A 288,358-nucleotide genomic window follows, 5' to 3' on the forward strand; every position below is an offset into this window, starting at 1 on the left:
GCCCTTTGGGGCCCTCGGACAGAGAATTGTTGTTTAGACTGTTTTTCTGAGATAATGCAAATTGGAGGAATGATGTGTTTCTAAATTCACCATGGCTTTCCCAGGATCTCGGAGCCTGCCTAAGTGAGTTGGGAATGTTCTTGGCGTCATAGTATGTGTGGTGTAGGATTTGTGCTTGCTCAGCTTATGCATTTTGCAGGTGATTTGTGAAGTCTGTGTGTATCTAGGCCAGATAATGTTGTTTTAGTAGGAGTGGGCGTACTCAGCAGTATGAGAGTAGGGAAGTCGGCGTACTTCATATGAGTGTGGCGCTTTGTGCTCAAAATTATCCACGTGGTTGGTTGTTCATGTACGGACCCGTTGTGGTCTAAGACTCCGGAGTATATTGACAAGTGTAGGAGACACTTGGGTTTATGTTGTAATTTGTGCGGTTTAATTAGGTCAATCGGGCGTGATTGACAAGTCGAGTTTGAGTCGAATTGTATGTGTGAAACCTTCAATGGAGATTTGGCAAGTTCTAAAGTGCACTAGGACGAACCATTGACAAGTCGAGAGTAGGATTTGCGGGTCGAATTCTGCTTGCGGGTGCGGGAACTGAGAAGGAGAGAGTAGCGGCCGAGGCTTCAAGTGAAATCTCTGTAAAGTTCTGAAGCAAATGTGTTACCCTTCCTGTAGTAAACCGGCAAATTTGTGTTGATATTAAAGGTGCTCGCAGTAATTTACATTAGTTTGGTGTGAATCCAGTGAGTGGCGGACGAGCCGCAAGACTTTGTCAGCTGCAGTGTGTGAGTGTGATGTCAGTGGTGCCGAGCTGAGATAGGTCAGTTGTCGAGAGGGGTCGCGCACAGATTGGCTGCCGTCAGTGAGAGGCAATAGGTTGAGAAAGGTGGGTGAAGAGTGTCCTGGGAACTAAAGTCACTTCTTGATTAAATACAAACAAAAGAAAAGATGTAAAAATGAACTTTGTCAAAGCTTTTAAGAGTGCTCTGAAAGGACACACATACATTAATGCGAGTGAAGGGGAGCCTACACCGCCTGAGGGAACTCCAGCTTACATAGTCATGGAGGAAAAAGGTGTTGCGCCTTGTTTATGGATGAAGCAGTGGCGCAAATTAACAGAAAAGGAGGGATGTTTGGCATTCCCGGAACACAGGACGTTCAATACGAGAATTCTAGAGAATTTAATTTAAGGTGGATGTTAAGTGTACAGAAGCAACCTACGAGGCCAGCTCAGTATGAGGCTTTAGCAATTTGGTATTTAATGGCTCTTAAACAGAGACAAGAAAAGTTCCAAAGAAGACTGAAAAGGGCAGAAAAGACTCTAGTGGAAGCTAGGTGGGATAATGAGAGCAAAATGTGGAGACGGGGAATACTTGACGAATTAAAATTATTCCCAGCAATAACACAGGGAGATGAGACACAGGGGAAGAAAGCCACATGTAAAACAGACAAAGACTCTAGTACGCCTAAAGAAACTAAGAGATCTTGGGAAGAAGAAGATGATTCAGACAACGAGGAATTTTTAAATCAGTTATTACATGATCGCCCGCCACCTTATGCGGTAAGAGACAATGTCCCGAGCACTAGCGCGAGTCCTGGGAATCAGACGCAGGAGAAGGGAGTTACTGATACAGTACAGACTAGTGATACGGGTTTGATACAGAATGGTGTCAGTGTACCCACTGCGCCAGACATGCAGATACAGTTGCAACCTCCACCGCAGATACAGAGAATCTACCCAGACGTCCCGGTACTAGAGACTATTGCGAACCTGATAGTGCCGCCAGACCCAATATATACAAAATCGAGGTTAGTGCAGATTGAGTCAACTCTGCAATTGTTGCCCCAGCCGCAGCCACAATTGATACCAGGATATAATCCAGCAGCAGGACCTCCATTAATACCTGCCCCGGCTTCACTGGATCAGACCTTTGGAGTCGCTGCTCCACTAGGTTTTTGGACCAGGTCAGACACCAGCTGCAATATCGTTGCCAATTACTGTTGGTCCACCGGTGCCATTATATGCACAAGGTAAGCCTGGTGTATGTGATAGAATAATGACCCAAGATGTGATAAGAGGAAGGTCCTTAGGAACCCCCCAGTTAATGGCCCCGGGAGAGCAAGCGGTTGAAAAACCAAGGTCCTTGATAGACCTTAGCCCAGTTGAAGCACCGTTGGAAACAATGAGACAGGCAGGGCTATGAGTGTTAACCCCACAAACAATAAGTACGAATTCTTCACAGTCGCCGATGATGTATGCAGGGAACATTTAATTGCAAGGTTTTACGGTACAACAGTTGAATGAGTGGTTAGAGAAGACCTTTACTACACAAAAGACTACAGTAACTGCAGTGGAACCGGAAAGGTCAGAGAAAGATGACTACCTGAACTTCGTGAGACTGGGCGTGGAAGCGGCTGAATTAGTGGATGGATCAATAGGGGTGAACAGATTAGAGTCATACACAGAAGCAGAGTTCAGATATCTGTGCCCTAAGATTACTAAAGAAGTAGGCAAGGTACATCAGAAATTAGCGAACCTGGCAGACAAAAACAATATTGATATTGAGAATACTAAACATTTGAAATGAAGTTACAGGTTAGACTTTGATTCAAAAGATTTCGAGCATATGAGGTCTGCCGGAATGAAAGTGCATTTAAAGGAAATACTGCAAAGTGCACAAATCTGGGGAGCGTTAGAAAAGTGGGAAGGCAGATGGGCTAAGAAAAGAGACAAGGAGAAAGGTGACAGCCCAGGATCAAGTAAAGCTAAAACTACACCAGATACGGAATCAGTAAAGATGCTACCAATGAGGGAAACAGCTGGTGGGGTTCTAATTCATGTACCGTGGTCCAGAGGAGACATCCTATCTTTTACAAATGATTATCCCAGGTTGAGGGAGAAACCGATCGAGTGGTACCAACAAACAGATAGGTTTGTGAAGCTTGCGAAGTGTCTCTGGGAAGACTTGAATACCTTGTTTGAGATCATTGTTCCGCCCGACTTATGGCTTGAGTGCAAGAGAGGGGTAGACTGGCCGAAGCAGGAGCCGGCAAGGGATAAGGTGACTGGAGCACCCTCTGAGGAGGTGATGAAGTATTATCATAAAGTGATTGAGTTTTTGAAGCAGAAAGTATCGCCGAAAGTGACTGATTGGCAGAAAATCGACCGGACCTCACAGGAGGTTAATGAATCAATACATGCTTATTATGAGAAGTTGTTGAAGGCATTCAAACATTACAGTGGTACTGAGACCATTGAGCCGAAAGACATGAACCATCTTGTGTTCACATTTGTTGAAGGTCTGAGACCAGAGGTTAGCCAGATGATTTAGAATCATTTGATCTGTTGGCAAGCGAAGCCGATTGATGAGGTGTTGCAGTATGCAAAATACTGTAGTGATGAGATTGAGCTGAAGCAGAAAAAGTTGAAGGAGAAAGTGATGGTGATGCAGATAAGGGCTGCGCAGGCAGGAATGCAGGGAAATGGGATTCAGCAGATGATACAGCAGCAACCGCAAGGGAATGGTGTGTTTCAGACGCAACCAAGAGGTTGAGGTGGAGGTTTTGTGAATCGCGGTCCAGATTTGAATACTGTTGTGGTCCAAAATGATGTACAAGGGATGAAAAAGATGTCACCATGTCACGCGTGCGGGGGCGTGGGGCATTGGAAGTGGGAATGCCCAAATGTGGTGCAGGATGGTGTCGTTCAACAAAGCACTAATGTTGGTACATTGCAAAATATGAGAGGCCCAAAATTGAGAAATCAAAGCCCGAACTTTCAAAATAACATGGTTCAGATGCAAGGGTTACAGCCCATGCAGCAAATGCAAATGCCACGTGTTTAGCCAGCGCAAATGCAGCAAGTACAACAGCAGGTTCCCATGGTACCTAGACAGCAAATGCAACTACCAGTGGCTCCAATAGGACAGCGACAGGCGATGCTTCCTCAGCAGGTCACAGGTCAAGTAATGAGCCAAAATAATACAGTACAGCAATTCCCATTGCGTGGTGAAGATAGAATGAATGAGGAATGGTCGGATGACGGTTCAGATAGTGAAGAGTGCAGGCTTGCAGCATCCCTTGAGGTAGATCAGAGGGGACCCTTTGTAGAGGGAAAGGTAATGGGTCACAAGGTTTCATTCTTGGTTGATACTGGAGCTACACGCTCCACGGTCAGAAGTGCAGAGGTTCCGAAATTGCCACTTTCGGGGCGTACCATAAGAGTGTTCGGAGTAGCAAACCAGTATTTGACAAATCCAATTACAGAGATTGGCAACTTCCAGGGACTGCATAAATTTGTAGTCTGTGATTCAAGTCCTGTGTCCGTACTGGGAAGAGACTTACTGTGCAAAACGAAATGTTCGATTACCTGTTCCAATGATGGAATTGAGGTACAGACAAACAGTGATGATGAAGGGAATGATGGTCAGTTCTCAGAGTTAGAGACAGAAACTGCGACTGAGGATTACCCTTTGATATCATTGTTCCCAATGCTTACAGTGACTGACTTACCTGCCGAATTACAGGGAACGGTGACAGAGAAAGTGTGGGATTTGACAGGAAAAGAAGTGGGACTGATAAAAGGATTGGAACCAGTTAAAGTTCAAGTGAAGCCAAATGCAGTGTTTCCCCAGGTGCCACAATATCACATGTCACAAGATGTTCTTATTCAGGTGTCACAAATAATAGCGGACTTTGTGAAACAAGGAGTCCTGAAGGAGGTATTGAGCAGCCCATGTAATTCACCGATAATGGGTCTGAAAAAGCCTTGTGGGAAAGTTCGAATTGTGCAGGACTTGAGAAAAATAAACGAGATTGTGGTGAAGTGTTGCCCCATAGTGCCAAATCCAGCAGCAATCATGTTTCAGGTTCCGTGCGATGCTGAATGGTTCACCGTTATAGATTTGTCACAAGCTTTCTTTTCGGTGCCTCTTCATGAGGACAGTCAGTTTTTATTCAGTTTCAAATTCCTGGACAAGATGTACAGTTGGTGCAGAATTCCTCAAGGGTTTTTTGAGTCACGGAACACCTTCAATCAGATATTGAAAAAGGACTTAGAATCCTTAGAACTGCCTTTTCATTCAACTCTAGTACAGTACATTGATGACTTGCTGATTGCATCCAGGACAAAAGATCACTGTAAATATGACACAATTGCCTGCATCCAGGACAAAAGATCACTGTAAATATGACACAATTGCCTTACTGAATCATTTGGGAAAGAACGGACATAAATTGTCACCATAGAAGCTGCAATACTGTCAGAAAGAAGTGAAATACTTAGGACACTTGATTGAGAGAGGGTCCAGGAGAATATCAAAGGAAAGGGTGACAGCTATTTTGCAAATGAACCCCCTGACAACAAAGAGAGATGTCAGGATGTTTTTGGAAATGGTGGGCTACTGTCGCCAGTGGATACCCAACTTCTCAATTATCTCAAAACCCTTGATAAAGCTGACAGGCAAAGAGGTTAAGGACGAACCGTACACCATAACCCTATCCAAAGAGGAGCTTGAGTCATTCATGGAATTGAGAGAGTACATGTGCAGGGCACCAGCTTTGGGTATGCCTGACTACACAAAACCTTTTCTGCTGTTTTGTCATGAACTTGATGCTTGTTCTTTGTCTGTCTTAACACAGGTCCGTGGAGGTGCAAATCGCCCTGTAGCATATTTTTCAGCTACCTTGGACCCCGTCACAGCAGCCTTACTGGGTTGTTTGCGAGCAGTTGCAGCAGTTGGTCAAAGCCTCACGCAGTGTGAAGGCATAGTGATGGGACATCCCTTGACAGTAATGGTTCCACATTCAGTTGAAATTCTGTTAACTCGAACCAAAATCCAGCACATGACGAATGCCCGACTTACCAGATATGAGACAATCATTTTGGGGTCGCCTAATGTTTCACTGAAGCGATGTACTGTATTAAACCCGGCAACTCTACTTCCTGTTGAAAGTACCGAGATTAATAATGAAGAGGAAGTGGAGCATGACTGTCTTGAGGTAACAGAACTATGTACCAAGCCCCGACCAGATATTCAAGATACGCAGTTAAAAGAAAATGACTGTATTATGTTTGTTGATGGATCCTGTTTGAGAGACTCAGTCGGAATGCTGAGGGCCGGTTACGCTGTATGTACCATAGCTGGTATCATTGAAGCTTCCTGGCTCGAGAAAGTGTATTCCGCACAAGTGGCAGAGCTAATTGCCCTTACTAAGGCATGCTACGCAGCTGAAAATCTGAGAGTCACTATCTATACTGACAGCAGATACGGATTTGGAATTGTACATGATTTTGGCCAATTGTGGTCACAGAGAGGTTTCATGACCTCTTCTGGTTCTCCTGTGAAAAATGGTGAACAAATTAAAGATTTGTTACATGCGATTCAGTTACCTCTTGAAATTGCCGTGGTGAAATGCAATTCTCATGTTAGGTCGCAAGACTTCGTATCCATGGGAAACAGTTATGCAGATCAAGTCGCAAGATTTTGCGCATTGAACTGTATATCGTTCAAGGATCAATGGGAATTGTTACCGCAAACCGAAAATGACACATGTTTAAATATTGCATTAAGGGTGGTTGATACACTAGACGAGCTAAAAACACTGCAAGGTCGAGCTAGTAAGGAGGAAAAACGCTCCTGGCAGAGAATGCAATGTGTACAAAGAGCTGATGACTTATGGGTCTCAGAGGAGGGGAAACTGGTTTTGCCAAACAGTCTTCGGTCACAATTTGCGAGGCTCTACCATGAACAGGCATATCTTGGGAGAGATGCAATGATCAGGTCATTCATGATTGATTGGTTTAACCCAAAATTCAGACAGGCCGCAGAGGATACTTGTCACAGGTGCATCATCTGTCAACAGATGAATGCCGGAAAAGGGACTGTGGTAACTTTGAGCCACATAGGGAGAGCTGGTGGTCCATTTAGCAAGATGCAAATGGATTTCATTGAGATGCCTGTTTGTGGAGGATTGATGTACGAGTTGGTGATTGTGTGTGTTTTCAAGCCACTGGATTGAAGCTTACCCCACACGTAGAAACGACAGTCTGACAGTTGCAAAGCTGCTGCTTAGGGAACTGATACCCAGGTTTGGGTTTCTGGTCTCTATAGAATCAGATAGGGGCAGACATTTCGACAATGAGGTGATTAAGCTCTTGTTTGCCGCATTAGACATTGAACAGAAGCTGCATTGTAGCTACCGCCCTGAAGCATCAGGACTAGTAGAACAAATTAATGGTACCTTGAAATAGAGAATGGCGAAGATGTGCGCAGCTACCAATATGAAATGGCCAGATGCATTACCTTTAGTGCTGATGTCGATGAGGAACACCCTTGATAAGAAGACAGGACTATCACCCCACGAGATCCTTATGGGTAGAGCTATGAGGCTGCCCACAGTACCTGCAAATGCTCTTGTGAATTTCACGGATGATATGGTGTTGGATTACTGCAAAGGTTTGGCTGATGTGATTCGCTCTTTTTCTCAACAGGTGGAAGCAAACACATTGCCACCGATCAGTGATCCAGGTCATACCCTGCAAGCTGGTGAATGGGTGGTTGTCAAGAAGCATGTGAGAAAGTCATGTTTGGAGCCTCGCTGGAAGGGGCCATATCAAGTAATTATGACAACAACCACTGCTGTGAAATGTGCAGGCGTTCCAAACTGGATACATGCCAGTCACACAAAGAAGGTAACGTGTCCAACTGATAAGGAACTTGAAGTTTCCGACTCAACAGTTCCAGAGAGGGAAGTCTCAGGGCCCGAAAATAGCCAAGAGGGAACTGAGACTACAGGAGAGCCCACTGAGAACAGCCTAGTCCCTCAAACAATAAATGAGTTCGAGAGAGGTGACAATGTGCCTATCTCAGTAGAGGCAGCAGGAGAACTAAATCAAGGAGAGGTTCTCCCAGAAGCAGACGAATATGGGTTGGAGCTTGAACCCGTTACATATCCAGAAGAAGAAGAAGAAGGGGAAATAGTGGAGAGAGATCAAAGTACACCGGTATCCCCTGAGCCAGTTGCAGGTCCATCAAGAGAAAACACCATAGCACAAGAGGAGGGTGCTGTTCAGCGTCCTGAAAGGAAAAGCAGGAAAAAGACGCATAAGGGAGATAACTGGCCAGAAAAGCAGTCTGCAAAAGAAAAGGCTGTACCAGGTAAAACAATAACAGAAGAAACCGATACCACAAGGACAGAAGATCTAAGTGAAGGAGAATTGCAAGGCGAACGCAGATTGAAAAGAAAGAGAACCGCAAATAGAAGGTATGCAGGTCCTGAATGGGCATATGCAACAACATCTGAATGGCAACAAGAATTCTTAGCGTTCTGTTTTGATCGAGAAGTACCAGGTCAATACTACGGTACCTGAAATCAATTAAAAGAGAGAGACTTTGTTAAAACTGAAATTGAAATTGAAAACTGAAAAGCTGAGAAAGGGACTTATAAACTACCGGATGCGACACTGATAACCTGAATTGACTTTTAAAACCCGATTATGACAAGCTGCTAACCTGATTCGACAAAAGGGTCCTGGAGTGAGTGAAACACTGTAAATATACGCAGAGAGAAAAAGACTTTTGCATCAAGAAAAAAAAAAAAGGAGTTCTTTATATCGTCCTCGAGTTGATTATTGTTCTGCTATCTGATTCTTTACAGACATGCTTTATAATAGAGGTAGTAACAAAAAGGGTAAAGTGTGTGGTTGGTTGAGTCTTATATTAGGTATTGTGTGTGCAATAATAATTGTAGGTGTGATTGTGGGAATGCCGTGGTTGGATAAGAAAGCGACTAACAATGCTTCAAAACCTGTGACTACAACATTAACACCGTGGGAAAAGATTGAGCAGGATGCAAAACACTTGCATGAGGGAACTAACTCAAACGGGGAAACTTTCCGCTAATGTCTTCTATCGCTTGCTGAATGAATACGTTGAGACCATGGATGCGAAAAACTGTTATGTGTGCACAAAGATTCCTTCATCAGTGCAAGAAGGAGTCACCTACCATAGCCTTCCAGTAACGTATGGGAGAAGTTGTAGCTTGCTATTAACAGGATTCTATAATCAGGAGCATGTGCAATACTTCTATTCAAATTTGGATGTAGTGTGTTCTTTTGTGCCTGTGATTGAGTTTTTGAATAAGTTAGCTAAGGAGCATAGTATAAAATTAGTTAGAGGTTTCTTTGAACCGATGTTTACATTTGGGACAGCTTATGCACACCGCAACAATCTGACTTGCTTATTGACACCTGTAGAGAAAAACTTCTTAGATCACACTGATGATGGACGCAAAGCATTGAAAGAAAGATTAGAAAAAGGGTTAGAGAAACGCACAGATGCAAATGATTATGCTTACACCTCAATAAAAACGCAAGGCAAACTAGCTATAGATGCATTACATGTAGGAAGGCTTTGTATATATAGGCCGAAATCTGAACATGACACTTTATTTGTGGGAACGAGTGAATGCAGGCATGTGTTTTTGTTTCAGAGTAAATGGACATTCATGTTAAATGGACAGGATCCAGCAATCCCTGGGATCTATTACATATGTGGACTTAATTCTTATTACCGTCTCCCTAAGGGATAGTATGGGACATGTTATTTGGGAATACTTTTCCCAAAGATTTACCAGATTGATGACTTAAAGCAAATACCTAAAACGTCTGAATTACAACATGCTAGACAAAAACGAGAGACAGCGGCTGCTGTCGTTGGTGACATTTTCGGAGCCATAATTCCTTCGGTAGGGGTTATCTTAAACTCCATAAAGATTGAAAAGTTGTCTACTATTGTGGATAACATGCTGACAAATTTTACAGGGGCTATACTCCTGATGGATACTGAACTTGCTGCGGAAAGAGCTATGACTCTTAAAAATCGGCTTGCTTTAGACATTCTTTTAGCAAAGAGCGGCGGAGTCTGCAAGATGCTCAACGAGCGTCATTGTTGCTCATATATACCTGACAATAGTAAAAAGATTAGAGGTATGCTGACTAACCTAACTAAAGATAATTCAGATTTGAAGGATTTGAAAGACTCTGGAGTATGGGAGAAATTAGGAAAAGGAATTGCCAGAGTAGGGAGCTGGTTTAGCAATATTTGAAATGGGGTACTTGCAAAAATATTAGGGGGTCTATTAATTGTTCTGGCCTGTCTATTAGGTTTATGGGGAGCTTGCAAAATTAATTACAAAATTAAAAGAAATTGGACAAAGAGGAGTAAAAAGCATGAAGAAAATGAAAGAGAGAAAATGTTTAATGAAATTTGGGAAAGTTCACACAAGGGACAAGATGTTGAAATGCGCATTATGCGTAAAGTGAAAAATTAAAGTGATATGGTCAAAGGGAAAGGTTTGTGTGATGACGAACGTCATCAGAGGAGGGACTGAGAGAGCGTAGCTTATATAATGTATATTAACCTGAAATGTTTATGAATTAATGTGTTACCAACTGGTGATTGCAAGCACTTGGAACTATTTCTTCTTGCAAAAATGCACAAACTTCAGGCATGATGGGTACTTCACCTATTCACACAAGCAGTGGGGCTTATTGAGACATGGAGGTCCTTTCAGTAATTCTTTGAGTAATAATTGAGTGTATATACATATTTGTGTTGTAGGGTAAAATTTGTTTGGGTCCAACACCCTTATTTTATGTCCAGAGGAGACCCAAAAGGAAAGGGCCGAAACAAATCGGCTAGTTTCTAGTTTGTGGGGCACCAATGTTGTGGTGTCCTCAGCTTCAGTGCAGTAACATGGATGGCTTTAGATGCACCCATGTAATTTCCAGGAAGCAAACTATAGAAGTAAAAGAAAAATGTGTAAGGGTCACTCATTTCCTTGAACCTAATATGTTGTAGATGTGCACTAAACATTACACTTAGAACCAGAATGACGATACAATTGTGCAAACATTTGTGCTGCACAAGCAGTGCTTTGTGGTGTGAACTGCAGCACAATTAATTGTATGCAGCTTACTTTTTAGACGACTGTTTTTGCATTTAAATTTACACTTGAGAATGTACCTCATATACAGATGTCACCCAAGGCAATGCTACCTAGTCTTTGAGCTGTAGCCAAAGTATAGCCTCTGGTTGAAATGGCTTTTTAGCACAAACACTTCTCATGACATCAGCAGTCAACTTTAACTGCATATGGTCCTGGAATTTTTTTTACCATTCATGGAATGCAGTATTGCTGATTTCCAGTGTTGCTCTGCACAAAATTGAGTAAATCTGACCAATATTTCCCTTTTTAGGAAATGAGGTAGTGTTCTGTCTTATTCTGTTGAAATACTGCCAGAAAAGAAAAACAGCACCAAAACTGTGAAATCAAACACTGGCCCAGATTTAAGAGGCCCTAGCGCCGCCTTGTGCCTCATTAGCATGATTTTTTAATGCTAATGTGGCCCAACTAGGCCAAAACCACAGCGCCAGATTTACAAAGTGGTGCACTGCATGCATTGCGCCACTTTGTAACCCCTTGAGCCACATTATGCCTGCAAAAATGGTGCAGTGGAATCTAAGAGATTCCACTGCGTCATTTTTTTGCGGATACTTTGAAAACACCTGCTCAGAGCAGGCGTTTAAAGGGGGCACACCGTTGGTTACAATGGGCCCCTATGTACTGTTCAGGATTAGCACCAAAATGTTGGTGCTAATCCGAAACAGTACATCAATAGTGTTGAGAGAACGTAGCTTATATAATGTATATTAACATGAAATGTTTATGAATTAATGTGTGATAATGCTGCATAGAAACTATAATAATAGTAATTTTGCTTAAACGTGCACTTGAAACGTGACCACGGGGAGTGGCCGCCAATGTATACGTAGACTAATAATAATGACCAAAATGCTTATATTACGTTTAAATAAGTTTATACTAATGATTGCGTTATTGAATCTGTGCTGAAATCCTCATAGGCCTTAAGTTAGCATGAGCCGAAGCTTAGTCGCTTGGCTCTCATCTTAAATGTATTTTTCTATCTTGCAGTGTGTTGACTCATAAATGGACATGACCCTGCATATTCTTTTTCTTCAAATTAGAAGACGAATGTAACCATGTTAGATCCGTTCTCATGGATACATTTCTGCTTGTGGAATAAATGTTAAAAACAAATTGAAACAGTGTAGATTAATGTAATGTACAAGGTCATTCAAACCGGTGAAGACAATGGAACTGCTGACCAAAAGATGTGCAAAGAATTACAGAAGGATGAAATCATACCGGACGCGCCACCTCTGAAGATGTCAATTATGAAGACCAATCAAAGACTTGTAAAATAATATGGGGTGAAGAGTTGGGTTACCTAATGTGTACTCTGATAGGTTAAAGATAGTGGGGTATAACAGATGACCAATAAAATTTTGGGGGAACGTACAACGAAAAAGGGATAAAAACCCGTGTCACGGGGAGTCATTTAGAATTATGTAGGGAACGCTATTGATTTTATCCAGAAACTCTTGTCACTCTGTTTGGTGGCTTGATGGTTTACTTAAACCATCCTCGCCCTTAGATTTGTCCATTTTACACTTTACCTCCTTATGAGGGAAGTGCCCTTTTTGCCCCAGAGCTGAGTTCTGACTGATGGCGATTTGACTGATGTCCTGAGGACGAAGATTGAACCTCTGCACTGACCTAAACCTTGGAGGTTAATTATGACAATGCATTTGTGATTTGTCTGTTTGCTTTTCCTTTCTAGGTACCAACTGCTTACTTTTGACAGCGACCATAGTTAGATGTTTTCCAAATTGGTGTTCTAAATTGTTTGCATGAAGCCCAACATGCTAATGCTAATCAGTGGTCAGGACAGGTGTTCACCAAAACTGACGCAAATAGACAAACGACCAAGACTATGTTTTGTTGAACTGACGCGTTATTGGTACTCTGCTAAATTAATCTATGTTCACGCCGTGTTATGTTCTGATGGTTTTGATTCTCGCTCTAATGAAATCTTACCAAAGTTGCCATATCGTGACCATGCTTTTATGTTTCTTGGTTTTGAGATTGACGCACCTGCTATTAGATTTGTAACCAATAGGGATTAAAACTCATAAAATTCTGTTAAACTTGTGTGGTTATTCATGACTGAAAGGTCATGGTAGTGTTTTGAATTTATTAATGACTTTGAGTAAAGTGAAATGTATTGTTGTGATAAATATTGATGACATCATATACGTATTGATTGACATATTGATTAGCCATCTCGTCCTAAGGTGTCCCTCAACTGGGTCAAAAGATTAATTGGCCTAAAACGAGTCCTGATGCGTAATAAATCATCATAAAGGGACGCGTTATCAGTTCTGGTAGCAGAGCGACGGTTTGGCCCTTTGGGGCCCTCGGACGGAGAATTGTTGTTTAGACTGTTTTTCTGAGATAATGCAAATTGGAGGAATGATGTGTTTCTAAATTCACCATGACTTTCCCAGGATCTCGGAGCCTGCCTAAGTGACTTGGGAATGTTCTTGGCGTCATAGTATGTGTGGTGTAGGATTTGTGCTTGCTCAGCTTATGCATTTTGCAGGTGATTTGTGAAGTCTTTCTGTATCTAGGACAGGTAATGTTGTTTTAGTAGGAGTGGGCGTACTCTGCAGTATGAGAGTAGGGAAGTCGGCGTACTTCATATGAGTGTGGCGCTTTGTGCTCAAAATTATCCACGTGGTTGGTTGTTCATGTACGGACCCGTTGTGGTCTAAGACTCCGAAGTATATTGACAAGTGTAGGAGACACTTGGGTTTATGTTGTAATTTGTGCGGTTTAATTAGGTCAATCGGGCGTGATTGACAAGTCGAGTTTGAGTCGAATTGTATGTGTGAAACCTTCAATGGAGATTTGGCAAGTTCTAAAGTGCACTAGGACGAACCATTGACAAGTCGAGAGTAGGATTTGCGGGTCGAATTCTGCTTGCGGGTGCGGGAACTGAGAAGGAGAGAGTAGCGGCCGAGGCTTCAAGTGAAATCTCTGTAAAGTTCTGAAGCAAATGTGTTACCCTTCCTGTAGTAAACCGGCAAATTTGTGTTGATATTAAAGGTGCTCGCAGTAATTTACATTAGTTTGGTGTGAATCCAGTGAGTGGCGGACGAGCCTCAAGACTTTGTCAGCTGCAGTGTGTGAGTGTGATGTCAGTGGTGCCGCGCTGAGATAGGTCAGTTGTCGAGAGGGGTCGCGCACGGATTGGCTGCCGTCAGTGAGAGGCAATAGGTTGAGAAAGGTGCGTGAAGAGTGTCCTGGGAACTAAAGTCACTTCTTGATTAAATACAAACAAAAGAAAAGACGTAAAAATTAACTTTGTCAAAGCTTTTAAGAGTGCTCTGAAAGGAGACACATACATTAATGCGAGTGAAGGGGAGCCTACACCGCATGAGGGAACTCCAGCTTACATAGTCATGGAGGAAAAAGGTGTTGCGCCTTGTTTATGGATGAAGCAGTGGCGCAAATTAACAGAAAAGGAGGGATGTTTGGCATTCCCGGAACACAGGACGTTCAATACGAGAATTCTAGAGGATTTAAGGTGGATGTTAAGTGTACGGAAGCAACCTCCGAGGCCAGCTCAGTATGAGGCTTTAGCAATTTGGTATTTAATGGCTCTTAAACAGAGACAAGAAAAGTTCCAAAGAAGACTGAAAAGGGCAGAAAAGACTCTAGCGGAAGCTAGGTGGGATAATGAGAGCAAAATGTGGAGACGGGGAATACTTGACGAATTAAAATTGTTCCCAGCAATAACACAGGGAGATGAGACACAGGGGAAGAAAGCCACATGTAATACAGACAAAGACTCTAGTACGCCTAAAGAAACTAAGAGATCTTGGGAAGAAGAAGATGATTCAGACAACGAGGAATTTTTAAATCAGTTATTACATGATCGCCCGCCACCTTATGCGGTAAGAGACAATGTCCCGAGCACTAGCGCGGGTCCTGGGAATCAGACGCAGGAGAAGGGAGTTACTGATACAGTACAGACTAGTGATACGGGTTTGATACAGAATGGTGTCAGTGTACCCACTGCGCCAGACATGCAGATACAGTTGCAACCTCCACCGCAGATACAGAGAATCTACCCAGACGTCCCGGTACTAGAGACTATTGCGAACCTGATAGTGCCGCCAGACCCAATATATACAAAATCGAGGTTAGTGCAGATTGAGTCAACTCCGCAATTGTTGCCCCAGCCGCAGCCACAATTGATACCGGGATATAATCCAGCAGCAGGACCTCCATTAATACCTGCCCTGGCTTCACTGGATCAGACCTTTGGAGTCGCTGCTCCACTAGGTTTTTGGACCAGGTCAGACACCAGCTGCAATATCGTTGCCAATTACTGTTGGTCCACCGGTGCCATTATATGCACAAGGTAAGCCTGGTGTATGTGATAGAATAATGACTCAAGATGTGATAAGAGGAAGGTCCTTAGGAACCCCCCAGTTAATGGCCCCGGGAGAGCAAGCGGTTGAAAAACCAAGGTCTTTGATAGACCTTAGCCCAGTTGAAGCACCGTTGGAAACAATGAGAAAGGCAGGGCTATGAGTGTTAACCCCACAAACAATAAGTACGAATGCTTCACAGTCGCCGATGATGCATGCAGGGAACATTTAATTGCAAGGTTTTACGGTACAACAGTTGAATGAGTGGTTAGAGAAGACCTTTACTACACAAAAGACTACAGTAACTGCAGTGGAACCGGAAAGGTCAGAGAAAGATGACTACCTGAACTTCGTGAGACTGGGCGTGGAAGCGGCTGAATTAGTGGATGGATCAATAGGGGTGAACAGATTAGAGTCATACACAGAAGCAGAGTTGAGATATCTGTGCCCTAAGATTACTAAAGAAGTAGGCAAGGTACATCAGAAATTAGCGAACCTGGCAGACAAAAACAATATTGATATTGAGAATACTAAACATTTGAAAAGAAGTTACAGGTTAGACTTTGATTCAAAAGATTTCGAGCATATGAGGTCTGCCGGAATGAAAGTGCATTTAAAGGAAATACTGCAAAGTGCGCAAATCTGGGGAGCGTTAGAAAAGTGGGAAGGCAGATTGGCTAAGAAAAGAGACAAGGAGAAAGGTGACAGCCCAGGATCAAGTAAAGCTAAAACTACACCAGATACGGAATCAGTAAAGATGCTACCAATGAGGGAAACAGCTGGTGGGGTTCTAATTCATGTACCGTGGTCCAGAGGAGACATCCTATCTTTTACAAATGATTATCCCAGGTTGAGGGAGAAACCGATCGAGTGGTACCAACAAACAGATAGGTTTGTGAAGCTTGCGAAGTGTCTCTGGGAAGACTTGAATACCTTGTTTGAGATCATTGTTCCGCCCGACTTATGGCTTGAGTGCAAGAGAGGGGTAGACTGGCCGAAGCAGGAGCCGGCAAGGGATAAGGTGACTGGAGCACCCTCTGAGGAGGTGATGAAGTATTATCATAAAGTGATTGAGTTTTTGAAGCAGAAAGTGTCGCCGAAAGTGACTGATTGGCAGAAAATCGACCGGACCTCACAGGAGGTTAATGAATCAATACATGCTTATTATGAGAAGTTGTTGAAGGAATTCAAACATTACAGTGGTTCTGAGACCTTTGAGCCGAAAGACATGAACCATCTTGTGTTCACATTTGTTGAAGGTCTGAGACCAGAGGTTAGCCAGATGATTTAAAATCATTTGATCTGTTGGCAAGCGAAGCCGATTGATGAGGTGTTGCAGTATGCGAAATACTGTAGTGATGAGATTGAGCTGAAGCAGAAAAAGTTGAAGGAGAAAGTGATGGTGATGCAGATAAGGGCTGCGCAGGCAGGAATGCAGGGAAATGGGATTCAGCAGATGATACAGCAGCAACCGCAAGGGAATGGTGTGTTTCAGACGCAACCAAGAGGTTGAGGTGGAGGTTTTGTGAATCGCGGTCCAGATTTGAATACTGTTGTGGTCCAAAATGATGTACAAGGGATGAAAAAGATGTCACCATGTCACGCGTGCGGGGGCGTGGGGCATTGGAAGCGGGAATGCCCAAATGTGGTGCAGGATGGTGTCGTTCAACAAAGCACTAATGTTGGTACATTGCAAAATATGAGAGGCCCAAAATTGAGAAATCAAAACCCGAACTTTCAAAATAACATGGTTCAGATGCAAGGGTTACAGCCCATGCAGCAAATGCAAATGCCACGTGTTTAGCCAGCGCAAATGCAGCAAGTACAACATCAGGTTCCCATGGTACCTAGACAGCAAATGCAACTACCAGTGGCTCCAATAGGACAGCGACAGGTGATGCTTCCTCAGCAGGTCACAGGTCAAGTAATGAGCCAAAATAATACAGTACAGCAATTCCCATTGCGTGGTGAAGATTGAATGAATGAGGAATGGTTGGATGACGGTTCAGATAGTGAAGAGTGCAGGCTTGCAGCATCCCTAGAGGTAGATCAGAGGGGACCCTATGTAGAGGGAAAGGTAATGGGTCACAAGGTTTCATTCTTGGTTGATACTGGAGCTCCACGCTCCACGGTCAGAAGTGCAGAGGTTCCGAAATTGCCACTTTCGGGGCGTACCATAAGAGTGTTCGGAGTAGCAAACCAGTATATGACAAATCCAATTACAGAGATTGGCAACTTCCAGGGACTGCATAAATTTGTAGTCTGTGATTCAAGTCCTGTGTCCGTACTGGGAAGAGACTTACTGTGCAAAACGAAATGTTCGATTACCTGTTCCAATGATGGAATTGAGGTACAGACAAACAGTGATGATGAAGGGAATGATGGTCAGTTCTCAGAGTTAGAGACAGAAACTGCGACTGAGGATTACCCTTTGATATCATTGTTCCCAATGCTTACAGTGACTGACTTACCTGCCGAATTACAGGGAACGGTGACAGAGAAAGTGTGGGATTTGACAGGAAAAGAAGTGGGACTGATAAAAGGATTGGAAACAGTTCAAGTTCAAGTGAAGCCAAATGCGGTGTTTCCCCAGGTGCCACAATATCACATGGCACAAGATGTTCTTATTCAGGTGTCACAAATAATAGCGGACTTTGTGAAACAAGGAGTCCTGAAGGAGGTATTGAGCAGCCCATGTAATTCACCGATAATGGGTCTGAAGAAGCCTTGTGGGAAAGTTCGAATTGTGCAGGACTTGAGAAAAATAAACAAGATTGTGGTGAAGTGTTGCCCCATAGTGCCAAATCCAGCAGTAATCATGTTTCAGGTTCCGTGCGATGCTGAATGGTTCACCGTTATAGATTTGTCACAAGCTTTCTTTTCGGTGCCTCTTCATGAGGACAGTCAGTTTTTATTCAGTTTCAAATTCCTGGACAAGATGTACAGTTGGTGCAGAATTCCTCAGGGGTTTTCTGAGTCACCGTCCACGTTCAATCAGATATTGAAAAAGGACTTAGAATCCTTAGTACTGCCTTTTCATTCAACTCTAGTACAGTACATTGATGACTTGCTGATTGCATCCAGGACAAAAGATCACTGTAAATATGACACAACTGCCTGCATCCAGGACAAAAGATCACTGTAAATATGACACAATTGCCTTACTGAACCATTTGGGAAAGAACGGACATAAATTGTCACCATAGAAGCTGCAATACTGTCAGAAAGAAGTGAAATACTTAGGACACTTGATTGAGAGAGGGTCCAGGAGAATATCAAAGGAAAGGGTGACAGCTATTTTGCAAATGAACCCCCTGACAACAAAGAGAGATGTCAGGATGTTTTTGGAAATGGTGGGCTACTGTCGCCAGTGGATACCCAACTTCTCAATTATCTCAAAACCCTTGATAAAGCTGACAGGCAAAGAGGTTAAGGACGAACCGTACACCATAACCCTATCCAAAGAGGAGCTTGAGTCATTCATGGAATTGAGAGAGTGCATGTGCAGGGCACCAGCTTTGGGTATGCCTGACTACACAAAACCTTTTCTGCTGTTTTGTCATGAACTTGATGCTTGTTCTTTGTCTGTCTTAACACAGGTCCATGGAGGTGCAAATCGCCCTGTAGCATATTTTTCAGCTACCTTGGACCCCGTCGCAGCAGCCTTACTGGGTTGTTTGCGCGCAGTTGCAGCAGTTGGTCAAAGCCTCACGCAGTGTGAAGGCATAGTGATGGGACATCCCTTGACAGTAATGGTTCCACATTCAGTTGAAATTCTGTTAACTCGAACCAAAATCCAGCACATGACGAATGCCCGACTTACCAGATATGAGACAATCATTTTGGGGTCGCCTAATGTTTCACTGAAGCGATGTACTGTATTAAACCCGGCAACTCTACTTCCTGTTGAAAGTACCGAGATTAATAATGAAGAGGAAGTGGAGCATGACTGTCTTGAGGTAACAGAACTATGTACCAAGCCCCGACCAGATATTCAAGATACGCAGTTAAAAGAAAATGACTGTATTATGTTTGTTGATGGATCCTGTTTGAGAGACTCAGTCGGAATTCTGAGGGCCGGTTACGCTGTATGTACCATAGCTGGTATCATTGAAGCTTCCTGGCTCGAGAAAGTGTATTCCGCACAAGTGGCAGAGCTAATTGCCCTTACTAAGGCATGTCACGCAGCTGAAAATCTGAGAGTCACTATCTATACTGACAGCAGATACGGATTTGGAATTGTACATGATTTTGGCCAATTGTGGTCACAGAGAGGTTTCATGACCTCTTCTGGTTCTCCTGTGAAAAATGGTGAACAAATTAAAGATTTGTTACATGCGATTCAGTTACCTCTTGAAATTGCCGTAGTGAAGTGCAATTCTCATGTTAGGTCGCAAGACTTCGTATCCATGGGAAACAGTTATGCAGATCAAGTCGCAGGATTTTGCGAATTGAACTGTATATCGTTCAAGGATCAATGGGAATTGTTACCGCAAACCGAAAATGACACATGTTTAAATATTGCATTAAGGGTGGTTGATACACTAGACGAGCTAAAAACACTGCAAGGTCGAGCTAGTAAGGAAGAAAAACGCTCCTGGCAGAGAATGCAATGTGTACAAAGAGCTGATGACTTATGGGTCTCAGAGGAGGGGAAACTTGTTTTGCCAAACAGTCTTCTGTCACAATTTGCGAGGCTCTACCATGGACAGGCACATCTTGGGAGAGATGCAATGATCAGGTCATTCAAGATTGATTGGTTTAACCCAAAATTCAGACATGCCGCAGAGGTTACTTGTCACAGGTGCATCATCTGTCAACAGATGAATGCCGGAAAAGGGACTGTGGTAACTTTGAGCCACATAGGGAGAGCTGGTGGTCCATTTAGCAAGATGCAAATGGATTTCATTGAGATGCCTGTTTGTGGAGGATTGAAGTACGAGTTGGTGATTGTGTGTGTTTTTAAGCAACTGGATTGAAGCTTACCCCACACGTAGAAACGACAGTCTGACAGTTGCAAAGCTGCTGCTTAGGGAACTGATACCCAGGTTCGGGTTTTTGGTCTCTATAGAATCAGATAGGGGCAGACATTTCGACAATGAGGTGATTAAGCTCTTGTTTGCCGCATTAGACATTGAACAGAAGCTGCATTGTAGCTACCGCCCTGAAGCATCAGGACTAGTAGAACAAATTAATGGTACCTTGAAATCGAGAATGGCGAAGATGTGCGCAGCTACCAATATGAAATGGCCAGATGCATTACCCTTAGTGCTGATGTCGATGAGGAACACCCTTGATAAGAAGACAGGACTATCACCCCACGAGATCCTTATGGGTAGAGCTATGAGGCTGCCCGCAGTACCTGCAAATGCTCTTGTGAATTTCACGGATGATATGGTGTTGGATTACTGCAAAGGTTTGGCTGATGTGATTCGCTCTTTTTCTCACCAGGTGGAAGCAAACACATTGCCACCGATCAGTGATCCAGGTCATACCCTGCAAGCTGGTGAATGGGTGGTTGTCAAGAAGCATGTGAGAAAGTCGTGTTTGGAGCCACGCTGGAAGGGGCCATATCAAGTAATATTGACAACAACCACTGCTGTGAAATGTGCAGGCGTTCCAAACTGGATACATGCCAGTCACACAAAGAAGGTAACGTGTCCAACTGATGAGGAACTTGAAGTTTCCGACTCAACAGTTCTAGAGAGGGAAGTCTCAGGGCCGGAAAATAGCCAAGAGGGAACTGAGACTACAGGAGAACCCACTGAGAACAGCCTAGTCCCTCAAACAATAAATGAGTTCGAGAGAGGTGACAATGTGCCTATCTCAGTAGAGGCAGCAGGAGAACTAAATCAAGGAGAGGTTCTCCCAGAAGCAGACGAATACGGGTTGGAGCTTGAACCCGTTACAGATCCAGAAGAAGAAGAAGGGGAAATAGTGGAGAGAGATCAAAGTACACCGGTATCCCCTGAGCCAGTTGCAGGTCCATCAAGAGAAAACACCATAGCACAAGAGGAGGGTGCTGTTCAGCATCCTGAAAGGAAAAGCAGGAAAAAGACGCATAAGGGAGATAACTGGCCAGAAAAGCAGGCTGCGAAAGAAAAGGCTGTACCAGGTGAAACAATAACAGAAGAAACCGATACCACAAGGACAGAAGATCTAAGTGAAGGAGAATTGCAAGGCGAACGCAGATTGAAAAGAAAGAGAACTGCAAATAGAAGGTATGCAGGTCCTGAATGGGCATATGCAACAACATCTGAATGGCAACAAGAATTCTTAGCGTTCTGTTTTGATCGAGAAGTACCAGGTCAATACTACGGTACCTGAAATCAATTAAAAGAGAGAGACTTTGTTAAAACTGAAATTGAAATTGAAAACTGAAAAGCTGAGAAAGAGACTTATAAACTACCGGATGCGACACTGATAACCTGAATTGACTTTTAAAACCCGATTATGACAAGCTGCTAACCTGATTCGACAAAATGGTCCTGGAGTGAGTGAAACACTGTAAATATACGCAGAGAGAAAGAGACTTTTGCATCAAGAAAAAAAAAAAAAAAGGGTTCTTTATATCGTCCTCGAGTTGATTATTGTTCTGCTATCTGATTCTTTACAGACATGCCTTATAATAGAGGTAGTAACAAAAAGGGTAAAGTGTGTGGTTGGTTGAGTCTTATATTAGGTATTGTGTGTGCAATAATAATTGTAGGTGTGATTGTGGGAATGCCGTGGTTGGATAAGAAAGCGACTAACAATGCTTCAAAACCTGTGACTACAACATTAACACCGTGGGAAAAGTTTGAGCAGGATGCAAAACACTTGCATGAGGGAACTAACTCAAAGGGGGAACTTTCCACTAATGTCTTCTATCTCTTGCTGAATGAATACGTTGAGACCATGGATGCGAAAAACTGTTCTGTGTGCACAAAGATTCCTTCATCAGTGCAAGAAGGGGTCACCTACCATAGCCTTCCAGTAACGTATGGGATAAGTTGTAGCTTGCTATTAACAAGATTCTATAATCAGGAGCATGTGCAATACTTCTATTCAAATTTGGATGTAGTGTGTTCTTTTGTGCCTGTGATTGAGTTTTTGAATAAGTTAGCTAAGGAGCATAGTATAAAATTAGTTAGAGGTTTCTTTGAACCGATGTTTACATTTGGGACAGCTTATGCACACTGCAACAATCTGACTTGCTTATTGACACCTGTAGAGAAAAGCTTCTTAGATCACACTGATGATGGACGCAAAGCATTGAAAGAAAGATTAGAAAAAGGGTTAGAGAAACGCACAGATGCAAATGATTATGCTTACATCTCAATAAAAACGCAAGGCAAACTAGCTATAGATGCATTACATGTATGAAGCTTTGTATATATAGGCCGAAATCTGAACATGACACTTTATTTGTGGGAACGAGTGAATGCAGGCATGTGTTTTTGTTTCAGAGTAAATGGACATTCATGTTAAATGGACAGGATCCAGCGATCCCTGGGATCTATTACATATGTGGACTTAATTCTTATTACCGTGTCCCTAAGGGATGGTATGGGACATGTTATTTGGGAATAGTTTTCCCAAAGATTTACCAGATTGATGACTTAAAGCAAATACCTAAAACGTCTGAATTACAACATGCTAGACAAAAACGAGCGAAAGCGGCTGCTGTCGTTGGTGACATATTCGGAGCCATAATTCCTTCGGTAGGGGTTATCTTAAACTCCAGAAAGATTGAAAAGTTGTCTACTATTGTGGATAACATGCTGACAAATTTTACAGGGGCTATACTCCTGATGGATACTGAACTTGCTGCGGAAAGAGCTATGACTCTTCAAAATCGGCTTGCTTTAGACATTCTTTTAGCAAAGAGTGGCGGAGTCTGCAAGATGCTCAACGAGCGTCATTGTTGCTCATATATACCTGATAATAGTAAAAAGATTAGAGGTATGCTTACTAACCTAACTAAAGATAGTGCAGATTTGAAGGATTTGAAAGAACCTGGAGTATGGGAGAAATTAGGAAAAGGAATTGCCAGAGTAGGGAGCTGGTTTAGCAATATTTGAAATGGGGTACTTGCAAAAATATTAGGGGTTCTAATCATTGTTCTGGCCTGTCTATTAGGTTTATGGGGAGCTTGCAAAATTAATTACAAAATTAAAAGAAATTGGACAAAGAGGAGTAAAAAGCATGAAGAAAATGAAAGAGAGAAAATGTTTAATGAAATTTGGGAGAGTTCACACAAGGGACAAGATGTTGAAATGCGCATTATGCGTAAAGTGAAAAATTAAAGTGAAAGGTCAAAGGGAAAGGTTTGTCTGATGACGAACGTCATCAAAGGAGGGACTGAGAGAGCGTAGCTTATATAATGTATATTAACCTGAAATGTTTATGAATTAATGTGTTACCAACTGGTGATTGCAAGCACTTGGAACTATTTCTTCTTGCAAAAATGCACAAACTTCAGGCATGATGGGTACTTCACCTATTCACACAAGCAGTGGGGCTTATTGAGACCTGCGGATACTTTGAAAACACCTGCTCAGAGCAGGCGTTTAAAGGGGACACACCGTTGGTTACAATGGGCCCCTATGTACTGTTCAAAATGTTGGTGCTAATCCTAAACAGTACATCAATAGTGTTGAGAGAGCGTAGCTTATATAATGTATATTAACATGAAATGTTTATGAATTAATGTGTGATAATGCTGCATAGAAACTATAATAATAGTAATTTTGCTTAAACGTGCACTTGAAATGTGACCACGGGGAGTGGGCGCCAATGTATACGTAGACTAATAATAATGACCAAAATGTTTATATTACGTTTAAATAAGTTTATACTAATGATTGCGTTATTGAATCTGTGCTGAAATCCTCATAGGCCTTAAGTTAGCATGAGCCGAAGCTTAGTCGCTTGGGTCTCATCTTAAATGTATTTTTCTATCTTGCAGTGTGCTGACTCATAAATGGACATGACCCTGCATATTCTTTTTCTTCAAATTAGAAGACGAATGTAACCATGTTAGATCCGTTCTCATGGATACTTTTCTGCTTGTGGAATAAATGTTAAAAACAAATTGAAACAGTGTAGATTAATGTAATGTACAAGGTCATTCAAACCGGTGAAGACAATGGAACTGCTGACCAAAAGATGTGCACAGAATTACAGAAGGATGAAATCATACCGGGCATGCCACCTCTGAAGACGTCAATTATGAAGACCAATCAAAGACTTGTAAAATAATATGGGGTGAAGAGTTGGGTTACCTAATGTGTATTCTGATAGGTTAAAGATAGTGGGGTATAACAGATGACCAATAAAATTTTTGGGGAATGTACAACGAAAAAGGGATAAAAACCTGTGTCACGGGGAGTCATTTAGAATTAGGTAGGGAACGCTATTGATTTTATCCAGAAACTCTTGTCACTCTGTTTGGTGACTTGATGGTTTACTTAAACCATCATCGCCCTTAGATTAGTCCATTTTACACTTTACCTCGTTATGAGGGAAGTGCCCTTTTTGCCCCAGAGCTGAGTTCTGACTGATGGCGATTTGACTGATGTCCTGAGGACGAAGACTGAACCTGTGCACTGACCTAAACCTTGAAGGGTAATTATGACAATGCATTTGTGATTTGTCTGTTTGCTTTTCCTTTCTAGGTACCAACTGCTTACTTTTGACAGCGACCATAGTTAGATGTTTTCCAAATTGGTGTTCTAAATTGTTTGCATGAAGCCCAACATGCTAATGCTAATCAGTGGTTAGGACAGGTGTTCACCAAAACTGATGCAAATAGACAAACGACAGAGACTATGTTTTGTTGAACTGACGCGTTATTGGTACTCTGCTAAATGAATCTATGTTCACGCCGTGTTATGTTCTGATGGTTGTGATTCTCGCTCTAATGAAATCCTACCAAAGTTGCCATATCGTGACCATGCTTTTATGTTTCTTGGTTTTGAGATTGACGCACCTGCTATTAGATTTGTAACCAATAGGGATTAAAACTCATAAAATTCTGTTAAACTTGTGTGGTTATTCATGACTGAAAGGTCATGGTAGTGTTTTGAATTTATTAATGACTTTGAGTAAAGTGAAATGTATTGTTGTGATAAATATTGATGACATCATATACGTATTGATTGACATATTGATTAGCTATCTCGTCCTAAGGTGTCCCTCAACTGGGTCAAAAGATTCATTGGCCTAAAACGAGTCCTGATGCGTAATAAATCATCATAAAGGGACACGTTATCAGTTCTGGTAGCAGAGCGACGGTTTGGCCCTTTGGGGCCCTAGGACAGAGAATTGTTGTTTAGACTGTTTTTCTGAGATAATGCAAATTGGAGGAATTATGTGTTTCTAAATTCACCATGACTTTCCCGGGATCTCGGAGCCTGCCTAAGTGAGTTGGGAATGTTCTTGGCGTCATAGTATGTGTGGTGTAGGATTTGTGCTTGCTCAGCTTATGCATTTTGCAGGTGATTTGTGAAGTCTGTGTGTATCTAGGCCAGGTAATGTTGTTTTAGTAGGAGTGGGCGTACTCTGCAGTATGAGAGTAGGGAAGTCGGCGTACTTCATATGAGTGTGGCGCTTAATGCTCAAAATTATCCACGTGGTTGGTTGTTCATGTACGGACCCATTGTGGTCTAAGACTCCGGAGTATATTGACAAGTGTGGGAGACACTTGGGTTTATGTTGTAATTTGTGCGGTTTAATTAGGTCAATCGGGGGTGATTGACAAGTCGAGTTTGAGTTGAATTGTATGTGTGAAACCTTCGATGGAGATTTGGCAAGTTCTAAAGTGCACTAGGACGAACCATTGACAAGTCGAGAGTAGGATTTGCGGGTCGAAATCTGCTTGCGGGTGCAGGAACTGAGAAACGAGAGAGTAGCGGCCGAGGCTTCAAGTGAAATCTCTGTAAAGTTCTGAAGCAAATGTGTTACCCTTCCTGTAGTAAACCGGCAAATTTGTGTTGATATTAAAGGTGCTCGCAGTAATTTGCATTCGTTTGGTGTGAATCCAGTGAGTGGCGGACGAGCCGCAAGACTTTGTCAGCTGCAGTGTGTGAGTGTGATGTCAGTGGTGCCGCGCTGAGATAGGTCAGTTGTCGAGAGGGGTCGCGCACGGATTGGCTGCCGTCAGTGAGAGGCAATAGGTTGAGAAAGATGGGTGAAGAGTGTCCTGGGAACTAAAGTCATTTCTTGATTAAATACAAACAAAAGAAAAGACGTAAAAATGAACTTTGTCAAAGCTTTTAAGAGTGCTCTGAAAGGAGACACATACATTAATGCGAGTGAAGGGGAGCCTACACCGCCTGAGGGAACTCCAGCTTACATAGTCATGGAGGAAAAAAGTGTTGCGCCTTGTTTATGGATGAAGCAGTGGCGCAAATTAACAGAAAAGGAGGGATGTTTGGCATTCCCGGAACACAGGACGTTCAATACGAGAATTCTAGAGAATTTAAGGTGGATGTTAAGTGTACAGAAGCAACCTCCGAGGCCAGCTCAGTATGAGGCTTTAGCAATTTGGGATTTAATCGCTCTTAAACAGAGACAAGAAAAGTTCCAAAGAAGACTGAAAAGGACAGAAAAGACTCTAGCGGAAGCTAGGTGGGATAATGAGAGCAAAATGTGGAGACGGGAATACTTGACGAATTAAAATTGTTCCCAGCAATAACACAGGGAGATGAGACACAGGGGAAGAAAGCCACATGTAAAACAGACAAAGACTCTAGTAAACCTAAAGAAACTAAGAGATCTTGGGAAGAAGAAGATGATTCAGACAACAAGGAATTTTTAAATCAGTTATTACATGATCGCCCGCCACCTTATGCGGTAAGAGACAATGTCCCGAGCACTAGCGCGGGTCCTGGGAATCAGACGCAGGAGAAGGGAGTTACTGATACAGTACAGACTAGTGATACGGGTTTGATACAGAATGGTGTCAGTGTACCCACTGCGCCAGACATGCAGATACAGTTGCAACCTCCACCGCAGATACAGAGAATCTACCCAGACGTCCCGGTACTAGAGACTATTACGAACCTGATAGTGCCGCCAGACCCAATATATACAAAATCGAGGTTAGTGCAGATTGAGTCAACTCCGCAATTGTTGCCCCAGCCGCAGCCACAATTGATACCGGGATATAATCCAGCAGCAGGACCTCCATTAATACCTGCCCTGGCTTCACTGGATCAGACCTTTGGATTCGCTGCTCCACTAGGTTTTTGGACCAGGTCAGACACCAGCTGCAATATCGTTGCCAATTACTGTTGGTCCACCGGTGCCATTATATGCACAAGGTAAGCCTGGTGTATGTGATAGAATAATGACCCAAGATGTGATAAGAGGAAGGTCCTTAGGAACCCCCCAGTTAATGGCCCCGGGAGAGCAAGCGGTTGAAAAACCAAGGTCTTTGATAGACCTTAGCCCAGTTGAAGCACCGTTGGAAACAATGAGACATGTAGGGCTATGAGTGTTAACCCCACAAACAATAAGTACGAATGCTTCACAGTCGCCGATGATGCATGCAGGGAACATTTAATTGCAAGGTTTTACGGTACAACAGTAGAATGAGTGGTTAGAGAAGACCTTTACTACACAAAAGACTACAGTGGTTCTACTTCAGTGGAACCGGAAAGGTCAGAGAAAGATGACTACCTGAACTTCGTGAGACTGGGCGTGGAAGCGGCTGAATTAGTGGATGGAACAATGGGGGTGAACAGATTAGAGTCATACACAGAAGCAGAGTTGAGATATCTGTGCCCTAAGATTACTAAAGAAGTAGGCAAGGTACATCAGAAATTAGCGAACCTGGCAGACAAAAACAATATTGATATTGAGAATACTAAACATTTGAAAAGAAGTTACAGGTTAGACTTTGATTCAAAAGATTTCGAGCATATGAGGTCTGCCGGAATGAAAGTGCATTTAAAGGAAATACTGCAAAGTGCGCAAATCTGGGGAGCGTTAGAAAAGTGGGAAGGCAGATGGGCTAAGAAAAGAGACAAGGAGAAAGGTGACAGCCCAGGATCAAGTAAAGCTAAAACTACAGCAGATACGGAATCAGTAAAGATGCTACCAATGAGGGAAACAGCTGGTGGGGTTCTAATTCATGTACCGTGGTCCAGAGGAGACATCCTATCTTTTACAAATGATTATCCCAGGTTCAGGGAGAAACCGATCGAGTGGTACCAACAAACAGATTGGTTTGTGAAGCTTGCGAAGTGTCTCTGGGAAGACTTGAATACCTTGTTTGAGATCATTGTTCCGCCTGACTTATGGCTTGAGTGCAAGAGAGGGGTAGACTGGCCGAAGCAGGAGCCGGCAAGGGATAAGGTGACTGGAGCACTCTCTGAGGAGGTGATGAAGTATTATCATAAAGTGATTGAGTTTTTGAAGCAGAAAGTGTCGCCGAAAGTGACTGATTGGCAGAAAATCGACCGGACCTCACAGGAGGTTAATGAATCAATACATGCTTATTATGAGAAGTTGTTGAAGACATTCAAACATTACAGTGGTACTGAGACCATTGAGCCGAAAGACATGAACCATCTCGTGTTCACATTTGTTGAAGGTCTGAGACCAGAGGTTAGCCAGATGATTTAGAATCATTTGATCTGTTGACAAGCGAAGCCGATTGATGAGGTGTTGCAGTATGCGAAATACTGTAGTGATGAGATTGAGCTGAAGCAGAAAAAGTTGAAGGAGAAAGTGATGGTGATGCAGATAAGGGCTGCGCAGGCAGGAATGCAGGGAAATGGGATTCAGAAGATGATACAGCAGCAACCGCAAGGGAATGGTGTGTTTCAGACGCAACCAAGAGGTTGAGGTCGAGGTTTTGTGAATCGCGGTCCAGATTTGAATACTGTTGTGGTCCAAAATGATGTACAAGGGATGAAAAAGATGTCACCATGTCACGTGTGCGGGGGCGTGGGGCATTGGAAGCGGGAACGCCCAAATGTGGTGCAGGATGGTGTCGTTCAACAAAGCACTAATGTTGGTACATTGCAAAATATGAGAGGCCCAAAATTGAGAAATCAAAACCCGAACTTTCAAAATAACATGGTTCAGATGCAAGGGTTACAGCCCATGCAGCAAATGCAAATGCCACGTGTTCAGCCAGCGCAAATGCAGCAAGTACAACAGCAGGTTCCCATGGTACCTAGACAGCAAATGCAACCACCAGTGGCTCCAATAGGACAGCGACAGGTGATGCTTCCTCAGCAGGTCACAGGTCAAGTAATGAGCCAAAATAATACAGAACAGCAATTCCCAATGCCCAAGGTGAAGATGGAATGAATGAGGAATGGTCGGATGACAGTTCAGATAGTGAAGAGTGCAGGCTTGCAGCATCCCTAGAGGTAGATCAGAGGGGACCCTATGTAGAGGGAAAGGTAATGGGTCACAAGGTTTCATTCTTGGTTGATACTGGAGCTACACGCTCCACGGTCAGAAGTGCGGAGGTTCCGAAATTGCCACTTTCGGGGCGTACCATAAGAGTGTTCGGAGTAGCAAACCAGTATTTGACAAATCCAATTACAGAGATTGGCAACTTCCAGGGACTGCATAAATTTGTAGTCTGTGATTCAAGTCCTGTGTCCGTACTGGGAAGAGACTTAGGCGGTCATTCTGACCCTGGCGGTTGAAAACCGCCAGGGCAGAGTGCCGCGGAAGCACCGCCAACAGGCTGGCGGTGCTTCAGGGGCAATTCTGACTGCGGCGGTAAAGCCGAAGTCAGAAAAGGGCAACCGGCGGTTTCCCGCCGGTTTACCCCTGCCCCAAAGAATCCTCCATGGCGGCGCTGCTCGCAGCACCGCCATGGGGATTCCGACCCCCTTCCCGCCATCCTGGTCCTGGTGGTAAAAACCGCCAGGAACAGGATGGCGGGAACAGGTGTTGTGGGGCCCCTAGGGGCCCCTGCACTGCCCATGCCACAGGCATGGGCAGTGCAGGGGCCCCCTAACAGGGCCCCATAACGATTTTCAGTGTCTGCCTAGCAGACACTGAAAATCGCGACGGGTGCCACTGCACCCGTCGCACACCTTCAACTCCGCCGGCTTCATTCGGAGCCGGCTTCATTGTTGAAGGGGCTTTCCCGCTGGGCCGGCGGGTGGCCTTCTGGCGGTCGCCTGCCGGCCCAGCGGGAAAGTCAGAATGACCGCCGCGGTCATTTGACCGCGGTACGGTCTTCTGGCGGTTCCCGCCAGGCAGGTGGCTTCCGCCGCCCGCCGGGGTCGGAATGACCCCCTTACTGTGCAAAACAAAATGTTCGATTACCTGTTCCAATGATGGAATTGAGGTACAGACAAACAGTGATGATGAAGGGGATGATGGTCAGTTCTCAGAGTTAGAGACAGAAACTGCGACTGAGGATTACCCTTTGATAACATTGTTCCCAATGCTTACAGTGACTGACTTACCTACCGAATTACAGGGAACGGTGACAGAGAAAGTGTGGGATTTGACAGGAAAAGAAGTGGGACTGATAAAAGGATTGGAACCAGTTAAAGTTCAAGTGAAGCCAAATGCAGTGTTTCCCCAGGTGCCACAATATCACATGGCACAAGATGTTCTTATTCAGGTGTCACAAATAATAGCGGACTTTGTGAAACAAGGAGTCCTGAAGGAGGTATTGAGCAGCCCACGTAATTCACTGATAATGGGTCTGAAAAAGCCTTGTGGGAAAGTTCGAATTGTGCAGCACTTGAGAAAAATAAACGAGATTGTGGTGAAGTGTTGCCCCATAGTGCCAAATCCAGCAGTAATCATGTTTCAGGTTCCGTGCGATGCTGAATGGTTCACCGTTATAGATTTGTCACAAGCTTTCTTTTCGGTGCCTCTTCATGAGGACAGTCAGTTTTTATTCAGTTTCAAATTCCTGGACAAGATGTACAGTTGGTGCAGAATTCCTCAAGGGTTTTCTGAGTCACCGTCCACCTTCAATCAGATATTGAAAAAGGACTTAGAATCCTTAGTACTGCCTTTTCATTCAACTCTAGTACAGTACATTGATGACTTGCTGATTGCATCCAGGACAAAAGATCACTGTAAATATGACACAATTGCCTGCATCCAGGACAAAAGATCACTGTAAATATGGCACAATTGCCTTACTGAATCATTTGGGAAAGAACGGACATAAATTGTCACCATAGAAGCTGCAATACTGTCAGAAAGAAGTGAAATACTTAGGACACTTGATTGAGAGAGGGTCCAGGAGAATATCAAAGGAAAGAGTGACAGCTATTTTGCAAATGAACCCCCTGACAACAAAGAGAGATGTCAGGATGTTTTTGGAAATGGTGGGCTACTGTCGCCAGTGGATACCCAACTTCTCAATTATCTCAAAACCCTTGATAAAGCTGACAGGCAAAGAGGTTAAGGACGAACCGTACACCATAACCCTATCCAAAGAGGATCTTGAGTCATTCATGGAATTGAGAGAGTGCATGTGCAGGGCACCAGCTTTGGGTATGCCTGATTACACGAAACCTTTTCTGCTGTTTTGTCATGAACTTGATGCTTGTTCTTTGTCTGTCTTAACACAGGTCCATGGAGGTGCAAATCTCCCTGTAGCATATTTTTCAGCTACCTTGGACCCCGTCGCAGCAGCCTTACTGGGTTGTTTGCGCGCAGTTGCAGCAGTTGGTCAAAGCCTCACGCAGTGTGAAGGCATAGTGATGGCACATCCCTTGACAGTAATGATTCCACATTCAGTGGAAATTCTGTTAACTCGAACCAAAATCCAGCACATGACGAATGCCTGACTTACCAGATATGAGACAATCATTTTGGGGTCGCCTAATGTTTCACTGAAGCGATGTACTGTATTAAACCCGGCAACTCTACTTCCTGTTGAAAGTACTGAGATTAATAATGAAGAGGAAGTGGAGCATGACTGTCTTGAGGTAACAGAACTATGTACCAAGCCCCGACCAGATATTCAAGATACGCAGTTAAAAGAAAATGACTGTATTATGTTTGTTGATGGATCCTGTTTGAGAGACTCAGTCGGAATGCTGAGGGCCGGTTACGCTGTATGTACCATAGCTGGTATCATTGAAGCTTCCTGGCTCGAGAAAGTGTATTCCGCTCAAGTGGCAGAGCTAATTGCCCTTACTAAGGCATGCCACGCAGCTGAAAATCTGAGAGTCACTATCTATACTGACAGCAGATACGGATTTGGAATTGTACATGATTTTGGCCAATTGTGGTCACAGGGAGGTTTCATGACCTCTTCTGGTTCTCCTGTGAAAAATGGTGAACAAATTAAAGATTTGTTACATGCAATTCAGTTACCTCTTGAAATTGCCGTGGTGAAATGCAATTCTCATGTTAGGTCGCAAGACTTCGTATCCATGGGAAACAGTTATTCAGATCAAGTCGCAAGATTTTGCGCATTGAACTGCATATCGTTCAAGGATCAATGGGAATTGTTACCGCAAACCGAAAATGACACATGTTTAAATATTGCATTAAGGGTGGTTGATACACTAGACGAGCTAAAAACACTGCAAGGTCGAGCTAGTAAGGAGGAAAAACGCTCCTGGCAGAGAATGCAATGTGTACAAAGAGCTGATGACTTATGGGTCTCAGAGGAGGGGAAACTGGTTTCGCCAAACAGTCTTCTGTCACAATTTGCGAGGCTCTACCATGGACAGGCACATCTTGGGAGAGATGCAATGATCAGGTCATTCAAGATTGATTGGTTTAACCCAAAATTCAGACATGCCGCAGAGGTTACTTGTCACAGGTGCATCATCTGTCAACAGATGAATGCTGGAAAAGGGACTGTGGTAACTTTGAGCCACATAGGGAGAGCTGGTGGTCCATTTAGCAAGATGCAAATGGATTTCATTGAGATGCCTGTTTGTGGAGGATTGAAGTACGAGTTGGTGATTGTGTGTGTTTTCAAGCCACTGGATTGAAGCTTACCCCACACGTAGAAACGACAGTCTGACAGTTGCAAAGCTGCTGCTTCGGGAACTGATACCCAGGTTCGGGTTTCTGGTCTCTATAGAATCAGATAGGGGCAGACATTTCGACAATGAGGTGATTAAGCTCTTGTTTGCCGCATTAGACATTGAACAGAAGCTGCATTGTAGCTACCGCCCTGAAGCATCAGGACTAGTAGAACAAATTAATGGTACCTTGAAATCGAGAATGGCGAAGATGTGCGCCGCTACCAATATGAAATGGCCAGATGCATTACCCTTAGTGCTGATGTCGATGAGGAACACCCTTGATAAGAAGACAGGACTATCACCCCACGAGATCCTTATGGGTAGAGCTATGAGGCTGCCCGCAGTACCTGCAAATGCTCTTGTGAATTTCACGGATGATATGGTGTTGGATTACTGCAAAGGTTTGGCTGATGTGATTCGCTCTTTTTCTCACCAGGTGGAAGCAGACACATTGCCACTGATCAGTGATCCAGGTCATACCTTGCAAGCTGGTGAATGGGTGGTTGTCAAGAAGCATGTGAGAAAGTCGTGTTTGGAGCCATGCTGGAAGGGGCCATATCAAGTAATATTGACAACAACCACTGCTGTGAAATGTGCAGGCGTTCCAAACTGGATACATGCCAGTCACACAAAGAAGGTAACGTGTCCAACTGATGAGGAACTTGAAGTTTCCGACTCAACAGTTCCAGAGAGGGAAGTCTCAGGGCCCAAAAATAGCCAAGAGGGAACTGAGACTACAGGAGAGCCCACTGAGAACAGCCTAGTCCCTCAAACAATAAATGAGTTCGAGAGAGGTGACAATGTGCCTATCTCAGTAGAGGCAGCAGGAGAACTAAATCAAGGAGAGGTTCTCCCAGAAGCAGACGAATACGGGTTGGAGCTTGAACCCGTTACAGATCCAGAAGAAGAAGAAGAAGGGGAAATAGTGGAGAGAGATCAAAGTACACAGGTATCCCCTGAGCCAGTTGCAGGTCCATCAAGAGAAAACACCATAGCACACGAGGAGGGTGCTGTTCAGCGTCCTGAAAGGAAAAGCAGGAAAAAGACGCATAAGGGAGATAACTGGCCAGAAAAGCAGGCTGCGAAAGAAAAGGCTGTACCAGGTGAAACAATAACAGAAGAAACCGATACCACAAGTACAGAAGATCTAAGTGAAGGAGAATTGCAAGGCGAACGCAGATTGAAAAGAAAGAGAACCGCAAATAGAAGGTATGCAGGTCCTGAATGGGCATATGCAACAACATCTGAATGGCAACAAGAATTCTTAGCGTTCTGTTTTGATCGAGAAGTACCAGGTCAATACTACGGTACCTGAAATCAATTAAAAGAGAGAGACTTTGTTAAAACTGAAATTGAAATTGAAAACTGAAAAGCTGAGAAAGAGACTTATAAACTACTGGATGCGACACTGATAACCTGAATTGACTTTTAAAACCCGATTATAACAAGCTGCTAACCTGATTTGACAAAAGGGTCCTGGAGTGAGTGAAACACTGTAAATATACGCAGAGAGAAAGAGACTTTTGCATCAAGAAAAAAAAACAAAAAGGAGTTCTTTATATCGTCCTCGAGTTGATTATTGTTCTGCTATCTGATTCTTTACAGACATGCATTATAATAGAGGTAGTAACAAAAAGGGTAAAGTGTGTGGTTGGTTGAGTCTTATATTAGGTATTGTGTGTGCAATAATAATTGTAGGTGTGATTGTGGGAATGCCGTGGTTGGATAAGAAAGCGACTAACAATGCTTCAAAACCTGTGACTACAACATTAACACCGCGGGAAAAGTTTGAGCAGGATGCAAAACACTTGCATGAGGGAACTAACTCAAAGGGGGAACTTTCCACTAATGTCTTCTATCGCTTGCTGAATGAATACGTTGAGACCATGGATGCGAAAAACTGTTATGTGTGCACAAAGATTCCTTCATCAGTGCAAGAAGGGGTCACCTACCATAGCCTTCCAGTAACGTATGGGATAAGTTGTAGCTTGCTATTAACAAGATTCTATAATCAGGAGCATGTGCAATACTTCTATTCAAATTTGGATGTAGTGTTTTCTTTTGTGCCTGTGATTGAGTTTTTGAATAAGTTAGCTAAGGAGCATAGTATAAAATTAATTAGAGGTTTCTTTGAACCGATGTTTACATTTGGGACAGCTTATGCACACCGCAACAATCTGACTTGCTTATTGACACCTGTAGAGAAAAGCTTCTTAGATCACACTGATGATGGACGCAAAGCGTTGAAAGAAAGATTAGAAAAAGGGTTAGAGAAACGCACAGATGCAAATGATTATGCTTACACCTCAATAAAAACGCAAGGCAAACTAGCTATAGATGCATTACATGTAGGAAGGCTTTGTATATATAGGCCGAAATCTGAACTTGACACTTTATTTGTGGGAACGAGTGAATGCAGGCATGTGTTTTTGTTTCAGAGTAAATGGACATTCATGTTAAATGGACAGGATCCAGCGATCCCTGGGATCTATTACATATGTGGACTTAATTCTTATTACCGTCTCCCTAAGGGATGGTATGGGACATGTTATTTGGGAATAGTTTTCCCAAAGATTTACCAGATTGATGACTTAAAGCAAATACCTAAAACGTCTGAATTACAACATGCTAGACAAAAATGAGAGACAGCGGCTGCTGTCGTTGGTGACATATTCGGAGCCATAATTCCTTCGGTAGGGGTTATCTTAAACTTTATAAAGATTGAAAAGTTGTCTACTATTGTGGATAACATGCTGACAAATTTTACAGGGGCTATACTCCTGATGGATACTGAACTTGCTGCGGAAAGAGCTATGACTCTTCAAAATCGGCTTGCTTTAGACATTCTTTTAGCAAAGAGTGGCGGAGTCTGCAAGATGCTCAACAGGCGTCATTGTTGCTCATACATACCTGACAATAGTAAAAAGATTTGAGGTATGCTTACTAACCTAACTAAAGATAGTGCAGATTTGAAGGATTTGAAATAACCTGGAGTATGGGAGAAATTAGGAAAAGGAATTGCCAGAGTAGGGAGCTGGTTTAGCAATATTTGAAATGGGGTACTTGCAAAAATATTAGGGGGTCTATTAATTGTTCTGGCCTGTCTATTAGGTTTATGGGGAGCTTGCAAAATTAATTACAAAATTAAAAGAAATTGGACAAAGAGGAGTAAAAAGCATGAAGAAAATGAAGGAGAGAAAATGTTTAATGAAATTTGGGAGAGTTCACACAAGGGACAAGATGTTGAAATGCGCATTATGCGTAAAGTGAAAAATTAAAGTGAAAGGTCAAAGGGAAAGGTTTGTGTGATGACGAACGTCATCAGAGGAGGGACTGAGAGAGCGTAGCTTATATAATGTATATTAACCTGAAATGTTTATGAATTAATGTGTTACCAACTGGTGATTGCAAGCACTTGGAACTATTTCTTCTTGCAAAAATGCACAAACTTCAGGCATGATGGGTACTTCACCTATTGACACAAGCAGTGGGGCTTATTGAGACCTGGAGGTCCTTTCTGTAATTCTTTGAGTAATAATTGAGTGTATACACATATTTGTGTTGTAGGGTAAAATTTGTTTGGGTCCAACATCCTTATTTTATGTCCAGAGGAGACCCAAAAGGAAAGGGACGAAACAAATCGGCTAGTTTCTAGTTTGTGGGGCACCAATGTTGTGGTGTCCTCTGCTTCAGTGCAGTAACATGGATGGCTTTAGATGCACCCATGTAATTTCCAGGAAGCAAACTATAGAAGTAAAAGAAAAAAGTGTAAGGGTCACTCATTTCCTTGAACCTAATATGTTGTAGATGTGCACTAAACATTACACTTAGAACCAGAATGACGATACAATTGTGCAAACATTTGTGCTGCACAAGCAGTGCTTTGAGGTGTGAACTGCAGCACAATTAATTGTATGCAGCTTATTTTTTAGACGACTGTCTTTGCATTTAAATTTACACTCGAGCATGTACCTCATATACAGATCTCACCCAAGGCAATGCTACCTAGTCTTTGAGCTGTAGCCAAAGTATAGCCTCTGGTTGAAATGGCTTTTTAGCACAAACACTTCTCATGACATCATCAGTCAACTTTAACTGCATATGGTCCTGCTAATTTTTTTTACCATTCATGCAATGCAGTATTGCTGATTTCCAGTGTTGCTCTGCACAAAATTGAGTAAATCTGACCAATATTTCCCTTTTTAGGAAATGAGGTAGTGTTCTGTCTTATTCTGTTGAAATACTGCCAGAAAAGAAAAACAGCACCAAAACTGTGAAATCAAACACTGGCCCAGATTTAAGAGGGCCTAGCGCCGCCTTGTGCCTCATTAGCATAATTTTTTAATGCTAATGTGGCCCAACTAGGCCAAAACCACAGCGCCAGATTTACAAAGTGGTGCACTGCATGCATTGCGCCACTTTGTAACCCCTTGAGCCACATTATGCCTGCAAAAATGGTGCTGTGGAATCTAAGAGATTCCACTGCGTCATTTTTTTGCGGATACTTTGAAAACACCTGCTCAGAGCAGGCGTTTAAAGGGGGCACACCGTTGGTTACAATGGGCCCCTACGTACTGTTCAGGATTAGCACCAAAATGTTGGTGCTAATCCTAAACAGTACATCAATAGTGTTGAGAGAGCGTAGCTTATATAATGTATATTAACATGAAATGTTTATGAATTAATGTGTGATAGTGCTGCATAGAAACTATAATAATAGTAATTTTGCTTAAACGTGCACTTGAAATGTGACCACGGGGAGTGGCCGCCAATGTATACGTAGACTAATAATAATGACCAAAATGTTTATATTACGTTTAAATACGCTTATACTAATGATTGCATTATTGAATCTGTGCTGAAATCCTCATAGGCCTTAAGTTAGCATGAGCCGAAGCTTAGTCGCTTGGCTCTCATCTTAAATTTATTTTTCTATCTTGCAGTGTGTTGACTCATAAATGGACATGACCCTGCATATTCTTTTTCTTCAAATTAGAAGACAAATGTAACCATGTTAGATCCGTTCTCATGGATACTTTTCTGCTTGTGGAATAAATGTTAAAAACAAATTGAAACAGTGTAGATTAATGTAATGTACAAGGCCATTCAAACCGGTGAAGAAAATGGAACTGCTGAACAAAAGATGTGCAAAGAATTACAGAAGGATGAAATCATACCGGACGTGCCACCTCTGAAGATGTCAATTATGAAGACCAATCAAAGACTTGTAAAATAATATGGGGTGAAGAGTTGGGTTACCTAATGTGTATTCTGATAGGTTAAAGATAGTGGGGTATAACAGATGACCAATAAAATTTTGGGGGAATGTACAACGAAAAAGGGATAAAAACCCGTGCCACGGGGAGTCATTTAGAATTAGGTAGGGAACGCTATTGATTTTATCCAGAAACTCTTGTCACTCTGTTTGGTGACTTGATGGTTTACTTAAACCATCCTCACCCTTAGATTTGTCCATTTTACACTTTACCTCCTTATGAGGGAAGTTCCCTTTTTGCCCCAGAGCTGAGTTCTGACTGATGGCGATTTGACTGATGTCCTGAGGACGAAGATTGAACCTGTGCGCTGACCTAAACCTTGGAGGGTAATTATGACAATGTATTTGTGATTTGTCTGTTTGCTTTTCCTTTCTAGGTACCAACTGCTTACTTTTGACAGCGACCATAGTTAGATGTTTTCCAAATTGGTGTTCTAAATTGTTTGCATGAAGCCCAACATGCTAATGCTAATCAGTGGTTAGGACAGGTGTCCACCAAAACTGACACACCCCATGTTAGTCCCTAACCTGAGGAGTTTACAGCACACTCATTTGTAATGTAAATGCGCCCATTTTAATGCTTATATGGCCAGTTGCAGGCCCTTGGCTGGCTCCAAAAGTCATGGCTTCCTTTTTTCTTAGCAACGGCCCGGGGCTTTTAGTTTAATTTAACAGCAAGAGTTAGTCCGTGTAAGATGTTTAGTAGCACAAGGTGAGTTATGTGTTGGAAAACATCTGTGAACAATAATTAAGTCGCTTAAGAAAGATTTGATTGATTGAGCGCTTCACACTAGGCACAAATATAATTGTTAAACATTTTGCCATTATATCGTTGTAATAAAGGGACAAATTGGTATGAGTTATGTTCGCTATTTACAGTTGCTTTATGTGCAAAAACGATTACGGTTTTAAAAGTTTATTTTCGGATTTAACATTTAATTTCAACTAGATTGACCAGATTTAGAAAAACAAAAAGCGGGACATGCGCTGGCACAGAACAAGAACCACAATTTTGTAGTGGCAGCTACTCTGTCCTCAATGCCACATTCTCTCCCACCTGTTAATTCCACTGTTTGGACTATGAAAAGGTGTGAAATAAGCCCATTGATGATTTGTTGAGTGGGGTGGAAGTGCTTTGTGTACAGCAGGAATACATACCTACGCATGTTCAAATGCAATTCAAACCCAGTCAAGAGAAGGCCCTCTTTTGTTATAAAACGGCTTCATTCAAACATGTAAGAAAGACTGTACCAAATAGTCATGCTGCGTGTTGGCCTATGTAAAAACACCTTGAAGCCTCTCCATGTGTAAAAAGTTAGACAGAGCACGCATTGTTTTAATTAGCAGGTGTTTTTTTCGCATTTCGCTATATTGCATTTCAATGAGCCTTCTATCTTCTGTAAAAAAAAATGTAATGTATATATTCAAGCATCCTGAATGGGAAGATGGTAGTAGAGCTCAGAGTCTGAATACATTGTTCATAAGATTACAGTTCAAGAATTGCATGTTTCACATATCATAAATTGGTTGCTCTAACTGCACGTTTTGGGGCAGGCGATTTCTGGAGTGTTATCAGTTTTTACAAGTCACAATGGCAGCATAAATACATCAATAAAGACATCTTTATATAGCGCTAACATGGAACTGATCATAGAGAGGTGAAGTGCAAATTGGTTCAGTGAGTTAAACACCCTTTAATGACATCTGTGATACACAGGTCACGTGTTTAAATGTCTTCAAGACCAACTTTGCCCTCAATCCTTCCAATGTTGGTAAAGTTGATAATATTAAATTCTAATATAGGAACATCGGTTATTTGCAGTGCTTGTTAATGGCGGAGCTGTGATATTTACACTGATTTCCCCTCGTTGTGATGTGTATGCATTTTATTTTTCCTTGGTAATGATTACCCAATGATACTGGATCTTGCTTTGCTTTCTTGTTTCCTTTTAATGCGTGCTCAAAATATTTTCAATAAGAATGGCACTGTATAAAATTATTTAATAAATATATTTACAGTAACTAAAATAGAATTAATATAGAGTATGTGGATAGAGATATGTAAAGCTCTGCAGCCTTTTTCATAAGGGCCGAGTTTCGAATGTTAAGTGTGTTGACAGTAGTACTAGCTGAGCAGATATGCTTAGTAAATTGAGTATGATTTGTTCTCAATTGAGACAAACTTCACCCAATGCTTCATGAACAGTATTGTTCTCATCTAAGTAATCAATGTTTTAAAATATAGGTACAGCATACAGAATGAAAGGAGACAAACTGGCCAAAAGTGGGTGTTCATAGCTTTTAGTGTGAAGTCATTCTGTCCTGCACTTAGGTCAACTTTTGAAAGCAAAATATATTTTGCATCAGAAAGATAATAAATGGTGCTGCTTGTGCCATCTTACATCACAAACCACTGAGTGACATTATTTGATTCTGTACAAAGAATAGTAATACACCTGGATTAATGAGGTTAAGTGACTGTATATTTAACCACCAGTTACTACAAAAGAAAGTCCCCAGTTTTACACGTACTTATAGTAAAAGTAGATAAATGACTAAAAAATGTGCTGAATTGGGTAAAAGTACCGACTGACACCTATGCTCCCTCTACTATGAAATCTGATTGCTCAAAATCTGAGGATCAGATTACTGAAGTGTATGAACATTCTTTGATGTGCTTAAACCTGCAGTGCCGGCTCCTGCCTACCGGGGAAGAGCTGAGCAAAAAATTAAACACACTCTTTGAAATACAGGTCCCCACAAGGTAAATTTTTAAAAAGTTGTAAAAATTGACACACCTGTTTCCAAAGTCGATTTTTAGGGTCGAGCCAGCAAAATAAATGCCCAATGAACTCTACTCAACAATTTCCTTTGTAGGAGGTTCGCTCCCCCGAGGTCACGCCCTGCAGGTGACATCACAAAGAAGCCCCGCCTCTCATGGCCCAGCAGTATTGTGATGACAAGTGGGCGGATCTACGCCAGAGATAGTTTATGAGCGAGCAATGACTCTTCGCCTCTCCGACACCAACCAGCAAGGGGACTGACGAGCGAGGAACGGGAATGGTGCTGGCTAAGTGAGAGGAGGGCGAACAGGTAGGATGTCTGCTTCAATGAAGATTGTGTTCTTAAAACCCAACTCTGTGGTTCACCGCTATAATCGGCCGATGACAGCGGAAACGGTAGAACGTTGTGCCTGTTAGATCGACAAACTAGTGTCCCAAACCAGCATTGCACGTCTCAGCCGGTGGCCCTTAAATAGAGATTAAACCTTTATCGTGATAATACTACCAACATGGTTGACATTTTTGTCCGCATTTAATATTTTCCCTAGCTAATAAAAATACAGAAAGAAACTTTGAAAAGGTATACTATGCAACTATAGCTCAGATTTACAACTGTTTTGAGCGTTCGCAAACTCTCTGATTTACTGAACAAGGGTTTGCGAGCGCTAAAACCTTTTGTCATATGTACGGTGCTAAGCTCGTTTAGCGATTCAGAAAAGTTTTTCGAATCGATAAAGGGATTTAGGAAACCTCTCCAAATCTGTGTTTGGAAGGGAGAGTTCAAAGCTTCACCTACGGTGCTTATTCCTTATGGCATGTATTACAGATGACCTAAGTTTCGTTATGTTTTTAAAGAGCCTGTTTTCTTTATTTCCATATAAATATTGATGGTAGCTTTGTTAATGTTTGGAATGGCGATCCATGTGCAAACAAGTGTTTCTGAATAGATCACAATTTAACTGGCTTCTCGTAATGTGGGCCAGATTGTATTTATTTCGTGGTATGTCTGCCATACAGGCCCTCATTACAACCCTGGCGGTAAATGCCGCTTACCGCCGTGCTGGCGGCTGCCAACATACCGTGACCGCGGTGGTAATCCGCCACAGGTATTATGACCCACACATAGAAATCTGCCACTATACAGACAAACATGCAAGTCCGCCAGACCAAAAGGTCAGTGATAAACTCCACTTTTCCAATTGAATGTGTGTCTGGGCATTGCATTTGGGGTTGAGCCTGTCATTTGAAGGTGTTTTGGGGTTTAAAAGCACTGGCATAAAACAGCAGCTGCTGGATATGTAATGGCGGCATCTCTGACATATGGTAGCAGCCTAATTAGTATTTGTGTAGCAACAAACATCTTAATGCCTGGTTTAGCAACTTTTCTGATATGGTATTAATCTAGAACTCATTTATCTTATTTTAATTCAGTGATGCTACTTCATGTTGTATGATTAGAGACAAAGGTCACATGATATGGTGTCATGTCACTCTGCATGTTATCTTGTGTCAAAGGGCAGTTGATGTCACTTCTGCTACCACTAACACTTTGGTGAATCAACGCTCATGGGGAAGGGATTTCCAAGGGACCCCTTCTCCTTTGTGTATGTTGAAAAACATTCCATGGCACAACTGCTTACTCCTAGAAAAAATGTTAGTGAATCTTACCATTTCTTATCTTTTTTTTTTTTACCACATCCTATTCATGTTTTAAGGAAAAATAACTTCATTAAAAAAAAAAGATTGCTTTATTTAAAATCATTCACAAACATGGTGGTCTGCTGACCCCAGCAGGCAACCATCCCTGTGATGCCAATGAATAGTGAGTCACAATTTGCTCCCTACTTAATGTTATTGCAGTAGGTCGAACTGAGACCCACTAAGATTCCTTATTTTGAGAACAGACTTATTAATACATAAGTCAGTTCACAAAATACTAATGCATTCAGTAAAAGTCAGTGTGCTAATTGTGACCACTTTTACCGACTGCATTGTATGGACATGTGACCCCTTTGGGAGGATAGCAGTCTACCCTGGGAAAATTTTGATTAAAAGTAGGGTTCATTATAAGAAAATGGCAGCTAAGTAATTGACACATATTTAAATGAGTAAAAGGAGGACTTGAAGGCAAACATAATAAGCAAAGAATGGAAAGCGTCCAGAGCTCTATGTCAAAATATACAAGATAATTCCAAAGCAAGCTGGTGTCTTGAGTTGTTCCTATGGAGCCTTCTTTCTATGGACATGACAGATCATGATTCCGACCATGGCTGTGCATAATCAACACTATTCATTGATGTATTAGCGAGAATCCTAGATTTGTTTTCAAAGAAAGACTGGTATAGAATAGTGTGGCTCATAGGTTTTTAAAAAGGAAAGATTGCTCTCCTGTGGTCACAGACCTTTAGGTATATTGAGCTTTCCCAACAATAGTTTATACTAGGATGCTCCTGATGGTGCTCCATGATTGGCTAGAAGGCAAGTACCTAAGTAAAATTACACAAAAATGGATTTAAAAAAAAGTCTTTATACCGTCATAACCTATTACTTACTTATTACTGCCCATCATGCAAACTGGCATGGCTGACATGGATATGTTTCTGTGCAGTGCCCCAGCTCTGATTTAGGGTCTTCAGTTCTGTTTCCATTTTGCCTTCAGGTGTTTTTTGGCCTACCTCTTCTTCATTTGCCTTCCAGGGTCTAGTGGAGAGCTGTTCTTCTGACTGGGTCTTGTTCTTTTCTGATGATGTTTCCTATCCATCTCCATCTTTTTCTCATAATAATGGTGCCCATGTTCTCTTGCTTGCATCAAGTGAGTAGTTCCTGGTTGGAGATGGTTCGCAGTCAGAACATGCACAAGAGTCTTCTATGGTTACCGGTGTGTAAGGTTGACAGTTGGCGATGTCACTGTTCATCATCCACTAGCATTCTGATTCATACAATAGGGATGAGGAATTCCTATTGCCCGATGTCCGGGGCATATTGTTTGGGGTCCGGGGCAACACATTTTCATGTTTATTTTGTCCTTGGGACCAGTAGGCCCAACCCACTGCAGCACAAGCCCTTTGGCTGCCTGTTTACATAGAAGGGAACTGTCTGCATTTGAGGTAATATGTGTGTCCATATGTTAATGCTGTTCGAACTTGTATTTTTGGTTCATTAATGAAAAGCCTTAGTTATTAGGGTGATGGCTGTAAATAAATGTTTTATGGTCACACTGCACTACTGACGGTGGTTCCAGTAAAAAAAAAAGTGTACATACATGTTTGAAAAGTTTAACAATAAATATAATGCTTCCAGAATGCTTTCTGATTAGATGAAAATGTTTGCAGAAGCTTGTAGGCAAGAGTGGTGTTTCTTTGCTTTTAAAATAAAATGTTAGAAAAAAATGCAAGTAAGAAAAGAAAGTTTCGCTTCCATGAAGTTTTAGGGGCTATTTCTTTGAAGCGTCATTTAGAAAAATGTGTTGCTGCATGCTAGTAATTCCACAAAATATTCCTAATGGAAAATCTGTGTAACCATTTTCAACAAGATTATGGGAAGCATGAAAATAAACAAGCACTGGCAAAGCCAACTGATCCAACATTTTTTTGTGAGTCTTTTGGTTTTGTCAATGCATGTCCTGTTTTGACTTGGCTTTTGTAACCCTTTTATTGTTGTGGGAGCTTCCAGGCCCTCACCATTATAACAAACAATGGCAAAAAAAGTTTTTTTGTCTCAAAAAGCATACATTGCCACCAGTGGTGTAACATAGGCCCCGTAGCTTCCCCCTCCCCCTCACAGGGGGCAACCTCAGCACAGCACCTGCCCTGAGGGAGTCTCAAGGGGAGGGTCCCTCCATGTTCCTTTGCAGGGGCGGCCCCCTCCAGTTTTGTTACGCCACTGAACAAAACTACTTTGTGTGCCAATATGCTCCTTGTGGAAGAGCAGAATGCATTCACTCACAGCAAAGCCAGCTGATAGAGAAAGAAATAAAAGTTGAATAAGAACAAAATGTCTTTGTTAACGCCAGACCCAATTATGGACCCAATTCTTAAAGAAAGTCACAAAAGTGCACCCATGGTATACGTCTTTGAATTAGTGGCTTTTATGAATTCAGAAGAACTTACAGAAGTAGCCAGGAAATCGTACTCCTAGAAAATTTTTGTGAACTGTATTTTAGCATGAGCAAATATGCATGTGTAGATTTGCTCATGAGAAAATCTATTGAGTGTTTACAAGTTCACTTTCCCTCCAACCACCTTTTTTCCCAACCCTGGAAGAACTTCTACTTTCTGCTATTGCCAGGAGTAAATTTTCAACCATTTTCATTATGGGAAAAGATCAGAGAAGAACTCCTGAAAATCCTTAAAACAGGCAAGTTAGTAGGTTTGCAGACTCACTGGCATTCCAGCCCTAGAACTATTGCTTACTGTTTCCTCCAGCCCCAGTATGTAGATCTGTGGAAAGGTGGCAAAATAAGGGCGTTCCTATAGTAGGTATTTAAATTTCAAGTATTCAAGCCCTAATATATTAGTAGCCCTGGCATAATCAGAGAGGCTATTATCAGAGTTTTTACTTAATGCGATTGCTGTCTTAATTTGTCATTGCACTACATGGCACCGAAGGGACAAGAAGATTCTTTTACAGGACAAATAGATTTAAGAAGTAACCTCTCTCATGGGCAAGTAGATATTGTATTAAATTCCACACCCTTATACAAGAATGGACAGAACACAGCTCTGGGAAAGCTTCACCTTAGTGTTTGTGCTGTCCTTAGACGTTACTATTGTGTCAAAACAATCAGTACATTGCAGTTCCTTTATTTTGTAATTTATAGGCCTTTAATTTGCCTTCAATATTATAGACCGTCCTCTCTTCTGAATCAGACTTAAAAAATAGGGTGTTTTGCTTGACCTCCGGGCCATGCTTTTCAAGGAGATTGCAGCAGCTATACATCAACTATCATCTTTTTAACCTATAAATGCCATTGTAGATCTGGAATTTAGTAATGTAAAGAGCTGACCTCCCAACGTTAAATTGGATCACTCTTGTGTTGTCATGCATGGGCAATGTGGTCCTTTTGAGCTATTTTCTCAAAGGGCTTAAGTAGGTATTAATTATATATGACCAGTGGTAAAATATATGTTCATTAAACATTAGCGTAAAATAACCATGAAGGTTGGAGGGCCGGGTGTAGTAAAACAACTTTGGGTCAGTGAAAAATAACTTGATTATTTCATCCAAATACTGCTCTTTAGGCCATGCATTAGATAATCACTTATCATGTAACTAACCTTTTGGTGACTATTAAGAAACATGCTTGCAAATCTGTTGTGTTCGCTAAATGGGTCACAGTAGCATTTCTCTCCATCCTCTGTTCTTGGTGTATAACATGAAAATTGTGCATTAAGTGGCTTCTAGCTCCCCTATTAGGTGGCTGAATTTAGAGAAGATACTTGCATCCATTTATTTCTTCTAACATAAAGAAGTCCTTTGTATAAGAAGATTTGTCTTGTGCAGGTCATTAGGTTAGAAACACACATTCTGCTTTAATAAAGCTAGAGCTCTCAGAGGTCTAATATGCTTTATTTTTGAAAAAATATTTTTAACAAATGTTTTGGATGACCGCATGCTGATGAATCATCACAAAGTTTCCAAAAAAGTGCCCCAGTGATTCTTGTTGCGCACGGTAACTTTCAGGGTGATCCGTCAAGCAGGGGCCGAGAAAAAGGGGTGATCAAACTAGTTGTGTTTCCCATGTTAATTCCCATTGGACATTTGATCAAGGGTACAGCCGATGGACAGATGGACGGAATTGCACCAAATTTGGCAGAAAGATATCTTTCGTTATGCAGTTTCTGCTTTTGCTTATTTGGTGTAAAATCCATTCAGTACTTTTTGAGATCTTAAAGGAAAACAAATTTTTATAGCTGAGGTCGCAAATATTCACACATTTTCGTGAATGCATACAGGAATATAAGCGCTGTAATTTCCTGGCCACAATCTGAACAGAAAGTTTGCGGCTGCCATTTTAAGGTCTCAGAACATGGTCCCTGGGGCTGAAAAAAAAAATGTACAGAAGCATAAGGGATCAGGGTGGAGCTACCCTGGCCCCAAGAATGTGATGAAGGGGTGTTTGAGGGTCAACTTACGGGTTTAAAATAATTTTTCTTCACCATGCGCTATATTCATGATTAATCTAGAAAAAACATTTTTTTTTAAATTTACACTCGTATACTAATTGATTCACTCATACATGTACTCGGCCTCATGCGCCCACACACACCCACTTAGGCACTCATGCACCCACTCAGACCCACTCGTAGACTCCCTCACCCACTTTCAGACTCACTCAGACATTCATGCACCCACTCACAAACCCACTCAGACCCTCATGCACTCACTCACAAACCCACTCACTGTCACACCCACTCAGACCCTCACGCACCCACTCACAGACCCATTCAGACACTCAAGCACTCACTCACAAACCTACTCAGATCCTCATGCACCCACTCAAAGACCCACCAAGACACTGACACACCCACTCCCAGACCCACTAAGATAGACGCACCCACTCACAGACCTACTCAGACCCTCACCCACCCACAGACTCACTCAGACACTCATGCACCGACTCTCAGACCCTTGTGCACCCACTCACAGACCCACTAAGACATTGATGCCCCCACTCACAGACCCACTCAGATCCTCACGCACCCACTCACAGACCCACTGAGACACTCACACACCCACTCAAAACCCACTCAGACCCTCATGCACCCACTCAAAGACCCACTAAGACACTGACGCACCCACTCCCAGACCCACTCAGACCCTCACCCACCCCAGACTCACTCAGACACTCATGCACCGACTCTCAGACCCTCATGCACCCACTCACAGAGCCACTCAGACATTGACGCACCCACTCACAGACACACTAAGACACTGACACACCCACTCGCAAACCTACTCAGACGCTCATGCACCCATTCACAAACCACGCAGACCCTCACACACCCACTTTCACACCCAGACACTCTCACACCCACAGACACCCTCTCACATCTATTCCCACAGGAAGAGAGACAGGCTGTCCGGCTGTACGTGGTGCGGGGTTGGGTGGTTATGGGGGTTGACTGCAAGCCAGGCCCTGTGGTCAACCCCCGCTATGCACAGGGTTGGCTGGTTATAGGGGTTGGCCTGCTTGGGCCTGGCCACAGGCCAGGCACAGCAGCCAACTCCTGCTGCGCACGGCCAAAGGCCATGTGCAGCATGGGGTTGGGTTGTTATAGGGGTTGGGCCCAGGCCCTGTGGCTGCAGCAGTGGTTGGATTTATGTAGAGTAATGAAAATCACATCACATTTAAAAAAACCTTAGATATTTACTGAAAAAGACAAAGGTTACAGGCACGTTAAAGTTAGGAAATTGAATTAAAAAAACCATAGACATTTACTGAAAAGACCAAACATTACAGGGATGCAGGGAAGTTATAGTTAGGTTTTTAATTTACTCATGCAAAACCATATAAATTCAGCAGTTCTAGTTGGAGTTCTTCCAAGAAACTATAACTTGCTCCCGAAGGTAACTCTAACTTGCACCCTCACCTTGCACTGCTAATTTCCCTAGCTATTACAGCAATCATGACAACTTCTATAACATCCTTGAAACTAGAAATGAAACATTAGCATTTACATTTTTGAAGAAAAAGCTGTGCATGGCAAGGGTGCGAGTTAAAGTTACTCGAAATAACTAACTATAACTGCTGAATTTCTATGGTTTTGTACACGTAAATTCAGAACCTAATTATAACGTCCCTGTAACCTGTATTTGTTTCAGTAACTTTCTAAGGTTTTTTTAAATTCTATATCCCACCTGTAACGTCTTTGTAACCTTTTGTTTTTTTCAGTGAATTTCTAACATTTTTGTTATTCTATTTCCTAACTTTACCATCCCTGTGATCTTTAGTCTTTTCAGTGAAAAAAATATATACATTCACTTAAAAATAAGAAAGGTTACAGGGATGTTATAGAGTTGGTTTCTGAATTTACTCGCACAAAACTTAGAAATTCTGCATTTAAAGTTAAATATTTCAAGTAACAGTTTTATTTCTTCAATAATTTGATTGCTAATGTTCCGTTGATATTTTTAATGACGTTATAAAAGTTGTTATGGGTGCTTTAATATCTGGGGTAATTAGCAGTAGATGGCGAGGGCACGAGTTATAGTTACCTTTGGGGATGAGTTGTAGTTACTTGAAATAACTCTAGCTATAAATGCAGAACTTCTAAGTTCTGTGCGAGTAAATTCAGAACCGAACTCCAACGGGCCTTGGTTTCTTAAGTGAATCTCTCTGTTTTAAAAAAAAATCTATTTCCTAACTATAATGTCGCTGTAACCTTTGTTTGTTTTTTTCAGTGAATTTCTTTTTTAACCTAAAGTAATTTTAATTACTATGGCCCTCATTATGACATTGATGGTAAATCCCGCTTATGGCCACGGTGATGGGCATTAGCATTCCGCTGTGGTGGCGGATATCCGTTCCCCATATTATCACACACTCACCCCAATCTGACAGAATACAGCCACATACATAAATCTGCCAGCCCAAAAGTCAGTGCTATTGGTGGAGCCTACAGAACAACCCCCACCACATTATGACCCACGAATCACCACAGCAGACATCTAATGGCGGTAATCTACAGGAGGTACATACGCTGCACTCAGAATGGACACCCACATACAAAACAACACTACATTGGCCAATACGAAAAACACACACCTGACACTCATACACACACCACACACCACACACATCCACCTGCAGTATCGTAAAACACACACCCACATTATCCACAACCCTTTACAAACAACAATTACTGCCAGGAGATTGACAAAAACAGCACAGAGACAACTAGACACACACACACCACATACACCTATACATCTCTCACGCACCCCACATCACACACCCCACCACATTACTCAACACACTCTCACCAACACACACCACACAACATCCATGTCCCCACAAAGGCACCCAGTTTTACTAATGAGGAGTTAAGGGTCATGGTGAAGGAAATTGTCAGGGTAGAGCCACAGCTGTTTGGAGCACAGGTACAGCAAATATCAATTGCCAGGAAGATGGAGTTATGGCAGAGAATCGTGGACACGGTGAATGCTGTGGGACAGCATCCAAGAACAAGGGACGACATTAGGAAGAGGTGGAACGACCTACGTGGGACCTACGTGGGAAGGTATGTTCTGTGGCAGCAAGGCACCAGCTCGCCATACAGAGAACTGGCAGTGGACCCCCGCATCCTCCCCACAGCTCACAGCATGGGAGGAGCAAGTCTTGGCATTACTGCATTTTGAGGGACTCACTGGAATAGCCGGAGGACTGGACACTGGTGAGTCAATACTTACTACTTATCACCCTCTATACCGGCATGCCATCACACCCCCTCACCCACACTCCCATCACTCCACTCCATCCCACACACCGCACCTACACATATGACTAACCTCAATGCCTAGCCATGCATGTTATACCAATGCATGGACAGCCCTCCCAGCCCTGCACGGACACCCATCACTAAAGCATGCACAGCATAGGGAAACTAACAATCCCACAATACATCACCATACACAAACAAAGGTGGCAGGGCAACAGCAACAATAGAGGGGAAGCCAGGGATGTACAATATGTCAGACATGAAGCATAATACATCACTTACATCCCCCACAGGTGCCCCAGCCAATCCCAGTGGAGAGGAGGTGCCACGACTATCCAGTCTTCCAACAGAAGATGCCCCCTGTGATGACAGTAACTCTGGGCATCAGGATCGGGACCAACAACCTGGCGTTTCAGGGACCACTGGACAGTCGGTCACCCAGGTCCACTCACAGTCCACAACAGAGCCTCCCCACCAGTAGCCAACACCACAGCACCCACCCAGCGTACCCACATCTCTGACCCCAGGACACCTCAATCAGCAGTGTTCCCCCAGACAGTGACCCCAGGCCACACCTCGCCCCCAAGACAATCAGGGACGTGGGGTCAGTGGCAGTGGGCACACCGTGCATGGGACAGAGGCACAGGCCAAAAGGGCACTGGGAGGACCGCTGTGCGCCAGGGGATGGACAGGCCCAGGGAACCGACTCTCGAGGAGGCATTCACCAAGATCCTGGGAGCCTACCAACATTCCCAGGACACAATGGGCCAGATCCTTGACAACGTGCAGGAGAACAGGTGGCTTGAGGAGGAACAGTATTGGGGATCAGGGAGGTCTTACAGGTCATTAACACAACCTTGATCTCCATAGCAGGGGTGCTGGCAGACATGGCCAACATCATGAGGGAAGCAATAGCACACAAGCGGGCCCCTACCACTAGCCAAATAATGGCCTGTAGCTGTCTGTACTCATCACATCAGTACACACATCTATAAAATGACAAGCCATAGGTGGTGACAGTAAGTTGAGATGCAATGGAAGTTAATGCCATCATGCTACAGCCACACAGAAAACATCAATAGTCAGAGGAATGGTCAGTTGCAGTATCTCACCTGTGTGTCATTGGAAGTATTGACTTATAACTGATGTTCGTTGTCCTCATCCTCTGCCTCCCCATCCTCACTGTCCTCAGGGTCTACTGCTGCCACAGGTGCATCTCTAGTCTCTCCTCCTCCTGCAGAAAAGGTACATGCCTTCTGAGGGCCAGGTTGTGCATCATGCAGCATGCCACTACTATCTGGCTGACCTTCCCGGGTGAGTAGCACAGGAATCCACCTGTTAGATGGAGGCGCCTGAACCTGGCCTTCAGGAGCCTGAAGGTCCTCTCGATGATCCTTCTGATTCGCCCATGTGCCTCATTATAACGTTCCTCAGCCCCTGTCCTGGCATTCCTCACAGGGGTCAGCAGCCACAATAGGTCTGGGTAGCCAGAGTCACCTACAAGTATTGAGGGACAACATATAGCCTCACACAATGATATGGAGACGACACCTGAAGGCATACACTAACATACAGTGTGTGGGTACCATGGCTCACCTATTAGCCACACCCTATGCCTCTGTAGTTGGCCCATCACATTTGGGATGCTGCTATTCCTCAGAACAAAGGCATCATGCACCGACCCAGGATACTTAGCATAGACGTGGGAGATGTACTGGTCTGCCAGGCACACCATTTGGTCATTCATTGAGTGGAAACTATTCTGAATCCTGAACACCTTTTCATTCTGGCGGGGGCGACTAATGCAATATGTGTTCTATCAGTGGCCCCAACAATATTGGGTATATGTCCCATTGCACAGAATCCGGCCTTCACAGTGGCCAGATCTTCCACCTGGGGCAAAGCTATGTTGCTGCACATGTGTTTCACCAAGGCAGACAAAACTCATGCCAGCACAAATGAGAACATTGGCTGTGATATTCCTGCTGCCAAGCCCACTGTCTCTTGGAAAGAACCAGTTGCCAGGAAATGGAGCACTGATAGCACTTGCACAAGAGCGGGGGATCTCGGTCGGATGATGGATAGCAGATATCAGGTTAGGCTCCAATTGTGCACACAGCTCTGTGATTGTGGCCCTGTCCAATCTATATGTGAGTATAATGTGCCTGTCCTCCAGTGTACCAAGTCCACAAGGGAACTGTACACGGAGGTTTGTCTCCTCCTCCTATTTATCTGTAGTCGTAGGTATCTAAGGGACACAGAGTGAGTAGGCTGTTACAATTTGAACAATGGAACCCCAACCTCAGCGTACATAGTGCATTCATTTGATGGGACTGTGAGAATGGCAAGTTATGTGCTGATCTAGGCTGTGATACAGTTAAGGTTGATATGACTGTTGTCTGCCACCATGAAATGGCGACCGCCTGTCCTGTACCTAGGGACAGGTGGAGATGAGGTAACTCCGCCAACATTGGGCGTCGTGGCGAAAGGCGGTCTTGCACCGCCGTGCAATTCCTCATTGGATAATATGGGGCTCTATGGAGTACAGTGACCACTGGGGATCTGCGCCATCGGTGACGGTGTGCACCGCCGCAGACTTGACCGCCATTTTCTATCTGATTCCTCAATTGTTTTGTGACCTTCAACAGGAGAACACTTACACTGCGTGTGCTGTTGTGACCTGTGTCTGGAACCTACCATGGCCCGTGTGACCTTCGAAAGGGCCCCTGCCTTCACTTCGGAGCAGTTGGAGCGTTTGGTGGATGAGGCCTACCCCAGTACAGACTGCTGAATGGGCCTCCAGACCAAAAGGTGAGTACACCTTGGGCACGATGCATGTAAGAAGGATGCATGGAGATGTGTGTGCAAGCATCGTGTCATGGTGTGGGGGAATATCTTGTGGTGGTGTACATGGTGTGCGCCGGCCGATGTGTGTGCCACTGGTGACGGAAACGGGATTGGTGGACCATATCTGTGACTGGCTGGATTGTATGTGTAATGCTGTCCTCCTGTCTGTATGACCTCAGCAGGTCAGCGCCCATCAAAAGAAGGGATTCTGGTGTGCCATCGCCAAGGAAGTGTGGACCCTGAGGGTCTATGGCGGGCAGAGCACCCACTGTCGGAAACAGTGGGAGCACCTGAGACTCTGGGCACGGAAGACTGTGGAGGCCCAGCTGGGGATGTCCTCCCAATGAGGAAGGGGTGCCCGTTGGAACCTGCCCCCCTCCCTTGATGGCCCCCATAGTGACGGTGACCTACCCAGAGCTGGATGGACGCTTGAGGGCATCACAGCAGCCACAAGGGGGTGAGTACAGTGGGCATTACTACAATAATTGGCAGGTGGCATGGGATCCGGGTTGTGGGTGTGAGTTAGTGGGTGTCCCTAATGCCAGGCCAGGCATTGCAGCGTAATCCAGCTCAAGGGTAAGGGGTTTATGGCAAATGCAGGTAACCTAGCTTGTTAGCATTCCATGTCAGTCAGGGCTTTGTGGGTCCCAGGAGGGGTGCAGTTGGCGGTGTGTAGCACTTATCTTGCCGTGGCATCTAGCCAAATCACTGGCAGTGCAGTGCATCGTGCTCAAGCCTGATCCCTGTGTGTGACTGTGCTGTGTATGCCAATTGTGGTGTTGGTGCAGTAATTGACCCAGTGTTTTCTTTCGCTCCCTCCCTCCCTTTTGTCTTCTGTCATCCTGTCCATGTGTGCATTAGCATCATCTGGCAGAGGAGCAGGGGCACCGACGACAGAAGGAGCTGCATCCCACAGCACCCTGGAGGCAGAGTCCACCGACGCCGAGGGAACCAGTGGGACGGAGTGCGAGGGGAGCACCATGGCAGAGACAGGAGGCGACAACACAGACTCAGATACCTCCTCCGATGGAAGCTCCCTGGTGATGGCAGACACCTCTGTGACCACCCAAGCTGCAGGTACAGCCGCCACCCCTGTACCAGCACCGCCCTCCCAGTAGCCCCTCAGCGAGTTGCGCGTGCCCGCTCACCCAGGAGGGTGGGCATTTCCTTCGGCCCAGGCACTTCAGGCCCTGCCCCAGTGAGCCCTGCTGCCCTGAGTGAGGAGGCTATTGACCTTTTGAGATCCATCTCTGTAGGGCAGTCAACCATTGTGAATGCCATCCAGGGGCTGGCATCACAGATGCAGCAAAGCGCAATGCATTCTTGGAGGGCATCCATGGTGGATTGGTGGCCCAACAGCGATCGATTTAGGCTCTGGCCTCCTCTCTGATGGTAGCCATTGTCCCTATTCCTACGTCCCCTCTCCAGATACCACTTTCCATTCCCAGTCTCTTCAACCCCAACCTATCCCATGCACACATACAGACGAGCATGCACACAAGACAACACACAAAAGTGGCACAGTCAAACACAGGCACCACACTTCATCCCAGAAGCACTCACCCAAACACCAGACATTTGCAGACACAACCACATCCACTGCCTCCACTTTCTCCCTCTCTTCCTCCTCCACCTCCCTCACAGTCAGGTCCATACTCACACCTGCATGCACTGCATCAACATCCACCACCGTCATCACCACACCAAGCAGCACCTCACAGAGACCTCCACAACATCCATGCACGCTTCTCCTATGTCCTCTCCCACCCTGTCTGTCTTCCCACCCCTAAAGGATACAAACGCAAGCACTCACACACCTAACAGCCATCCACCTCACATCAGCACACTGCCCATGCACCTGCACCCAAGTCCAGCAGACATACACCTCCAACAACCACTCCCTCAACCTCCACTCACATCCCTCCTCCCTCATCCTGCCCCACCATCCCTAAGAAGCTTTTCCTTGCCCAACTTGACCTCTTCCCTCCCCCATCCTGCCCGTAAGAGCAGGGTCCCAATGACCCAGCCCAGCTCCTCAGCCAAACAGTCCACACGGACAGTGGTGGCACCACCTAGTCGTGGTGGCAAGTCAGTGAAGGATGCCATTCCACCAGCCAGGAAGCTTAAGGATCCCGCACCTCCTGTCTTGAAGGGGAAGGAGCCCGCACCTCCTGCCATGAAGGGGAAGAAGCCCTCGACTCCTGCCAGGAAGGCTAAGGAGCCAGAACATCCTGCCATGAAGGGGAAGAAGCCCTCAACCCCTGCCAGGAAGGGTAAGGATCCAAGGCCTCCTGCCATGAAGGGGAAGAAGCCCTCGACTTCAGCGGAGGCTGTCAGGGTGACACCACCACCACCAGTGGTCACAGGGCCCTCACCACCAGCTGAGAAAGTACAGCTCTCACCTCCAGCAGAGGCTGCCCAGGAGGCACCTCCACCTGCTAACACAGTGCAGCCCTCACCTCCAGCAGAGGCTGTCAGGGTGACACCACCACCGCCACTACCAGTGGTCACAGGGCCCTCACCGCCAGCTGAAGAAGTGCAGCCTACTGCTCCAGCAGAGGCTGCCCAGGAGGCACCTTCACCTGCTGACACAGTGCAGCCCTCACTTCCAGCGGACGCCATGTAGGCCACCATCCAGAGACTGCTGTAAAAGGGGCCCCCTCCAGAAGCAGTGGGCAAGTCACCTACCTGAGAGATTGTGGCCTTGCACTCCCCAGCAGAGAGAAATGTGCATGGAGCCCCCTCCAGAACCAGTGGGAAAGTCACCCACTCCAGAGACTGTGGCCTTGCACTACCCAGCAGAGAGAAGTGGGCATGGAGCCCCCTCCAGAACCTGTGGGCTTGTTCCCGTATTTGGCTGAGGTGCCCCCCACTCCCCGTCCCCCTGAGGTGTCTGCCCACTTGCAAACTGATGCCCCAGCAGAGTTCTATCCGGATGAAGTCAGGATTTGAGTTGGGCCTCGGACTGTTTCCTGTGGCCATATGGGCCCTTTGTACTTTGGTCTGGGCATTGGCCCTTTGTGTACATTTGTACATATCTGTTTTTCGTACAATTGGTTCTTCTGTTAGCTATTTATAATCAATACATTCTCATTACCACATTTTTGTTGTCCTTGCATTATTCTGACGTGTATCGTGTGCCGTTGTTTTTCGTCTGCAGCTGGTTGTGTGTATTGTGTGTGTGTCACTCTCGATTTCCTCCCTCCCTCCCTCCCTTGTGTGCTAGGTGGCTGTACTCACCATCGTCGTCTTCATCAGCGTTGGTGTTCGAGGTGGAGCATGACATAGATGAGCATCGGGAAGACTTGCAGTTCTGGTTCCATGGCAGTGTTGTTCTTCCCCGTGTCTCTGATGGTGAGCCTTTGCTCTTCTGTGTTCTGTTACCGCCAGGCTTTTGTTGGCTGTTCAGCTCCGGAAATCCTGGCGGATTGCAGGGTCAAAATATGGTGGGTGGTACTTTGTCTTCCGCCTGGCTGTTGTTGGCTACCGCCGTGGTCAGTGGTGTTAAAGCCCTGGCGGTTAGTGTGGTACATTGGCTGTCTATGGGAGTTCTCTGCCATTGTCATAATTTGACGCTAATTACCACCAGCCTATTGGTGGTATTACCGCCACTTTATCACTCACCGCCAGGGTCATAATGGGGGTCTATACATTAATCCAACCACCGCCGCGCATGACCACTGGGGTTGGCCGCAACCCCCCTATAACCACCCTAACCTGGGCTGTGCGTGGTGGGGGTTAGCCCCATGGCCTGTCTCTCTAGGTGTGAGAGTGGGTGCAAGAGGGTGTCTGAGTGTGAGAGTAGGTGTGTGAGTGTCTGGGTGTGAGTGGGTGTGAATGTGCCTGGGTGTGCGAGTAGGTGTGTGAAGGTGTCTCTGGGTGTGACAGTGGGTGTAAGTGTCTCTGTGAGTGTGTGGGTCTGTGAGTGGGTGTTTGAGAGTCTGATAGGGTGTAAATGGGTGTGTGAGTCTGAGTGGGTCTGTGTATGGGTGTGTGAGAGTCTGAGTGGATCTGGGAGCGTGAATGTCTTGGTGGATCTGTGGCTGGGTGCGTCAGTGTATACAAGAGTGTGTACCTAGGTTTGTTATTGTATGCATGAGCGTATAACTGGGTGTGTTAGTGTATGCATGGATTTGTCAGTGTATATATATGAGTGTATACCTGTGTGTCTTAGTGTATGCGTCAGTGTGTTCCTGGCTGTGTATGAACGATTGTGTACGTGGGTTTGTTACTCCATGTATGGGTGTACACCAGGATATATCCGTCTATGCATAAGTGTGTGCCTGGGTGTGTCATTGTATACATGAGTGTGTTTGGTTGGGTCTGTATGCATGAGTGTGTGCCTGGGTGTGCTAGTGTATGAATCAATGTGTGCATGGATGTCTCAGTGTGTGCCTGGGTAAGTACGTGTATGCATGAGTGTGTTTCTGGCTGTGTCAGTCTATTCATGAGAGTGTTCTTGGCTATGTCAGTGTATGCATCTGTGTGTGCCTGACCTTGTTAATGCATGCATAAGTGTGTGCCTGGATGTATCACTCTATGCATCAGTTTGTGCCTGGGTACATCAGTATACGAGTTAGTCCGTGCCTGGGTGTGTCCGTGTATACATCGATGTGTGGCTGTTTGAGTGTGTTTTCTGAGTGTGTTGGTGTATGCATCAGAGTGTGTCTGGGTATGTCAGTGTATGTGTCAGTGTGTGCCTGGGTGTGTTAGTTTATGCACAAGTGTATGTTGATGTTATGTATGAGTGTATATCTACGTATGTCAGTATATGCAATGTGTGTGTCTGGGTGTGTCCGGGTATGCATGCATTTTTTTTTTTTTTGGGGTGTGTTAGTGAATGTATTAGCATGTGCCAGGGTGCATTACTGTATTCATGAGTGTCTGCCAGGGTATGTCACTGTATGCAGTAGCGCATTGATTCCCAACCTGTGGTCCGAGGACCCCTGGGGGTCTGCAACTGCTTAGAAAATTAATTAATATTAACAGATTAGGTCCCCAGCTTTCAGTAATGACTCAGTTGGGGGGCCCTAGGATTCCATTAATGTTCAGTGGGGGTCCCAGGGTTCCAGTAATGATAAAGTGGGGGTCCACAGAAGTCAAAAAGTTGGGAATCACTGCAGTAGCATGTTGGTGTGTGTATTAGTGTATGCATCAGGGTGTACCTGGGTGTGTTATTGTATATATCAATTTGTGTCTGGGTGTGTTATTGTATGCACCAGTGTGTTCCTGTGTGTGCCTGTGTGTGTCAGTGTATGCATAAGTGTGTTTGGGTGTGTCAGCATATATATGAATGTATGCCCTGGAGTGTCAGTATATGAATCAGTGTGTACCCGGGTCTCTTAGTGTATGCATCCATGTGTGCCTGGCTGTGTTAGTACATGCATAAGTGTGTGCCTTGATGTATCACCGTATGCATCAGTGTGTGCCTGGGTGTGTCAAGTGTTGGACCTGGCCTCTTTTGCAAGGTTATCCCTGAACTTTTTGCCTTCTTCCTCCTATTTGTCTGACTTGTTTGGTTGGCTGTAGGATGCTGGGGACTTTCCTAATGCCAAACAGGGCTAAAGTGCACATCCTCTCTATCTAAAATGTATTGGTGATTGGTTTATCCATGATTGACATATTTTATTTACCCGTTAATCCATAGTATAGTGCACCAGGTGTGCACATGGTCTGTATATCAAATGCTGCTAGTAGGCCTGCAGCACTGATTGCTCCACCACATGAGTAGCCCTTCAAACATGTCGTAGGCCTGCCATTGCACTGCCTATATGTGCAGTTCTACACTGCCATGTCGACCTGGCAAGTGCACCCACTTGCGAGGCCCAAACCTTCTCTTTTACTACATGTACATCACCCCCAAGGTAGGCCCAAGGAAGCCCCATGGGCAGGGTGTGGTTAATTTAAAGAAAGGTAGGACATGTGCTGATGTGTTTTTGCTTGTCCTGATAGTGAAATGCTATTAAATGTGTTTTTCACTATTGCAAGGACTATCTCTCCCTTGGGGTAACATGGGGATTGCCTTGAAATATCTTGTAAGTGTAATTTCCCATTGAGAGCAGCTAGAGATATGGAGTTTTGGGTATCTGAACTCATTTAAAAAACACAGCTTTTGGTGAAGTTGGTTTTTGAATTGTAAGTTTGAAAATGCCACATTTAGAAAGTGGGCATTTTCGTGCTTAACCATTCTGTGCCTCTGCCTGTCTGTGGAATACACATCAGGGTCACAATGGCAGTTGGGCTGTCTGTGAATTCAATCTAGACAGTCACACTAAGGGATTTGAGGTGTGCCCTGCATTTCCTGATGGGTCTTCCTGAGAGAGAGTGGTGGGAGGAGCTGACACTTGCACCTGAATAGGGCTGTGTCTGTCCTCACACAAAGCAGTCTGCAACCCTCTGGAGTGTGTCCGTGACCGGGCAGGGAAAGACCGGGTCTTGTGCATTACAAAGAGTTCTCTTTGAAGTTTGTCTACTACAAATACAGAAATGGATACAAGTACTCCACCTCTGACCCCACATAGTTAGAATCCCTTGGGACTAGAGATGTTCTGCCAGGAAGAAGAAGAAGATACTGTAGGAAGGACTGCCAATCTGTCTATGGCTTTGCTGTGCTGGACCTGCTGCTTGCTGCCTCTGTCCTGGGAGTGAAAGGACTGGACTTTGCTTTCTACATCCTGCTTCCAAAGGTTCTCTAAAGGCTTGGACTGAGCTTGGCTCCTGCTAAGAAGTCTCAAGGACATCAAAGACTTCATCTGCCAGCACATGGGCTCTCTTACTGAGAGTCCTGACTTGCTAAGTAGTGCCAAATCCAGTTCCTGGGCCCTTGGGAGTGAGTTATGGTGCAACCAAGAAGAAACCAAGCACATCGATTTCAGAGGACTTCGGAACTGGCGCTGCTGTCTGACTCTGCACCGCTGCCTGCACAAGAGCCATGGTTCCTGCTGAGTGCAATGACCTCAACCTACAACTTAGGCCCGACTCTGCCGCAGCACCTCCGAAGTCCCGCCACAGTGTAAGTCCCAATTGCCATGTCACTGACGTCTGTGACACCTGACTCCGCCACAGCACCTGTGGCCCGTGGTATGAGCGCTACACACTGCAAAGTTGATGCCTTGCATCTTGACCTGCTGGACTCATCAACCCAGCCGGGTTGTAAGAAACCGATGTCTCGCCACCGAAGCTGCATCACCTCCCCTGCACCTGTAAAGAACCGATGCCTACCCTGCCCTCCCCTGCCTAGCAGTAAGGAACCTTCACCTCGCCGCCCCAGTTCAGTATGGAACTACCGCCGTAACAGCTCCAGTGACACCTCACCTCCCCGCCTCCGTGCAGCGTCTCTGTTTCCTCATCGTTTGCCAAGGTACTGTACCTGGGGTTCATGCAACTACGTGACCGGCCCGCACTCCCTTGTGAGTGGCATCGGACTGTTGGGAACAACTCTGTTAAGATGCTGTGATAGGCCTAGATGGAGGTATTGTGTTTCTAATCGCTGTACTAAAATGTAATCTTTGAAAATATGTATCTGTACGTGTGTATGTTAAATATTTGTTGTTTTGGTCTTGTTTTACTCAGATAAATACTGGTTGTTTTTCTAAACTGGTGTGGAGTATATTTGTGATGTTTTCACTGTATTACTATGTGTGTGTACAAGCAATTTACACATTGCCTCTGAGATAAGCCTGACTGCTTGAGCCAAGCTACCAATGGGGTGGGCAGGGGTTGTCTTAGGTGTGTGATTCCCTTACCCTGATTAGAGTGAGGGTCCTTACTTTGACAGGGTGCAAACTACTTCCAACTAGAGACCCCATTTCTATCAGTCCGAGTATATATCAGTGTGTCCCTGAAACGCTCATTGTATGCATCAGTGTGTGCCTAGGTATGTAAGTGTAAAAATGAGTGTGTTTCTGGGTGTGTCAGTTTATACACGAGAGCGTGCCTGGGTATGCCAATGTATGCATTAGTGTGTGCCTGGATGTCTTGGTGTATGTTTGAATGTGTTTCAGTGTGTCTTAATGAATGCATGCAAGTGTGCCTGGGTATGTCAGTGTATGTGTCAGTTTGTGCCAAGCTGTGATAGTGCATGCATAAATGTGTGTCTGGGTGTATCACTTTATGCATCATTGTGTATCCGGGTGTGTCAATATGTGCACCAATGTCTGGCTGGGTGTCTTTTTGGATGTATTAGGTATGGTGAAAGATGTAATTAGTTACCTATATTACTGTAATAATAAATGGTTCCTTTGATCTCTATAAAAAGAGATAAAACATAAATAGAAGTTAATGTTTCATGTTATAAATTTGCTCAGTAAAGTTTAAGATTCTGTAGTGCAAAAGGTCATATTAATATTAAAGCACTAAACATTTTTACCTTTGTAAAGCAATCATAGATATAATTTAAGCATTTTATTTTCCCTTTTTTTTTTTACTGCTTCCATACTTCTACACCATAAATGATGTGTTGTATCGAGACTCATCATTGAACAGTGGAGAAAAAACACTTGTATAGATTTTAGGAAAGAACCTCAGATCTGCACAGTATATTATTGTAAATTAGTGACACTACATCGCACTCACTACAATTAATTAAAAGATTGTTTTAGCTATACTTACTCAACTAATGTAATGAAACAAATGCTAAAGTTAGCTGATTTTTTTTATTAAGAGTGTTAAAATACAGTTAATGTCTATGAACAACACTAGCATATGGAGAGACTTAGAAAGACATCACCCCTGGTAGGTCGTATGATGTCATAAAAACGTGCAATACATAAACTAGAAGTAGGCTATTTCAGTTTTGCAATTCTATTCTTTTTTGTAACTTCCTAGGTCTTGTTGCATGTTTGATTGTGACGTTCTTCTCATTATATTGTGTCTATCTGGTTTTACTTTTTTAAAACAAAATGCAATATCCAGAGACAATACTAACTTTTTCATTAAAGATAATAACCTTAGCAGTATTTCTTTCCCCATAAAATAGTATTTTGTCCTGGTTTTTAGTTTGTAATGACTGTTTCCAATTTATTGGTTTCCGCGCTGTTTCGTTCTAAGATTAAATACATATCAGCATTTGGAATCCCGTATATTGATATCACCACTGATAGGCCGTATGAGCATAAATAGTTGTATTAGAAATACCACAAGTATATTATTTTGCTTTCCTGTTCTAATCCTCCTCGGAACTTAAGTTCAAGAAACAGAAGATAGGAATTTGGTAGTTTATAAGGTAATATTTGCTTGAATATGAAATTGCCGTTGTTACATTCTGTCCATTCAGTTGCAAATTTTGAGTAGATGGTGGTCTGTCCAGATGTAAAACTTATTACTTCCTGAAAAAATAATAGCCATACAGGTATATGTCAAAATTTGTAATTTGTGTTTCCAATTTACTTCCATCTGCTGTGCATCACTGTAGCTTTATGATAAGATATTTGCCACTTCTTCATATATAAAATGTTGATAGAAGATCTGATTGACAATTTCGTCAGGTGTTATTCTGTGAAGCGTCTTCAAACAACCTGTCAAAATTGACAGTTTTGCAGTCTGACAGAGTTAAGTAAATAAATTGCTCTATTTGTGTTTTTTGATGAAATAGAACAATTTTCACACTCGTGGTCCTCGGAGTAACTACGTCCAAATAGGTCATCAATAGGTGCCATCTCTTCTTCTAGGGTACCAAATACTACCATCAAGACTTCTTGTACACCTTCTTTAGTGTTTTGAGAAAAGTTTACAGATCCAGTGCACACATCTACAAGATCTTGAATATGAGATGTAGAATATGTTTTAGATCTATCATTGCACAGACGTTCTAACATAACAAAGAGCGCAGAGCACAATCTTTTGTCTTTTCTCAGTTCAATTGCATGAACAGTAAAGAGAACAGTTCATTGAGAACCACAGTGGTATAGCAGTTGACACTACAGGGGTCTGACAACTTGTAACTAACAATATCACTGGCATTGTCAGCTCTTTTTTCTTTAGAAATTCCTTGTTCTCTCTCTTACTCTTCTCAGCAACATCACTACAATCTTTCAAAAGCTTTTGCTTTGGGCAAATGCTAGGTTTTTCATAAACCTTATACTATCCTAAATGAGGGGCAAAAACACTTCTCAGTCAGTTACACTCTGATACAACTTGAATTGGCATTTACTTTACTGTCGTCAAAGTCTACCAAATACAAACCGAGCAATGTTCTTACCCATGATTAAGCTACATATACATACCTTCTTTAAACACAATAATAACAATATCAATTAATGCAGCACCTACACATAAGCGTTGAAATGTATGAATTTTTATTGCATATGTTAGAGGCACAGGGAACATCTTCTTCCAAGCATGCAAGTCTTTTACAAGCAAGAAACTTTCAACAGACCTTCCAATCTGCTTTACGCTTCAGCTTGATCAAATGTAATTGCTAGGTATTCAAACTCATTTCTTTTAGGAAACAAAATGAAATAATTTATTTTACCCATGTCACCATTAGTTAATCCTTCCTCAACATTTAAATTATGCAGAAAAATTACCCTACAGTTTTTGCAAACATGTAAACAGTTTTCTAATTCTGCAGTTTCGGACACAGATTTTTCCAATGAATCCAATTTTGCTTGTAGTTTTTCACTTAATAGTACTGCCCCCTCCTGGTGTTCCATTTTGTCGATTGATGTAACTTCCATAATTTCTACTTTCTTCAGTTTTAGTCAGCCCTACGTTTTCTGTGGTTTATTATACTCCTTTTGTGTGTCAAGCCAAACAACCGTCGCAACCAAGTACTGCATATTTCCCTTCATCTGCACATTGTTTCTATACCTATAATGTTGCAGAATCTCATAAAGACATGTTTTCAAGGTGTGGGATCCTTCTTGGATAGTAAGCATCCAACATAATTGTTTTCACAATATCTGTACTTTGTGGATCAAACTCTGCTAGGTACTGAATTTCTGAGAAAGACTTCAAGGCTCTGTTTTGCATGCATGCAAGGCCTAGACTGACCCAAACAATTCCCCTTGACTTTGAGTACAAACTGACTGAGCTTAACCTGTCACAGCTTCATGAGAGCCTATCGCTCTATGTGAAAGCACGTTCAAGCTGAAGCTGTACAATTTCTTGGTTAGATACTTTTCTGCAGAAATCTCCTCCCACATTTCCTTCATCTCTGTCTTCTTTGATTTTGTAATGCACTAAGGGCCAGATGTAGGAAGAGAGCAATTTGCGACTTGCAAATTGCGAGTCCCTGCGACTCGCAATTTGCAAGTCGCAAATTGCTATGCAGTACGGTGTCTCAGACACCGTCTGCAACTCGCAATGGGGTCGCAATGACCCACCTCATGAATATTCATGAGGTGGGTCGCAAATTGCGGCCCCATTGCGAGTATAGGCACTCGCTAACATGGAGGCCTGCTGACGTCAGCAGGCCTCCATGTTAGCGACCTGCCTTTTCAATAAAGCATTTTTTTTTTTTTTAAATGTAGCCCGTTTTCCCTAAGGGAAAACGAGCTGCATTTCAAAAAAATCCGAAACCTTTTGTTTCGGTTTTTTCAGGGCAGGGAGTGGTCCCTTGGACCACTCCCTGCCCTGAAAAAATGTTTTGGGGTCCAGTCTCAAACTGGAAGGGGTCCCATGGGGACCCCTTCCAATTTGCGAGTGGGTTACCATCCACTTGAAGTGGATGGTAACTGCGACTCCATTTGCGACCGCGTACGCGGTCGCAAATGGAGTTGCATACCACTGCGACTCGCAAATAGGAAGGGAACACCCCTTCCTATTTGCGATTCGGAAATGCATTTTGCGAGTCGGTAACGACTCGCAAAATGCATTTCTGCATAGGAAACACGCATTTGCGAGTCGCAAATGGCAGATTTTGCCGTTTGCGACTCGCAAAGTGTTTCCTACATCTGGCCCTAAGTGACATAACGAGCAACAGCCATTGATTGCCTGCAACAATTTTATATCCATATCTGCATTCCATATTTTCAGAATGACAGGATTATAGTCATTAATCATTTTTATAATTGGAAGCCACTGTTCTTGTGAGGTTATATGTGTTTTTTTTTGTGATTTTCGCATCATTGTATGACTGCAGATAACAAGCTGTTAACTCTTCCTTTGAAAATGATAGGTCTTGGAAATCCAAAACAACACCTTGTATAATATTTTTCTTTACAGATGTATTTTCGATGACAGTACTTGCCACATCTATGTTTTTGAAAACGCAGAACTTGTTGTCTTAGACCTTTTTATCATCATTCACTTTTGGCATGGGACATGATACATATTCAATGAAAAAGAGTACAGAGTCATCACTGTCTGTTCCAAATTTTACTGCATCTTATGCCCATAACAGCATGTGAAAATGAAGAGCACCTCATGCTTGATACTCTTTACGCCAAAATAAATATACGACTTTGCCAGAAGAGGATTTGTTTTTATTTCATATTAACACCTTCGCTGCCAGGCCTTTTCCCCCTCCTGTGCAGAGCCTTTTTTTGGCTATTTGGGGCAGTTCGCGCTTAGGCTCTCATAACGTTTTGTTCACATAAGCTACCCACGTCAAATTTGCGTCCTTTTTTTCCAACATCCTAGGGATTCTAGAGGTACCCAGACTTTGTGGGTTCCCCAGAAGGAGGCCAAGAAGTTAGCCAAAATACAGTGAAAATTTCGTTTTTTTTTTTTAAAGCGGGAAAAAGGGGCTGCAGAAGAAGGCTTGTGGTATTTTTCTCTGAAAATGGCATCAACAAAATGTTTGCAGTGCTAAAATCACCAGCTTCCCAGCTTTCAGGAACAGGCAGACTTGAATCAGAAAACCCAATTTTTCAACCCAATTTTTGCATTTTACTGGGACATACCCCATTTTTACGATCTTTTGTGCTTTCAGCCTCCTTCCAGTCAGTGACAAAATTGGGCGTGAAACCAATGCTGGATCCCAGAAACCGAAACATTTCTGAAAAGTAGACAAAATTCTGAATTCAGCAAGGGGTAATTTGTGTACATCCTACAAGGGTTTCCTACAGAAAATAACAACTGAACAAAAAAAAAATTTGAAATTGAGGTGTAAAGAACTACAATTTTTCTCTACGTTTTACTCTAACTTTTTCCTGCAATGTCCGATTTTTTAAAGCAATATACTGTTATGTCTGCTGGACTCTTCTGGTTGCTGGGGTATATAGGACTTGTAGGTTCATCAAGAACTCTAGGTACCCAGAGCCAATAAATGAGCTGCACCCTGCAGTGAGTTTTCATTCTATACCATGTATGCAGCAATTCATTTGCTGAAATATAAAGAGTAAAAAATAGCTATCAAGAAAACCTTTGTATTTTCAAAATGGGCACAAGATAAGATGTTGAGGAGCAGTGGTTATTTGCACATCTCTGAATTCCGGGGTGCCCATACTAGCATGTGAATTAGAGGGCATTTCTCAAATAGACGTCTTTTTTACACTCTTATATTTGGAAGGAAAATATTTAGAGAAAGACAAGGGGCAATAACACTTGTTTTGCTATTCTGTGTTCCCCCAAGTCTCCCAATAAAAATGGTACCTCACTTGCGTGGGTAGGCCTAGCGCCCGCGACAGGAAATGCCCCAAAACACAACGTGGACACATCACATTTTTTCACAGAAAACAGAGGTGTTTTTTGCAAAGTGCCTACCTGTAGATTTTGGCCTCTAGCTCAGCCGGCACCTAGGGAAACCTACCAAACCTGTGCATTTCTGAAAACTAGAGACCTAGGGGAATCCAAGATGGGGTGACTTGTGGGGCTCTGACCAGGTTCTGTTACCCAGAATCCTTTGCAAACCTCAAAATTTGGCAAAAAAAATATTTTCCTCACATTTCGGTGACAGAAAGTTCTGGAATCTGAGAGGAGCCATAAATTTCCTTCCACCCACTGTTCCCCCAAGTCTCCCGATAAAAATGGTACCTCACTTGTGTGGGTAGGCCTAGCGCCCACAAAAGGAAATGGCCCAAAACACAACGTGGACACATCCCATTTTTTCACAGAAAACAGAGGTGTTTTTTGCAAAGTGCCTACCTGTGGATTTTGGCCTCTAGCTCAGCCGGCCCCAGGGGGGGGCAGAAATGGCCTAAAATAAATGTGCCCCCAATCCCCCGGGGAGCGACCCTTGCCTACGGCGCAAAAAAAAACATCCCCGGTGCCTAGTGGTTTTTGCCCCCCTTGGGGTCAGATTGACCTAAAATTGGGCGATTTGTCCCCAAGGGGGGCAGAAATGGTCTAAATACAATTTGCCCCTCCAGTGGAGCGACCCTTGCCTTAGGGGTCGCTCCCCATCTCTAAAAAAACCAAACAAACAAAAACACAAAAAAAAAATTACCCCTGGCGTCTAGAGGTTTCTGCCACCCCGGGGTCAGATCGCCTAATAACAATAGGCCAAATGGCCTATAGTAAATTTCACCCCCCATACCACCCCCTTTCCCCCGGGGAGCGACCCTTGCCTATGGGGTCGCTTCCCTTGCGTGACGGCGCAAAAAAAAAGATCCCTGGTGCCTAGTGGTTTCTGCTTGGGGGCAGATTGACCTAAAATCGTCCGATCTGCCCCCAGAGCGGGCATAAATGGCCTAAATACAATTTGCCCCTCCAGGGGAGCGACCCTTGTCTAAGGGGTCGCTCCCCATCTCTAAAAAAACAACAACAACAAAAAACATTTGCCCTGGTGCCTAGAGGTTTCAGATCGGCCTAATAACAAAGGCCGATCTGCCCCAAGGGGGGCAGAAATGGGCTAAAATAAATTTGCCCCCCGGGGAGCGACCCTTGCCTACGGGGTCGCTCCACTTGCGTGAGGGCGCAAAAAAAAAAGATCCCTGGTGCCTAGTGGTTTCTGCCCCCCTTACGGGCAGATTGACCTAAAATCGGCTGATCTGCCCCCAAAGCGGGCAGAAATGGCCTAAATACAATTTGCCCCTTCAGGGGAGCGACCCTTGCCTAAGGGGTCGCTCCCCATCTCTAAAAAAAAAAAAAAACACACAAAAAAAAAACACAACAAAAAATTAGCCCTGGCGCTTGGAGGGTTCTGCCCCCCCCCCTGGGGGCAGATAGACCTAATAACAATAGGCCGATCTGCCCCCAGGGGGGGCAGAAATGGCCTAAAATAAATATGCCCCCCCAGCCCCCCAGGGAGCGACCCTTGCCTACGGGGTCGCTTCCCATGCGTGACGGCGCAAAAAAAAAGATCCCTGGTGCCTAGTGGTTTCTGCTCCCCTTGGGGCATATTTACCTAAAATCGGCCGATCTGCCCCCAAAGCGGGCAGAAATGGCCTAAATACAATTTGCCCCTGCAGGGGAGCGACCCTTGCCTAAGGGGTCGCTCCCCATCTCTAAAAAAAAAAAAAAAAAAATAAGAAAATTAGTCCTGGCGCCTAGAGGTTTCTGCCCCCCCTGGGGGCAGATTGGCCTAATAACGATAGGCCGATCTGCCGCCAGGAGGGGCAGAAATGGCCTAAAATAAATTTGCGCCCCCAGCCCCCCGCAGGAGCGACCCTTCAAATGGCGTAAATGCAATTTGCCCCCTATGGGAGCGACCCTTGCCTAAGGGGTCGCTCCCCACCTCTAAAACAAAAAAACAAAACCAAAATGTTTTTTTTAGCCCTGGTGCCTAGAGGGTACTGTCCCCCCTAATAATAGCCAATCTGCCCCTGGGGGGGCAGAAAAGGCCTTAAAAAAAAAATGCCCCCCCCGGGAGAGACCCTTGCCAAGGGCTTCCCCTTCCATCCCTGACTTGGGGGGGAACCCCACAGAGGGAGCGCTAGCGCTCCATCTGGACTGGGTGCCCAGGACGTAATGGTTACGTCCTGGGCACAGCAGCACTGTGCCTCAGGACGTAACCATTACGTCCTGGGCACAGAAAGGGTTAAAGACAGCATGACTTGAAACCTGTGGTTGAAATATCTACAGACATTAACAGGATCCAAAGCGCAAAATTCTCTTGCATTCTTCATATTGGTGTCCTTCATGTTTGAGTTTGCTTTTCTTAAAAACTCGAGCAAGTCATCCCATGCATACTCTGCACAACTGAGAGTCACAAACCAAGTAGGTGCACCTAAGTTTCGTAACATACATTTAAGTTCTCCCATGACGACCATGTTGACATGCATCAGATTAATCAAATTGTATTCCAACCTTTTCTTTCCTACCTCCCTTACAGAGAGATTTTGTAGATTAAATAGTCTAGACAAGTCACTCTCAAATAATATGTGGAATATGTATGGAATACACTGGCGAAATCTAGGGTCCTCTGAACATAGTCTTGTTGACCTTCACTCAGCTGCTGGTATTTGCACAGGCCGGCCATTATATCAGCCACCTACTCCAGTGGGAAATAGGTATGGAAAACAGAGAGCCCCTAAACTTTTTTTTTTATCCCACACACTTAACGGAGCTCCTTTTGCTTATTTTATTTGAAACTGATCTATAGCATTGCTATTAACTTTTTAGGAAACAAATGGACGGATACCGTAGTGTTCATATATTTGTTCTGATTTGCATCTATCTACTTTTTCAGTCTGTCCACTTGATGGTAATGTTTCATGGAACGTACATCTCCAACAGCATCAACATTTGTATGATAAATATTATTTAGTTTTTTTAACTTTATTAACATCCACTAACTCTTGCCAGTTTTTTTTGTTTTTGGTGGGCAAAATATCTCTCTCTATGCCCCAGTTTCATCATTCCGTTTAAAATATAAAGGTAAGTAGACAACTCTTCCTTTAAGGCCTTTCTGCAGCTCTGTTGGTGGTAGTTTCCCAGTCTTTAGTTCCATACCAACTATTGCCTGAAAAGGGAGTATATCGACTGTGTGAAAGATGATTCATAAATATGTAGTTGTTAAAGGACTTCTGGGATTGACACCAATTCTAGCTTGTTATGTATTGCTCTAGCTGGCATTTTGTTATTCTCTAATTTATCATATTAATACTTATATATAGTTATGCAGTGTTGCCAAATCAACTTGTTCCTCCACAAGTAAATGTACACCAAATTCTTGCCACTTATCTCTGTTCTCTTGCTCAGTTTTTGAGAATGCAACTACATTACGAGCTTGGCTTTGTATTGGGTTCTTCATCAACAAATAGTTTGGTTTCTCTGAAGAAACTGTGTTAAACTTTGCTGTCACTTGTGTAAACTTTTCAATAGTAATACATGTGTTCTGTTCCACAACACCTCCAGTCACCAACTCTTCATTCTCTTAATTGTCCATACATTCCTCTTCGGGACCAAGAAACAAAACTGAGCATCTTCACAAAGTTTTTCAACCTCTGCTAGTGTACCATGACATAGAGTTCTATTCATCTCTCCTAAGCATAAGGCAGGAGTTTTCACAATGTACAGTCTCCTAGCTAACTTTCACATTTTAAAATGATGAACAGCTAACATTCCAAAGTGATGAAAGGTGCTTCTGCACACTTTATTTGATAGACAAGCCAGTGAGGGTCCCTGTAAATTAGTATGCTTCCTTACTCTGCATGGACCTAATCCTTGCAAAATTGCAGTTTTCCGCTTGACATTTCTACCTGGAAATTGACATAGAAAATGTAACCTGTCAATTGATTTGTAACAAACACTGCAAAACTGCTACAGTTCTGTTTGTATACAGGGGCCTGTGTACTTCTCCCTTGTACCTTTTCAGCTGTCACTTCCTCTACATTCCTAGGAACCATTCCTATCTTCCAGTGGAACTGCCATGTTTTACCTAATAGCAACGACCATTTGTATCAACTGCATGCACTAATGTGCTCTCTTGTAAGTAGCTCTCTTCATTAAAGAAAGACTCTGCACTAGATGTGTGTTTCCATTCACCTTTAAAAATCTTGCAAAACAATACTTTTATTAATAAGCTTTTTTAAAGATTTTTTTCTTCATAGACAATGTTGTTTTGTCTAGTGTCCTTATTCTGTTCAATATCAAGATAAATAGTTCATTCTTCACAGCAAATGCTTTAACTATATTCTCAATATGTTGCTTTTGCTTAAGCACAACTCCTCTCCTCTTCATCTTTTGTAGCACATTCTGTGTTATTTTCATTTGAAACGTGTTCTCTCATAACATTTCCTACTTTTAAAACCATGTACTCCTTGCTGTTTATCAGTTGATTTTAAACTTTGTTTTTTACTTGACAATTTTCCTCCATTTTGCCTTTGTCAACATACTTTTTTTTCAGAAAACTCCTTAGTACTCCTACCAGCTACTTTTTTCTTTTCTTTGCACATTCTCCACCTTATCAGCTTGAAGGAGGTAGTACTGTTCCCTCAGTTTCTTTCATCTTCGTCTCTTATCGGCCAATGTGATTCTTCTTTTTTAAATGCAAGTGGATTTCTGGAAAGCAAATAAAGAATACATTTCCCTATACAGAGCATAGTAATAAATTACATAATGTAACCAACTAACTAAGTACGTAAACAGTCACTTCAGTGTCCGAAATGTTCTATATGTTTCTCAGTAGGCATCTATAAATGCATATTTTAGTTAGTGTATTGATAGGATACTATGTATTCCAGTTCTTGATAAAATATTGAGTGACTGTATCACTGATTCCCTGAGTGACTGACTTTATAGTAAACTATCTTTTTCTGTAACTGGTCTCTTATTAAGTCTATAGGTTGTAAATAGTTACCCAAATGACTATTTGCATTGCTTATTTGCATTTTTTCTTACAGAAGGGGCATCTGCCTGTATAACTTCCTCTTTTAACTGGTTTCTTTTTCTGTGAGAGGCGTAATTGATAGGTAGTGTGTCCCATCTTCTTTATGCTGTTGTAGGGGCCTTGTCATTCTTTTCTCATTTTAGCCGTAGAGGTGGGGAGTAGAACGAGGGCCCAATCCCCAACCATAAGTTCCTTCCAACGTTTTCTTTTAGCGTCAAAGTACTTATGTTTCTGTTAACGCCTTTCTAAATTTTCGCGGGCTAGCACCCTCAATTTCCCTATCCTGGGTTTGATTTGGGTGGTGTACTCTACAAGGGAAAAGGCCTTGTTTTCCGCATCCTTTTCCCACAGCTCTTTTGTATTCTCGAGCAGCGTATTGGTCATCTCCCAAAGAGCAGTTCAAAAGAGGAAACCCCTACACTGCTTTGGTTTTGGCTCCGTAATACAAAAAAGGCAAGAGCATCAGCTGATCCCAGATTTTTCCAACCCCAGACAAGAATTTCTTTATTGTCAGCTTAAGGCTACCATTATGTCTCTCAACGAGACTATCTGTCTGGCAATGGTAGACAGACATGGGCAAATGTTTACTGTCCAGTTGCTTACATGCTGGTTTCATTATATTGGACACAAATGGATTACCCTGGTCTGCGAGGTTCTCGCGGGGAAACCCCATTACGCAAAAACACCCAGAGAAGATACTGGGCTATGACCTTAGAGGAGGTAGCCCATAAGGGAACTTCGGGGTATCGGGTGGAATAATCCACTATAACTAACACATACTGTAAGCCTTTGGTAGAACGAGGCAAAGGGCCAATTAAATCCATATCTAGATGGTCAAAGGGTTTCCCAATTACAGATAAGAGTTGTGGGGGTGCTTTGGAGGGTTGGTAGGGATTCTTCTTTTGGCATATGGTAAACTCTTAGAAATATTGTTTTATTTGCGCATAAATCCCAGGCCAATATAAGTTCTGTAGCATGGCTTTACCAGCCTTTTCTAGTCCTGAATGCCCGCCAACAGATGGGAATGTGCAAAAAACAGCACTTGTTGGCTGTACTCTAGGAGAACCAATAGTTAAGGAGTATTATTAGTGTTCCCAAGGCGATAAAGAGTATTTCCTTGTATGAAAAAACATAGGTATACTGGATTAGAGGAACCCTAGTTGTCTTTGGTGGCCTGCCACGCATTTCAAAGTGTAGTGAATCCTAGCTTGTTTTAATGGGATACAGGAGTTAGCTTAGCCTTTGCCTGCAGATTCATGCCCTGTCACCTAGCGACTTTTACCCTACTTAGCTTGCTCTGTTTTAGCACATTTATTTAATGAAATCTTTTAAGATGGCTGCCTTGTTTTTAGTTAGGCCCATGTATTAGTTTGCGTTATCAGTGTTACTGCTCTACGAAATCAATATCAAGTGATAAAGATAAACTGTAGGTGTTCCTATTAGGTACTTTCCCTCTTCACGCTTTCGAGGGAATTGTTTATATAAATTACTGTCACAAGCATGTCTTGTTATCTATTGTTTGGGAACAGACACACATCAGGGGTCCAATCAGATCTGTATAAATACTCCTCATTTAAACAGATAGTCAGAGGGATTCCGATTAGATGCCATCACTGCTATCGATACTGCACGTCACCTTGACGCAGACCCAGTCTTCGTGTCCCTAGGGAGTCTGAGCTAGAGACCTCATTCCAAGGTAACAAGGGTTGAGGGGCTCTTCTCATGGACATGGAATTGGCAGATTAGGTTTAACACATCTATCTCCCTTTTAGGTTAGAGATTAGGTTTACATTATAAGAGTATTAGAACATATCCCACACTTTGGCACTCATTACAACCCTGGTGGTCGGTGATAAAGCGGCAGTAATACCGCCAACAGGACGGTGGTAAAAAATGCAATTATGACCACGGCGGAAACAGCCCAGACAGACAGCCACTTTAACACAGCGACCGCCACGGCGGTAGCAACAAGCACCATGGCGGTAACCGCCAACAGCCAGGCGGAAGACAGTGTTCCGCCCACTGTATTAAGACAGGCCTATCCGCCACCTTTGCCGGGGCAGTACCAATGACATCAAAAACACGGCGGAAGCAGAACACAGAAGGGAAACGACCTACTTCTGGAGACTCGGGGAACAACCACGACGCCATGGAGCCCGAGTTGCACATCTTCCCATGCTTGTATACCTCTTCATGCATTCTGAACATCTACCCCAGCGAAGATGGCCGCAGTGAGTACTGCCGCCTAGTACACAAGGGAGGGGGGAGGAAAAAGAGAGGGACACACACTCAACAGCCCCACCCCCAACACCATACACACAAACAGATGCAATAACATTACATATCCACCCCGTACCTCTCAGGAATAATGCAAGGACAAAAGGAATTGATTAAAGTGAGTGTAATAAGAGAAAATAGTATAAATATGTGCTTCAAAATGAAAAAGTATATACATATATACAAATGGAGGGACACTGCCCAGTTCTCAATGTCCGTGGCCACAAGGCCACTACACATAGGCCAAGCCCCCATCTCACTACTGCAACAACACGGAGAGAACACTACAGGGGCATCAGGTCGAAAATACACCGGTACCTCAGGGGGGCGGGGAAGGGGGGGGGCACCTCAGCCAGAAGATGGTACAATGCCACTGTTCCTGGAGGAGGCTACATGTCCTGTGCGATGTCCTGCGGAGTGCAAGGCCACAGTCTCTCAAGTGGGTGGCTTCTCCACTGGTTCTGGAGGGGGCCTTGTGCCCAGTGTGCTTCATCCTGTCAAGGATGGTGTGAGTGGATGGCTTCTTCCACTGGTTCTGGAGGGGACCTTATGCCCTGCGATTCAGCACTTGGGGACTGCAAGGTCACAGTCTCTCACCTGGGTGTCACACCTACAGGATTTGCAGGGTCCAGGATGCATTACAGCCCATGGAGGCAGGACTACACACTGCCCGCTGGTGGTGACGGCTGCTCAGTGGTGGCAGTGATGATGCTGTTGCTGGCAGTGGTGCTGGTGGCAGTGCTTGCAGTGGTTCGGGGAGGCTCCAGCCCATCCCCTCTCTGCCTTGGACGGTTGCTCACTGGGGCTGCTGCAGCTGGCAGTAGTGCTGGTGGCGGTGCAGGCAGTGGTGGGGGGAGGCTCCAGCCCTTCCTTTGCAGCCTCTGACGACTGAACCACCATGGTTGGTGGTGGGGGCTCAGAATCAGTCCCAGCACCAGGCCTTCTGTCCTTCCTGCCTGCTGGTGCAGGGACGGGGAAATCATATCGCCCGACGCCCGAGCCATGTTGATTTTCCCAATGCAATAAGATTTAGGCCCTCATTACAACCCTGGCAGTCGGTGTTAAAGCGGCAGTAATACCTCCAACAGGCCGGCAGAAAAAAAATGAAATCCCGACCATGATGGAAACCGCGAACATATACAGCCACTTTAACACTCAGACCGCCACAGCGGTAGAAACAAACACAGCGGCGGTCACCGCCAACAGACAGGGGCATCAGGTCGAAAATACACCGGTACCTCAGGGGGGCGGGGAAGGGGGGGGGCACCTCAGCCAGAAGATGGTACAATGCCACTGTTCCTGGAGGAGGCTACATGTCCTGTGCGATGTCCTGCGGAGTGCAAGGCCACAGTCTCTCAAGTGGGTGGCTTCTCCACTGGTTCTGGAGGGGGCCTTGTGCCCAGTGTGCTTCATCCTGTCAAGGATGGTGTGAGTGGATGGCTTCTTCCACTGGTTCTGGAGGGGACCTTATGCCCTGCGATTCAGCACTTGGGGACTGCAAGGTCACAGTCTCTCACCTGGGTGTCACACCTACAGGATTTGCAGGGTCCAGGATGCATTACAGCCCATGGAGGCAGGACTACACACTGCCCGCTGGTGGTGACGGCTGCTCAGTGGTGGCAGTGATGATGCTGTTGCTGGCAGTGGTGCTGGTGGCAGTGCTTGCAGTGGTTCGGGGAGGCTCCAGCCCATCCCCTCTCTGCCTTGGACGGTTGCTCACTGGGGCTGCTGCAGCTGGCAGTAGTGCTGGTGGCGGTGCAGGCAGTGGTGGGGGGAGGCTCCAGCCCTTCCTTTGCAGCCTCTGACGACTGAACCACCATGGTTGGTGGTGGGGGCTCAGAATCAGTCCCAGCACCAGGCCTTCTGTCCTTCCTGCCTGCTGGTGCAGGGACGGGGAAATCATATCGCCCGACGCCCGAGCCATGTTGATTTTCCCAATGCAATAAGATTTAGGCCCTCATTACAACCCTGGCAGTCGGTGTTAAAGCGGCAGTAATACCTCCAACAGGCCGGCAGAAAAAAAATGAAATCCCGACCATGATGGAAACCGCGAACATATACAGCCACTTTAACACTCAGACCGCCACAGCGGTAGAAACAAACACAGCGGCGGTCACCGCCAACAGACAGGCGGAAGACAAAGTACCGCCCATTGTATTTCAAGACGCCTATCCGCCACCTTTTCCGGGGCGGTACCAATGCGATCAAAAGCACGGCGGAAACAGTACACAGAAGGGAAAACACTCATCTCTCGACACCCAACGAGAAACCAGGACGCCATGGAGCCCGAGTTACACGTACTGCCCATGCTGGTGTATCTTCTCATCTACCGGGAGTACGACAAGGACAAAAGGAAATGATTGTAACCAGTGTAATCATGAAAAATCAGATAGTGAAAATGCAAAATTCACACTGCTGGGGCATAACACCGAAAATATACAGGTACCTCAGGGGGAGGGGGGGCACCTCAGCCAGATGAAATCACAATGCCACTGCTGCACAAGGGTGCTTCATGCGCATTGCTTTATCCTGGGGAGTGCAAAGCCACAGTCTCTCAAGTCTTTCCAGTGGGTGATTTGCCCACTGACTTACCCTGGGGAGTGCAAAGCCACAGTCTTTCAAGTGGATAACACTCTCCACTGGTTCTGGAGGGGGCTTTGTGCCCAGAGTGCTTCATCCTGCCAAGGACTGAGGTAGTGGATGTATCTCTTCACTGGTTCTGGAGGGGGCTTTGTGCCCAGAGTGCTTCATCCTGCCAAGGACTGAGGTAGTGGATGTATCTCTCCACTGGTTCTGGAGGGGGCTTTGTGCCCAGAGTGCTTCATCCTGCCGAGGACTGAGGTAGTGGATGTGAATCTCCACTGGTTCTGGAGGCGGCTTTGTGCCCAGAGTGCTTCATCCTGCCGAGGACTGAGGTAGTGGATGTGAATCTCCACTGGTTCTGGAGGGGGCTTTGTGCCCAGAGTGCTTCATCCTGCCAAGGACTGAGGTAGTGGATGTATCTCTCCACTGGTTCTGGAGGGGGCTTTGAGCCCAGAGTGCTTCATCCTATCAAGGACTGAGGTAGTGGATGGGAATCTCCACTGGTTCTGGAGGGAGCTTTGTGCCCAGAGTGCTCGATGTGCAGTGTGGCTGGTACAATTCCCTCACCTGGGTGTGTGTGCCACGAGATTGCCGAGGTACCGGTAGCATGATACGCCATGGAGGCAGAGACATACCTCACTCTTCTGTGGCTTTGCCTTCCACCTGCAGGTGCAAACTGTGATGGAAGTCATGCCTCATGGAAGCTGCCCAGGGTCCAGAAACTCTCCTCAAGCCTCGGATGACTGACCACTGGGGATGGTAGCCATGTCAGCGGAGGTGCCACTGTCTAAGCACGTCGCGGTGGCTGGTGGCGGTGCTTACGGCGGGGTCTGTGGCGCAGTGCTTGCGGCAGGGTCTGTGGTGGAGGTGCTTGCGGCGGTGTCTGTGGTGGCGGTTTTGGCAGCGGTGCATGGGTCAGCACCTGCTGAGGGACACAGCAGGACGTCTCCTGCAGCCTCGGGCGGCTGCCCACTGGGGAAGAGGCTTGTGTCTGTCGCTGAGGCTGTAGACGTGCCGGTGGCGGTTGTGGTGGTGTGCAGGTGGCGGTTGTGGTGGCGGGGCAGCTAGCGGTGTTCACCGCCGTACAGGTTGGTGTTGGTGTGACAGAAGGTGTGACACTGGTCCCTCTCCTGACCTGCTCTTCTGCTTTTGGCCCTTCCCCACCTCTGATGGTGCTGCAGTTGTCTTGCCACTATCCCCTTTTATTTTTGCCCGAGGCCTTGGTTGCTGGTTGTTTCGGCTTCTCCCTCCGGGATGTGGGCACCTTTTTCACCTTGGCAGGTGGCGGAATGTCCTTGCCCTCACTACGTGGCACACTGGCAGCCCTGATGGGTGGCGCACTCTATGACCCCGCAGTTCCTAGCACCACTGTGCCTGGGGATTTGGTGGCTGAGGTGCTGGGCTGGGACCTGAAAAGCTTGGCCCTAGGGGAAGGACGGGCGGGGGAGGTGAAGGGAAGAGGTCAAAGTTTGCCAGGAAAAGGTTTTTAGACACACTGGGACGGGAAGATGGAGGGGGTTTGGGAGTGGAGGAAGAGGTAGTGGTTGTAGGAGGTGTATGTCTGCTGAATTTGGGTGAAGGTGCATGGGCCGGAGGCTGTTGTGAGGTGGATGGCTGTTGGGTGGGTGTGTGACTGCGTTTGTGTACCTTGGGAGGAGGGCTCACAGACACACTGGGAGAGGACAATGGGGATGTGTGAATGGTAGTGGGGGTGGTGATTGCATATTATCGGTGTGTGGTGATGGGCGTGCTGGTGATGGAGATAGCGGCTGAGGATGTAGTGCATGCAGGTGCAGGTGTGAGTGGAGACGAGACAGGGAGGGAGGAGGACGTGGGGGGGACACAGTGGAGACAGTGGATGTTGCTGTGTTTGCATGGGGATGGTGCTTGTGTGAGTGCCTGTGGGATGCGTGGTGCTTATGTTTGCCATGGCCACTCTTGTGTGTTGATGTGTGTGCATGCTGGTCTGATGGTGTGCTTGGGATAGGCTGAGGTACAGGGGATTGGGTCTGGGTGGAGGAAGTTGGAGGGGGAGGCTGGACACAGGAACAATGGCTGCCATCAGTGCTGAGGCCAGAGCCTGAAATGCTCTCTGTTGGGCTGCCTGCCCAGAATGAATGCCCTCCAGGTATGCATTTGTTTGTTGCAAATGCCTCCCAACACCCTGGATGGCATTCAAAATGGTAGCTTGCCTAACAGTGAGGGATCTCAGGAGGTCAATAGCCTCCTCACTGAGGGCAGCAGGGCTGAATGGGGCAGGGCCTGAGGTGCCTCGGGCGAAGGAGATGCCCACCCTCCTGGGTGAGGGGGCACGGGACACACGCTGAGGAGCAGCTGAGAGGGCGGTGCTGGTACGGGGGTGGCGCTTGTACCTGTTGATGTGATTGGCACAGAGGTGCCCGCCACCGCAAGGGAGCTCCCATCAGAGGAGGAGTTGCTGTCACTGGTGTATGCTCCTGTCCCCGCCGTGGAGCTCCCCTCGCCCTCCGTCCCACTGGTGGCTTCAGACTCCGTTGCTTCACCCTCCAGGGCCAAGTGGGTTGCAGCTCCCTCCTGCTCCGGTGCCAATTCTCCTCCGCCTGATAATGCTATTGCACACAGAAACAGGGAGACCACAAAAAGGGGTGGGAAAGACAGAAGAACAACATGTTCAGTGCATGCAACATCACTACTGTTGGCAGACACAACACACATGGAGCAGCCCTCTGCACTACTCCATGCACTAACAGTTCCTAGAAATTTCACATGCCCATGGGGTACGAGGCCTAAGCCCAATTGCTGCACACCTGGAACCAACAGGAGCCTGACTAGGTGTAGATGGCTCTTACCACTAGTGGAGTTGGGGTGCCACATAGCCTGCTTCACAAGGGACCTTGCCTACCAAGTTCGCCCTGGCCTAGGGGAACCCACTGCCCACCTCTCCCACCCAGACACCTCATTATGCGCTCAAAGTCAGCTGAATGAGAGTGTACTCACCCCCTTGCGGCTGCTGTGATGCCCTCAAGCTCCCATCCAACTCCGGATATGCCACCGCCAGGATCTGTACATCAGGGGGGTCATGGTGCGACGGGCACCTCTTCCACGTTGGGAGGCCATCCCCAGCTAGTCCTCCGCCGTCTTCTAGCTCCAGCGGCGCAGGTCCTCCCATCTTTTCCGGCAGTGGGTGCTCCGTCTGTGGTAGACCCCGAGGGTCCGGACGTCCTTGGCGATGACACGCCAAATACCATTCTTCTGGTGGACGCTGACCTAGAGGAATGGTACAGGGGGAAAGGAAATTACTCAGCCGTCTGGACCGTCATAGTCATTGCCCACCAGTTTCCATCCATGCCCTGACACACATACACTCACCATCCGCACATACAGGCCTCAACCCCCTCCCCCATTTTTCTTCCATCCACACCGCTCAAAGCACGCATTGCCCATGCAGCATGCTCACAGTGTACTTGTGGGAGGCTTGCCTGGCTTGTAGTGGGTACCAAAGGTACTTACACCTTGTGCCAGGTCCAGTTATCCCTTATTAGTAGAATAGAGGTGTTTCTAGCAATTTAGACTGATAGAAGGTAGCTATGGCAAAGCAGCTTAGGCTGAATTAGGAGACATGCAAAGCTCCTACTATACCGCTTATATCATATGCACAATAGCCTAAGAAAACACAATACACAGAGGCCCTCATTCTAACCCCGGCGGTCTCAGACCGCCGGGGCCAGGGTCGGCGGGAGCACCGCCGACAGACCGGCGGTGCCCCGCAGGGCATTCTGACCGCGGCGGTTTGGCCGCGGTCAGAAAGGGTAAACCGGCGGTCTCCCGCCGGTTTACCGCCGCCCTTAGAATCCCCCATGGCGGCGCAGCTTGCTGCACCGCCATGGGGGATTCTGACACCCCCTACCGCCATCCTGTTCCTGGCGGTTCGCCCGCCAGGAACAGGATGGCGGTAGGGGGTGCCGCGTAGCCCCTGGGGGCCCCTGCAGTGCCCATGCCAATGGCATGGGCACTGCAGGGGCCCCCGTAAGAGGGCCCCACAAAGTATTTCAGTGTCTGCCTAGTGTAGACTGGCTTATGCAAAGATGGGCACCATCTGTGCCAATCAAAGCGTTTCCAGAGGCTGGGGGAGGCTACTCCTCCCCAGCCCTTCACACCTATTTCCAAAGGGAGAGGGTGTAACACCCTCTCTCAGAGGAAATCCTTTGTTTTGCCTTCCTGGGCCAGGGCTGCCTGGACCCCAGGAGGGCAGAAACCTGTCTGAGGGGTTGGTGGCAGCAGCAGCAGCTGCAGTGGAAACCCCGGAAAGGCAGTTTGGCAGTACCCGGGTTCTGTGCTAGAGACCAGGGGGATCATGGAATTGTCCCCCCAACACCAGAATGGTATTGGGGTGACAATTCCATGATCTTAGACATGTTATATGTTCGGAGTTACCATTGTGACGCTATACATAGGTAGTGACCTATGTATAGTGCATGTGTGTAATGGTGTCCCCGCACTCACAAAGTCTGGGGAATTTGCCCTGAACGATGTGGGGGCACCTTGGCTAGTGCCAGGGTGCCCACACACTAAGTAACTTTGTACCCAACCTTCACTAAGTGAAGGTTAGACATATAGGTGAATTATCAGTTACTTATGTGCAGTGTAAAATGGCTGTGAAATAACGTGGATGTTATTTCACTCGGGCTGCAGTGGCAGGCCTGTGTAAGAATTGTCTGAGCTCCCTATGGGTGGCAAAAGAAATGCTGCAGCCCATAGGGATCTCCTGGAACCCCAATACCCTGGGTACCTTAGTACCATATACAAGGGAATTATATGGGTGTACCAGTGTGCCAATGAGAATTGGTAAATGTAGTCACTAGCCTGCAGTGACAAATTTAGAAAGCAGAGAGAGCATAAACACTGAGGTTCTGGTTAGCAGAGCCTCAGTGATACAGTTAGGCACCATACAGGGAACACATGCAGGGCACATACTATGAGCACTGGGGCCCTGCCTACCAGGGTCCCAGTGACACAAGGACTAAAACAACATACATATAGTGAAATATGGGGGTAACATGCCAGGCAAGATGGTACTTTCCTACAGTACTCACCTGTTTGTCTGGAGGACCGTAGAGTTGCGTGTACTGGGGGAGGACCCCATCCACCAGTTTCTCCAACTCCTCCAAAGTGAAGGCAGGGGCCCTTTCCCCAGACACTGTAGCCATCGTCGCTTCCAGACACAGGTCACAGCACTTGCAGTGTAGGTCCTCTCCTGTTGAAGGTCAGGTATCAAGTGACTGAACAGAGAGAAAATGGCGGTCACGTCCGCAGCGTTGTGTACCGTCACCGCCGGCGTACGTCGTCATTGGCTCCTGAAACCCCCAGGGCCCAATGTTAACCAATGCAGAATTGAGCCGCGGTCTTCGACCGCTCACCGCAACGGTGTACAACGCCAGCGCAGTTACCTCATATCCCCTTGTCCCACCTTACAGGTCAGGCAGCCGCCATTTCAGGGGGCCACATGGCATGGAAATAAACTGCGGCACACCTACCTAGACCGGGACAACAGACAGATACCGGCAAATAGCGGATTACTGACGTTTCTGCAAATCACACATTGTGATACCTCAGTGTTGGATGACTGTCTGCTCGCTGTTCTCCTCCATAGGGCACGTCTGCTGGGTCAGGTGATGAGATGGCGGCATCCTCCGGTGTACAGACCCCTGGTGGACCTGTCGACAATGGAAGAGAGACACATAATTATCACATACAGACTTGATCGTGCAACAATCCAGGATCTGTGTGCCCAGTTGGAGCCAGACCTGATGTCTGCTATCCGCCATCCCTCAGGGAGACCCCCTCTAGTGCAGGTCCTGTTTGTACTCCATTTCCTGGCCAGTGGGTCTTTTCAAACAACAGTGGCCATGGCATCAGGGATGTTCCAGACAATGTTCTCTAACATGTTGTCCAGAGTGTTATCTGCCGTTCTGAAACACATGTGCAGCTACATCGTTTTCCCTCAGGTGGAGGATTTTCCCACAGTGAAAGGTGACTTCTATGCCCTGGGACATATCCCCAACATCATTGGTGCCATTGATGGTACACATGTGGCATTTGCCGCCGCCCCTTGCAGTAATGAACAGGTGTACAGAAACCGGAAGAGCTACCATTCAATGAATGTGCAGATGGTGTGTTTGGCAGACCAGTACATCTCCCATGTGAATGCCAAGTATCCTGGCTATGTGCATGACACTTACATTTTGAGGAATAGCAGCATCCCTTATGTGATGGGGCATCTCCTGAGGCACCATGTGTGGCTAATAGGTGAGGCCAAGGTCCCAATACAGTTGAAATAGGTGTCTGGGTCTGGGGCTGTCCCTAAGGGTTAGTGTGTCTCTAACAGTTGTCCCTCGACAATTGCAGGTGACTCTAGTTACCCCAACCTGTCATGGCTACTGACCCCATTGAGGAATTCCAGGACAAGGGCAGAGGAACGCTACAATGAGGCACGTGGGAAAACTAGGAGGATAATCGCACGCACCTTCGCCCTCCTGAAGGCCAGATTCCGGTGCCTCCATATAACAGGTGGTTCCGTATACTACTCACCGAAGAAGGTGCACCAGATAAACGTGGCCTGCTGTATGCTGCACAACCTGGCTTTGCGACGCCAGGTGCCTTTTCTGCAGGAGGATGGGGCAGATGGTGGTCTTGTGGCAGCTGTGGAGCCTGTGGACAGTGAAGAAGAGGATATTGACAACTGAAAAAACATCATCATGCAATACTTCCAGTGAGACACAGGTAAGAAGATGTTACTGCTTCCCACATCTCATACTATTGTTGGAGCTAGCATAAGTCTGTCATTTTCACTCAGTGTATGGACACTGACTTGTCACTTCGACTTTCCATTTGACAGATCTGGGTCCCACTTTGTGCCCTCTCCTATGTTTACTCCTGGCCTACAGCTGTGTTACATTGGTATGTGAACCTGTAAATTGACATTACTATGTTCCATTGATATTGCAATTACACATTTGTAAAAGCACAGACTGACTCCAGATTGTTTTGTGATTGAAGTGTGTTTATTCCTGTGCAAATAAGTGGAGGGGGTTGTGAAATGGGCTGGGGTGATGGTGGAGGTATGTCCATGGCAGAGTCCAGTCTATTTGTTTCACAGGTGCATTGTCCAAAGGGGCATAGGAAGTTGAGCCATGGCAGTTTAAGGATGGACAGGGTGACACAGTGGGACAGAAGGGTGACATTCAGGAGAGTCTTATTTCCTGGCGGGGGTCTTGGCAATGTTCTCTGTCTTGTTCCTGGATCTCAGGGGCCGTTTGTGGGGTGGTTCTCCATCTGCAGGGGGTGGAGTGCTGGTGTCCCGTTCCTGTGGCGGTGCCTCCTGTCCACTAGCGCCGGCGGAGGTGGAGGGCTGTTCATCATCCAGACTAGTGTCAGGGGCCCGTTGATGTGCCACTGTGTCCCTCATGGTATTGACAAGGTCTGCCAGCACCCCTGCAATGGGGACCAGAGTGGTGTTGATGGACTTCAAGTCCTCCCTGATCCCCAGGTAGTGTTTCTCCTGCAGCCGCTGGGTCTCCTGAAACCTGGCCAGTACCGTGCCCATGGTCTCCTGGGAATGGTGGTATGCTTCCATGATGTTGGAGAGTGCCTCGTGGAGAGTGGGTTCCCTGGGCCTGTCCTCCCCCTGTTGCACAGCAGTCCTCCCAGCTTCCCTGTTATCCTGTGCCTCTGTCCCCTGAACTGTGTGCCCACTGCCACTGCCTCCAGGTCCATGATCGTCCTGTGTTAGTGGGGTTGCCTGGGTTCCATGTAGTGGTGGACACACTGCTGATTGACGTGTCCTGGGGACAGAGGGATGGGCCTGCTGGGTGGGTGCTGTGCTGGTGTTTCCTGAGGGGGGAGGCTCTGTGGTGGTTTGTGACTGCGTCAGGGGAACCGACTGTCCCAAGGTCCCTGATGGGCCGGCCTGATCATCTTGATCCAGGCGTGCAAAGCTGCTGTCATCACTGTGGGTCTCTTCTGTGGGGGCACTAGATTTTGCTGGCACCTCCTTTCCGGTGACGTTGGGTATGGGTCCTGTTGGGGTGTAAATGCATAGTTATTGTATCTTTGTGTGCCATCTTGTGAAATGGGTGAGTGACCCTCTACTCCTATGCTTGCTTTATTGGCTTGGTCCTTGTGTGATTGGTGATTTGGGGCAAGAGTGAGTCTCTGTAGTGGACATGCTTTGGTGATGGGTGTCCATGCATTGGTGTTACATGCAGGGCTTGGTTCTGGGATGTGTGGGTTGTGTTAGTGGGGTATCTGTGGGTTGTTGTGGTGATGTTTGTGAGGGTAAGGGTGGGGGTATGTGATGGCATGCAGGTGGGGTGTGGGGGATAAAGTAGTAAAGATATGTCTTACCAGAGTCCAGTCTTCCTGCTACTCCTGTGAGGCCCTCAGGATGCATAATTGCCAAGACTTCTTCCTCCCATGTTGTTAGTTGTGGGGGTCCACCGCAAGTCCTCTGTATGGCAATCTGGTGACTGGATACCACAGAACGTACTTTCCCCCGTAGGTCGTTCTACCTCTTCCTGATGTCATCCTGTGTTCTTGGATGCTGTCCCACTGCGTTCACCCTGTCGACGATTCTCTGCCATAGCTCCATCTTCCTAGCAATGGATGTCTGCTGCACCTGTGATCCGAATAGCTGTGGCTGTACCCGGACAATTTCCTGCACCATGACCCTGAGCTCCTCCTCAGAAAACCTGGGGTGTGGGTGATGTGTGAGGTGGTGTCTGTTGTGATGTGTGAGGGGATGTGTTGGTGTGTGTTGTTTGAGGTGCGTGGATGTTGTGTAAGTGATGGTGTTGTGTGTCTGTGGGTGCTGGTGTTGTTTTAGGTAGTGTCTCTCTCTGGCCTTCTTTCAAAAATGTTGTTTTAAGGCTTTGTGGGTGATGTGGGTGTGTGTTTTATATTGGATTGTGTGTGTGGGAGTGGTGTGTGTATGTGTATCAGGTGTGTGTATTTCGAATTGTCCAATGTGGTTGTGTTTTGTAAATGTGTGTGTATTTTGAGCGTGGCGGTGTGTACATAGCGCGGTTGAAAGACCGCCGCATTGATTCGTGGGTCGTGATAGTGTGGGCGTATTCCTGTTGGCGTGACGGTGTCGGTTTTGTTATCGCCAGTTTATCACTGACCTCTGGTGTGGCGGACTTGTGTGGGTGTCTGTATTGTGGCAGATTCCGAGCTGTGGGTCGTAATACCTGTATCGGAATTCCAGGGCCGCTGCGGTATGTTGGCGTTCTTCTGCATGGCGGAAAGCGGGATTTACCACCAGGGTTGTAATGAGGGCCTTAATGTCTATTTTGTCCGACGGACAATAGACATTAAATCAATAATTAGCTGTGAGCGCAGGCTTCACGCTCCAAACACTCTGTGTCCGTGGCGGGTAGGAGCAGAGCAAGTTGCTGACACGCTCTGGCAGCGCAGCAGAGGAGATGCCTAATGACAGGCAGCAATGTCCTAGTTTAAACATACGCAAACGCGTATGTTTAAACAAGGGCCTTGCTGCCCGTGTGATCGCAGGGCCGGTCATCGCCATTACACGTATACGTGTAATGATGATGGCCTGCCCTGCGATCACACGGGCAGCAAGGCCCTTGTGTAAACATAAGCAAATGCATACGTTTAAACAAGGGCCTTGCTGCCCGTGTGATCGCAGAGCAGGCAATCGTCATTACACATATGTACTACGTGTAATGACGATGGCCTGCCCTGCCTAATGATCACACAGGCAGCAAGGTCCTTGTTTAACAGGAAATGAAGGGCCTTGCTCCCCTTGTGATCATTAGGCAGGGCAGGCCATCGTCATTACAAGTAGATATGTACATTTGTGTAATGACGATGTCCTGCCATGCCTAATGATCACACGGGGAGCAAGGCCCTTCATTTGCTCACAGCAAATGCTTTGGGTAGAAGAATAAGTGCCGGCCTTCAAAAATAAGTGCTGGTGCCGGAGTAGGAGATCTTACTCATGGTTTGCTAAGACGCTGTACTAGAGACATGGTTGGCTTGCATGTTGCATGTTAAGATGGTGCAGAGAAAAGTGGCAGAGGAAGTAGCACAGGCTGCTGGGCCAACCAACATGCAAGAGAAATAGGAAAGGAGGTGAAGGAGCTGGACAGCCCACCCACCCTAAAAAAGGCAAAAGTTGAAACCGTTTTAGTGTAGGTGAGATTGCTTGGGAGAATGAATATGTATTGGAGTAGTTTGAAACTGGCCTATGCAGCACTCTCCGATTTCATCTTGTGAACCTAATCCTCTGATAAGGTGAAAGACCTATGCAGTGATGTGTCTCTCGAGGTTGAGTGCTTCCTTAATGTAGATGCAATCTTTGATGGCGACTTTTAAGACTTCAACCTCAACATGACTGTTCCTTTCTACGTCAACTGGCATCCCAGTGAAGATCTTTTAGTGACTAACCCTACACTTGATGTCATGGATTTCAACATCAAACTGGTGCACCCATGTTTTTCTTTGCATGACATTTCCCTATATCTCCCTCATGAAGGGTCATTGGAAATGGTGGAAGGAGCTGCGAGAGAGGAGAACCCTCTACAGCAGGGACGGGCGTGTGATCGCAGAGCAGGCAATCGTCATTACACATATGTACTATGTGTAATGACGATGGCCTGCCCTCCTGCCTAATGATCACACAGGCAGCAAGGTCCTTGTTTAACAGGAAATGAAGGGCCTTGCTCCCCGTGTGATCAATAGGCAGGGCAGGTCATCGTCATTACTATTAGATACGTAAATTTGTGTAATGACAATGGCCTGCCATGCCTAATGATCACACAGGGAGCAGGGCCCTTCATTTGCTCGCAGTAAATGCTTGGGGTAGAAGAATAAGTGCCGGCCCTCATAAATAAGTGCTGGTGCCCTGCACCGCAAACAACAAGCACAAACTAAGCACTGGTAAAAATATGACTGCTCACAGGTTTATATACTTTGTATGAGTATAGAATATGTTGTAGATAGTTTGGTGCTACTGCCGTCTCTACTACTTATGGACCGTTGGGGTGTTCTGGTTTTTTGTACCTCTATAAATAAGAATATACAATTAATGCAAATTATCTGAAATCAAAAAAGATGGATAACGTGGCCCGTGCTTGTAGACTACTGCTGTCAGCATGGGTCCTTTTAGGGACTGACTTCGTCTGAAAGCTTGATTGCCTGTTCTATACTCCAGAGATCTGCGACTGGCACATAACAAGGCTGTTTCCCTAACTCCTCTCAAAAAACTCTTGTTCCTGTACATCTCTTCTCTCTGACGGTATATTTACTTTTATACATCCTCTGTAAGGGATTTCAATGCTGCCAACTGGGCAGTATTTTACTCCTTCTTAGTTACCATTCACAGCGAAACATGAAGATTTTACACCTATGGTAAACAATTTTGAGGGGCAGTTGCTAAGCAGAGTTCCTCATGATCTAGATGACACTCCTAACATGTTTTCGTTGTTCTAAAGGAAGAGCTGCATTGAGTGTTTGCTTAGTCTGACCAGTTACATCCATACCGTTTTATTTCACTGGTTTCTGCTGAACCTCCACTGTGCTGGTTCCACCTTAGGAGTTTGATTTTCTCCAAGTCGTGGGGCAGTCAGTACCGTACATTTGTCTGTGTAACGGTGTTCAGCACTAGTGTCCCATGGTTAACACAGTGCACGTTGGGCATCAGGTATTTCTGTTTGGGACTTGAGTCTCTAGAGCAGAGGTCTTCAAACAGGGGGGCGGGCGCCCCTCGGGGGGCCTCAAGTGATCCCAGGGGGGGTCCCAGACTCTGGCAAAAATAAATGTTATTCAGATAACAGGCCTTTGTTTTAAGCCGAAGCATGTTTCTGCAGTTTTGAAAAAGTAACAGTACTTAACTGCAATGTTTAAATAGATTTAGACATATTTAAACATTGCCATGGTTATAAAATAATTGTGAAAAATTCTGAGGGGGGCCCAATGATTTTTATTTTTCAACTGGGGGGGCGCGGCATTAAAAAGTTTGGAGACCTCTGCTCTAGAGGGTAGTGTGATTAAGCAACCAAGGCCTAATCTCTTAGGTGATGAGGCTTTGAAGCTCAAATGCTGTATGACACAAATAATGCCACTCATTGAAATTACCTGCCCAGTCAGGGCTGTTGCTTTAAAAGGATCTAAGTTTCTATTTGCAGCAGTACACTGCAAGAGAATAACAGTGATGATACACCCAAAATAACAAAAGATTGAAAGAGTATTTGGAGCTGAAATAGTTTTATACAACGTAGGCAGAAAAGAATAATGTTACTAAATAGGGAGGAATGCATGTTCTTCACTGTACTCGCAGTCCTGGGGTCAGATATACAAGGCCCTTGCGCCACACTAGCGTATTGTTTTACACTAGTGTGGCGTTAAGTAGGCCATTTCTCCGCACCATATTTACAAAGTGGCGCAATGCTAGCATTGTCCTACTTTGTAACCCCTTGCGCCACATTATACCTGCGCCAGGTATAATGTATGCAAGGGGGGTGTTCCCACGCAGGGAGGCCTAAAAAATGGCGCAGTGAAATCCACAAGATTACACTGCAACATTTTTTCCGTTATTTTTAATGCCTGCTCGGGGCAGGCGTTACAGTGTCAGGCCCATAGTAACCTATGTGCCTCCCTAGTGCTTTGCCGCACTAGTGCCATAATTTATGGCGCTAATCTAGCAATGCGCCACAATAGCATCATGAATTATGACTCTATTGTGGAAACGAGCACTATGGTGTGCCATATTGTAAATACGGCGCAACCATGGTGTGGTTAGGAGGAGCAGGGGTGGCGCAAGAAAAGTGACGCATCAGGACCGATGAGCCACTTTCTTGTCGATCTGGCCCCTGGTCTTTAAAGTGATCTGGGATTCCCACCTACAGAAATATTATGGTTTTAGACGGCCAAATAATGGGCTCAAGGTAAAGCTACAGTGCCATTTTTGAGGGAAATCAAGACAGGAGTGAATCGTGGAGGCTAGCTAAAACTCTCTAAGGTCTCTGCAACCAAAGAAATCAAATGCTAGGTACTAACCGTGCTTGAACTGTGCTAAAATCCACAATTAGTTTCACTGAGATATCAAACTCTAGGGGCCCATATTACAAGGCAACTGGTTGTGGCTAAGACTGTCAGATGTAACTAGCGAACAGAAGTTTGATGTCAAAGTCAGCTTCATATTTTTCGATTTGAGATCCACAGAACTGTAGCCCATACAAAGATGGTTTAAACGGTTCTGGAATGTGAACCACCCGCCCCATATATCAATAAAATATGACACAAGGCTGAGGTTGAAAGAAAAGTGCTTGTGTTCCTTTCTGGCTAGTAACATGCCGATACAGCCTCACATGTATTTGAATTTTTGTTATGGTAACATGAATGGTATATTTGAATCCCATTTAGGTAAGCTTGTCCTTTTCCAAAGCCCACATCCTTGTTCTTAGTGTACATTTTTTTTGGTTTGTAGGTCTACTGTGCAGCCAGTGTAGCACCGGACTCAGTGCGTTCACAACTTGGCAGGAAATCACTACAAACCATAGCAGCATAAAGCTTCATTGCAACAGCCCCTTGTTTTCAGAGAGTCTGGAAAACTGTCTGTAGATTTATTGGAGTCTCCTATGTGAAAGGCTTGTTGCAACTGGCTCTACATTTCTGGACTGTGAGTATAAAACTGAATCAAGTAGCCTCAGACTTGATCTCTTTGTCCTGTTGACAGCAAATATTTCTCAGCAAAGTCTTTTCAACTTTGGATTCAAAAGAAGTAAAGACACTGATTTTAAAAAAAAAAAAAGCCAGGAGAAGGAAACCTGAAAGAACCAACTGAGGTTCTGTGTTGCAGCACCCCACATAATCCTAACCTAAACAAGAACAAAAAGTATGATGCTGAAAAAAGAAAACCAGTTTTTCAGTCTCACTGGGTGGAATCCTGGCCATGGCTAGCCCTGAAGGAAAGCCAGGAAGGAGAAGGACCAAAAATGTATTGCACTATCTGCCCAAAATATCCTACTGTAGCAGTCAGCTTTTCAGGTTCAGGTAGAAATGCATTCTTAAGTGGATGTGACCAGTTGCGCATTGAACCAATTAGAGCTCATGAAATTAGCAAGGCACATATGATATGTGTTTCTTGGCACCGCCAGGAAATGAAAGAAACAGCGTTGCAGTCTCAGACTGTTAGAACTAGTACCTCAAATTCCAGTCCCTCTACAGAGCAGCCCCTCATCATGCAAGCACTGCAAAAGCTGAAGGAGAGAGAAAGAAAGAAACTGACCATCTTGTTTAACAATGCTTATCTAATCGCAAAAGAAGGTAAGCCACTCTCAGACATGGAAACCATATGTAGGGCTATGAAGAAAGCTGTTGTGGATATTGGAGAATATTATACAAACCGTGAAAAGGCCTCAGAGTTCATAAGATGTGAGGCAGATATACTTCGACAGGACATCAAAAAAAAAGTTTCAAATTCTCGCTTCATTTGCATTATTGCAGACGCAAGCACAGATAGTGCCATCATTGAACAGGAAACTGTGCTGGTGAGAGTAGTCAGTGATGAGAAACACTGCACTCTATTTGCAGATCTTGTTCCACTTGAACATGCACATGCTCATGATGTCCTGTATAGTATAGCTAAAGGAATCCAAAGGGTATCTTTGGATTTAGTAGGTATGAGGTCCACAGAATATCCAGGCCCATCACTAATAGCTGTCAATTGTGATGGTGCTGTAGTTATGATGGGATCTAAGGGAGGAGTTGCAGCACTTCTAAAGAAAGACATTCCTTTTCTTCTACCTTTCCACTGGGTAGCTCACAAACTTCAGCTTGGGATTCTAGATGCTGTAATATCCAAACCCTATATTTGTCAGTTTGAAGAAACTTTGAAATGGATTTTCAAATTTTACTGGTATAGTCCTAAGAGGCGACGAGATGTCAAATAAATGTCAAGAATAATTGATGAAAACTTTGCACATTTCACTGATTTTAAACAGGTTAGATGGGTATCCAGCAAAACCAGAGCTTTTTCAGCCATGCAACAAAACCTGCAGACAGTGCTACACCTGGGACAGGTTTCTGCTGGGAGTGATGAAGCCAGTGTCTCAGCTTTCAGAATTCTTCAGTCTAATGAACTGCTTTTATTGCATGTTCCACCTGCTGTAGAGAGGTGTGCATTGACCCTAGTAGGCCTTAAGAGTGAGTTGGGCAAATACATGCAGCAGTTTAAAAAACTGTACCACCCTGAAGGAAAAAAGTGTGGAAACATTACTACTGATGGCTGGGAAATAAAGTTATCAGGCTGCTGTCCACCAGCAGCAACAATCCAAAGTGACAGTGAGCTCATTGGCAGTGTACTTAAGTACATTGATGAGCGATTTGCTAATTTTAATTCCATGCCAGTTCAAGGATTTCAGGCATTTGATTATACACTATGGCCAGAGAGTAGAGAGGAACTGTATACATATGGGCTCTCTGATATTGAGGCAATTGTTCAACATTTTGAAGTACTTTTCACCACTGACGAGCGGTTGGCTATTGTAGAGGAGTTTTGTGGACTTAAAACCCATATGAAAAGCTTTCAGAGCAAAGGTATTCCGGTATTGCCTGCATACTCCACCCTGCTAGCAACAAAACCTTCTACGTTAACTAATATATTAAAGCTCGTGGAGATGATGTTCACATTTAGTGTGTCTACAGCAGAAGCTGAACATGTGTTTTCTGCAATGAATGTCATTAAGAACCCACTAAGAACATGTTTAAATCAAGATGTTCTCCAAGATCTAATGCTTCTTAAAATAGAAGGGCCAAACTTTGAAGAATATGACCCCAGCAGAGCTATTGAACTCTGGCTTACAATAGGAGGCACAAAGCATGTGTGCGGATATAAAAGGCCACATATATCATAACTACAGGAGTATTGTCAAGTATTGTCAATGATGAGTCTTAGAGCAGCTTGCAATGCAATATCATTTACTGCTGTATTCCTATACAATGTCTATACTTTTGGATAATATGGATAATGTAGCTGCTTTTTAAGTTTTTCTTTAGCATGATTACGAAGCACTGAATAATTACTGGTTTAATAAAACAAAATAAAAACATATTACATGTTTCTGTGTCAGCCCTTATAATTGATGTAGGAAGTAGGTGGGACAAGTGGATTTTTCAGGACATGTAGATCTCATTAGAATTTTGTCCCTTGGCCAAGTAGATTATTAAAAACATTCTACACCCTTGTGGTGCAAGCCCCTTGCCCTTCCCTTTGGCAGCTGGTGGTGCCTCCTTGCCCTTCCCTTTGGCAGCTGGTGGTGCCTCCTTGCCCTTCCCTTTGGTAGCTGGTGGTGCTTCCTTGCCCTTCCCTTTAGCAGCTGGTACAGGCACACTTTCAGTGCTGATGGCTGGTTCCCTGGAGCCTCTCCCACCTCCAGTAGCTGTCGACACTACTGTGGCCGTGGACTGGATGGCTGAGGTGCTCGCCTGGGTTCTGACCACCCTGGCCCGACGTGAAGGACGGGGGGAGGGGTAGGGAAGAGGTCAATGGTGGAGCGGAAAAGCTTCTTAGGGACATTGGGGCAGGAAGAGGGTGAAGGTCTGGGAGTGAAGGAAGAGGGAGTGGTTGTAGGAGGTGTCTGCTGTGTTTTGGTGCAGGTGCAGGTGCATGTGCTGGATGCTGTTGTGAGGTGGATGGCTGTTGGGTGTCTGAGTGCTTGCGTTTGTGTACTTTGGGAGGAGGGGGCACACACATAGTGGGAGAGGACACATGGGACGGGTGCATGGATGTGGTGGTGTGACTGCCAGTGAGGGGTGTCTAGTGATAGGTGTGATGGTGAGTGAGGTAGTGAATGATGATTTAGTGCATGCAGGCATGAGTGGAGATGCTACTGGGAGGGAAGTAGAGGACGAGGAGGAGGGGGCCACAGTGGAGGCAGTGGATGTTGGTATGTCTGCATCTGGATAGTGTTTGTATGGGTGCCTGAGGGATGATATGTGGTGCTTGTGTTTGCCTGAGCCACTCCTGTGTGTTGTCTTGTGTGCATGCTGGTCTGCCTGTGTTCTTGGGATAGGTTGGGCGTGGGGGGAATGGGACTGGGTGGAGGATGTTGGAGGGGGAGCCTAGAAACGGGGACAATGGCTGCCATCAGGGAGGAGGCCACAGCCTGTATTGATCTCTGCTGGGCCGCCATACCAGAGTGAATGCCCTCCAGGAATGCATTTGTTTGTTGCAAATGGGCTGCCAGCCCCTGGATGGCATTCAATATGGTTGACTGCCCAACAGAGATGGATTGCAGGAGGTCAATAGCCTCCTCACTCAAGGCAGCAGGGCTAACTGGGGCAGGCCCTGATGTGCCTGGGGCAAAGGAGATACCCACCCTCCTGGGTGAGCGGGTGTAGGAAAATGGCACCCAGTTGCAGTTACCCCCACGTTTTGCCTGATATTGATGCTGACTTGACTAAGAAGTGTGCTGGGACCCTGCTAACCTGGCCCCAGCACCAGTGTTCTTTCAATTAAAATGTACCATTGTTTCCACAATTAGCACACCCCTGGCACACAGATAAGTCCCTTGTAAAAGGTACCAGTGGTACCAAGGGCCATGTGACCAGGGAAGGTCCCCAAGGGGTGCAGCATGTGTTGTGCCACCTTAAGGGGACCCCTCACCTAACACAGGCACACTGCCATTGCAGATTGTGTGTGTTGGTGGGGAGAAAAAGGCAAAGTCGACATGGCATCCCCCTCAAGATGCCATGCACACAAAATACTGCCTGTGGCATAGGTAAGTCACCTCTCTAGCAGGCCTTACAGCCCAAAGTAGGGTGCACTATACCACAGGTGAAGGCATAGCTGCATGAGCAATATGCCCCTACAGTATCTAAGCCCATTCTTAGACATTGTAAGTACAGTGTGGCCATATTAAGTATATGGTCTGGGAGTGTGTCAAAAATGAACTCCACAGCTCCATAATGGCTACATTGAAAACTGGGAAGTTTGGTATCAAACTTCTCAGAATATTAAACCCACACTGATGCCAGTGTTGGAGTTATTACAAAATGCACACATAGGGCATCTTAGAAGATGCCCCCTGCATTTTACCCAATCCTTTAGTGCAGGACTGACTGGTCTGTGCCAGCCTGCCACTGAGACGAGTTTGTGCCCCCCTGGGGTGAGAGCCTTTGTGCTCTCTGAGGACAGAAACAAAGCCTGCACTGGGTGGAGGTGCTTCTCACCTCCCCCTGCAGGAACTGTAACACCTGGCAGTGAGCCTCAAAGGTTCATGCCTTTTGTTACAGCACCCCAGAGCATCCGAGCTAGTGGAGATGCCCACTCCTCCGGCCACTACCCCCACTTTTGGCGGCAAGGCTGGAGGAGATCATTAGAAAAACAAGAAGGAGTCCCCTACCAGTCAGGACTGCCCCTAAGGTGCCCTGAGCGGAGGTGACCCCTGCCTTTAGAAATCCACCATCTTGAGATTGGAGAATTCCCCCATAGGATTAGGTATGTGCCCCCCTCCCCTCAGGGAGGAGGCACAAAGAGGGTGTAGCCACCCTCCAGGACAGTGCCATTGCCTACTGCCCTCCTGACCTAAACACACCCTTAAATCTAGTATTTAGGGGTGACCCAGAACCCAGGAAATCAGATTCCTGCAACCTAAAACAAGAAGAACTGCTGACCTGAAAGCCATGCAGAGACGACAGAGACAACTGCACTGGCCCCAGCCTCGCCGGTCTGTCTCCTGACTTGAAGAAAACTGCAACAGCGACGCATCCGACAGGGACCAGCGACCTCTGAAGCCTCAGAGGACTGCTCTAAACCAAAGGATCAAGAAACTCCTGTGAGCAGCGGCTCTGCTGAACAACAGCAACAACTTTGCACCTTTTCTTGCAACTTTTAAAGACCTCACTCTTCCCGTCGGAAATGTGAGACTTCACCCGACGCACCCAGCTCGAGCTCCAGAGAACCAACACCACAGGGAAGACTCCCAGGCGGCTGCGACCTCGTGAGTAGCCAGGGACGACCCCCCTGACCCCCACAGTGATGCATGCAGAGAGAATCCAGAGGCTCCCTCTGACCGCGACAGCCTGTATCAAGGAACCCGACGCCTGGACCAAGCACTGCACCGCAGCCCCCAGGACCAAAAGGATCCAAACCCCAGTGCAGGAGTGACCACCAGGCGACCCTCTGCCTAGCCCAGTCGGTGGCTGGCCTGAGAAGCCCCCCTGTGTCCTGCCTGCACTGCTAGAGTGACCTATCGGGTCCCTCCATTGATTTCAATTACAAACCCGCCTGCTTTGCACACTGCGTCCAGCTGCCCCTGTGCCGCTGAGGGTGTGTTTTGTGTGCCTACTTGTGTCCCCCCCCCAGTGCTCTACAAAACCCCCCTGGTCTGCCCTCCAAAGACGCGGGTACTTACCTGTATGCAGACTGGAACCGGAACACCCCTGTTCTTTATAGGCGCCTATGTGTTTTGGGCACCTCTTTGACCTCTGCATCTGACCGGCCCTGAACTGTTGGTGTGGTAACTTTGGGGTTGCCTTGAACCCCCAATGGTGGGCTGCCTATGCCCAGGAACTTAGACTTGTAAGTGTCTTACTTACCTGACAAACTAACCATTACTTACCTCCCCCAGGAACTTTTGATTTTTGCACTGTGTCCACTTTTAAAATAGCTTATTGCCATGTTTACTAAAACTCTGTATGCTATTGCTCTGATTCAAAGTTCATAACTTACCTGTGTGGAGTACCTTGCATTTTATGTGTTTACTTCAAATCTTGAACTTGTGGTTCTAAAAATAAATTAAGAAAATATATTTTTCTATATAAAAACTATTGGCCTGGAGTTAAGCCTTTGAGTGTGTGTTCCTCATTTATTGCCTGTGTGTGTACAACAAATGCTTAACACTACCCTCTGATAAGCCTACTGCTCAACAACTCTACTACAAAATAGAGCATTAGAATCATCTAATTTTGCCACTATCTTACCCTTAAGGGGATCCCTTGAACACACTAGCTCTTACTTTGAGATAGTATATACAGAACCAACTTCCTACAGCGGGCATGGGAAACTCACTAAGGGGCTGCTGGGAGGGCAGTTCTGGAACGGGGGTGGCGGCTGTACCTGTAGTTGGGGTGGGCACAGAAGTGTCCGCCACCAGCATGGAGCTTTTATCGGAGGAGGTATCACTGTCAGAACTTTACCCTCCAGTCTCTGCTGTGGTGCTCCCCTTGCCCTCCGTCCCACTGGTGCACTCACCGTCGGTGGATTCAGCATCAGGAGCCGCCCTGTGGGATGCAGCTCACTCCGTCGCCGGTGCCTCTTCTCTTCCGCCAGATGATGCTAATGCACAATAGGACAGCATGACAAAACAAAAGGGGGGGGGGAAGACAAAGGATACACTTGGTCAATGGCTGATCCAGCACCACTGTTGGCGTACACAACACACACACATACACACACAGGGAACAGACCTACGCACTAGGCAATGCACAACCAGTCACAATGCTAGTCACCAGGCCATGGACAGGAACACCTAACGCCAATAGCAGCATACCTTACACCCGCAGACCCCTGCCCAGTAGGGGATGCCTACTAGCTTGGTAGGAGTTGGTGTTCATCAGCCCCTGCCCAACATGGGACCTACCCTGCAATGTCCAGCCTGGCCTAGGGGCACCCACAGGCCCACATCCCCCACCCGGAGACCACCCCACCACGCACAAGTAGTATATTGGGAAACTGTACTCACCCACTTGCTGCTGTGATGCCCTCAAGTGCCCATCCAGCTCCGGATAGGCCACCACCAGTATGCGGGCCATCAGGGGGTCAGGGTTCGATGGGCACCCCTTCCTGGTTGGGAGGCCATCCCCAGCTGGGCCTTCACCGTCCTCCTTGCCCAGCGTCTCAGGTCCCCCCACTGTTTGCAACAGTGGATGCTCAGCTTTGCCGTAGACCCCCAGGGTCCGCACGTCCTTGGCGATGGCACGCCATATACCCTTTTTCTCATGGGTGCTGACCTGCAGAAGAATACACATAGAAAAAGGTATCAGTCAGACCTGTTACACTCCTGTCCCACTATACTCCTCACATCCCCTTACACATAGACATTGCCTACCATACATGCATCACGCTGCCCAGAACCTTTCCACCAACCCCCACTACACGAGGCCCTCACACACAGCACTCAATGCATTCATGCCCCATGTATCGTGCTCACAATGTACTCTGTTGGTCTGGAGGCCCATACAGCATTCGGTACTGGGGCAGGACCCCATCCACCAGTCTCTCCAACTCTGCAGCGGTGAAGGCAGGGGCCCCTTCCTCAATGACACAAGCCATGGTCGGTTTCAGACAAAAGTCACAGCAGCACTTGCAGTGATTGTCCTCTCCTGTTGACGGTCAGGTAGCAAGTGAGTGAACAGATCGAAAATGGCAGTCATGTCCGCAACGGTGTGTACCGTCACCGCCAGCGTACATCACCATTGGCCACTGTAACCCATAGGGCCCAATGACAACCAGTGAGGAGTTGCACAGCGGTACTCGACTGCCACCCGCAACGGCACACAACGTCAGCGGCATTACCTCATTTCCACACATCCATCCACACAGGACAGGTGTACGCCATTTTGGTGGGGAGGGGGGCAGGCCATGGCACCTAACTGCGTCACTGCACATAGGCACCATTAGGGCCTATCCAACAATATACTGTTACACTCAAAACATGCAATGCAGTGTAGTGTCTGAAAATGTGGAATACTGACCAGCCGCTTACCGTTTTGCTTTTTAGATGACAACTGGTGCGGATGAATAGGAGATGGAGACATCCCGCCGTGTACAGACCCCTGGTGGACTTGGCAACAATGGAGGACAGGCACATTATCCTCACTTGTAGACTGGAAAGGGCCACAATTATAGAGCTGTGTGCCCAATTAGAGCCTGACCTGATATCTGCTATCCGTCACCACACTGAGATCCCCTTTCTTGTGCAAGTCCCATCTGTGCTCCATTTCTTGGCAACTGGCTCCTTCCAAGTGACAGTGGGCTTGTGTTGTCTGCCCTGATTAAACACATGTGCAGCTACATTGTTTTCCCCCAGGTGGAGGATTTGGCCACAGTGAAAGCTGACTTCTATGCAATGGGACATATCCCCATCATCATTGGGGCAATCAATGGTACACATATTGCATTTGTCCCCCCATTCCCCCCACCAGGGAAATTAACAGGTGTTCAGAAATCGAAAGAGCTTTCACTCCATGGATGTGCAGATAGTGTGCCTAACGGACCAGTACATCTCCCACGTCCATGCAAAGTATCTCGGGTCTGTGCATGATGCCTTTATCCTGAGGAATAGCAGCATCCCATATGTGATGGCTCCACCCCAGAAGCACCGGGTGTGGCTAATAGGTGAGCCCTGGTTTCCACCCAGTGTATGTTGGTGTATGGGTATGGTGTTGGCCCTAAGGGTTAGTGTATGTCTAACAGGTATCCCTCGATAGTTGCAGGTGACCCTGGTTACCCAACCTCGCATGGCTCCTGACCCCTGTGAGGAATTCCAGGACAAGGGCAGAGGAACATTACAATGAGCACATGGGCGAACAAGAAGAATAATAGAAAGGACATTTGGCCTCCTGAAGGCCAGGTTTCGTTGCCTCCATCTAACTGGTGGATTGCTGTACTACTCACCCAAGAAGGTCTGCCAGATCATCGTGGCATGCTGCATGTTGCACAACCTTGCCTTGAGACACCAGGTGCCTTTTCCACAGGAGGATGAGGCTGGAGATGGGTGTGTGGCAGCAGTGGACCTTGTGGACAGTGAAGATGAGGAGGCAGAGGATGAGGACAACAGAACAGCAATTACACAACAGTACTTCCAGTAACACACAGGTAAGACACTGTAGCTTCACTTACATTGACATTTTTGTGGATGACATTGTACATGTACCTCAGGTCATTCCTATGTATTTATTCCTGTACTGTTGTATTGCAGTGTTTAAAGCTTGTTAAACAAATACATTGTTCAATCATTTGACAGACTCCATACTTGTATTTCTTTTAATGGTATTTATTTAAGTGCTAAGAAGTAGAGGGGTTGGTGGAATGGGCTGGGTTGATGGTGGAGGAAAGTCCAGGACAGAGTCCAGTCTATTTTTATCACAGGTTCATTGTCCAAAGGGGCATAGGAAGGGGAGCGATGGCAGTTCAAGGTGGACAGGGTGACAGAGTGGGACACAAGGGTGACAATCAGGAGAGTCTTATTTCCTGGCAGGGGTCTTGGCAATGTTCTCTTGCTTCTGCCTTGATTGCAGGGACCGTTTGCCTGGTGGTTCTCCTTCTGCAGGGGGAGGGGTGCTAGTGGTCTGTTGTTTCTGTGGCGGGGCCTCCTGTCCACTAGCGGCAGTGGAGGTGGAGGGCTGTTCATCGGTGTGGTTAGAGTCCGGGGCCCAGTGGTGTGCCACTGCCTCCCTCATGGTGTTGGCCATGTCTGCCAGCACCCCTGCAGTGGTGACCAGGGTGGTGTAGATGTCCTTCAGGTCCTCCCTGATCCCGAGGTACTGTCCCTCCTGCAGTCGCTGGGTCTCCTGCAACTTGTCCAGTATCTGGCCCATCGTCTTCTGATAATGGTGGTATGCTCCCAGGATGTTGGTGAGTGCCTCCTGGAGAGTCGGTTCTCTGGGCCTGTCCTCCCCCTGTCGCACAGCAGTCCTCCCAGCTTCCCTGTTTCCTGTGCTTCTGTCCCCTGAACCGTGTGCCCACTGCCACTGACCCCAGGTCCCTGATCGTCCTGTGTTTGTGGGGTTGCCTGGGGTCCCTGTAGTGGTGGACACCCTGTTGATTGATGTGTCCTGGGGACAGAGGTATGGGCCCGCTGGGTGGGTGCTATGCTGGTGTTTCCTGAGGGGGGAGACTCTGTGGTGGTATGGGACTGTGCCTGGGTAACCGTCTGTCCGGATATCCCTGATGGGCCAAGTTGGTCATTAAGATCCAGTTGTCCAGAGCTGCTGTCATCACTGTGGGCCTCTTCTGTGGGGGGACTGGATGTTGCTGGCACCTCCTCTCCGGTGACGTTGTGTGGGGGAACGGTGGGGATGTAAATGCAGTGTTATTGTTTCTGCGTGTGACATCTTGTGCATGGGTGTGTTGCCCTGTATGGTTGTGATTGCCCTGTCAGCTTTGCCTTGTGTGAGTAGTGATTTTGTGGGCTAGGTGATTCTCTCTAATATGCATGCTTTAGTGATGTGGGTCCATGCAGATCTGTGATGGGGGTCCGTGCATTGGTGTTACGTGCAGGGCTTGATATTGAGATGGGTGGGTTGTGATGGTGCGGTGTAGGTGAGGTGGTGGAGTGATGGGGGTGAGGGTAGAGTTGAGGGTATGTGATGGCATGCAGGTAGGGGGGTGAAAGTAGTAAAGAGTTGAGCTACTAGAGTCCAGTCCTCCTGCTACTCCTGCCAGCCCCTCAGGATGCACGATTGCCAAGACTTGCTCCTCCCTTGTTGTTAGTTGTGGGGGAGGAGGTAGGGTCCACTGCCAGTCCTCTGTACAGCTATCTTGTGTCTTGCTACCACAGAATGCACCTTCCCCTGTAGGTGGTTCCACCTCTCCCTGATGTCATCCCTTGTTCTGGGGTGCTGTCCCACGGCGTTGACCCTGTCCATGATTCTCCGCCATAGCTCCATCTTCCTAGCAATGGGTGTCTGCTGCACCTGTGATCCGAAAAGCTGTGGCTCTACCCTGATGACTTCCTCCACCATAACCCTTAGCTCCTCCTCAGAGAATCTGGGGTGTCTTTGTGGTGCCATAGGTGTAGTGTGTGTGTGTGAGGGTGTCTGAGGTGATGTGTTGGGGTGTATGCTGTAAGGTGCGTGGATGGTGTATAGGTGATGCTGTTCTGTGGCTCTGGTTCTGTGGGTGCTCTTGGTGTCTCTCTCTCTGTGTTGTCAATTTTGTTTAGTCGTAAAGGGTTTTGGGTAGTGTGTGTGTGTGTGTGTGTGTGTGTTTTATATTGGTGTTGGTGTGGTGTGTATATGTGTGTCAGGTGTGTGTGTAGTTTGGTTTGAATTTTCCAATGTAGTGTTTTTTGTATGTGTGTGTGTATTTTGAGCGAGGAGGTATGTACCGCCAGTGGTTTACCGTGGTTGAATGTCCGCTGCAGTGATTCGTGGGTCATAATGCTGTGTGTGGGCATAGTTCTGTTGGCGTGTCGGTGTGGGTTTGGATACTGCCAGTTTATCACTGACCTTTGGGCTGGCGGATTTGTGTGTGTGGCTGTATAGTGACGGATTATTTACTATGTGTGTGTCATAATATGGGTAGTGGTAAGCCGCCGTGCTGGCGGTATGTTGGCAGCAATCAGCATGGCGGTAAGCGGGACTTACAGCCAATGTCACAATGAGGGCCTTTACGTCTTTTCATGATATTGCAAGATGGTGGGGGGTTTTGTATTAATGACTCTTGTATTTACCATTCTGTTTCTTACACTGTTAATTATCCTAAGCATTGTAGCCCATGCAACTTATCGCAGATTGCAGTGTTGCTAAATAAAACCTGTTGAAACTTTACTACATCTTCTTCATTGCTTGTGTTCGATTGAGACATGTTGTTCATGTGAGAAAGGGGTCATCTCTGTTTAACCACGAAACTTCCTGAGATGTCACACTCTTGAGTCCATGCGTAAAGGCTGCCACAAATCACCTCTTACTGTTTGGGTTTTTGGTGAGGTGCTGCTTGTGAGCTGGAAGGGTTGGGATGACAGTTGCGATTTGTTGTAGGATTGGCATAGTCGCCTACAAACAGAAGTACTGTCATCCTTAAACCAGCAGTCTTGCCTAGTGCAAGAGTCCAACTATGACAGATGGGTTCTATAATTTATCTGAGTGAGTTTAAACTGTTTGTCTAGAACCCATGGTTCGGGTGTACAGAGTGTGTTATGGACAGGTGGCTCTTCTTTGGCTTGCCAACTGGTAAAGTTCCCTAACAACAATTCTAGGAAATATGGGTTATCCGTACAAAGAATGAGAGGCTCAGGTATACAAGGAAGAACACCTACTTCAACGGAACATTTTAGTCCTGACATACTGGTGAGGGTTATTCCCGCTACTGGATACATTTTAACTTTGCACTGTACACAGCGTATACCTACCCTTTTGTTTGGTATCATCCGGGCGGGATGCACAAATTCACTCTTACCTATCGACTGACTCCACCCTGAGTCTAGTAGAGTGGTTATAGATGCCCTGTTTAGCTGTAAACTTATGTTACATGGGCTCAGTTTCTTGAGCATAAAGGATAGATCTGGACAGATAGCTGATGTCCATGGGCTCCTCTTCCTCTTCCCCTTTCTCTTTTTTCATTTACAGAAAGGGCTATGTGACTCCAATCCCCACATTTGTAACATTGTGGACCTGGGTTCACTATAGGTTTGGTTTTCCCCATCTAGGCCTGGGAGGCCCAGTAATAGTCTTGTTCAGCCTGTTCTCAGTTTTAGCGTTGATAGGCGGGAGAAACTTAGGGGTATTCTCAGGATCAGGGGGATACCTTCTGGACTGTGCACGTAATGTAGTGGCCATTTCTACTGCATGTTCCAGAGTAATCCTGCATGCTGACGTAGCTATTTCTGAGTCTGAAATGTGAGAGCATCCATATACTGTTCAAGATATAGTTTGTCCATTAATCCGCTGCGTCTTTCATTTCACAGAATAGAGTCTTCAGCATGTCCCCTGGCGTCTCTCTCTCTTTTCGGAATTTGTGTCTGTGAGTTTCATCGTCTGCCCAAAGATGGTTCAAAATGAACCGTTTCACATCTGCATAGAATGCCGTACCATCCTGATTAGCTATTTGGTACTTGGCTTGTGCCTCTCCAGTGAACAGAGGGGTCAAATAGATGTGCCATTGTTCTGGTGGCCAAGCACTGGCCTAAGAAGCCCACTCGAAGTTAAGAAAGAAGGCCACGGGGTCTTCTCTGGGAACATATTTCTGTAAGGGTACCATGACCCCCCGGCACAGCAGGTGCTTGCCCTTGACCCATTCCAGCAACGATCTGAGTCTGACCCTCAACCATCTTGGTCAGGTTTTCCCTTTGGGAATGTATGGCATTTGTGAACACAGTACGATCGATCTCAGCCTGTTTCATATGTTTCTCAAGGGCCCATTCCAGTTTTTGTTAGCCCTCCGGGAGTTGATGTACTATATGGTCGATCTTATATCCAATAGCTTATACCCGCATTCTCCACCACTTGTCACATATGGGACTGTGTATAAGAGGTTGGACCTCAATATAGTCAAGCAATATACTGAAGGCCAGGTTTTCTTTTTATGGATTTCCTTTTTATTTTCATTTTAGCTGATATGTTTCTTTCACATAACAAGTGACGTGGTAGTCTTCTTCCTCTGTTCCTTCTCCTCAGGGTCAGGGGAACGAGATTGCCACTGAAAGCAAAGTTGAAAGGGTTGCCATTAATGATTGCCTTGTAAGGGCGTAGTGTACAATTATTTTGCTTGGCTTCTGGATGTTTTCAGTGAAAATAGATTCTAACTGACGCTGAAAGACAAACAAACACACCAACAAACACAATTATGTAAATTAAAATGTAGTTTAAGTAAAAATGGGTTAGAAAAGGCACGAGGGTATGTAAGGTGGATGAGAGTGAGTAGCATGTTCACAAAGTGTACAATGGAATATAAATGGAGGGTATGTAATCAAAATAAGGAAAAGTAGAGTGATCATGAAAGGAGGAATTAAAATTTATAAAGAGTAACACCACCTTTTACCATAAACCTATTTTTCAATCCTCACATAGAACTGCAGATCCATTGTGGATTCACAAACCAAAAGCACCCGGACAGTACACACCAGCAACACTGAAGGATGTGTCAGTGGATTTGGAGTGGTTCTATCAGTGCATGACTGGGTTAGAGAGTGGATGTCTTGGTCTGTGACTTGGTCTTGGTGTTTGAGTGGGTGTGAGACTGTCTCTCAGTGCGTGAGAGGGTGTGAGAGTGTCTGTCTGGATGTCACAGTGGGTGTGAGAGTGTGTGTCTGGGTGTCGCCATAGGTATGAGAGTGTCTGGGTGTGAGTTGGTGTGAGAGAGAGTGTCTTGTGTCACAGTGGGCATGAGAGTGTCTGGGTGTCAAAGTGGGTGTGACGGTCTTTCTGGGTGTGAGAGTGGTTGTGAGAGTGTCTGCTTGGGTGTGAGAGTGTCTGCCTGGGTGTAACAGTGGCTGTGAGAGTGGCTATCGGGGTGTGAGAGTGGGTGCGAGAGGGGCTGTATGGATGTGTGAGTCGATGTGAGAGTGTCTGGCTGTGAGTGTAGGTCTGAGAGTGGCTGTAATAGTGACACTTTAGATATGAGAATGAGTGTTAGAGTATGGGTGTGTGAGTGGGTGTGGGAGTGTCTTTATGGTTCTGTGAGTGATTATGATATTGTCTGTCTTGGTGTGTGAGTGGGTCCACCTGGGTATGTGAGTGGCTGTGAGAGCGTGAGTGAGTGTAACAGTGTCTGTCTTGATGTGTGAGTGTGTCCACCTGGGTATGTGCGTGGCTGTGAGAGTGTCTGCCTGTGTGTCACAGTGGGTGTCTGGATGTCTGACTAGGTGTGAGAGTGAGTGGGAGTGTCTACATGTGAGTGGGTGTGAGTGTGGCTCAGTGTGTGAGAGTGTCTGTCTCAATGTCACAGTGGATGTGAGAGAGTGTGCCTGGGTCTCATAGTAGGTATGAGAGTGTCTATCTGGGTGTGAGAGCGTCTCAGTGTGTGATTAGGTGTGAGAGCTTCTGTCTGGTTGTTTGAATGGGTGTAACAGTGTCTGGCTGAGTTTCACAGTGGGTGTGGGAGTATCTGTGTGAGTGGGTGTGAGAGTATCTGGGTGTGTGAGCGGGTGTGAGAGCATCTGCCAGGGTGTGTGAGAGTGTCTGCATGGGTGTGTGCATAGGTGTGAGTGTCTCATGATTTGTGAGTATATGGCTCTGAGAGTGGCTGTAAGAATAACTGTCTAGGAATGAGAGTGAGTGTTAGGGTGTGAGTGGGTGTGAGAGTGTCTCTGTGGGTGTGTGAGTGTGTGCAAAAGTGTCTGTCTTGGTGTGTGAATGGGTATGACTGCTGCCTCCCTGTGTGTGTGTGTTGTGTGTGTGTGTGTATATATATATATATATATATATACAAGGAGTGCAGAATTATTAGGCAAATGAGTATTTTGACCACATCATCCTCTTTATGCATGTTGTCTTACTCCAAGCTGTATAGGCTCGAAAGCCTACTACCAATTAAGCATATTAGGTGATGTGCATCTCTGTAATGAGAAGGGGTGTGGTCTAATGACATCAACACCCTATATCAGGTGTGCATAATTATTAGGCAACTTCCTTTCCTTTGGCAAAATGGGTCAAAAGAAGGACTTGACAGGCTCCGAAAAGTCAAAAATAGTGAGATATCTTGCAGAGGGATGCAGCACTCTTAAAATTGCAAAGCTTCTGAAGCGTGATCATCGAACAATCAAGCGTTTCATTCAAAATAGTCAACAGGGTCGCAAGAAACGTGTGGAAAAACCAAGGCGCAAAATAACTGCCCATGAACTGAGAAAAGTCAAGCGTGCAGCTGCCACGATGCCACTTGCCACCAGTTTGGCCATATTTCAGAGCTGCAACATCACTGGAGTGCCCAAAAGCACAAGGTGTGCAATACTCAGAGACATGGCCAAGGTAAGAAAGGCTGAAAGACGACCACCACTGAACAAGACACACAAGCTGAAACGTCAAGACTGGGCCAAGAAATATCTCAAGACTGATTTTTCTAAGGTTTTATGGACTGATGAAATGAGAGTGAGTCTTGATGGGCCAGATGGATGGGCCCGTGGCTGGATTGGTAAAGGGCAGAGAGCTCCAGTCCGACTCAGACGCCAGCAAGGTGGAGGTGGAGTACTGGTTTGGGCTGGTATCATCAAAGATGAGCTTGTGGGGCCTTTTCGGGTTGAGGATGGAGTCAAGCTCAACTCCCAGTCCTACTGCCAGTTCCTGGAAGACACCTTCTTCAAGCAGTGGTACAGGAAGAAGTCTGCATCCTTCAAGAAAAACATGATTTTCATGCAGGACAATGCTCCATCACACGCGTCCAAGTACTCCACAGCGTGGCTGGCAAGAAAGGGTATAAAAGAAGGAAATCTAATGACATGGCCTCCTTGTTCACCTGATCTGAACCCCATTGAGAACCTGTGGTCCATCATCAAGTGTGAGATTTACAAGGAGGGAAAACAGTACACCTCTCTGAACAGTGTCTGGGAGGCTGTGGTTGCTGCTGCACGCAATGTTGCTGGTGAACAGATCAAAACACTGACAGAATCCATGGATGGCAGGCTTTTGAGTGTCCTTGCAAAGAAAGGTGGCTATATTGGTCACTGATTTGTTTTTGTTTTGTTTTTGAATGTCAGAAATGTATATTTGTGAATGTTGAGATGTTATATTGGTTTCACTGGTAATAATAAATAATTGAAATGGGTATATATATTTTTTTTGTTAAGTTGCCTAATAATTATGCACAGTAATAGTCACCTGCACACACAGATATCCCCCTAACATAGCTAAAACTAAAAACAAACTAAAAACTACTTCCAAAAATATTCAGCTTTGATATTAATGAGTTTTTTGGGTTCATTGAGAACATGGTTGTTGTTCAATAATAAAATTAATCCTCAAAAATACAACTTGCCTAATAATTCTGCACTCCCTGTATATAATGTGTTTCTTTTTACTTTAATATTTCTAAAACTACTGAAGAGATTTACACCAAATCACAAAAGCACGCTTTCTCAGCCAAGAGCTAGCTTTCTGCCAGTTGTGGTGTAATTCCATCCAGCGGTTCGGGCTGTAGTCGTGTTCAAAATCCCTTTGGGAATTAGCATGGGTAAAACGTGTTTTGGGACCCCCACCTTTTTCTTGGCCCACGCTTGACAAACCTTTCACAACAGCAGGTAAATTCACTGGCAAACTAGTTTTTAAAATTTTTGTGAATATTCGTCAAATGGTGACAAAGTTTTGGCAAAACAAAAATTGCTTTCCGTATGAAAACTATGGCCCTCATTATTTCACTGGCGGATGGCGGTATTTTGGTGAAAGGTACTGCCAACAGGCTGGCGGTACCTTTCCCCAAAATATGACATTGGTGGTTTGGCTCACGCCAAACCGCCAGTGTACCACTCTGTCCGCCAGGGCGGTAACAGCCGCCATGCTGGAGACTTCAGTCTCCAGCCAGGCGGCTGTCACTCTCCCACCCATGGGATAATGACCCCACTTACCGCCATGGTTTTCGTGGCAATCTTACCGCTACGAAAACCATGCTGGTAGGCCCTATCAGTGCCACGGGATTCCTTCCCTGACACTGATAGGGGTCTCCCCTGCCCCCTCCCACAGTCCTCCCCCACCCACCCCCTTCCCCTCCCGAACCACCCCCGACATACACGCACATTCACTCACCAACATACACATGCATACACACACTCATACTCATACCCGCATTCACCCACACATGCATACATTCATTCACGCACACATCAACACACACTGACACACATTCTAGCACACATGCATTCACACCCCACAACATAAACCCACACTCACACCCATTCATGCACGCACACATTCCACATGCCACACACCCACATGCACGCACATAATCACACACACACACACACAACACACCCACCCCTGTCGGAGCAACCACCTTACCTGCTTGCAGGGTGTTCCTGCGGCAGGAGAAGTGATGTGGCTCTGCTGCCAGCAACAGCGCCACCAGTAGAGCACCGCCAGGCAGTATCATGTGTCATGATACGGTCAGCGGCGGTCTACTGGCGTGGTGCTGTTCCTGACAGCAGCGCCATCTTATCGCTGTCCACAGCCATGACTGAAGCCGGAATTCGAGCTATGGGCATAATATGGCGGACAGGTGGTAGCCATTGCAACGGTGTTTTGGCGGCTGTCGCCGCGGCGGTTTGGCGGTCATTACCACCAATGTCTTAATGAGGGCCTCTGTCCTTTAATTATACCTTTGTGTTTTTTTCCATGAAATTCTATGTTTTTTTTTTTTTAACGTAATTTTCTTTAGTAAACGTTAGTCTAACCACCATTGTGCATAGCATTTGGCTGTGTGCAGCGGAGGCTCCACCTAGTCCCTGCGGCCAACCCTTATTCCCACCCAAACCTGTGCTGCATGCAGCCTTCAAACTGAGTGGTTTTGTGAGTGTGTGTGAATGAGTATGAGTGGGTTCTGTGAATGAGTGTCTGAGTGTGTGAATGGGTGTATGGGTGTCTGAGTGGGTATTTGAGTGTTACTAGGTCTGTGAGTGGGTGCATGAGTTTGCCACTGAGTTTGTGAGTGGGTGCATGACTGACTGAGTGGCTGTCTGAGTGGGTGTACATGTGTCTGGGTTTGTGAGTGAGTCTAAGTGTCTGACAGTGTGTGTATTACTGTATGAGTGAGTGTCTGAATATGTATTTTAAAAAAAAATTATTGGCTTGGTTTGCGACTCTGTTGCGACATTACATGGGGCGGCCACTCTGAGTGCTGACACGGAGTCATGACTCCATGATTGTAACAAACAAAGGTTTTTAACCTTTTTAAAGTAATAAAGGGTCCCTCAGACACCCATAAAGAATCCCCATGGAGTCAGAGTACCTCTACCCTGTACACTTCTATTGTTTTGTCCCTCAATTTTCATCCCCCGGGACCATTGCTCTGTTCAGAAAATGGCGGCCGCAACTTTCTGAACAGGTTGCAGCCATCCAACCACACTGCTCCTTCTCACTCCTTCTCCACGCAGGAGTCACAATGGATCTGCGTCCCTATATCTACAAATTTGTTTTCCACTGAAATGCAAGAAAACCACCAAACAGATTCACACCAAATTACAAAAACATTGCTTTGTGGGCCAGGACCTACACTCTGTCAAATTTGGTGTAATTCTATCCAGTGGGTCGGGCGCTATCACTTTTCAAATTCCCTATGGAAAAATGAATGGGGGGGTAAAATATTTTGAGATCCCACCCTTTTTCTCTGCCCCTGCTTGACAAATCACCCAAATATTTTCCAGACAGAAGCTCAAGTGAGCGTCGTAATTTCTTTGAAAATTTTGTGAAGATTCGTCATACGGCGCCTAAGATATAGGCAAGTAAAAAACGCTGCACTAGGATGGATATATACATATGTGTGTGTGTGTGTGTGTGTGTGTAGACTATAACTTGGAGCATTGGGGTTGCAGAAAAGTACACTGTGCCTCAAAGAGTGACTTGGTGTGCATGGTATATGGTAGAAGTAGAAGACTAGGGAGACAGCTCGATAAAACATGCACTTTAATGTAGTGCTTCAGGGATCAAAAATGAGTTGCCGAAAAGCAAGCCAGTCAGAGAGGTGTTAAAGAGGCTATGCTCCACAGGAGGGACAATGACATACTGGAGGGGATAAAACAAATAGATCAAACAAAATAAAAAAGAAAGCAATTGTGACTGGCAAAACAAAAAGCCAATGGCATGCAGTGGATGAAATGCACTCCTACGTAAGCTTTCAGCATGTCCCCAATATGTTGGTGCAGCCAGACAGATGGCCTACTTTGTAGGCTTCAAACTAAAAAGTGCCAGAACCGAAGCCTTTGGGTCGGTCCTTTTTAGCCAATGGCTTTAAAGTGTTTTTTTTACTTTTATCGTTGTTTGGATAGGTTGTCAAAGAAGGCCACGGCATTTCGTGGATGGTTACAATGGCCTATTTGTGTTCCCTTTAGTGCCAGTGTCCACTGTTCAATGTATTCACTTTTGTTTTTAGAATAAACCAACATTTTAACCCCTGGGGTGCCCGGGAAAGGCCTTTCCTTTCCTTTCATGTCTCTGTAAGCATTTCTGCAGCCCGATCGTGAAGCACCCACTGGGCACCAGGGATTTTTTTTTCTTTGTGTGTGTGTGTGTGTACATAAGGGGAGCGGCCCATTTGGCAAGGGCTGCTACTAGGGGGGCAGTTAATTATTAGGGCTTTTCTAATCCACCCCCCAACCCCATGGCAGATTAGCCTATTTTAATTAGGGGGACAGAAACCACTAGACAACAGGGTTTTTATTTTTTAATTTTTTTCTACAGATGGGGAGCGACCCCTTAGATAAGGGTTGCCCCCTGGGGGCCCATATTATTTTAGGCCATTTCTGCAGATCCACCTATTTTTATTAGGCCAGTCTGCCCCCAAGGGGGGGCAGAAACCATTAGGCACCAGGGATTTTTTTTATTTTTTTATTTTTTACATATGGGGAGTGACCCCTTAGGTAAGGGTAGCTCCCCTGATAGGCCATTTCTGCCCCCCTTGGTGGCAGATCAACCTATTTTTATTAGGCCAATCAGTCCCCAAGGGGGGCAGAAACCATTAGACACCAGGGATTTGTTTTTGGGCAAATTTCATGCATGGGGTGCAACCCCTTAGGCAAGGGCCGCTCCCCTGGGGGGGAAATTTTATTTTAGGCCATTTCTGCTTTGGGGCAGATCAGCCTATTTCTATTAGGCCGATCTGCCCCAAGGGGGGGCAGAAACCACTTAGGCACCAGGAATTGGTATGTGTGTTTGTGTGTGTGTTTTGTTTGGGGGGCAGCCTCTTGGGCAAGGGTCGCTCCCAATGGGAGCACATTACTGTTGGCCCTTGGGGACAGATCGGTCTATTTTTGTAAGACCCATCTGTCCCCAAGGGGGGCAGAAAGCCCACCAAAGACCTGGAAAGATATATATATATATTTTTAAATAGGTTGGGTGTGTGGCCATACCCCCACCCCAAATAAATGGGGACAAAGTTGTTCTGCCCACCGGTGGGCAGATGGGGCAATTACCCCCGATCCACTCCTGGGGGGGGGGGGCAGAAGAAAGCCTACTAGATGCCAGGGAATTAAAAAAAAAAAATAGTGGGCTGGTTGGCTACCAACCAGTATGGGCATGGTTATGTCCTCACCACAACTGAAGGGGGTAACAGTCTTTCAGCTCTCCCCTGCACACTAAAACATCTTATCCCACGACAAGTAAGAGGACATTTGATTATTTTGGGTTTTGGTTTTACATTTAGGCCTTAAGAGCTTGTCTAACTCTCAAAATCGTCCCACTTGGAAAGGTTTCACTTTTTGGACTTAGGGACGCTGCCATGCAGAAAAATCTACGTGACCTAGACACATCTGAAAAATAAACATCAGGGTGAGTCCATGGTGGTGTGCTTCATATGCACCCCACACCATTTTCTTACCCACAATGCCCTGCAAACCTCCAACTTTGCTTGAAATCACACATTTTTCCCACATTTTTGTGATGGAACATTCCAGAATCTGCAGGAATCCACAAAATTCCTACCACCCAGCATTGTTGCATCTATACCGATAACAATTCTGCCCCACTAGTCAGCCTAAAAATGTTTATTTTCAGACTGCCCTTTTGGACCCGTTTTGGTTCCCCCTCATTTTTTACATGTTTTTGGCTCTTCCCTGTCACAGGCACTTGGCCCACCTACACAAGTGAGGTGTCATTTTTACCGGAATCCTGGGAGGAACGTATGGTGGTAGAAAATTTGTCCCAGTGCTGAGATCCCACACAGAAATGGGGGAAAATTTTGATTTTTGCTGAGGATTCTGTGTATGAAAACACTGGGGGATCCATGCAAGTCGCACCTCCTTGGACTCCCTCGGGTGTTTAGTTTTCAGAAATGTTTGGGTTTGTTAGGTTTCCCTAGATGGCTACTGAGCCCAGGACCAAAAACGCAGGTCCCCCCGCAAAAACTGGTAGTTTTGTATTTGATAATTTTGTTGTGTCCACATAGTATTTTGGGGCATTTCCTGTCATGGTCAAAAGGACTACCCACATAAGTAAGGTACCATTTCTATTGGGAAACTTGGGGGAACGCTGGGTGAAAGGAAATTTGTGGCTCCTCTCAGATTTCAGAACTTTCTGTCACCGAAATGTGGGGAAAAAGTGTTTTTTTGCAAAAGGCTGAGGTTTACAAAGGATTCTGGGTACCAGAACCTGGCAAGAGCCCCACAAGTCACCCCATCTTGTATTCCCCTAGATGTCTAGTTTTCAAAAATGCAAAGGCTTGGTAGGTTACCTAGGTGCCGGCTGAACTAGGGGCCAAAATCCACAGCTAGGCACTTTGCAAAAAACAGGTCTGTTTTCTTTGGGAAAATGTGATGTGTCGATGTTGTGTTTTGGGGCATTTCCTGTAACGGGCACCAGGACTAAACCACACAAGTGAGGTACCATTTTTATCGGGAGACTTGGGGGAACGCTAGGTGGAAGGAAATTTGTGGCTCCTCTCAGATTTCAGAACTTTTTGTCACCAAAATGTGAGAAAAGTATTGTTTTTTGCCAAATTTTGAGGTTTGCAAAGGGTTCTGGGTAACAGAACCTGGTGAGAGCCCAACAAGTCACCCCATCCTGGATTCCCCTAGGTGTCTAGTTTTTAAAAATGCATAGGTTTGGTAGGTTTCCCTAGGTGCCGGCTGAGCTAGAGGCCACAATCCACAGCTAGTCACTTTGCAAAAAACCCGTCACATTTCAATGTAAAAATGTGATGTGTCCATGTTGCGTTTCCTGTCGCGGGCATTAGGCCTACCCACACAAGTGAGGTACCATTTTTATCAGGAAATTGGAGGAACACATAATGGCAGAACAGGTGCTATTGCCCCTTGTCTTTCTCTACATTTTTTCCTTCCAAATGTAAGACAGTATGTAAATAAATAAGACGTCTATTTGAGAAATGCTCTGTAATTCACATGCTAGTATGGCAACCCTGGAATTCAGAAATGGGCAAATAACCATTGCTTCTCAACACCTTATCTTGTGCAAATTTTGGAAATACAAAGTTTTACTTTATTACCTATTTTTCACTCTTTATATTTCACCAAATGAATTGCTGTATACCCGGTATACAATGAAAACCCATTGTAAGGTGCAACCCATTTATGGCCTCAGGGTACCTAGGGTTCTTGATGAACCTACAAGCCCTAAATATCCCAACAACCAGAAAAGTCCAGCAGATGCAACTGTACATTCCTTTTGAAAATCGGACATCGCAGGAAAAAGTTACAGAGTAAAACATGGCGAAAAATTGATGTTTTTCCCCCTCAATTTCAATATTTTTTATTTCAGCTGTTATTTTCTGTAGGAAAACCTTGTAGGATCTACACAAATGACCCCTTGCTGAATTCAGAATGTTGTCTACTTTTCAGAAATGTTTAGCTGCCCGGGATCCAGCATTGGTTTCACACACATTTCTGTCACTAACTGGAAGGAGGCTGAAAGCACAAAAATAGTAAAAATGGGGTATGTCCCTTTAAAATGCCAAAGTTGTGTTGAATAATGTGGTTTTCTGATTCAAGTCTGCCTGTCCCTGAAACCTGGAAAGATGGTGATTTTAACACCACAAATTCTTTGTTGGTGCCATTTTCAGGGAAATAACACAAGCTTTCTTCTGCAGCTCTTTTTTCCCATTTAAAAAAAAAACTAACTTTTTGCTGTATTTTGGCTAATTTCTTGGTGTCCTCCATGGAAACCCACAAACTCTGGGTATGCCTAGAATCCCTACGATTTTGGAACAAAAGGATGCAAATTTGGCATGGGTAGCTTATGTGAACCAAAAGTTATGAGGGTCTAAGCCTGAACAGCCCCAGATAGTCAAAAAAAGGCCTGGCACCTGAGGGGGGAAAAGGCCTGGCAGCGAAGGGGTCAATAGCCGGTTTATTTCTTTTTAGGGTCGAGCCTGCGTCGCATGCGCTTGCGCATCCATATTGCTTGCAAGATGCTTTAGTAGTTAGAAAAGGGCTCGAAGCCCCGTCAATGTCACGTCAGTGTCTTTCATTGGTTCTTGGGCTTGCCTTTTAAAATCTGCTCGCTTTCATTAGTGGAAGGCATGTATACGTCATGCCTTTTCCGGTGGTTAGCCCTCCTCGAGCGCAGCGACCAAGTACTGAAAACATACGAGGCTTGCTGTTTTCCGTCCTATTTGTTTACTACTTTTTATCTTTGTTTGCAGCGCGATCTCGCTTGGCAGAAGTTGAGCGCTTTGCATGACATAGACCCTGTTACATAGTTAATTGCACTTTTGCTGGTTATGTAGATAATTGCACTTTTGCCGATAGGTTTCACTATGATTGAGCTCTAGCAGTGCGATCGCGCTCTTTTTTTCTATTTAATGTGGCAAGAAAAGTCTGGTTGGAAGTTTACAACTGCTAATAGCTCTACCTCGGAGAAATTCCCAGGCTGAGTTTGGTTCAGAAAAAAAATTTGTGCGATCCTCATGTCTTTTTTTCAGTTTGGCCGGGAATAGCCAGGAATAACAGGGAATATTGAGCGTTCAACTTCCAGAGTCTGTTTTTCACTGCAAGGAATGGAAAGCAGTGCAAATTAGTTTGCATCACTCAGCGCGCCTCCTTTGTTGAGGTGTTGCAGTGACTACATCGTTGGCCATACTCGTTTTCAAAGTGAAGCTTCCTCTCAGGCTACAAGCTGCCCTGACTAGGCTAGACAGCAAGATATGTGCCTAGAATCACTCCCTGTTTCACTGAGCCTATGTTGTCTAATGTCAAGCCACCTTCTGTCTTGTGGCTACGCACAGAATGGAGCAGCATCAGCCCACAGTCGTTTATCTGACGCTCATGATATACACTGACTCCAGTCATTGAAGAGTACACCTTTAGTAGGGAGGGCCAGCAGGCATACTAGCCTAATCCTGGTAGAAAGGCTTCTGCCCCACAGATATATGCCAAGTGCCACCAATCATTGCCCTAGCCTGACATGGGATGGTCGTCACCAATATTAAAAGCTATAGCACTTTGGATGGAAGCGAGCACTTATCTTCTGCCCCACTCACAAAACCGATGTAGAATACCTTTCACAGGACTCTGGGTGAATCTGAGGAGCAGGGAACACAGCTGGCATGACAGTAATTATAGTCAGGGGTGCGGTGGCCCAGTTGCGCGCTAGTGAATTTTGACTTTGCAGCACCCGCTTTGAATGTTGAACCTATGATTATTGTGCTCCTTCTTGTGATTGTAGAGCAGTCTTGCTCAGATGTGATTGGTTCTATCAGAGTGCCTGGGCCGGTTGCCATAGTAATGTGTGTATGCCCCTCCCCTTTTACTCCCAGATGGGCTGCCTTGATACTCAGGATGCTCCTGCTCACCGTGCAGAACCACGCATCTTTGGCCCATGGCCTTTCATGATAGCAGTGCTAACTTGTGAAGTGTGGTCCTTCTCCCACACTACACATAACCTCTTTCTCAACGGATCCATCAACAAGGAGTTGCGGCTTGTCCCACAGGGCCTCAGGCTTGGCAAACGCACCACTGGAGTGTATTTATAGAGCCGCATAATGACTGATAGGAGCATGGTTGGAAGCCCAGAGCTTGTATTGGCTTATTGCTATTGGCGACATGCAGTAAGTATTATGTCAACAATGCCCTACTGTTACCATGGGAAGGTTTTGATGGGTCGTGAAGACAATTTTATATTAAAAAGAGTTTAAATCTTTCCTAAGACAGCCTTTAAAAACACACAGTTGAGTTAAAGCTCTGGCCTCGACAATCACAAATAACATGCTTTACAAAGCTCATTTTTTATAGGGGCTGACGACCAGTGTTACTGTGGAACTGAGCGATACTCTTTTTATCGACCTTAAAAAAATGAGAGGTTGATAACAACACTGTGTTGGTTTTACTTGAGTTCAGACCTGTACCTGCAGATTACTCACAGATGTTCTGTACATGGCTAAACTGGACACCAAATAAAGTACTTGAACAAATATTCACACCAGCCCGTTCTTTCCTGATTCTTTCTTCCCAGTCTTTCCAATCAGTCCCTCTTCCCCCTCTGTGTCTGCTGCTATAAACCCAGAGGAGCTGGAGACAAGCGGCAGCCTCAAACTTCACAAAGCAACCTCTCCGGTGAGCTTTCCGCAAAGCACTGTGCTGGTGCGGCATACAGTAGAAATAGTGCTTGCACAGCTTTCTCAACCAGAGAATGAAAAGTAAAACCGTACTTGACATAAGCGAGATGATTCAAAGTGCCCTAGCCGCCATGAGCATGAGCACGGAGGAGAGACACAAAAGGAAAAAGAAGTTTGCTCACAGTCAAACATATCAGAAGTCATACAATTATCCATGTAACAGGGTCAGTTTCCAAGGCGGTAACAAAACCTCCCTAAGGCGGGACAAACATAAAGCATTTACCAATGATAACAAAGGGTTTTTGAAAGGCAAGCCCATGAACGAGTGAAAGTGATTGGCCTGAGGTAGGCATGGTTAGAAGCCCACAATACATATAACCGGTCAAAGCGCTTGTGCTCTCGACCTAAAAATAAGCCTCTGCTGTGGTGATCAATGCCACCTTTCAAATATCCTACTGTTCTATGTCCAAGGTCAAGAAAGAGGGGGTACCTCGGGGTTCTGCTAGAAATCTTTCGCGAGTGTGCATTATTTTAAAATACAAAGCACCTTACCCTCTAGCCGGTAAGTCCAGGAATAAGTCTTGTCCCACAGCTCACGCTGCAGGGCAATTCAGTGACTAGCCCATATTCAGAAAATGCAAAGTGTTTAGCTAGCCAGTGGCATGCCGGTGAAACATGTTGGTTTTCCTGACTTCTACATTATACATCCATAAGAAACAACTGCCTTATGTCACCTTGGATAATACTGAGTTCTTTCTATCACAAACAAATCAAGGATGCACTTGTTTGACATAAGGACCTACGAAATTCAATTCAAAGGACACTTGCAAGAGCATGTGGATCCGATTCTGTAATTCTTATGTTAGTAAGTACAGGAAAAATATCAAATACAATGCATTGCAGTTAGAAACAATAATTGATTGAAATGTTTGCCTCACTGTCGACTACACTTCTGGTGCTGGTAAGCTCAGAACAAATGGATTTAATAACGCCAGTAAGTTACACTGGACATGTGAGATCTGTTGCAAATGTATTATCTTCTGGACCCGAAATGTAGGTGTGCGCCCATCAAGTGCTACAGTAATTTTTAAAACCAATGATGGTAGTAAAACCGGATCAATAAAGACATGTCAAGAAGATATCAAAAGTTCTAAATGTCACTTCCAACCTGTTTATTCTCAGCTTCTGATGCTAGTGCATACCACACGTGGTCCACATTCGGAAGAATGGACTTTTAGCATTCTGTCCTTAAATCTCACACAGGCAATGCTGATGTATGGACTGCCTGGGAAAACAAAAGGTTGTGTGCCTGGGGTGTGTTCTTAGTTTTTACTGAAAACATTACCTAAATCAAAATGTTCGAGTCCAGTACTACGAAAGTGTGATATGTTTGCAACACGTGAAACCTAATATCCGGTCAGCCTGGATCTTTTAAGTGTGCTGTGTATAAGTCAATCCAACTCAAGTTTCACCCTATAAACGACAGGACAGGATGGGAAACTAGTTTTGGCTTTTTAATAGATTTAAGAAGTACATTTTTGCACACTTTACTGTGATGGCTGTGTTTAAAATGAGAAAAAAAATCAGAAGGAAGTCGTAGGGCGTTGGGGCAAGATATGCTGCTGATTTAATAAACAAATGTGATTTCATATAGTTACCGACTGTAAGATGGAGATGTGCATTACTTGGGAGCGTGGAGGGGCTTTATAGGCGAGCACGTTCGTTTGCGATAGGAGGTGCATTCAATCCTTATATTTTTAACACTCAATCCGATTTTGCTTCATGTGCGAAGAAACATTAAGGAAACCCATTGTGAAAAAGCCCAGGAGCCAGGATATATATTTAATGACCAACTGTTGGGCTTTTAAATTTGATGTGAGCCAGTCGGAGCTGTCTGCATTCTGTAGCCAAGCCACACTGACACAATGTCCTACACTGCAAACACCTAAAGTGTTTACTTCAACATTCATCTTTAGAGTGATCAGAATCTACACAGTTGTGATCCCAGAGTGTTTTTGTCATGAGGATGCGACGCACCCTATAGAGTTGAATGTTTTGAGGGGTGGTTGGGTAGCGCATCAGCTGTGGGGAACATTCACGAGTGAACATTTTGTTCTCCACTCTGAGAAAAGAGAACCCGTCATGCTCGCAGTGAGTGAGGCACAAAACTGCTGTTGCTGGACACCCCATCCCTACCGGCTGCATTCCTCATCACTGCTTGGCGGAAGGCTCTGCTAGATGGTAGGCCCGCATGCTCACCTGATCTAAGCCAGTTTTTTTTTTGTATATAATGTGTCAGAAACAGCACGGGCAAGCCAGTGAGCCCCACTGCTGCTCCCCAACCGGGTCCTAAATGGGCGCCAGTCACTTCACCTCTCATTTTCCCGGGCTCAGGGCTCACAGCCTCCACTACTCACAGTATTACCAGGCCAGGCTGTCAGATCCAATCAGCAGAGGAGCCATCACCCTCATGTGACCCATCACCATGCCTGTTGGAGAAGTGTTTTCAGTCACCCCCACTACTTTAAAAAGCAGTTACGGCAATGGCAGCTATAGGCATCTGAGCAAACACATATGGATGCTTGCGAAAAGACGTACATCTGACCTTTCACGTAGGGTTTAAATGTGTGCACTATTTGTGTGTTCAGTAAAATTTAAGCGCTCACATGTTGATTTTAGTTTGCTGTCTTTCTGCTCTGGCGCTCGGAATGACCTAGATAACATACCGAGCTGCATACCACCTCCTTAATAAACAAGTAATGAAATAAAAAAATGGAGGTGGGCGAGTCATGGCGAATGAAATAAAGGCGCAGCCGGCGTATGTAAACAAAGCGCAGTGTGCTGCGCTATAATAATTAAAACAAGCATTTGGAATGCAAAAGTCTTGTGTTTGCTGGAGTTAGAGCTCATAGCTTTGTTACTTACTTACTGGACTTTTATTGCCACACAGACTGAAAATAACAAGATGAAGAGAGCGAGCTGTCCCTGGAAAAGCCCCCCTCTGATGTTGGTTTATGTTTACAGAGGGAGCTAGTGGGGAGGAGGGAATGAACACACACCCATAGTGCAAGGCAAACAGGCCAATACTGAAAGAAAAAGTCCCCTTCAGAAGAGTTAAACAGGACATAGCGTAATTACTCAGTACTTTCTGCTGCTCCCAAAGTGAAAAAAGGCAGGACAAAGAGGCAGAACTCACCACTAGCAAGCAAGGATTTTTGAAGGATACTGCAACTAACAAATCAAAACGCTGGAACTCACTCTATTGTATACTTTAGTATACAGCAGGCCGAACGCTAATGCTCGACCTAAAAATGCATGGGGGGATAAATTGTCAATTCGGCCTTTGTGAAGGGCATTTATTATCGTGCGTGAATTTTTAACCCTCATAAATCAGACCACTCAGTGTGGTACTTTTCATTGGACTCCCGAAATCCAGTTTTGCAGATCAAAAAAACAGGGCCCTTTTTAGGTAGAACATAGCAGCGCGCAAGCACTGCTCCTTTTGACATGTGGAGATCTATTGTGTGGGCTGGAACCATACCCATTTTACGCCCTTCACGTCCATTCGTTCCTGGGCTTGCATTGCAAAAAATCCCTTGATTTCGTTAGTAAATGCTTTACGCTTGTCCAGCCTTGAGGCTTTTTTGTTATGCCTTGGAGACCGACCCCGTTACGTGGATTACTGGACGATCGGCCATATATTTTTGTGTAGGCACACTCCTTTTTTGGGTCGAGCATAGCAGCGCGCATGTGCTGCTTTTCTGACGTGTTGGTATGTATTTGGGTTTTTAACAATCGGCTCGGGAATGTGAAACTGTTTTAATTTAAATTTTCAATTTATGTGGCAAGAAAACTCTGGTTAGGAGTTTATTACGCGAATAGCTCTAACTCGAAAAAATGCGAGACCTGCTGCATTGCAAATGCTTGCTTAGGGATTGCTGCTCTTTGATGCCTGGCCCTCTCATAAAGATTTGGTAGCATCTAATAATTGCCCCATCACATTCATTTGTTTTACTTGGCTTACAAAAGCGTAAATTTGACATTGTTATCTTGACAACTAAGTAAAGGTGCATGCACATAAGCTTATTTAATATGCAACAAAACACTTTCCCTTAGTCAAAAGTATCTGCTATATAAAGATTTTGCTGAGTATGCATTTTAAGTTCACCACTTTGTAAGCAAGCTTAATCTTTGGGCTCTTTTATATAGCACTCTTCTTTAACCGCTTCTGTGCCGCGGACGTAATGGTTACGTCCTGCGGCACAGTGCTCCTGTGCCGAGGACGTAACCATTACGTCCTCGGCCTGGAGCCCGGAGGGAGCACTATCGCTCCCTCCGTAGGGTTCCCTCCCACCCCCCTAAGGCAGGGATGGAAGCGGAAGCCATTCCCATTCCACCCCCGACCCCACTGACCCCACCAGTGACGTCTGGTGACGTCGGTGCGCAAATGCGCGCTGATCTCATCAGATGCCACTTCCAAAGCATTTCTCTTCCGATCATGTGATGGGGGCCTGAGAGGCCTCAAAGGGAAGGAAAGGAATTTCCTTCCCTTTGAAGTCTCTCGGAGCATTTCAAAATTTGAAATGCCCACTAGACACCAGGGATTTCTTTCAAAATTGAAACTGGCATGAGGGGAGCGACCCCCTTGGGCAAGGGTCTCCCCCAGGGGGGCAATATGGGGGGGGTAGAATCCACTAGGCGCCAGGGGTCTTTTTTTTTTTTTTTGTATTTGTTTTGTTTTTTAGTTGGGGAGCGACCCCTTAGGCAAGGGTCGGTCCATAGGGGGCAAATTATATTTAGGCCATTTCATTTCAGCTTATTTTTATGAGGCCAGTCTGGGGGCACAAACCACTAGACACCAGGGAGTTTTTATTTTTATTTTTGTACGTCAAATTCATGGAAGGGGAGCGACCCCTTAGGCAAGGGTCGCTCCCCGGGAGGGCAAATTTATTTTAGGCCATTAGATCGGCCTATTGTTATTAGGCTGATCTGCCCCCGGGGGGACAGAAACCTCTAGGCGCCAGGGCATTTTTTTTTTTTATTTTTTTTTTTTAGGCAAGGGTCGCTCCCCTGGGGGGCAAATTTATTTTAGGCCATTTCTGCCCCCCCAGGGGGGCAGAATCCACTAGGTGCCAGGGATAATTTTGTTGTTGTTGTTTTTTATGTGCTTCTTTTGTTTTTGTTTTTAGTTGGGGAGCGACCCCTTAGGCAAGGGTCGCTCCCTAGGGGGCAAATTATATTTGGGCCATTTCTGCCCCACATGGGGGCAGATTGGCCTATTTTTATGAGGCCAGTCTACCCCAAGGGGGGCAGAAACCACTAGACACCAGGGATTTTTTTTTTACGCCAAATTCACAGAAGGGGAGTGACCCCTTAGGCAAGGGTCACTCCCCGGGGTGGGGGCAAATTTATTTTAGGCCATTTCTGCCCCCCCCAGGGCAGATCGGCCTATTGTTATTAGGCCGATCCTAGGCGCCAGGGATAATTTTTTTGTTTTGTTTTTTAGAGTTGGGGAGCGACCCCTCAGCCAAGGGTCGCTCCCCTTGAGGGCACATTGTATTTAGACTATTTCTGCCCCCCTTGGGAGCAGATCGGCCGATTTTTGTTAGGTCAATCCACTAGGCACCGGGGATCTTTTTTTTTTTGCGCCAATGTCACGGAAGGGGAGCGGCCCCTTAGGCAAGGGTCGCTCCTCTGGGGGGGTGAGGGGGCAAATTTATTTTAGACCATTTCTGCCCCCAATGGGGGCAGATCAGCCTATTGTTACTAGGCCGATCTGTCCTCAGGGGGGTCAGAAGCCTCTAGGTGCCAGGGATAATTTTTTTTTTTTTTTTAGAGGTGGGGAGCGACCCCTTAGCCAAGGGTCGCTCCCCTAGGTGGGGGGAGGAATTTATTTTAGGCCATTTCTGCCCCCCCCCCTGTCCCGAGGGCAGATCGGCCTTGGCAGAAGCCTCTAGTCGCCAGGTATAATTTTTTTGTTGTTTTTTTAGAGGTCCCGACCCCTTAGCCAAGGGTCGCTCCCCTGGGGGGCACATTGTATTTAGACTATTATTTTTGTTAGGTCAATCTGCCCCCAAGAGGGTCAGAAACCTCTAGGCACTGGGGATATTTTTGTTTTGCGCCAAGGGGTGTGGGGGGGCGGGGGTCAAATTTATTTTAGGCCGTTTCTGCCCCCCCCGGAGGCAGATCGGCCTATTCTCACTAGGCCAACCTACCCCCAGGTGGGGCAGAAGCCTCTAAGCGCCAGGGACAAGGCTCGCTTCCCAGGGGAGGGGGGCAACTTTATTTTAGGCCTTTTCTGCCCCCCCCCGGGGGCAGATCTGCCTATTGTTATTTAGCCGATCTGCCCCCAGGTGTGGCAGAAACCTCTAGGCGCCAGGGCTAAATATATATATATATTTTTTGTTTTTTAGAGGTGGGGAGCGATCCCTTTGTCAAGGGTCGTTCCCCTGGGGGAAAATTGTATTTAGACCATTTCTGCCTCCCTTGGGAGCAGATCAGCCAATTTTTGTTAGGCCAATCTGCCCCCATGGGGGCAGAAACCACTTAGGCACTGAGAATTGGTGTGTGTGTGTGTGTGTGTGTATACGTGTGTTTTCTTTAGGGAGCAGACCCTTTGGTAAGGGTCGGTCCCCATTGGGGCACATTACTGTTGGCCATATCTGCCCCCCATTGGCCATACCCCCACCCCAAATAAATGGGGCCAAAGTTGTTCTGCCAGTGGGCACACCCCAGGGGGGCAGAAAGTCTACTAGATGCCAGGGAATTTACAAAAAAACAAAAAATATTGGGGTGGTGGCTACCAACCATTGTGGGCCTGGTTACGCCCCCACCTCAACTGAAGGGGGTAACAGTCTTTCAGCTCTCCCCCACACTCTAAAACATCTTATCCCACAGCAAGCAAGAAGACATTTGATTATTTTGGGTTTTAGTTTTACATTTGGGCCATGAGAGCTTGGCTTACTATCAAAATCGTCCCACTTGGAATGGAGAGGGCTGCACTTTATGGACTTTGGGACGCTGCCATGTAGAAAAATCCACAAGACCTAGACACATCTGAAAACTAAACATCTGGGTGATTCCAGGGTGGTGTGTTTCACATGCACCCGCACCATTTTTGTACCCACAATACCCTGCAAACCTCCAACTTTGCTGGAAATCACACATTTTTCCCACGTTTTTGTGATGGAACCTTCTGGAATCTGCAGGAATCCACAAAATTCCTACCACGCAGCATTGTCTCATCTATACTGATAAAAATTCTGCTGCACCTTTCAGCCTAAAAATGTTTTTTGGCAAAATGCCCTTTTGGGCCCCCTTTGGTTCCCCCTCAATATCAACATGTTTTTGGCTCTTCCCTTTCACAAGCACTTGGCCCACCTACACAAAGGAGGTATAGTTTTTACCGGGAGACTGAGGGGAACATTGGGTGGTATGAAATGTGTCCCAGTGCGGTGATCCCACACAGAAATGTGAGAAAAATTTGATTTTTTTAAAGCTAAATTTGCGGTTTGCTGAGGATTCTGGGTAAGAAAACACAGGGGGATCCTCGCAAGTCACACCTCACTGGGCTCCCTCGGTGTCTAGTTTTCGGATATGTCTGGGTTTGGTAGGATTCCCTAGAAGGCTGCTGAGCCCAGGACCAAAACGCAGGTGCCCCCCGCAAAAACAGGTAGTTTTGTATTTGATCATTTTTATGTGTCCAGATAGTGTTTTGGGGCATTTCCTTTCGCGGGCAGTAGGCCCACCCACAAAAGTGAGGTACCATTTTTATCGGGAGACTTGGGGGAACGCTGGGTGGAAGAAAATTCGTGGCTGCTCTCTGATTCCATAACTTTCAGTCATCAAAATGAGAGGAAAAGGTGTTTTTTTGGCCAAATTTTGAGGTTTGCAAAGGATTCTGGGTAACAGAACCTGGTCAGAGCCCCTCAAGTCACCCCATCTTGGATTCCCCTAGGTGTCTAGTTTTCAAAACTGCACAGGTTTGCTAGGTTTCCCTAGGTGCTGGCTGAGCTAGAGGCCAAAATCCACAGCTAGGTGCTTTGCAAAAAACAGCTCTGTTTTCTCTGTGAAAATGTGATGTGTCCACGTTGTGTTTTGGGGCATTTCCTGTAGCGGGTGCTAGGCCTATCCACGCAAGTGAAGTACCATTTGTATCGGGAGACGTGGGAGAACACAGAATAGCAAAACAAGTGTTATTGCCCCTTGTCTTTCTCTACATTTTTTCCTTCTAAATGTAAGACAGTGTGTAAAAAAGACGTCTATTTGAGCAATGCCCTGTAATTCACATGCTAGTATGGGCAACCCGGAATTCAGAGATGTGTAAATAACCACTGCTTCTCAACATTTTATCTTGTGGCCATTTTGGAAATACAAAGGTTTTCTTGATAGCTATTTTTCACTTTTTATATTTCAGCAAATGAATTGTTTATATCGGGTATAGAATAAAAACCCATTGCAAGGTGCAGCTCATTTATTGGCTCTGGGTACCCTACAAGCCCTATATATCCCCGCAACCAGAAGAGTCCAGCTGACGTAACGGTATATTGCTTTAAAAAATTTGACATCGCATGGAAAAAGTTAGAGTAAAACGTGGAGAAAATGGCTGTTTTTTTCACCTCAATTTCAATATTGTTTTATTTCAGCTGTTATTTTCTGTAGGAAATACTTGTAGGATCTACACAAATGACCCTTTGCTGAATTCAGAATTTCGTCTACTTTTCAGAAATGTTTAGGTTTCTAGGATCCAGCATTGGTTTCTCACCTATTTCGGTCACTAACTGGAAGGAAGCACTAAAAATAGTAAAAATGTGGTATGGCCCAGTAAAATGTTGAAATTGTATTGAAAAATGGGGTTTTCTAGTTCAAGCCTGCCTGTTCCTGAAAGCTGGAAAGATGGTGCTCTTGCCACCGCAAACCCTTTGTTGATGCCATTTTCAGGGGAAAAACCACGAGCCGCCTTCTGCAGCCCTTTTTTCCAATTTTTTTAAAAAAAAAACAAATTTTCACTGTATTTTGGCTAATTTCTTGGTCTCCTTCAGGGGAACCCGCAAAGTCTGGGTACCTCTAGAATCCCTATGATGTTGGGAAAAAAGGATGCAAATTTGGCGTGGGTAGCTTATGTGAACAAAAAGTTATGAGGGCCTAAATGCGAACTGCCCCAAATAGCCAAAAAAAGGCTCGGCACAGGAGGGGAAAAGGCCTGGCAGCGAAGGGATTAAGAGTACACTTTTTCTCCGGTAAAGCAGTGCCTTCTGTGGAAAAGCCTGTCTAACGCTATTATTGTTGTAGGCCAAGATGATGCTTCACTATGGATTTTTTATTAAGAAAGCTGGGAGGAACACAAAAAATAGCCCAATTAACAATTCCCCTAACTAAAAGCTAGACTTAGTGACTTTGCTGGTTTACTATTGATAGCAAACGTGCCAGAATCGGATCAGCAAACACCACCTCCATTTGACACTCTCTCTTGTTTATAATATTAGCACTGTGAGTGGTCTCTTTTAACATCTTATACCAGCATGAAGTAAAGCATTTATAATCTACATCCTTCAGGGAGAAGACGTGAGGTAAGTCCCAACTCCACGTGAATATTCTGTACGATGGAATCAGAAGGAAGACAGAGCAATTGCTTCAAACATTCACTTCTCAAGGGGCTCAAATAGATTCTATCACACAGCACAGTTACCTCGGCCACACATTGTAATTGTAATGGCTTTACCCAGAAAGGCTTCCAACCAGACGGCCTACTGAGATCACAGGCTCTAGCATTTTCTGTATTTTAATATTCACGGTATTGTGTAAAATATGTAATCATCATTGTTAGATTGATTAATTTTGGGATCAATTTTGAAACATTTAATATTTACTTTGTTTTTTTAATTTATTTGCAATTTTTTCATTGCTGAATATATTTCCTTTACTTGACTTTTTTTTCAAAAAGTAACCCCGAAATATGCTTTGTCATTTATTTGTGAAAAGATACATTTTGTCTTCAATGTATCACTTAGGAAGAGCTATTCAAAATATATGATTTTAAAGAGAATACCCATGAAGGACGACTAAGATTTCAATAATAATATCATAGATGTTTAATACATGTGCTGCGTTTGTACATACCGAATGTTCTTAACGTCTCTGATTGCAACAGACATACATTGACTAGCGGCTAAAGCAGTCTTCATGCTGTGGTGGTTCCAGTGGATCTTTAATAAAGCAGCTATACCCCTGGCCTGTTCAAATTGCATTTGTAGTTCAGATTTCACTCCCTAACGTCCTTTAAATTTTTTTCAGTGAAAATGTTGATGACTTAAAGTGAAGAATGTGCACAGTAAGGTTCAATAATATGACTTTGAGATGAAGAATGATAACCTTATTTTACTGAAAATGTTGGTGGCGTGACTAGGCGCAGAGTGATTTGTGTGCACCGAACTAAGGTCTCCATGTACGATCTTTTGTTTTGCAACTTGCAATTTGTGATCCATTTACAAATCTAAAAATTGTGAGTCGCAGAACAAAATGTACAACAGTGTGAATCACAGTTTGCGATTCCCAAATGGGATACAAGGGACTTGCATCATTAATATTCATGAGGCAGTTTGCAATTTGCAACCTATTTGGGAATGGCCAGACTCACAAGATTTGGTGGCCTGCTGGGGTCAGCAGACCACACAGTCTGTGACTGCTTTTCAATTAAGGAAAACGGGATGCATTTCAAAAAGAAAAATGAAATGTTTTCATTGCGTGCTCTGAAACAGTATTTTCGCATGCATTCACAAAGGGGAAAGGGGTCCCTTGGAGATAAGTTAGCAGACGGATTACTCTGTCACAAATGTGACGGATATCCCCTCTGCCGTATTACGATTTCCTTAGGATAAAATGGAATCATAATACGGCGGACGGGATATCCATCACGGTTGTGACTGAGTAACCCCATTTGCCAAACTCTAAATCAGGCACTTAGTTGCAGGACTTTTGCCCTCCTAACACAATCAGGAAGTGATATCTCAAAGAATCCTCTGCGACTGCAGATGGTGATGCATTGAATGTTTTTAAAATATGCTAGCATTATTATAATTCAAATTGATTTGAATGCAGGTGTGCTATCAATGCCATAAACTTATTGTGCATCTTGAATCTTGCAATTTGAGATGCGTATCAATACATTGCAAATGTGTTTTTACCAGTCGCGGCTCGCAGGGGATTAAAGGGGTGGGGCGGCACGTGGCAGAGGGAGGTGGGGGGGGGAATAATAGTAAAATTAAAAACAGTAGTAAAAATACAATCTTACCTGCCTCGCTCCTTCTTCCTGGTCACAGAAGGCACAGGCTCTCAGCCTGCCCTGAGGCCAATTGTAACGCTGCATGAAAGCCCAGTCAGGGCGCTCCCAGACAGACTAGAAGCCTCTGCCTGCCCTCTCCAGCGCGTCAACACAATGCCGGGCTGGAGAGAGCACAGTGCGCCTATGTGTTTGGCTGGCCCGAGACGGCTGGCCAAACCCACATGCACACTGAGGGGAGTGCATAGTGCACTCCCCTCGGCCCTGTCATCCCACATGGCCCCACCCCTTTAACAAGAAGCGATAACAAACATAGTTTATTATCGTTTTGTTGTTAATGGTTTGCTGCAGCTGGCATGGGTGGAGGGGAGGTGATACTCCTCAGCCATAGTGGAGGAGCCGCCCCTGGTTTTTACACTAGTAATTTAAACTTTGTTTGTATAATGCTGGTTGGCTTTCTGGAAGCACTTTAAACACAGATGAATGTAGTCAGTTTTGAAAATGTATAATATAATACTCATCATCTGAATTCCCATTCTTTGTCAGAACTATTTCAACTCTGAAAAATGTAAAGGGTGATTATTGTGCCAACCGGTTCCATAAAGTAATTAATTATTGGATGTACTTATTTCAGTTAGTCATGTGAAAAGCGTTTACAACATTTGATTAATTTGATCAAATTTATTCTAAATTGAGCACAATAATTAGTTCTGATTGTTCCTATTATTTGTCTTTGCTGAAGTTTCTATAATGTTACCCAGATTTCAAGAATGCTCGTTGTATGTACTAAATGGGGTTCTCATTTTCTTTTTGCTTAATGCATTGATTCTCCACACAGGCGGGCCCAGGACAGAGTAAAAGGAAAGGTGTTTAATTATGATTAACCAAAAATGTGTTGGACAGCAAGTTTTGATTGTTGAACTCATACATTCACTTACGATCTCCATGACTCCATGACTGGCACATCCTATCCGTGCAGCCTGACAATAATGAGTACAAAGAACGCGTGACCCCCTAAATCTGCTACTTGCTTGCATATTCTACCAGCTTATGTCACCCCTACTCTATATATACAGGAATTACGCTACTTTCTAAGGGCCACACCATCAAAAACCTTCCCTTGTTTTCAGGGGGTATTTGCTGGGTTCCACTTGCCATTGTTTTACAGATTGGATTGAAAGTTGTATAGTTTATACTTGCAAATGTTTTGGCCTCACCACTACCTGATAAGATCGTTTGTTAACCTGTTTTTATTTTTTTTAAGTACATGCAGTGGTTAGGTAAAAATCATGTTTACTGTCTCGGACCCAAAGAAATGTTTTCTACTCTAACAATGCATTGGCTTTTTAGAGATCATGAAGGACCTTCACGTATAACTCTGTTTCTGTGACTTCGGTTGCCTCCTGTTTTGTCACTTGATCAGGGTGTCTTAATAGATATTCAGCAGGATTTTAGGACCCTGGTCGTTAATTGATTATTCATGCAATTGAAAAAAAAACATCTATCTGATGAGAAGGTTGTGATAACAATACTCAGAAGAATGGCATAAGAGGCTTATGGTCGATGCTGACACTGAAAGCTTGATCATAGAGATAGAGGATCTCTCCCACTGTGTCAATGTGGCCTCCTTATCAATATCTCAATTACTCAGCATTTTTTTCGTGTGTGGTTGATTATCTGCCCATTCGCTCCATGATGATCTTGGTCTCCTTCCAAGATCTTGGCTTGCACAAAAAATATTATTGCTCACATGGTGTTTTGAAATTCTTCTACAGCACTCGATGTTCCAAAGCTGACTCTTGTCTATTGGTATAAATCGAGGTGAACTGAAAACTAGTAATGTATCTAGAGGTGAGGTCTAGTAGAAGCTGGTGGTATAATTAGTTTAAGTTGACATTGAAAACTGATAGGAGCCATTCTCTTCTGCCACTAGGCCAACAACTGGGGGAGGGGGTTAAATGCCATTCCCGTTTGATTGTTACATTTGGATGGTGCATAGTCATGGAAATGCACACTTCTTTCTGTTGTCTTGGACCTTTAGCAATCACCATGGGTGAGACTCATAGGGTTAGACCATCAACCCACTCCATTACATCAGATTTTTTTGAGCTTCCTCTGTTCAGCTTCACTTTAGGCTTCAAATGAAATGGCACTCTAGGTTTGCAGCTCTGTCGGTTGCACTGACTGATCAACGTGCGGGTTCAGATTCCTGTGTTTCAGGCACGTGCCTTTGAAGAGATTTTTGATTTCGGTCAGCAAACTGTTGATATTAGATACATGGATGCCTTATGCAAATCTTATGAATTTGAGTTGTTCAGCTGTATGACAGATCAGCAGTATGCCTAATCTTTATTGTGTGACGTATATTAATGCTACTATCGACTGATATTCTCATAGGTCACTAGTGAAAAGGCCACACAAAGTCGAGTGTCTTTTTGCCATTAGCAGATATCTTGACCTTCATGGGTTTTAGTTTTTGCAGAGATCTGAGGCATGTGTACTGGCCTCATGCCATTACGTTGACAGAGGCTCCTGTTTCAATCAGAGCAGTTATTTACATTTAGGCTGAGGTTGACTGCTTTGTCCCTTGCTCCATGGTATTGTATCGTCTCCTTAAGGTAATTTTCCAGGACATCAGCAATGTTCAATGCCTTTGTTGTAGGATTCTTTGCACTGGGAGTCGACCAACACACCTTAATAAAATGATTCAGTTTGCTGCAGTCTGCACTATTCTTCCCTTGGGCTAGGCTTTTGCTTGTGAGTGGAAAACTTCCCCCACAGTTTGACAAGACTTTTCCTTTTTCATATGTGATGTGGATTTTGGTTGTGTTATCTTGATGACTAAGTTTATGGGGACCCTTTTGCTGAGGACTATGTTCCCCAGTGTTCTGTGTGGCTACGGAGGCCCTGCCATCACTGCCGCACCTGCTGGAGAACATCCCAAGTGCTATAAAGTGAATTTATATCACCCCCGGCATGGGAGACTTTTGCCAGGGACTACGTGTCAGTGTTCTGTGGGGCTAAGGAGGCCATGCCATCGCTGCTGCATCTGCTGGAGATCATCTTGAGTGCTATAAAGTGCATTTCTAACAACCACGGTCCGGAAGACGTTTGCTGGGGAATACGTGTCCCAGTGTTTTGTGGGGCTAGGGAGGCCCTGCCATCACTGCTGCATCTGTGGGGATCATCTTGAGCACTATAAAGTGCATTTCTAACACCCGCGGTGCAGCACATGCCCGGGTCAAGGGCATGCCCATCAGCACCTGAATGAGGCCTTGCTGAGCCATCCTCCTTGGCTTCGCTGCTGGCTGTTCCAAATTTTGATGCACGCACGCCCCAAAAAGCACTGTTGTATATTTGTTGTAAAAGGAGTAAAAAAGAGGTTGTCGGGGGCCATTGATCTCAGCCATTATTCTTGAACTCTGCATTTACATCTTTGCCACAGGATAAGAAACTGAAAAGTATCTCTGCAGACACTGGGGGTTCGCAGTTAGGTGCAGCCCAATAGGACTCTTCCCTTACTGGCCTCTCTAAGTCATCAATTTTTTCCTCCCTAACTACAGTGGCAGGGGCAATTAATGATGAAATTAGCACATGAGGAGAGGTTGGGTATTCGTTCTGCCCCACTGTATCAATAGAAACTTCCACAGTTATTCCTGTGGAAACTCCCATGATCGGCCTTGGTGCCATAAGCCAAAGTGTTGTAGAAGGGTCTAGCTCATCCCAGCCGGGTACTCCCACAACTGTTACCACTGATATTGATCTACATGAGATGGAGGTTGGGGCTAGGAATTCTCCTGTGGACTGTGCCCCTCAGTACCAAAACGTAAAAAAAGTCAAAAGGGCAGAAATAGCTACTTTGCAGGCTGGAACTCAGACCAGTGGCAGACTGGTTCAGCAGCCAATCACAGATGGTAAAGGCCAGAGACTGCTCAGCGACCACATTGCAAATGCCAGTCTTGGTGAGTTTGCCCCAATGGTGCAGTCCATGATAGAGGCAACAGTCGGTAAATTCTTAGACAAACTTTCATCAATTGAGGCCAGTTTAAATAAGTTATAACAATCGGTTATCAAAAGGCCCAATTATAGACACTGTGAGTCTTGCTCGTGAAGGGTTGGGGCAGGTGGGTGCAAAGACTGTGAGGGAGTCAGTATTGTTCTCCACAGGTATATATTGCTCATTTAAATTAAAAGATAGTACCTTAATGCCACTACTCACCCACCCACCCAGTATATAGGAATTTTTGATAGCTCAAATTATGCAGCCTTGCACCCATAGGCACCTTGAGTTTTTTTTTTTTTTTTTTTTTTTTTTTTTAAATCTGTTTATTAAACATTATGCACACACAACAATCCGTTTTGCTATTGGTAATTTTTCGATCTGTTTACACACATTTATAAGGTAGTACAGCGCGGTTGCGCAATGCAGTGCCAAAAATACCATTGAAGACTGCGCAACCAATTAACTGAAGTCACACCTAAACACCGCAAACATCACACCTGATACTGGCTACACCAGTTGTAGGGTGAGAGGGGATAAGGGGAAGATCAGACTATTATGTATGGAGGTCCGGGCATCACTACTGAGATGTGAGTTGTGAGGATAGGGTAGGGCGTGGAGTCATTCTAGGGGTAAGCGAAACAAGGCACGGAATGTATGAGGGCGTGGCCCCGGCGGAAGCATCCAGAAGTGCAACAACATTGCATTGGGGGGGGGATATGAGGAGGTTAATGTAAAGGGTAGGTGAAGATGGGGCAACTGAGGATAACGTGTTATAGTTATTAAACCGTAGGATAATGCCTATACCATTACTGATTTTAGGGGGGGGTATGTGTCATCCCTATTTTCGATCGCTACCACAAAAGTGTCCCAGACTTCGGGGCCATCCTGTATTAGGCCTTTGTATTGTAGTAAGCGTAGTGTCTGAGCTTCGGCTTGTGAGCGGCTGTGCAAGTCGCGAAGCCAGGCAGAATGAGATGGTACTTGTGGGGCTTTCCAGTGCGTGGCTATTAGGCGTTTGAAGACAACAAACGCTAGGTCAATAAATCTATGTAAATGTTTAGCGCCTTTGGCGCGTTGACGTATGCCAAGTAAACAAGAGTCTGGGGTGGGCAACAGAGTATGGGATGAAATGTCTGCTGTGGTATCTGTAACCCGATGCCAAGTCTAGTTTATGGAGTGACAGCTCCAGACCATGTGGTAAAAGTCAGCTGCTGGAGTAGCGCATCTAGGACATGTTGGGTTTGCGCTCGGGTATATTCTTTGAATGCGGGCCGGGGATAAGTATGAGTGGTGAATATAATTGAATTGGGTATACCGCAGACGGGGATTGTGGGATATTGACTTAATCATTGTGAGAGCCGCCACCCAAGTTTTTTGCGGTAATGGTGCAGGGAGGGCGGAGTCCTAGCGTGCTTTAGCGAGCGGTAAGGCAGAGCAGACTTCAGCTAGCAGTACTTGATATAGTTTAGTTATGATGCCTTTTGTGTTACCTGTGGTGAGGATAACGGTGAGTAGTTGGGATTCGGGTGGTTCATAGTTGCCAGATCCCCAGAGGTTGTTAAGTAGCCGTTTAATGGCGCTATACGTCAAAAAGGCTCCTGTGTGCATAACCCCAGCGGTCACTAGGTCCGCGAAGGTGCGCATTTTGGAGCTAGAGTAGTAGTCGCCTATATTTAGTGTACTTATGCTCCGCGCATCGTGGTTTAATGATAGTATTTGGGTGCTCGGCAACTGGAACAGTGGTAACAGAGGGGAATAAGTAGGTAATGGGGTCTCACTTTGCACGTATCTGCGCCAGCAGAAACGAGCTGCGTCTAGCAATATAAGTTTTGAGGGTAGGCGTTTAGGACCGGATAACCGGGAGGACAGTAACTTTTGCGGGGCCATATATGACTGCAGCATTATATATTCAGGAGAGGGAGTTTCCTTGAACCATATAGATACCCACATCAGCTGAGAGGCTGCATAATATCTTTCGAAGTTGGGCATGCCCAGACCGCCTGCCTCTTGCGGATATTGTTTTGTAGCTAACGCTACCCTGCGTCTATCCCTACCCCAGAGTAAGTCAGTTAATAATGAGTGCAATTTATTAAAAAACGAACGTGGTAAACATAGCGGGAGGGCGGTAAAAAAATATATAAACCTTGGGAGGATGTGCATTTTGGGTATCGCTGCCCGACCCATGGGGGATAAGGGGAGCGAGCCCCAGAACGACATTGAGTTGCGAGTAGAACTGAGTGCCCTATCAATATTGCCTTCTTTCAGGTCGGCAATAGAATGATAAATTATGTATCCCGAGATACTTAAAGGTATTGTGTGACCATGGGAGTTGATATTGCGGTAATGTCATGTGAAGGTCTGTTGGTAAAGAGGTAAGAGGAAATATACTTGATTTGGACCAATTGACGTGTAGACCCGAAGCCAGAGCAAAGGAGTCAAGCATTAACAGCACCCCAGCCATGGAGATGGAGTGATTGCGCAGGTATATCAGGGCATCATCTGCGTATAGGGATATAATATGATGTGTGTTAGATTCGTTGATGCCCCATAGATGTGCGTAGCTGCGTAGCTTAATTGCTAGTGGTTCCATGGCTATAGCGAATAGTAAAGGGGATAATGGGCAACCCTGTCTGGTACCTCTGCCTATGGGGAACGCCTCAGAGATAGCACGTCCGTTTTTGACTCGGGCTGTGGGTTTAGTGTAAAGCGTTTTGATCCATCGGAGGAAACCAAGGCCAGATCCAATCACTTTGAGTGTACGTAGAAGGTAATCCCAGCTCAACGTATCAAACGCTTTTTCAGTGTCTAGGGAGAGGGCTACAGCTTTTGGTTCTGTGTTACTGTGCATTATATGGAGCAGTCTTCTGATGTTTAAAAAGGTGCTTCTCCCTGGAATAAAGCCAGACTGATCCGAGTGTATTAAGCTTGCTAAGTGAGGAAGTAACCTATTTGCCAATATTTTCCCCAATAGTTCACAGTCTGTGTTGAGAAGAGAGAGCGGCCTGTATGATTTGACGTCGAGAGGGTCGCAGCCTGCCTTCGGGAGGGCAACTATTAAAGCTTTGCGCATGGAGTCTGGTAATAGCAATTTATTACGCGCCTCATTAAATACCTCCGTGAGTGGCTGCAGAAGATGAGTAGCGTGGGAGTTAAAGTACTCTACCGGTAGGCCATCTGAGCCAGGGGTTTTGCTACGTGCCATTTGCGTTAGCGCTGAGCGCAATTCTTCTATAGTTATGGGACCGTCTAAAGTGGCGGCATTGTCAGGAATATGTTGGTTTTGGGAGACAAGTGATAATATATCAGTTAGTTGCAGCTCCGATGGGGGGGAGGAGGTGTATATAAGGCACAGTAGTATGTAGAGAAGGCATCGTTGATTTCTGATTGAGTGTTGACAATGACGCCGGAGCTCAACCGTATCGCACCAATGGGTGATGATTGCGAGGGTTGGCGGGCAGCCTGATCTATCACCCTCAGCGTGTTGTCGTGCCATGTAGTGTCTGTAATTGTGCTTACACAGTCTAGTTTCTGCTTCTCTATGGGCAGCTTTAAGCGAATTCAGTGCTACTAGCGAGGCCCCACCACTTGAAACCTCAATCTCCGCTTTGCGGAGTTTAACCTCCAGACCTTGCAGTTCTTTAGTGAGTGTCTTCTTTATCCCCACTGTGGCTGCAAGGCAGTGGCCACGTATCACCGCCTTGTGGGCGTCCCACTCTATAGCGCGCGATACGATTGTGTTTTTATTTAGTGAAAAATAATCAGCCAGTTGTTTGGACATTTCTGCCTGGAAGGGGGGGTCTAAGAGAGCTTCCGACTGCAATCGCCATGTTGGTATGCGAGTGTGCATGTGGCCCCAGGTCATTATTGCGCTAAGCGGGTTATGATCTGATATAGTGCGTGCCAAATATTTGGTTTTGCACATTTTCTGGACTACGGTTGCGGACACAAAGATCATATCTATTCTGGTATGCAATTTATGTACTGGGGAGTAATAAGAGTATTCGCGGTGGGTAGGGTGACCCATCCTCCAAATGTCTCTTAAATCGTTATGAGAGGCCCATTTTGCTAAAGCTTGAGAGGCACGGTTGGATGGAGCCGCGACAAGAGGGGGGAATGAGCGGTCTATTTGAGTATCTAGAACGCCATTAAACTCGCCCCCCCAAATGCACTCTAATGTGGGGTCACTGAGACTGCCAGTGGTAAGCGTATTCAGGAAATCGCGTTGGTTTGAGTTCGGGGAGTATAGCGCTACCAGCGCTAAAGGGGACCCGTCAAGGACGCCTTCTAGTATCACATGTCTACCGTATGGGTCGCATTGAGTGCGAGATGTAGTAAATGGGACCCCTGGGGCAATCCAGATCGCCACACTGCGAGCAAAGGAAGAGGAAGTGGTGCCATGTAATTGTCCTTTCCATTTTAAGCGTGTGTTTTCTAATGTGGATTTAGAGAGGTGTGTCTCTTGTAGCAGGGCAATGTGTACCTGATGTCTTTTAAGAAATGTATGAATCCTTTGCCGCTTTTGCGGTGTTGCCATACCTTTAATGTTCCATGTGAGTATCTTATAATTCAAGATTCCCTGTTGAGTTTGAGGGGCCATAATGCACTTATAAATGTAACCGAACCGGAGAAATGTTTGTCCCTCAGCCCTATTTTGGAAATATTGCATCAATTACCCTCCAGGGCTAGCCAGGTAGTGTCCTCAGTATTATTAAATGTAAACCTATTGATGTGGTATATGTGGGGTAAGCATATGCAATTATATTTGCGATTGAGTAGTGTGTGACTAAAGCTATAACCCCCCCAAAAAATGCACTCAAAAACAATATAAAACATCAACAGAAATAATGAAAAAATTAAAACCATACCGGCAGTTGTCGGCATGAGAGAACAGTCCATATGGAGCATGGGGGGTGCCGAAGAGCGTTAGTTCAAAGTGATGAGATTACCCTGCCGAGTTGCTCATTGTGCGGAGTTCACCGCCCAGGACCGCAAGCAGGCAGCGCGCTGCGTCAAAGGATCCGTGGTGCCGCCAGGCTGCTCCCAAGCAACCGGGGGGAGGGAAGTTCTGTTATTGTATGTGAAGAGCAGGGGTGAGTAGAGCTCAGTTGGCTTAACAAATATCGTCTGCTGTGCGCGGCGTTAGAGTGGGACCCAGTGCGGATTCCGCCGAGTCAGAGGTAAGATCCTGGTCCGGTTCCCCGTCAGTTTGAGTAGACAAGGCATTTGGTGATGTATTAACGAATCTAGATGTGGCCTGCAGGAGAAGGGAGCGTTCAGTTTGTAACTGTTCAGGTGAGGGTTTAGCGCCTTGTTTTTTACGTTGCTTCCGCCTTGTCTTGGGGGAAGACCAACTGTTACCTGGAGTATTTATGTCTATCGGGTCGGCAAAGCCTTTGGCGTGCAGCCAGGTCCAGGCATCTTCCGGTGTAGTAAAGAAAAGTACACAGGTGTCATCTTGTACTCGGAGTCTGGCTGGGAACATCAGCGCATACTTGATGTTATGCTTATGAAGGCATTCTTTAACCCCATAGAAAGAGCTCCGTTTCCTCTGGACTTCTACTGTGAAGTCTGGATAAGCAGTGATCACTGCATTTTCAAAGCGCAGTGGGCCAGATTTGCGAAATAACTGTAGAATGAGGTCTCTGTCACGGTAATTAAGGAGTCTCGCTATCAGCGGGCGAGGCTGTGAGCCAGGTGGAGGGGGTCTGCCCGGGACCCTGTGGGCGCGTTCGACAGAGAAGAACTTCGGAATGTTGTTCTATGAATAATTCTGTGCTGGGGCCTTCGACCCGCTCAGGAAATCCCACCAAACGTATGTTGTTGCGCCGAGACCTGCTCTCTGCATCTTCAGCTCTGCGTTTTAAGAGGTCCACCTCTGTTGTTAAATGTGATAATTGCGATTGGAAATCCTTCACAGTCCGGGGTAGGGTTGCAGAGTCTTTCTCTAGTTCGGACACCCTGTCAGCTAGTGCATGTTGATCAGTGCGGAGTATGTTAAGGTCTTCTGTCACCGAGCCTATTTTGGCTTCTAGGGTGGACTTGGTGTCTAGGATGGCTTGCAGTATCTTCTCAAACTGCGATGTGTGCGATTGTAATGTAAGGTCCATCTTCTGCCAAGCCAATTGCATGGTAGCTTGGGCGTGGGGGGGGGGGTGCTGAGGTCCATTTTACCCGGAGGTGCACATGGGGTTTTTGGTTTGACCATTTGATAAATACGATTACGGGTGGGCCCAGACAGAGTAGAACCAGTTGGAGGCGATGCGGGTGGAGTGATCAAGAAAGCAAGTTGTGGCGCAGTGAGGATACCGTTCCGGGTAGCTTTGTGTAACAATTGAAGGCCAAAAGTAAATATACTAGCGTCTGCAGGGTAGTATGCAGAGTGTGGGAGACGCTTCCCACGCTTCCGGGTCAGATGTTCAGGGATGTGATGGAAATACTATCTGATTAATACCTGGTGGGTAGAGGGGTGCTCTAATAGCTTGGTATGTGCTTGCCACCCACCCCAATTCCAAGCTGTTGATGGGCTAAGCGTGCTATACTGCTACAGCCATATGAAACGGTGATGCCCAAGAGCCCCACAAGGGTAGAGGGACAGCAGGATAGCTGGGAGTGTCACATACGGCCAGGTCAGGGATCGCACCTTAGATCAGTTCAGCATGGGTCCTGAAGGCAAACAACGCGGTAGTGGGTTGATGAGAAAATCTGCGCAAATTGAAGGCCTGTTGCGCTGCCACTATTAGTTTGCTACTCCGGCAGGTCTACACCAGGTATGTAACTACGGCCTCAAGCCACGGGGCATAACAGGACTCCAGACGCGCCCCCTCTTGATGGCGACAACCCCACATGGAGGTTGTTGATGTGCAGAGTACAAGCCCGTTCTCGCAGGCCATTTAGCGCGGGGCACAGCACGGCTGAATGCAAGCACCCACCTCAGGCATAATCAGCAGGGCTGAATCACTTGCGACACGGCCTCTAGGCCGGTCCTGAATCCGTCCCCCAATGTAGATCCGCCTGTGGCAACTCGCGGAACCAGACTGTGAGTGTGTGGGCCGCAGACGCGGCCACGGACCCGGCCGCCCAGCAGGTAATGCGCCGCTCGCACAGCGGGCCCTTGATCCAATAAACCGGGACACAGTGATGGCAACCTCACATGGAGGTTGGCGGGAGGAGTGCACCGCAGCCCGGTCCGGCAGGCATCTGCTGGTGGAGTGTTGCACTGCGGAGGGGCGGCCCCACCCAGCACCGCTACTCCAGGGCGTAGTTTTGGATTCCGTCCGACGCCGGCTTTATCAGCCGGGCTGATGTTCACACGACACGGCCTGCGGGCTGGTTGCAAGTGCAGCGTTTAGAGCAGGTCCGCGAGGCGGCCCGCGGCCACCCGAGCTCCCAGGCCGCAGTCACGGGCACAGCCGCCCAGCAAATTCGCTTGCAGCATGCGAAGCGGGCGCGGTGTCCAGCTTGCAGTCACAGTCCCCAGCGCGGGTCCAGGACAGCAGGTTTGGGCGATGCCGGACGCCTTTGAGTGGGGCACAGGCACCGCAGACAGGATGTTTGTTCGGGCCAGGGATCGGAGCTGCAGTTTATGCTGCCGCTCCGGTCGCCATGTTGGCCACGCCCCCGGTACCTTGAGTTGTTAACGCACCAGGAGGACCCTGGGTATAGTACAGCTGTTAAGCCGTCGCGGGGGAGTGTTGGGTGCTGTAAGTAACAGTAAACAAAGCAGAACCTCCTCACGTATTGTTTTAAACTTCCCACCTGCATCTGCGCCTTGTGTAGTGGTACTTACAGGGGTTCCTATTTTAAAACATGGAACCAGGGAAGGTTTTCACAGCCTAAGGAAAAAAGTGAGTCAATGGCTGTCCCTTTTAGGCAGTGAAGGCCAGAATTTGGCGAACAGGCTCATCATGGCCTGGAGGGTATATTGCATGGGACTCTTCCCCCGAAGCACTCATTGAGGGCTGTGTTGTTATCAACTTTGATTGCTATGGAGTTGTCCCCACCGTATTGACTCTTGACAGTCTGGTGACTTTTTCATCTACCATCCAGGCCCCTCCCTTTGGATATTTTTACCAGACAATGACTGCCCCAACTCCATTGTGGTCCATGGAAAGCACCAAATGCCACTATAATAGGAAAATGAGACAACCTGACGTTAACAGGTTTGTCTTCAAAACGTCAAAGAGGTTTGAGGACTTGGGAGCTGATGCACTGAATTGACTCTCTTGCCCCGAAAATAAGCTTAATTCAAGTGGGGGTGGAGCCAATGATTGGGTCCAGCATGATGTCAGCTCAGTTGCTAGATCCCAGGGCCCTGTTTCTTAAGGTGTATGATGTTTCTGTGATGAAGCCATTATGTTCTATGATTCATGATGTTAGTGTGGCTTTTATCTATACTGAGGGTAGCTCCAGTAACCAGCTGTTGGACCTAGCCCTTTTACAGGGTCATTCCCCAGACTTTTTGCCTCTTGCCTCCTTATTTTTCTGACTTTTGTTGGCTGACGTTTTGACTCTGAGCACTTTTTCACTGCTAACGAGTGCTAAAGTGCATGTGCTCTCCCTTACAAAATTGGTATGATTGGCTTATACCTAAATGGCATATTTAATTTACCTATAAGTCCCTTGTAAAGTGGTATCCCTATACCCAGGGCCTCTAAATTAAATGCTACTAGTGGGCCTGCAGTGTTGCTTGCGCCACCCACTGAAGTAGCCTGTCAAACCTCACAGTTTTTTGCCACAGGGACCTGGCATCTAAATTTAGTTACCAGGCCCAGAACTCCCCTTTTAGTACATTTAAGTCACCCCTAAGGTATACCCTAGCTAGCCCTATGGGCAGGATGCCATGTATGTGGAATGCAGGACATGTGCGAGGTTGCGTGGTCTGTCCTGGTAGTGACAAACAGCCTAACTTGGGCCCATATTTATACCTTTTGCCGCAAAACTGCGCCAACGCAGTTTTGCGTCAAACATATTACCGCCGGCTAATGCCATTTGTGTGCGCCGTGCGGGCGTCAGATTTATACTTTGATGCACGGCTGCGCAAACCACAGGTGTGAGTCATTTTATTTGACGCACGCCACTGCGTCACGTCATAAAGGAAAACGACGTTAACGCAGCAGAAATGACCGTGAGCCGATTTACGACACCGCAAACCGGGTATGCAGCGTTTTTTGACACAATAGCGTCAAAACTCGCGGCAAACACAGCCATTTCAGCAGAGGAGAGACAAAATGGATCCCGGATGCCTGTACAGATCCCAGGAAGATGACAACAGACCAGGTACCAGCCAGGAGGACCCACACAAGACCCAGGACAGGGAGAAGAAGAAAAGAAAGTGTTGCTTCAGTGCCGAGGAGCAGGAAATTCTGGTTAAAGAGGTGACGGAACACCAGCACCAACTGTTTGTCACCTCAAAGTTGCCAATCAGTAGGAGAGAGGCAATATGGCAACAAATTGTTGACAAGATTAACAGTGTGGCAGAAGTACGCAGAACAGTCATCGAGTGCAAGAAACGCTGGCATGACTGCAAGCGCAGGACCAAGGAAAAGATGGCCAGGAACAGGAAGGCAGCACTGCAGACTGGAGGTGGGAGTCCAGCACACCAGGAGCCCCTGGACCACATGGAGGAGATGGTGGCAGCCATCATCCCTGAGGAGATCGTCACTGGGATTCAAGGACAGGACAGCGCAGACCACCAGGAGACAACGCACATGCAGGGTAAGTCGCATGGGGAATTCAAATGCATTAATGTTAACTGCAACCGGGGGGGGATACCTACTACACAATGCATGTAAGTCATCATATACATGGAGTAGCATGGGTAAAGGGGCACGGCACGGGGGCATGGCCCGTTCAGAGGAAACCTGGGGCACACCATTACACAACACCAAGAACCTTTCCATGGGGGTATGCTGCCATGCCAGCGATGTTGCAAAGGTAAAGCCACGCCAGGAGGGAAGGGCACCACGTCAGACTGACATCCCGTCACACATCAGCCACTATACTGCCTACATTAACTAGGGCCCAATTAACAACCTCTAGCCATACCGACAACTGGAATGTAACATTGACAACAGTTGCCACTACCACCTCTGCTGTGTGTGCTGGTCAAGTAGCCAATGGCAGTAACGTCCCCATGGATCATACACACCCAAATTAGAGGGTTTAGGATGACAACGTTAACAATGCCCTGAAACAAGACAAATGTTCCAGTCCTGTCAAATGTGAATGCCCATAGTTGCCGCAAACATCAGCCAGTGTCACCAACATTAGGAAGTACACAGCACTAATGTCACATCCATGCTGCATATGTCAGGGTCCATCCTGTGCCTGGGTCACAATGCAACATCCCAAATGTCATACTGCTCAGACAACAGCATTGAGGGGGAGGACACATGAAACTGATCACTGAAATACACATGCACAGTCAGAGGAGGAAATAGGACACTGCTACGACTATCATGGCAATCCAATGTACCACACATTCCCCAACATCAGCTGTACACATTACCAATGCTGACATCCATATCGTGCCATAACAATGCTATGCACAGTATACGCTACATTTCAACAACATATAGGTGGATGTGAAAGATCAGAGACTGGGGCAGGTCCAGATTGTTAAGTGTGCTGCTAGTGCCATCAGAGCACCCACAGCCAGTGAAGGTGGCAATTCACTATTTGGCCAGAACCAACACATAGAGGAGATGATGCTGACAAGTCCATAAACTGACCACAATACATGTGACATGCAGGTGGGGCATAGGCATGGGAAAATGACCATCTGAAAGACTGGATCAATGAACAGGAACCAAGATCACAATGTGAAAAGCATCACAAGGCAGCCATGTCACATCACAAATGCCACAACACAGACACACTAATTGTACTGTATTTCATTGCAGAGGATGATAGATCTCCTGCGGATATGCCTGTCCAGGACTACCCTGATGATATGGATGACGATCTGACAAACATCAGCCACCAGACCCTCTGAGAGGACCTTGGAACCCTCCAGACCCCACCTTCAGTCACAAGGAGGAGCACAGATACAGCAGCCATCCCAGAAGATCTGCCCACCACCCCAGTTGTAAGACTTTCCAGCTCCAATACAACTGAGGACTCTGACGACACTGGCACCAGCTTTGAGAGAACTGTAGTCAGATTACAGCGTGAGCTGGCCAAGGAGGTGCGGGTGGGGATGCAAACTATGGCAGCCAGCCTAGACGGGGTGCGTTTGTGCATTATGTCAACTTAAGAACTGGCAGCAGCTATGCAAGGGCGAACAACTATCTTGCAGAAACTTGAAAAAAGGCTGAAGGAAATCAGCACAGCTGTAATACAGTTGACCCAACACCTACAACAGCAATCCTGTCAACGCGTGCACGAATGCAACATTGAACCCCTCAGGGCTGACCTGGCTGCCTACCATCGTGATGTGGCTGCTATTCTTAAGAACCAGCAGATCCTCCTTGCAGCAGTACTGCCCTTAAAACCCCCACAGGTAGCAGCTACCGGGATGTCTGACTCCACGTCTACACACACTTAGGTATGTGTTGCCCCTTCACAAACACCACCACCAAAGGCAGAGGAGTCAACACACACATCAGAAGATGAAGACTAGGAACACCTTTACACGTAAAAGTACCTGAGAGCACTAGTTCCTGCCACATGGCCACCTATTACCCAGGTCCTGCACTTTGTAACATGCCAGTCTTGCAACAACTGTACTCAAGCACTGTTCTACAAACCACTGTATCTTGTCAGCCTGCCCAGTGATTGTCTCTCACTAACTCATTGGCAAGTCCTGTCCCTCTGCACTGTCTGACACTTCACCCCAGCATGTCCAATGACACGTCCTTTAGCACTTGTGTAGGATCACAATGGAAGATGTCACTATAATGGACTCACAATCATGGACAATGTACATATAGCACTACAGCACTTTTTAATAAATAGCACTTACACAACCACTTTGTCTCTGTGTAATGTGACACATCAACTGTGCAGTAGATCACTGAATTTTGCCTCCTGTCAAATATCATTGATTGTCAATACAACTGTCCGGAAATAATGTGGGCTGCTAACTATGCACAGTGGTCTGGATTCTGCCATACTCTGCCCTTCCTTGGGTTAATTTCTGAGGAAAAGAGAAACTATACATCATAATGCTGTGTTGGACAGATTAACGCTTCCTCAAGGGATATCTAAACCATAAAATAGTGCCTTCAAAATGTAGCTACAATGCGAAACTAACATATGTAACATTGCCCACAAATATAAGCGAACACTCACCAAACTGCATGAATAGAGGTGAATGAGTTTACGTCCAAATAAGTAATCATGCTGAACAGTGTAACAAATGATCTATGTGAGTTATGTACACTATACTACAAGAGAGCTTACTACCACTCACGTTATAAGGGTTTTCTTGGACATGAGACTGCAGTCAGACGTGACACAGTGTCCCCAGTCCTAAATCTGGAAGCACTGTATGTGACATTGAAAACATACATTACGAAAATAACACGCTTTGGCATCCATAGTAACTGTGATTGGTGGTTGCAATGAATGGCCGAATCTTTGCTAAGTAGCTTTGGGGTAGCTGCCAATATTACAGCTCAGTTGTGATTTGTTAGCAGCATAGGACACAAAATGTAATACAAAAGAAACACTGTACACTCATGCCAAGGCCCTGATCTACAAGCATGTCATACATACTGTAAAGGGTTACCTACATATTTATTAAACAGTAAAAACAGAATTGAAAACTCGGGGAAAAGCCTTACCTACCTTAATTTACTCTAACTACTCATTACCCACAACTGTCCCTAACTAACCTAAGCTAAACTTACTTATCACATTTAACGAAATGTTCTAAACATCAACCCCCCACACCCGTTATTAGACAGGACACATGGAGGACTACAGATACTAACATAAACACATACTATCCTATACTAAACAAATATATATATTTTTGTTTTTTAATTTGTAATTTTTTTTTGTAAACACACAAGAACCCCAACATTGCCCACCACACACTTAAAAATAAACAGTAGAAATATTCAGGACCCACTAACACTAACTAAACTAACATCCTATACTAACCTAACACTAAGCCCCCTAAACCCACAAAGTATAAGAACCAGGAAAGTTGAGGGAGGGGAGGGAATCATGTCCGTCTCATTGTCTACAGGTTGGCCCTCCGGAGAGTCCTCTTGATCGAACGCACCCGCCGGTTGACCTGTTGCACCTCCTGCCGCAGTCCGCTCATCTTCCTGAGGACACTGTCCAATTTTCGCTGCATTTGTCCAAAAGCAGCATGGTCACTGGCTGCAGCTGGTGTGGTCTGGGTGCCAGCTGAGGAAGTATGGGGCCATGTTGTGTCCATGGCTGTGGGCTGCCCTGCTGTTGATGCCTGAGCTTGGGCCTGGAGCAGTTGCTGTGGATGTTCCTGCAACGGTCCCAGCTGCAGGTGGTCCCACCTGGGTGGTAGTGCTGGTGGTGCTGGTGGTGGTTGTGGTGAGCAAAGAAGGTCCGCCTTGTGGAAATGCCCGCCAGGCTCCGGAGGCTCGTTCATTGAGATATCTGCGGGCCATTTTTCGGTACCCAGACTCGACTTGAAGTATGTGTTGGTACCTCATTGCCCGCCGTTGAAACTCCCTGACCTGGATGGGTGTCATGTTTGCAGCTGTTAAGAAAAATAGAATATCTAACATTAGGTACTGCATTGTGTGAAATGGCACAAGAAGTAAATCAGACAATACATCTATTGTACTTGTAACAGCTCATATCATCATACAGATCATTGATTGTCCCTGAGGAAGTACATGGCAAGCCAACCTACAAAGGTCCTATCACAAATAGCACATCCAAACCCTACAAGATGAGTTACAACAGCCATGATTTTGGCATCTATGTTCTGCCAGTTGTCAGCTAACAATCATGCTGCACATCCTCCACCACTGCCAGGGCTACAAATGTCATTGTACGAGATGCCAATCTAGGGGCACATTATCTGCAAGTTATAAATGGACTTGCCAGTATAGTACTCGTGTGCGAAACATGAGTGTGTATACTAGGTTCAGACAAAAGATTCACTGATTTACATGTCTGTGTGCCAAACTTGTATCATCAGTCCTAGGTACACTATTCACAAACCTATGCCTGTGTTTGAGGGTGGGGGGGTGGACTAACAACTAATAATTTCAGAAAACAAGGACACCCAGGAAGCTTCGGAAAGCTGGACATGTGTTTGGCTCAGCACACACACCACAGGTAAGGAGGATCTCCAAATAGGAGACAGCAAACCCTTGACCAATCCCATCGCCACTCATGTTTGGAAATGCAGACGTTTGTCCACATAATTTACTACCAGTAAGCCATGACTTACAACAAACACAGAGATGCAAGAACAGCCCTGGCCATGAGCTGCATGCACACCTAGGCCATTGCACTCAAGTGCCACATACTTGTAGCACTTCATGTAGAGCTACATGCTGCTAGGAAGTTTAACCTACAGTTAAATAAGTACATTAGTGAATTGGGAAGCAGAAGTCTGTGGGTAAGCATTTGGCAGCCCCATTCTTTTGAGAATTTGGGTCTAACTGGCTGACTAAATCACTAATTTGGTCCGGTGCGACTCTTTCTGATTCAAGTTTTATCCACATGATTCATCCCTATTCACATTGCGGTGCCTAAAGGACTGACCTAGAATACCTAAATAAGACAAAAGGATAAGGATTGGCCAACTCACAGATGGTGATAAAATGATATTCCACTCATGGAACAAAACAAATGATTGGCCAGCGCATCACACCTTGCTATGTGTCCAACACACAGGAATCCATCACACATCACCAGCAAACACAACACATAACACACACATCAACACTTACTGGAGTTGTCTGGGTCCTCGAATTGAGCCACCTCGCCAACAGTGTAGGGTGCGGGTCTACCTGTAAGGCATGGAAGGGAGAAATGTGCTTAATGTCTGTGCACTGTACAACATTTCCACAGACAAATACTATGTGTAAGATTACATCAGAAAGTAAAGCCTCTCAGACATGATGATACTGCATCCTATATAGCACGGCTAACATGTACATACCATGGGTCTCCAGTGAGTGATACACACATATCTGCACACATGCAGTGGCCCTAACTATCATGTGGTGGCAAACATGCTCCTTCATTAGTGAGCAGACATAATAATGGAGTGTATTCGTCTCATCATGTGTATCCATGAGAGACATCCAAAGCCACTTTCCGTGAGGACTGCATTACCAGTCAACCAGCCATTGTGACCATGACAAATTTATGACACACAGGTACAATGTACAGAGGGGCAGGGGCAGTTGTTAGCCCTCATGTTGTTACAGTTTCTTCATTTGATGTGGCACAGCTATGATGATTTGCACCAACCATAGACATATGAACCCATGTGCATACCTTTGGCCAGCCATCCCTAATCGAAATGTGGCACAAAAACTCCAAATACTAGTCTAAGATGTTTGCTGAGCGCAGCTAGAACTTGTTCCCTATGTGTTCAAATCCAGGTCAGACATGTATCCGAAATGAAGGAGGGACACAATAATCCCTAAGATTTTTGGAATTTCCATGGTCGGTTTTCTTACACACTCACCAGTCACACATGAGACATATGTTTGGGCCACAATGCTATCATCAATTGACATGAAGCCTGCACTCATTTTTAGCCTCATGTAGTGTTTGGAAAGTCAGTCTAGCTGTTGCGTCAACAAATGATGGTAATGATTTGGAAATTTCTATACCTCACAGGCAACTGTGGCCTATATCTATACATAATTGGCTCCTGATTTCTGTTGCTGTTTGACACAAAGTTGGCACTAACTTACATAATGCAAATGTATGCCCCTGTATCAACCTGCCTCAATCATTAGGGGTAGGAAATGGCACACCAGCCATATAAATCCACACAGCTCCTCCTCTCCCATCTTGCCAAGACGAGGCCTACCCAACATCTTTGTAGCAACAGAGAAATAGGGGATAAAGGAGAACAAAGGAGAATAGGGGGAAAGTAGATCAGGAAAAACTTCAAATAAACAACTAACACAACCCAACTATACCCAAACTAACACTACCCACAACAGACTTCCAACAAAACAAAGACAATAATGAGCACAAAAAACACTCAGACAGGATACTACAACAAGTTTTTATTCACAAAAAGACAATAAAAAGACCACACAGGAGACAAATTCACTAAATATACAGAGATAAATTGAGACACAGTCACACAGTCAGAAAATATCGCAGAGTGAAAGTGAAAGTAAACCCACTGTACATATTCTGTAAACAGGATATCCTATTACATCACTTTCTGCCTAAAATGGCGAGCGTTTTTATCGTCATGCGTCAAAATATTTTGACGCATACAGTCTGCGCGTCATTTTTTTCGACGCACAGGAGTAGATTTGAGCCCGCATCCATATGTTTTGAAATTGTTTTACACGTGAACAATTTTCTGTGGTACAGTGTAGAAGATACAGCTCACGGGCAATGGTTATTTCAGGGCATTATGCGTCGTTTTTCGGCCATAAGCGTAATTTTTGGATGCTTGTGTGTCATTTTTTTACTCTTGTGCGGCAAAATTTCAGTTATTAACTGGGTTTGGGTCATTTTACCATTTTAATGTTATATTACAGTTGTGACAATACTGAGATAGGCTGATTGCACCCACTTTGGTCATGACGGTGTATGGGCACATGTGACACATCATACTACTGCGGACCATGATCCGCCACTTCATGTACAGGATTTTCGCTCTTGACTGACGCACTAGATGGCCAAACGTGTGGCCTACATATCTGTATTGCACAAATTGGGCATGTTTGGCGTCAGGAGAGGATAGCAAGGTGACGCACATAAGTACAATACCTAAATGCTTATGGCTCAATATGTGTGCATTGGTTACTAATATTGTTGTTGACCCACTGTGTGAGCATCACAAGATGCATCATTGCAAATATGCTTGTATGAATGTGGAGTAAATGTGTCCAACCCTCAGATGCAAGTCAGTGTGGAAATGAGAGAGGACATGTGTTAGTCATACATGTAGCAACATCTGCTGTGTGCACTTTCTAGTTTTTGGGTAACGTAAACACCACAAATGACAAAGCATGCACCGGATAGATAGCAGACGCTTGTTCATGTCAATGGTCCAAAACTTGGCCATCACATGTCCTGGAATTTTGGATACTGCTTCCTAGGCACTTGTTGGTGAGCCCACCATGAGTCAGGCACATGTACAGACTAAGTGGGTACTGTGTTATTGACACGGAAAGCCAAAGGTGAACCACAATTGTAATATCACGCCACAGTTGTGGTCATATGACAGAGCCACAACTCTCCTGTAGCAGTGGCGGACCAGCAGACCAAGCAGCACGTGGCCACATATTTCCAGTGATCAATTGCACAGAGGTGTCTGGTTCATGTGTGTGGGCCAATGTTGATCCTGTATATTTTTAGGGGTCTATGTTGTCACAGTTACGTCCAGGTCTAGTCATGAGTCAGTGGCGGCTATTCCTGTATGAGTATCCTTCGGAGATCAATGGAAGTAAAGCCAATGAGGATATAAGAACCCACATGGGGATGGTCCCACTCTGTCACTGCAGACGTGTTATGAGACTGTCAACAGGGCAACCTTGGTGTGCTGAGTGAGATCATATCTCAGGAGTCTTGTACCAGCAGGTGTCATTACAACATTTGTACACAGGTTGCTCACTGCATCTGGGAACATCATAGCCTCTGTGTTGATTAATCTTGCAGCTATTCACCACGCACAGCCCATCAATATGTTGTGAGCAATGTGAATCAGCTTGTGAACTGTCAGGGTCCTAACATGTGTGGACTTTTCATGCACATTATCAGAGGTTGCTGGTTCTGCTGGAGGCACCATACCCAATCACTGCATACGGCCATGGTACACTGTCACACTTTGTCGCTCATGCATACATGAGACCCAGACAAGGGATAGGCCATAATTTGGCGACAAGTTCCCAATTATGGTACGAGAAATAAGCAGATAATGCTAAATAACTTATTTGAGTATGTATTGAAGAACCACCTGACAAAATACCCCCAGAGGAATGTGAGGGTTGGAAAAGCAAGTATGATGCATATGGAGCCACAAGGAACCTTTAGGGTAACGCACAGATAGGTGCCAGTCAGGCTGACAGGATGTAGGGTCAATCAGGATCCAGCAATTTCACAAGGTACATACTCAGTGGTCTGACTAAGACTGGTCGGAGGAAGAACAAGACAGTTGACATGGAAAACTGTGATTGTCCTGTGTTTTGGAAGGTGACACATAAACCCAAGGGCTGTGTTACACAGCTTATTTTTCTAGCAATGCATAACAGTGTAATCGAATAAATGGCAGCTTCTATGCTGTTCCAAGCATCTGCAAGGGCAGTGCATGTTCAATTGGCTGGTCTGCATGGAGGTGCTCACAGGTGTGTGCTGCATCAGTTTCGCACAAGTCCTGTAGGTGAGATTTGAGTTCAAATGGCCAACAGTACCTTTCACATGGGAAGCAAACTACAGGTGATAAAAAGGCTTAGAGACTACAAACCAGTGCATTATTTAACCTGACGCCCATGCAGACAGATGTACAATGACTATGGCATACCATACTAAAGGGTGAAGCACACTGGATTAATATTGTTAGTCTGTGTGTGTGTAGAGGAAGGAATATCTGGGAACACATATTACCATTCCAGGGACCTCTTAAGACGCGTGGGGTGAGACCAGGATCATGGGTGTGTCAGGACTTACGACATGGGCTGACATGTAAATGGAATTTCATGTGCGTAATGCTTGTCATAGTTGTGGCACTTGTGCTCTCTATGTTCTGCTTATATGGAATTCTAGTCACAGATAGTCCTTGCAAAGATAGGTGCTGTACGACTTACTGCTGTCAAGGGTCTGGTCATACATTCCTGTTACCAATGTAATAGCACATCCACTGCCATATGTCTTCCTTTTGCTGCTCTGCTGTTGCTTCTGTGTGTTTTTTTTCATTAAATACAGGTGTGTTCGCCCCATTTTAACGCCTGCCCTGACCCAGGCGTTAATTTTTTACGCAATTCGGGCTGTGCGTCATTTTCTGACTCCCCCTCCGGCCGTGCGGGATTTTTGCGCGGTAGCATAAATACGACGCACAGGTGTTAGTGTCATTTTTTGGATGGGAACGCCTACCTTGCATATCATTAACGCAAGGCGGTTTCCCGCATCCAGAAAATGACGCACACGGCAGGATTTTGACATCCGCTGGCTCAGGCGTCAAAGTTTAAATATAGGGCAAGGTTTGCCCTGAATGTGCGTCAATATTTTTGACGCACATTCAGCGCAGACGGAGTATAAATATGCCCCTTCGTGTCTCACTGCTGTGAGTGCTGCCTTCTCATAGGATTGCGTTGGAAATGCCCTGCCTTACGTGTAAGGGTATTGTCTGATTTATGAGGGGTAGCATAGGCATGTTTGGTATGGTTGTGATAGTGATGAGAAATGCTGCTTACTGGTGTAGGTGTATTTTTTATTACTATAAACAGAAATGCCACTTCTAGAATGTGCACATTTATCTGTGCTTATGACTCTGGTGTTTTGCAGCTTGCCTCCAATCCACTTCTGGGCAAACTGACAGTTGGAGCTTTGTGCATACTTTTCAGACTGCCTGTACACAGAGAGGGTGGAGGTGTCACAGAGGTGCATCTACATATTGTATAGCCTTCCTGGGCTGAGAGAAGGGAGAGGCGGGGCACACCTGCATTTGTAAAGGCTGTGCCCTGGCCTCGCACAATAGGGTTGTTTACCTCCCTCTGATGTTTGGAGCCTGTGCAGGAGGAGAGAAAGGGCACCCACAGCACCAGTTGTAACAGGTTGGAACCTCCTCTCCTCCCCATTGCAAAACACACTGTAAACCTAGTATAAGTACAGAGGAATTTTCCCCACAATTTAGACATCATTTGAACATTCTTGGCACTCCAGAAACCTTACCTGGAGCTGGATGCAGGACGCTGTTGAGAGGACTCACCAGGACCACCTTGGACTGCTGCTGCTGTGCTACCCTCCCTTTTGCCTCCAGAGGCAGGTTGCTGTGGCCCCTGATCTCTTTAAAACTTATTTTTACACAAGGAGTGCTGCTGTGCTGAGATAGCGCTGTTTGGAGCGCTCTTTGTGCTCAGAAAAATCACTACGCAGCCCGGGATCACCGACGTGCCCCTCGCACTGTTTGAATCACTCCTTGTGCCTAAAAATCACCGCAACCACCCAGGCTGCAGATCTAGTCTCAGCGCTTTGAAAAGCACTCTGTGGATGCCCCAAATCACCGCCGCAGCCCGGGTGTTCTCTATCCTCGAAGCGCGAGGATCGCGCACTTCTTAGTGCCCCCGGGGCACGGGCAAAAGGAAAACGGAGCAAGTGTGCTCCTATTGGCGTCCCCGGGGCACCATCCACTCCTGGGAGCGCCCCTGGGGCACCAGCCGACCACCACCTCTGAAATTCACCACAGCGGCCCGGGAACTATTTAAAATACTTGTGCACCACATCGGGTGTGGGCGAGTGTCTTCATGGGCCCCCGATCTCTGGAACTGAGCAGCAGGACTCGGGGGAAGGTGAGGGGAACGCCCACTTCCCCCGGACTCTGCCGTAGGAGCAGGACACTCTTTGCTTTTTGAACCGGGTAACCTTTATTGGAAACGGTGAAGGGAGACCTCGACGGAGGCCCCCATAAATGCCAATTGGGCCTTTCCTGGACCCCACCCAGCATGCAGGGTGTGTGGAAGCCGAGGGAGGCCCCCACTAAAATCACGGGCCCCAGGAGGGGCCCGTTTACTGCATTGGAGAGGGTGCCTACCACCCCTCTTTCTCAGGAGCACCGCCCGTCCCCTGTTGAGCACATAGGAGCGCCGGGGGCCTGCCTGCTCCTCTTCTAGGCACGAGGAGTGCCTCTCCTTCAGAGAAACAGGTACTTTCTAGGAAATATTGGCTCAGTGAGCCTAGTATGAACCTTGGGGGGTTTATATGTTACTACCTGCTTTCTTGACATTACATATGTGTGCTGATGTTCCTTATATGGGCATGACATGCTGATATGTATTTTTTTATGACTTGTGATTTGTCCTCTAATGTTCCTTTTATGGGTATTTACGAGGTATTAATGACAAGTGCATAGAATTCTTACTGTAATTCCTAACTACTGCTTATGTTGAAGAATCCTGAGTACTTACGTGTTCTAATGTGACAACTGCGTATTCTTGCAGAGTATTAGTAACTTGTGTAACGTTCTGACAACTGCTAAGGTAGCAGGGTATTACTTACGTGTAATGTTGGTCTAATTATGTTTTGTGCAATACAGTTACTTTTCCATTGCTCAATGTTGTGTTTACTTTGTGGTATACATTTTGCGTCATGTGTGTTGTGTGTGTTGTGCAAATGCTTTACACATTGCCTCCGGGTTAGGCCTGACTGCTCATGCCAAGCTACCAAGGGGGTGAGCGGGTGTTAACTTGGACGTGTAACTCCCTTGCCCTGACTAAAGTGGGTGGGTTCTGCTTGGCTGAGGTGCATACCTTAGCCAACCAGAAACCCCATTTCTAACACCAGCCTATAAAGACACTGGATGTGGCGAAGTGTGAGACACTCATCCTGGGCAAATTAATATTGCCTAGCTTGTATTGGGGGACATATGTTACCTGTGGCTCCACTAGTGTTACAGGGAATCATGGTATTAACAATATCACCATTGCAAGTCCCTCTGTGCTGGCTCCCTGTAGTGTGAATGAGGTCTCCAGTCCTGCCAATATTACAGGGAGCCAAATATTACCAAATGGTGGTACCACTGCTAGTGTACTCAGGTTGGCTTCCTGGAATGTGGGATCAATTAGCAAAGGATATCACCCTGATTGGTTGGTATACCTTAAGTCATGTGCCAAAATTTGTCTACCGGAGGCGTGGGAGTTTGAGGGATCCTTTATTCTGAATGGCTGTATATATATTTTTAATCCTGCTGTCCCCTCTAAAAAGGGACACCGAAAAGGTGGCTTGCTAACTCTGGTCTTGCCCTCATTAAACTGTAGGTTGGAACATGTGGCTATAATTTCATTTAATGTGCAAGTGTAGGAAGTTGGCTCTGTATATACTATTTCAAAGTAAGAAATAGTGGCAAAATTAGATAATTCTAATGCTCTATTTTGTGGTAGTGTGGTCGAGCAGTAGGCTTATCAGAGGGTAGTGTTAAGCATTTGTTGTACACACACAGGCAATAAATGAGGAACACACAGTCAAAGACTTACTCCAGGCCAATAGGTTTTTATATAGAAAAATATCTTTTCTTAGTTTATTTTAAGAAACACATTTTCAGGATTTGCAATAAACACTTTAAATGCAAGGTACTTCACTTAGATACTTTAGGAACTTTGAATAAAAGCAATATCATATGAAGTCTTTGTAAAAAATGGCAATAAGCTATTTTCACAGTGGACACAGTGTAAAAATCAACAGTTCTTGGGGGAGGTAAGTAAAGGTTAGATTAGGAGGTAAGTAAAACACTTACAAGTCTCAGTTCTGGGGCATAGGCAGCCCACCGTTGGGGGTTCAAGGCAAACCCAAAGTTACCAGACCAGCAGCTCAGGGCCGGTCAGGTGCAGAGGTCAAAGAGGTGCCCAGAACACATAGGCGCCTATGGAGAATAGGGGTGCTCCGGTTCCAGTCTGCCAGGTAAGTACCTGCGTCCCCTGGTGGCAGACCAGCGGGGTTTTGTAGAGCACTGGGGGGGGACACAAGTAGGCACACAAAACACACCCTCAGCGGCACAGGGGCGGCCGGGTGCAGTGTGCAAAGCAGGCATCGGGTTTCAGGTAGAAAACAATGGAGGGACCCGGGGGTCACTCTAGCGGTGCAGGCAGGCACAGGGGGGGCTTCTCAGGACTTCCACCACCCTGTGCAATGTAGAGGGTCGCCTGAGGGTCACTCCTGCACTGAGGTTCGGTTCTTTCAGGTCCTGGGGGTTGCAGGTGCAGTGCTGGTTCCAGGCCTCGGGACCCTTGTTACAGGCAGTCGCGGTCAGGTGGAGGCTCTGGATTCTCTCTGCAGGCGTCGCTGTGGGGGATCAGGGGGTCATTTCTGGTTACTCACGGGCTCGCAGTCACCGGGGAGTCCTCCCTGAGGTGTTGGTTCTCTGAATCTCGAGCCGGGGACGTCTGGTGCACAGCGTGAAGTCTCACGCTTCCGGCGGGAAACGTGAAGTCTTCGGAAGTTGCTTTTTTGTTGCAAAGAAGTAGCTGGTTTTGAGCAGGGCCGCTGCTCACGGGAGTTTCTTGGTCCTTTAGTCCAGGGCAGTCCTCTGAGGCTTCAGAGGTCGCTGGTCCCTGTCGGATGCATCACTGGTTGCAGGTTTTCGAAGTTGGAGACAGGCCTGTAGGGCTGGGGCCAAAGCAGTTGTCTTCTTCCTCCTCCTCAGCAGGCTTGTAGATCAGCAGTCCTTCTTGTTTCTTCAGGTTGCAGGAATCTGATTTCCTGGGATCTGGGCTGCCCCTAAATACTGAATTTAGGGTTTTATTTAGGTCTGGGAGGGCAGTAGCCAATGGCTACTGTCCTTGAGGGTGGCTACACCCTCTTTGTGCCTCCTCCCAGTGGGGAGGGGGGCACATCCCTAATCCTCTTGGGGGAATCCTCCAAACTCAAGATGGATGATTTCTAAAGGCAGGGGTCACCTTAGCTCAGGACACATTAGGGGCTGTCCTGACTGTTGGGTGACTCCTTCTTGTTTTTCTCATTATCTCCTCCACCCTTGCTGCCAAAAGTGGGGGCAGTGGCCGGAGGGGCGGGCATCTGCACTAGCTGGGATGCCCTGGGGCGCTGTAACAAAAGGGGTGAGCCTTTGAGGCTCACCGCCAGGTGTTACAGTTCCTGCAGGGGGAGGTGAGAAGGTCCTCCACCCAGTACAGGCTTTGTTCCTGGCCACAGAGTGACAAAGGCACTCTCCCCATGTGGCCAGCAACATGTCTGGTGTGTGGCAGGCTGGCAGAAACTGGTCAGCCTACACTAGAAGTCGGATTAATATTCAGGGGGCATCTCTAAAATGCCCTCTGGGTTTATGTTACAAACAATTGCACACTGGCATCAGTGTGCATTTATTGTGCTGAGAAGTTTGATACCAAACTTCCCAGTTTGATACCAAACTTCCCACTTTTCAGTGTAGCCATTATGGAACTCTGGAGTTTGTGTTTGACAAACTCCCAGACCATATACTCTTATGGCTACCCTGCACTTACAATGTCTAAGGTTTTGCTTAGACACTGTAGGGGCATAGTGTTCTTGCACATATGCCCTCACCTGTGGCATAGTGCACCCTGCCTTAGGGCTGTAAGTCCTGCTAGAGGGGTGACTTACCTATGCCACAGGCAGTGTGATGTTGGCGTGGCACTCTGAGGGGAGTGCCATGTCGACTTAGTCTTTTTCTCCCCACCAGCACACACAAGCTGTGAGGCAGTGTGCATGTGCTGAGTGAGGGGACCCTAGGGTGGCATAAGACATGCTGCAGCCCTTAGAGACATTCCCTGGCATCAGGGCCCTTTGTACCAGGGGTACCAGTTACAAGGGACTTATCTAAGTGCCAGGGTTGTGCCAATTATGGAGACAAAGGTACAGTTTAGGGAAAGAACACTGGTGCTGGGGCCTGGTTAGCCTGGTCCCAGCACACTTTCAATCAAAACATAGCATCAGCAAAGGCAAAAAGTTAGTGGGTAACCATGCCAAGGAGGCATTTCCTTATAGCAAGCCATTCTGTTTTTCTCACTGATGGTCAGTGGTTTTGTTGTGCTGACATGGCAACCATTGGCCCTACGTTTTGTGATACACTTTTAGCCCTTATGGCCCATTTTTTGGACATTGATTCTTGGGGTATCCCAAGAGCTAGATTCCTTCTAGTAGGCTGTTTTAATACACAGCCTTGTTCACACTCCTTTACCTTCCGGGATCATTTGTATAGTAAAGATTCTTTGCACCTTGAGCATAGCCAAGTTGGAGTTTTTCAGAATAATATCCTGGTGGAGTTTAATTTGGAATGTGTTATGACTAAAGCATCCCACATTTCAGATGGCAGTTTTTCTCCCACTTTTGTAGGACACAGTGTGAATTCTACAATTCATTTTATTTTTGTTCCTATATCTTTGCAGAATTTGCTAGGCCATTTTGAAATAAGTATCTCTGGTTTCAGTGACCACTTCTGCATTTCTGTTTGTGTCAATGACTTGTTCGTACGAGCCCCAGCACATAGTGACATAACCCACTTGAATGGTAAGGTGACCAATCAGGGAAGCTGAGTAAGGTAGTTTGAGATCATCCCTGAGGATTTTCGGAAGTGTCTTGTGGTTGCTAAGGGTAGGGAATTTGACTTATTCTTGAGGCGCTCGTATGATGGTAATGCATTTCTGAATGCATCCTCTGAGATTGGGGTGGATTCTAAAGCTAGACTATCTCTTCCCCCTAAATTAATGGTTAATAACACACCTCGAGGGTTTAACAAAGACTGTTCAAACGTCCATAAATTGTTAATGTCTGCCCTCAAAGCTCAGCCCAAAGATCCGCGCCTAATATCTTCTAGACGTATAATTTACAAGAATGCACTTGAGCGGAGGAAGAAGGAACTTAGGGCCAGATGTACGTAGCTTTTTTCTTGTTGCAAACAGCCCGATTCACAGAGTCGGGCAGTTTGCGATAAGAAAGAAGCACTTTTCAATGCACAGACCCAATTTTGCAATTCGGTAAATCTATTTACCGAACCACAAAAAGGGTTTGCGAGTAGCAATTAGGAAGGGGCGTTCCCTTCCTAATTGTGAGTCGCAGTGCGATGTATGATTGTTTTGTGATCGTTAATGTGGTCACAAAACAATCACAGTTAGCACCAATTTCAAATTGGTGCTAACCTATCCACACACTGGGAGGGGTCCCCACGGGACCCCTTTCCGCTTGTGAATGGATGCGAAAATATTTTTTGGGAGTAGGCAGTGGTCCCACGGACTACTTCCTGCTCTGAAAAAATGAAAAGAACACTTTTCATTTTTGTTTTTGAAATGTATCCTGTTTTCCTTTAAAGAAAACGGGCTGCATTTAAACAAAAAAAAACTGCTTTATTAAAAAAGCAGTCACAGACATGGCGGTCTGCTGTCCCCAGCAGGCCACCATCCCTGTGAGTGCAGCCATTCCCAATGGGGTCGCAAATTGCGACCTACCTCATGAATATTCATGAGATAGGTCATTAGCGACCCCTTAGTGAATCGCAAACATTGTGAGGTACACTGTTGTACATATGGTTTTGCAGCTTGTAATTTGCAACTCGCAAATAAGTCCCAAATTGCGAGTCGCAAAATTCTGAGTTGTACATCTTGCCCTTAGAGAGGATGCTTGGTATGATCTTATGGAGACCACAAATGGGGTTGACAGCAGCCGATTTGGGGATATAATTACCCATTATTTAGTGAAAGTGGAACCCATGCCATTTCTTCCGATATCCTCCCTGAAAGGTGGCTTGAACACTTTGACGGCTCTATCAACACATTAGTGTAATTTAACATTTGAAGTGGTGGAGGTTATGTTACAATTGAAGGCATGAATCTTTGACAGGTTACAGGGCCCGATATTAGCTTGACTATGTCATCTGGTTAAACACATTGGTTTTTCGCACTCATTGTCCTAGTCCATTATTATCCTTGTATATAAAAAGGGTTTTAGAGAGCTCCCTTGTTATTATAGGCCCATCTCCTTAATAGACTTGGTCGTCAAGCTGATGAGCAGGGTGATTCTGGCGAGGACCATGTCATGGTCGGAGGAGGTGTCTGTTCTTTCAGATCTGCAGTATGGGTTTCAACCAGGTCTGGGCACGTGTGACCAGTGCCTAAACCTTTTTTTGCTGATCAACAAGTATACTGTTGCGAAATCAGGGTTATTGTTCAGTGCATTCATGGATCAATCTTCCACCTTTGAAAAGGTGAATAGATACAAATTGTGGCAGATCCTGTTGGATATTGGCTTGGATAATGGCATTGTTTATTTTCTTAGTGAGTTACAGTGGAGATGAGGTCAGTTGTCCATTATAACATAGACAAGTCTTTTACCAGCTCCTTTTGTCTGAGGAGTGGAGTAAGACAGGGTTGTATAATGAACTTTCCTTGTTCACTGGGTACATGAACAACTGGGGGCCACCTACTAGACAAACAGGTGCGTTGCCCTTAAATAGGTTCCTGTCAGATTCCTGCATTGCTAAATGCAGATGATACCGTCTTATTGGCAAGAAGTACCCTGGGTCTCCAGACACTGCATAATGGTTTTGTATCATATATAAACAGTCTTGACCTTTCTACCAATAATAGAAAATCACAGGTAATGGTTCTGGGTACTAAAATTACGAAGTCTAGATCTTTACATGTTCAGGGCACTAGGTTGTCCAGGATCCTAACCTATACTTATTTAGTCATTGTTTTTGATGATTGGTCCAGGCGGGCCCCTTTGAAAAAAATCTACGAGATTAGCTTTGTCTTTATTCATAGGTGCACTCTTTTCCTTCTCTGCTAAAATTGGTAGCAAACCACTGGGTGCTCTGACTAAGATTAATCAGGCCAAATCTATTTCGGTTGCTACCTATGGTAGGCATGTATGGGGATATGTAAACTCAAGTGAGCTCCAAGTGGAGGAGAATGTTTTTTTTTTAGGTGTCTGTTGGTGGTTCCTGCATCTACCCTTCTTTCATGGTCCATGAGGAGCTTGGGCATCCTTATCTGTCAGATCTCATTGCCCTGCGACCTCTGATTAGGCGGCTTACTATCTGGGTATGTCCCGAGTACCATCAAAGTAGGGAGATAGTCTAGTATTACTTGGAGTTGGATGGGTGGAGGTCATTGAATGGCTTAGGATATTCGGGACACTTATGTAAAGATAGGTAGACCTGCCCTGTTTGAGTCACCATCTACTATTTTGAAGGCAGATACACCTTGGACTCGGGACAATTTTTTACTATGAAGGAAAACTGAGAGAGGGAATGGAGCTACAGAAACCTGTGGTTCAAGGAGATGCACTGATTGTAAGAGGTCCTGCCATTGAACCTTACTTGCTTAGTGTCCTTAATGTTCATCATCGATTAATCCTTACCATATTTACGTTCAGCCAGTTCCGCATGTTTCTGGCTTTTCCTAACTGGCGTGTGAAGTAGGAATTCGAGCACTTGTGACAATTTTTCTCCCCAGGACCATTTGCATTTTGTATTTTTTACCGTTTTAATGACATCCCTCGATGAACATTTTTATTGCATTTGAGGAAATCTATGCACTTTGTTCAGGTTAACCCCGCTCTCATGCACTTACAATTACTCCCGGCGGTGAATATATAACTCATCCTGTTGCCTGCTTTCTGGCCCAATGGCTGAGGTTGAGAAAGCCGTTTGAAGAAGGGCCCAGAAATCTTACCTGATCGTCTAATGCTTTACTGAGGGAATTGGCTTTACATACAATGCACGGTATCATGCCTTATTGTTTTTGCTTACATTATTATGTTTTTAAACCAGCTGGTATGTTTATTTAATTGTCTAATTAGCACAATATGGCTGCTTGAAGCACATTTAGCTGAACATAAATGAGGTGGTATTTTGTACTGTGACCGTTGTGCAGCATTATTGCTGGAGTTGCTTAGGTATTATTTTAGTTAGGACCTATTCAAATGGTTATTTTATCTCTCCATGATTTATAATATGCCATTAGCATTTCTTAATAGTTCAAGATGATTGTAAGATAATTCACTCTGTGTAGGACATCAATTTTCTTATATTTTCTTTATTGATTGTATCTTGTGGATATGGATGTATTTTGTTTTATTGACTGATGTATGTAATTATGCTCTATGTACTTTGATGGTCTTGTTAAACCGAATAAAGTTATTTTTTGACTTGACTAGGTTTATGGGTTCCATTTTTAATTAACTTGTTGAGAGTCACATACTTATGGAATGCTTTTGAGCTAGAGAGCTCTAGAGAATCACCTAATGTCAGGTAAGGATTTTCCTGGTTCTCTCCATATCTGTCTGCATGTGTTGGCTGACACCCCCCCCTGGATGAACTGTGCACGAACCTCTTCCTTTTCATCATGAAGGGTGCATGAACTTGCCAGTTCTTTCAATCGGGTGTGGAAACTATCCATAATCTCGTTTTGCCATTTTTTTGCCTGACATGGCAGGACCCTCTTATAATCTTGCTTGGCACGGTGTGCAGAAATGAATTGAGGGCATTTACTGCTATAATATATGTGTGGGGTGATCCTGCTTCAGCCAGTGTCCGTGACAGCTTGAAAATGTCTTCCCCTGGATGGACCTTTTCCTGTCTTCAGATACAGCGGTTACTGCAAAATACATTTCCAGGCTCTCCTCCCATATCTTCCAATTAGGGGCTTGCAAGGATGGTCTGGGTAAGTGCTCAAATGGAGTGATCACTGGTATGGATGACATAATTGTAAAAATGTTCACTTGGTAATGTTTATTTAACTTGCCAGTGAAAGGATTAGCTATATCATTGCTGCACGTTTAAGTAACTGGCACATTATAGCCTGAAACTTGAGGACAGATAGAGCACTGCTCTATTTGCTGCTATCTGAGTTGTTTTTATTTCTTTATTCCTCTTCCCTTTTTGTTACTAGCCAAGGCAGAATCTGGTTCTACTTTAGATTTGAGTTTATTAGTTAGACGTGCGAAAGAGAACTGCTCCATGATCATGGATTTTCAAATGGCTGATCAGTTGCGAGTGCATGACGTACTTGTAGCACTTCAGGGATTCCCCATTGCGTCACAGTCGCAAGGTATCTCTTCACTGGTTTGGTGTATGCTGTGATGAGACATACCTGTGGCTGGACCAACGCTTGCTTAGTTCTTGTTAATAGGGCAGGCTGTACTGCCTTGAGACGGGCCCCTCCGAGAGGCTGCAGTGATTCTTGTTACTTAACCGTTCTGGTGTGATGAGAAAGGCGCAATAGGACGTGATTCGCCTGGATGCTGGCAGCACTCACCTCGGTTCGCAGGGTACGGCTACTTTGGATATTGTGCGCTTTCTTGTTTTCCAGCACCATCAGGGTCAGGTGGCATTGTCGCCATTGTGGTGCCAGACATAGCCCAGGCCTGGAAAGGCATTTTAGAATGACTTGAGAAAACATCGGGTATATGATAGGGGTTGTCTACACGTGTGTTCTGAGGGGGACGGGTTTGAACATTTTAACTACGACATGGCACAGGGTGCAAATATTATTGAGGAAAATATTGCAGTATTCAGCTTATACCACTTAGTGCCATCCATACATGATGCTTTGGTCACTGCCTTGTGAACACAACATATGATAGGACGTTAGAGGGTATTTTGGACACGCACCCACTCCATTGAGAACACACAAGTTCGAACGGAAGTCTTGCTGCAAAATGTTGTGTTTCGCACTTCAGATATGGTACATTTAAAACATGCCAGCAAGAACTCACATTTTGTTTGTGTCTGCTGCAGAGATCTGTCCAGGACTTGTGATTGATATATTTGCATCCTGAGGGTATAGTGCCAGAGGCCTGGAGCCTGGGAGGGGGACCAGGCAAAGATACCCCTTGTCCCCCGTTATGTTTGTGCTGGGTGTGGAGCTGTTAGGGTGCAACCTGCAGAAGAGATTGGAGTTTTGGGGCGTGGCAATCCATGGCAGACTACATACAGTATCTCTTTATGCAGACGACATCCTAGTATAGGCCAGACAGAGGTGTGCTACTTCTGTTGCAGGAACTGGATGAATTTGCAGTAGTGTCAGGCCTCCTCACAAACAAGGCTTAGAGCTGTTTGTTTCCTCTGGGAGTGTTATGATAGCTGATATCAGTTCTCCTGATATAGATAAGACAGTTCTGGGAAGAGGACAAAGTTCATTGTCTCGGCTTCTGGATAATGCATTGCCCTACTGCACTCTACGATCTCAATGTGGGGACTTTGTTGAGCAGCCTGCACTGCTCCATATAGTTTTGGGTTAAGCTGCCATTGACACTTATGGGCCTCGCAAGATGTTTATACTTATGCAAAAATGATGTTCCTCTCAAGATGTTTATGCTTTCTGCAGAACATTGTGTGCCTGATCCCAGTGGCTATGTTCAACCTCCGCAATCAATTGTTGACATGGCTGGTGTTCGGAGGGATGAGGAGGCGGGTGAAATTGGCTACCCTGAAACTCTCCTTAAAGCAGGGAGGATTGAGAATTTGTGATCTTTTTTATATAATATGGCGACAGAGCTTCAAAATGTGGTTAGCTAGCTTGATAACAAACCTAATTGGAAGAAATCATTGCTCCAGGTGACCTTAGACTCCTCTCCCTGTGAGTACTCTCTGACGGGTACAGGGATCCCTTGAGGCACTCCATAGCTGATTAAGCTAGTGGCGGAAGTTTGGCTAGGGCAGTCTACAGAATGTTGAAAAGATCACCCTTTGCTGAGGAACTGCTGCTCTGCGAGCTGCAATCCTTCTCTGCCTTACTGAAGGACGTGTCCAATGCAGGTTGGAGTGGTAACGGCTGTGAAACTGCGGGTGACCTCTCTATTGTGGGAAGGGGTCAGTTTCTGCAATACATGATGCTGGAGCACATGACAAGTTTGGACCACGTTTCCTGATAAGCCACATCAGCTTGCTATTGTGCTGCAACTAATGGGACTGGCAGGGTGCACTAGACTGAAAACTCATTTGCATGGAGTCTTATTGGAAGATAGAGGGGTTGAAACACATGGGGTAAAGGAGCGCTGGGGACAGGATTGCCTGAACGAACAGGCTCAGGAGTGAACTACAGCCTGTGCGCCGGTTAAGCAGATCTCTTCGAAGTCCAAATTAAATTGATTCAGTTAAATTGTTTTCATCGGACGTACAATGCCCCCAGCAAATTGACAACATTTTCCTCTGGCCGCCCAGTAGAGAGCAGCAAATGTGGATTGCGGGCAGCTGACTTCCTGCATATAACTAAGACCTGCCCGGGCACTGATGAATTTCTGAGCGACAGTGGTGGAGGGCCTATTGTGTATCACTTGCTCTGCTTTGTAGGATCAATGAAACTGTGCCTGCTTGGCATACTGAAGGGCCCGAAGCACCACAAGATGGCACCCCCATGACAATGCCTGGCCTGGTGTTGGCCAGGGTGTTGGCCATGACAAGGCCTGACCTGGTGTTGGCCAGACTGCAACTATAAATTGGGTATGCTCACAAGGCCCTTAACTCCTGACTTGGAAAAGGGATATATTGGAATGGGTGGTGGCCAATACACAACCTATAAAGCTAACATACAGTGACGTTAAAGTGGAGAAGAATCTTGCTGAGAGGGGTGACATTATTGAGAACACAAGGAACAGGCTAGGGCAGATTCTCCTTAATCTAGACGTAGGCGGAAGCTGGGACTCAAAGTGGAGGATGTTGAGAATGGTTGAAGCTGAACACTGCATGGTGTAAATCTACTGCACTGCTGTTATTCTGTACTACATTACTTGAATGCTGGATGTACGCAGATCATTACCAGCTGGTTACAATGAAGGAGTTTCTAGTTCTATGTAAACTGTAGTTAAAAATGCTAGTAAACAGTTATATAAAAAATGAAATTATTATCTTTGGGTTACTGAGCTTCTCATTTTTTATATAAGTGATAGAATAACTGCAGGGCCCCTGGGACCATTAGAAGCGTGCACAATGACAAGACTTTCAGTAACCCATGTTCATTTATTTGTACAGTACTATTTTCTGTCATGTCATAGGACATTTGTGGCTTGTAATAAAAGGGCTGCCAGAGGTATATATTTTCTTTAATAAAAATGTTTATTTTTTACTGATGAAGGATCAGGGGTCCCAGAGTTTACAAAGAAATTATTAATTACTCCAGTTTATTCTGGTATATTTCTTGTGTGCCCCAATTTTTAATTAATACGGAAGTTGAATGTTGTGCAAATTGTGTAAAATCGCAGTATATTTTAAGAATTCAATCTTTTTAATAAAAATAGTTAACAGTTTTCACTAAGCCAGAAACATAATCACATCCTAGGTTCGAGGTTGGTGAATTTCTATTTTGTAAATCACTTTTTTACCCTAAAGCTTTGTAGCTCTGGGACTATTGATGTGCAAAATGCAGTTCAACACTAACATTTATCCAGCAATCAGTTGGGTCTTAAGTCATTTTCTAAAAACAACATAGTTTTTCTGTTGACGTTGACTTCCGTAACTTGCCTTCATACACACCAAAGTCGCATCCACCAGTAATGGATGTTCCAATATGGGCTCATTTAGAGCTGGCATTTGCGGGTGGATCATAGGGTCTTTAATGTAGTACATGAGCCTGTTAATCAGAATCGATTACCCTCTCCTTAGATTCGTTTTTTGTAACACACATAAAACCTTACATTTCATACACCGAAGTACAGGCAACCAGAGGGTCAGAGCAAAAGAGATGTGTTGCTGCTAATTTGCTTATGAACTTATGTGCACCAGTGACCTTATGCGCTTGGTGGTTTCACGGAGGTGCCGAAGGGCCCTTTACAGTTTCTTTAGATATAGTGGAACAGATTAAGAAATAAACATTGTCAAGTTTTACAGAATACATATTGTTGAATTTTCACCTCATACATTACAGCGAGGATGTAGGAAAGTACCATCTTGCCTGGCATGTTACCCCCATTTTCACTGTATGTATGTTTGTTTTAGCCCTTGTGTCACTGGGATCCTGCTAGGCAGGACCCCAGTGCTCATAGTATGTGCCCTGTATGTGTTCCCTGTGTGGTGCCTAACTGTATCACTGAGGCTCTGCTCACCAGAACCTCAGTGTTTATGCTCTCTCTGCTTTCTAAAATTGTCACTGCAGGCTAGTGACTAAATTTACCGATTCTCATTGGCACACTGGTACACCCATATAATTCCCTTGTATATGGTACTTAGGTACCCAGGGTATTGGGGTTCCAGGAGATCCCTATGGGCTGCAGCATTTCTTTTGCCACCCATAGGGAGCTCAGACAATTCTTACACAGGCCTGCCACTGCAGCCTGAGTGAAATAACATCCACGTTATTTCACAGCCATTTTTCACTGCACATAAGTAACTTATAAGTCACCTATATGTCTAACCCTCACTTGGTGAAGGTTGGGTGCCAAGTTACTTAGTGTGTGGGCACCCTGGCACTAGCCAAGGTGCCCCCACATCGTTCAGGGCAAATTCCCCGGACTTTGTGAGTGCGGGGACACTATTACATGTGTGCACTATACATAGGTCACTACTTATGTATAGCGTCACAATGGTAACTCCGAACATGGCCATCTAACATGTCTAAGATCATGGAATTGTCACCCCAATACCATTCTGGTATTGGGGGGACAATTCCATGATCCCCCGGGTCTCTAGCACAGAACCTGGGTACTGCCAAACTCCCTTTCCGGGGTTTCCACTGCAGCTGCTGCCAACCCCTCAGACAGGATTCTGCCCTCCTGGGGTCTGGGCAGCCCCAGCCCAGGAAGGCAGTACAAAGGATTTCCTCTGAGAGATGGTGTTAAACCCTCTCCCTTTGGAAATAGGTGTGAAGGGCTGTGGAGGAGTAGCCTCCCCCAGCCTCTGGAAATGCTTTGATGGGCACAGATGGTGCCCATCTCTGCATAAGCCAGTCTACACCGGTTCAGGGATCCCCCAGCCCTGCTCTGGCGCAAAACTGGACAAAGGAAAGGGGAGTGACCACTCCCCTGACCAGTACCTTCCAGGGGAGGTGCCCAGAGCTCCTCCAGTGTGTCCCAGACCTCTGCTATCTTGGATTCAGAGGTGTTGGGGGCACACTGGACTGCTCTGAGTGGCCAGTGCCAGCAGGTGACATCAGAGACCCCCTCTGATAGGCTCTTACCTCTCTTGGTAGCCAGTCCTCCTTTCTTGGTAGCCAAACCTCCTTTTCTGGCTATTTAGGGTCTCTCCTCTGGGGTATTCTTCAGATAACGAATGCAAGAGCTCATCAGAGTTCCTCTGCACTTCCCTCTTCGACTTCTGCCAAGGATCGACCGCTGACTGCTCCAGGACACCTGCAAAACCGCAACAAAGTAGCAAGACGACTACCAGCAACATTGTAGCGCCTAATCCTGCCGGCTTTCTCGACTGCTTCCTGGTGGTGCATGCTCTGAAGGCTGTCTGCCTTCACCCTGCACTGGAAATCCTGAAGAAATCTCCCGTGGGTTGGCGGAGTCTTCCCCCTGCTAACGCAGGCACCAAACGTCTGCATCACCAGTCCTCTGGGTCCCCTCTCATCTCGACGAGCGTGGTCCCTGGAACACAGGAGCTATATCCAAGTGACCCCCACAGTCCAGTGATCCTTCAGTCCAAGTTTGGTGGAGGTAAGTCCTTGCCTCTCCACGCTAGACTGCAAACCTATGTACTGCGTGATTTGCAGCTGCTCCGGCTTCTGTGCACTTCTCTAAGGATCCCTTTGTGCACAGCCTAGCCAGGTTTGTGCGGAAACAAGCGGTGAAAATGACGAATCAGAAGAGGTGCTTGAACAGAAGATGCATCTTCCCAAGAGCATTCACTGAGAGGGTAACCCTTCCAATGAATCAAGTACTGAAGACGTTTGTGAAAGATACGAGAATCACAAATCTCCTGTACCTCATATTCAGGTACATCATCCACTAACAAAGGAGAAGGACAAGGAAACTGACGAGAGTAAGGATCAGGTACATAGGGTTTTAGCTGAGAAAAATAAAAGACCGGATGAATCCTCCAGGTATGAGGCAAGTGAAGACGGACAGTGACGGGATTGATCAGCGGAAGGATTCGGAAAGGACCATAGTAACGATGTGTGAACTTATTATGAGAAAGGCGTAAAGTTCGAAATTTTGATGAAAGCCAGACTTTATCCTGAAGGTGATATTCTGGAGCATCCCTCCGTTTCTTGCCTGCTATTCTCTTCATGTATCTCTTGGTATTCAACAAGTTAGAGCGAATCAATCTATGAATCTGTAAAAGTCGTCTGGAGAATGAAGTAACAGCAGGAAGAGAAGAGGTAGTCTGAGGAGTAGTAGGAAAAGAGGTAGGATGATAGCCATAAGAACAGAAAAAAGGAGTGACCTTGGAGGCACTATGGTCAGAGTTATTGTAGGAGAATTCAGCGATAGGGAGGTAAGTGTTCCAATTGCTCTGAGTAGAATTACAAAAGCAGCGAAGGTACTGTTCCAATCCTTGGTTGAGACGCTCAGTCTGTCCATTGGTTTGAGGATGGAAATTCGATGAGAGTGCTATGTTGATATTCAGTGTCCTACAAAAATGTTTCCAAAACCGGTAGATGTACTGAGGTCCCCTGTCAGATATAATGTTGTTAGGAAGTCCATGGAGACGGAAAATATGATGGATAAATATCTGACTTAGTTCGTGGGAATTAGGTAGTTTTTTTCAGAGCAGTGAAGTGAGCCATCTTAGTAAAGGAATCTATGGTGACCAGGATAACCCGTTTTTCTGCTGATGGAGGTAAGGAACACATAAAATCAGTAGAAATGGTGTGCCAGGGAGCCGGTGGAACAGGTAATGGTTGTAGTAATCCTGCAGGTCTGGTACGGGAAATCTTTACTTGAGCACATATGGGACAAGCCTGAACGTATCTTTCGACATCTGATTACCAGGTAGGCCACCAGAAAGATCCCAAGAGTAATTATTGTGTGGCTTTAATGCCTCTATGACCAGCAACCGGTGAATCATGGCACATTTGTAGTGCCTTTTCTCTGACTCCATTAGTAGGGAGAAACAACAAGTTCTTATAATAATAATACCCTTGCAGCTTACATATGTTTAGTATCTTTACTTCTTTATCAGTCAGATTGGAGTATTCCGGTTGTACCTCATCCAGGAAAGACTGAGCTACTCCAATGATTTTACTGGGCTCAAGAAGATACTGTGATGGGGTAGAAGTACAATCTGGATAACAACGAGATAGGGCATCAGCCAGAATGTTTTGGGATCCAGGAATATAAGTGACATAAAAGTCATACTGACTGAAGAAAAAGGCCCAACGAGCCTGACTTCTGTTCTGGCATAAAAGGTTTTGTAAACCTTGTAGATTGCGATGGTCTGTTCTTACCTCAAAGGGCTCTTTGGAACCTATAAGAAACTGTCTCCACTCAAGGCAGGCTGCTTTCAGGGCTAACAACTCCCTTTCAAGTACTGAGTAATGTTGTTCTGACGCCGAAAGTACATGGGACAAATAGAACACAGGATGTTCAAGACCGTCATCTTCTTGCTTAAGGCAGCTCCGATGGCTCTTTCGGAAGCATCTGTAACAAAAATAAATTGTTTGTTGGTATCTGGGTGCCTCAATATCGGTGCTTGAGTGAAGGCCTTTTTTAGACTCTGAAAAGCTTGTTCAGCCGCCTTGGTCCAGACGAAGCCTTTCTTTAGATTTTCCTTTTTTAATGTTTGGTTTATGTGGCTGGTTTGTTCTGTAAAGTCCAAGATAAACTGTCAATAAAAATTAGCCAATCCTAGAAAGCTTTGTGTTTCCTTAACAGAGGAAGGAGAAGGCCAATCTAGGATGTCTTGTACCTTTTCTTGGTCCATAGCTATGCAAGTGGGACTAAGGTGATATCCCAAATATTTGACGTCGGTCTTGTCAAACTCACACTTTTCGGGTTTAGAGGACAGTTGATGTTCCCGGAGTCTTTGGAGGACCTGTTTAACGTGAGAGGAATGAAGTTCAGGATGTTTAGAATAAATAAGGATATCGTCTAAATAGATGACGACCATATGGTTCAAGAGATCAGAGAATACTGAATCCATAAATCTCTGGAAAATGGAGGGGGCATTAGTAAGACCAAAAGGCATAACTCTGTACTCATATTGACCAAATGGGGTCCGGAAAGCAGTTTTCCACTCGTCTCCTTCTTTAATACGCAAAAGGTGGTAGGCTCCACGAAGATCCAGTTTGGTAAATCGCTGAGCCCCTCTGACTGCCTCTAGTACATCCTTAATGAGAGGCAAAGGATAACGGTCTTTTATAGTTATTTTATTTAGTCCGCGAAAATCCAGGCAGGGACGAAGATCCTTTGTTTTCTTGGGTACAAAAAAGAGAGGTGCCCCAGCCGGAGAGGATGATGGTACAATAAGACCGCTATGTAAGTTTTCTTGCAGATATTCTTTTAGTACTTCTCTTTCAGGTTCAGTGAGTGAATACATACTCCCAAAGGGAACGATAGCTCTGGGTTCCAAGGGAATAGCACAATCGTAATCTCGATGTGGGGGTAGCACAGGTCTGATTGATTTTTGGAACACATCTTGAAATTCTAGATAGGGATCAGGAACTCCTTAAACTGTATTGATGGAACATCCAGTAATACTTTCAGTAGGCATCAACCTCTTGGGTGACGAATAAGTGTCCGAAGCAAAGCAGTTCTCATGACAAAACTGGGAGGACAGGGAAATAGTCTGGGTTTCCCAATTTACATAAGGGTTATGTCTTATGAACCACGGAGTTCCCAAAATGATAGTATGACTGGGGGATGATATTAGATCAAAAGAGATGTGTTCTTGATGGTTTCCAAATTGTAAACTCTGTGTCATGGTGGTGGTATCGACTGGACCAGAGGATATTAAAGACCCATCCACTGTGTGAACTTGTTCTGGGGTTTCTTTGGGCCGTGTTGGTATTTGTTGAGTTGTGGCCCAAGTCTTATCCATATATATGCCACTGGCACCACAATCAAGTAAAGCCATTGTTCTCTCTTGATGGCCGTCCAGTAAATGTAACGTCACAGGTAACATAAACAAAGTAGTGGCATTGTCCTTGAAGGAACTGATGGAAGGTATAGCTGATGATCCCGTCCCCTCCCTTCTTACAGAGGAAGGGAAGTGGCGTTTCCCGATGGCCTTTGAGGACGAGCGGGGCAGGTCCGGAGCAGCACCACAATACAGGCATAATCCCCTCCTACGTCTATCTTCCCGCTCTCTAACGGAAAGTGGTCCTCGAGTGGTATCCACCTCCACCTCTCTGGCGGGAGGACGAGGTTCCTCGGGACGATGCATAAAGACATGTGAAGCGCTTGGCTGAGATGGTCCTCTACTCTTTCTCTTCTCCATACGTCGCACTTGGAGACGGTATTCGATGGAAAGAGCCTGATCCCTCAGACCACGAAGGTCTTCAACTCGGGTGGAGTTTACCAACTTGTCTTTGATTTCTTCTTTAAGTCCTCTACGGAATAAAGACCCCAGAGTTCGTTCCACCCAAGTGGTCTCAGCCGCTAGCTGTCGAAAGTGGGTAATATATTGGAGGACATCTTGTGAGCCTTGTTGGATGTCACATAAGGCTTCTTCCGCAGAGGCCTCCAATCCTGGACGACTGAACATCTGTTTAAACCGACTCACGAAGGCAGGATAGTCCGATAATACTGGGTCATTGGAGGATACCATTGGGGTTGCCCAGGCCAAGGCAGGACCAGATAAGGCACTGATAAGATATCCCACCTTTATCTTGTTGTGGGAGAATTGGGAAGGTCGGAAGGCGAAATACACAGTTAATGCATCGAGGAACTCTCGCAACTTAGTTGGTTCACCGGAAAAACGAGGAGTAGAGGTGGAGACGGCCGGAACATCCGCACTGCGAAAGGCCAAAGCTTGTCGTAAAGCAGCATTCTCGTTGCGTAATTGTTGCAGTTCCTGAGCCTGTTGCTGAATGGTTGCCAGAAGAGATTGATCAGGATCTGCAGCAGCCGCCACTGTACCATCCATGATGTTAGACGACGTCGGGAGTATTGGGTGTTGCAATCTGTCATGACTTGCGTGCTGCTTTACTCTGGAGGCCGCAGAGCGAGTGGCGTGGATCCTGTTCTTGAATGTTCGGCCTTGGCCCAAGTAGGGACAACTCTTTCTGGTAGCCACAGTGCTGCAGGCAATGGGTACGCCAAGAGCAGGTCGTGCCCCTCAGAAGTAGCGCCAGAGGGAAAAAAAAACCTGAAAGGGGAAAATACCTCCACAAAGAATGATCCTAAAACAGGAAAAAAAAAGAAGAGATATCAGCAAGAGCAAATACAGGAAAAAGTATTGTGAACTGACGAGAACCAGCACAGGAATACAAGGAAGCAGGAGCGAAGACACCATCCAAACATAAAGTGTTGCAGCGCAAGGAGAGAAAGAATCACAGCCCTTAAATACCAACAAACAGGAAAGAACAACAGGAAGTAAAAGGACACCATCCTAGATAGGGAAAAGCACATAGAACAGAATGGACTAGGAACCAAAGAGAATAGGGAATAAGGAATGCTGGGAAGAGAAAGGGAACATGGGAAGGGGGAAAAAACATAAAGGAAGGCACAACCAGATGTCCAAGAAAAGAAGAAAAGGAGAAAAGAAGAGAGAAGAAAAGAATAGGTGAGTGGGGGGTCAGACATACCTAAAAACGCGGTGCACAGCAAAAGAACGAGGCCCCATGCCCAATTTGGGGCCTCTGCAAGCACACAGCAGACTGGGGGCGCGTCGTGTCAGAGATACGCGTGCTGCGGCCCGAGCCTAATGTTCGGCTCGTGCCACGCGCAGCGGCGCGACACCTGTAGCACCAAGTCAGGCCAAAGAAGGTTCTGGCTTGCATTTGGATTTTTGGAGGTTCCCAAGCAGGACTGTCTAGATCGTGCCCGGAGAGGCTGTGTATGTCCCCTAACTACAAGGTGGAGCACGTACAGAACAGTCCCTTGCCCTTTTTGGCACTTGCTTGCCTTAATAGATCAGCCTGCTGCAGGGCCTGAAGCACTTACTTCAGGTAGGTCAGGCGATCCTGCTAGGTGGAGCTTAATATAGGAGTGCCATCCAGATATGCTGCAGAAAATACTTCCAGCCCAGACAAAACCCTGTTGACCAACCTTTGCAAGGTGAAAGGTTCACACTTAAACCAACAGGCATTCGTTAAACTGAAAGTGACCCTCTAGGTAAGAGAATACAGACCTCTCCTTGGCTCCTTCTGTTAGGACAGTCTGCTACTACCCTGAGTTAAGGTCAAATATGCTCAGGTATTTGGCAACCCTAATGTGATTCTATGAGATGATCGGCTCTTGGAATGGGATGACAATCAGTCTTGATTACTGCATTGTGTCTCCTATAGTCCACACAAAATTGTAGCTCTGACTTCCCTCCTTTTGAGTTGGGTTGGGTACCTGTACCACTGGGCTGTACCAAATGCTACTGGAGGACTCAGTCACCCCTAACTCCAGCACCTTAGCAACCCCAGTTTCCTGTAGGCCTATACCTGTTCACACAAACAGTACATTTTGCCTTTGACAATTACACTGTCACCCTTGTCCAGGTCATGAGCACACCATTGGATTTGTCCTGGTGTTGAAGAGATAAAACCGCAAACTGTATCAACAGGTTTTGAAACTCCGTCTGCTGTTGCTTGTCAGTGAAGAGGAGTGCACCACTCCTTCCACTGAGCTATCCTTGGCATTATATGACAGGAGGTCTGCAAGAAGATTACATTCCCTTCCTGTCCTTCATCTGTCGCCATGAGCAATGCCATGTCAGCCCTGTTATAGTGGGGTTTCAACCTGTTTACATAAATCACCTTATGGGGTGACTGATGGTGCCCAGATCCACCAAGTTGGTGATATGCCCTTTTCCAATATTTTGTAGGGCCCAGTCTACTTGTCCTGGAGGGCCCAGGGAGCCACAGGCTCCAACACCCACACCTTTTAACCTGCCTGGTACTACAGCAAGGCAGCCTTCTGGCCATACCAGTGCTCCACAAACTCCTGGCTGGCCTCCGGATTCTTATTTACCCTTTCCATATACTCTGCCATCCTTGACCGCAGGCACAGTACAAAATTCACAAAGTCCTGCTTTGGTTCCCCCACAAAGTTTTTCCCAACCTTCTCTGACCAGGCTCAGGGAACCTCTCACAGGGTGCCAAACAACAATTAAAAAGGCCTAAAGCCTACTCCTTTTTCAGGTACCTCCCTGTAGGCAAGTAGCATGCATGGCAGTAGGACATCACACCTTCTGAGTTTGCCAGGCAAAACCATAATCATGCCTTTCATTGTTTTGTTGAATCTCTCAACAAAACCATTGGTCTGGTGGTGATAGGGGTGGTAAACGTATAAGTTACCTCACACCCATCCCACATAGCCTTCAAGTACGCAGACATGAGGTTTTGCCCCTGTCAGATAACTCCTTCTTAGGAAACCCCCCTTTGGTGAAGACACCAAGTAAGTCTCTGGCCACTGTGAGCATAGTCACTGTCCTGAAGGTTATTGCCTCTTCGTATCTTGTGGCATGGTCTTGTGGCATGTCCATGAACTGTTGCCAGAAGCAATTGAAGGGTTCAGGGAAACAACAGTAACAATCCACCCCTCTGAAAGGATGTCCCACCCACAGGTACTATGTTGCCATCTGGAGCATGTGAACAGAACTTCTTTACTTCTTCTGACAGCTGGGCAGCAGTAGCTCATGTATATGAGCGTCATGGCTACACCCCTGCTTCCATTCCGTGCCTCTTATTTCTTTTTTAAAAAAAGTTTTATTGCAGGAAGTGTGTCTACTTTTTATAGCACATGCACTAGTGCACATGTGCTCCCGTTGCAGCTTTTTCCGGGCTTGTATAATTTCAGCCCAGAGCCTTCAGTCCTTCGATGCTTACAGTCACACCCACTTGTGATGTACAGCACCCTCGCTGATTGAAGACTGCAGGAGCGTGTAAGGCACAAGCCCTGTGCCTCCCGAGGCTGTGTCGCAGCCAGCGAGGGTGCACCTTTCCCAACTTGTCACTGGGTGATGTTGTTTCAGCAGCCGTTGCTGAACACACTTCACCCTGTGCAGTGCTTAGTTTGTAAATAAAAACGTTCCGGTGCCCAAAGCCCTCCTCTTAAACATGTGGCTGCTGCAGTCAAATGTGCGAGGACAGAATACTGAGGCAGCGTAATCCTGAAGCCATCTCGGACCTCTTCAATCTATTTACAGCCACTTCCTGCCCCTTGAGTTCACTCTTGCAGCTTTCTGCTTTCTCCCGTTATGACACTTTTTCGTTTTTCTCTTCCTCCGTCTTTTCCCTATGTGTCTTTTGCTCGCAAGAAATGCTTGAGGCAGAAGATTAAGCGCTGGCCCTCAAAAATAAATGCCGGTGCTCAGTACCGGAAACAACAAGCACAAATTAAGTACTGACCCTTTGATAAGCTGGGAAAGGAATAGGGCTCACACGGAGCTTTAGAGTACATTGAGAGCCTCAGGCTCTAACTGCATGCTGTTTGATTTAAGACCCCAGCCACTTCTCGCAGCAAGGTTAGTTCGGTAGTTTTATTTATTTTATTATTGTTTATGTTGCAAGCTGACTCCCATGTGTCAGCCAGAATCTTGTAAAGGCCATAAATATGTAGGCCATTGAAGGGAAAGCGAAACTCATGCTATTGCCTTCGATGGGGCACATCCTACTCCGGTTTGTGTATGGACTGTCTAGTCTTCTGGCCCAGGGAGGGAATTTAGCGGAACTGGTAGAAATATGTAGCAGTCTTTTTATATAGAAATAATGACAGAGCTTACATTCTCGGGCTCTTATCACGCAGCACAGAGCAGTAGTGCTGTTTAGCTCACAGACCTCTGGGTAACGTTTTGTTTGGTGCAGATTAACCTGGCCCAGCTGTGTACAAAAATATACCAGCCAATTTTCAAATAGACGTCGGGCAGGCTGATTAGCACTAGCGGTCATCGGCACGTGCTTCGTCATCTGATAAACGTAAGGAATGGTAGACAGATGGCAGTCAACTCATTTTTTTAAACTATTTTTGCAATCCTCGATATTACCACAAACTAAAGGCATTCAGTCTCCATCATCTTGAAAAACACCTGGAAAGTGCACGTCTATAATTTGAAAATGTGGGTGACCTTTTAAGCTTTCTGATTCACTAATGGGGGAATTGTACTAGTTCACTAATTTCAGAAGTATTATCTTCGGAGGGGGAGGCTAAAATTGTAAAGGAAAATAAGTAGACATATACATAGATGTATCCCCTGCACTGCTGACACTCACTTTAGAGTTTCCATTTCAGATGCACAGGCTTTATTAATGTGAAAACCACTTGTCCAGTTTCACATTATAGGCCCCATTAACATCAATTCGATAGCAGAATCATTCCATTATAAGACAGGGGCTGGGCCCACGGACCTGGAAGCTGTGGTCTTCATTAGTTTTTGCAATTTTAGCATAATCTGGCGGAATATTACATAAATAGCCAATATACTTGTTACCATTCTCAGCCTGCCACCCGGGGCTTGGGCCTTGTGGCAAGCGATTGGCTAATTAACAACAATGCCAATCAATAGCAAGTAAAAATATCTTCTTCCCACTGTCCACACGGTGTATTGGCTGTCTGGATCTAATCAGGAAGTTGTGGTGGCAGCTCCTGTTCAATATTTTAAAGAGGGAGACTGTTCTCTGAACTGCCCCCAAGACATGGCTCTCCCAAGACAATGGTCTAAAACACCACTCCTTACAGAGAAAATCATTTTACAAGGAAGAGAGATGGTGTGCTCCTTGATATCAAATGTGTGAAACACAGCAGTGAAGTGCACAACATCTTATATCCGGTGCCCACATGTACACATGTTTTCTGGTCATGTTCTTATATTTTGCAAATTATTGTTTTTAGGTTTCAGGTATGTTTCTCCACCTGATGCAAACTTACTCTACAGTATCCTGATTGCATATATGTTTTGTTCGCAAATTAGTTCTGTTGTGTAGACTTATAACAATGCCTCAGAATATTGATTTTGATGTTGTTTCCCTTCTGTTCTAGTTGTGTACTGGGCTTTGCAAACATTAGAGCTTTGAGTACGTTATGTAGGTTTCATTGCAAGCAACCTTCATTTCAGGTGTTTATTTTTGCATTACTGTATCACGTTTTTGACCAAAGGGCTGCACACCGATTAGAGCCAATTAAATACTGTGTGGGTAATTCACACATAATGAGTTAATTTGTTTAGTTTTACTATTTTTTATGATTCACAAATGTGAAAGACATTGTCTTGGGCATATGCCTTTTTTCAGCTCGACCTTTGAGTGTGGGTGTGCGCTTTGCAGAAAATCTGCATGTGCTCACTTGGGCCCATATTTATACTTTATGACGTAAAACTGCGCCGGTGCAGTTTTGCGTCAAAAATATTACTTCCGGCTAACGCCATTTCGGTGCACCATGCGGGCGTCAAATTTATACTTTGATGCACAGCGGCGCAAACCACAGGTGTAAGACATTTTTTTTTTACGCACACCGAGGCTTCAAGTCAAAAACGCAAAACAACGTTAACGCGGCAGAAATGACTGTGGGTCGATTTACGACACCGCACACCGGATATGCTGCATTTTTTTACTCAATAGCGTCAAAATTCCCCGCAAACACAGCCATTTCAGCAGAGGGGAGCCAAAATGGATCCCAGATGCCTGTACAGACCCCAGGAAGATGACAACAGACCAGGAACGAGTCAGGAGGAGCCACACAAGGCCCAGTACAGTTTTAAGAAGAAAAGAAAGTGTCGCTTCAGTGCAGAGGAACAGGAAATTCTGTTTCAAGAGGTTACGGAACACCAGCACCAACTGTTTGTCACCTCAAAGTTGCCAATCAGTAGGAGAGAGGCAATATGGCAACAAATTGTTGACAAGATTAACAGTGTGGCAGAAGTACGCAGAACAGTCATTGAGTGCAAGAAACGCTGGCATGACTGCAAGCACAGGACCAAGGAAAAGATGGCCAGGAACAGGAAGGCAGCACTGCAGACTGGAGGTGGGAGTCCAGCACACCAGGAGGCCCTGGACCACATGGAGGAGATGGTCGCAGCCGTCATCCCTGAGGAGATCGTCACAGGGATTCAAGGACAGGACAGCGCAGACTACCAGGAGCCAATGCACATGCAGGGTAAGTCGCATGGGGAATTAAAATGCACTAATGTCAACTGTAAGCGGCGGGAAACGGACCACAAAATGCATGGAAGTCATCATCTACGTGGAGTGGCAGGTGTAAAGGGGTATGGCATGGGGGCATGGCCTGCATAGAGAGAAGCTGAGGCTCACCATTACACTACACCAACAACAGTCCTATGGGGCATGCTGCCATGCCAGCGATGGAGCAAAGGTAAAGCCACGCCAGGAGGGAAGGGCACAACATCAGACTGACATCCCGTCACACGTCAGCCCTATACCACTACATTAACTAGGGCCCAATTAACAACCTCTAGCCATACCGACAACTGGAATGTAACAGTGACAACAGTTGCCACTACCACCTCTGCTGTGTGTGCTGGTCAGGTAGCCAATGGCAGTAACGTCCCCATGGATCATACACACCTAAATTAGTGGGTTGAGGATGACAACTTCAACAATACCCTGAAACAAGACAAAGGCTCCAGTCCTGTCAAATGTGAATGCCCATAGTTGCCCCAAACATCAGCCAATGTCATCAACAGTAGGAGCTACACAGCACTAAGGTCACACCCATGCTGCATATGCCAGGGTCCATCCTGTGCCTGGGTCACGATGCAACATCCCAAATGTCATACTGCTCAGACAACAGCATTGAGGGGGAGGACACATGTAACTGGTCACTGACATACACCTGCACAGTCAGAGGAGGAAATAGGACACTGCTACGACTATCAGGGCACTCCAATCACCACACATTCCTCAACGTCAGCTGTACACATTACCAATGCTAACATCCATATCGTGCCATGACAGTGCTTTGCATAGGATACGCTACAGGTCAACTGCATATAAGTGGATGTGAAAGATCAGAGACTGGGGCAGGTCCAGATTGTCAAGTGTGCTGCTAGTGCCATCAGAGCACCCACAGCCAGTGAAAGGCCTCACCATGAGAATGGATGTAGACGGAGGCTTGAGCAGGACAAGAAGGTGGCAATTCACTATTTGGCCTAAAACAACACTAGAGGAGATGATGCTGACAAGTCTAATAACTTACCACAATACATGTGACATGCAGGTGGGCCTTAGGCCTGGGAGAATGCCCATCTGAAAGACTGGAGCAATGAACAGGAAATAAGATCACAATGTGAATTCATCACAAGGCAGGCATGTCACATCACCAATGCCACAACACAGACACACTAATTGTACCCTATTTCATTGCAGAGGATGATGGATCTCCTGCGGATATGCCTGTCCAGGAATACCCTGATGACATGGATGACGAGCTGACAAACATCAGCCAACAGACCATCCAAGATGTCCTTGGAACCCTCCAGACCCCACCTTCAGTCACGAGGAGCTCAGAACAAGCAGCCATCACAGAGGACCCACCCACAACACCAATTGTAAGACCTGCCAGCTCCAATACAGCTGAGGACTCAGACGACACAGGCACCAGCTTTGAGAGAACTGTAGTCTGAGTACAGCGGGAGCTGGCCAAGGAGGTGCGGGTGGGGATGCAAACTATGGCAATTCACCACTGCAGTAAGGGAGCTACAACACCTCGCACCCCAAACCTTCCTCTGCATGCACAAATGCAATCATGACCCCCTCAGGTCTGACCTGGCTGCCTACCATCGTGATGTGGCTGCTATTCTTAAGAATCAGCAGATTCTCCTTGCAGCAGTACTGCCCTTAAGACCTTCACAGGTAACAGTGACCAGGATGTCTGACTCCACGTCTTCTAACACTGAGGTGTATGTTGCCCCTTCACAACCACCACCACCAAGAACAGAGGAGGCAACACACACATCAGAAGAAGAAGATATGGAACAGATCACCTTCACACGGAAAAGTACCCGGAAACACTAGTCCCTGCCACATAGCCAACTATTACCAAGGTCCAGCGCTTTGTAACATGCCAGTCTTACAACAACTGTACTCAATGACTGTTCTGCAAACCACTGTTTATCTTGTCATCCTGCTCAGTGATTGTCTCTCACTTACTCATTGGCAAATCCTGTTCCTCTGCATTGCCTGACACTTCACCCCAGCATGTCAAATACATTTTCCTTTAGTACTTGTGTAGGATCACAATGGAAGGTGTCACTATAATGGACTCAAATCATGGACAATGAACATATATCACTACAGCACTTTTCAATAAATAGCACTTACACAACCACTTTGTCTCTGTGTAATGTGACATATCAACTGTGCAGTAGATAACTGAAATGTGCCTCCTGTCCAATAACGTAGCTTGTCAATACAACTGTCCTGAAATTATGTAGTCAGATAATTTTGCCCAGTGGCCTGGATTGCATCATACTCTCCCCTTCCTGAGGGTAATATCTGCTGAAAAGAGAAAACATACACCATCATGCTGTGTTGGACAGAATAATGCTTCCTCAAGGGATATCTAAGTCATCAAATAGTGGCAGCAAAATGTTGTCACCATGCAATAATAACACATATAACAATGCCAACAAATCTAAGCAAACACTCAACAAACTGCATGAATGAAGGTGTCTGAGTTTCCATCCAAATAGGTAATCATGCTGAACAGTGTCACAAATTATGTCTGTGAGTCATGAACACGATACTACAAGAGTGCTTTTACGACCACTCACTTTATAAGGGTTTCCTTGAACATCACACTGCAGTCAGACCTAGAACAGTTCCCCCAATACCAAATCTGGAAGCACTGTTTGTAACTTTAAAAACATACTTATTGAAAAAGCACGTTGGGATCCATATTAACTTGTGATTGGTGGTTGCAATGAATGGTGGAATCTTTACAAGGTAGCTCTGGGGTAGCTGCCAATCTTACAGCTCAGTTGGGATTTGTTCGTAGCATAAGACACAAATGTAATAGAACAAAATTCATGTACACTTATGCCAAGGCCCTGATCAACAAGCATTTAACACATACTGTAAAGGGTTCACTATATATTTATTCAACGGAAATAACAGAAGAGGAAACTCGGGGAAAAGTCTTACCTACCCTAATCTACCCTAACTACTCATTACCCACAACTGTCCCTAACTAACCTAAGCTAAACTTACTTATCACATGTAACTAAACATTCTAAACGTCAACCCCCCACCCCCCTTATGAGACGGGACGCATGGAGGACAACAGATACTAACCTAAACACATACTATCCTATACTAAACAAATATAATTCTTTTGGTATTTTTTTATATATATATTTTTTGTAAACACACAAGAACCCCAACATAGCCCCCCACCCACCCACCCACACACTCAAAAAGAAAAAATATAAATAATCAGGACCCCCCCATCCACTAACACTAACTAAACTAACAGCCTATACTAACCTAACACTAAGCCCCCTAAGCCCACTAAGTATAAGAACAAGGAAAGAGACGGGACGGGAGGGGAGGGAATCATGTCCATTTAAAAAGTCTAGAGGTTGGCCCTTCGGAGGGTCCGCTTTATGGACCGCACACGCCTGTTCATATGGCGAACATCCCGGCTCAGGTGACTAATCTTCCGTAGGACACGGTCCATTTTGCGTTGCATGTCCTGAAAATCTGCAGGGTCAACTGTAGCAGCTGGGGCGGTCTGGGTACCAGCTGACGATGTGTATGGGCGTGTATAGTCTATTACTGTGGGCTGCCCTGAAGGTGTTCCACTGCTAGGGCCTATAGCTAATGCAGACATTGTTAGGACAACAGTCCCAGCTGTGGTTGGTGCCACCTGGGTGGAAGTGGTGGTTCTGCTGATGGTGGCTGTGGTGGGCAAAGTAGGGCCACCCTGTGGGAAAGGCCTCCATGCTCCGGAGGCCTGTTCGTTCCTGTATCTTCGGACCATCCGTCTGAACACCGACTCTACCAGCAGGATATGCTGGTAGCGCACTGCCCGCCTCTGGAACTCACGGACCTGGATGGGTGTCATAATAGCAGCTGTGAAGACAAAGGCAAAAAATTACATTAGGAACTGCATTGTGTGAAATGGCACAAGAAGTAAATCAGACAGTACATCTACTGTACTTGTAACAGCTCCTATCATCATACAGATCATTGAATGTCCCTGAGGAAGTACATGGCAGGCCAGCCTACAAAGGTCGTATCACACATAGCACATCCAAACCCTACAAGATGGGTAACAACTGCCATTAATTTGGCATCAGAGTTCTGACAGTTGTCAGCCAACAATCATGCAGCACATCCTGCGCCAATGCCAGGGCTACAAATGTCAGTGTACGGGATGGAAATCTAGGGCCACATGATCTGCAAGTTGTAAATGGACTTGCTAGTATAGTACTCATGTGCTATACCTGAGTGTGTATGCTAGGTTCCGACCAAAGATTCACTGATTTACATGTCTGTGTAACATACTTGTATCATCAGTCCTAGGTACACTATTCACAAACCCATGCCTGCGTTTGAGGGTGGGGGGTTGGAGAAACAACTAACAATTTCAAACACCATGGACACCCAGGAAGCCATAGAAAGCTGGACATGTGTTTGGCTCTACACACACACCACAGGTAAGGTGTATCTACAAATAGGAGACAGCAAACCCTTGACCAATCCCAGCGCCACACGTGTCTGGAAATGCAGACCTTTGTCCACATCATATACTTCCAGCAAGGCATGACTTACAACTAAAACAGAGATGCAAGAACACCCATGGCCATGATTTGCATGCACACCTAGGGCCATTGCACTCAAGTGCCACATACTTGTAGCACTACATGTGGAGCTACATGCTGCTAGGAAGTTCACCCTACAGTTTCATAAGTACTTTGGTGAATAGGAAAGCAGAAGTCTGTGGGTAAGCATTTTGCAGCCCCATTCTGGGAGAATTTGGGTCTGACAGGCATACTAAATCTGAGATTAGTTCCAATGCGGCTCTTGTTGATACAAGTGTTATCCACATGACTCACCCCAGTTCACATTGCGGTGCCTACAGGAATGACCTAGAATCCCTAGATAAGACAATAGGGTAAGCATTGGCAAACTCCAAAATGCTTAGAAAATTAAATCCCACTCATGGAACAAGACAAATGATGGGCCAGCGCATCATACCTTGCTATGTGTTCAACACACAGGAGTCCATCACACATCACCAGCAAACACAACACATAACAGACATATCAACACTTACTGGAGTTGTCAGGGTCCTCAAATGAAGCCACCTCGCCCACAGTGTAGGGTGCCAGTCCACCTGTAAGGCATGGAAGGGAGAAATGTGCTCAAAATCTGTGCATTGACCAACAATTCCAAAGACAAAAACTATGTGTAAGATGACATAAGTAAGTAAAGCCACTCAGACATGATACTGCATCCGATATAGCACGGCTAACATGTACATAGCATGGTTCTCCTGTGACAATTACACACATATCTGCAGACATCTAGTGGCCCTAACTATCATGTGGTGGCAAACATGCTCCGTCATTAGTGAGCAGACATAATAATGGCGTGTATTAGTCTCATCATGTGCATCTAAGAGAGACATCCAAAGCCTGGTTACTTGAGGACTGCATTACCAGTCAAACAGCCTATGTGGCCATAACACATTTATGACACATAGGTAAAATGTACAGAGGGGCAGGGACATTTGTACGCCCTCATGTTGTTACAGTTTCTTCATTTGATGTGGCCCAGCTGTAGAGATATAAACCCATGTGCACACCTTTGGCCTGCCATCCCTAAACAAAAGGTGGAACACCAAACACCAAATACCAGTGTAAGATGTTAGCTGAGGGCACCTTACACCTTTTCCCTATGTTTCCAAATCCAGATCTGACATGTATCCAAAATGATGAAGGACCACAATAATCCCTAACATTCATAGAACTTCCAAAAACGCTTTCCTTACACACTCACCAGACACACGAGACATATGTTTGGGCCACATTGCTATCATCAATTGACATGAAGCCAGCACTCAATTTCTGCATCATGTAGTGTTTAAAAAGTCAGTCTAGCTATTGCGACAACAAAGGTTGCCAATATTTTTTAAAATCTATACTTCACTGCCAAATGTGACCTATATAGACATGATTGGCTCCTAATTTGTGTTGCTGTCTGACACAAAGGTGGCACCAAATTACATTAAGCAAAAGTATTCTGTAAGTTTGCAGAGCACGTGCTTCCTGACAGGTAGCAATTGTGGTCGTTCACATAGTCCATCAATGACCCTGTATGTTTCCGAAGCATTCCACACAGTCAGCAACTTAGCCGCCAGATATTGTACAAATCATCTGATGTCACTACAGAGCTTTTAATTGTGCACATTTACATGATTTGTACTCACCAACAGGGCCACCAATCACTATTCCCAGGTGGTCGAGCAGATCTTGCTCCCTGGTGATGAGGTCAGCACAGCGGAGCTTCAGCTGGTGGTCATTCCTCTGGCTCCCATACACGCACAAGTGATGCAGGACCTTTCCCCACTGGATTCATCGCGCCCCTGTATCACCCTGCCCCCTTCCTCGATCATCAGTGGGAGGAAATGACACACCAGCCAAATAAACCCCCCAAGTTCCTCCTCACCCATCCTGCCAAGACGTGGCCTACCCAACATCTCAGCACCGAAAAGGGGAATAGGGATAAAGAAGAACAAAGGAGAAAAGGGGGAAAGTAGAAGTACAAAAAAGTAAACTTAACAACTAAAAGAGCCTAACTATCCCCAAACTAGCACAGATTCCCACAAACAACAAATACAATACAATACTGGACAATTGTACACAAAACACACTCAGACAGTATACAACAACAATATTTATTTCACAACCTAACAAGTAATGGAGCACACAGGAGACAAAAGCACAAATTCACTGGACAACACTCAGAACACAGCCACACAGTCTTGAAGAATCACAGACTGCAAAAATCACAGACTGGAAAGTGAAAGTACAGCCACTGTACGTAATCTGTAAACAGGATATCCTATTACATCACTTCTTGCATAAAATGTCCTCAGTTTTTTTCGTTATGCGTCATATTTTTTCACGCATACAGTATGTGCATAATTTTTTTTTACGCACAGGAGTACAAATTAGGCCGCATCCATATATTTGTAAATAGTCTTATAACGTAACTAATTTTCAGGGCATTATGTGGCGTTTTTCGGGCATAAGCGTCATTTTTTGACGCGCATGTGTCTTTTTTTACGCGTATGCGTCAAAATTTCAGGGCATCAACTGGTTTGGGGTATTTTTTCCATTTTACTGTAATGTTACATTTGTGACACAACTGAGATAGGCTGATTGCACCCACTTTGGTGTTGATGGTGTATGTTCACATGTGAGACATCATACTGCTGCGGACCATGACCCGCTACTTCCTTAACAGGATTTTCACGCTTGGCTGACGCACTAGATGGCCATATGTGTAGCCTACATATATGTATTGCACAATTTGGACATGTTTGGCATCAGGAGAGGATAGCAAGGTGACGCACATGAGTACAAAACCTCAATACCTATGGCTCAAAGTGTGTGCATTGGCTACTAATGTATTTGTCGACCCAGTTGTGTGCATCACAAGATGCATTATTGCAAATATGCTTGCATGAATGTGAAGTCAATGTGTCCAAACCGTAGATGCAAGTCATTGTGGAAATGAGAGAGGACATGTGCTAGTCATACATGGAGCAACATCTGTTGTGTGCACTTCCAAGATTTTGTGTAACGTAGACACCACAAATGACAAAGCATGCACCGGATAGATGGCAGACGCTTGTTCAATGGTCTACAAGTTGGCCATCCCATGTCCTAGAATTTTGGTAACTACTTCCTAGGCACTTGTTGGTGAACCCACAGTAAGTCAGGCACAGGCATAGACGAAGTGGGTACCATGTTATTGGCACAGACAGCCAAAGGTGAACGACAAATGTAATATGACGCCACAGTTGTGGTCATATGACTGAGCCACAACTCTCCAGTGGCAGTGGTGGACCAGCAGACGAGGCAGCACGTGTCTACATATTTCCAGTGATCAAATGCACAGAGATGTCTTGTTCATGTGTGTGGTCCATTGTTGATCCTGTATATTATTAGGGGTGTATGTTGTCACAGTTAAGTCCAGGTCTCATCATGAGTCAGTGGCAGCTATTTTTGTATCTACTGAGTAACCTTCGATTATCAATGTGAGTAAAGTGGATGAGGACTTGAGAACCTACATGGAGATGGTCCCACCCTGTCACTGAAGACTTGTAATGAGACTGTCAACAGGGCAACCTTGGTGTGCTGAGGGAGATAATGTCTCCGGGTGTTTTGTTCCAGCAGGAGTCATTACAACATTTGTGCACAGGTTGACCTGTGAAGTTCCCACTGCATCTGGGAACATCATAGCCTCTGTGTTGATTAATCTTGCTACTATTCAACACGCACAGCCCATCAATATGTTGTGAGCAATGTGATTCAGCGTGTGAACTGTCAGGGTCCTAATATGTATGGACCTTTCATGCACATTATCAGAGGTAGCTGGTTCTGCTGGATGTACCATACCCAATCCCTGCATACAGCCCTGGTACACTGTCACACTTTGTCGTTCATGCATACATGAGACCCAGACAAGGGATAGGCCATGCTTTTGGTATTCAAAGACAATTTTACTAATATGGTACATTTAAAAAGCAGATGATGCTATACAATGTATTTGGGTCTGCATTGATGAAGCACATGACAAAATACCCTCTGAGGAATGAGAGGTTTGCTAACGCAAGTGTGGTACATATGTAGCCACAAGGAACCTTTAGGGCAACGCACACACTGGTGCCAGTCAGGCTGACAGGATGCAGGGTCAATCTGGATCCAGCAATTTCACAAGGTACATAATCAGTGGTCTGACTAAGACTGGTCGGAGGAAGAACAAGACAGTTGACATGGAAAAATGTGTATGTCCTGTGTTTTTGAAGGTGACATATAAACCCAAGGGCTGTGTTACACGGGTTAATTAGTAGCAATGCATAACGGTGTATTTGGCAAAATGGGAACTTCTATGCTGTTCCAGGCATCAGCAGGGGCAGTGCAAATGGGTCATGTGCATGGAGGTGATCACAGGTGTGTGCTGCATCAGTTTCTCACAAGTCCTGTATGTGAGATTTGAATTCAAATGGCCAACAGTACCTTTCACACGGAAAGCAATCTTCAGGTGATAACAGGGCTTAGAAACTACAAGCCAGTGTATTAATTGACCTGACGTCCATGCAGTCAGATGTATTATGACAATGGCATAACATAGGAAAGGGTGTAGCATACAGGATTAGTATTGTTTGTCTGTGTGTGTAGAGGAGGGAATATCGGGGTACACATATTACTATTCCAGGGACCTCTTCAGACAGGTGGGTTGTGACCAGGAGCATGGGTGTGTCAGGAGTTAGGAAATGGGCTGACATGTACATGGAATGTCATGTGCTCAATGCTTGTCATAAGTGTGGCACTTGTGCTGTCTATATTCTGCTTATATGGAACTCTAGTCACAGATAGTCCTTGCAAAGATCAGTGCAGTTGGACTTACTGCTGTCAAGGGTCTGGTCATACATTCCGGTTACCAATGCAATAGCACATCCACTGCCTCATGTATGAGGCTTGTTTTCCCCTTTTTGAGTTATGTGCCAATGCTGCGATGAACCATGTTGCCAACATGTATGTGTGAAATATGTGTGGTCCTCTGCTATTGCCCTTCAAAGGTGAAATGTACAGGATATATGTCATTTACAGTGTGTATGTATGTGACTGTTGTATGATACGCATCACAATTGCTCTGGGATTTTCTGTGTCCTGATCGGTATATCAGCAATGCTCCATGAGGCTACACTCTTATTCTGATAGTTAGAGATAAAGGTGAGCAAAAATGGTTAGCCAGACCATGATATGGTGATTATTATCGGTGTTTATTTACATTAGTTAATACAGTGATGATGGTGATTAGTTTTAAAAGAAATTGTTCACGATATGTTGGTTTCTATGCACTCCAGCAGCCGTGTTTTATGAGACCACCATCCTCCTCTTCCTCCTCTTCAGGCATGTGTGCCTCTGGTTCCAAGAGGGGAATGTTCCTTCTTATGCAAATGTTGTGCAGGATGGCACTTGTTAGAATGATCTTACAGACCATTTCAGGGGAATATAGGAGGCTACCACCAGTGATGTTGAGGCACCTGAATCTCGACTTGAGGATGCCGAAGGTCCTCTCGACTATGCTGCGTGTCCTCCTATGTGTGTCATTGTAGGCACGCTCTGCTGCAGTGCTTGGGTTGCCAAATGGTGTGTTTATCCATGGCTGGATCCCGTACCCCTGATCAGCTGAAAAAGAAAATGAATGGGATCATGTTGATGTAGATTGACCCATTGAAATCACCTTGCATGGCAGTAGTTGTCTTGTGTTGTCTGTGACTCTTTTGTATTATAGTGTTCCTTCTTAGGCTTGTAGGATGTAACATCTGCATTGTGTTGTTTCCTTGGCTGAACGAGTGTTTGGCTGCTGACCAGTTGTCAGCAGTATGGTTTGGGATTTGCAGTACAGTCTGCACTCCCTAGCTTTGTGACTTGTGATACAGGTGTCCCTGTGTCTTCACTGGGGGTGAGATGATAGTTTCATACACAGATTAATTTTGACAGTGTTGTTAACACATTCACATCAATGTACCCTGGACATCCCATACCTTTAGACTTATGCAATGGATTAATTTAAACATCAGTGAGACGCTTCCATTTTGCAAGGTGACAATTAGGCAAACCACTCCAAACGTTGTGATCATTGACGTCTTAACATTAGACTGTTCACTAATTTCAGATGTGTGACAGGTTCAATGCTGACCTATGAAACATGGCGAGCGATGTCACGACCTCAGTGTGTTCCTTTCGACTTGTTGCTGTTGTGGTGTATGTGTTGCTGTGTCCTAGAGGGTTGCTGTGCATTGTATATATAAGTAGGTTTCTGTACTTACCAACAAGTAGTCCATTTCCATACCGTCCATCCTGGAAGTGCTGATTGATGGTAGAGTGACGGAAGATGAATGAGTCATGGACACTCCCAGGATATTTTGCCACAATGTTGGTGATCAGTCCTTGGTGATCAACAGTGACCTGTACATTGATGGAATGTGTGTGCTTCCTGTTGCGGTAGAGGTGTTCAGTTGCAGCAGGTGGAACAAGGCGTACATGTGTGCAGTCAATGGCACCAAGGACGTGTGGGAAGCCACTAATGAGGTAAAATCCCTGTTTTGTCCCCTGCTGCTTCTGCAGTGTGTTTGGGAAGCGGATGAGGCGAGGTGTGAGTCCAATGATGGTATCCAGTACTTTGGGCAAAACGGCAGAAAATGATGGCTGTGATATTCCGGCAACAAGGGCACCAGTTGTTTGAAAAGAGCCACTTGCCAGCATGTGAAGTACAGCTAGCAGCTTGGTTTCTGTTGGGACGGTGCGGGTCGTCAGCAAGGTGGGTGCCAACTGTGGCTCTATATTTCGCAGCAGCTGCTGAATGGCCTGCCAGTTCAACCTGTACCTCTGGATGATGTCATGTTCCCTGAGGCCATGAAGGGTTGTTCTGGTGCGGAATATCCTCTCCTGCCTTCTGCGCTGCCTTTGGGGTCCCTGCTGGTGTTGTGGTAGCTGCTGTTGTTGCTGCTGGGCTTTGCATCTGCGTGCGCGCTGGATGAGAAGCACCTCCATGTCTTCCTTTTGCTGCTCTGCTGTTGCTTCTGTATGTTCTGATTAAATACAGGTGTGTTTGCCCCATTTTAACCATGCACTGACACAGGCGTTATTTTTTTACGCAAATCGGGCTGTGTGTCATTTTCCGGCTCCGCCTCCCGGCCGTGCAGCATTTTTGCCTTTAAGTCATTTTTTGGGCGGGAACGCCTACCTTGCATATGATTAATGGAAGGCGGGTTTCTGCATCCAAAAAATGACGCACACGGCGTGATTTTGATGTCTGTGGGCTCGGGCATCAAAGTTTAAATATGGGGCAAGGTTTGCACAGGGGACGGAGGCACAGGACAACAGGAAAGCTGGGAGGACTGTTGTGCGACAGGGGGAGGACAGGCCCAGGGAACCCACTCTCCACGAGGCACTTGCAGGGATCCTGGGAGCATACCAACATTCCCAGGAGACCTTGGACTAGATACTGGCCAAGTTGCAGGAGACCCAGCGGCTGCAGGAGGGACAGTACCTGGGGATCACGGAGGACCTCAAACACATCCACACCATCCTGGTCACCATTGCAGGGGTGCTGGCTGACATGGCCAACACCATTTTGGAGGCAGTGGCACACCAACAGGCCCCTGACACTAGCCACACCTAAGAACAGCCCTCCACCTCCGATGGCACTAATGGACAGGAGGCGCGCCACTGGAACAACAGGCCACCAGCGCCCCACCCCCTGCAGAAGGAGAACCACCCCGCAAATGGTCCCTGCAATCCAGACAGAAGCCAGAGAACATTGCCAAGACCCCCGCCAGGAAATACGACTCTCTTGATTGTCACCCTTCTGTCCCACTCTGTTACCCTGTCCACCTTGAACTGCCATTGCTCCCCTTCCTATGCGCCTTTGGACAATGCACCTGTGATACAAAGAGACTGGACTCTAACTGGATATTCCTCCACCTTCACCCAAGCCCATTGCACATCCCCTCAACCTCTTAGCACTTAAATAAGCACCCTTGGAACCAATACAAGTCTGGAGTCTGTCAATTGATTGAAATATGCATTAGTTCAACAATCTGTAAACATTTCAATTCATATGTACAGTTACATATACATTGGTATGACCTTTAGTGGGGAGCAGTAAACACACCAGGAGCCAGAGTGGGGCACAGAGATCTGAAAATAGAGATGCCAAAGGGTACAGTAAGTGGCCATAGACATAGGGAAATCATGCAGCCATGTCCAATGTCCAACACAAAACTGCAATGTAAAGTGAAGTTACAGTGTCTTACCTGTGTGTCATTGGAAGTACTGCTGTATGAGAGAACGGCTGTTGTCCACATCTTCATCCTCTGCCTCTTCTTCCTCACTGTCCACAGGCTCCACCGCTGCCACAAGACCATCTCCAGGTTCATCCTTCTGCAGAAAAGGCACCTGGCGTCTCAAGGCCAGGTTGTGCAACATGCAACGATGATCTGGCACACCTTATTGGGTGAGTAGTACATGGATCTACCAGTCAGATGGAGCCACCTGAACCTGGCCTTCAGGAGGCCGAAGGTTCTTTCAATTATACGCCTTGTTCGCCCATATGCCTCATTGTAACGTTCCTCTGCCCTTGTCCTGGCAATCCTCACTTGGGTCAGTAGCCATGAGAGGTTGGGGAAACCAGAGTCACCTGCAAATATCGAGGGATATCTGTTAGCCACAACTCACTCTTAGGGACAACCCTATACCCATACACCAATATATACTGGATGGGGACGTTGGGCTCACATATTAGCCACGCCCGGTGCCTCTGGAGGTTAGCCATCACATATGGGATGCTGCTATTCCTCAGGATACAGGCGTTATGCACAGAGCCAGGATACTTGGCATTCACATGGGAGATGTAGCGGTCCGCCAAACACACCATCTGCACAATCAGAGAGTGATAGCTTTTTCTATTCCTCAACACTTGTTCATTTCTCCGGGGGGGGAACAAATGCTACATGGGTACCATCATTGGCAACAATGATGTTGGGGATATGTCCCAGGGCATAAAAATCAGCCTTCACTGTGGCCAAATTCTCCACCTGAGGGAATACGTTGTAGCTGCGCATGTGTTTCAGCAGGGCAGACAACACTCTGGTCAAAACCTTGGAGAACATTGCCTGAGACATCCCTGATGCCATGGCCACTGTTGTTTGGAAGGAACCACTTGCCAGGAAATGGAGCACTGACAGGACCTGCACTATAGGGAGGATACCTGTAGGCTGTTGGATAGCTGAAATCAGGTCTGGCTCCAATTGGGCACACAGTTCTTGGATTGTGGCCCGATCAAGTCTGTAGGTTAGGATAATGTGTCTGTCCTCCATTGTTGCCAGGTCCACCAGGGGTTTGTACACTGGAGGATGTCTCCATCTCATGTTCATCCTCAGCGGTTGAAGTCTATGGAGGAAAACGGTGAGCAGAGGGTCATATTCACACATCTATTTTAATAATGATGCATATCTTAATTTACAGGACCAGTATGTGAATCCGAGAGTCAGTTGATATGCCAGTGTCTGCTGGAACGCAGTTAGGTGCCATGGCCTGTGCCCCCCTGAAATGGCAGCTGCCTGGCCTGTGAGGAGGGACAAGTGGAAATGAGGTAATTCCGCTGGCGTTGTGCGCCATTGCGGTCGGTGGTCGATGACCACCGCGCAAGTTTGCATTGGTTAACATTAGGCCCTATGGGTTCCAGGAGCCAATGGCGATGTACACCCGCGGTGACGGTATGCACTGCTGTGGACGTGACTGCCATTTTCTATCTGTTCACTCACATGCTACCTGACCTTCAACAGGAGAGGACCTACACTGCAAGTGCTGCTGTGACCTGTGTCTGGAAGCGACAATGGCTCGTGTCTGGGAAAAGGGCCCATGCCTTCACTTCGGAGGAGTTGGAGAGACTGGTGGATGGGGTCCTACACCAGTACACTTTACTCTGTGGTCCTCCAGACAAACAGGTGAGTACACTCTGAGCATGATGAGTGGGCCATGACTGTATGGAGTGCTGTGCGTGTAAGTGACATGTATGGGGGGGTCAGAGGTGTCCTGGGCAGAGTGCTACATGTATGATGGTCAATGTATGTGTGTAAGGGGATGGGACCGATATGGTGGGCCATGAGTATTACAGTCCGGACAGTATGACTAATCCCTTATCTGCTGTCTTTTTCCTGAAGGTCCGCGCCCATCAGAAAAAGGGTATTTGGCGTGCCATCGCCAAGGAGGTGCGGACCCTGGGGGTCTTTGACAGGCAGAGCACCCACTGCCGCAAACGGTGGGAGGACCTGCGCCACTGGGCAAGGAAGACAGCGGAGGTCCAGCTGAGGCTGGCCTCCCAACTCCGAAGGGGTGCCCGTTGTACCCTGACCCCCCGATGTTCTGCATCCTGGAGGTGGCCTATCCAGAGTTGGATGGGCGCTTGAGGGTATCACAGCAGCCACAAGGGGGTGAGTAAAAATTTAGAATCATGACTTTGCGCGCGTTAAGGCGTTACCTGGGTGGGGACGTGGACTTTGGGTGCCCCAAGGCCGGGAGAAAATGGCAGGGTAGGTCCCTTTTTGAGCAGACTTTGAAGCATTCCAACCCCAATGGTGTTAGTGGGCAACTCCTACTGGTCACTGCCCTGTTTGTTTCAGGTGTGCAGCTGATGGCGTTATGCTAGGTACCCCAAGGGCTGGTGACTGTCTTTGTAACTGGTAGTGCATGGCCTAGTGCATAGGGCTGCTCCCTGTGTTTTGTGTACGCCAACAGTAGTGTTGTTGCTGGCATTGACCAAGTGTATCCTCTGTCTCTCCCCCCTTTTTGTTTTGTCACCCTGTCCTTGTGCGCATTAGCATCATCTGGCAGAGGAGCAGAACCACCGGCGACGGAGGGAGCTGCATCCCACAGGGGCCTGGAGGCTGAATCCACCAAGGGTGAGGGCACCAGTGGGACGGAGGGTGAGGGGAACACCACAACGGAGACAGGAGGGGACACTACAGACAGCGACTCCTCCTCCGATGGAAGCTCCCTTGCGGTGGCAGACACCTCTGTGCCCACCCCAACAAGAGGAACAGCTGCCACCCCCCTACCAGCACTGCCATCCTAGCAGCCCCTCAGCGTGTTTCCTGTGCCCACTCACCGAGGAGGGTGGGCATCTCCTTCGCTCCAGGCACCTCAGGCCCTGCCACAGTCAGCCCCGCTGCCCTCAGTGAGGAGGCCATTGACCTCCTAAGATCCCTCATTGTTGGGCAGTCAACCATACTGAATGCCATCCAGGGTGTCGAGAGGCATTTGCAACAAACAAATGCATACCTGGAGGGCATTCACTTTGCCGTGGCGGCCCAAAAGAGAGCATTTCAGGCTCTGGTCTCCGCACTGATGGCAGCCATTGTCCCTGTATCCAGCCTCCCCCCTCCAACTTCCTCTACCCAGTCCCAATCTCCTCAACCCCGACCTATCCCAAGCACACCTTCAGACCAGCATTCACCCAAATCAACACACAGAAGTGGTTCAGGCAAACACAAGCACCACACTTCATCTCACAGGCACTCACACAAGCACCATCTCCATGCAGACAGACCAACATCCACTGCCTCCACTGTGTCCCCCTCCTCCTCCTCGTCCACCTCCCTCCCAGTAGCGTCTCCACTCACACCTGCATGCACTACATCCTCATCCACTACCTCCATCACCAGCACGCCCACCACTACACACCGCTCGCAGTCACCACCCCCACATCCATGCACACGTCCCCTGTGTCCTCTCCCACTGTGTCTGTGACCCCTCCTCCACAAGTACACAAACGCAAGCACACCCAATCAACAGCCCTCCACCTCCCAACAGCATCCAGCTCATGCACCAGCACCCAAACACAGCAGACTGACACCTCCTACAACCACTCCCTCTTCCTCCACTCCCAAACCTTCACCCTCTTCCCACCCCAATGTCCCTAAGAAGCTCTTCCTAGCAAACATTGTCCTCTTCCCTTTCCCTCCCGTCCTTCAACTCGGGCCAGAGTGGCCAAAACACAGCCCAGCGCCTCAGCCACCAAATCCACGTCCGCTGTGGTGTCTGCAGCTGTCAGAGGCTCAAAAGGGGCACCCGTCAGCCCAGCCAGTGTGCCACCAACCCCTGCCAAGGGCAAGAACATTCTGCCACCTGGCAAGGTGAAGAAGGGGACAGCATCCAGCAAGGGGAAGGAGCCACAACCACCAAGCAAGGCCACCTCAAAGACTCCAGCTGCAAGACCCAAGGTGACACCACCATCTGCCAAGGGCAGGAAGGGGCACAAAATACCTGCCAAGCCACTTCAGCCCTCCAAACCTGCAGCTGAAGGCCTGGTGGCTACCAGCACAACCGCCAGCAGCTGCACCACGGCCAGCACCTCAACCTGCACCACCACCTGCACCACTACTGTCAGCAGCAACAACCCCAGTGGGCAGCAGTCCAAGGCTGCAGGAGAAGGACTGGAGTCTCCCCCCACCACTGGCCAGCACCTCCACCTGCACCGCCGCAAGCACCACAGCAAGCACCGCCACCTGCACCACTACTGTCAGCAGAAGCAGCCCAGTGCTCAGCCGTCCGAGGCTGAAGGAGAAGGGCTGGAGCCTCCCCCCACCACTGGCAGCACCATACCTGCCCCGCCGCCAGTACTGCCGCAAGCAGCAGCCCTACTGGGCAGCCTTCCAAGGCTGCAGGAGAAGGGCTGGAGCCTCCCCCCACCACTGGCAGCACCGCCACCAGCACCAGCATTACCAACACTGTGCAGCCGTATCCGCCGGCGGATGGACTGTAGCCCTCCCTCCATGGACTATCATGCATCCTGGCCACCGCAAATCTCGTGGCTCTGACACCCAGGTGAGGGACTGTGACCTGGCACCCCCCCAAGTGCTGTAACACTGGGCACCAAGCCCCCTCCAGAACCAGTGGAGAAAGGGATCCACTCACCCTATCTTTGGCAGGATGAAGCACACTGGGCACCAAGCCCCCTCCAGAACCAGCGGAGAAAGGCATCCACTCACCCTATCCTTGTCAGGATGAAGCACACTGGACACCAAGCCCCCTCCAGAACCAGAGAAGAAAGGCCTCCACTCACCCTATCCTTGGCTGGATGAAGCACACTGGGCACCAAGCCCCCTCCAGAACCAGCGGAGAAAGGCATCCACTCACCCTATCCTTGGCAGGATGAAGCACTCTGTGAGTGAAATGTTCAATCTTTTTGGCCAAGGCCATAATTTCTTGAAACTAGTCATTGTGTATATTTACTGCCTGGGATTTCCATATTTGAAGGATGCAAAGCTTTTTAACGGAAAGCTTTGTTGCAAACCATTGTAGCAAATGTGTTGCTATCCATGGAATATCAGACATATTGTGTAGTATGGCTTTGGACGAAATGGGAATGTTGACCATGGGATATATGTCGGGACACCCTTATTTGCCACCAATACTGTTTTAGGTTGGAGCAATACCACATAATTTGTAAAACATCCCAGCTCTCCATGTTACTTATCCAGCATTTTGAATTTGAGCTCACGTGCTTTTACATGAATGGCTCTGTTCTCTGGGGAGCAATGCTATTCATATAAAGGTTTAGAATAACTGAACTTGCCTGACTTCTCAGATAATGAGAAAGAAGTGAATTTCCTCCCACACATTTTGCTCAAATTTGATTGCTAACTATTCTTGTTATTTAATTCTAGGAGCTCCAACTGTTGACGTTGAATAAGTGAATTCCATTAAAGTAATACTGTAACAAATTGGATTATTGGAGTTGGGGGGTGGAAAGCCTTCCCAAGCAACAACCACAATCCTTGTCAGGGTGAATCACAAAAATCAGTAAAATAACCTGTGCTTATCCCTCTGATAGCTTGGCACAAAGTAGTCAGGCTTAACTCCAAGGCACTGTGTAAAGTATTTATGCAGCACACAAGGAGTGATGAAGTGGAAATACAGCGTAAGAGGAATCCCAAATCAGTTTAGTGAAATATAGAACATTTTATTAAATACAATGACACCCCAAAAAAAAAATCCAATTAGCAGAACCCGAGTTATGAATTTTTAAAGTTCTTAGTGGAATCTAGCGTCCTAAAGATTAAAGCACCAACCAAGAGAGTCTGGTCGCAAGAGATCGGGCCAAAGTCAATAGTTAAGGCTGATTGCGAAGGAGGTTGAACACATGGAGTGGATTGGGCCCGGTCCCCAACTTACCTTCGATGGCCGAAAAATTATTGAAGAAAAGTCCAGGAGAAAGTAGATCAAAAGGGCAAGGTAGCAGGCTGTGTCCTCCTCCGAGGAATACTCATCACTGGGGAGCTGCTGGACGAAATCTCGGTGAGGCCATCAATGATGGCGGGAAAAATCCCCAAGTGGGATAAGTTGGATTTCCAGACAGAGGACGTCCTCGTCATCAATAGAGAGCCGGTCACCACTGAGCACGGTGAAGGTTTCTCCCTTCAGACTTAGACAACTTTTTGGAAGTTGAAAACCTTCAGCAGGATGAAGTTGCAGGCTGTAGCTGAAGAGGGCTCCATGAAGTCAGATACCATCGCAGAGAGGTCCCACTGAACAGGATTTGCTTCCACGAAGTGTGACCGAGCGACGAAGCATCCTGGGCGAATTGGCTGACAGGTAAGTCCTGGCCTTCTGTTGGTTTTCCAGGAGGCTTTTGGTTAAAAAAAAACAAAAAAACGAAGTCTCTGGTTTTAGGGTTTGGCAGGAGCAGTACCAACAACACCACTACAGAGGGGCAAAGTCCTGGGGAGGCAACACTTGGGGAATTAGAACACACTCCAGCAGAAGCCATGTGCTGGGTTCAAGGCCTCAAAAACTTATGTCCCTGTAGCTGACACATGAGGCCAGCCATAACCCTTGGAGTCACTTCTGGTGTTCCTGGTTTTAAGGATCTTGTCCAGTTCTCCTTCATACATCAAGGCAGTCCTTCAAGCAGCAAGGCAGTCCTCTACAAGCAGCAGAGTAGTCCTTTGGGGGTCAAGGACGTCCTGCTGATGTCTTCCAAGGGTCTAAGAGTACTGAAGAGACATTATACTTGTATACCTGATGCTTGGCGTTGAAGTTTATGCTACCCCCACATGTGTTTCTGGGAAGTCCTTCCATTCCCATGCCAAGGCTCCAAGAGGTATTGGTTGAAAAAAAGGTAGTGTCTGGTTCCTTTGTATGTACTGTAGGTAAGCCCTTTGAAATGTAGATGAGGCAGTAAACCACTGTGGCCCCATCCATCCTGGCAGGGTGGTCCATCCTGCGACACCTATTCAATGTTGTTATCAGTGTCTGGGAGGGGAGGGGTACACAAACCCCAACAGCAGAGCTGTTCAGATGAAGGTAACCTAGGACACTGGCAGCCGGCACCAAATGTCTAGGACAGGAAAATGCCAACTTTCTAAAAGTGTATTTTCAGATTTGTGACATAAAATCCGACTTTACCATGAAAGTGGATTTAAAATTGTAATTCATTTGACTCCAAGCATTATATCCCTATCTGCTCCCAATCCAAAGTTAGTGCATATTAAATGCAGTCAGGTAACCCAATCCATTGGGAGCGATAGGCCACACAATAGTGAAAAGAAATGTAGGAGTTTTTCACTAGCAATACATGTAGAACTTAAACCCACATGTCATACTTTTTCAGTACAATGCACCCTGCCCTAAGGGCCTATAAGGCCTATGTTAAGGGTGACCTCTATATCTTAGCAGGCATTTACAATGCAATCAGTCTCACATTTGCTTGAGGTAGAGCTATTGGCATTGTAAATGAATACCTGGACTTTCTTGCCACATAATTCCAGTGGCCCTGCATATAACTAAAGGGCTAGCAGGGCTACTGGAATATTATTTGCAGCAAGGCCCTTAAAACACAAACTACTCCTAGCTGTAAAACAAACGTTCCAGCTATAGGAGAGCTTTAAAAGACACTGAATAGTGTGAAGGGTTATTAATTTGGGGTCCCCACCAACTTATTGTGGGGACCCAGAGATAGTCTAGACAAAAAGAGCACATCAAACTAAAATACTGTAAAAGTGGCAGTATTTTTAGATGTTTCCTCCAAGCAATTATCAGTGAAGGAAGTTCCCAAGCAAAGTGGGAAGAAGTGAAGAGTAGTCCAATAGCAAACAAGTTGCACTACTTTAAAAAAAAAGTCCAGGTAAAAGCACAAAACTGCAATCTTAGCAGCAAGATTTGTACATCTTTAATAATGATTGGAAGACAAAAGTCAAATCAATGTTATACTTGCCTTTTATTAGACTGTTTCTCATGGACAGTTGTAATACATTGGAATGGAGGCAATAAGCTTGCACCATTTGGGAAAGGGAGACCAAATATGTACCCCAGTTGCCCACTCTATCAACAGCACTTGCAGTCTAAAGCACACTCTTTTCCAGTGGGCCTAAGACACGTGCACCAAGACACAGACACTATGTATATTTTTGAATGCATTAGTTTGGGAGTCAAGAGGGATGGCCGGTCGATTAAATTTTGGAGGCAGTGAAGTTTAGGCAAAAAAGTGAAGTAAGCAGCATGGCTGGAACCACCAATATTTAGGCCGTTATCACTCAGGCACAAACCTGGTGCACTAAAAACTAGACACAAGCAACAGCTCAGAATGAACGTTTCATTTCCAGTGGTACTACAAGAGCAGCTTTTGCACAGAGACCACACTACACATGTGTGATGGTATTGGGATTTTGTGTACAAACTCGAATGATTTCAGTACTCTGAGTCAGTGCAACCAGCAGAACCTGTGTCAAAGCTCATTACATGATTCCTCATTCCGTGCTACAGTACATTCACCAAGTGAAAACAACTGAGGGCACTAGGAGTTACATTTGAACAGGATGAAATCACATTGTACAGACGGACTTACACACTGCGTACTTCATACGAGTGCCTGTTCGGAACTCAAATGTATGTTCCAGATCTTGATGGTCCTGACGTGGAGTCGGCAGAAACACCTTTTGACATAAATTAACTTGGCACTGTCTTGCAGGAATTACAACAGTTCCATGACGAAAATGCTTCTGCCAGTGCTGCCTCCACAGGAATTAAGGATGTACCAGTAACACCCACCGGCTGGATTCCTAAAGTTGGGGATCTAATATGTGAGAAGGTCGCTGTGAAAAAGAAGTTTGGTCCTTCTTATTGTGCACCGGTCCCAGTCTTGGGAATACACGGTACCAGAACTGTCAATCTACAGTCGTTGGCTGGTGCCAAAGAAAACCGCTCTGTATCTGTCAACAATGTCAAGTTACACCATGTGGCCGATCTTGCACAGCAGACCAAGAGGAGCAGCCAGCAGTTCCTGAATCCTTCTCACTACAGGGCAAGAAGTCCCTTTACAAGTTTTGAGCAGCGACACTGACACCTCTCCGAGCTTGGGGAGGGCGGAAAATGATCCTGCATTAGTTCCACTAACATCTGTTACAACAAACAATACTGGAAGTGCTGATCGATTTGACACAACTTCAACACAGACGGATGGCATCATTTACTATGAACCACCGCAGGAGACCTCTACCAGTTCTCCTCCCACAAATACGGCTCCAGCTTTTGCACAAACTGTTTCTGGATACTTTGCCAACGTCTATGACACTTTCTCGGACTCATTTGCCTCTTCTACATCTGAACTGCCAAAACACATACGCTGATAAACTGGCTTAAAACAAATTACTTTATTTTCCCATGGAACTATCTATGGCTTTCCTTGACTGTTTTAGTTTCCTCCTATGGATTGGCTTTGTTATAACATTCTTTTTATTAATACATGGTCATTTTCTTCCTGAAAGATCTACAGTTGAACTGGTGGATGAGGTTCTAAAACCCCATTTTTCTTCTCACAAGGTCCGCAGAGACTTGTCTTTTGTGGACATTTCCGTTATACCAATTCCTGATGGGATTGTTTGGGATAAAGTTACATTTGATATATACTGCCCGACAGAGGTCATTCAAACACCACATGTGTTTAAACTTTCAATGAACAATGTAATAATACCTGGAATTGTTCCTGGTGACTGGGATGTGAAAACAGTTGATGCTATGATGAATGAATTGCAGTATTATACTGTATTTGAAAATGAGGATGTTTATCAATCTAAAGAGAATTATGGTAATATGTTTTGCTATAATTATTATGGGAACCATTTCGTTCACAGAGCAAGTACTCCAAAGACTATTTTTAATTACACAAAATAGGAACATTGTCCATCTCCATCACAAAGGAGTTCTAAAACGTATTCAGAAAAGTTTGCATATTTTTCTGGGCACGATGGTAAACATTCTGAGTCACATTATTTTAAATTGCCATCAATGGAAAATGTACACATATTATTGACTGATACGAAATTCATTTATTCGGATTCCTTTGTTTCCCAGTTGGCTATAGAAGGCTATGAATATTGGCTGAAGTCGATTGAATTAAACAGTGTCTGGGGAACTAGAAATTGGCAAATAAGGGGGAAGGAAGCTTTATTTAGAGCATGCCTGATACCTGTTCAAATGATATTTTTAAATGAAACTGTACAACAAACAAGTTGTTTAGCCTTACCAAAGATTAAGGAATTTAATGCACCCAGTATCCTGCCCCCACAAAATTTTACAAATGGCAAAAATATATAGATGCAACTGAAGATCAGCTTGATGAATGGGTCCAAAATGGCAAGTTGAATGCTTCACTGTCACGTCCTGGCGGTGGCTATTCTGGCCAATAGATACCAACTGGTTTTATAAACTCCACGGGGGGTTTTAGAACTAGTAGGCCGGATTCTTGCTATGTGTCATCCAAACACGCGGGTATTGTAACAACGTACAGTGTAGGGAAACTATGCTAGCAATGGTTGAAGAGTTCCTCACTAGATGCTGTGCGAGAACACCTCAGTCTCCTGTCTGATAACACTGATTTACAGGACTTCCTGTTAGGCTCCAGAAAACAATGCAGAAAGTGCTTCATATATGCAGTATATAATTAAATCTGGAGGCTTTCCCAACAGGAAGCTGCGGCTAGGGTAAGGCAAATAGAATAGGAAAACTTACAAAAGGCTTTAGCTGTTGTAGATAATGGGACTAATACCCTGTCCAACCTGATATAGACCTTAAACAACATTGTTTCTTCTGCAATAGACATAATACAAAGTGATCACCATGGACAAAGTCAACTAAGGTCCATTATGCAATTGGATTTGACACTTCAAACATTGAAGGCAGGTCGCGTTCCCTGGCAACACGTTAGCGCAAGGGACATATTTTCCACATTTAACTTAACGCGACAACAACTAATGGCTAAGAAAGAAGCGACTTATGTCATGTTAAATATTGAAAAGTTTGAAAAATTGCCTTTTACTGTGGTTGAAATACCTTCTGCTGAGTGGTTAATACACGGGGTCATTATTCTGCCTATTTCAACACTTCAATTCTCCTGTTTAAAACACATTCCAGTAGGCAGATATGAAAGGCTAGGAAATAGTTACATCCATGAGGTGTGGGAGGTGCCCTTCTCTTACAAATGTCTAAGTGGCATGAAAGAGGTCTTTCTTAGCGGTAGTTAATGCAAGACTTCTGTCAGCCATTCGATGGTTTGTAAACAGTTGTCCTTGCATGGGCGTGTAACACTTCGGCAGCAAACTTGGCTTGTTATCTGAAGGGAGTTCCAGTCCCCTTAATTAAACCTGCGTCCCAGGTGCTTTCAAATGACAGCTATGCTCTCCTCAGTAGTGAAAACTGTTGTGGGATGCGAGCCAGAATAGTTTGTTGTTTCAGTCTCTAAGATTGTTACATGCTGCGGGAACATACTATTTCCTCCCACAAGACAAAGAGAAGTAGCTGAGATTTGGCACCATATTGCTGCTTCTAATGTGAATTTTGACAGGTTGAGCAGACTCAAGGCTTTATTGCTCCAAAAACATGTGGTGCTCACATCTGCACACGAGACCTATGCACTTCAGGTGGCAAGGTCATCAGCAGAGATACAGTCCCTTTTAAGTACTAACTTTCCGAGACACTTTGGTTAGCTCGTGGGATGAATATTTAATGCGTCCAGTACTTCTGGAATGGCAAATTTCTTTAAGGCTGATGGTTCTGGTTTCGTTCACACGTTCTCCTCTATATTCGGTTTAATACCATCCGCCATCCACTCAATATTCTCCAGTATTTACGGGGGATTTCTAATAACTTTGGCTATAATAGGTGGCATTTTGCTATTGCTGCTTTTTCTGCACAAAGGCTCTCCCGCCGCAATAAAGAGGAATGAAAGCCTCCCACCAGTGCAGCTGTGTCCTGAAAGCATGATGCAGTACTTTGAAGCAACACTTCTGGAACAATTGGAGTGTGACTGGTCTCTGTCATTCAGACCAGTTTTGCATTGTGTGCAGCCTGTGTTTCGGGGCCTCTGGTGCTCATTCGAACATGCACTGAAGGTTTGTCTTTCTACGCAGCACTTGCTTTCATTGGACGCTGATCTGTTGATGTTCTTCCTGAGGGCTCATTACCAGACATGCACGTTGAGGGTGCGTTTGCAACAGGAAGCTACTTATGAGTTGCACTTCATGGAGGATGCAACTCTGAACTTATTATTGGGCACACCACAAATGCTGCTGCCGTGGCTGACACCCAGGCTTTGGAACACAAATGCTCCTTGGTTCTTCTTGGTGATGAGTTTCCTACTTTACTACCTGCCGAAGTGGAAGATTTCCTGTCTTCAGTCATCCCAGATTCGACTGGCAACTTCCAAAGTGACTCTGACTCTTGAAATTCTGCTTTTTTACGCCACAGATATATTCAGCTTTGTTTATTATTTCAATAATAGCCACATTTGCGGTCTTGTTTTATTTCTCTCTATCTAGCTGTTCTTTGCCTAGGCCAGCACTGCGTTCTTAAATAAGACATTACTTTCACTTTTTCTGAAGGCTGCAGTAAGATAGGTTGCTGGTAAACGTGGTAACGCTTTGTCTCTGGTATTCTTAGAAACATACACATCCTTACATAGGGACATTTCTTAGAACATCAGCTGTTTTATTATAAAAACACTTCACTGTCCCATACATGTTAGAGGGAGATTCCAGCCAGATGACCACGGCTGTATGCTGATTGCTGAATGCTTTGCTGCAGCTGCTTATGCTGACTTCAGGCCTCTTGCTAAGGTATGAGAGATGATGTCTTCCCAGGGGAATCTGAAGGGCAGAACTAGAGCTTAACATGTTGTGCTCTAATATAGCCTATGTAGAAATTATTTTAATGACTCTAGTGACAACATGGTAGCGTTATTTTTATGCTTCACTCTCCTTGTCACAATTTTAATCCTGTCATGATTCATCGTCCTGGTTATTGAAGTACATGCTTTATTATCTAAGATGCAGTTGCTTCATTAAAACCTTATTGAAACATATACTGCCTCTGACTGTCCTAGTATATGTGAGACCAATGTAACAGAGAGAAACGGATGCGATCTGAGTGACCACGATTTCCCTGAGGAGTCAATTGTGTCATGAGCTTGGCTGCCCAATCATCCCTGCTCTTGGTTGGAGATGAGGCACTGCTAGTTAGCTGTAGCAAAAAATCCGCATTAGGTTTCAGGTGTCACCTGTAGTGGGTTAGACTCAGTCCCCCACACAGCAGGCCATTCTTCCACTCAAATCCAGTAGTCTCATTAGAATAATAAGAGCCTCACAACATGATCACCTACTCCATCTACTCAGACCACAATGACTTTATGCCGGGACGCAGCACTCGTCAGTGTCTCTGTCTGGTGCACAATGCTTTTGCCCTTTCTGAAGCAAAATGAACCATTGTGCTTTGTCTCGATTGATTTCGAGAAGACCATTGATTCAGTTTGCACAGTATGCACATATCACAATTCTTTCATTTTTTACAGTTACGACGCACTCTTCAGGCCTCCCTTGACTCCTTAGAACCCCTACCGCAATTCAACTTTCTATAAGCACATCCATCTGAGTTGCAGTTGGTCAGGAAGAGCTTATCCTGCCTTTACTGCTTATTAATAAATAATACTGCTGACCCCATGATTACTCTTAGAGAGTGATGGAAGGAAGGCCGTGGCTCATCAGGTGATGATGACTGGGTAGAAGTTAAAATGAACCCTGGATCCCTGGCAATATTAATGAAGCTCTGCCTCATTCAATTGAAATATCTCCACCATGTATAGTATGGTCCTGCACCGCTGCATGGTACGGGAGGCACTCTGCCACTGCCGTGTTGGTGCCGACACACAACGGACACATTCTGCCATGTGGTCTGGGACTGCCCATTCATCCAAACTTACTGGTCACACATTTTCACGACTTTTTCCTGTATCGTAAATATGTCAGTACCATTTGATCCTAAACTAGTTCTTTTGGGCCTGCTGAACGCTTGAGGACAGAGTCGCCATGTTCTGCAGCTTCTTGGATTGGGCTTTATCTTTGCAAGAAGGGACACTGCATGACACTGGCGTTTTAAACTTGCCTCACCCTTCTCTGAGTGGACAAGGGGGATGGATTTTGCCGCAGCAGCAACAAAAATATGATTATAAATCCAGAGGATGTCTGGAAAAACACCACAAAATATGAGGTGAACAGTTAGCATATTTGGAATCTCTGTTTAATGCGATGTTACTTTTCTAGTATACCTTTCCGCCTCTCTGCTAGATGAGTACTGCAAGACTGGGTTTAGTGAAGCCCTTTTAATTTTGTTTGTTGTATTTCCTTTGTTATGCTATCTGAAAAACAGATTGATAAAAAATAAAAATAAAATCTGTTTCCTTGGAAAATAACATGTTTTTCACCTGTATGCTTGAGGCGTTGTTATCTTACATGCACGTCTTGTTATAGTAAGTTAACTGATTATGATGTGTCCTGCTTATATAAAAACAACTTGCATAAAATCATTTAACAACGTTGTTTGCATGTTGATTGATTGTTATTATAATTTACAGGACTGCATGGACAAGCAACACGCTTCATTACAGCACTCTGATCGAGAGAGAATTGAAGAAACTGGAATTAGGATACAGCAACATTGTTCTATTATTAACATATTGGAATGCGTACTAGCAGGAAGCATTTCAAATTGTGAAGACTGGAATATCAACAATTCAAATATGAAGCAGTATTTACAAGCACAATTAGATATTCAGCAGGTAGTTGACTCAGTGTACCATAACATCTCACAAAGGTATGAAACACCAGCAGCAATGCAGGCTGCTCTGGTAAGCTGCAGTGGAGCTCTTTTTGATAGAATAGCTAATACCATCATTATTGAAATGACTCATCACCTTCAATTACTTATGTCAGGTGAAGCACAGATAAAACCATGTCCCTCTTCAACTGCTGGTAACGTCGTAGAAGAAGTTCTTGGTGATATCACAATACATTGCAAAAAGTGTCCCCCAGGTGAGCAAAACAAAGAAGCATCATCAATCCCTATTTATTTTGCTGAATTTTTGGAAGACGTTATTTCTGGTCTTCTTTCCAAAATTGTCTTTACTTCAAACTTTGTTGATTCTAAAGGTGAAATTATATCTAAGTGTGATCTTAGTGAAACAGCAGCAAAATTAGTGTATCCTTTGCTGGGAGAAATTAAAAAATCTCGCATTAAAATCATAAACAGTAATAAAGAAACATGCGGTTCACTCCCAAGTGAAAAGGATGTGAACAGAGCAGTCCATTCAATTTATCACTGTATTTTGAAAGAATTTGGATCCAATCAAAAAGTTCAAATGTTTTTGACATGCAACAGCAAAGGGTTTATTGAAAGAATAAGTAGTTTATTTTTAGCAGGGATAGATGATTACCAGATGCACCCCCCACTTTCAAGAGAGCTAGGCCAATGTAAAGCATTGGATGCTAGTAATATTATTCAGAAAATTAGGAACAAATTTAGACAGTCCAGGAAACAGGATAGGCCTTTTTCACCACTGACTACAATGTTATCTGCTAAGGTTTTGGAAGACATTGTTATACGACTAGTCTCAAAAATGTTTCCTGCCTCTTCCAGTGCTCAGTCTACTGGCAATACTAGCAGTTTACCAGATTTTGAATTCAAAGAAATGATTTCAAAACTTATACATGAAGTTATGATGGAAATCTCAAATCATGAAATTTGGTACACTAAAGATGCAACATATATTCAATGTGTACATGATCAAAAGGATGCGCCTAATGTTGTTGATTCAGTTTACAATAATATTATGGACAAGTATGGAAATCAAATTGCAGCACAAGATCATACCAGTGGAGGCCAAAATATGGTAAAAAGGATATCACGTTTATTAATTAGAGAAATCTCAAATCCTAATTTCATGGCAGCACAATCTATTGAGTCATCCTGCTCATATTCATCAGTATCGGCATCAGCATCATGTGTAGTTGAACATATTCTTTGTGGTCTTGATGTGTCCTGGGATCGAAATCAGGCAACAAATCAAAATGGTGTCAGTTCAACTTCATTTTTAGAAGAAATTATTACAGGGATTATATCAAAAATCTTCTGCGCTATTGTTAATCAGATTATGCAAGGAGAAGACAAAAAAACATCAGGAGCTAAATTATTTGAGTTGACTGTAACATTTGTAAATTCTGTACTACTGGAGATAAAAAATGCTCAGATCCCCATGCCCACCATTTCGGAAGAAAAGAAAATGTGCCCAGAAGCACATAAATCTTTTGTGAATACCATTGTTAATTCAGTGTTCTGTAAAATGTTTCGAGAATACGACAGTGGTGCAACGTTTTATGTACGATTAACTCACAACAGCAGTTTATTTGCAAAAAGAATTGTCTGTTTGGTTAGCACAGCAATAGCTGAAGAACAATCACAAAGACCTGTTACTGAAGATGCAGCCTCTCCTGCATGTGTAACTCTGGATGCAGAAAATATTGTAAAAACAGTGGTGACCAATGTAACAGAAGCAAAGAATCAAGGTAAATGTCCAATGGTGAAAATTCCTTCAACAACAAGTGTTAAAGCGGCAAGCGTTGTTGAAACTGTTTTTGATGATCTTGCGCAACCATTTGATGATAGTTATCTTTCACAACAATCTGTGACAGTGTTGTCTTCCAGAGTTTTAGAAGAAATTGTTGCAAAGTTTGTATCAAAGCTGTTCATTCACTGTCCCAATTTAGCCCTGTGCACAAAGGACATATCATCAGTATATCATGTGAAAGAAATTACTGAAAGATTATTAAATGCATTGTTAATTAACATTCCAGAAGAACAGATACGAATTGTTCAAGATACAAGCGAAATACGTTATGTACATCCAAACGATTATCAGATTATAGAGAAAGTGGTTAATTCTGTTTATAGTAGTGTCCTTCAGTTATCTGGATCCCACCTTTCGATGTATTGCCACTTAGCAAGGAAGGGCGATGCTTTGTTACAAACAGTTGCGAATTTAATGATTGCTGAAATATGCAATTATCATTTTGAGCCATGTTGCCCTCATGGTAAGCTGCTGGATAAGTATGTAAGCATAGAATTAGGTTATATTGTACAAAGAGTGCTCAATGATATCAGAGGAGTGCCAGCTCACAGTCCACTAATTGAATCAAATAGCCATGGCCTCTATACACCATTTCTGGAGGAAATAGTTGGCCAGTTTTTAACAAAAATGTTTGTTTCTTCCAACTATGCCAGAAACAAAAAATGCCGAAGCAATTCATTAGAAGGTGAGCTTAGCAAAATTGCTTCAAAATTGATAAATACTGTCTTAAAGGAAATGCTAAGAAATGAAATGTGTGTAATAAAACCTGCAGATGAAGAAAATTGCTTACATCCTGAAGATGAAGATTTTATCTCTGACGTTGTTGATTCTGTCTATATGAATGCCTTGCGTGAGGCAGGATCTCCTTTTAATCTTCTCAAAGCCATAACTAGTGGAAGTGCTGTTGTTTCAGAAAGAATTGCCAGTTTAGTAATCAAGGAAATTTCCAAATATCAAATTCAGATTTGCTCTACTGCAGGTGTATCATGTGATGCATACACTGATATAGAAGTTACCAAAATTGTAGAAAAAGTGCTCACACATGTTATTGCACAATCCACGTTAGCTGCTAACGCAGAAAACATTGTGCATTCTATAACAGATAAAATCAAGGATACATTAGATGACGAACTACCAAAAATAGTTCCTCATGTTAAAAGTGAACCAGTCAAAATTGATCCAGCCATGGTGGCAGAGCATTTGGCAGTACTCTCCATTAAAACAAAATCTTTTGATTTGCTGAAAAAACAATGCTTACTTCAAACTGGACATACACTTGAATATGTGAGGAACATAGCTTTCTACGACAAAAGTTCCTTAGAAGATACCATTGAGTCTGCACCATTGGTTCCTGATTTTGCAGTAGAAAAGAAACAAAAAGTGGCTACTTTAGATAAAATTGGAAGATTAGCAGTTAAACCAAAACAGGTAAACAACAGTTTTCTTTAATTATAATTTTACAATGAATAAAAAGGATTACAGTGGCATATACAACAGAATGAAACATTTCCACATTAACTATTTAATTACTCTCTATATTTTTAAATTTTAGAATCAAATATTCTGTAGAAAGAGTGTTGATAGTTACACTTTTTGTTGATGTTAGTATTGACGTTTGTGGTTGCAGAAGGTAGATCATGAATAAAATGTATAGATGGGGCATTGCCTCTTTGAATGCACTGTAGAAAGTTTGTATATACCTTTGTGCCAGGTGAAACATTTGTTTATCAATGTAAAACTCAAATGGCCTGTAATGGTGGGTTGGTCTGCTGAAGCGACTCTTGTGTGTAGTTTGCTAGCTGAACTGTTTTGGCACTGTTAGTGTGGATTGTTCTACCGGATGCTAAAGCAAAGAAGAAAATCAGGAGTAGCGTCGTAAGCAACAGTCATGTCCTATATTTGGTAAAAAGGTGAACGGGGCACAGAAAGAGAGTGCCTACTGTATTTATATTGTAGCATTTCATGTCTGATTTTGCACTTGAGTACAGATGACCTCCTATATGAAGTTTCCAGTGGTCTTAGGATATAAATGCCCTCCAATATCTTTCGGGTTTATTAAGCGTAAAGGTGTAACGGTCTTAGCCACAAAAAGTATTGCACTTCAGATGAGATATGCATCCGGAAGCTCCTCTGAGTAGATCATTATTACTGACTTTTGTGTGCTATTCTGTGGGTCCCATATGAAAGGTCTGTAGTCAGTTGGAAAAGTTTCAAAATACATTTTCAGATTACCCCTCTGCACCTTACTTCAAGGTTTAAATTTGAACTAGTAAAGGATAGTCAATTTATTTACAACTCAACTTATGAAAACAAGGAGCATTATGACTAAAACGTGCAAATGAAATGTACGCTTTATTCTGTTTTAAAGGGTGAGGAGAGAACACACTCCCGAGTGTTGATACCAGTTACGGTAAATAACATTTATCAATTTACAAATGGCCCTGTTGGTGTAATACCAATATATTAGATGTAACTCGTCAAATAAAAACAAGCTTGTACTAAGGTAAAAGCGTGAAAATGTCAAATCTATACATGCAATATTCGTTTAGGCTGCCAGTTCTCATTATGAATTTCCAATCATGTTTGCAAAAAGGTAAAACGGTTTTGACAGCATTTTTACTGGGTTTATTCACTTTGCATTATTTTCTAATGTATTCATTTACCTGCAACATGATGCTGGATACACCAGAATGATGTCAAATAATCAGCCGTCAGTTTGGGTGAAAAGGAATGGTCTTTGCTAATGACTTTCAGAATATTATTTGTAGGTAAATGAAGCTAACACAAACAACCCTGCTTGAGACTCGGGGCCTTATTAAGACCTTGACGGGGGGGGGGGGTTTATCTTCATCACAAATGTGAGGGATATTCCACCCGCCGTACTATGATCCCATTGTATTCAGTGGAGATTGTAATACTGCGGACGGGATATCTATCACATTTGTGATGAAGGAAACTCCTCCGGCAATTGACCGCCATATTCGGAGTACTGAAGGACTTCTGCCTCAATTTGGGTAGAAATCCTCCAGTATTCGTGCTGGCGGTCAGCGGTGCAGAGGCGGGCCCACCGCTGGCCCCGCCCTGCCAAAAGGACTCGGCTAGCCATATTACAACCTGTAATACGGCCTGGCGGTGTCCTGATGGCGGTGCGGGGCCAGTGGTGGGAGAGCCGGGTCTCGTCCCCTCAGGGAGAAGCACCTCTTCGGACGAGGTAAGTGTCCTCCGCAAGGGGAGGGGTATGTGAATGGGTGTGTGTGTATGCATGAAATGCATGGGGGGTGGGAGGGGAGTGTTTGTGTGTGCGTGGTGTGTCTGTGTGCAATTGTGGTGATGCGTGTTTGTAAGGGTGTTGTGAGTGTGTGTCAGGGTGTGTGCTTGTGTTTATTTAGGGGGCGGGGTGCAGTATGGGGATTGGGGGTCTCTAATGGGGGGTGGGAAGTTCTCTAATAGGGGTGGCAGGGTCACTACTTGGAGTGGGGGGAGGGGAGTCATCTACCAGCAACAGGAATGCAAATTCCTTTTGCCGGCAGCCTTTCCGCTAGGGATTTCGCGGCGGTGCTCCTGCCAGGGAATCCTTTGCTGAACGGGGACTCGGAATGCCGCCGGCGGTATTGGGTGGCCCGTTGGGTAGGAGATGCTCATCTCCTGCCCAGCGGGTCCAGCCTCCCTGGAGGTAGCAACAGGAATATGGCGGTTTGGCATAGGCCAAACCGCAACATTCATTATTTGGCTTTCTGCACCGCCACCCTGGTGGCAGTCAAAAGAGCGCCGCCGGCGTGGCAGTTCAGTTTCTGCCGAAGTCAGAATGAGGGCCTCAGTTTTAAGTCATGAAGGTTATTAATAGTAATACTAATCTGTCTAGTTCTAGACAACTTCACAGTGTCATTTTATTGCAGGTGTTTTATTGATGTTCTAATTTACTAAGCAATTAACATATTTTGGGTGAGATACTCACCCCACCAATCGATCTACATGAAAAACGGGCAGAAAGTAACACTATTAATGATGGTGAAATGAAGGTTCTTGGATATCAGAGTTGTTTGTGATTCAGGTACGTTCTATCTTTTTTAATTATCATGCTAACATAAGTAGAAACTTGGGGCCAGATGTAGGAAAGGTTTTGAACGTCGCAAACAGCGTAATTCGCTGTTTGCGACGTGCAAAACCTTCATTGCGATGACCAATTCCCGGTTTGCGAGTCTGTAACCTGGTTACCGACTCACAAAACGGGACTGCGAGTCACAATTAGGAAGGGGTGTTCCCCTTCCTAATTGCGAGTCGCAGCGCGATGCTGCATTGCTTTGTGACCGCAAATGCTGGTGGTAACCCATGGGACCCCTTCCCCTTTGTGAATGGCATGGAAAACATTTTTTCAGAGCAGGCAGTGGCCCTAGGGGCACTTAGGGCACACATTGGGGGGTGGGGGTGACTTATTTGTAAAATAAGGTAGTTTTAAGACTTTGGAAGTACTTTTAATTTCAAAGTCGAATTTGCATATAACTTTAAAAGCAGCCAGCAAGGCAAGCTGCTTTTAAAATGAACCTGGGCACCTCAGCAGTGCACCTATGAGTGCACCACCTATGCTGGGGTCCCTAAACCTACATGCTCTACCATGTACTAGGGACCTATAGGTAGGTTGACACAGCCAGTTATAATTAGCCTAATTTGCATACTCATTTTACACAGGGCAACACCAGAGTCAGGAAAACACCAGCAAAAAGTGAAAAATGGAGGCAAAAGGTTAAGGGGCCTATGCAGTCAGCCATATTTTCTCACAACATACCTCTTCATTACCCAACAGCCATTCTCAGTAAAACTCAACATGCTTATTTGCAAATATCAGAAGCCTTCCAACCTTTGTATCTGTATAGGTTTATAGGCTATTTGTGAATTGGTGCAGATGGCCATATTTTTGCATGTTTTTAGGTTTTGTACACACACCATACTATTAACCTCATGACTGCAGCAGTGCCTCTCCCACACACACTTTTATGTACAGCTAATCTAATTAAATATATGAATGCAACTTCCAACAAAGTGGATAGTCATTGACACAAGAAATTGGTGGATTTCAGTCACAACTGGTTGATTTCCCTTGACTCCAACCAGCGACGGATGTACCTTCAAAAACACAGATTTTTATTTTATGCCAACATTGTGCAGAGTATACGTAGCAAAATGGCAGCAAAATCATGAACATATTGGCAATAGCAAGCCTACGGATAACATACTGAATAAAGACACATGTTGACATCATATTGTCTAATATGTTTCCCTACATATCTCAAGGACATCAAGAAAGCCATATCAATGTTCTGGGTTTGCAGATCTATGCAGACGTTTCCCCCTAAAAGCTTTATCCTATGCAAGGGACTTCTTGGGAAGAAAAAAAAGCTGTTTGGGAAAGCTTATTTATTTCAGGAACGAAGAAGAAGAACTGGACTATTTCATCATTCCAAATCCAGGATGGTGGGTACAGTGCATTCTCATGGCTGCTTCCCTATCCAGGATGGCTCTGTACTTTCTGTGATGTTGTGTCCTTTTTTATGGAATCTTCCATGTCCCATAGTTCTTAGGAAGAGGCTGCGTTGGACTGTATCATTATTCCCAATCCATGATGGTGGATACAGTGGCTTCCTTTGGCTACTTACCAATCCAAAACAACTCTTGTACTTACTATTTGTTTATTATAAAAGGCTGCTAAATCCAGTATGAGGCTCTGTGTAACACAGTAATAATATTTTGTCACATTGTTTGCCCCTTGTTCTGCATTTGTTTTCTAATTGCTTTTGCTTCAGGATTTTCCTTAGATTGAAAAACCTTGTGCAAGTCTCTCTTGCAAGTAATTTTGCCCCTGGATTCTTTACTATTCAGTCCTCTGGGTAGTTTAACGTTCTGATTCTCATCTTGGCATCAACTCCTGATCTGTTTCTCTAAACTTCTTCTTCCATCTGCCCCTGAAAGCTTTTTCCCTTTTGGGGTTTTCCTTCCCTTGTAAACTTTCTTGAAGGAATATGCTTTACCACGCATTGGTGCTCTGTGTAGATGCCATCATGTCCACAGGAAGGAATTGTGCTAGTGTCAGGCATCACTGATATCAACACAGAAACGGTAGTGAAGTACTGGGTTTTTCAGAACCCAGTGGTGCCAGGGAACACACCCTAAGACTTCGAGTCCTTCCTGTTTCAGACTACAGAAACACAGAGTCTTCTTGGTGAAGTCAAAGATCTTGTTTATTGGCTGCAGCCAGTAACAGGTATCCTAGAAGTACAACACAGTGTATATTCTCAGGAGACTGCTCTCTTTGCAAAGCTAACCTTCTCTTTTATACAAAATATTATGCTTTAGGCAAACATTCCTTATTTTACAGTTGACCATTCACATACTTTCACTACAAAGAAATAGCAGGGTTATGATGACAAGCCCATATTTCAGTTTGTACAGGCCTCAATCAATTACCCGGCAAGGCTTAGTACTTTCATCAGATATCGACGGACCCCCAATATAAACGGGCACCTCCTCCTTGTAAAGCAAGTCATAAAGAAAGAAACAGGGACAGGTGTGTGTGTAAGATTAGGCATGGTTTGTGTGTGATGAAAGGTTTATGATGTGTTGTGCCTTGATACTAATCTCATTCGGCCACTGGGAAAGAAACTGGCCGAACAGGTTTGGCTTCAGGCAGTGGAGTCAGCTTGCCCAGGTCACAGCAGAGTCAGCAAAGATGTTTGTGTCCTTCAGACTCGTTTTCGGCATTAGTCATTGGCCTATGTGAGGGCAATCACACAATGACTGTCGTTTAAATGGAACACGAGGGTTCAGGATGGAAACTCTGATATTCGGGTGATTTCGTTACCCGAATATGAATACAATGCTTGTGCATACTATTCTTAATCATTCTCGGTCTGTTGATACCAAAATCGTTGTGATACGACGATGTTTATAACACGGGTCCAGAATTTTCAGTACCACAGACCCTCCTTTTGCCCTTACATAGGCAATAACCTATACTCACGCTAATCTGAGTCCAGGTCTATATTCATAAAGTCGTTGAGATGTTGCTGTAGCATCATCCTATTACTTAGCTCGTCCCTTGATACAGGTTTCCTTACACACGATGTAGCACAGAGGCCACATATTGCAGGAGCACACTGTACACACAGACAGGACAGGAAAAGAATGGCTAAGATCATCCCAATGACTACCAGAGTCTTCCATCCCCAGGCGGATATCAGCTCCCAGAACCACCCCATCAATGACCAATCTCCTTTATCCAAGTGAATAGACTCGGAGATCTTATGCAGTTTGGAAATGGCCTGGTAGACTGTCGGAGCGTTATCTGGGATTAAAACACAGCAACTTGATTGGATCACTTTACATACCCCACCTCGGTCTGCAAGTATGACGTCTAATGCGACCCTGTTCTGAAGAGTCATAAGGCGATCCGACTGGAGCTCAGCAGTCAAATTACCAAGGGCACCGGCGGTTTCAACTACCGTGGATTCAACCACCTTTGTCAATTGCCTTATGTTCCTGCTGTTAACCATAGGACCCCAAAACGGCAGAAAACCCTTTACGAAATCTCCAAATTCTTGTCCTGTAGTGTCTTCTTTACTTATGACACCTCTAACTATCCTTGTCTTATGGTAATCTGCCGCGGCCGTGTAGGTGGGAGGTAACAGGAACGAAACAAAACATGTGCCTGAGAAGTCAGGGGGCAACCATGTATAGGCTCTATTATGGCAGATGAAATAGGTACCCTTAGCTGCTAAGAACGAAGGAGAAGTCTGAGACGCAAAAACATATGTTTCAGTGCAGATACTTTTCCCTAACTGAGCTCTGGGATTCTTGCCATTACCTTGCAGACATAGGTGACCCTGATGGGGTACAATCCAAATCGGGGAGGATCTCTTTGCTCGCTGGTTCCCACTCAGAGTAACTCCATATCCTGTTATGTTCCATCCAATATATGCTAGTGTCTCATCTCTCGGGATAGTCTCATAGGAAATATCTTCCCTAATCATATCTACTATACCCTTAGCTAGAGCACTATTCTTAGGATTATCTTTCACAGAACGTAGGGGGTTGGCTTCATACGCGTATATGAACACCGTTCTATATGCCCATACAGAACCATTATGGCTGAAAGGCAGGACCAGATAAGGGATACCTTTATCAGTAGTATGAGGCATAAGACCACACACCCAACAGTTAGTTGTGTTCACTACTAATTGGTGTTGGTGTAGAAGCTGAATGAATGAATTGTTGACAAATTCTAATCTTCTGGCAGACTCGTGTGCAGGCAGGGGGTGAAAAGAATGCGAGGAAACAGTAGAAGGAGGTATGGGCTGTGTAATGGGTGCAAGTGTCACTTGAAAAGAGAATAAAACATATCCTTTTAAAAACGTCATTACACTAAGCAACATGAAAATACATAATATCAAAAATCGTTTCTTTGTCATTATTATACCCATTCTGGCTTTAAAGTCCATCTGTCTGGCAGGTCTCTCATTCTTGAAAAACTCCATCCTCTCTAATTGCTGCTCGTGGTGGTAGGGTGTTCTATGCTAGGCAATGCTTCTGTCAGTCCAGGGCAACTCCCTTAGACCGACCAGAACTATCGACCTAACGTCTTCAGCTGCACTCCAAAGACTTGGGCAACCACGACCCTACAGCTGAACCCGGATGGCGGTTCGAAAAGAAAAAAACAAAAATAAGAAAGTTTCTCAGATGAGAGAGCCGCACTTTTAAAAAAGTAGCAAAGGAACGGGAAAAAATTATTTGTCCTTAGTTCTTGGTCTCAAATTATAACAGCTTTTTCCAGGTACTGTCTGGTTTTGGAACAAGAGTTCAGGCTCTGTAGTGTTCAATCGAATTGACGGTGGCACAGCTTCTTGCAAATTATTGTCACTTTCTTGTTCAGAAATTGTTCCTTTTACACGTGCATCGCTAAATGGCAAAAAACGAGGCACAGTCTCAGTCTCAGAGTCAGCGATCCCCTCCTGGACCCATCGGTCGTACGGTAGAGGAAAAGGGACCCTCTTGCAGTGTACGCCGTGGATCCAGTTCTTTTTCCCTTCCACTCGAACAGCTGATCTTGTTGAGAGAAGGACGAGGTAGGGGCCGGTCCAACGGGGCTGGTCATTCTTTGTCCGCTGGAAGTTCTTGACCAGCACCCATGATCCAGGATCGATAAGATGTCCTGGAGCTTCAGAGACCTGAGGCAGAGTATCGTGAACCTGTTGGTGTAGAACACGCAATTTAGCCGTCAATTCATACAAATAATCAAGCAGTACAGGGTGTTCGATCTCACTGAATTTTGTTGGTCTTGGCACTCCCCATATGTTGGCCGGGCGGCCGAACACAATTTCATAGGGACTAAGTCCCACTCGCGAATGCACAGTCATTCTTGTTGATAGGAGTGCTAAAGGCAGAGCGTCAGGCCATTTAAGACCAGAGCTCGCTTGTATCTTTGCCAACTTCAGTTTTAGCGTGCCATTATAGCACTCTACTAGTCCAGCTGATTGGGGGTGATTTGCAGCGTGGAATTTTTGCTGGATACCTAGCCCCTCACATACTTTTTTCATCACTCGACCCACAAATTCACTCCCATTATCACTCCAGACCATTCTCGGCATTCCAAACCTAGGGAAGAATTCTTTGGCAAGGGCTTTAGCTGTGGATAAGGCAGTGTTGTCTTATAAGGGATATGCTTCTACCCATTTTGAAAAAGCACAACCAACAACGAGTACGTATTTCAGATTGTTGCAACTTTCCATGTGGATGAAATCTAGCTGCAAAACCTCGAACGAATACGTTGGAGGTGCAAAATGACCAGCTGGAGTTGGGGTTCCCCTACCAGGATTGTATTTCAGACACACCATGCAATTCTTGACCACATTCTCTGCACATTTAGGAATTCCAGCATTTGGCCATACCGGAGCCAACAACTTACAAACCCCTTTCACACTGATATGGGCCATTCCATGAGCCATTGTCACCACTGCAAGCACATACACATCGGGTAACAACCATCGCTGATGTTCTGACAAGTCAACCCAACAACCATTTTCATCCAATTTACCCGTACTTTCTTTCCACACGCTCAACTCTTTCTCTGAAGCTTCAGCTTGAAGAGACTTCACACCCTCTATCGTATCTTCACATATTCCAACGTTACCAACCCATCTTGCGGGGCCTGCAACATACATTCGATTCATCACATCTTTTGCTGTTTCTTTTGCGATTTCGTCAGCAAATGCATTGCCACGACCGACATCATCAGTAACCTTCTTGTGTGCACCGCATTTCACAATCGCAACTTGTAATGGCAAGGTCAGTGACTCAAGAAGCTCATTCACCAACTGACCATGCTGAATTTTAGCTCCATGCGAAGTCAGGAACCCACGTTCTTTCCACAATCGTCCAAAACTATGGGCCACACCAAACGCATACTGGCTGTCGGTATATATGGTCACTTTCATTCCTTTCGATAACACACACGCTCTCGTAAGTGCAATCAGCTCTGCTTCTTGAGCTGAATTATGTGGTATACGTGCAGCTTCAACAATCGTATGCAAAGTTGTGACAGCATATGCTGCAGTCGTATCCCCATTCGGAAGCTTGAAGCATGAACCATCCATCCATAAGGTACCATCACACTTTACAAGAGGAGTATCTTTAAGATCTACTCTCCCTTTCGTTTCTTCTTCTGTCCTAAGAAAACAATCATGTTGTTCAACATCATCTGTCTCTACTGAAATCGGCAATAACGTGGCTGGATTAAACGTATTGCACCTCTTTATGTGCACATGACTCGCTAACAGTGTCAACTCGTAACCTGACAATCGAGCACTAGTTAAATGCTGTGTCTTGGTTCTGTTTAACAACGTGTCCACTGCATGTGGAACCATCACAATCAACATATTATTCATCACTAACCCAGCATACTGTTGAATAGAAATAGCTGCGGCCGCTGTGGCTCTCAAGCAACTCGGCAATGCTTTAGCTACCGGATCCAAAGTTGACGAAAAATATGCGCATGGGCGCTGCTTGTCTCCAAAAGACTGTGTCAGCACTGACAATGCACAACCCTCTTTCTCATGGACATACAGTGTAAAGGGCTTACTGTAGTCAGGGGTACCCAACACAGGAGCCGAACACAATGCATTACGCAATTCGGAAAAACTTTTCTGACAATCTTCAGACCACGGAACGGGGTTTGGTGTATCTTTATAGGTCAATGCTACCAAAGGTTTGGCCAGCAAAGAAAAATTCGGTATCCATTGTCTGCAGTATGATGTAATGCCCAAGAAAGCACGTACTTCTCTCTGTGTCTTTGGCACACTCAATTTTGCAATTGCCTGAATTCTTTCTGAGGTCAGTTTCCTTCCCTCCTTCGATAAGAGATGACCTAAGTAGGTCACTTCTTGTCGACAATATTGCAGTTTTGAAAGGGACACTTGGTGATGTAAATCAGATAAATGACGCAACAACGACAAGGTGGCTTCTTTACAAATCTCTTCAGTATCTGTAGCGACTAGCAAATCATCGACGTACTGAATAAGGGTAGCGCCGTCAGGTAAAACAATTGCATCAAGCTGTGTTTTTAAAGCCTGACTATATATTGATGGACTTTCACAGTAGCCTTGTGGAGCGCGTTTGAAGCGGAAACTTCGGCCTCCTAAACTGAATCCAAAAATATCCCTGCTCTCCTCTGCAATCGGGATGCTGAAGAAAGCATTCTTTAAGTCGATCACCGAGAACCAGGTGGCGGAAGCTGGAATCATAGTCAATAGGGCAGTGATATTAGGAACAACTGGAAACTGTGGCACAACTATTTTATTTACCTCTCTAGGATCAATCACGAGCCTGTAAACAGGTGGCTTAGAGGGGTCAGTACGTTTCAAAACAGGCAGAACAGGACTATTACAAACGTTGCCTCTTGTCTCTTCAATTACATCTTTTTCAATTAAATCATAAATGATCGCTAGCAACGCCTTTTCACCTTCACTAGAGATCTTGTATTGTTGAATGCGTGGTAATTTAACATTGGCTTTCAATGTCACAACATAAGGCGGTATTTCCAACAGACCCACGTCATTAGGACCAGTAGCCCAAATGGTATCAGGAAGAAACGACAATTCGGTCGGAAGTTTATCCTTCGACAAATACATTGGAGAGACCAATTTCCTACCCAGTGTAAGTTGTACTCCCGAAGGAGAACAATATAATGTTGCATACAATCTTTTCAACAAATCCAATCCTAACAAGTTTTCACCACAACCTGTCGTCAGAATAAGGGGTGCTTCCAATTCACAAGGTCCAACAGAAAGGGACATAGGACTAGAAATCGGGTTCCTAACCGGGGCGCTAGAAAAACCTACTGAAACCTTCATCTCGCCAGACAAAGGTGCGCCAGGGAGTTTTGAGTGCATAATAGAACTCTTTGTAGCACCAGTATCCAACAGAAAAGGCTCCGACACACCTGATGTAATCACCTTAACATAAGGTCCATTCTGATCCACTGGAACTAAAAAAACTCCCTCTCTTCGTCTATGGCTGTCCTAGCAATTATTACCTTCCAAGTTTTCATCTTCTGCATAGTAGTCGTCAGCATAGTACTGAGCCGTCCTACCAGACGCGTTATGTTGCTGGTCAAAACTATTCATTGAGTTTTGAGACGGAAAGGAACGCGTGTTCTGGGGAAAACTTCCACGTCCTCTACCTCTAGGAGCTTGTTGAACACCTCGACCTCTTGCGCCAGAAGCACCATTCGTACGCTGTAACAAAATAGGACAACTATACTTGAAATTACCCTCTTCTTTACAATATGAACACTGATTGGGACCTACAGGAACACGTGGTTGAGAAAACTCGAACCTTTGCGAGTTTCTCTGGAACTGTTGAGGTTGTTGATAGTTACTCTGACCACCACGTGGCGGATAGGCCTGTTATAAAAGAACCTTCGTCTTTAATTCTTTAGTTTTCTTGTCTGCTCTATCCTTCTCATCTTTATCCCTATTTTCGTAGTACTGTGCAGTAGCCAATATTTGTGCTGAAGAGGAAACGGCCCAAGAACTCTCTGAATCCTTCAATTTCTTACACAGCTCGGCAAGCAAATTGTGCACAAACTTGTCGACGAACAACCGTTGACCACCTTCTGTACTCATATCTTGACCACTGTGGTCGATAAACGTTTCCTCAAACCTGGTGAAGAAATCAGACACTGTTTCATCTTTCTTCTGCTTACACGCAGACAATTTATCCCAATTCACATGCATCGCAGGCATTAAAGTCTTCATGTAAGTAATGATCCTAGCAGGCAGTTCTGCTACCAAAGGCTCAGGCTTGGCACGACCAACTTGTCTATCATTTGCAGCACTAATATTAGCCCATGAGTCACCTAACTCTTGTGCATGATCTGTATGGCGAATCAATCCCCACAAAGGCTGTGGAACAACATTCCCAAATAACATGTCTATGTCGGCTAAATTCATAATGCATGAGTCTGCAGTCTGTGATAATTCCTTATAATACCCTGCAGGGTTTTTACGGGGATCAGGCAAAGTCTGCTTAAGGGCTAAAACTTCAGCTCGCTTCCACGGAACATGTACCCAAACACGCTGAAAATGAGCTGGGACAGCATCAATTTGATTAGCAACATCAGCCGCAACGGCGTCCTTCCATACCGGAGGGACTTCTCTCATTGGGTACTGTCGCACCTTTTTTTTAACAGAGGAGTCATGTTGGAACAATGACTGAGAAGGATCCTTATTCCTAAAGGACAACAACGTCGCAACTGGTTTCTCAACTTCGGGACCCACAATCGTGCCTTTTTCAAACTCAAACCGTACACGGCACAAATCAGGCGGATTTGTTTCCAAATCATTATCCTCCAATTCCTCACAAAGGAAAGCACACATTTTCTCAAAAACGTATCTTTGTTTCGGTGCTTCCCATTGACGGAAGACATCCATAACAGACTCTACATCGTATCTTAAAGGGTAAACAACCCATTTACGCGCCATACGGTCAAACATTTCTCTCTCTTGAGAATTAGGCAGTTGACTACGCGACTGCTTACGCTCCGAATCTGGGGTCACACCAGACGACCCAAAAAGAGGAAATATAAGGCTGGCAACAGTATCTGTCACTCTCTGTCGGACAGGAGAAGTTGATGAAAGAACAGGAGGAAAAACAGAGAGAGGCAAGACAGACGCAGAAGCAGAAGCAGACGCAGAGGCAGTATCAGGAAGAACACCAGAAGAGGCAGTCGATGTAGTACATAAAGTCGCAGGAGGTACAGATGGAGCAGGTAGCGAAGTCGGCGGCCCTTGAAGGGGCTGCGCCATAGTAGTAGGAACCAACTGAAGAGGAGCTGGCGGCTGTGGAAGAACCTGAGGCACAATAACCGGAGGTTGTACAGCTAAAGGTTGCGGGGGTGCTGTAGCATTCTGCGCATAAGGGGGTGGCGAACTCAACAAGTGTGACATTAAAGGATCTTTCTCAAGTTCTTTTGCTGCATCTTGCTGAAGAAGCGGAAAAACTGGATAACATTTATCGGTCACCAATTTACGTTGCCTGTGCAACTGCTCATTCATCTGTTCTTCTTCATCATCTTTAAACTGCATGGCAGCTTGCATTATCGAGATACCCTCTTCCCTCTTATTTCTCTTTGCTAATTTAATTTCCTTCTGTTTGGCTTCCTTACGCCATAGGCGGAAAGAGTCAAACATCGCCGGCCGGGCTTTCTTCTTAAAAAGTTTAACCTCCAGATTATCCAGAATCTCTGTGTCAAAACTACCATATTGGGGCCATTTTAAAACACCATCTTTCCTAGTGTATCGGATCCATACTTCATTATATGTGAGGGGGCCTATGCCATGTTTCACATATAGTTCATAGGTTGGAGTTCCAATCGGAGGAACCGGACACGAGTCCTCCAATCGGGAATCCCTATTATAACCAAGACAAAACAAATTTCCATGTCTGCTAAGACCAGGCATCTTCGATCTCTAGTCTAGCGTCAAACTTCAAAGGATTATCAAATACGATAGTCTCGTGAATACACGAATCCCTCGGCTTTGGTACTTGCAAGTTCCAAATCAAAGATCCCAAGGGGATACCAAACTAAGAACAAAACTAAGGACTGGGAGACGCTCCACTTATACTTAACTGAGGTATCGATGACGTCACCAGAAGACTCATTTATCGTTTCGCTCTACCAAATCATCAAGGGTCCAAAACAGGGCGGTAGTCAGGGCAGCAGTCCTTCGTAGCCGTCGGGAAGCGGGGAACCTCGCAGCAAAGACTTTCGGACCTCGTCGACATACAGGGGTCGATGAAGTGGCGGCCTTCCTCCAGAATTTCCACACGAAGCTCCTCACGAACCTCTGGCTTGGACTGGTACTGCTGAAATCACCCCACGTTGGGCGCCAACTGAAGTACTGGGTTTTTCAGAACCCAGTGGTGCCAGGGAACACACCCTAAGACTTCGAGTCCTTCCTGTTTCAGACTACAGAAACACAGAGTCTTCTTGGTGAAGTCAAAGATCTTGTTTATTGGCTGCAGCCAGTAACAGGTATCCTAGAAGTACAACACGGTGTATATTCTCAGGAGACTGCTCTCTTTGCAAAGCTAACCTTCTCTTTTATACAAAATATTATGCTTTAGGCAAACATTCCTTATTTTACAGTTGACCATTCACATATTTTCACTACAAAGAAATAGCAGGGTTATGATGACAAGCCCATATTTCAGTTTGTCCAGCCCTCAATCAATTACCCGGCAAGGCTTAGTACTTTCATCAGATATCGACGGACCCCCAATATAAACGGGCACCTCCTCCTTGTAAAGCAAGTCATAAAGAAAGAAACAGGGACAGGTGTGTGTAAGATTAGGCATGGTTTGTGTGTGATGAAAGGTTTATGATGTGTTGTGCCTTGATACTAATCTAATTCGGCCTCTGGGAAAGAAACTGGCCGAACAGGTTTGGCTTCAGGCAGTGGAGTCAGCTTGCCCAGGTCACAGAGGAGTCAGCAAAGATGTTTGTGTCCTTCAGACTCGTTTTCGGCATTAGTCATTGGCCTATATGAGGGCAATCACACAATGGCTGTTGTTTAAATGGAACACGAGGGTTCAGGACGGAAACTCTGATATTCGGGTGATTTTGTTACCCGAATATGAATACAATGCTTGTGCATACTATTCTTAATCATTCTCGGTCTGCTGATACCAAAATCGTTGTGATACGACGATGTTTATAACACGGGTCCAGAATTTTCAGTACCACTGTAGTCACGGAACCTGACAGTTACAAAAGCTTAGTTTAAATTTAAAGCATACGTATACCCCAAATGACATAGAAGAGGTAGGCAAGATTAAAAAGTCCAAGTCAGTTGATTTAAAGTTGACCAGTAACACTGGTAGTGGAAGTCGTGCACCACATGTGCCATTGATGATGCTTGTGACCACACATCATGCTATCTGCATACTTCAGCAACTGGTAACAATTCAGCATAGTTGACGATGATGGAGGGCAGACCTGCTGGTAAAAAAGCCAGCTATAAAGTTGCAGATGATTGGGTGAAGGGCTCAAGTCCCCAGAGCGAGGTTGGTGAGGCCATTGAATATTGTGATGCAGAAGCAGCAGAGCAGACAGGCTGAGGGCAAGAACAATGGAAAGCCATAGGCAGCTTCTTAAAGGCCCAGAAATTGCAAAGCCACACAATGGCAATTGTGAATGACGAGCGGCTTATCTAAATCTCACCCATTGCAATGAAGTACTGTAGGGTATTCCGGTTGACTACTGACCAGGACAGCATATCTTCCTCAAGTCACAAAACCATGTAGCAGTCACATCCAAAGAACTATGAAGAGAATAATGATAATGCCATCAATAATGAGGATCCACAGAAGTCATATGAAGATCTGTGATGTTCTTCGGATCACAACTACAGAACATTTGAAAACTCTAAGCTGTCCACCACCAATGTTTTTAACCCCTTCGCTGCCAGGCATTTTCCCCTTCAAGTGCCAGGTGTTTTTAGCTATTTGGAGCAGTTCGCGCTTAGGCCTTATAACTTTTTGTCCACATGTGCTACCCAGGCCAAATTTGCGTCCTTTTTTCCAACATCCTAGGGATTCTAGAGGTACCCAGAGTTTGTGGGTTCCCCTGAAGGAGACCAAGAAAGTAGTGAAAATATAGCAAAAATGTTTTTTTTAAAAAAACAAATGGGGAAAAAGGGCTGCAGAAGAAGGCTTGTGGTTTTTTCCCCTGAAAATGGCATCAACAAAGGGTTTGCCGTGCTAAAAGCACCAGCTTCCCAGCTTTCAGGAACAGGCAGACTTGAATCCGAACACCCCATTTTTCAACACAATTTTGGCATTTTACTGGGACATACCCTATCCTTACTATTTTTTGTGCTTTCAGCCACCTTTCAGTTAGTGATAGAAATGGGTGTGAAACCAATGCTGGATCCCAGAAACCTAAACATTGTTTTAAAGTAGAAAAAATTCTGAATTCAGCAAGGGGTAATTTGTGTAGATCCCACAAGGTTTTCCTACAGAAAATAACAGTTGAAATAAAAAAATATTGAAATTGAGGTGAAAAAAACATTAGCCATTTTTCTCCACGTTTTACTCTGTAACTTTTTCCTGCAATGTCAGATTTTTGAAAGTTATGTTTGCTAGACTCTTCTGGTTGCAGAGATATGTAGGGCTTGTAGATTAATCAAGAACCCTAGGTACCCAGAGCCAATAATTGAAATGCACCTTTCAATGGGTTTTCATTCTATATCGTGTATTCAGCAATTCATTTGGTGAAATATAAAGACTGAAAAATAGGTATCAAGGGAAACTTTGTATTTCCAAAAGATAAGGTGTTGAGAAGCTTATCTCTGAATTCCAGGGTCCACATACTAGCATGTGACTTACAGGGCATTTCTCAAATAGACATATTTTTTACACACTGTCTTACATTTAGAAGGAAAAAATGCAGAGAAAGACAAGGGGCAATAACACTTGTTTTGCTATTCTTTGTTCCCCCAAGTCTCCCAATAAAACTGGTACCTCACTTGCGTGGGTAGGCCTAATGCCTGCGACAGGAACCACAACATGGACATATCACATTTTTACACTGTAATGTGACGTGTTTTTTGGAAAGTGCCTAGCTGTGGATTTTGGCTTCTAGTTTAGCTGGCACCTAGGGATACCTACCAAACGTGCATTTTTTAAAAGTAGACATCTAGGGATATCCAAGATGGGGTGACTTGTGGGGCTCTCACCAGGTTCTGTTACCCAGAATCCTTTGCAAGCCTCACAATTTGGCTAAAACAACGCTCTTTCCTTACATTTCAGTGACAGAAAGTTCTGGAATCTGAGAGGAGCCACAAATTTACTTCCACCCAGCGTTCCCCCAAGTCTCCTGATGAAAATTGTACCTCACTTGTGTGGGTAGGCCTCATGCCCGCCACAGGAAACGCCCCAGAATACAACGTCGACACATCACATTTTCCCAAAGAAAACAGATCTGTTTTTTGCAAAGTGCCTAGCTGTGGATTTTGGCGTCTAGCTCAGCCGGCACCTAGGGAAACGTACCAAACCTGTGCATTTATTAAAACTAGACTCCTAGGGGAATCCAAGATGGGGTGACTTGTGGGGCTCTCACCAGGTTCTGTTACCCAGAATCTTTTGCAAACATCAACATTTGGCAAAAAAAACACCTTTTCCTCACATTTCGGTGACCAAACGTTCCTGAATCTGAGAGGAGACACAAATTTCCTTTCACCCAGTATTCCCCCAAGTCTCCCGATAAAAATGGTTCTCACTTGTGTGGGTAGGCCTAGTGCAAGTGACAGGAAATGCCCCAAAACACAACATGGACACATCAAAATTATCATATACTAAGCTACCTGATTTTGCGGGGGACCTGTGTTTTTGGTCCTGGGCTCAGCAGCCATATAGGGAAACCGACCAAACCCAAACATTTCTGAAAACTAGACACCCGAGGGAATCCAGGGAGAGATGGCTTGCGTGGATCCCCCAATGTTTTCTTACTCCGAATCCTCAGCAAACCTCAAATTGTGCTAAAAAACACACATTTTTCCCACATTTATGTGTGGGATCACCGCACTGGGACAGATTTCCTACCACCCAACGTTCCACTCAGTCTCTCGGTAAAAATTATACCTCACTTGTGAAGGTTGGCCAAAAACATGTCAAAATTGAGGGGGAACCAAAGCGCGTCCAAAAGGGCAGTTAAAAAAATATATAAATTTTTAGGCTAACAAGTGGGGCAGCATTTTTATCGGTATAGATGAGACTATGCTGGGTGGTAGGAATTTTGTGGATGCCTGCAGATTCCGGAAGGTTCCATCACAAAATTTGGGGAAAATGTGTGATTTCCAGCAAAGTTGGAGGTTTACAGGGCATTGTGGGTAAGAAAGTGGTGCGGGTGCATGTGCAGCACACCACCCTGGTATCACCCAGATGTTTAGTTTTCAGATGTGTCTAGGTCTTGTGGATTTTTCTACATGGCAACGTCCCAAAGTCCAAAAAGTGCAGCCCTCACCATTCCAAGTGGGACAGTTTTGAGAGTTAGCCAAGCTCTCATGGCCCAAATGTAAAACCAAAACCCAAAATAATCAAATGCCATTTTGCTTGCCATGGGATTAGATGTTTTAGTGTGTGAGGGGAAAGACGAAAGACTGTTACCCCCTTCAGTTGAGGTGGGGGCATATCCAGGCCCATATGGGTTGGTACCTACCACCCCACTTTTTTTATTTTTATTCCCTGGCATCTAGTAGACTTTCTGCCCCCCTGGGTTGTGGAAGGGGGTAATTGGACCATCTGCCCACTGGTGATCAGAACAACTTTGGCCCCATTTATTTGGGGCAGGGGTATGGCTATACCCTCATATTTTGAAAAAAAAATCTTCCTGTGTCTCTGGTGGGCTTTCTGCCCCCCTTGAAGGCAGAAGGGCGTTCCAAAAATAGGCTGATCTGCCCCAAGGGGGGCAGATATGGCCAACAGTAATGTGGCCCAATTGGGAGCGACCCTTTCCCAAGGGGCTGCCCCCAAAAACAAAACACACACATACACACACCAATCCCTGGTGCCTAATTGGTTTCCAGCACGATCGGAGGTGACCTCTGATGAGGTCAGTGCACGATTTGTGAGCTGACGTCATCAGACATCACGGGGGGATCGGGGTCAAAGGGGAAGTGATTCCCTTCCATCCCTGCCCTGGGGGGGTGGATGGGAGGCTCATGGGGGGAGCGCTAGCGCTCCCCCCGTGGGCCCGGTGGAGGATGAGCTGGTCTCGTCCCCGGCACAAGGGAACCAGCTCGTACCGGGAACCGCATGGGTTCAAGGCAGTAGCCACACCAGTTGTGTTGGATGCTGATAGTGCTTAATATGGAGCCGGTGGTAGCAGGTGGGGCCCTTCGGCACTAATTTTTGAGGACCAGCACTTATTTTTTGTCAAAAGACGTTGCAGAGCAAGAGACAGAAAATCACACAAGTGAAAGGAGGAGAAAAAGAAAAATGGGTATACAGTGAAAAGGGTATTAAATTAAAGAGGCATGAGGTGAAATCAAGGTTTGCAGCCTTTGTATGTGACATCCTGATCATTGATAATGCTGGCAGCAGGCTTCTGATCAAAACTTTGTGCTCTGCACTTTTTCTTTTAGAAATTGAGCACTGAGTAAATGTTAGCAAGCAAGTTTGGAAAATGAGTGGTATTTTGACTGTTCAATGTGAAGACTACTTTGGGTGCAGACCAGGCATTCTGTAGGGTAAAAAAGAGGTGTTGAGATTAAATGCATTTCTTTCTGAGTTATAATTGCAATTGTTTCCTGGTTTTTCCTGACACACTGGTCACAATATAACATTCAACTAGAATGAAAGTCTGGAACCTTTGGATGATGTGGAATTTGATGATTTGGAAAACAGCATTTAATAAGCATTTGCACAATGATATGATGATCTGTTCAACTTTTCATCCTTGGTGTGGTCTCCCTTAACTTTTTGCCTCTGTTTCCCAGGTTGTTGCTGTGTGCTGGACTCTGTTTTTGCTGTTTTTGATACTTTGGGCACTTTACCATTACTTACCAGTGCGAAAGTGCAAGTGCTTCTATACAAAATGTGTTTGTAATTGGTTCATCCATTATTGGTATATTTGATTTACTAGTAAGTCCCTAGCACAGTGCACTAGAGGTGCCCAGGACCTGTAAATCAAATGCTACTAGAGGGCCTGCAGCACTGGTTGTGCCACCCACATTGGTAGCTCTGTAAACATGGCTCAGACCTGCCACTGCAGTGTCTGTGTGTGCAGTTTTTAACTGTAAATTCGACTTGGCAATTGTACCCACTTGCCAGGCCTAAACCTTCCCTTTTCTTACATGTAAGGCACCCCTAAGGTAGGCCCTAGGAAGCCCCAAGGGCAGGGTGCAGTAAATGGTCAAGGTAGGACATATAGTAATGTGTTTTATTTGTCCTAACAGTGAAATATTGATACATTCGTTTTTCACTGTTGCAAGGCCTGTCCCTCTCATAGGTTAACATGGGGGCTACCTTTAAAAATGATTAAAGTGTAGATTCCCTTTGGGAGCAGATAGATATTTGGAGTTTGGGGTCTCAGAGCTCACAATTTAAAAGTACATATTTTAGTAAAGTTGATTTTAAGATTGTGTGTTTGAAAATGCCACTTTTAGAAAGTGAGCATTTTCTTGCCTAAACCATTTCTGTGACTCTGCTTGTTTGTGGATTCCCTGTCTGGGTCAGTTTGACAGTTGGGCTGGTTACACCTCTCACTAGACAGTGACACAAAGGGAGCTGGGGTGTAGTCTGCATTTCCTGATGAGCCATCTGTGCTAGGAGGGAGGCGAGGAGTTCACTCACACCTGAAAGGGATGTGCCTGCCCTCACACAGTGCAGACTCCAACCCCCTGGTGTGTGTCTGGGGCCTGGCCTGGGCAAGGCAGGATATCACAGTCAAGAGAAACTTTCCTTTAAAGTAAGCCTACTTCAAAGGGCAAAATGGGTATACGAAGGGCACCCAAAAACACAGACTTTAGAACACTTCTGGAAACCGAGAGGAGCCTCTGCCTGGAGAAGAGCTGAAGCGCTGAGGAAGAAGAGCTGCCCTGCCTGTGACCGTGCTTTGTGGAGCTATCCTGCAGTTGCTGCTTCTGCCTGTGCTAGAGGACAAAGACTGGACTTTGTGTTGCCTTCCTTCTTGTGAAGAACTCTCCAAGGGCTTGATTTAGAGCTTGCCTCTTGTTGTTTGAAGTCTCATGGACAGCAAAGACTCTCTCTGCCAGCACCTGGAGTCTCTGGAGAGACTCCTACTCTGCCAAGTGGTGCCCATCCAGTTCCTGGGCCCCTGAAAAGAGAAACTGGCAGCCCAAGAGTGAGAAATCCATGCACAGACCGCCGTGCAGGGAAAAGATCAGGCAACTCCGATGTGCGGCTGAAACATTGACGTGCCTCCGGCTTCGCTGCTGAAAATCGGCGCTCGCCTGCAATGCGACCAGAAGATCGACGCTCGCTGCTGGAGTAACAATGCACAGCATCGCTGACGGAGGCTGGTGAGATCGCAACCCGCGCTGCTGGGTTTTCGGACCATCGTGCGGCTGAATTTCTGATGCAAACATCCGCTGGGTGTGTAAAAACGACACAAGGCCTGCCTGGACCCGAGAGTGCTGACCGGATCGACGCATCCGCTCTCCTGCGGAGAAAAGAAATGATGCACGCCAACCCAACTGAAGGAGAAACAACACAAGGTCTCGCTCATGAGTGAAATCAACACATCGCAAGCCCTTTTTGACGCACACTCGCCCGTGTGGGGTTATTTTTGATGCACCCAAGGTACTTTTTCATGCTAACAGCGTTAGCTTTGTGTTTAAAACTACATGAAGACTCTTTTTGGTTTTTAATTGATAACTTGACTTGTGTATTTTTGTTGTTTTGGTCTCGTTTTATTTAGATAAATATTTTTTATTTTTCGAAACCTGTGTTGTGTTATTTGGTAGTGTTTTCATTAAGTTACTGTGTGTGTTGGTACAAATACTTTACACCTAGCACTCTGAAGTTAAGCCTACTGCTCGTTCCAAGCTACCAAGGGGCAGAGCGGGGGTTAGCTGATGGTGATTCTCTTTTACCCTGACTAGAGTGAGGGTCCTTGCTTGGACAGGGGGTAACCTGACTGCTGTAGCATTGACATAACCCACAGCTGGGCCAATTTGGTCTAGGAACGGAAATACTGCTTTCCATGATAGAGCAAAACTATGGCTGAAGAAAGAGCTACTGTCTTTCCTCATAGTGCAAAACTGTGGCAGGCGAAAATATGGTGGGATGAATTGGCATGCCCCACTAGCTTGCAAAGTCTCAGAGACTGTGTACTGATATTAAATTGCATAGTAAAACGTGGCTTAAAAAGTCCTGCATGAAGATGAGCTGAGAAGTGCACGGTCTTGATTAGCAAACATAATAGTGATATTGGCAGACTCATTTATGTTAAAGGTAGGAAACAGGAATTGGTTGACACCATCCAATGAAAAAAAGTTCTAAACAATCAGTGTGGTGAAATCTGGAAATTGTCAGGGAAAGTGTGCCATTTATTAGCCAGATAATGGGATGTCTCCAGCTAGAGTGAAGGTTGTGTTCTGTATCTGCGAGTCAAACAGTAGTGTGTAGATTTCATCCTTTCTAGCTGTGCTTACTTTGAGAGAGAGGTTGAATGTACCAAAGAGTGCCAAAGAAATCCTTTGGAATTTGAGGGTCTATAGGCCCACAGAAGAAGAGTGATTCCTTTCATTTGAAATTGTGCCTGTAAGAGAGACACCAGATCTTTTAGAAGTTTTAGAGGAGAAGACGTAATTGTGGACACACAGTGCACTGTTTTTCGGCAATGCATTCTTAATATTGTTAGTGAGGGAAAAGGTCGTCGAAGGTGTCCTCATTACGTTCTATAATGCTTGATGTAGCTTTTTTCTGAGTAACCTGAATGTTCCTGTAGTATAGTATAAACTATAAATTGAGGTGTTGTTGATTCCTCACAGTTGCTTCACTTTGAATAAAATCAGCAAGAATTTACCACCATGAACATAGGCATGTGGATTTTAAATCAGGCAGATATATGTGAGATAATTTACCTATACCATAGGTAGCGGGGTTCAGGCTTATGTGCTATTGGGGCTGGGGTAGAAGATAGAAATCTAATAGTCATATTTGTGCTTAGTATTGGCCAAATTGCAATTCTTTTTGTGGCACAAGTGGATATTTTAAATATGCCATTGGCAACAAATATGTTAACTTCAGCAGAAACTCCCTTAGATTCAACAGTGAAAGTGTGTAGTATTATTGAAGAGCTAAGGGAATCAGTATATCCTTAAGAGTAGCAAATCACAGGCATGTGATCAGTGGATTATTCCAATGAGGACTTTTTTTTTTTTTTTTAAGTTTTATTGTATACACTACAATATCGTACAAAGCCCAAGTGGGGCCAGAGTCCCAACTTTTGTAAACAATTGTGTACAATAAATCAAGGAGGTGGGAGAACGAATGGAACAATGGGACAATGGGACAGTGTCAATCGTGATTTAAGAAGAACATATTGTGCTAATCAAGTCAAATGGGAGGAGGGAAGGGGGGATTAGAGAGAAGATATAGATAGAAATAAAAGGTATGAGAAGGGACATTAACAAAATGACAAGACCTTCGGGTGGGGGTAAAGGATAGTAGGGATGGTAGGCAATTCAACAAATGAGCAAGGGCTTACATCTATCGTCTGCACTCAGCCAGCTTCTATTTAGTTCAAGTATCCTACCCGCTGCTCGAGAAAGTGAGTCTGTAAGAGGAGTCTGCTGAAGGGAATAGAAAGTAGGAGGGCCCACTATTGGTCAGATAAAATAAAATTGGGAAGAAGGAGAAAGGAATAAAAGGAAAGTGGGGGGAGCCAGTAAGGAAGAAGGGGGGGAGAAGAAAAACAAGGAAAAAAAAAAAAGGGGGGGGTGGAAGAGGGTGGGGGAGGGAAAGGGAAAGGGGGAGGGGGGCGAGAGGAAGGGGCTTCTGATGTCGGGTGGTCTACAATCTACGGTCGCCCCCCAGCCAGGATGGGGGCCCACACCTGGGTGATTATTTGAGCTTGATCTTGCAGATTGTATATGATTCTTTTATGCGTGGCCGTGCGGGCCATGGCTGTGATCCATTCTTCCGGGATTGGAGAGATCTCTGACCGCCAGTGGCGGAGTATGCAAATTTTTGCAGTGGCTAGTCTTTTGTGCGGTCTAGAGAGGTCTGGGAGGGAGGTCGTGTCTTGTAGAAGTATAAGAGAAGGGAGGAGCGGTGATGGGAGTAACATAGATTCAGCCTGGATAGAGCTCAAAGCCTCCCACAGTGGTCGGACCGTTGGACAGTATGATTTAGGTCAAAGTGTGTCTCTGGATATCTCCAACACTGCGTGTGCGGGAGGAGCCCTATCCTATGCAGTTTCGCCGGGGACCAATACCAGTCGTGTAGGACCTTAAAAAGACAGAACTTTAATCTTGCCTCACGGGTACCTCTATCCAGAGCTTCTAGAACATCTTCCCAGTCCTCTGGGTCAAAGGGCTATTGTAACCGGGTTTGCCATTGTAAAAGCAGTTTATACAGGAGAGGTTGGGAGTAGAGCTGTCGGATGACCTGACATAACTCCCTTATATTGTCCCCACTGTTGAAGGTAGGCCACTATAGGTGAGGGTTGGGACACCTGTCGGGTCGCATCAGTCCCTTGGGAGATACAGTGCTTAAGTTGTAAGTATCTCCATTCTTGGCTCGGTTGTAGACAAAATTCCTCCCTTAACCTTGGGAAGGGTTTGATCACGTTGTTTTCCAGGATCTGAGAGAGAGTGTGAATGCCAGCCTCCCTCCACTGTGACCAATTGAGCACTTCACCACCTATCCGGAGGCCATTGTTACGCCACAGGGGCGCCTGTGCGTGAATAAGAGGATGAGCGCCAAGCAATCGGTGGGCCCTTCGCCAGGCTGCTCTGGTTGCTTTCAAGATAGGGATCACCGAATCAGCAGATGGGAGGTCATCGCGGTAAGGTACCCCCCAAGTCCCTCATTCGCAGATAACAACCGCTGTTCCACTGCGATCCACTGTGGCGGGTCAGGCACCTTGGACAATGTGTAGGACAGCTGTGATAGCTGTAACGCTAGCGAATAGTGCTCCACCGATGAAAGTCCAATGCCCCCGTGGGAGCGACGGGCTAGGAGCTTGGCAGGCGATAATCGTGGTCACATTGAGCCCCATGCAAACGATTTGATGAGAGCATCCATGCTTCGCAACGTATGGAGGGGCACTTGTAGGGGGAGAAGTCCCAGAATGTAGGTGAAGTGAGGCACCGTGACCATCCTGACCGCCTGTACTCGACCCCACATGGACAGGCCCAGTTGGGTCAATTTTTCGAAGTCGGGTTTCATCCGTGCAATGAGGGAGTCGATGTTGTCCACCACCATGTGCGCCAGGCCCGGGTTGATTAGTACTCCCAAGTTTTTAAGGTGTTTCGGTGTCCACCGAAATGGAAAACATAGGAGTGCTGCTTTTGTGGTTACCCACGAGAGGGGGAGCGCCTCGCTTTTGTCCTAGTTGATACGATCGCCGGATAGGGTTGCAAATCCATTGATGACCTCCAATAGAGCTGGTATGGAGCGTTCTAGATCCATGAGGTTTAATAAGATATAATCGGCATAGAGGTAAATTTTGGATATACCTTCAGGGAGTGTGAGGCCAGTTAAAAGGGGGGAGGATCGAATAGCTGCAGCCAGAGGCTCCATATCCAGTAAGAACAAGAGGGGGGAAAGGGGGCAGCCCTGTTGTGTACCTCTACGGATAGGGAAGGGGTCTGAAAGAATACCCCCCAGTTGACTCTTGCCGCTGGCTGGTCGTAAAGTAGCCGCACCAGTGAGATGAATTTGTCTCCCAGGCCAAATCTCTCTAAGGCCGTGAACAGGTAGGGCCACTTTATGCGGTCGAACGCCTTTTTGGTGTCTAAGGACAGAGCCAACGCTGTCTCCGGCTGGTCCCTCGAGGTCCATAGGGTGTGGCATAAGGTGCGCAAATGGTTCCTAGAGGTGCGACCCAGTACAAACCCCACTTGTGTGTGGTGGATTAAGGAAGGTATAACTTTGCGCAGTCTATTTGCCAGGATACTTGCTTACATTTTTATATCGCTGTTTAGAAGAGATACGGGCCTATAACTGCCACACAGCACGGAGTCCCTCCCGGGTTTTGGTATGACAGCTATTGTTGCGTTGTTGGATATGGCACCTAGCGCCTGTGTTGAGCAGGCTTCCTTTAGGGCCTCGTGTAGAATATCTATCGCCTCTTTCCCTACCCATTTATAAAATTCCGCTGGGAATCCATCCTCCCCGGGCGATTTATGGTAAGGGAGGTCGGAGATGACTCTGTCTAATTCCTGTCTGCTTATTTCCCCTTCTAGAAGACTGTGGCCCTCATCTGATAGGGAGGGTAAGTCAAGGCCTTCTAAAAAGGCTGTTGTATATAGCTTGTTAAGGGCCATTTGGGAACGCTCTTAATGTTGGTGTCCCGGTAGGGAGGGATGTGTGGTATATTGTCTAGTGAGGCGACGAATATCTAGTGCTGCCTGCTGTTCTTTCCTGTCTCTGTTCACCAGCGCGGCGTGCCGCATGAGTTCTCCCCTAATCGAGGCCTCGGCTTCAGCCCACATGATGCGGCTAGACTCAACAGTACCTGGGTTATCTTGGGCAAAGGTGGCTGTATGGTCTTGCAACTTTAACTTACCTTGGGGGGATCAGTAGCGGTAGACTGCAAATCTCCAGGGTTTTCAGCCCGGGGACACTAGGCCTAAATGGATGGCTACACTGATTGGGGAATGGTCTGAAAGGCTGCCTTCTAATATGCTGTTATCGTGAGTGTGGGCCACCAGGCTGTGGGATAGAAGAAAGTAGTCAAGTCGGGATTGGGTGCCATGTACCGGCGAGATGAAGGTAAATTCTCTTTCTATCGGATCGGTCAACCTCCAATGATCTACTAGGCCGTTATCGTAAAGGACATCGGTCTGTAAGGCACTGTCTGCATTATTACTTACGTCCGGGGTCCCGTTCTGTCCAGTACCGCAACTCTAGTTATGTTCCAGTCACCCCCTATTGCATAGCGAGATGCTCCTATCTCAGTCAGGAGCCAATTAATTTGTAAGAAGAAGAGGCTTTTAGGACCCGTTGGTGTGTATACGGAGCCCACGCATAGTGAGGAGCTTGGCAAATACATACCGGCCCTCCGGGTCAATCCATGATTTGGTGACCACGTGGGGGAGTGTTTTACGTAGCAATATTGCCACCCCGCATTTTCTCTGGGTGTTCTCTGTACTGGGTGAGGGTGGATTGCAGCTAGATAGGACGGTGCCAACCCAATCCTGTTGTAGTTTATCGGATTCTAGTCTGTCCATGTGTGTCTCTTGTAAGAGGGCAATGTCGGGCCGTTTGTTGTTAAGTTAAGACAGAACTTTTTTCTGCTTTATTAAGTGGGTGAGGCCGTTTACATTCCATGATATGATCCGTAGAGGCACTGCCGGTGCATTGTTTGAATCAGACATCTTAATACCTTAAGGAAGCGTACCCGAAGGTGTGGGCACCAAGGGCAGGACGGGGGGGGCGAGGAGGGGTAAAAAGGGGGGTGAAAAAGATAGGGACTTGGCTAGGACTCTAGAAGCGGGAAGGAAGGAGGATGAGGTAGGGGAAGGAAGGGGCAGTGGGTATTTGGGGTGATAGAAAAAAAGGAAAGGGGAGAAAAGGTGGGGGAAGGCATCTGCACAGAAAGGAACAAGTAAGCGAGGTTGAAAAGAGAAAAGAGGAAAAAGGAGGGTGGCTAAAAAAAAAAACGAAAAGGGAAAGAACAGGAAATCGGGACTAGAGTCCCAGCGATCTCGAACTGTAACCTGCGGGTCTAGAACCCAGGTCAGTCAAGCTCCAACGCCCGGCCCGCGGACCCCGCACCGAGGGAGGCAGCGCACGCGCGGCACCCGAGCCCCCCTGCACTGATTCTTCCACATGCGCGTGGGTCTGGGCGACATGGGGAGGATATGAGAGACAGACACGGGCACGCGGGAGAGGGGGTAGTGTGGGTATCTATTCTACGCTGCTATGCTATGTTGCCCTCAGTGGGCCTTCTGCTACACTTCCCTAAAAACAAACCCAGTCGGGACATATTGACGGGGAAGAGGGCAATGGAACAGTTCCAACCGTACCAAGGGGGGGGGTTAGGGGGGGTGCGCACCTTCCAGTTACCAGACTAGTCTGGTTGGGGGATGTGTTACTGTAAGGAGGGAGGAAGGAGGGGGGGAAGGGGAGGGGGGAATGGGTTTCGAGTCTTTCTCCCGGGGAAGAGAGAGTGTGGGAGGGTGCATAAAAACAGGTGACTATAGGCAAGTGCAATCAGAAAAACGGTCTTAAACAACAGCAATGCTAAACGGGGGCGGTCAGAGACAAAGACCCACAGTACTAGGAGCGCACAAGATCAAGTACTCATCTCTCCAGTTGGTCTTCTCCTCCACAGGATCTCTTTGGCTCGTCCATAATAACCCAAGATTCATGGTGACGAAAACTCCAAGGGGCGCCGGAGCCCGGCCGACCTCAAGTGGGGGCCGCTGTGGGCTTCAAAGGGGATCGGGATTTGTCCCTGTCCGACAACTGGGTGTACATTGCCACCGCCTGAAGTACCTGACCCCTGTCGTCGTGGCTTTTTGTCAGTCTCTCTAGGTCTCTTCCCCTGTTTTGGGTATCCATGATTGCTCCTCCCTCCGGGTTAGATGCGGTTTCTAGGTGACCAACTCCCAGGGATAGGCCCCGTGTGTCCTGGGGGTCTGGACTGTTGTTTCCATAGGTTGTGTATGTTCCTGAAGTCTCTCTTGGAATATTCTTAGGTCCTCTGGGTTGTAAAAGGTCCATGATTCGCCGTTCTTAGTGATCCACATCCTGGCCGGTTCGAACAGACCAAATTTCACATCCAGGTGGCGGAGGCGAGGGCGGAGGGAAAGGAAAGCTCTCCTTCTATCTGCAGTCTCTTTGGAAAAATCGGCTAAGAGTGGGATTTCCAGGGTGCCCAGCCAGAGTAGATCTTGCACTCGGGCTTCCTGCAGTAATTGACGAGCCTGTCCGTGGCGCAGTAAACAGGCTATGATTGGGCGAGGGCGTCTTGCCTCTTTGGGCCTAGTCTATGCACCTTTTCAAATTCCAGAGGAGGATCAAATGTTATGTCTGTTAGCTTCGGGAGTATGTCCCGGAGGTAGAGTGTGTCCATGCCCTCTATGCCTTCCGGAAATCCAAGAAGGCGGACATTGTTCCTACGGCTTCTATCCTCCAAGTCAGTCAGTTTGCTACGGAGGTGTAGAAATTTTTGATCTCTGTCAGTCCAGGAAGCTACATGGGTTTCCACTGTTGTGACCCGTTGATCCAACCCTGAGATTTGCGACTGGAACCCCGCTATCTCCAAGCGCATAGATCTTGTTTCTGCCGTCAGTGCCGCCATGGCACTATCCATCCCCTCCAGTTTGCGTCCCACCGCCGATATCTCCTGTAGTATCCGGTCCATTGATGCCCCTTGCGTGCCCTCTACCATGTTGCCAGTGATGTGGGGGCAGGGTGGAGGGTCTTCCGCCAAAGGAAGTTTCTGTTGTCGCAGTGCTTCAGAAAAGAGTAATTGATGGGCTGGTTTATCCGATAATTTGCCCGTCGCCTTGCCCCTGGGCATTGCAGGTTCCCCCACACAGGCAGGATTTCGAAGGGTACTTGTCCTCAACATGGCAGCTGTTGGAAGCGTGATTCGTGTTGGAAAGTAAAGGGGGGGGAGCACCAGGCGGTCAACAAGGTCAGGTGGGTACTTCTTCGTCTCCAAGGACAACCTCAGAAGACTGACAATCAAGTACACAGTCAGAGTATGGAACCTGGTTTTGGGTGCAGACTCAGGTGATCCCTGTTATCCCCTCACTTTTCTAAAAGAGGAAGTGGGGCAGAGTAGAGGCACGACCGGGCGGGCACTGATAAGGGGACCGCTTGCCGCTCGTCGTCCCCCTCCTCCGCGAAGAAGTCCGTAGGGGAGAAGAAGGAGTAGGAGTGCTGGTGGGGTGCGCCCCCTAAGTCGAGTCCCCTGGGTGTGTTCAAGGGCTCAGCTGTTAATGTTGCACCCCTTCCCCTCTCCTCCCCCGCCCCCCCACGCTCTTTTTTGTTCTTCTTTGTTCCTTCCTTCTATTTTACTTTATTTTGTCTTCTATCTTTTCTTTAGTAGTTTTGTTTGTTGTTGAGCTTTGTCTTGTTGCTTACTGTTTTCTACCTTTCTCTCTCCTCCCTGTAGGCTTCCACCCTGAAAAAATAAGGTAGGGAGTACAGGGGTAGGTGTAGCCGCAAGGGCCACAACTCAGGTCTATGCAGCGCCTTCATTCGACCCGTTGCAGGAGCGCGTGTGTGTCCAGGGCCCCGCCGATGCTCTCGTGGGCAGAAGGGTTTTGGGGTTCCCTGCTGGATTTTGAGGGCTTTGGGGCAGACGGGAGCGTTTCTGGGCACCCCCCGCCCAAGGGTTCACAAAGGGAGAAGGTCCGCCTTCTGGACCGGATCTCCTAATCAATCGAGGCCGCGGCTTGCCAGCCCGCCACAGGACTCTGGTGCCTTCTCCGCTCCTCCCCGTCTTCTCGGGGAGAGCGTGCTTCCTCCGGCAGGGTCCGCACCTCGATCCTCGTCGCGTGTCTTGGCGGTGAGCGGGGGGGCAAGGGCAGGCAGGGAGGAATCCTCCAGATGCCCGGCAACCCCGAGGTTCGCAGCAGAGGGAGCCGCACCTCCCAAGTTAGGCCCCCTCGCACTCGAGGCCGCGGCTCACCATCTCACTTCAGGCCTCGATCTCGGCTTCCGCTCTTCTTGGTTGTGTCGGGGAGAACGTGCTTTCCCCTCCGCACCCGCGCCGCTGATCCACCGCATCCAACCTGGCAATGATTGGGGGACTCTCGGTGCGCCCCCAGCACCTCTTCCCTCGCCGCGCAGCCCGCTGCCCTGCGGAGCTCTTCCCTTAGACGGCCATCGCTGATCGTGGCAAGACCACGCCCCCGGAAAATTATATTTTAACCGCAGGAGAGCAAATATTTGTACCTATCTTTTCTGGTAGCAAGATGGAGGCTATCAATCAATCAGGTGTTATTTGTATAGCATGACTTGTCACCTGAGTGAGTATCCAGGCACTTGCTGCAGGTGTTTATTCGAAAAGGCAGGTTTTCAGTCCCTTTCTGAAGTGGATCAGTGAGTGTATGGTGCGGAGTGTTCCAGGCTTTGGCGGTGATGTGGGAGAAGGAGCATCCTCCGGTGTGACAGCAGCGTGTGCGTGGTTCTTTGCAAGGATGATGTGGGCCGAGCGGAGGTTCCTCGTCGGTTGGTGGAGGTTAAGGCGGTGGTTCCGGTAGGCGGGTCCGGGGTTATGAGGGCTTTGTACGCATGGGTTAGGAGTTGAAGTGGCATCTTTTACTGGATCGGGAGCCAATGGACATCCTTCAGGTGCTGGGTGATGTAGGTTCTCTGGGGCAGGTTGAGGATTAGTCTGGCAGCTGCGTTCTGGATCGTCTGGAACAGATGTCTCCAACCAGTCAATAGCAAACTACCAGTAGCTCCCACAGCCCTTCAGAGTAGCTCAATGCCTGGAGTTCATTTTTAAATAAGTAAAGGGTCACATTTTTCCTTTTAAACTTATGGGAAGGTTGTGTTTACTTTACATTATTATCACCAGACTGCAGATAGCAGGGCCTGATAAGGAGCAGTGCTAGAGTCAGATTTATGACCCAGGGCACAAGGGGTGAAGAGTTGAAGCACTAAGGTATTTACATTTTAAATAAAAGCCCTTGTCAACTCAGTACTCAAAGTGAGAACAAAATGATGTTTCTCAATGCTTTTAAATCAGAGAAAATGAAAATGAAAAGTTTCCTTATAATGAACAAACTTTTCATTTTAATTTTCTAAAACTAGTTTTCAAAGTGTTGCATTTACAACCAGCAGGCTTCTTGCTCCCAGGGGCCAGGAGAACACTGTGCAGTATTTTTAACTGAAAAAGACTATGGGTCATTACAACCCTGGCGGACGGTGTTAAAGCTGCGGTAATACCACAAACAGGCCGGCGGACAAAAAAAGGGAATTATGACCGTGGTGGAAACCGCCAACATCGACAGCCACTTTAACAGTCCGCCCGCCACGGCGGTACAGACAAGCAGCGCAGCGGTAACAGCCAACAGACAGGCGGAAGACAATGTACCGCCCACAGTATCACAACCCGCCAATCCGCCACCTTTTCCGGGGCGGATTCACCGTGGATAAAAACACAGCGGAAACAGCTTTTGCAATGGAAAAACGCTCACCTTAACACACTCCACGAGGAAGGAGGACACCATGGAGCCCGAACTACAAATACTCCCTGCCCTTGTCTTCCTGCTCGTCTACGAACACCAGCAACGGCGGCGCCGAAGACAACGTTGAGTACTGCACCTACGACATAGGGGAGGGGGGAGGCAAAAGTCAGGGACACACACAAGCAACACCACCACCCCCACCCTCGCACATTACAACACACACACCAATGCATTTTCAAACATCACAGTAACAACCCACAACTCCCCCCTCCCCCCCCCCCGGAAGAATGCAAAGACAAAAGGAAATCAGTTCAAATATTGTAATGTATCAAAATACAGTTACCAAATATATACAGATATATATACACATGCTAAATGTTATACATTACGAGAAGTATTGCAGGTATGCACATATCAATGTCCGTGCACCACTGTGCCCAAAATACATGGGCGAGGCCCACACTAGATACCTGTCCACAAACGGAGAGAACACTGCATGGGCATCAGATAGAAATACAACAGGCACCACAAGGGGAAGGGAAGGGGGGGGGCACCTCCGCCGGATTACAGCACCACGCCAGATCCACGACGGGGCTCCATGCCCATTGATGTATCCTGGGGAGTGCAAAGCCACAGTCTCTCAAGTCTCTACAGTGGGTGGGTTGCCCATTGTACCATCCTGGGGAGTGCAAAGCCACAGTCTCTCAAGTCTCTACAGTGGGTGGGTTGCCCACTGGACCATCCTGGGGAGTGCAAAGCCACAGTCTCTCAACTCTCTACTGTGGGTGGGTTGCCCATTGCCATAACCTGGGGAGTGCAAAGCCACAGTATCTCAAGTCTCTACAGTGGGTGGGTTGCCCACTGTACCATCCTGGGGAGTGCAAAGCCACAGTCTCACAAGTGGATAACAGTCTCCACTGGTTCTGGAGGGGGAATGGTGCTCAGACTGCATCAGGTTCCCCGTGATGGTTCCTGTTCCGTCACTGTCCCAGCTGCACATGGGATAACGATGCTTGATGTGGCAGTTTTTTCCCTGTCCAGCGGTGCTTTGGCATGTCGGTCTTTGCCCTGTTGAGCAGTGCTTTGCCCTGTTCAGCGGTCTTCACCATGGCGGTCTTTGCCCTGTTAAGTGGTGCTTTGCCATGGCGGTCTCTGACCTGTGCAGCGGTGCTTTGCCCTGTTCAGCGGTCTTCACCATGGCGGTCTTTGCCCTGTTCAGCGGTGCTTTGCCATGGCGGTCTCTGACCTGTTAAGCGGTGCTTTGCCCTGTTCAGCGGTGCTTTGCCCTATTCAGCGGTCTTCACCATGGCGGTCTTTGCCTTTTTCAGCGGTGCTTTGCCATGGCGGTCTTTGACCTGTGCAGCGGTGCTTTGCCCTGTTCAGCAGTGCTTTGCCCTGTTCAGCGGTCTTCACCATGGCGGTCTTTGCCCTGTTCAGCGGTGCTTTGCCATGGCGGTCTCTGACCTGTTCAGCAGTGCTTTTCCCTGTTCAGCGGTGCTTTGCCCTGTTCAGTGGTCTTCACCATGGCGGTCTTTGCCCTGTTCAGCGGTGCTTTGCCTTGGCGGTCTCTGACCTGTTTAGCTGTGCTTTGCCCTGTTCAGCAGTGCTTTGCCCTGTTCAGCGGTCTTCACCATGGCGGTCTTTGCCCTGTTCAGCGGTGCTTTGCCATGGCGGTCTCTGACCTGTTCAGCGGTGCTTTGCCCTGTTCAGCGGTCTTCACCATGGCGGTCTTTGCCCTGTTCAGCGGTGCTTTGCCATGGCGGTCTCTGACCTGTGCAGCGGTGCTTTGCCCTGTTCAGCGGTCTTCACCATGGCGGTCTTTGCCCTGTTCAGCGGTGCTTTGCCATGGCGGTCTCTGACCTGTGCATTGGTGTGTGGCATGACGGTCCCTCATTGCCCAGCGGGGCTGTGGCTGCCGGGGCACTGACTCTGGCGGTGGTCTCCTGACCAGTGACGATACTGCTGCCCTCCTGGGCACTAACTCCGGCGGTGGTCTCCTGACCAGTCATGATACTGCTGCCCTCCAGGGCACTGACTCCGGTGGTGGTCTCCTGACCAGTGACGATACTGCTGCCCTCCTGGGCACTGACTCCGGCGGTGGTCTCCTGACCAGTGACGATACTGCTGCCCTCCTGGGCACTGACTCCTGCGGTAGTCTCCTGACCAGTGACGATACTGCTGCCCTCCTGGGCACTGAACCAGTGACGATACTGCTGCCCTCCTGGGCACTGACTCCGACGGTGGTCTCAGGACCAGTGACGACAGTGCTGGCGGTGGTGTCCCGGCCGCTGGGGAGGATGGTGCTCTTCTCCGCCGTGCTTCTCTTCCCAGACTGTGCAGACTTCCTCTGGCCCTTCACCACCTTTGGAGGAGTCACAGCTGACTCGGCACTCCCCCTGGGACCCTTGTGAGCAGGTTTTCCGCCAGGAGTCCTCACCCTGTCCCGTCGACCACTTTCCAACTTGAGGTGCTTTACAGGGGGTGGACTGGCAGTGCTTTGGCTCCGTGTCACACTGGCTGCCCTGGTGGCCGGTGCACTCCACACACCTTTGACACGCACCACTGGTACTGGACTTTTTTTGGCTGAGGTGCTACTACGGGACCTATCAATTGGAGGGGTGGTGGTGGGGGCAAAGAGGTCAACGTTGCTGAGGAAGAGTTGCTGACGAAGACTGGGATGGGTAGCTGGAGGGGGTCTGGGAGTGGAGGAAGAGGAGGTGGTTGTAGGAGGTGTAACTTTAGGTGATTTGGGTGCAGGTGCAGGTACTGGAGGCTGTCGTGAGGTGGATGGATGTTGGATGTGTGAGTGGCCGCGTTTGTGTACTTTGGGAGGGGGTGTTACAGACACACTGGGAGTGGACACAGGGGACGTGTAAATGGTAGTGGGGGTGGTGAGTGCAGGTGAGCGGGGTGTGGTTCTGGGTGTTCTGGTGCGAGTCCTAGTGCCTGTAGATGTAGTGCATGCAGGTGGGAGTGTAGACGACACTGGGAGGGAGGAGGGAGACGACGAGGAGGGGGTCACAGTGGAGGCAGTGGATGTTGCTGTGTCTGTATGTGGGTGATGCTTGTGTGAGTGCCTGTGGGTTGTGTGGTGCTTATGTTTGCCTGAGCTACTTGTGTGTGTTGAGGTATATGCATGCTTGTCTGATGGTGTGCTTGGGATAGGCTGGGGTACAGGGGATTGGGTCTGGGTGGAGGAAGTTGGAGGGGGGAGGCTAGACACAGGGACAATGGCTGCCATCAGTGCTGAGGCCAGAGATTGCAGGGTTCGAAGAAGGGCAGCCTGACCAGAATGAATGCCCTCCAGGAATGCATTACCGTGTTGCAACTCCCTTTCTACACCCTGGATGGCATTCACAATGGTAGACTGCCCAACAGTGAGTGACCTGAGGAGGTCAATGGCCTCCTCACTGAGGGCAGAAGGGGTGACAGGGGCAGGGGCTGAGGTGCCTGGGGCGAAGGTGATGCCCACCCTCCTGGGTGAGCAGGCACGGGGTCAACGCTGAGGGGCTGCTGGGAGGGCGGTGCTGGTAGGGGAGGTGGCGGCTGTACCTGTAGAAGTGGGGGGCACAGATGGTGCTGCCACCACAAGGGAGCTCCCATCGGCGGACGAGTCCGTGTCGCTGTTTGGTGATCCTGTGACCGACTTGAAGCTCCCCTCGCCCTCCGTCCCACTGGTGTATTCAGAGTCTGTGGTGTGGCCCTCCATGGCCATGTGAGATGCAGCTCCCTCATGCTCCGGTGCCACTGTACCTTCGCCTGATGATGCTGATGCACAAAAGAACAGGGAGAGCAGAAAAAGGGGGGGGGATGACAGAAGAAAGACAGCTTGAGTGCATGGCTTACCGCTACCGTTGGGGGACAATACAGACACAGCAGCCCCCTGCACTACGCCGTGCTCTTGGCCTCTACAGATGCAATTCCTGGGATCTGGGCTACATGGCTATGGTGGACATCTGCACACATAGATGCCACAGGGGCATGTATACCTGTACTTGGCACTGTACTGAGGTGGGTTGGAGTGCCACATGGCCTGCATTACGAAGGGGCCTAGCCTACGGAACTCGTCCTGCCCTAGGGAAACCCACAGCCCTCCTCCCCCACCTAGACCCCTCTACTGCACGCAAAGTCCGCTGAATGATGTTGTTCTCACCCCCTTGTGTCTGATGTGATGCCCTCAAGCGCCCATCCAACTCAGGGTAGGCCACCGCCAGGATCCGGAACATCAGGGGGTTAATGGTGCGACAGGCACCCCTCCCACGTTGGGAGGCCATCCCCAGCTGAGCCTCCGCCGTCTTCTTGCTCCAGCGGCGAATGTCCTCCCATCTTTTCCAGCAGTGGGTGCCCCGTCTCTGGTGGACCACCAGGGTCCGGACGTCCTTGGCGATAGCACGCCAAATGTCCTTCTTCTGGTGGGCGCTGACCTACATGACATGCACAGGGGAAGAAGAGAAGTCATTACCAAACTGCACCGTCGATGTGAGTGGCCCCCATCCCTACCCTTGGTATGTGGCACATGCATTCACAGTCCTTCATGTTCCCTGAACTCTGCCCCCTTCCAACTCACATCCAGCCCTCTCCACCCGGGCATAGCCCATACAACGTGCTCCCTGTGTACTTACCTGTTGGTCTGGAGGACCGTAGAGTAGCATGTACTGGGGGAGGACCCCGTCGACTAGCTTCTCCAACTCCTGAGCAGTGGAGGCAGGGGCCCTTTCCCCAGACGCAGCAGCCATTGTCTCTTCCAGACCGAGGTCACAGCAGCACTTGAAGTGTAGGTCCTCTCCTGTCGAAGATCAGGTATCGAGTGATTGAACAGATAGAAAATGGCAGTCACGTCCGCGGCGGTGACGTCCGCAGCGGTATGTATCATCACTGCTGGCGCACTTCATCATTGGCTCCTGGGACCCATAGGGTCCAATGTTAACCAATGCAGCATTGCGCCGCGGTCTACGACTGCCTACCGCGACGGTGTACAACGCCAGCGCAGATACCTCACATCCCATTGTCCCCCTTTGGAGTTCAGGCAGCCGCCATTTCAGGGGCCCACATGGCTTCATTTAGTACTGCGTCACACATGCGTAGGCCTACACTCAACACACATACAGGAACAGTTTTGTGTTTTGTGCTGTGTTCTGTGTACCTGTGGGTACATACCTGGGAATTTGTTGACTCTGTGGTCGCTGTTGTCCTTCGTAGGCACCGTCAGCTGGGACATTTGAGAAGAAGGCGGAATCCTCCGGTGTACCGACCGCTGGTGGACCTGTTGACAATGGAGGAGCGACATTTGATCATTACCTACAGGTTTGACCGTGCCACTATCCAGGAACTATGTACCCAGTTGGAGCCAGACCTGATGTCACCAATCCGCCATCCCACTGGAATCCCCCCTGACGTGCAGGTGCTGTCAGTGCTCCATTTCCTTGCAAGTGGGTCTTTTCAGACAACAGTGGCCATGGCATCAGGGATGTCCCAGCCTATGTTTTCCAACGTGTTGTCCAGAGTGTTGTCTGCCCTGCTGAAACACGTAAGGAGCTACATCGTTTTCCCTCAGGTGGAGGATTTGGCTACAGTTAAAGGTGACTTCTATGCTCTTGGACATATCCCCGTCATAGGTGCTATTGATGGGACCCATGTAGCTCTGGTCCCCCCCCACAGGAGTGAACAGGTGTACAGGAACTGGAAGAGTTATCATTCCATGAATGTACAGATGGTATGTTTGGCGGACCAGTACATCTCCCAGGTAAATGCTATGTTCTCTGGCTCTGTGCATGACGCCTACATCCTGCGGAATAGCAGTATCCCGTATGTGATGGGTCAACTCCAGAGGCACCGTGTGTGGCTATCAGGGGACTCTGGTTACCCTAACCTGTCATGGCTATTGACCCCAGTGAGGAATCCCAGGACCATGGCAGAGGAACGCTACAATGAGGCCCATGGGCGGACTAGGAGGGTGATCGAACGCACCTTCGGCCTCCTGAAGGCCAGGTTCAGGTGCCTCCATATGACGGGTGGTTCCCTATTCTACTTACCAAGGGAAGGTGTGCCAGATCATCATCGCCTGCTCGATGATTCACAATCTTGCTTTGCGACGCCAGGTGCCTTTTCTGCAGGAGGATGGTCCAGATGGCAGTGTTGTGGCAGCTGTGGAGCCTGTGGACAGTGATGAGGAGGAAGCTGAGGAAGAAGACATAGACAACAGGGAGTCAGACATACAGCAATATTTCCAGTGACACACAGGTGAGAACATTTTATTTTACTATTATATTCACTTTCACACTTCTACCTCTATCCTGTCTGTAATTTAGTAGCAGTATTTGGTAACTGAGTTGTACATTTCCATTACGGTTTCACAGGTGTGGTTACCAACGTGTGTCATCTGCTTGCATCCTTCATGGACTTGTGATGTGTGACATAGGTATGTTGGCTTTACAATTGAAAACGCATTTGACACTGTCATTCATAATACAAATTTAACAAATCACAGACTGACTCCAGATTGTTTTGTGCTTCAAGGGTGTTTATTTGAGTGCTCAAAAATGGAAGGGGGTTGTAAAATGGTGAGGGGTGATGGTGGAGGAATGTCCATGGCAGAGTCCAGTCTATTGGTCACACAGGTGCACTGCCCATATGGGCATAGGAAGTGGAGCTGGGGCAGTTCGAATATGGACAGGGTAACAAAGTGGGACAGTGGGAGGACAATCAGGATGGTCTCATTTCCTGGCGGGGGCCTTGCCATCTTGCTCTGTCCTGTTCCTGGATCTCAGGGACCGTTTGCGGGGTGGTTCTCCATCTGCAGGGGGTGGGGTGCTGGTGTGTGGTCCTGTGACGGGGTGTCCTGTCAACTAGCGCCGGCGGAGGTGGTGGGCAGTTCATCGTCCATGCTAATGTCAGGGGCCCCTTGGAGTGCCACGGTGTACCTCATGGTCTTTTGTATGTCCTTCAGCACCCCTACGATGGTGCCCAGGGCGGAGCTGATGGTTCTGAGCTCCTCCCTGAACCCCAAATACTGTTCGTCCTGCAGGCGCTGGGTCTCCTGAAACTTGGCCAGGACCGTCGCCATCGTCTCCTGGGAGTGGTGGTATGCTCCCATGATGGAGGAGAGGTCCTCGTCTAGGGTGGGTTGCCTTGGCTTGTCCGCCCCCTGTCGCACAGCAGCCCTCCCAGTTCCCCTGTGTTCCTGTGCCTCCGTCCCATGGACCGTGTGCCCACTACCACTGCCCCCAGGTCCCTGTTGTTGTTGGGGTGGTGGGTTATCCTGGGTTCCCTGTTGTGGTGGACACACCGCTGATTGACGTGTCCTGGGTATGGTCCCGCTGGGTGGGTGCTGTGCTGGTGTTACCAGAGGGTGGAAGGTCAGTGTTGGGCTGTGCCTGTGCAAGGGGAACCGACTGTCCCGAGGCCCACGATGGTCCGGGCTGGTCATCAGGATCCAGTAGGGCAGAGCTGCTGTTGTCACTGTGGGCCTCTTCTGTGGGTGGAGTGGAGATGTCTAGACCCTCCTGTGTGGTGACGTTCCGTAGTGGTCCTGCAGGGATATAAGAGCATGATTATTGCATGTGTGTGTGTAATGGTGTGCAATGGATGGGTGTGCATGTACCCCAGTGCAAGCATTCCTGTGTGTGGGTTTGTGTGATGATGGTTAGGGGGTTGTTATGGGTATGTACAGTGAGCATGCTTTGGTGAGGGGTGAGCATGCTTAGTTGTGTCATGCAGGGCTTGGTGTTGGGATGAGTGGTTTGTGTTATTAGTACATTAGTGAGGATTTGTAGTGATAGGGGAGGGGGTGAGGGTGGGGGTGTGTGATAGCATGCAGGTAGGGTGGGGGATATGATAGTTAAGATTTTACTTACCAGTGTCCATTCCTCCGCCGACACCTCTGAGGCCCTCTGGATGCATGATGGTCAAGACTTGCTCCTCCCATGTTGTTAGTTGTGGGGGAGGAGGTGGGGGTCCGCCGCCAGTCCGCTGTACCGCAATGTGCCTGGAGACCAAGGAACGCACCTGTCCCACAGCGTTGACCCTGTCCACGATTCTGCGCCATAGCTCCATCTTCCTGGCTATGGAGGTGTGCTGCACCTGTGAGCCAAATAGCTGTGGCTCTACCCGTAGGATTTCCTCCACCATGACCCTGAGCTCCTCCTCGGAAAACCTGGGGTGTCTTTGGCGTGACATGGGGTGGTGTGGGTGATGTGTGGGGTGGTGTAAGTGTTGATGTGTATGGTGATGTTTAGTGGTGTGTGGTGTTTTGAGCGTGGAATGTTGTATGGGTGATGGTGTTGTGTGCCTCTGTGTGGTGGGGTTCTCAATTGCTGTGCTCTCTGTCTCTCGGCTTCCTCAAAATTTCTGGTCGTAGGGGTTTGTGGGTGTGTGTTTTATATTGAATTGGGTGTGTGGGAGTGGTGTTTGTATGTGTATCAGGTGTGTGTATTTTGAATTGTTCAATGTGGCGGTGTTTTGGAGATGTGTGTGTATTTTGAGCGCGGCGGTGTGTACCGCCAATGGAATACCACGGTTGAAAGACCGCCGTGTGGATTCGTGGGTCGTAATAGCATGGATGTGTTTCTGTTGGCGTGACGGTGGAGGAATTGTTTTCGCCAGTTTACACTGACCTTTGGTGTGGCGGAGTTGTGTGGGTGTTTGAATTTCAGCGGATTCCGAGATGTGTGTCATAATAGCTGTGGCGGATTTCCGCAGCCGCGGCGGTGTCTTGGTGGTCTTCTGCACGGCAGTAAGCGGCTTTTACCGCCAATGTTGTAATGACCCCCAATATTTTTTTTAAATGGGAGACACTTAAAGTGTAGAAAAATGCTCTACATTGTGAAAATTTTTGTACTTTACATTTCTCCCATTTAAAAACATAGCTCTACGTTTGTCCTATACTTGTAACGGTGCCACATACGGCAAAAGGTATGCCCTGTGCCACAAGTACACATGACACCGGCTCTCAGTTACCAATTTGCATATATCCCATTCATATGCACACATGTTCATACATCCCCAAATACCACACTCTCACTGACACACATGGTAGCCCTGTCATAGTGCCCCCTAGTCAAAGTATTTTGTTCAGACCATGGTATCTGTCTCTATGAACATTAGGCTTAAAGTCAAGGAAGTTTGGCAGTAATAATGCACAAGTTGTTCAGCCTTTGGTAGCTCACAATGATTTTCACTGATCAGAAGTAGCTCTCACTACAGAAAAGGTTGGAGACCCCTGGTACCGTCTTCAACTTTTGCTTAACTTTGTTGGTTGTGCCTGTGTAGAGTGCATTGCCGTAGTCCACTCGGCTGGTGATGAGGGCCTGTGTCACTGCGTGTGGAAGCAGGCTTAGGAAACAAAGTTGACCTGGCGTTTCATTGAGAGTTTTGCTGTTGAGAATGATGCCGAGGCTATGGGCATGACCTTTTGGTCTGGGGGTGGGTCTGAGCTGTGCTGGCCCCAAGGAGTCATTCTGAAGTGTTGAGTGTCTGAAGTGAAGTGAAGATCAGAACCTCCATTTAGTCCTTGTTAAGCTTCAGGCAGTTGCCTTTTATCCAGACGGATATGTTCTACATACAGTTGTGGAAGTTGGTTTTTTTCTTGGTCGGTTCTCTAGAGAGCGAGAGCACGATCTACGTGTCATCAGCGTAGGCTATGATTTGATGACGTGCATTCTTACAATGTCTGCGAGAGAGTCATGTAGACATTGAAGAGTGTTGGGCTTAGGGAGGAGCCCTAGGGGACCCAGCAGATGGTGCGCTTGACCTGTGATATGAAGGGGTGAGGCGGACTTTCTGGGTGCATCCCGTGAGGAAGAATGCCACTCATCTGAGCACATCATCTGTGATCCCAGTCTGGCGTAGTCGGTTGATCAGTGTGTGGTGGGAGACGATGTTGAAGGTGGCTGATTAGGGTGGCTGCTTCTCCTCAGCCGAGCAGGGTACAGATGTCATCTGTTGCGACGATCAGAGCAGTCTTGGTGCTGTGATTGGCTCTGAAGCGACATTGGAAGGGGTCTGGCAGGTTTTCTCTCCAGTTGTTTGGTGATTTGGAGATTGATGGCTTTCTCCAGGACTTTGGTGGGGAACAGGAGCAGAGATATCGGGCACTAATTCTGGAGCTCGCTGGGTTCTGTAGAGGGCTTCTTGAGGAGGGGTCTGATTTCTGGGTGTTTCCAGGCTTCTGGAAAAGTGGCTGTGGTTAACGAGGCATTGATGATGGTGGCGAGCTAGTAGCTTATCTGGTTTCTTCCGAGGTTGAAGATCCTGAAGGGGCAAGGGTTGGTGGGTACTTCCAAGTGGATGGATCTCATGAGTGTGGTTGTATTTGGTGTGCTGAGTTGGCCCCATGTGGTGAGTGGGTGGTCGGCATTGGAGGTTGATGGGATGGTGGGGAGGTTGGAGGGTTGGGGATCGAAGTTACTGTACATGGTTTCTATCTGGTTGTGGAAGTGGGCGGCAAGGGCATCGCAAAGTTCTTGTTGGGGGGGATGGAGTTGTTGATGGCTGACATGCAGAAAAACCCTATGACGATGGTAAAGAGTCCCTTAGTTTGGTTGGCACTGTTGTCATTCAGGCGGGTCAAGGTCTCTTTTTTTTTTTTGCAGCTTTGATCTGTCGGTGGTAGGTGGTTTTGAAGCCTGGTTCTTGCTGGTGCGCCATCTTCTCTCCGATTGTTTGCACCTATGTTTTAGTTTGCTGAGTTATGGGGTATACCAGCTGGCTTTTATGGTGTTTCTGTTGGTTTTGGCAGGTTTGATCGGGGCGACCAGATCGGCGGTGTTGATGATCCAGTCGTTAAAGTTCTATGCTGCCTGATCCAAATTGGTGGTGATGTTGGACTGTGAGGTGCTGAGGGCGTCAGTCTGTTGTTGCTGAGTGACCTTGGTCCAGCCACGGGAGTGGGCGCTGTGGCAGATAGGGGCAGTGCTGGCGATCCATTGAGGGTGAAGTGTACTATGTAGTGTCCCAACCAGCTGAGTTCCATTGCATGGCTGTAGCTGATTATGTTGCTGGACGTGAAGATGGGGTCAAGTGTGTGTCTTGCTTTCTGTGTGGGGCACAAACCGCGGCCACTCTGGTAGACCTTAACATTCTGCAAATACGTTCCATCTCCACCCATTTAAATAAAATTGTAGTGGCTCCCATTTGAGAAACGTTTTTAGTATAGTGCCTTGGTGATTACGCATAAAACTGTCCACAAAAAGAGTTTGTTATCTCAGGGATAGGTTTTGTCTCTACTTGCCAAATAGGTCTCTTCATTCAGCATGCCAAGTCTTTCTGAAAATCCCTAGGATCTGAAGAGCGATAAAGCATTGGCTTTCCTTTTCATTTCTGGCAGCCAAACTCTGGAATGAGCTGCCTACTCAGTTAAGCAAATTCACTTCAGAACTACATTTTTAAAAGGGAGCTGAAATTGGGGGCTTTGTCAAGTGGAACTTACTTGAGACTTCCTCAGTGGGAGAGGTTTTGTCTAAAGGGATATATGTTCCCTTGTCGGATATAAAGAGAGACAGCCACTTGGTAGGCTCTAAGACCTACCGATATCTCCATTTGAGGCTTGATCTGAGATCAGTGTTAGCATGGGTGTGGAACTAGCAGAACCCTCCCACTGGAGGGTAGATTACTACTCTTAAACCTTACCCCTGATATCTTACAAGGAATGGTGGGTGTTGGATGTGGGTGACTTTGTGGATGGAGGATTTGAGGATGCCCTGGGTGCCCCAAGAGAGATTGCGATAAAGTTGGGGTTTCGGGTGGTACAGTTACGTATACTACATTGGTTGTACTACTGTCGAGCAGTTTTGCTGAAAATGGTAAGGGCATCCTTCGGCCTATGCCCATGAAGATGTGAACAGGTGAACTCCTTCTTTCACATCCTTTGGGAATGCCCAGTGAAATGTCTTTTGGTAAACAATTATGGAGTACATGCGACTAGTGGGAGGGTGAGTAATGACGAGCTCTGCAAAAAGATGTGTGCTCAGTGTATGGGGGGAAATGAAAAAAATGCAGAAGGTGTGGATCATGGCGGATCTAATGATAGCCAAAAGGAATATTGTGAGAGCCAGGGGACCTGAAATCCCTCTGGACCCGAGTCATGGGAGAAGGACATGGACTACTGTATGCTAGCTGTAAAAGTGGTGTACAAAGGAAGGGGCTGCCCCAAGAAATTGGGAAAATGTATGGGGTAATTGGAACTCCTATTATGGGTTGGTGCAGTTCAGTAGGAAGCCACAGTCCCCAGTCGATGATGAGGCAACTTCCACATCAAAATAGACCCAGGAGACAGGGTTACGTTGAAGGTGGGGACTGGCAGGATTCCGGGGTCGGGTAATAAAATGTAAAGATTCTGCATATGACAGAAGGAGTTGTGCATTTATTGGTTTAGTCTTTAAACTTATCATAAACAGATATTAAAAAGGAGATGGAAGTAAGATTAAAATAACTTTGTTAGAAAATAATTTCATAGACAGTGTAGCATTTTAAATGTAAAAAACTATCTGAAATTCACCAGCTTTAAGTTGCCTCTGATACCTATAACTATTACACCAAGGTACCTATAACTTGCGCCCCTGCCGTGCAATGTTTTCTTATCAATAATTTAATTGCAAATGTAGCAGTGATATTATCAATGATGTCATAGGAGATGTCATGAGTGATGTAATATGTGGGGTAATTAGCAGGGCATGGTGAGGACACTTAAAACACTTTATATGTACACAACGTTTCGTTCTCACTGAAATTCTCACCTAACTATAACGCTACTATAAACTCTGATTTTTTTCTGTGACTATCCAGGCCTTTTTTAACGTAAATAATATTTGGTTACCGTACCATATGTAAATCCAACTCCCAGCTGCACACAGCCTTTGGCCATGTGGGATGTAGGGTTGGCCACAGCCAGGCCCTGTGTGCAACCCCCCATAGGCAGCAACCTCCAGGCTGCACACGGCCTTCAGCCATATGCAGAGGGAGTTGGCCACAGGGCTTGGCGTGTGGTCAGGCCCTCATTTCAACCACCCTCACAGGCAGAAATCCTCATGCTGCACACAGCCTTTGGCCATGTGAAGCAAGAGATAGGCCGTGCGGCCTGGCGGCCAAACCCCTTGGAGGCAGCCAACCCCACAATGTGCACCGCCTTTAGCCGTGCACAGCTGGAGGTTGTCCGCAGGGCCTGGCCTTTGGCTAGGCCCTGCGGCCAATCCTCTGGAATCAGCCAGCCCCAGGCTGCGCACCACCTTTCGCTATGCACTGCAGTGTGTTGATCACAGGGCCCTTTGGTCAGCCTCACCCGCAGGCAGCCAATCTCCCAGAGCCAATACTGGCCCTGAGATCCTCATGACATGAAAATGGAGGCAGCACCACCCCATACCCAAGCCTTATCAAACCACAAGGACTCTACTCCCCTGGCAACATGTCATTATAAAGGGGATGGGGGCTGTGTGTGCCCCCCCCAAGCCTTAGGAGGCCCTGGGGAATGGGGCTAAAAATTTACGATGCAAGTGGAAGGGGGCCACACAGCCCTGCTCCCCGAGACTTATTATGACCCGGGCACTTCATGCCCTGTGGACAAACTCCATAGTAAAAGGGAAGGGGCAACACAGCCTCCCTCCCCAAGCCTTGTTAGGCCCAAGGGACCCTATACCCCTGGGCACATGACATTACAAAGGTGAAAGGGGGCATGTAACTACCCTCCCCCAAGCCCAGAGATCCCATCCACCTGAAGCCTGTCTGTATTATAGGTGGCACCCACTAGGCGGCTGGGATTGGGGGAGCCCGGGGACCCCTGCAGTCCCAGCTGACTTCACGTATGCTAAGGGAACTGGCATTACTCCAGCCTGGAAGATGCAACTGTTTTTTGCATGCTCCTCCTGGGTGGGAGCAATATCTGTTTCCCTGTCTCTAGTAGTGTGGAAATGGAAACCGAATTCTGCTCCCACCCGCTGAGAGCATGTTTAAATCTCTTGTTAGCTGGGAGCAGACATGCCTTTATTACTACGCTACTCCACCACCAGGCTTCGGGGGGTCAGGGTGATATCCTCTCCCCATATGTCTTTTTTGGCCTTTTTTTAGGACTCAGAAATGAGACATGAATCCTGAGATGGCTACCACGACTTCTTGGTTGATGTGGTGGCAGCCAATTGGATCTCATCTTGAGATTTGTCATATCCACGGATTCTCTGCAGCATGATATAGACAACGTTTGTGAGCATTAATTGCTCAAAAACTGTTGACCTGATTTTCTCCATATCAAAAAAAGCATTCTTTCTGGACCAAGATCTAGCTTTCTGACAATTTGGTGTAAATTTGTTCAGCAATTTTTGCTTCAGCTGTGTCTAAAGTTACTACAGAAGATGAATGGGAAAAGCATGTTTTGAAACTTCACTCCCTCTTGTTCTCAGCCCCCACTTGATGGATCTCCCCAAAAGTTTCCAGGAAGGAGCAGAGGTGAAAAACGTTATTGTTTTTTTTTATTTTAAAGAAAGCTTCATGATGATTTGTCAAACAGCGCCAAATGGATTAGGAAACAAAAAATGCTTTTTGTAGGGAAGCGTGGCTCTAATTATATAAATATTAACTAAAAAAGCAAAGGTTATGTGGACAGTATAGTTAGTCAGAATTAAAAAAACCTTAGAAATTTACTAAAACAACAAAGTTTACTGAGACGTTATAGTTAGGTTCAGATTTTACACACACAAAACCATTGAAATTCAGCAGTTATAGTCACTGTTATCTCAAGTCATTATAACGTGTTCCCTAAGGTAACTAAGGCTCGTGCCTCCGCTATGCACAGTTTTCTCATTAACAATTTTATTGTAGAAGGCATGGCCAGCCGCTGAGAAGATGGCCGCAGGCTGAACGAGCTCTGATACAGCCTGCTTTTAATTGACTACAGTCTGTTATATATCCCGTCATCACCAACCACCAGGGACCCTAGTGAGGATCCTGAATGGCATGGGCAGGCCATGGTAGTGCTGGACTTTTGATAATCGGCTCGACGTCTGGTAGCAGAGATCCAGGCACTTGCGGCGCCCAGTCAAGATGGCAGCTGGAACAGAACCGTGCGGCTGATAAGGGGCAAGTGGCAGGCTGCTGCAGCGGTGTTCCCAAGGAGGGAGAGCGTGCCACCGACCCTTGACCTGGTGGAGGTGGCCGGAGAAGCAATCGAGGTGGAGTGGCAGGGGAGAGACCCGAGGGCCTTCAGCAGGTGTGGAGGCAGAGAGCGGGCGTTGCCGGAGATGGGGTCACTTGGGTGGGGGGGGGTGGGTGAGGAGCCAGCTATGGGCAGAGGGGAGGCCTCAAAGGATAAACAATGTCCACATTGAGCCAAGTGGGCGGGGGTGCTTTCAGTCGCTCTCCCTCCTGCCCCTCGGCCATTATTGAGGGCGGAAACCACAGCGTGGGGGACTGGATGACTGCACCCGTGAAAAAACGCTCAGCCCGAAATACGGGGCTTCTCCCTCTGCCTACTGTCATCAATACATCCTCTGGAGAACAGGGATTGGGCACCCAGTGACGATACAGGCGGGCACCAGGAGACCCTGGGCCAGGAGGAGCGGACCGGGCCTGGGACATTCCGGTGAGCTGTGCAAGAAACAACAGTATCACTGGGTCATAGTCAAGGGAAAGCAGCCAAAATTGTTGCAAGCTAACAGACTGGACAGGTACGCAGTGAAGATGGCCTCTGGGGGACAGCTCCGGGACCCAAGGGGTGAGACTCTGGAAGTTGGCCTAATACAGAGTGGTGAACCCTCTCTAAGATCCATCAGGGCAGCCATTTAGGATCTCCGAGGATCAATATTGCCCATTGGGCCTAAACTGGACGCAGTGATCCTGAAGGGCAATCTGTTGAGGGCAGATTCCGTTTACATATCTGAGAAGGTGGCGGGTGCAGAGACACATATCGAGGGCCTGCTCACGACTACAAAGAGGTTAGAGGAGCAGGTTCGGTCCCTCGCAAAGCTCAGCAGTGGCGGCCTGGCTGGAGGACCAGGAGCCAGACGCAATAACATTTGGATAGTAGGTGTACCGGAGGACATGGAGGGCCCCAGTGTAGATCTTTGTTGAGGATCTTGTACTGAGCAAGCTGCAGCCAAAGAGGTTGTCAAACTTCTTCACAGTCGAGAGGGCGCATAGGATGCTGGGCCTGCCTCCTAAGCCAGGAGCCCCACCACAAACGATTATTGCCAGAATCCTGAATTATAGAGACAGGGACGCAATACTGCTGGCAGCTAGGTCACATGGGGACTTGCTGCTAGACAATGCAGTGATCCGCCTTTATCTGGACTTCACCCTTAAGGTGCAGCATCAAAGAAAATGCTTTGAGTATGTCAAAAAGGCACTGCGAGCCAAGGAGGTGAAATATAAGATGCTGTTTCCCTGCAAGATTGTGAGTGGTGGCAGATGGGTAGACGCAACATTTTACATCACAGGAGGAGGCATAGGACTGGCTTGAGGGGTGGAGAGTGGTGGGGAAGAGACAAACTGGAGAAAAGAGCCTGCTTGGACCTACTGGGAAGGTGGATGAAGGCCCCATTGCCCTCTCTGGGAAGCGACAGATGAAGAACAAAGCCGAATATCCATGAGGGGCAACTTGACTGCTGACAAATAGTGGATTGCGTACAATGTGGATTTGCCACTAGAGTGAGAGACAGAGGGGGTGAGTGGGCCACAGGCAAATGGGTCCAGTGATCAAAGGTGGATGGGATGATATTCAGGCTTTCTAAGGTAAATAGATTTGAATATATATGCTTTAATATCTGTGTTGTATCGAGCAGGCGATGGCTCACCCTCAATATAGAATGTGTGGTTTTGGGGCGACAGGCGCTCTGCAAGTTGGAGGGGTGGGAATGTTATAACTTACTCAGCAGGGTAGCAGAGAAGGTGGAGTTTAGGGGAACTGCTTTGTTAATCTGGTTTAATGTTACTAGGTCGTTGGTTTGTCCAACCTTGAGGTTGGAGAAGAATTACATGACATTGAGACTCAACACATTAGGCCGCAGTAGGGTGAGAAGAATCACACTTAGGGAATCAGATATCCGACCATGGCAGGGACCAAAATTAATGCCTTACGTCATGAACACAAACTTAACTGACTGGTCGTGGAATGTCAATGGCCTTGGTAGCTCGGTGAAACGCACACTGGTCCTCCACTACTTGAAGCGGCATGCCCCAGACATTATAATCTTGCAGGAAATGCATCTCAAGGGGATCGATTATAAGCCCTTAGATAGGTTTGGATACGTACTAAGAGCGCATTCTGGCTACACCACAGACTCAAGAGGGGTAGGAATTCTTATTAAGAAATTGGGGGCCTATACTCCGCATCGAGTTTGGCAGGAGGCTGCAGGGCGCTATGTGGCACTGTCAGGTACTTGGGAGGGCACACCACTGAACCTTTGCTCATTGTAAGTCCCACCATGACTCCAGGATGTAACTTTCCCAGAGGTGGGAGATCTTCTGGTGAACCTCCCTACGGGCACTCTGGTATTGGGGGTGATGTGAATTTGCGTATGGATATGGAGCTAAATAGATCTGGGGATCTGAGGGGAGGAAGGGGAAAGATCCCTTATTACACTTTGCAAGAGCCTTCGATCTGGTGGATCTTTGGAGAGAATGCAACCCTCAAATTCATGGCTACACTTATTATTCAGTAGCACATGGGAGTTTCTCTTGCATAGATGATATTTTTACCCAGGGTGCCCAGGCCTCGCAGTTTGGACCAGCGATCCATCAGGCAAGGGGGGATCTCTGATCATTCCCCGATGGAAGTCCAGGTAAAGGGTCCCTCCATAGACTTCAAGTTGCCACCTCACTTGGATCCGTGGAATCTGAGAGACAGGGAGATTTAAGAAGAAATTAGCGAGGGTATGGATCTTTATTTTAAAGAAAATGAGGGCTCTGACTCCTCTTTAGGAGTTCTGTGGGAGGCCTTCAAGTCAGTTACAAGGGGGCAGGCACAAGCCATAATTGGAGCACGAAGGAAAGACACTCAACTAGAATGTACTGTCATAGAAATGGATATAGTCTGGCTAGAGGAGGAGGTCCAAGATTCGGGGAAGCAGGCGGAACACCATAAATTAAGGTTGCGTCAGCAGGAGTGAAGAGCATTGGCGGAGAATCAGGCACGCAAACATGACCTTGTGATGCAGTGTAAGCTATATGATGTGGGGGAGAAGGCAAATACATTACTGGCATGGTTGGAGCGGAGAGACAGGGAGGGGTCTTGGGTGCTCAGTGTGCACTCGGAGGATAGGGTATTGCAAACAATGAGCGCAGCTATTGCAGATACATTTGCAACATACTGCATGGGCATATATGCATCCAATACTGGCATGTCAGGGTAGGACTGTGCAGACTTCCTAAAAGAAGTCTCTCTGTGACAGCTCACTGAAGAGGAAATGGTCATGCTAGAGGCCGACCTGACAGAAGAGGAACTGCTAGGGGCCCTGCAGGCATACAATTGGGGAAAGCTCTAGATCCTAATTGGTGCCTGACTGTGATGTACAAGGGAGTAGCCAGTGTTATTGTTAAGACGATGTTAGACATGTTAAGAGAATCATATGACAGAGGAAGCCTATTGAATGATCAAAGACTGCGAAGATAGTAGTGTTGCCCAAGGAGGGTAAGCCGCCGATGGAGTGTGCTTCCTACAGACCGATCTCCATGCTGAATGTGGAGGTTAAAGTGCTGGCTAGGGCTCTGGCATCAAGATCCAGAGGACCAGTCAGGCTTCATGCCCAATAAGAGCACCAGGCCTAATCTCTGCCACCTCTAAGGCATGCTCCATATGACAGAAGATCCATCGGTGGAGCAGTCGGTCTTAATTGTGTTAGATGCCAGGATGGTCTTCGATTCCTTTGAGTAGAACTATCTGTTTGCAACACTGGAGCAGCTGGGGTTTAGTCCCAGATTTTGCACCTGGGTGAGGCTCCTGTACAACTCTCCCAGGGCAAAAGTTTGGGTGAATGGGGTAGTATCCCAGGAATTCAGGCTGCAGAGAGGGACCCGGCAAGGCTGTCCACTGTCCCCAATGTTATTTGCCTTAGCACTGGAACCGTTGGCGGCGTGGATCCGTTGTGACCCACTGGTGCAAGGAATTAAGGCCCCAGATGGATGGGAGGAGCGCATATCCATTTCTGTGGACGATATTCTGCTATACGTGACGCAGCCCACAGCAACAATTGACAGGCTTATGCAGATTTTTGGGGATCATTCTTGATACAATTTCAGCTGGTCCAAATCTGTTGTGTATCCTCATCGGGAAAGAGCCCGGGAATGTGCGGCGCTGGTGTCCACTGAGGGTTTCAAATACTTGGAAACATATATCACACAGGACCCCGTGAAATTCCAGAGTGAAAATTTACTCCCCAGATAAAGAGGCTGTGGGAGGATGTGACCCATTGGCAGGGACTACCCTTAACATTAATGGGGAGAGCTGCACTGTCTAAAATGATTAGTCTGCCTAGGCTCCTGTATGTTTTACAGATACGCCCTACAGGGTTGCCAGGTGGGTCTTTCGGAGCATAGTCAAAGAGGTACGGAGCATGATTTGGAATTGGTGGACACCGAGAATTTCCCTGGCTAAGCTATAAAACAGTGTCTTATGATGGAGGCTTAGCGATTCCAGATTTTAGAAAGTACTATTGGGCAGCAGACCCTCTGATAATTAATGACTGGATTTTCGCGGATCAGCAAGATCCAGCCTACCAAGTGGACAGGAGTACAATGGGCAGGGGTGGCCCTGAGGCCATACTGGGCGATGTACGACGAGAGAGACTCCTCCCGCAACATACATTGGTAGTGTTCTGAGCATGGAAGGAGGTGAATGCATTTCTGGGTTGGGGAGGCTAACGGCGCCTACCCCACTTTGGCACAGTGAGTTCCTGGCGGAAGTAAGGGGCCTGACCAGGTTCAAACAGTGGGAACTGATAAGAATTGAGTATCTGGGAGCTGTGTGAAAGGGGATCTGCCATTGTCGCATTAGAAGAGCTCTGTAGGGATTTTGGCCTTAGGAAAACTGACTGATTTAGATACCTTCGGTTGGGCCATGTGTTACGGAGACATATGGTAGAAGGTGAGCAATTGCCGGACTTTTCACCGTTTAAAGACAAGGTGCTCACAGAATCCATCCCAGAGAAAGGGATCTCAGTGAACTTTAAGAAATTGATCCATAATGCTCCAGGCTTGATGGGGGGTGAGAGGGAGGCATGATCCCTGGATTTAGGGGCTCTAGAAGATGAGGAATGGGAGGAGTGTAGGAGGCTGGCCTGGCTTATAGTGGGTACCTTGTGGTACATACACCCTGTGCCAGGTCCAGTTATCCCTTATTAGTAGAATAGAGGTGTTTCCAGCAGCTCAGGCTGATAGAAGGTAGCTATGGCAAAGCAGCTTAGGCTGAACTAGGAGACATGCAAAGCTCCTACTATACCACTTATATCATATAGCACAATATCATAAGAAAACACAATACTCAGAGTTACTAAAAATAAAGGTACTTTATTTTAGTGACAATATGCCAAAAGTATCTCAGAGAATACCCTCACTTAGGAGGTAAGTAATAAACACAAGTTATATGTACACAAACCCAAAACAGGTAAGTAACATTAAGAAAAGTAGTGCAAACAATGTAGAATCACTATAGGATGCAATAGGCAAACATAGGTCTAGGGGCAATACAAACCATATACTCCAAAAGTGGAATGCGAATCACGAATGGACCCCAGACCTATGGGAGATTGTAGAGGGTCGCTGGGACTGTGAGAAAACATTAAGGGTGTCCAAAATACCCCACCCTAGGACCCTGAAAAGTAGGAGTAAAGTTACCCTACTACCCCAGAAAGACACAATAGTCGTGATAGGGGGATTCTGCAAGAACCACAAGCACCAGCACAACACTGAAGATGGATTCCTGGACCTGAGGACCTGAAAAGGAAGGGGACCAAGTACAAGAGTCGCAATAGTGTCCAGGGGGGGCAGGAGCCCAGGAAAACCCGGATGAAGGTGCAAAAGGGCTACCTCTGGGTGGAAGAAGCTGAAGATTCTGCAACAACGAAAAGGGCTAGGAACTTCTCCTTTGGATGGAAGATGTCCCACGGCGTACTGGATGTTGCAGAAGTGTTTCCACGCAGAAATACCGCAAACAAGCCTTGCTAGCTGCAAGGGTCGCAGTAGAGGTTTTTGGGTGCTGCTGGGGACCAGGAAGGACCAGGATGTTTCCCCTTGGAGGAGGAGACGGGGGGTGCTCAGCTACTCAGAGAGCCCCTGCAGAACCAGGCAGCACCAGAGGAAGTACCAGAGCAGGCAATTGGAAGGTCTGTGAACTCAGAGTCACAAAAGGAGGGTCCCACGACGTCGGAGTCCAACTCAGAGGGTTGAGCACTGCAGGACGGAGTGCTGGGGACCCAGGCTAGGCTGTGCACAAAGGATTCCTTGGAGAAGTGCACAGAAGCCGGAGCAGCTGCAAATCACGCAGTACATAGGTTTGCTGTCTGGCGTGGGGAGGCAAGGACTTACCTCCACCAAATTTGGACAGAAGGGTCACTGGACTGTGGGAGACACTTGGACCCAGCGCCTGTGTTCCAGGGACCACGCTCGTCAGGATGAGAGGGGACTTAGAGGACTGGTGATGCAGTCTTTTGGTGCCTGCGTTAGCAGGGGGAAGATTCCATCGACCCACAGGAGATTTCTTCTTGACTTCCAGTGCAGGGTGAAGGCAGACAGTCCTCAGAGCATGCACCACCAGGAAACAGTTAAGAAAGCCGGCAGGATGAGGCGCTACAATGCTGCTGGTAGTCGTCTTGCTACTTTGTTGCAGTTTTGCAGGCATCCTGGAGCAGTCAGCGGTCGATCCTTGGCAGAAGTCGAAGAGGGAAGTGCAGAGGAACTCTGGTGAGCTCTTGCATTCGTTATCTGAGGAATAGCCCAGAGGAGTGACCCTCAATAGCCATAAAAGGAGATTTGGCTACCAAGAAAGGAGGTTTGGCTACCAAGAGAGGTAAGCACCTATCAGGAGGGGTCTCTGACGTCACCTGCTGGCACTGGCCACTCAGAGCAGTCCAGTGTGCCCCCAACACCTCTGAATCCAAGATGGCAGAGGTCTGGGACACACTGGAGGAGCTCTGGGCACCTCCCCTGGGAGGTACTGGTCAGGGGAGTGGTCACTTCCCTTTCCTTTGTCCAGTTTCGCGCCAGAGCGGGGCTGGGGGATCCCAGAACCGGTGTAGACTGGCTTATGCAGAGATGGGCACCATATGTGCCCATCAAAGCATTTCTAGAGGCTGGGGGAGGCTACTCCTCCCCAGCCATTCACACCTATTTCCAAAGGGAGAGGGTGTAACACCCTCTCTCGGGGGAAATCCTTTGTTCTGCCTTCCTGGGCCGGGGCTGCCCATACCCCAGGAGAGCAGAATCCTGACGGGTTGGCAGCAGCTGCAGTGGAAACCCTGGAAAGGCAGTTTGGCAGTACCCGGGTTCTGTGCTAGAGACCCGGGGCATCATGGAATTGCCCCCCCAATACCAGAATGGTATTGGGGTGACAATTCCATGATCTTAGACATGTTACATGGCCATGTTCAGAGTTACCATGGTGACGCTACACATAGGTAGGGACCTATGTGCAGTGCACGCATGTAATAGTGTCCCCGCACTCATAAAGTTCGGGGAATTTGCCCTCAACAATGTGGGGGCACCTTGGCTAGTGCCAGGGTGCCCACACACTAAGTAACTTGGCACCTAACCTTCACCAAGTGAGGGTTAGTCATATAGGTTACTTATAAGTTACTTATGTGCAGTGAAAAATGGCTGTGAAATAACATAGACGTTATTTCACTCAGGCTGCAGTGGCAGTCCTGTGTAAGAATTGTCTGAGCTCCCTATGGGTGGCAAAAGAAATGCTGCAGCCCATATGGATCTCCTGGAACCCCAATACCCTGGGTACCTAGGTACCATATACAAGGGAATTATATGGGTGTTCCAGTGTGCCAATGAGATTAGGTCAAATTAGTCCCTAGCCTGCAGTGACAATTTTAGAGAGCAGAGAGAGCATAAACACTGGGGCTCTGGTTAGCAGAGCCTCAGTTATACAGTTAGGCACCACACAGGGAACATATACAGGCCTCAAACTTATGAGCACTGGGGTCCTGGCTAGCAGGATCCCAGTGACACATATCAAACACACTAACAACATAGGTTTTTCACTATGAGCACTGGGCCCTGGCTATTAGGATCCCAGTGAGACAGTAAAAATACCCTGACATACACTCACAAACAGGCCAAAAGTGGGGGTAACAAGGGTAGAAAGAGGCTACCTTCCTACAAGGAGACATTGAGGGAACCTGGGGAAATTGCAGTAAGGGTGTGCTTTCGACTGATCCAACTTTGAATACTCTGTATGTCTTGCTACAATCGGACCCTACTACATAAAATAGGAAAAGCAAATTCACCATTGTGCCTGAGGGGTTGTGCTGAAGAGGGCACATTTTCTCACACTATACGGAGGTGCCCCTTGATACAAGGGTACTGGTCCAAATTAAGACATGTGATGTCCTAGGTCGTGGAATTAGAGATTCCCCTAGAAGCTAAGACATTACTGTTGGAGACATAGGGGGATGTCCCGTGGCCAAGGTATCGAGGAATTTGGTTGAAACTATACTTGGGAATTGCAAAGCAAAATATCGCAAAGGCCTGGGGCAAACAGGAGGTTCCAGGACTGTCAGTTTGGGAAGGGGATTTATTTTGGTTCCAGAGGGCAGAATTGGTGATATATAAAGGGAGGGGCTGCACTAGAAAGTGAATAAAGATCTGGGGGGATGGAAGGTTTACAGGGACACGGACTTGATGGACACATCATAAGGGCAAGAGGGGGAGGGGAAGAAAGACAGGCTTTTAGGTATAAAATGTGTAGTGTCTAGCCCCTACAAGCACCACAGTGACTGATGGGATTGAAGTGGAGTCACTAGCCTAAGCGATTAGGTCATGGAATGTATTGTATGCAATTAATTGTTCCGCTATAATGTTGTACCCTCTTTGTTCAATAAAATAAAAATAATTAAAAAATATATATATTTTGTTGTAAATGTTGCAGTGATATCATCATTATCAATGATATCATAGAATATGTCATGACTTATGTAGTATGTGGGGTAATTAGCAGTGCCTGGCAGAATCGGGAGGGGGCTACGCAGACACCTTCCTGGGCTTGTTTTGGCCCTTGGAACTCTATTCCATGGTACCTGACCAATCCGTAAAGGGGGAGAGGGGCCATGTGCATCCCTGCAGACATAGAACCAGATCTGAAATCCGCTCCCAACTTGCGTGAGTATTTTTAAAGCTTTCACCAGCCGGGAGTAGACTTCATGTTTGCTCTCGCTTGGCAGAAGCTTTGAAATGATTCTTGGCTAGCGAGAGCAAACAGGTTTCCCTGCCTGCACCATTGGGGACAGAGAAACCGCTATGTCCCAGAGTGCCCACCCCTGGGAGATGGGGTCCCCTGGGTCGTTAGTGGCTCTGGGATGGGGGCCCTGTGACTCCCCCTCCCCTTTGTTATTTATTGAGGCAGGTCCCTGGGGCTGAAGCTACCCCAGGAAGGAGGACTGTGTGCCCCCTCCCCCTTTCACTTACGGTCCAGCCTCAGGGGATGGGGTCCCCACAGCCAAAATCAGCCTGGGAGGGTTACATGCACCCCTCTCCCCCAAAATAATAAACGCGATTCGTCCCAGGATCTGGCCCACCCATGGGGCTAAAAAACACAAGTGCAGGAAACTGTTCTTGTTATCTTTTTTTCAATTTTGCTGCTGGTTTGTGAATCCTCTGCAAATTTGTGGCAAAATAACAAAAACAAAAAGGGTTTGGCCCCCAGCAGAGCTCCCTATAAGACCCCAACACTAGGCCTTTGGGGACAGGGTATTGCTACCCTTCTCCTTGTGTTTTTTTCTTAACTTTTTTATTGGGATTCTGGCCAGTCCAGAGTCCCAAGTTGGTTGCCACCACTTCCTGGTTGAAGTAGTAGCAATCAATCTCACCATAAGATATGTTGGATCCATGGACCCCCTGTGTCCCTAGATATACATAAGTCTATTTTTTTAATTAGTTAAAAACTACTGAACTGATTGACACCAAATTACAAAATGCACTCTATCTGGATCAAGATCTACCTTTCTGCCAAATTCAGTGTAATTCCGTTTGCGCTGTAGTCGTGTCTTAAATCCCTGTGGAAAATTGCATGGGGAAAATGCGTTTTACGACCTCACCTTTTTCTTAGCCACCGCTTCACAAATCACCCCAAAACTTTCCAGACAGCAGCTGAAGTGTGAGGCAACTAGTTTTAAAAATGTAGTGAAGATTCGTCAAACAGCTCCAAAGTTAATAGCAAAACAAAAAACACTTTTCCTATGGAAACTAGGTCCTAACTATACCTACTGGTGACTACGATGCCTGATATTCATCTGGATAGATGAAACCACTTGATTTTGATTGTAATGCAAAACACTGTGTATCACCATAAGAATCTTATACCATCCCTCACACATGAGAATGGAGTGGTAATGATATTGGTCTCCCTGCAGCTGCAGGATCTGGATGCTTCAGAGTCACTGAAGCAACTGTGAGTTACACTCTGTACGGAGCATTTTAAGGAACATTCAAAGCACGTTGTGCAACAGCTAAAGCTTAGCCAAAAGTGCATCGTGGCTCAGGGCAATGATCCAAATGATACCCGTATGTTACTATATGACTGAATGGCTGTAAAAGAAAAGGGTCAGGATTTTGCAATGGCCAGGTCAAAGTCAAGACCTCAGCCCCATTGTAACGTTGTAATGGGACTCTGTTTTTCTCTTCCCTTGCTCCTTCTTGGTTTGTGGATTCCTCTTTTAATTTAAAGGACTTTTATTCTTCTTCTTTCCCCTTCTAATTCTGGAAAGTCCATCTTGGACTGTGACTCGAACCAGACCCTGCTAACACCACTTCCTTACTTTGGCTGTGGTTCCTTACATTTCTGCTTTCCCTCCTTACCCTCTAGAATCCACTACAGTGTTCAGCACTTTTAAGTGGTTCTGTAGTATATAGTGCTTAATAAATCAACTTTAAATAAATAATTGCTTATATATAATCTATTCCCAGTACCCTCCCGCCCCATAACAATTAACCGAGAACCGTAGTATATAAATCAACTTATATGAATAACTGTACCCCACACTTTACTTTCACTGTAAGCAAATCAGCCGTTTATATTAAATAAATTGTTTGTTTAGAACTGTATTTCACCAATACTTCAATTTTACTCAAACACATATTCCACCATCTATTTTCTCGAAGAGTTAACGCTTCTCCTTTGCTATTACTATGCATTTCATGGTGACTACTTGTAGTTTTCATTAGCCACTGGGCATTCTTTCTGTTTGACTTCACATGCCGGCTAGAAAGATAGAAAATAATCTCAGTTTATTTATTTGTGAATGTTTCTCAAAGCCTACACGCCCATCAGGATGATTTGTTGTCAGTGTCATTTTAAGCAGCTGATATGCCAATTTAATACCTTGTTCAAGTCTTAAATTGTTTTTAATTGATGTATAATTATCTGGGAAATGCCTGCATCTGCGACTCATAAATCGAATCTGTCTTCTCATAAAGTCAGGCATTCCTTTACACGATTTGTTTATTGGTTAGTCATAACGTTCTCATTCCTTTATTGGATTTGCAGATTATACACCAGGTTGCGCATGTTTAAAGTGTACTAAATTGATCTGTAAAATGCCCATTTATTTACAGCTCACCAAAATTAATATGTGCATTCAGTTTAGATTTTCTAAAACTGCTTGGGTTCCCATTTGGATGTCAAGCATTTAAAACACCCATCAAATTCAAGCATCCTAAAAAGGAAGGTAATACTCCCAAAATGTACAAAGGGACCAGGAAGTGGCGCCATAAATTACCAGCTCAGTGCCTTGCTTGGTGCTGCACTCAGAATTTTTGCCAAAACCGTCTTGAAACTTATGTAAGCGTGGGTTGAGAAGGCACGTATACTTCCCTTCGAGCAGTGTGGGTTTAGATCAGATTGTTCAGTGCTAAGTACTACTGAGAAATACGTACTTCGGTATTGCCCCTCTCTAAGTCCCCAAATTTGTGGACTTTCCAGCGAAATTGGGTCTTTTGCTTCCAAGGTTGGAGACAATCCTTATATATTAATCTATTCACAGAACAGTGTCATATTAGATTTGGTACCCTTAAAGCAACTAAAACAAATGAATGTTGTCCATAAATATATAGATAGGCATTGCCTAAAATAATCTTACAATGACTACGGTGATGCCTTTTGTTTTTTGTACAGCTAATTGTATTTGAATATCGCTACTTAGACATGTGTTTCAAACAATATGCCATGGCAAATTTAATTTGTTCTCTCTACCAGATCAAGTGGCCTATTTATGAAAAATGCCACGCAACTCCACTAGCGCAGTTGTGTGTAATTAATTTTAACGCAAGCTAGCGTCATTCCTTAGCACCATCCATGCGCTATATTTATGAAATGACGTAGGATGGCGCTAAGGAATGGTTAGCATGAGAAAAATGACGCTAAAATCTGTGACATGCTGGAAGGACAAATAACACTAATGCTGCAAAAGTGGAGCTAGACCGTATTGCGGCACGTAAACATGTCGCAGAAGTGTTAGCGCCATTTATTTACTACATTAGTGTCAAAACAATACGCACAAGCAGGAAAGAGTGCAATTGCAATAGAAGATGGAATCATCGGGGCAGGAGAGACCCCCAGGGAGATCCCAATCACCTAAGTACCAGCTAGGAGGGTCCAGAAAAGTTCTAGTAGAAGTAGCAGAAAAAGCGTGTGTCGCTTTATCAAGGAGCATGACATCCTGGTCAGAGAGGTGACGGAGCACCAACACCAGCTCTTTGTCACCTCCAAATTGCCATTTGGTAGGAGAGTCGCAATATGGCAGCAAATAGTGGACAAAATCAACAGCGTCGCAGAGGTGAAGAGGACTGTCACTGAGTGCAAGAAGCTTTGGCATGATTCCAAGCACAGGACTAAGGAGAAACTGGCAAGTAACCATAAGGCCGCACTGCAGACTGGAGGTGGAAGAACTGCACCACAGGAGGACCTGGATGAGCTGGAGGAGATGGTTGCAGTGGTCATCCCGGAGGAGCTGGTCACTGGAATCGCAGGACAGGACAGTGCTGTCTACCAGGAACCACCACAAATGCAGGGTAAGTTGCAGGGGGTGATATCTGCAACTCCACTAATGGCAGAAGGGGAGGCACATAGCACACACTCAATGCACGTTAAAGGGTTGCATCGGGACACATAGGCCCTGAATCAAGATGCACCATCCCCATCCAAACCACACATGTACTGACACTTTGTGCTATGTGCCCCAACATATACACAACGTCAACATAGGCCACTCACTATTGCAATACTCCATCGTGTAAATATGCACCACATTGCATGGTAGGCTGTGCCATTACAATACACATTGCATATAGTCAAAGCCCTTGTACCAACACAACGTAGACATCAGAGACTAGGATAGAAGTCAATAACATTCCTAGGGGTGGTGTCAGGGTGGTGTCTCTGCCCAAAATGCTTCCCTTCCTCATTGTTGCATTGTCTTTACTCATGTGGGCTGCATCTTGCAGCACACATTGGAATGCTATCTCAGCAAAAATAGCTTGTTCATGTGCAGGAAGGGACACCTTCATGCACATGAACAAGTCATCCCTTTCAGGCAGGCACCCCGTCATCATGCTGCAACAATGCCTGTGTTGGTGCAGGGAGAACAAATCTGTGCAGGTGGAATTGCAGGGCTGTACTGTATTCAAGTAAATATGGCACATCAATGCGTATCTAAACTGCTGCAGTGTACTGCAACACATCTTGCAGCTGCCCTGAGCCATGCCAAATGAGAAAAATCTGTCCTAAAGCTTGCAACCTGTGGAACACAACCCATACAGGGGGAACCCACAACAATTCACACACAACTATATGCGCCATATGAGAATGGCCAAAAAATAAGATACAACACATTGTGCATGTATGTGAACATCATGTGTGCAGCTGTACAAGTGTCTGCAGTATCACCATTTGACAAGATAGAGGGCTACATCAAACAGAAAATGATGGTTTGTGCTGCTGTGCCAAATTAGGCAGCATCACGCACCGTTATTTTCAAAATGCAGGGATGCGCCATATACATAAGAATACAGCGCACCCCTGTGTACGCCCCTGCACAAGTGGAAATTAGATGGCATGCGCCAATACTGCCACCCTTGCACCATATTGCAAGGATGGCTTCATTGAGGGGGAGAATGTTTTTGTGCAGGAAGTAACACCTTCCTGCACAAAAACAATCTTAAAGTGCGATTTCCTCTTACTATGTGTGCAGTAGAATGCAGCACAAATATAAAAAGCAAAAAATCCATTAGTCCGGTATACAAATATTCCAAAATCTGAGGCAGTGTCAAAACGCAGTCGTGTTGCTGTGGTACGCCCACAGCAACACTCATTGCACATACCTTCCACGCAAAGTGCTGAGTGTGAAGTGGCCATATATACAAGATGGCATCAGGGCACAAAAAGTGGCTTCATGTCTGTTAGAAATGGTGGTTCTGGTTGGCAAGGGTATGCACCTAAGCCAGGAAGAACCCACCCACTCTAGTCAGGGCAAGGGAGTTACATGTCCAAGATAACCCCTGCTCTCACCCCCTTGGTAGCTTGGCATGAGCAGTCAGGCCTATCCCAGAGGCAATGTGTAAAGCGTTTGCACAACACACACAACACACGTGACACACTATCCCCACCACAAAGGAAACACAACACCAAGTTATATGAAAATATACTGTATTGTACACAACACAATTATTAGACCAAACATTACATATCATTAGTATCCTGCTACCTTAGCAGTTGTCAGAACGTTACACATTAGTTACTCTGCAAACTAGCAGTAGTCACATATAATACACAGGTTACTCAGTATTCTGCAACATAACCAGTTGTCAGGAAACACTTTATTACACCAAAGCACTCGTCATAGGAATATCATAAACGCCCATATTAGGAACATTAGAGAATGTATGGCAAGTCATAAAAATATATTAGCATATTATGCCCATAAAAGGAACATTTGCGTACACATATGAAGTCATCATAAACAGGTAGGCTATTTATAAATCAGTAAAGTCTCTAGAAAGAACTTAGGCCATATGTATTGTCTTGTAGGGGTACCTGCTTTTCTGATGAGGCACCTCCAGTGCCAAGGAACGTAGAAGAGGCCCTGGTGCTCCTCTGCACAACATGGGGGCCTCCTTAGAGCTCTGGGGTACTACTGATGGCCTCTCCTGGGGCCTGCAATTGCTGGGGGGGCCCCTGGGCCTCCACCGGCCCTCACGACGGGGCCCAATGTAAACAATCACTGTTGATAAAGGAGGGGGGCGCTGTGCACCCCCTCTGGTTTCAGGATGGGCCCCTCATGGGGCCTGCGATCACTGGGGGCTCCCCAGGCCTCCACAGGCCCTCATGAGGGGGGGCCAAAGCCAGGGAGAAGTGTTAGGAAGAGGGGGGGCACCACGCACCCCCTCTGTTTCAAGGGCGGGCCCCTCCTGGGACCCTCGATCATTGAGGGCCCCCCCCCCGGTCTTCACTGACCCTCACAAGGGGGGCCAAGGTTTAGGCGCTGGCCCACAAGGGCCCAAACAAGGGACCGTCGGCTCGGGGGAGCCTCCAGCGAGGCTTCCGCCCCACCCACGCTCTGACAAAAGGGCCCGACATGGGCAGGGAGAGACCTCCTTCTCCCCTGCCCCTTGTGGAAGAGAAGAAAGGGGCCCGGTGGAACGGGGGAGCCTCCAATGAGTCCTCCTTCCCCCTGCCCGGCTGACAACCCACATCGCGGCCTGCCCAGGCCATTAAAAGCAGCAGGCACCAAAGTAGGTGCCTGCTTGTGCCCCGGGGGCGCTCCATGGAGCACACTTCACCATGGGGGCACGATAGGAGCACGCTCGCTCCAGTCTTCACTTTGACGATTTTCTTAGTGCTCCAGGGGCACAGAAAACAGCGCGACTCCGGCGCTGCATCCAAGATGGCCCGGGTCACAGCGGTGATTCTTAGCCACAGCAATAAAAGCGCATTTGAAGCGCTAGGGCAACAACAGAGGTAGCGCTTTTCCCTGAATTAAAGCGCTAAGCCTCTAAAAGATAACGCACTTTCCAATCGCTTAATCTGGCAAGGTAGTGAAGCACTCCTCGTGCTTCACGATGTTACAGATGTCAGTGGCCACAGCACCCTGCCCCTGGGGAGCAGAGTTCCAGGAAAAGGCCCACTGGTGAAGGGGCCCAGCAACAGGCCAGCACAAAGAAGATACAGCAAGTGGCAAGTCCTTTTTAGTGACCAAGCAGGTCACAGGTCAGCACAGCAGCAGCAGTCAATGGCGGTCCCTGGTGAGTCCTTTCAGCATTTCTGTGTCCAGTTCCAAGATGTTTCAAGGAGTCTCCAAATTGTGGGGAAATTCCCCCTGTACTTATACTCAGTCCTTACAGTGTTTTACAATGGTGGGGGAGAGGAGGTTTCAACCAGTTACAACTGGTTCTGGGAGTGTCCCTTCTCTCCTCCAGCACAGGCTCCAAACATCAGTTGGGGGTAAATGACCCTATTGTGTGAGGCCAGGGCACAGCCTTTACAAATGTAGGTGTGCCCCACCTCTCCCTTCTCTCAGCCCAGGAAGACTATTTAGTATGCAGATGCACCTCTGTGACACCTCCACCCTACCCATGTACAGGCTATCTGAAAAGTATGCACAAAGCCCCAACTGTCACTCTGCCCAGAAGTGGATTGGAGTCAAGCTGCAAAACGCCAGTCATAAGCACAGAGAAATGCACACTTTCTAGAAGTGGCATTTCTGTAATAGTAATAAAAATTACACCCACACCAGTAAGCAGCATTTATTATCACCATTACAACCATACCAAACATGCCTACGCTACCCCTCATAAATCAGACAATACCCCTTACAGATAAGGCAGGGAATTTCTAATACACCCAGCTACCAAATCACGCCACCAGCCAGTACTCACACTGCCCTGGACTCCGAGGACCCAGAGATCAGCTTTCAGAGGACAGTGGTAGGAGTCCAGCGGGAGCTGGCAAAGCAGGTGCGGGTGGGGATGGAGACCATGGTGGGGGAAGCGTAGAGGGAGTGCGGGCATGCCACAGTCCAAATAAGGGCAACTCAGCTGCCGTCAGAGGCATCCACTCCCTGCTTAGTGGACTCCACAAGTCTCTGGCTGACATAGCTACTGTCATGAAGCAGAGGCTACAACAAATGCCCTCTCAAACTGGCAGCAGCATAACAGACAACAGGCTGGGGGATATGCAGAATACCCCAAAGTCCCTACAGAGGGAAGTGGCCTCCCTCAGGGAAAAAATGGCTACCTACCACTGTGATGTTGCTGCAGTGTTGAAAAATCAGTAGTTCGTCCTTGCTGCAGTGATGTCTTATATACAAATGGCAGCTGCCAGGACCTTTGACTCCACATCCCTATCCCCTGAAATGTGTGTGGTCTCCTCTACCTCTACAACAGCATCAGTCATGGCACAGGAGGCACAAAACACATCACCGGATGAAGATGTGGAAGTAATAACATTCACAAAGAAAAGGACCCGGTAGCACCAGTCTGTGCCACATGGACAGTTTCTCCTTAGTTCTGGGCTTAGGATCATGCCAGTGTTGTGACAGTAGGAAATGTGCCCTCTTCACCTAACCACTGTTGATTTGTTTGCTATATGCGGTCATTGTCTCCTTCATACCAATTGGCAATTTTTTAACTCATCACTAATGCACAGTACTCCTAACCGTGTCACATGACATGTCCCTCAACCCTGGACTCCGATTGTGCTAGATATGGCTAATGTTTACTCATGGGGTCTGTGAAATAGACATTGGATAGAATTCACAAATACAATTGCACCTGTAAATAAAGCACCTTGTGCATATGAAGCATTTCTAAGTTTGCTGTGATCCATCTACTCAGCTAAAAGATAGCATTGTGTCATTCCATGTCAATGTGTACAGAATATCAGTACATGATTGCATGACTGTCAGATACAGAACCACACACTAGGATCCTAAGATGAGAAAGGTGAATGATGGTGTTGTCGGCTACAACCATCTTATTGAGTATTCTATATACATTTTGAACAGATATACTTTGAAGTAGACATACGGCAAGTATGGCTCTGAACCAAGTCAGTGGTAATTTACCCAGATGGGAGTACTAGTACAACTTATTTGTGTGGTTCAGGAGAAGCTAACCTTATCAGTGATGGCCACCTATCAGTGTTGCAGGATACAGTTCCAAATGTGCCTATTGTCAGATGTCCCACACTTGCAATGAAATTGCAGGACCCCACCAATTGCAGGTGAAGTACCTTATTTACCTGCCCAAGATAACGTATGCATACACATTGTGAATGGCTGGAACACTGGATGGCAAATGTATGCACTAGTAGAGACAGTATGTAGCAGCCATTCTGACAACTCCTTGGTCTTAGGGGATACACATGGTAAACCTGGTAAATCAAGACAGTAAGCATATTCTTTGCCATTCCCCCAACTTGGCCAGTGCACTCATGAGAACCCCCAGACACTCTATTAACTTTCAAAATTATTAGGATGAGAAAAACAGGATTTATTGTAAAACCTTATACCAAAAACCAACGTAAAACCTACCTTATGCTAAAGTAACCTATATTAGCTAAACTTAACTTCAACTACAACTATCTAACCTATTCTAAGCTCATCTTACACGTGTAACACCACTTCTGCTGAGTACATGGGGGCCTATCATATACATTTATATGTACCCATATCACACCTACTCTCAGCAGCCGTTCCCAGTGCATGAAATATGGAATTTAGGAATTTCTCATTTTTCCCAGTGGCTTATACATTTTCCTCCCAAACAGTTTTTGGGACCCCCTTCCATACATGATGCATGGCACAGCCCTCATTTTGTGTTGCTCAATATCGAGCTGTTCTATGCATGCATCACAACACTTTGTAATGGTTGTGCAGGGAAAATGGTACATCTGCCCTGTCTCGGCTTAATTAATGTACATTTGAATTGCAGGCCTAAGATGGTCTGAGGCTCTTCATACAGGTAGCAAATGACATGTCCAGATCCACAACCATTACATGCAGCACTCATCCGTATCTGCAGCTGTTATGCACATGCAAAAAATTGACTTTGTATTGAAATGGGAGAATTACCAACTGCTCCACCAATCTCAATGCCCAAATGATCCAGCAGATCTTGCTCCCTTGTAATGAGGTCTGCCCAACAGTGCTTCAGTTGGTGGTTGTTCCTTCCTGTCGCAAACACTCTTGTTAGATATTGGAGCACCTTGCCCCACCGCAGCTTTCTTGACTTTGTGGGGTAGCCTTGAATGACACAGCCACCCAGTTACAAAATCATGGGGAGGTAGTGCTGTACCAGCTCATTGACCGACATTCTCACCATCCTCCCTTTCCCAGACATACTGGACTGTAAATGCAGTTCACAAAAAAAAAAATCCAAACAACTATCCTAACTGACCCAACAACTATACTACCCCATTCAAACACCCCACAATACACAGACAGAAACAGTACACTTACAATACAAAAGACAGATTTCAAGCCAAATAAAACACAACACCTAATGGACACAGCACAATAAACACTCAAACACCCCAAAACTCCTAGAGCACCAGCTCCACACACCCTCACACAGTCACAGCCAATAAGACTGTGAAGTGAAAGTGAACTCACTGTACTATGTTTGCAGCCTGGATGTCCTGTTTCATATACTTCCTGGGCTTGTGCGTGACGTTTCCAGTCATGTGTCCTTTTTTTCCCCATTTTGCATGAAATTGCATGTGGACGTGCGTTAGACGTTCAGGGGTTAGGCGTCTTTTATCTTAGGGGAATTGTATGGTGTATGCGTCAACTTTTTCGGCGCATGACGGTCATGCGTCAATTTTTCACCATGGTGCGTTAAAAGACGTGTGAACTTGTGATTGAAGCTCAGATCCCAGGTGTCATTTTACTGATGTTGCACAGTGTGGATTTGATTCGTTTGCGTCATTTTTTACGCATGACAGAATTCCGTGGACTTTTGAATTGTAGATCTTGAATGCACCCTGATTCACTTACCATGTCACATGGGCTGTTCTACAATGTTGTATATGTGGTATGGCTACATGTGCGTAACTATCCAGTAATGCCATAACGGTGACATTGGTATGTTGAATCCTTAGGTTTGTCTGAGTCTGCTGCATGCATTTACTCATACCTTGTACATATGTGCATGTGTAGCTACACTTTTCCACATACATGTTGGCACATGTGTGCTATGTGTGTACATATGTGTTTGAGTACTAATTTGTGGGAGGCCTACATTGTTATTTCTATGATACAAATGTACACATACTAACAACACAATATATATGATGGCCTATGTCCAGCACATGGTAAGGCATCTGACAACCATGGCAATTTGTACTCGGAGAATGCAGTGGGCTAGGACTGCATTGACAAAATGTTACCATTGGCAATTTGCCTTTGCATGTGTGTCCACTCTGTGGTGTGTTGTTGTATTTAACTTCATGATGCTCTGCTACACGTGTGACATATGGTTCCCTATGCATCTTATTTGCGGGAGATGTTATGTACACATGTGTTATTAAAGGTTGGTAAATGCCATGTGTGTGTGTAAAGGCATGTGTAGTGTCATTTCTGTAACATATGACCACAGTGGTGTGTTCGTGGAATGTGAAACCTCACATTACTATCTTCCTGCATTTACACATGCTAGGATTTGAAAAATGCATGTGTAGTCACATCAGTGCCACCTATGTTTTCATATGTTGGAACACATGTGAAGGTCATTTCTTTCAGTCACTGATCTTGTGATATCTTTGCCCTTACTTGTGTGCTAGGTTGCCTTTTGTTCAGAATCCATACACATTGCTATGCCTGAGCCATTGTAGTGGTATGTGTGCCAAGATATGTGGTATCTGTGTGCATGCCTCCAACTAGGCACTCACATGTTTGTTATGACTGCCACATACATTGTTATACCACTGTGTAGCAGTGTTGCAGTCTGGCATGGAAGCCAGCCTACTCATTATCACAACTGTGTGTGTTTGTATGGCAACACAAACCCATGTTTGCATGTGAAGGTGCAGGTTAACAGAGCTCCAGTTTACTCAGCCCCTGTACACATGCATCAGGCCCCTGACAATGTCATACGTTTATATAGCCAGAGCAGTGGTGTGTAGGTTTATTGAGCGGGGATCTAGACCCTTCACGATTGCTACTCAACGGAACTATGCACACTCCCCAGCAGACAGACACATGCACAGTTGTGATCAAACAAACAAGGATATCACATTTTCCTCTGTGGTACTTGATGTCAGCCTTCCCCTCTCATGTACAGAGGTCTGGGTGTGTGCACGTGTAGGACATGTCTCATTATTTGTGTCATTTGTTGTTTCTATGGGCAGCTTGTTTAGGGGTTGTATATTTGTTGTGACTTCAATTTTGGGAACGTGCCAGGGTACAGATGGTGTTGTCTTCACTCCCTCCTGTCATGGTGGCATGCGATGGGCAAATACCAGGGTATACTAGTGGCCAACATGACTGGGTTATGTTCTGACTTGGCCACCCTCTCTGTGCATATGTTAATTGTTGACATGTATACATTGATGTGTTTTACAGTCAAATATACTTTATTTCGGCTAAAAAGCCATAAAAGTGAACAATTAAAACCATAACATATCGATTTGTGGAAAGAAAAAAAAAAAAAAATACCATATTATACATATTAAAATCCTAAATAAATTTTAAAATCACATGATTTTAAGACAATACAATACAAACATTATTATTCTTTAAATCTTAAAATCCTATCATTTTAAATATAAAAAGTTAATACCTCGTTATCTTGTTCCAATCAAATCGAATAATAAATTGTTATAATAAATAGCTATGACCAATTTTTAAAATAGACAATTCTAACAACTCTCTAGTTCTTATAGCCCATGCACTTTGCAGATATCTTGCAACTGAAAATACAATTTTATCATTTGTATCAGTTATCATCAATCGCAATGCTGTATTCCATTCCCTTATCCCCAATAGTCTGCATAATGGGGCAATCCACTTCTTCCTCGGGGCCACATATCTAGGGCAAAAGAACATAAAGTTCCGCGAGTGACTCTGTAGTTTTTTTACAAAAATGACAAAATATTAAATTCCGGTCCTCCGCTCTCCATTTCACAGTAAATGTCTTGAGCGGGCGGATCCCTAACCTGAACTTAATATAAAGCGCTTTAACATAGGGGGGATTTACGTTGTCCATATATACCTCAAATTTAGGACTACATTTATGGTCTAAAAACTGCAAGGTCCGAATTCCTTTACAATTATACCATATGTGGAACAAAATATTCTCCCAATAAGACCTATTTATTCGGTCTTTTACTTCCTTGGTCAGATTCTGAGGAGCACTCCAGACCTCTTCCATATTAAGAAGTTTACACAAATCTCTAATGTGTCTCAACCATGGGATCTTTACTACACAATCATCTACTAAGAACTCTTCTAATGCTATCTGGAGAGTAGACAGATGCTCAGAGGACCAAAGGCGAACCCAGTACTTAAGTGGTCTTAATGCAATTATGTTGTGTATCTCATTTAGAGATAAATCAAATCTGAGGGGGATGAGAGGGGTACTCATTGGCAATCGTAAGAAATTTCTTAAAAAGCGATTTTCTACTATAGTCAAACACCTAGAATTAGGGGGTGATTCCAACCATGGCGGTCGGTGATAAAGCGGCGGCCAACCCGCCAACAGGCAGGCGGTCCAAAAAATGGAATTCTGACCCTGGCGGTAACCGCCAACACAGCCTGCCACCTTAACACTCCGACCGCCACGGCGGGACACACAAACAGCGCGTCGGTCACCGCCAACAAGCAGGCGGCAGACAATGTACCGCCCACACTATCACAACTCACCAACCCGCCACCTTTTCCGGGGCGGGAGCCCCGCCGATAAAAACACGGCGGAAACAGACTACGAACGGGAAAACGCTCACCTATACACACTCCACGAGGACGGAGAACAGCATGGAACCCGAATTAAACATCCTACCAGCTATTGTCTACCTGCTCATCTACCACGAGTACGAAGGAGGAAAGCTTACGGGCACACACATATGCGACCTCCCCCTCCCCCCCCCAACTATCTACACACCAATGCAGAGCACCAAGTCACAGTGACACCACCCAAACCCCCCGGAATAATGCAAAGACATAATTAAAGTGAGAAACAAAATTTATGTATAAAAGAGGTTCTTTGAAGTCATGGTAAAATAGCAATATGAATTGTAAAAAATCAAGTAAGAACATTGCGAAACCGGTAAACATAGGCAATAAGTCCTGCGCAGTCACTTAAATTTCCACTGTCCGTGGGCCAAAGTGTATCAACACATGGGCAAAGTCCACACAGGAGACCTGAGTCCGTTGGAGAGAACACTGCTGGGGCATCAGATGACAAAACTACAGGCACCTCAGGGGGAAGGGAAGGGGGGGCACCTCAGTCACATGAGTCCACGACGCCAGATCCATGAAGGGTCCACCATGCCCACTGTGCCATCCTGGGGAGTGCAAAGCCACAGTCTCACAAGTCTCTACAGTGGGTGGTCTGCCCACTGTTCCATCCTGGGGAGTGCAGAGACACAGGCCATCAGGTGGATTACAGACTCCACAGGTAATGGAGGAGGCAGGGTGCCCCGAGTGCAGCGTGAACACTAGCTCGACACAGAACCGGCACTGTCAATGGGCCAGCGGTTCTTGACAGAAAGGGCCCAGCGGAGCGGTGCTTGACAGGAAGGGCCCAGCGGAGCGGTGCTTGAGACGGCGGGGCCTGAGACGGGGGGCCCAGCGGAGCGGTGCTTGACAGGAAGGGCCCAGCGGAGCGGTGCTTGAGACGGCGGGCCCAGCGGAGCGGTGCTTGACAGGAAGGGCCCAGCAGAGCGGTGCTTGACAGGAAGGGCCCAGCGGAGCGGTGCTTGAGACGGCGGGGCCCAGCGGAGCAGTGCTTGAGAGGAAGGGCCCAGCGGAGCGGTGCTTGAGACGGCGGGGCCCAGCGGAGCGGTGCTTGACAGGAAGGGCCCAGCGGAGCGGTGCTTGTGACGGCGGGGCCCAGCGGAGCGGTGCCTGAGACGGCGGGGCCCAGCGGAGCGGTGCTTGAGACGGCGGGGCCCAGCGGAGCGGTGCTTGACAGGAAGGGCCCAGCGGAGCGGTGCTTGAGACGGCGGGGCCCAGCGGAGCGGTGCTTGACAGGAAGGGCCCAGCGGAGCTGTGCTTGAGACGGCGGGGCCCAGCGGAGCGGTGCCTGAGACGGCGGGGCCCAGCGGAGCGGTGCTTGACAGGAAGGGCCCAGCGGAGCGGTGCTTGAGACGGCGGGGCCCAGCGGAGCGGTGCTTGACAGGAAGGGCCCAGCGGAGCGGTGCTTGAGACGGTGGGGCCCAGCGGAGCGGTGCTTGAGACGGCGGGGCCCAGCGGAGCGGTGCTTGACAGGAAGGGCCCAGCGGAGCGGTGCTTGAGACGGCGGGGCCCAGCGGAGCGGTGCCTTTCTGCACAGCGGGGCCCTCTTCAGCGGTGCCTTTCTGCACAGCGGGGCCCTCTTCAGCGGTGCCTTTCTGCACGGTGGGGCCCTCTTCAGCGGTGCCTTTCTGCACGGCGGGGCCCTCTTCAGCGGTGCCTTTCTGCACGGCAGGGCCCTCTTCAGCGGTGCATTTATGCACGGTGGGGCCCTCTTCAGCGGCACCTTTCTGCACGGCGAGGCCCTCTTCAGCGGTGCCTTTCTGCACGGCGGGGCCCTCTTCAGCGGTGCTTGTCCAGTCATTCAAGGGAGCCAGACCTGGCCAGGACTCCCTGCTTAGTCGCCCTCCGACCGTGCAGTTGCTGGACCCTTCTGTGACGGAGTCCTGGGCCCGTGGGTGTCCTCCCTCACACCCGGGATGGGGCTTGTGGGGCCCTCCTGGTCCGCGCCCCTGCTGGCTGACTTCTCCGCCCTGCTGCCCTTGCCCTCCTTCGATGAGGCTCTCTGGCCCTTGCCTCCCCTGGATGTTGTGGCAGGTGACGGCCCAGGACTTTGCTCCTTGGGGGCAGCCGTGTCAGTCTTCTTGCGGCGGCCCTTGATTTTACGGGTCCTCTTTCCAGGGGGGGGGCTGGCTGTCCCCTGGCTGCTGGCCGATGTATCAGTGCTGGGAAAGGGTGGACTCCAAAACCCGTGCACAATGGTGACACTTGAAGCAGGGCTGGTGGTGGCTGAGGTGCTCTTGGGACTCTTAGCAGATGGAGGGGGTGGGTCAGGTGGGGCAAAGAGGTTAAGTTTGGAGAGGTAAAGTTTTTTAGGACCAATGTAAAGGGTAGGTGTAGTGGGTATGGGAGTGGAGGAAGAGGATGTGGTTGTAGGAGAGTCAGGTGTGCTGTCTTTGGGTGCAGGTGCTTGTGACGTAGGCTGTCGTGAGGTGGTTGGCTGTTGGGTGGGTGGCTGCCTGCGTTTGTGTGTCTTGGAAGAGGGGGTGACAGACACAGTGGGAGAGGACACAGGGGATGTGTAAATGGCAGTGGGGGTGGTGACTGCACGTGTGCGGACTGTACTGGAGGGTGTGCTGGTGATGGAAGTACTGGCTGATGGTGGTGTGCATGCAGGTGTGAGTGGAGACGTCACAGGGAGGGAGGAGGGAGACGAGAAGGAGGGGGACACAGAGGTGGTAGTGACTGTTGGCATGTCTGCATCTGGGTGTTGCTTGGGTGAATGCTTGTGTGATCTGTGGTGCTTATGTCTGGATGAGCTGCCCTTGGGTGTTGAGGTGTGTGCAGGCTGGTCTGATGGTGTGGATGGGATAGGCTGAGGAACAGGAGACAGAGACAGGGTGGAGGCAGTTAGAAGAGGGAGGCTGGAAACAGGGACAATGGCTGCCGTCAGTGCTGAGGCCAGAGCATTGAACGATCGTTGATGGGCAGCCTGACCCGAATGAATGCCCTCCAGGTATGCATTGCTCCGATGCACCTCCCTCTCTACCCTCTGGATGGCATTCAAAAGGGTAGACTGCCCAACAATGATGGTCTGTAGGAGGTCAATGACCTCCTCACTGAGGGCAGCAGGGGTAACAGGGGCAGGGCCTGAGGTGCCTGGGGCGAAGGAGATGCCCGCCTTCTTGGGCGAGCGGGCACGGAGCGAAGGCTGAGGGGCTGCTGGGAGGGCGGAGCTGGTGCGCTGGGGAGCTCCCTTCCGAGGACGTGTCGGTGTCGCTGGTGTCACCACGGGTCCCCGTTGTGGTGCTCCCCTTGCCCTCCGTATCACTGGTGACCTCGGTGTCTGTACCCTGGCCCACCGGGGCCTTATGAGTTGCAGCTCCCTCGTGCTCCGATGCCAATTCTCCTCCGCCTGATGATGCTAATGCACACATGCACAAGAAGATAAAGAAAAAGGGTGGGGGGAGAAATAAAAACAGGTTGAGTGCATGCATTGTCAACACCGTTGGCGGAGAGGACAGACACAGGAGCCTCATGCACTACGCCGCGCAATCGGGGTATACTACTCAGTACTTGTGACTAGGCCAATAGGTCTATGGACAACAAATGCGCACATGGGTGATGCTGGACCATGGATTGCTGTACTTGGCACCCTACAGAGGTGGGGGGCGGGGCACAGGGCCATGCCTAAAGGAGGGGACTACACTACAGAAAGCGCCCTGGCCTAATGTCACCCACAGCCCTCCTCCCCCACCCAGACGCCTCCACTGCGTGTAAAGATAGCAGAATGTGCTGGTACTCACCCCCTTGTGTCTGCTGTGATGTCCTCACGTGCCCATCCAAATCGGGGTAGGCCACCGCCAGGATCCGGGACATCAGGGGGGTCAAGGTACGACTGGCACCCCTCCTACGTTGGGAGGCCATCCCCAGCAGTGACTCGGCGGTCTTCCTGGTCCCGCGGCGGATGTCCTCCCACCTCTTTCGGCAGTGGGTGCCCCGTCTGTTGTGGACCCCCAGGTCCCGGACTTCCTTGGCGATGGCACGCCAAATGTCGACTTTCTGATGGGCGCTGACCTATTTGACATGTACAGGGTGGGAAAGGAAATTTCAACATTTTTCTGCATGTTAGATGTGATTGCCCCCCCCTCCCCAACCCTGCCATGTGGCACATGCTCTCATCTGTCGTGCCTTGCACTCCTCATTCGCTCCCCACCCCACCCCACCATCTTACATCCACCATACACAACCCAGGCATAGCCCATTCAACGTGCACCCAGTGTACTTACCTGTTGGTCTGGAGGACCGTAGAGTAGCGCATACTGGGGCAGGACCCATCCACAAGTTTCTCCAACTCTTCTGAAGTGAAGGCAGGGGCCCTTTCCCCAGTCGCAGCAGCCATTGTCTCTTCCAGACCGAGGTCACAGCAGCACTTGCAGTATAGGTCCTCTCCTGTGGATGGTCAGGTCTCGAGTGGTTAAGCAGATAGAAAATGGCGGTCACGCCCGCGGCGGTGCGTACTGCCGCGGTGCGTACCGCGACCGCCGGCGCACATCGTCATTGGCTCCTGAGACCCATAGGGTGCAATGTTAACCAATGTGCCTTCGCACAGCGGTCTTCGACCGCCTACCGCCACGGTGTGCCACGCCAGCGCGTTGACCTCACATCCCACTGTCACACTTCTCAGGTCAGGCAGCCGCCATTACAAGGGCCCACATGGCTTAATTGCTACTGCGTCACACAGGCCTAGGCCTTGCATTGTCACTCATACAAGCCTTTCAATGCATAGCGATTCGTGTACTGTGCAAGCTATGTGAACAAACCTGTGGGTTGCTTGACTCTGTGCTCCATGTTGTCCTTCCTAGGCACCGTCCGCTGGGACTTGCGAGGAGAAGGATGAATCCTCCCGTGTACCGACCGCTGGTGGACCTGTCGACAATGGAAGAACGACATATTATACTTCGATACCGACTTGACAGAGCCACTATACATGAACTGTGTGCCCAGCTGGAGCCAGACCTGATGTCCCCCATCCGCCAACCCACAGGGATTCCCCCTCTGGTGCAGGTTCTGTCAGTACTCCATTTTTTGGCAAGTGGGTCTTTTCAGACAACAGTGGCCACGTCATCAGGGATGTCTCAGCCTATGTTTTTTAAGGTTTTGTCCAGAGTGTTGTCTGCCCTGATGAAATACATGCGGAGATACATTGTTTTCCCTGAGGAGGGTGATTGGGCCACTGTGAAGGGTGATTTCTATGCCCTTGGACATATCCCTAACATCATTGGTGCCATTGATGGGACCCATGTGGCTTTAGTACCCCCAAAAGACAATGAGCAGGTGTACAGAAATAGAAAAAATTACCATTCGATGAATGTCCAGGTGGTCTGTTTGGCTGACCAGTACATCTCCCATCTAAATGCCAAGTTCCCGGGGTCAGTGCATGACGCGTATGTCATGCGAAATAGCAGCATCCCTTATGTGATGGAACAGCTACAGAGACACCGTGTGTGGCTAATAGGTGACTCTGGTTACCCCAACCTGCCTTGGCTATGGACCCCAGTGAGGAATCCCCGGACCAGGGCAGAGGAACAGTACAATGAGGCACATGGGCGAACTAGGAGGATTATAGAACGGACCTTCGGGGTCCTGAAGGCCAGGTTTAGGTGCCTGCATATGACAGGTGGATCCCTAATGTACTCACCAAAGAAGGTGTGTCATATCATCGTGGCCTGCTGTATGCTTCACAATCTTGCATTGCGACGCCAGGTGCCTTTCCTGCAGGAGGATGGTCCAGATGGTGGTGTTGTAGCAGCTGTGGAGCCTGTGGAGAGTGAAGAGGAGGAAGACGACGGGGACGACATGGACAACAGGGACACAGTTATACAACAGTATTTTCAGTAGCACACAGGTAAGAATCACCCACGCCATTTTACATTTACTTCTGGCCTCCTGCATCTCTACTTTCTGTGTTTCCCCCCAGTTCCTTTTAACTGATTTTTGACTTTCCCTTCCCTTTTCAGAGCTGTATGACCCACAGCGTGACTTCTGCTTTGTTTGCCCATGGACTAATGCTTATTGACACTGGTATGTTGTCATCACAATGTAAATGAACATTATTGCACCGTTATGTGTAATACATTTGTAAAGAATACAAGCAGACTCCTGACATTTGAAGTGCAATTGGTGATTTATTTTAAGTGCTGCGTATCGGTCCATGATAGTAAAACGGTGATGGGTGGGGGTGGAGTAATGTCCATGGCAGAGTCCAGTTCTCAGTAGCACAGGTGCATTGCCCATATGCCTGTGGAAGGATGGAGCAGGGGCAGTTCAAGGTTGGACAGGGTGACAATGTGGGACAGTAGGATGACATCAGGGGGTATCGTTTGCTGGCGGGGGTCTTGGCATCCTACTCTGTCTTCTTGTGTGATCTCAGGTTCCGCTTGCGGGGTGGTTGATCTTCAGCAGGAGGTGGGGTTCTGGTGGCCTGTCGTTGTGTGCGGGCCTCCTGTCCACTAGCGCCGGCGGAGGTGGTAGGCTGTTCGTCGTCCGGGCTGGTGACAGGGGCCCTTTGGGGTGCCACATGGTCCCGCAATGTGGTGACTATCTGGTTGAGGGCCAGGACGATGGTCCCCATTGCGGTACCGATGTTCCTGAGTTAGTCTCTGAACCCCAGGTACCCTCCTGCTGTGCCTGGATCTCCTGGAACCTGGCCAGTACCGTCGCCATCGTCTCCTGGGAGTGGTGGTATGCTCCCATGATGGTGGTGAGGGCCTCTTGGAGAGTGGGTTCCCTGGGCCGGTCAACCCCCTCTCGCACAGCAGCCCTCCCAGTTCCCCTGTTTCCCCGGGCCTCTGTCCCCTGGACGGTGTGCCCACTACCACTGCCCCCATGTCCCTGTTGTTGTTGGGGTGGTGGGTCAGCCTGGGTGCCCTGTAGTGGCGGACACACCGCTGATTGACGCGTCCTGGAGACAGAGGCATGGGCCCGCTGGGTGGGAGCTGTGCTGGTATTCCCAGAGGGGGTTGGGTCTGCTGTGGCCTGTGTCTGTGTGTGGGGAACCGACTGTCCAGAGGTCCCCGATGGTCCGGGCTGGTCATCAGGTTCTAGGTCGACAGAGCTGCTGTCATTACTGGGGGCCTGTTCTGGGGGCGGGATGGACAAATCTGGACCCTCCTGGCCGGTGTGTTGGCGTTCGGGCCCTGCAGGGGTAAAAGAGTATGGTTATTGCTTCTGTGTGTGCCATGGCGTGCGATTTGTGGGTGCCCTTGTCCCCCCAGTGCTGGCATTCCCTTGTGGGAGGAGTTGTGAGGGTGGTTTGTGGGGGGGGATGGGTATGTGCAGTGGTCATGCTTGGGTGATGGGTGTCCATGGTTTGTGTTGGCATTCAGGGCTTGGTGTTGTGTTGGGTGGGTTGTGCTGGTGAGACATTGGCAGGGAGGATGTGTGCTGGGGGGTTGGGGGTGGGGGTGTGGGTTGGCATGCTGGTGGTTGGGGGGGGTGAAGTAGTTGGGATTAGACTTACCAGAGTCCATTCCTCCGCCTACTCCAGCGAGGCCCTCAGGATGCAGGATGTTGAAGACCTCTTGCTCCCATGCTGTGAATTCGGGTGGAGTGGGTGGGGGTCCGCCGCCAGTCTTCTGCACAGCGATGTTGTGTCTTGACACCATCGACCGCACCTTCCCCCGTAGGTCGTTCCAGCGCTTTCGGATGTCTTCCCGGTTTCTGGGATGCTGTCCCACAGCGTTGACCCTGTCGACAATCCTTTGCCTTAGCTCCGCCTTCCTGGCTATTATGGTGTGCTGCACCTGTGTGCCGAATAGCTGGGGCTCTACCCTAATTATTTCCTCCACCATGACCCTGAGTTCTTGGTCCGAGAACCTGGGGTGTCTTTGGGGTGCCATGGGGTGGTGTGGGGTGGTGTTTGTGGTGATGAGTGTGGTGTGTGGTGTTTTGTGCGTGGATGTAGTGTGGGTGATGATGTTGTGTTCCTCTGTGTGTTGGGGTTTTCAATAGCTGTGCTCTCTCTCTCGCCTTCTCTCCGAATTTCTAGTAGTGGGGGTTTGTGGGTGATGTGGGTGTGGGTTTTATAGTTGATTGGATGTGGGTGTGGTGTGTGTATGTGTATCAGGTGTGTGTATTTCGAATTGTCCAATGTGGCTGTGTTTTGTAAAGGTGTGTGTATTTTGACCGCGGCGGGGTGTACCGCCAATGGAATACCGCGGTTGAAAGACCGCCGCGTGGATTCGTGGGTCGTAATGGCATGGGCGTGTTTGTGTTGGCGTGACGGTGGAGGTTTGGTCATCTCCAGTTTATCGCTGACCGCTGATGAGGCGGCCTTCCGTGGATGTCGGGTTTTTGGCGGTTTGGCAGTTGTGGGTCAGAATGACCGTGGCGGTTTGCTGCGGCGGTAGAATGGCGGACTTCTGACCGGCGGTAAGAGCCTTTTACCGCCGAGGTCAGAATGACCCCCTTAGTGTGTCCCCAAAGCTCAGCACCATAGATTGAAGCTGCAACTGCTGCTGCTTTGTAAACAGTAATAGCGGGTGATATCTCCCCTTCTGAAATATTGGCAATTTTCCTCCCTATCACTGTTGACCTCTGCCTAAGGGCCATCGAACTCTTTTCAATCTGCGCCGACCATCCTTGGTCATCGCTTAATCTAATCCCCAGATAATCAAATTGACTGACTTTCTCCACTAGTTTGCCTGCTATTGTCATTTTTCCCCTAAAAGATTTGTGCGGATTAAAAACCATAAACTTTGATTTGATTGGGTTTATTTCAAGACCTCTTTTAAGACAGAATTGGTAAAAAGCATCCAGTTCATTTTGCAAGCCCATAGGTGTTCTTGAAATTAGTAAAGTGTCGTCAGCGAACATTAAAATGGGAACAGAGGATCCAGCTAACTTTGGGGCGTCATG

At 46.4% G+C, this 288,358-nt stretch overlaps 1 protein-coding gene across 1 annotated transcript; it reads left to right on the forward strand.

Moving 5' to 3' along the window:
- Positions 1-41,595: 41,595 nt before the first annotated feature.
- On the forward strand, positions 41,596-210,456 carry FSIP2 (fibrous sheath interacting protein 2). The gene is made up of 2 exons (XM_069219646.1): positions 41,596-41,705; positions 205,915-210,456. Exon 2 carries the CDS (start codon positions 205,921-205,923, stop codon positions 209,410-209,412), a length of 3,492 nt encoding a protein of 1,163 aa, XP_069075747.1. The 5' UTR covers positions 41,596-41,705; positions 205,915-205,920; the 3' UTR covers positions 209,413-210,456.
- The last annotated feature ends 77,902 nt before the right edge of the window (positions 210,457-288,358 follow it).

Source organism: Pleurodeles waltl, chromosome 2_2 (genome assembly GCF_031143425.1).
Source record: "Pleurodeles waltl isolate 20211129_DDA chromosome 2_2, aPleWal1.hap1.20221129, whole genome shotgun sequence".
NCBI classification, from domain to species: domain Eukaryota; kingdom Metazoa; phylum Chordata; class Amphibia; order Caudata; family Salamandridae; genus Pleurodeles; species Pleurodeles waltl.

Coding starts and splice junctions, on each gene's coding strand:
- FSIP2 (XM_069219646.1), top strand. CDS start 205,921: ATGGACAAGCAACACGCTTCATTACAGCACTCTGATCGAGAGAGAATT.